At 44.6% G+C, this 271420-nt stretch overlaps 2 protein-coding genes, 1 non-coding gene and 1 pseudogene across 13 annotated transcripts; 3 read left to right on the top strand and 1 right to left on the bottom strand.

Moving 5' to 3' along the window:
- The first annotated feature begins 52202 nt into the window (after positions 1-52202).
- LOC132540636 (small nucleolar RNA SNORA33) lies at positions 52203-52327 on the top strand. The gene has a single exon (XR_009551826.1). It is a non-coding gene; the product is annotated as a small nucleolar RNA SNORA33 (small nucleolar RNA).
- Positions 52328-55807: 3480 nt separating this feature from the next.
- LOC103119623 (cyclin-dependent kinases regulatory subunit 2-like) lies at positions 55808-56110 on the top strand (annotated as a pseudogene).
- A 9687-nt stretch (positions 56111-65797) lies between these two features.
- Positions 65798-95774, top strand: ATP1B3 (ATPase Na+/K+ transporting subunit beta 3). Its single transcript, XM_007529933.3, has 7 exons — positions 65798-66124; positions 79996-80124; positions 82460-82567; positions 86954-87138; positions 89787-89837; positions 93378-93464; positions 95108-95774. The coding sequence occupies exons 1-7, from the start codon at positions 66016-66018 to the stop codon at positions 95276-95278; spliced, it is 840 nt and encodes a 279-aa protein (XP_007529995.1). The 5' UTR covers positions 65798-66015; the 3' UTR covers positions 95279-95774.
- Positions 95775-127736: 31962 nt separating this feature from the next.
- TFDP2 (transcription factor Dp-2) lies at positions 127737-260957 on the bottom strand. Of its 11 annotated transcripts, none has more exons than XM_016191234.2 (13): positions 260600-260957; positions 235053-235161; positions 224400-224466; positions 170807-170910; positions 159416-159537; positions 151583-151630; positions 143297-143459; positions 137546-137692; positions 135505-135573; positions 132011-132162; positions 130447-130613; positions 128589-128694; positions 127737-127960 (listed from the first exon to the last, which is right to left on the bottom strand). In XM_016191234.2, exons 2-13 carry the CDS (start codon positions 235065-235067, stop codon positions 127777-127779), a joined length of 1344 nt encoding a protein of 447 aa, XP_016046720.1. In that variant the 5' UTR covers positions 235068-235161; positions 260600-260957; the 3' UTR covers positions 127737-127776. The 11 variants fall into 11 exon arrangements, with proteins under 11 accessions (XP_016046720.1, XP_016046721.1, XP_060053448.1 ...); XM_016191235.2 differs by having other exon boundaries at positions 137546-137689; XM_060197465.1 differs by lacking the exon at positions 137546-137692.
- Positions 260958-271420: the final 10463 nt, after the last annotated feature.

The raw sequence follows: 271420 nt of genomic DNA, 5'->3' as shown, positions 1-271420 counted from the left end.
GGTGGGAACCAGAGGCTGGAACCTAGGTAACATATGCACTCAGCCAGGTGCACCACCACCTGGCCACTTTTAAAAATGTACTGCTAAGGTCCTACCTTAGAAGCACCTAAAAGGCTTGAGCCCTAGTCTTCCCACAGGATCTGCTCTACCAGCTATACCACCACTAGTCCCAACTTCCTTTTCCTTCTTCTTCTTCTAGCATTTGCCCTTCTCCCGTAGCCAGTCCACAGTGTCAGGTTGAGCCTGATGTAAAGTTTCGAGACCTCCTTTGAATCTGGAGAGGTGGCAGTCGTTGACTATGTGGGTCATAGTCTGTAGCCGCAGGGGCAGTTCGGGTCGTCTCTGGCTCCCCAGCGATGGAACATAGCGGCGCACCGGCCATGGCCTGTTCGATAGCGATTGAGGAGGGCCCAGTCATAACGTGCTAGGTCAAAGCCGGGTTGACGCTTGCAGGGGTCTATGATGAGGTGTTTGTTCTTTACCTCAGCTGACTGCCAACTCTGTTTCCAAGAGACTGGAACAGAGAAGTTCAGTGTAGGTGTAGGGGACCAGATTGGGTGACGAGACGTCACAGGGTGGGCGAAGATATCCGCGTTTATTGGCAGGTCCGGTCGAGCGTAGACGTGGGAAATGAACTTAGATGATACCGCTTCCCGACGAATATCTGGTGGGGTGATGTTGCTAAGAACTGGCAGCCATGGAACCGGGGTGGAACAGATGGTTCCAGAAATTATCCTCATGGAGGAATATAATTTGGAATCGACCAAGTGGACATGGGGGCTACGGAACCATCCTGGGGCACAGTATTCTGCAGTGGAATAGCATAATGCCAGAGAGGATGATCGTAGTGTGGAAGCACTCGCGCCCCATGAGGAGCTGGCCAGTCTTGCAATGATGTGATTCCTCGCGCCCACCTTTGTTGCAGTTTTTATGAGATGTTCGTGAAATGACAGGGTGCGATGGAGAGTAACACCAAGATAGACTGGCTGGGCTTCATGCCGGATTCTCGTATCACTAGGAACACCATAAAGAAATAAGACAACCATGGCCTGGTGGCGCAGTGGCTAAGAGCACTGGACATGAAGCATAAAGTCCTGGGTTTAATCCCTGACACTGCATGTGCTGGAGTAATGCTCCAGTGTTCGTTCTCTCTCTCTCTCTCTCTCTCCTTCTAGGTGGGAGAGATAGCATAATGGTTTTGCAAAGACTCTCTCACGCCTGAGACTCAGGTTCCCAGGTTCAATCCCCTGAACCACCATACACCAGAGCCAAGCAATGCTCTGGTAATAATAATAATCACAAATAAAAATATAATTAATTAATTAATACACCTTTAAAATAAAGAACGAAGAGGACAACCATTTAAGAAAGACCACATGGTGTAGTGTAACACTTGGGCTCTTGTTGGTGTCACCAATCATGTTTTAAATGAAGAACCTGAGACTGGTTTTGTAACTTGTCCAAAGCCCCACAGTTGTTTTTTTTTTTTTAATCAAACTTCTGAGAAACGAAAGAACAAAGTTTATCAAGTTCCTCATATATTTGATTCACTTTTTTTTTTTTTTTTAACCAGAGCACCGCTCAGCTCTGGCTTAGGGTAGTGCAGGGGATTGAACCTGGGACTTTGGAGCCTCAGGCCTAAGAGTATGTTTGCATAACCATTATGCTATCTACCCGTACCCTGATTCACTTAAAAAAATTTTTTTTAATATTTATTTTCCCTTTTATTGCCCTTGTTGTTTTACTGTTGTAGTTACTATTGTTGTCATCACTATTGGATAGAACAGAGAGAAATGGAGAGAGGAGGGGAAGACAGAGAGGGGGAGAGAAAGATAGACACCTGCAGACCTGCTTCACTGCCTCTGAAGCGACTCCCCTGCAGGTGGGGAGTCGGGGGCTTGAACCAGGATCCTTACGCAGGTCCTTATGCTTTGCTCCATGTGTGCTGCTATGCTACTGTCCTACTGCCCTGATTCACTTTTTAAAAAATGTTTTCAAACTTTATTTATTTCATTTGATCTGACAGATAGAAATTTAGAGGGAAAGGAAGAGAGAGAGAGAGAGAGAGAGAGACCTGAAGCACTGCTTCACCATGTGTGAAACTTTCCCCCTGCAGCTGGCGACCAGAGGCTTAAACCTGGGTCCTTATACTCAGCAACACAGGCAGTACACCACCCAGCCCCCTTGATTCACTTTTATTTTTAAAGGGCTTTTCCTTATTTATTAATTTATTATTGGATAGAGACAGAGAGAACTTGAGAGGGGAGAGGGAGATAGAGGGAAAGAAACAGAGAAACCCCTGCAGCCCTACTTCACCACTTGTGAAACTTTCCCTCTGCAGGTGGGGGACCAAGGGCTTGAACTTGGGTCCTTGCACACTGTAATGTGAGCACTTAACCAGGTGCACACCTGGCCCCTCAATTCACTTTTTAAAAACATTTTATTTGTTTCATTTTAATGAGAGAGACAAAAAGAAAAATACACAGAGAGACCAAAACACTGTTTAGCTCTGGCTGATGGTGGTATGGAGAATTTAACTTGTGGCCTTAGAGTCTCAGGCATGAGACTCCTTTTACATAACCACTATGCTATCTCCCCTGCCCAGGAAAGTCTTATTCTATAACTATTATGCTGCCTTCCCAATCCAGCGATCCACTTTGAAGTATCTTCTTGGGCAGGGGAGATAATTCAAAACTCTGAAATCCCTGAGCTGAATTATCTTGAAAGGGAACATTTGTGCTTCAGAGGAAAACAATACATGATCTCCTGAGGAGCTGCCAACCCTCTCTACAAGATGAGAGCATGAATATTTTGTGCTTGGCAGGTGGGAATTCTACCCCTGCAGCAGGAAAGCAGCTTCATCTCAGGCCTGACAACTGAGCCTGACTATGTGCCAATAAAATTTTATGTACACAGGCAGGTCCAGGGATGGGTTTGGCCCACAAGCTATAGTTTACAGTCTTATTATTAAACCATGTTATCTGATTCTTTGGGAGCATTTTACAGCTCTTTATGTTGTAGGCAACTGATGGGAAGGCAAAAATAATTCCTGTCTATAGTTTTCCTAATAGTCCTTCCTCCCTGGTTTTTCTTTTTAGGGCTCTGATAAAGGAGTTTGCAAACTGGGTGGCTGAAACTATGCTATGTACATCTTAAGAAAAGTCTTAAGAAATTTCATCTTGGGAGCTGGGTGGTAGTGCACATGGCACAAAACACAAGGACTGGCATAAGGATCCCGTTTTGAGCCCCCAGCTTCCCACCTGCAGGGGAGTCATTTCACAGGCAGTGAAACAGGTCAGCAAGTGTCTGTCTTTCTGTCCCCCTCTTTGCCTCCCCTTCCTCTCTTCGTTTCTCTCTGTCCTATCCAACAACAACAACGGCTATGACAACAATAACAATATGGGAACAAATGGGAAAAATGGCCTCCAGAAACAGTGGATTTGTCGTGCAGGCACCGAGCCCCAGTGATAACCCTGGAGGCAAAAAAATAAAGAAGAAAAGAAAAGAAAAGAAATTTCATCTGAGGTCAAGATATCAGGTGCCTTTTTCTGCCCCTCTCCTTGGCCTCATGGCTGCCTCTACCTTCTGTTTGCCAAAGTCTCCCTTCTGTGTCTTTTTTTTTTTAATATTTATTTTATTTATTGATTCCCTTTTGTTGCCCTTGTTGTTTTATTGTTGTAGTTATTATTGTTGTTGTCATTGTTGGATAGGACAGACAGAAATGGAGAGAGGGAGGGGAAGACAACGAGGAGGAGAGAAAGATAGACACCTGCAGACCTGCTTCACCGCCTGTGAAGCGACTCCCCTGCAGGTGGGGAGCCAGGGTTCGAACAGGGATCCTTATGCCGGTCCTTGTGCTTTGCGCCACCTACGCTTAGCCCGCTGCACTACAGCCCGACTCCCCTCCCTTCTGTGTCTTATGTTCTTTTTTTTTTCCCTTTTGTTGTCCTTGTTTTATTTTATTTTTAAATATTTATTTATTTTCCCTTTTGTTGTCCTTGTTGCTTTTTATTGTTGTTGTTATTGACATCGTTGTTATTAGGACAGAGAGAAATGGAGACAGATGGGGAGACATAGGGGGGAAAGAAAGACACCTGCAGACCTGCTTCAATGCCTGTGAAGCGACTACCCTGCAGGTGGGGAACCGGGGGCTCGAACCGGGATCCTTATACGGGTCCTTGCACTTTGTGCCACATGCACTTAACCCGCTGTGCTACCACCCGACCCTTTCGGCCCCCAAACTTTGAATTTGAAAGTGTGAGATCCGTGTTCAATCCCAACATCACACAGATGCCAGAATGATGCTCTGGTGTTCTCTCTCTCTCATTACTAAATAAATAAATAAATAACAAAACAAAAAGCAGCCAAGGACAGTCTTCCAGGGGCTGGGAAACTAGTCAGCAGGTAGAACTCAGGACTTGTATCCTGACACTTCTGGTTTGATGCTCAGCGTCACATGTGCCTCAGTGTGTTGGCCTCCTCCCCTCACAGGAAACTCTGCCTCATACAAAAACAAACAAAATATTATAAATTCTTAAATGTCACCAGTCCAAAAGGGGAAAAAAACAGATGCCAATTGTATTACACTAGGTCCCCAAGTAATTACCTCATTAAAAAAAAATATTTATTTCCTTTTGTTGCCCTTCTTGTTTTATTGTTGTCATTGTTGTTGGCTAGGACAGAGAGAAATGGGGGGAGGGTAGACAGACAGGGGAAGAGAAAGACAGACACCTGCAGACCTGCTTCACTGCCTGTGAAGAGACTTCCCTGCAGGTGGGGGGCCGGGGGCTCGAACGGGGATCCTTACTCCGGTCCTTGCACTTTGTTCCACGTGCGCTTAACCTACTGCACTACTGCCCAACTGCCTGATTACCTCATTTTAATATGTAGGTACCATGAGGCCTGCAAATGGCTTACTTGGATAGTGTGCTGCTTTGTTACAAATACAACCCAGCTCCAAGCTCAGCCCCCACAGCAGTGAAGGCAGCTTCTGTGCTGTGATTTTTCTCTCTCTCCCTCTCTGTCTAAAAATAAGTTAAAGAAATAAATACACTTTGAATTCCTTATCTCCAAATTCAGTTACACTCAGAGATGTGGGAGTGGTGTTGAACCTTAGCCTAGAGGAGAGGAAGATAAAGAGGGGAAGAGAAGGATAGACACCTGCAGACCTGCTTCACCGCTTGTGAGGTGACACCCACATTCCCCCGCAGGTAGGGAGCCAGGGGCTTGAACTGGGATCCTTGCAGGGGCCCTTGTGAGTAGTACTCTGTGCGCTTAAACCGGTGTACCATCACCCGGCCCCCCTCAGTTCTAACATATCTAAGCCAGTAGCTCTATGTCCCATCTGCTCATTCATTCCAGCCTTCCTTCACTTTCTGTGAATTTGTGCTTTTTGGAACTCATTCCAAGCAGTCATGCCGTCATCAGCTTCCTCAATGATGAGTTCAATAAAACCCTTAATTCATCTTTACTTAGTTTTGAAATCAGAGTACTTACTGCTCAACTCTGGCATACAGTGGTGTTGGGAGTTGAGGTGGGAGGGGAGCAGACTAGACGGGACTTGAGAGCCTCAGGCATGAAAGTCTTTTGCATCATCACATACTGTTTCCCCCAGCCCAGGCCTGTTTTTGAAATCCAGTTCCTACTCAAAAGTTTCAGGCATGATCTTTGGTGTTCTTTAGTGAAACACACAGCAGAGAGAAGAGCCTCTGGACTGGCAAAGGAGTGCTTTGTCCAAGTGAGCTGATTTGCTGGCCCAGAGAGTTGGTGTTTTTTTATTTTTAATTATCTTTATTTATTTGATAGAGACAGCCAGAAATCAAGAGGGGAGGTGGTGATAGAGAGCGAGAGAGAGACACAGGGAGACTCCTGCAACACGGCTTCAACCACCCACAAGGCTTTTCCCCTGCAAGTGGGGACCGGGGAGCTTGAACCTGGGTCCTTGTGCACTGTAACATGTGTGCTCAACCAGGTGCACTGCCACTCAGCCCCTGAGAGTTTTTGTTGATAAAACACCTACTATGTTCTGGGTGCTGTCCTTAGCCCTTTTATGCATACTACTCCCAGAGCTCAGAATCCTCCTGTTCTGTTGGCGCAGGAAAGAGAACCCCAGAGCACCAGGGACGTGTCTCTGTGCAGCTGCTTTCTCCTGCAGACTCAGCACATCTTGCTCCTGTTTAGACAAGTGCCAAGAGTCCAGACACCAACTGCCAGTTCCTGTTAACATGCTAACTGCCCCATTGGAACAGGCCAGGCGTTCACTTCATTGAATGAATGAGGACAATTACTAAAGAGTGAGCATAAGTGAACATTTGTATCTCATTCAAAAAGTAAATTCTAGGGGGTGGGTGGTGGCACACTTGATTGAGCACACATAGCACAGTTGTACAAGGTCCCAGGTTCAAGCTCGGTCCCTGCTTGCAGGGGGGACACAGTAGGAGTGGTAAGCAGGGCTGCAAGTCCCTGTCTATCATCTCTGTCTGTCTGTCTGTGTGCTTATCTATCTATCTATCTATCTATCTATCTATCTATCTATCTATCTACCTATCTATCATCTATCCACTGCTCCTGGCAGCCATTTCTTGCACTTGTTGTTGATGGCTAGGACAGAGAGAAATTGAGAGAGGAGGGGAAGTTAGAGAGAAAGATAGACACCTGCAGATCTGCTGCACCATTTGTGAAGCGACTCCCCCCTGCAGGTGAGGAGCCAGGGTGCTTGAACTGGGATCCCTGACTGGTCCTTAGGCTTCGTATTATGTGTGCTAAACCCAGTGAGCCACCGCTTGGCCCCCCAAAAAATATTTTTCAAAAATAAATTCTGGGCTTGGGTGGTAGTTCACCTGGGTTCAGTCTCTAGTACCAGGTAGGAGCACTATGCATAGCACCAGAAGATGCTTCCTGAATGGTGTGTCTCTCCTCTCTCTCTCTCTCCATCTTTCATTCTCTCCCTCACTGTGTCTGAAATTAAAATAGGAGGGGTCCCTCAGGAACAGTAAAATCATGAAGTCTTCATACACACACACACACACACACACACACACACACACACACACACACACATGCGCGCGCGCGCGCGCGGACCTAGGGAGACAGTTTAATGGTTCTGTAAAAGACTTTATGCCTGAGGCTCTGCAGTCCCAGGTTCAGTCCTCAGCACCACCATAAGCCAGAGCGTATTTAAAATAAAGTGAATTCCATGATGACATATTGATATTTTATTCTCTTGTTGGTTGGATCTGAAGAATGTATAAAACTGCAAGCAACAGCAACAACAATAATAATTTCTCCCAAGAAATAGCCTGGAGCAAATACCAAGCTGATTCTCTAAGCCTTGACTGACCAGCACAAGTACTGGGGTCTGTTTTGGAGGCTTCTAAACTATGGTGCTCAACCCTTTTAAAGCTGCTATAGCATATTGGGCTAAGTAAACAACTTTGTGGTTTTCCCCAGTTGAAACAGTATAAAAGTCACAGTACTGGGGTAGGGTGGTGGCACACCTAGTTACAATGTGTAAGGACCTGGGTTCGAGCCCCCAGTCCCTGCCTGCAGGGGGAAAGCTTTGCGAGTGATGAAGCAGAGCTGCAGGTGTCTCTCTCTCGTCTCTCTCTCTCTGTCTCCCTTCCTCTCTATCACCCCCTTCCCTCTCGATTTCTGTCTCTATCCAATAAATAAATAAAGATAATAATAAATGCTTAAAGAGTAAAATAACAAATAGAAGTCACAGTAGTTTGGGGGCTAGACAGTGATATTCCTGGTAAAACATACATGTGCCTATGTGCAAGGGCCCAGGTTCAAGCTCCCTGTCCTCACCTGCAGAAGGGGAAGCTTCATGAGCAGTGAACCATTACTGCAGGTGTCTCTGCCTCCCATCTTTCTCTCATCTCCATCTTTCTCTATCTCTTTTTACCTCTATAAAAAGACATTTAAAGAAATTAAAGAAAAATTCATAGTAGTTTTACCTGTTTTTTTTTTAAGTTTTTATAATTCCACTTTAAAAAAAGGGGGGGGGAGAGTCGGGCAGTAGTGCAACAGGTTAAGCGCAGGTAGCGCAAAGCACAAGGACCAGAGTAAGGATCCCAGTTCGAGCCCAGGCTCCCCACCTGCAAGGAAGTCGCTTCACAGGCGGTGAAGCAGGTCTGCAGGTGTCTATTTTTCTCTCCCCCTCTCTGTCTACCCTGCCTCTCTCCATTTCTCTCTGTTCTGTCCAATAGTGATGACAACAATAATAACTACCACAATAAAACAACAAGGGCAACAAAAAGGAGCAAATTAAAAAAAAAAGATATGAAACTCAGGCTTGTAAACTCCATATTCCATCTCCCTGAAAGTGGAAAGTTACAGGCAGACTAAAAGACATACCAGACTGGATCTGAGTGTGTGCTGTTTTAACTGATGCCAGTGGGATGAGTGAAGGGGGCAGTTGCCTGCACTTGTCCTAACTGGATACATGGCAGACAGTGGGAAATTAGCTGCTCTGCCAAGCAAATATAAGGATGTCCTTGTCTGCCCTCTGGGTTCTTAGGGAACAGGGTGCCCTCTGGTTCTCCACTCACCTTCTTGGGACTCCAGGTGGGGCCCATGAAGATGCCTGGTGGCTCCAGGCAGAGCTTTGCCCAGGCACAAGGCATTCTCACCATTGCTACCCTCCAGGTGTCTCAGTCAGAAGCCTTGGCTCACAGTACAGTGTGGGGTCAGGTCCAGAGCACTGAGGCCTCATGTACAATCTGTAACCTCGCTGGCCACCCAGATGCTCCCTCCCGCCATCCATTTTTATGACTTTTATAGCTTGGGTTCAATGCCTGCACTATGAATCCACTGCTCCCGTGGCCATTTATTATTATTAATTTTTTTTTTGGGTAGGACAGAGAGAAATTGAGAGAAATGGGGAAGACAGAGAGGGGGAAAGAAAGACAGAAAGCTGTAGACCTGTTTCACTGCTTGTGAAGCGACCCCCCTGCAGGTAGGGAGCCAGGGGCTCCAACCGAGATCCTTGCAAGGGTCCTTGCGCTTCATACTATGTGCACTTAACCCAGGTGTCACCTCCTGACTCCTGGTCCTAAGGTTTTACCAACACTGCACACATTTAAAAAAGTAACTACTATGCAGTCTCCCTAGCCCCCCAATCCTCTGGGGGTTTTTTTGTTTGTTTTTTAATTTTTATTTATAAAAAAGAAACACTGACAAAAATCACAGAATAAGAAGGGTACAACTCCACACAATTCCAACCACCAGAACTCCGTATCCCATCTCCTCCCCTGATAGCTTTCCTATTCTTTATGCCAGGAGCCATTTCTCTGCTTTATAGATGATAAGCTTGGAGACAACGGAACCCCTCAAGACAAGTGTAAATTCCCCCCTGGGCAGGCCATTTCCCCTTAGGTAAACCATTTATCAGTAATCAAGTGAGTCAACACAAGTGAGTCAACACACAGTTTGGTTCCCGCCATTTGTTGCAAGGAACATTCCGCTTTGAAGCTTGCTCCCCCTCCCCCTCCTCCAGCATTCCCTCTCCTTCCCCAAAGCCTTATAATGCCTGTGTTCACAATAAAATTTTGCAGCTTGATCAGAAACCTGTCTTGCTGTCATTCTTCGTATCTCGTGTCCCTATCATTTCAGGTCTCATTGGGTTCCTAGCCACTGTTCACCGCCCTGCTGGTCGGGGCACTTTATCCCTCTGGGAGTATAGACCCAGGGTCATTTTGGGATGCAGAAGGTGGAAGGTTTGGCTTCTGTGATTGCTGCCCCGCTGAACATGGGCATTGGCAGGTCGATCCATACTCCCAGCCTCTCTCTCACTTTTCCTGGTGGGGTGGGGTTCTGGGAAAGCAGGCCTCTAGGACACATCGGTGAAGTCCTCTGCCCAGGGAAGTCTGGTTGGCATCACGTTAGTATCTGGAACCTGGTGGCTGAAAAGAGTTAACATATAGAGCCAAACAAATTGTTGACTAATCATGAACCTAAAGGCTGGAATGGTTCATACAAAGAGTTGGGGAGGGGTCTCCATTTTCTAGATAGTTAGTAGTCCTATTTTAGTCATATTCCAAAGAGCCCATGACTATACTAGTTTTTTTCCCTAAGCCTGACATCTGACATGCAGGTAGATCCAAGTTATTTTTAAATGTTTAGTTAATTATTGTTTTAAATTGATTTTTTAAAAAATATCTATTTATCAAGAACCTGAGGATGGATCCCAGTTCGAGCCCCCAGCACACAAAAAGTGACGCAGGTCTGTAGGTGTCTTTCTCTCCCCCTCTGTCTTCCCCTCCTCTCTCCATTTCTCTCTGTCCTATCCAACAACGATGACATCAATAACAACAATAATAATTTATTTATTTATTTATTCCCTTTTGTTTCCCTTGTTGTTTTATTGTTATAGTTATTATTGTTGTTGTTATTGATGTCGTCATTGTTGGTATTTATTTATTAATTAAAGGGCTAAAGGGAGAGAACGAGAGAACCAGACATCACTCTGATATTTTTGCTGCTGGGATCAAACTCAGGACCTCATGCTTGAGAGTCCAGTGCTTTATCCACTGCACCACCTTCAGGACCACCAGCTCTCTGTTTTGATTGTCATTATATTTTTCTTTTCTTTTAATTTATTTATATACATTTTAATTGCCATGCTTTAATAAGAAGATTAATAATTTCATGAGTAGGGGATATCATTGTTTGCAAAACAATAATTATATTTTTTGCATCTTAGCATATACATATTGAATATTGGTTAAGTATACATCATATTCACCTATATTGTTTTAAATCTTTGTGACCATCTGTGTGTGTGTGTGTGTGTGTGTGTGCATTTCAGTCTATTTAATAGGATCACAAAAATATACCATATAAGAATTGCTGTAAATATGTATATATTTGCATATTTATATGATATGATAAAAATTTAAATATTTATAGAATACATTCGAATAACTGCTAGCATTTATCTTTATTACCAAGCTACTTTCCCAGCTTCTCTTCCTGTAAGTAGTCCCACAGTAAATCTTCATGGAGCTCTCCAATAATATCTTTAATTGCTGAGAGTGTGGTCAATGTGTTTGTGAAAGGGGCTGTTGCAAACTATTTTTTTTGTTTATGGCCTAGTTGTTTTATTAGTTGCCGGGAGCCAGCCCCAGCAGGTTATTAGGGTAACCTGGAGGAGGAGGGGCGTCGGCGAAGAACCAAGAATGAGACACGAGTGAGTTGATGCTGAATCAAGCTCAAGCAGACATCTCTGTCTTGATTAAGCAGAACTTTATTTTTATAGTCTCATAAGGCTTAGATCATTAAAACAAAAATCACCAAGGTATTGATTATTAAAACAAAAATCACCAAGGCTTTAGTCACTACTACAAAAATCACCAAGGCTTTGATTATTAAAACAAAAATCACCAAGTAAGAACAGCACAGGTAGGGAACACCTCCTGCTTTGTGGAACATTCACATTCCAGGGGCACTTTTCTCCCTAGAGATCACATCACAGTTTCTGTGTTTTTTGTTATTCCTGTACCTGTGTGCTAGGCAGATGTCCTATTGATTAAGATGAATATTCTAACTGTATGCCATTCTCTTGCCCTCATGCATCAGAAGCCAATGGTTCATAGAAAGTTCAAGCTTGTTATGTTTCTAGGGGACTTAAACAAATTGAGTAGCCCATTTTTTCATAAAATCTGTTCCATTGTTTGATCAAGGAGTTTTGTTTTGATCTGTTCCTTACTGAGAAGGCACCAAGGTGGTGCTGACCTGGCCAGCCTCTCCATAAAGTGAAGCTCTCACTTTATGAGAATCCATCTTTAGCTGGAATCCATCTTCTGTGTATGCTCACTGTGTGACCTAGGTTCTCGTGTACTATTCCTGCATAAGGAAGTGGGAGCATAGTGGTGGGTGGTAGATTAAAAGGCCCATTGTATCTAGGCAGGTACCATAACTTTCCAGTTATTCCTCCACTGTGCGAAGCACCAATCTTTCTCTATATTTTAGGGGGAATACTAAAGGAAGTGGTGTAGATAAAGGGGAAAACATTTTTTCCTATTGGGGCCTCCTGAAAAATTCTGCATTACTGATACTGCTTGTTCCATTATGATCAATCTTACAGAGTGCAGTGCAGGTTTTGTCATTATTTTTGTCATTTGGTCAGGCTCTGAGCCTGGCCATAGGTAAATATTATTAAGACCACACAGAGCTTAATCATGGCAAAAGGCGAGATGGTTTCAGTTTGGCCTGGAGAGTCCAGCCGTGCTGAACTTCCTGCGAAGCTGGTACCATGTCAAGCAGCTCACATGGCGATGCCTGCACCAGTTAGCCATTATTCTGGGACACATTCCTAAAAGTAGGATTTGGGGAAAAGACATACTTTTTAAATATATATATTTATTTTTATTTATTTATTTATTCCCTTTTGTTGCCCTTGTTGTTTTATTGTTGTAGTTATTATTGTTGTCATTGTTGTTGGATAGGACAGAGAGAAATGGAGAGGGGAGGGGGAAGACAGAGAGGGGGAGAGAAAGATAGACACCTGCAGACCTGTTTCACCGCTTGTGAAGCGACACCCCTGCAGGTGGGAAGCCAGGGCTTGAACCAGGATCCTTATGCGGGTCCTTGTGCTTAGCGTCACCTGCGCTTAACCCGCTACGCTACAGCCCGACTCCCCATACTTTTTTTTTAACATTTTATTTATTTGTTATTTGTTATTGGATAGAGACAGAAATTGAGAGGGGAGACAGAGAGGGAGAGAGAGAGAGATACCTGCAACTCTCCTTCACCATTTGTGAAGTTTTCCCCCTGCAGATAGGGACCAGGGGCTTGAACCCTGGACCTTGCACACTGTAGTGTATGCGATTAGCTAGGTACGCAAACCACCTGGCCCTGAAAGACATACTTTTAAGGCTTTTGATGACTATTGCCAGGCTGACTTCCAGAAGGATTCTAGCAGTCAAGACAACAGCCAATAAGCCCTGGCCAGCTGCCTCTGCCCCTGTTACCCATGTAGGCTGGGAGTCTTTCCCCCTCCTCCTCCTCCTCCTCCTCTTCTTCCTCCTCCTCCTCCTCCTCCTCCTTCTTCTTCTTCTCTTTTGTTGCCCTTGTTTTTATCATTGTTATTATTGGTGTCGTTGTTGGATAGAACAGAGAGAAATTGAGAGAGGAGGGGAAGACAGAGAGGGAGAGAAAGATAAAAACCACCTGCAGACCTGCTTCACAGCTTGTGAAGCGACCCCCACCCCTGCAGTGGGGAGCGCCGGGGCTCAAACCAGGATCCTTATGCTTGCCAGTCCTTGTGCTTTGTGCCACGTGTGCTTAACCCACTGCACTACCGCCCTGCCCCCAGGAGCTGCTTTTAAGCTTCATTACTGCCATTCAGAAATTGCAAAGAGAGTAATTCTGGGGGTAGATAGCATAATGATTATGCAAAGAGACTCTGATGCCTGAGCGTCCAAAGTCCTAGGTTCAGTCCCCTGCACCCTTAAATACCAGAGCTGAGCAGTGTTTTGGTAAATTTAAAAAAGAGAGTGTAATTCTAGACTCCTGAGCCAACTCCTTCATTTACATGAAAAAGCATAGCCTTAGGATGGACCACTCATTTCAAACTTTCTGGAGTCTTCGTGCTATAGAAGAGCTGCGGTGACATCGTGGACCTAATTACAAGGAAGCTCACATCTGCTGTGCCCTTCTTCCAGGCTTACTATGTGCTTTCTCCCCAAGCCCATGACCTAGGTACTATTTTAATCTCATCTTAGGTTTAAGTTACCGAGTGGAAGAGATAGCATAGTGATTATACAGAGACACAAGTTCCAGAGTCCCATGTTCAATTCCCTGCACTGCCATAAGCCAGAGCTGATCAGTACTCTGGTAAAATAAACAAATAAATAAATAAATATGAAAATTAGTAAAATTAAGTGAAGTGGGCACCAAAAGTAAAAATAACTAGACCAAGAGACTCAACCAACACTTTGAAGATTTCCAGGTTCAAATTCAGGCAAAGTCCAAAAACCCAAATACAATACTATAGATTATTGACATGTTTCTTTTTTTTTTTTTTTTTTTTAACCAGAGCACTGTTCAGCTCTGGTTTATGGTGGTGTGGGGGATTGAACCTGGGACTTTGGAGCCTCAGGCATGAGAGTCTGTTTGCATAACCATTATGCTATCTACCCTCCGCCAACATGTTTCTTATTTTTATTTAAAAAATATTTTCCTTGTTTATTAAGGAGAGAGATGAGAGAGAGAGAGAGAGAGAGAGAGAGAGAGAGAGAGGACCAGAGCCATTACTCTGGCACATGGGCTACCAAGAACTGAACTCAGGACCTCACACTTGGGAGTTCAGTGGCTTAGCCACTGTGCTATCCCTGGGGGCCGCATGTTTCTTAGTCTTAAAGGTGGGAGCGAATTACTAGTAGTAGTAGCAGTAGTATTTTGCTACCAGGGTTATTGCTGGGGCTAGGTGCTGGCACTACGAATCTACTGCTCCTGTGAGGTTAGTTTCTCTCTCAGAGAGAGAGAGGGAGAGAGAAAGATCTCTCTACCACTTGTGAAGATCTGCTCTACCACTTGTGAAGCAACCCCTTGTAGATGGGGAACTGGGGATCCAGGATCCTTGAGCTGCTCCTTGAGCTTCGTACTATGTGTGCTTAACCTGATGCACCACCACCTGGCCTACAATGTGGGAGGGAAATTTCATCAGTGAACTTCTCCTCCTCTTCTTTTTCCTCCTCTTTCTTCTTTTTATCTTCTCTTTCTCCTTCTCACTCCTCTCTAGATCTCTCTCGCGCTCTCTCTTCCCTGTTCTCCTTTATCTTTACACCAGTGTTTTTGCTACACAACTCCACAGTTCCTAGTGGAGTTTTTTTTTTTGTTTTTTTTTTTTCTGATCGAGAGTGAGAGACAGAAAGGGAGTAAAAGACACCAAGCAGAAGACCCTGTAGGAGATATCCCCTCCTTACTCTGATTAGAGCTGGACATACTCAGCACTTATGGAGAGAATACCAAGTGCATCTTGGGGGAGGGCACTAACTGGAAGCACTTCCTGCCTGAAGAGAACAACCCTGAAGGTACCTGGACTGTGATTTGTGTAAAACAACGAAAATGCTCAAAAAGCAACAACAAAAAAGTGGCAGCCCACTAATAATCTAATTAGTTGCAACTAATACCCAGATCTCTCTAGAATGAGCCAAGGCCTAGTGTGAAACTCTCCTGACCTCTTCCAAGATGGCAAATTATGGAGACTCCCATTGGCTGTGCTGGGAGATTGGGACTCAGCTATGGAATTACCAGTGTGCTGTTGCCATGGCCCTCACAGGAAGGGATGACAAAAGCCACTTTATTACTTGCAATAAAGGTCCCTCATGAGGCAAGGCGGTGGCATCTTTGGGTGAGCACACGCATCATATTGGTCAAGGGCCCGAGTTCCTACTCCTGGGCCCCACCTACAGGGTGGGAAGCAGGGCTACAGGTGTCTCTCTATCTCTATCTCTATCTCTGTCTCTATCTCCCTCACTCTCTCCCCCTTTCCCTCAATTTTCTCTATCCAAAATAAAGGTCTCTCCTACCCCTAAACCCACTTTGAGTTTTGCAAGAGAAGGTGGTCCTGGGTGGGGGTAGATAGATAATGGTTATGTAAGAGACTGTCAGTCCCCACCTGCAGGGGGCAAGTTTCATGAGCCTTAAAGCAGTGCAATAGGTCTCTCTCTTTCTCTCTTCCTCAATAGTTCCCCCAATTTCTTTCTTTCATATCAAATATAAGAAAAACAAAACATAAATAAATAAATGCATGAATAAAACAGCACAGCCACCAACGGATTACCATCTTAGAGTAATATTACATTTGGGGCCAGGTGGTGACACACCTGGTTAAGTACACACATTACAATGCTCAAGGACCCAGGTGATATATATATATATATATATATATATATATATATATATATCCCCTTTTGTTGCCCTTGTTGTTTAACATTGTTGTGGTTATTATTGTTGTTGTTGGATAGGGCAGAGAGAAATGGAGAGAGATGGGGAAGTCAGAGAGGGGGAGAGAAAGATTCACTGCTTGTGAAGCGACTCCCTTGCAGGTGGGGAGCCGGGGGCTCGAACCGGGATCCTTAAGCCTGGTCCTTGTGTTTTGTGCCACGTACACTTAACCCTCTGTGCCACTGTCTGACTCCCAGGACCCAGGTTGAAATTCCCAGTCCCCACCTGCAAGGGGGAAGCCTCATGAGTGGTGAAGCAGGGCTGCAGGTGTCTCTCTGTCTCTCTCTCTCTCTGCCTCTCCCTTCCCTCTCAATTTCTCTTTGTTTCTATCCAATAATAAAGAAAGAAAAGAATACGTTTTATTTTATTTCTCCAGAGAGAAGCACTCCACCTGGTGAATCATCCAACCGTTGTTCTTTGGCTTTTTCTCAGATCATTTCCTTAGTTCTATCAATCACTTTTTTTCCCCTGCTTGAAGTAAACCCATTGTGAGTTAATCTCTGTTTCTGCTGCCTAGGCCTGCCAAAACACAACCCACTTGAGGTGGGGAAGTCCTGATGGGCTGAGGCAGGAAGGAGGTAGTTGATGGGTTCTGTCAGGTCTCTCACAGGCGACTCTCACAGGACTCTGAAGCCCTGCAGCCTTTTTCTGGGCTTCAGCACAGCTAACCTGCCACACAGGGTAGCTTCAGACTCACCTGCCGAAGCTCAAAGGACCACATGAGAAGGAAGGTTAGGAGGGCAAGAATGCCTCTCATTCAACCCCTTGGCATAAGCAGGATGGGCAACTGTCTCCATCTCTGTACTGCCCACTAACTCTGGAACCACCAATGAGCTCAGAAGTGGCTAGAGAAGTAATACAAGAAAACCCATCTGGGGCCAGCCAGATAGCTCACTGGACAGTGTGCCTGATTTCTCATGAGCACGAAGCAGGTTCGAGCCTGACCCCCATGGCACTAAAGGAAGCTGTCTTTGTCTTTCTGTCTCTACCTATGTTTTCCTTTCCTTTCCTTTCCTTTCTTTTCTCTTCCTCTTTCTTTCTTTTAACTGCCACCACAATTATTGCTGAAGCTGGGCACCTATACAGTGACTACACCTCTCCCGGTGGCATTTATTTATTTATTTATAGAATAGAAGCAAAGAGAACTTGAGAGAGAGAGAGAAAGGAAGAAAGAGAGGCCTGTAGTACTGTTACACTACTCACAAAGCCTTCCCCTTCAGGTGGAAACCAAGGATTTGAACGCTCATCCTTGCACAGAGTAACATGTGCTCTGCCAGGTGCACCACTGCCAACCCCTGTTTCTTTCTTTTTTCTAATTTATTTTTATTATCTTTAATTATTAGATAGAGACACCCAGAAATCAAGAGGGAAGGAGGTGACAGAGAGGGAGACAGCCAGAGAAATACCTGAAGCCCTGCTTCACCACTTGCAAAGCCTCCCACACACACACAGGTGGGGACCAGGGGCTCAAACTTAGGTCCGTGTGCACTGTAACAAGTACACTCAACCAGGTGTGCCACCACCCAGACCCTTGTCTTTTCTTTCTTTCTTCCTTTCTTTCTTTCTTTCTTTCTTTCCTTTCTTTCTTTCTCTCCTCCCTTCCATCTCTCTGTTTCTTTCCCTTTCTTCCTTTCTTTCTTTCTTTCTTTCTTTCTTTCTTTCTTTCTTTCTTTCTTTCTTTCTTTCTTTCTCTACCAGAGTTATGGCTGGGACTCGGTGCCTGCACTATGAATCCACTGCTCCTGGAGGCCATTTTTCCCATTTTCTTGTCCTTGTTGTTGTATTGTTGCTAGTGCTGTTGTTGTTGTTGGATAGGAGAGAGTAGGGGAAAAGATAGACACCTGCAGACCTGCTTCACCACTTATGAAGCGACCCCCCCAACGCAGATGGGGAGCCGGGGGCTTGAACCGGCTTTGCCCCATGTGCACTTAACCCACTGTACTACCGCCCCGCCCCGTTTATGTCTTTCTATCTGAAAAAAAAAGTCACCTGAAGCAGTGAAGTCCCAGTGATGACATAAAAAAAAAAAAAAAAAAACTTGAAGTCTATCTGACACACCCTGAAGGCTAGCTCTGAGGAGGAAAGGCCCTTTGCATGCAAAAGTAAAGAGCTAGAACAAAAGGTTGGAGTCAAACGGCCAAATTCTGTCCTCAGGAAGTGTCAGAATCCAACTGGCGTAGAAAAGGTCCCAGCCTTTGTACCCAGCAGTGGTTGCTTCGGATTTATTGAGGGAAATGATAACGTCCTGCCAGCTGGATCTGCTGGCAAAGGTCGTGCTGCTGGGACCGGCTTGGTACCTGTTTTAAGGCTGTGATGGAGTCAGGGTGTCTTTTCCAGCCTCGTGCAAAAGCTAGAGGGAAAGACCAGGTCGGGAGGCTTTTTTAAAAATCTGCTTTTGGAATGTGGCGCTAAGTTCTCACGCATGCGCTGTGCCCTTGCTCCCGGGCCAGCCTCTTCATTCTTTCGATGTTTCAGTGAAGACAGAGGAAGACACCTCAGCTCTGTTCTGTCATCCACCGAGCTCCGTCCAGGTCCATCCATGATGCTTCCATGTGGTACCAGGGCTCGGATGCAGGGTCCTGTACGTGGTAAGATGTTGACGCCTGCCCCATGACTGTATGTTTCGATGTCAAAAAAAAAAAAGTAGTCACAGATTTTCATAAGCCAGGATATATACATTAAAAAAAAAAAATCAGGGACTAGGCAATGGTGCACCAGATTAAGTACACATGTCACTATGCACAAGGACCCAGGTTCAATCCTCAGCACCACCATAAGTCAAATCTAAGCTATCTCTGCTCTCTCTGAATCTATCTCTTATTAAAATTAATTTAAAGATATATATTTTTAAATGTCTTGGACTGTCAGTGGTCAACGTGACATAATATATAAGTATGTGGCTTTGCAATAATGCCACCTAAAATCATGGAATGCTACTTTAATCAGAATAAATAAACAAAATCTGCACCAGAAGAAAAGCAGCCATTAGAGTTAGGAAGATAGATAGCATAATGGTTATGCAAAGACACTGTCAAGCTTGAGGCTCCAAAGTCCCAGGCTCAATATCCCACACCACCGTATTCCGGAGTTGAGCAGGCTCTGGTTTCTCTGAATCTCTCTCTCATTAAAATATAACAAATAGGGGCTGGGCAGTAGTATAACGGGATAAGCACATACAGCGCAAAGCCCAAGAACCCGGATAAGGATCCTAGTTTAAGCCCCCAGCTCCCCACATGCGGGGGGGGGGGGTTGTCACTTCATAGGTGGTCTACAAGTGTCTATCTCTCCCTCTCTCTGTCTTCACCTCCCCTCTCAATTTCTCTCTGTCTGATCCAACATCAACAGCAGAGGCAATAACAATAACAGCAACAACTATGGAAAAATGGCCTCCAGGAGCAATGGATTGATAGTGCAGGCACAGAGCCCCAGCAATAACCCTGGAGGAAAAGAATTGAATATATATATTTTTTGTTTTTGTTTTTTTAATCTCAGGACTGGGAAAACAGCATAATAGTTCTGCAAGAGACTTTCATGTTTGAGACTCTGATGTCCTGGACTTAATCCCCAGTACCACCCTGTACCAGAGCTCAGCAGTGCTTTAAGGAAAATAAATAAATAAATAAAGACAAAAGAAAGAAAAGCAACCATCAAAGTCTCCTCTTCTAAGAGGCCATTATCATTGATAAACTAATCAAGTTGAAAGATAGCAGAGGGACAGGCGTAAACCTGCAGGCTCTAGAGTCAGATCTGGGTAAACTCCAGCCTCTGTCTACCTGTGTGACTTTGGCCAGGCCAAGGGAGCACTAAAGCCTTCCCACCTGGAAACCCAAGGTGAGCAAAGTCGAGCAGCTCACAGGAAGATGATTTATGAGAATTTACAGTCTGTTATTAATTGCATAGTAAGAACCCTTACAAAGCACTTATGAAAATGTCTGACAGAGCAAACACGGAGGAAATGTTCGCTATAAAAAATTTCAGAAGATCACAGGAAGCTGGGAGAATGTGAATGACTTTGCTCTTGAAAGCCAGTCTTTGGCACAGCTATATACAAGATACTGGGTACTATACAGCAAACCCTAAAAAAAGGACTTTTCAAAGTTAACCCAATTACCAAATAATGTGATGATAACATTAACTATCCATTGTGTTTTTGAACCCTAAGACAGCAGGAACCTCACATTTCCACTATAGAGCCTAAACTTCCCCCAGTCCTGGAACCTTAGGTTAGGGCCCACTTTCCCACATGCCTCTCCCAATCCATATCAAATAATATTGCATCAGCTGATCACAACCTAATCAATGCAATGATTGCCACCTCAACATGCTTCAGCTCAGACTGTGTCCAGAGACTTCAGGTGTGGAATGACAACCCTTCAGCTTCATTACTTGGGTGAGACCTTTCCTTTCATAGTATTCTCTAATTCCATTCCAGGTGGATCACTTTCTAACAAAGTCCCAAAACCTAGATATATATAGACCAGGTTCTGTGAGAGAGAGTGTATGTTCACACGTATCCATAAATTAGTGCAAAATATATACCTGAAAGAGAAGTACACTAGAGTTTGCAGTGAATACCCCCCCCAACACTTCCTCTCCACTATTCCAACCTTTGGGTCCATGAATGCTCAACAATTTGTTTGGCTTTGTATGTTAACTCTCTTTTTAGTCACCAGGTTCCAGATGCCATCAGGAAGCCGGCCAGGCTTCCCTGGACAGAAGACCCCACCAATGTGTCCTGGAGCTCTGCTTCCCCAGAGACTCACCCTAGTAGGGAAAGAGAGAGAGGCAGACTGGGAGTATGGACTGACCAGTCAATGTCCATGTTCAGCGGAGAAGCAATTACAGAAGCCAGACCTTCCACCTTCTGCAACCCACAACGACCCTGGGTCCATGCTCCCAGAGGGACAGAGAATGGGAAAGCTATCAGGGGAGGGGATGGGATATGGAAATTGGGTGGTGGGAATTGTGTGGAGTTGTACCCCTCCTACCCTATGGTTTTGTTAATTTATCCTTTCTTAAATAAAAAATAAATTTTAAAAAAGAAAGCCAGTCTATTTTTATTTTATTTTATTTTTATATTTATTTTCCCATTTGTTGCCCTTGTTTTTTATTGTTGTTGTAGTTATTGTTGTTGTTGTTATTGATGTTGTTGTTAGATAGGACAGAAATGGAGAAAGGAGGGGAAGACCAAGAAGGGCAGAGAAAGACAGACACCTGGAGACCTGCTTCACCACCTGTGAAGCGACTCCCCTGCAGGTGGGGAGCCAGAGGTTCGAACTGGGATCCTTATGCCAGTCCTTACGCTTCCTGCCATGTGCACTTAACCCTGCGCTTCCACCCGACTCCCGAAAGCCAGTCTTTTGTTCATAGTTTTCCCAGACTTGGCCTCATCGTCCCTGCTTTAAACTCTCATTTGGGGCCAGAGGGATAACTCATGGGGTGAGGCACATGCCATGCAGATTGGAATCCTGGCACCATATGGGAGTTGCTACAGCACCAGAAGAAGCTCCAGTACTGTGATGTTTTCTCTCTCTCTCCCTATCTCTCTCTCTCTCTCTCCATATATATGACAATGATGCCACTGCTCCTGATGGTGTTTGTTTGTTAATTTATAGAACAAAGAACTTGAGAGGGAAAGGAGAGATAGGGAGCAAGAAAGAGGCACAGCTACATTAAGGGCATTAATAGTATAGTGGTGAGCATAGCTGCCTTCCAAGAGACACACCTACAGCAATGTGTGTGTGTGTGTGTGTGTGTGTGTGTGTGTGTGTGTGTGTAAAAGTGGCCCAGAACAGTAAAATCATACATGTGCAAGTCCAGCCTCTATAATAATAATAATAATAAATAGGGGCTCCAAAGTCCCAGGTTTAATCCCCCTGTACCACCATAAACCAGAGCTGAACAGTGCTCTAGTAAATAATAACAAAAATAATAAATAGGTAAGTATACTTATATTTCCTGCTAGCAGATTTTGGACGTCCCAGAATTTGTTATTAATTTTCTACGTGTGTTTTTTCATTTTTTATTTTTTTGCCTCCAGGGTTATTGCTGGGGCTCAGTGCCTGCAGTACAAATCCACTGCTCCTGGAGGCTATTTTTTTCCCTTTTGTTTCCCTTGTTGTTTATCATTGTTGTTGTATATCATTGTTGTTATTGCTGTCGTTGTTGTTGGATAGGACAGAGAGAAATGGAGAGAGGAGGGGAAGACAGAGAGGGGGAGAGAAAGACACCTGCAGACCTGCTTCACCACCTGTGAAGCAACTCCCCTGCAGGTGAGGATCCAAGGGCTCGAACAAGGATCCTTGTGCCAGTCCTTGCGCTTTGTGCCACCTGCGCTTAACCCGCTGCACTATTGCCCTCAGGCTCCCATAGCCTACAGGGAGAAAAAGAAAAAAAAGAGGCTTTTAAACCACTGAGCTCCAGCTCAGGGATTAAAATATTATTGAAACAACTATTAACTTCCACCACTGTGAACCCTTTAATTACCTTATTTAGACACAAGTCAATCCAGGCAATAGTGTTCAGTAATTTGAAAACTACTGAGAGAGGGAACTCATAACATAGTATATAAAATGGTTAAACAAACAAGAAGAAATATTGGAGAAAAAAACCAGGACAAGAGTCCAGCTAAAAGCCCCCCAAAGGGTGAAGCACAAAATAACGAGTTCAAATCCAAACATCCAAACACTAGCTAAGGAAATAATCACAGGAGTGAGTAAAGAGTTTGAAAGAATTGTCATCAGAAATATAGGAACAACAAATGAGACTCTGGAAGAAAACACTAATTATCTCAAGGTTATTAGAGATCTGAAAGCTGAAATAGCTGAGCTAAGAACACAACTAGCTGAACAAGCTAAAACAGTATCAGAACAGGGTAACAAAATAGATGAACTCCAGAAAACAGTAGAGGGCAGAGAGAATAGAATCAGGGAGGCTGAAGACAGAATTAGCAAGATTGAGGATAAATTAGAGACAACTAAAAAAGAAGTAAGAAATCTCAAAAAGAGATTAAGAGATACTAAAAACAACAATAGAGTCCCATGGGATGACTTCAAAAGAAACGATATACGCATTATAGGCTTACCAGAGGAAGAGGAAGAAAGCATTCTTCAGGCCATAATAGCTGAAAACTTCTCTAGTCTAGACAACATCAAAGACATAAAGATTCAAGAAGCCCAGAGGGTCCCAAACAGAATTAACCCAGCCGTAAAGACACCAAGACACATCATACTTATAATCGAAAGGAATAAGGATAAAGAAAGGATCCTGAAGGCTGCAAGAGAAAAACAAAGAGTCACCTACAAAGGAAAACCCATAAGATTAGCAGCAGACTTCTCCACACAGACACTACAGACCAGAAGAGAATGGCAAGATATCTATCGAGTGCTCAATGAGAAAGGCTTTCAACCAAGAATACTATATCCTGCTAGACTGTCATTCAGACTAGATGGAGGCATCAAAACCTTCTCAGACAAGCAACAGCTGAAGGAATCAACTATCACCAAACCTACCCTGAAAGAAGCTCTGAAAGGACTCCTATAGTCAGACCACCATAAATAGGACATATATCAGAACACTCTAAAACTCTACAAGAATGGCGTTAAAATATCTTCAATCTTTGATATCAATAAATGTCAATGGACTGAATTCACCTATTAAAAGATTCAGAGTAGGAAGATGGATCAGAAAATACAACCCAACAATATGCTGGTCTACAGGAAACCCACCTAACTCAACAAGACAAACACAGACTTAAAGTGAAAGGATGGAAAACTATCATACAAACCAATGGCCCACAAAAAAGGGCAGGAACAGCTATTCTCATATCTGACACGATAGACTTTAAAGTAGATAAGATTAAAAAAGATAGGAATGGACACTACTTAATGCTCAGAGGATCAGTCAATCAAGAGAACGTAACAATTATTAACATCTATGCACCCAGTGAGAAGCCATCTAAATACATCAAATGTCTACTAAAAGAACTACAGCAATATATTAACAGCAACACAGTCATAGTAGGGGACTTCAACACCCCACTCTCTCAACTTGACAGATCATCCAGGCATAAAATCAATAAAGACATAAGGGAGCTAAATGAAGAGATAGATAAACTAGAACTATTGGACATTTTCAGAGTCATTCATCCCAAGAAACTGGAATACACATTTTACTCCAATCCACGTGGGTCATTCTCAAGGATTGACCATATGTTAGGCCACAAAGACAGCATCAGCCAATTCAAGAGCATTGAAATCATCCTAAGCATCTTCTCAGACCACAGTGGAATGAAACTAACACTTAACAATTGACAAAAGATTAGTTAATAGTCCCAAAATGTGGAAGCTCAACAGTACACTTCTTAACAACTTCTGGCTCAAAGAGAAAATAAAGGAAGAAATCAAAATGTTTCGAGAGTTCAATGAAAATGAAGACACAAGCTATCAAAATATTTGGGACACAGCTAAGGCAGTACTGAGAGGGAAGTTCATAGCTATACAAGCACACATTAGGAATCAAGAAAAAGCACAAATAAACAGCCTGATTGCACTTCTTAAAGTTCTAGAAGAAGAAGAACAAAGGAACCCTAAAGCAACCAGAGGGACAGAAATCACTAAAGTTAGGGCAGAAATCAATAACATTGAGAATAAGAAAACCATACAAAAGATCAACGAAAGTAAATGTTGGTTCTTCAAAAGAGTGAACAAAATCGACAAACCTTTAGGCAGACTCACAAAACAAAAAAGGGAGAAGACCCAAATAAATCAGATAGTAAATGAAAGAGGAGATATCACAACAGACACCGCAGAAATTCAACATATCATCCGAGGCTTCTATAAACAACTATAAACCACCAAGCTAGAGAACCTGGAAGAAATGGACGATTTCCTAGATACCTACCAACTTCCAAAACTAAGTAAAGAGGAAGTAGATAACATAAACAGGCTCATCACAGCTAATGAAATTGAAACAGTTATCAAAAATCTCCCCAAAAATAAAAGTCCTGGGCCAGATGGTTTTACAAATGAATTCTACAAAACCTTCAAAGAAGAACTAATACCTCTACTTTTAAAAGACTTCCAGAAGATTGAAGACACTGGAATACTCCCTGCCAGCTTCTATGAAGCCAACATCACCCTGATATGAAAAGCAGACAGGGACACAACCAAAAAAGAAAACTACAGACCAATATCTCTGATGAACATAGATGCAAAAATATTGAACAAAATTCTAGCCAACCAGATACAGCAGTATATCAAAAAGATTGTTCATCATGACCAAGTGTGGTTTATCCCAGGCATGCAAGGTTGGTTTAATATATGTAAATCAATCAATGTGATCCACCACATCCACAAAAGCAAGACCAAAAACCACATGGTCATATCAATAGATGCAGAGAAAGCCTTTGACAAAATACAACATCCCTTTATGATCAAAACACTACAAAACATGGGAATAGATGGAAAATTCCTGAAGATAGTGGAGTCTATATATAGCAAACCTACAGCCAACATCATACTCAATGGTGAAAAACTGGAAGCATTTCCCCTCAGATCAGGTACTAGACAGGGCTGCCCACTATCACCATTACTATTCAACATAGTGTTGGAAGTTCTTGCCATAGCAATCAGGCAGGAGCAAGGAATTCAAGGGATACAGATTGGAAGAGAAGAAGTCAAACTCTCCCTGTTTGCAGATGACATGATAGTATACACAGAAAAACCTAAGGAATCCAGCAAGAAGCTTTTGGAAATCATCAGGCAAACGCTAGAAGAAGAAGAAGGCAATACAGTAAGGTGTCAGGCTACAAAATTAACATTCAAAAGTCAGTGGCATTCCTCTATGCAAACACTAAGGTAGAAGAAGTTGAAATCCGGAAATCAATTCCTTTTACTATAGCAACAAAAACAATAAAATATCTAGGAGTAAACCAAACCAAACAAGTGAAAGACTTGTATACTGAAAATTATGAGTCACTACTCAAGGAAATTGACTATTACAAATTGTGCTGCCAAGAACATATGTGTACACAGATCTTTTTGGATGGATGTGTTGGGTTCCTTAGGATATATCCCCAGGAGGAGAATTGCAGGGTCATAGGGTAGGTCCATTTCTAGCCTTCTGAGAGTTCTCCAGACTGTTCTCCACAGAGGTTGGACCAATTGACATTCCCACCAGCAGTGCAGGAGGGTTCCTTTGACCCCACACCCTCTCCAGCATTTGCTGCTGTTACCTTTTCTGATGTGTGACATTCTCACAGGAGTGAAGTGATATCTCATTGTTGTCTTGATTTGCAAGGAAATTGAAAAAGACACAAAGAAGTGGAAAGATACTCCATGTTCATGGGTTGGAAGAATTAACATCATCAAAATGAATATATTACCCAGAGCCATCTACAAATTTAATGCTATCCCCATCAAGATCCCAAGCACATTCTTTAGGAGAATAGAACAAATGCTACAAATGTTTATCTGGAACCAGAAAAGACCTAGAATTGCCAAAACAATCTTGAGAAAAAAGAACAGAACCGGAGGCATCACACTCCCAGATCTCAAATTGTATTATAGGGCCATTGTCATCAAAACTGCGCAGTACTGGAACATGAATAGACACACTGACCAGTGGAATAGAATTGAGAGCCCAGAAATGAGGCCCCACACCTATGGACATCTAATCTTTAACAAAGGGGCTCAGACTATTAAATGGGGAAAGCAGAGTCTCTTCAACAAATGGTGTTGGAAACTGAACTACTGTATTTCACCAAATACAAAAGTAAATTCCAAGTGGATCAAGGACTTGGATGTTAGACCAGAAACTATCAGATACTTAGAGGAAAAAATTGGCAGAACTCTTTTCCGCATAAATTTTAAAGACACCTTCAATGAAATGAATCCAATTATAAAGAAGACTAAGGCAAGTATAAACCTATGGGACTACATCAAATTAAAAAGCTTCTGCACAGCAAAAGAAACCACTACCCAAACCAAGAGACCCCTCACAGAATGGGAGAAGATCTTTACATGCCATACATCAGATAAGCGTTTAATAACCAACATATATAAAGAGCTTGCCAAACTCAACAACAAGACAACAAATAACCCCATCCAAAAATGGGGGGAGGACATGGACAGAATATTCACCACAGAAGAGATCCAAAAGGCTGAGAAACACATGAAAAAATGCTCCAAGTCTCCGATTGTCAGAGACACGCAAATAAAGACAACAATGAGATACCACTTCACTCCTGTGAGAATGTCATACATCAGAAAAGGGAACAGCAGCAAATGCTGGAGAGGGTGTGGGGTCAAAGGAAGCCTGCTACACTGCTGGTGGGAATGTCAATTGGTCCAACCTCTGTGGAGAACAGTCTGGAGAACTCTCAGGCTAGAAATGGACCTACCCTATGATCCTCTCCTGGGGATATATCCTAAGGAACCCAACACATCCATCCAAAAAGATCTGTGTACACATATGTTCTTGGCATCACAATTTTTAATAGCAAAAACCTGGAAGCAACCCAGGTGTCCAACAACAGATGAGTGGCTGAACAAGTTGTGGTATATATACACAGTGGAATACTACTCAGCTGTAAAAATTGGTGACTTCATCATTTTCAGCCGATCTTGGATGGAGCTTAAAAAATTCATGTTAAGTGAAATAAGTCAGAAACAGAAGGATGAATATGGGATGATCTCACTCTCAGGCAGAAGTTGAAAAACAAGAGCAGAAAAGAAAACAGAAGTAGAACCTGAAATGGAATTGGCATACCCCACCAAAGTAAAAGACTCTGGGGTGGGTGGGTGGGGAGAATATAGGTCCATGAAGGATGATAAATGACATAGTGGGGGTTGTATTGTTAAATGGGAAACTGGGGAATGTTATGCATGTACAAACTATTGTATTTACTATTGAATGTAAAGCATTAATTCCCCAAAAAATAAATAAATTTTTAAAAAAAGATTTGTGTTCCCTCTCCGCTCCGGATCTCCTCTCTCTCCTCCGTGGCACAGCCCTACAAGTCTTGCTTTAGAGACCCAAGAAAACTTAGGTAAAAAGTTAGAAGCCAGGCTTCACGCTTTATGGGACATGGTTTAAGTAATTGTGATCAAGTACAAGCATTGAAAGCAAGAGGGACCCTGCAATGCCATGCTGACTTTAAATGGATCTGTATTACTAACCATACCTACAATGCCTCTAAATATCCCTGGGACAGAATCAAAAATCATATTACAGGGACATGGCATGATCCGACTGAGTAAAGAGATAAATGATATTCAAAAGGCCCCTAAGTTGGCGGAGAATGATCTTGGGACTGACCTGGAGGGTATCTTGAATTAATTGGGTCGACCCTCTCAACTCTGGCATATGTTAATAGGTTTATTAGTCCCTCTACTCATGTTCCTGATGATTATGTTGTGCCTCCCTTTGTTCTTTCGTTTGGTTATTCAGCAGCTGCAAAATCTCTGGGCACGCCCTCCAAGTACATATACAAAGTAAGCTCCATTTTTAAATAATAAAGTAGAGGAAGATGTAGGTGACCATCAAAAGGCAAATCTCCATCAGGCCCTTGGTAAACAAGGATGCCGGGAGAAAAAGCATGGGAAAGAATACCATGGTCTTTGATTGTACCCGCAACTTCCCCAGTTATATCTGCAAACATTAGCAGAACATTCTGATCTGACCTTAGCTTTGCTAGCTGCTAAATAAACCAAAACATATAGAAAAAGTTTGTAAACACTAGGTGCTGCTTGAATTTATGTAACCACTTACCTGTTGTTTAGCTGGTGATGGGAAATAAATATATATATGCCTCAAACCAAATAAACTTGCTGTGTCTTTGGCACAAGCCCTCCCTACCCTACCTCTCAGCTCTCATTCCTCCTCTCAGGACTCCTGTTCGACTCTTGCACCATGTGGGACACGGCGGTGAGAGTGTTGTGTGTGGACACAGCAGCCAGAGTATTGTGTGCAAATATGAACATGCACACACAGAGTCTAATTGAATATGCAAAGCATCGCTCCAGCTGGTATTTGCAGAAATTTCCCTTTATTCTCCTGGGTCCCAGCCTTGGGAGTGGTCTCTTAGGACAAAGAATAAGGTCACAATTTCCTCTTTTCCCACAGATATAAGCCAAGTTTTCATTTTTCCCCAGGATACACACACACACACACACACACACACACACACACACACACACACACACACTTGTATGGTATTGAACAACATTTAAGAACAATGTATAAAGACAGTCAAAGCCACCCTCCCCGGACCCCTGGGATCACTCCTTGCTGTGAGCAAGGTAGCCACCTGGCTTTCCTCTGGCGCATGAGAAACTTGGCACTGAGAAGTTAATCACCCACCCACCACTCCTCTGTGATTGGGTGAAGCTGGGTTTCACCTAGGCTGATCAGTGCTCAGTTCTTTGCCCCCACACCCACCTCTGCTTCAAGGCCCGGCTCAAACTCACGTCTCTGTGACCTCCCTTCCCAGGCCCCCAGCTGTCTCTTGCGGGAGCCCCCCTGCCTGCTCCTGTTCATTGCTGGTCAGAATATCCTGGACTCAGAGAGACCTAGACAGAGAAAGTGAACTGCGCCCGGATTTGTCTCAGTCCTCTTCTCCCTGGCTGGAGGACCTTGGGCAGGTCCTCACTGGCCCCAAACACTGGGTTTTCCTGAAAAAAAAAAATAAAAAAAACAAGGAAGCTGTCTCTGCCTTTTATTATCTCTAAGGCTCAGGGCTTTCACAAGTTAGCTCATGAGTTCCTCTGCAGAGCTCTGGGAGGAAGGATTGTTCTGCTTTTACAGATCTCTCAGGCTGGGGCAAGTCCTCTGGCTATCTGTTGTTAATGAAGTGGTTTTTTTTTTTCTTTTTCTTTTTCACCAATCCAGGAGAGAGAGTGAGAGGAGATGCCATGGGACTTGTGTGTGGCTGGAACCAGAGCATGACAAGACATGGTTTCTACCATATGAGATATTATTCCAGCCCATTAAATAATTTATTTTTGTTCTTTTTTTTTAACTATATTATCTTCATTGTTTTTGCCTCCAAGGTTATCACTGGGGCTCAGTGCCAGCACTATGAATCCACTGCTCCTGGAAGCCATTTTCTCCATTTTGTTGCCCTTGCTGTTATTGTTATTGCTATTGTTGTTGTTATCGTCATTGTTTTTTTATTGAGGGGGTTAATGCTTTACAGTGCAATCATTTATGCATACATCTTCATTATATTAATAGGCCCCCAAATTTTCTTCCTACCCTCTCCCCTTATTATTTATTTTTTGTTGTTGTTGCCTCCAGGCTTATTGCTGGGGCTCAGTGCCTACACTACGAATCCACTGCTCCTAGAGGCCATTTTTTTTCCCTTTTGTTGCCTATCGTTGTTTGTTATTATTATTGTTGTTGCTGCTGTCATTGTTGTTGGATAGAACAAAGAGAGAAAAAGAAAGATAGACACCTGCAGACCTGCTTCACCGTTTGTGAAGCGACCACCCCCCCCCGCAAGTGGGGAACCGGGGGGCTTAAACTGGGATCCTTACTTGATCTTTGCACCTTTGAGCATGTGCGCTTAGCCCGCTGTGCTACCATCCACCCCACCCCACCCCACCCCCGTTTGTATCCCCCATTTTTGTGTGTGTGGTTAATAGTGGGTTATGGCATTTTCAAGTTACACTGTATATCTCCATACTACATATACTACCAAAGTTCTGTGTCCCCACCCTTCCACCTCCCAAAGATAACCACCATAGTTCTCACAAGTCTTAGAAACAGTTTTCTTGTTTCTGCTTGTTTGTTTGTTTGTTTTCAAGTTCATGTGTTTCAGTTCTCTAGACTCCACATAAGTGAAACCATCCAGTACTTGTCTTTTGTTTCTTTACTTATTTCGTTAAGCAGAGTCACCTCTAACTCCATCCATTTTGTTCCAAAAGATATTGATCATTTTTTAATTTTATTTTAGATTAGTATTCTGTTTTTGTTTGTTTGTTGTTTAAGATTTCTGTATTTGAGAGGAAGAATGGGATGGGATGGGATGGGATGGGATGGGATGGGATGGGATGGGATGGGATGGGATGGGATGGGATGGGGTGGGGTGGGGTGGGGTGGGGTGGGGTGGGGTGGGGTGGGGTGGGGTGGGGTGGGACGGGGTGGGATGGGATGAGGTGGGATGGGGTGGAGAATAAGAGAATGGCTCAGGTCTGGCATAAGATGGTACTGGGCATTGCACCTGTGACATCTGTGCTCAGGCAGGCAAGTTGCTGTTCTAACAGGCTGAGCTATCTTCCTGGCCCCTTGCTAGACAATTTTTTTAAATTACATTCAGTTTATTTTATTTTATTTCTTATGTTTATTAGGACAGAGAGAAATTGAGAGGGGAGAGGCATGGAAAGGGATGAGAGAGAGAGAGAAACCTGCAGCACTGTTTCATAACTCATGAAGGTTTCTCCCTGTAGGTGGGGACCAAGGGCTTGAACCCCAGTCCTTACGTGGATTTATAGTGCAGACACTGAGCCCCAGCAATAACCCTGGAGGTATATATATATATATATCCAGGTGCTGGCTAACCTAGTTAAGCACACACATTACCCATGTTCAAGTCCTTAGTCCCCACCTGTAGGAGAGAGCTTCACAAGCAGTGAAGCAGAGCTGCAGGTATCTTTCCTCCCCTTAAGTTCTCTCCTATCAAATAAATACATTTTTAAAAAAAAAAGAACCAAAACTTATTTCTGTCCTTCCTGGAAAAATTATTTATTAATGAAAGAGAGAGAGATATATATAACTCTGGCATATGTGATGCCAGGGATCAAACTCAAGGCCCTATGTTGTAAGCCCTGAGTTCTATCCACCACACCACATACCAGGCCACTTTTGAAAGGAGATGTTTCCCGGGAGACTCTGGTACATCACTAAGTCAGGCAGCACTTTCATAGCAGAACTGCCCTGTGTAGCCTGGCTCAAAAGGGAGGACCATTAGGGTCATGGTGGGAAAAAGTAACTGGGGAGAGAAAAGCAAGTTTCTCTTGGACAGTCACTTTCCCCCATGGGACTGCAGAGAGACTTACTCGGCAGCTTATTGCAATAGTGTGGATCTAGAAATTGCAGTAGTGGGGTTCAAACTCCACTTTGGGGAGAGGTTAAACTCACAGGAGAGTCAGGTAGTTAGATGAGTTTGAGGCCTCTTGTTTCTTTTTAAGAACATGCAGACATGATTTTTTAAAGATTAATTTTAATTTATTTCATATATACATGGAGGGGAGGAGACTAGAGCATCACTCTGGCACAGACAGCATGGGGGACTAAACTGAGGACCTGAGATATACGAGTCCTTTACTCCAACAGCTGAACTATTTAATTAGCCTCCAGAAACTATTAATTAATCAATTAATTAATTAATTAATTCCACCAGGACTGAATCTTTGTGATTTTATCCCTCTGGGTAGACTCTTCACTTCCCCAGATAAGACATACACACACACACACACACACACACACACACACACACGAGAGAGAGAGAGAGAGACACCACAGCACCACTCCACCACTCATGCAGCTTCCCCTTTGCTCCCATGTGGTGCCCGGGGTCTTGAACTTGAGTCCTCAAGCCCGGTAAAGTGTGTGTTCTGTCAGGTGAATCAGCTCCTGGCCCAGACACATTTTTTTAAAATATTTATTTATTGCCTTTTGTTGCCCTTGTTGTTTTTTGTTGTTGTAGTTATTGTTGTTGTTACTGATGTCATTGTTGTTGGACAGGACAGAGAGAGAGGAGGGGAAGACAGAGAGGGGGAGAGAAAAATAGACACCTGCAGACCTGCTTCACCACTTGTGAAGTGTATCCAATAAAACGGAAAAAGTAAGGGGTCGGGCAGTAGCAAAGCGGGTTGGGCACATGTGGTGCAAAGCGCAAGGACCGGCATAAGGATCCCAGCTCGAGCCCCTGGCTCCCCACCTGCAGGGGAGTCACTTCACAGGCGGTGAAGCAGGCCTGCAGGTGTCTGTCTTTATCTCCTTCTCTCTGTCTTCCCCTCCTCTCTCCATTTTTTTCTGTCCTATCCAACAATGAATGAAATCAACAATAGCAATAATAACCACAACAAGGCTACAACAACAAGGGTAACAAAAAGGGGGGAAATGGCCTCCAGGAGCAGTGGATTCATGGTGCAGGCACTGAGCCCCAGCAATAACCAAAGAATAAAGTTGAAACACATAAAACTACCTCCCAGACTCAGTCTCTCCCCATGGCATCCATCTCCTACCAAAATTGAGTTGTAATTTTGATGGGGATGGTTTATTTACTTTTCTTAGCAATGTCCTCTCCAGTACACACCCACTACAGTTCTATCTTGTCTTATTATTGAGCTTTCTATAATATATATATATATATATATATATATATATATATATATATATATTACATATTCTTCTGTGTCAGACTGAGTTCACCAACATTGTGTCTATGGGAATCACTCACATTCCGTGTGTTTGTTCTTTTTCACTGCTATATAGTATTCCATTGTATAAATATACCATAATCTATTTATCCATCCTACTGTGCAGGGATGTTTGAGGCTGTGTTGCAAAGCCATATCTTGAAAATCTCTTTATATTAAGATGCAGGATTAAAAAAAAGGTAATCCACAGTTATTCTTGGTTTCTCTACCTCCACAAATTACCCTTTGTCCCCTCACCCATCCTTCTTCACCCCTCCCTCTTAATCCGCTCTGTAGCTTGGAAATGTCAAAACATTTTTCAGTACAAGTGGGAATCAAAAGCTGTTGAAGAAATAGCAGGTCAAAGCCTTTCCCTGAGGCCTCCCTTCCTTTCAGCCTCAGATTTGCCCTCCGATAACAATGACGCAAACAAAACACACTTAAAAGCTTGAAAGAATTCTTATTCATTTCCTTGTCTGTAGTGGGGGGGGGGGGGGGAGGCAGGCTGGAACAGAAAGTGCTGAGTTTGTTGGAACGGCTTTTCAGCTGGGCCCAGGTTCTTACAAGCCTTGAGCAGGGAGGAGCCCCACCTTGGAAGGAGAGCAAGGCATGAGAAGCAGTGCTTCTCCTGCCTGGGCCTCTGCTCCCATTCAAGACTCCACCTACAACTAGTTTTAAGAGAATCTTGTGGCGAAAGACAGTGAGAATGGTAGTAGATGAGACTCATTCCAACCTTGGGCCCTGTGAGAGGCTGACTGGGTGTACCATCCCCTTGCTCAGAGAATGCAGGCCCAGGAGAGACCACCCAAAAGTGCTTAAAGACCCCTCACTTCACTGAAGAGGATGTCTCCTCACTGGGAAGATAAAGTGAGGGATGGGGGGTGGGGGGTGCTGGAAGAATTCACTGAGGAACAGCCCCCCCCACCCAATATTTAGAGATATTTCATTGTATTATTTTAGGATAGAGACAGAGAGAAATTGAGAAGGAAAGGGAGTGTGAGAGAGACTACATAATGGTCATGCAAAGAGACTTTCATACCTGAGGCTCCAAAGTCCCAGGTTCAATCCCTACACCACCATAAAATCCTCCCTCCCTAGCTGTTTCTAGACCTCATTAGAGTCCTGAGGAGATTTTAGGGCCTTGAGGAGATTCTATTGGAGAGGGACTTGAGGATGAGGGTAACAGCATAATGGTTATACAAACAGACTATTTGCCTGAGGCTCCGTGGTCCCAGGTTCAATCCTCTGGATTACCATAAACCAGAGCTGACCAGTACTCTGGTAGAGAGAGAGAGGAAGACATAGAGAACCGTTGGCGGTGCACCTGGGTTGAGCACACATTTTACAATACACAAGGACCTGGGTTCAACCCCTGGCCCCCACCTGCAGTGGGAAAGTTTTGTGAATGGAAGCAGGGTTTGCAGGTGTCTGTCTCTGTCCCTCTCTATCTCGATTTCTGGCTGTCTCTATCCAATAAATAAATAGAAATAAATTTTTAAAAATAAAATATTAAATATTAAAGAGAGAGACTGACTTGTGAGGTGCTGTCCTGAAGACATCCCCTCTGCTCCATTTGAAGGTGACCTTCCTATCACTGCCTTCACAGGCCATTTAGTGGACCCCCTGCTGCCCAGGGGCACAGCCACACTACCTGGGGCTGAACCCTTCCCTCTGGCCTTGAATTCCTTACCCCACACTCTCCTCTGGGGCCAGGTCAGCCCAAGAGTCTTAGTAAACCCTGGGGGCTGGAGGCTGGAGGCTGGAAGCACCCTTGCTTGGGGAGGGAGGGGAGATAGCCCAGAAGTAGGTAGAGGGCTTCAGTGGATGGCTGGGTTTAAGAGGCCCCAAACAGAAAACGAATCAGAGGAACTGGAGAGTGCAGAAATGCAAAACAAAAACAGCCCAGAAGGTACTGTGTGTTAGGTGAGCATGCTGGTGTTGGGTGGCATCCAGCTCCCAGTCCCACATGGAGTGGGGCCAGTCACTCAGGGAGGGAGCAAGAATCTACTTGCTCTTCCACACAAGAACCCTTCAAGTACCCAGTGTGTTGTTGAGGTGGTCTGGTGTCGGGCTGCACCGCGGAGAAGAGAGCGGACGTCCAGAGCAAAGGGGTACACAGATCTTTATTATAGGATGGGGGGGAGGTTTGGTTCAGACCACGTGGAGCCAGCCAGCAATGGCCACCCACGGAGGGAGAGCAGCATAGAAAAACCTGGGGGCGGAGACTGCATCAGAATAAGTCCTCAGCAACACCAGTGCATTGACTCAACATTTTTTTTTCTTTTTCTGCCCAGATCGTTTAACGTTAATCTAGACAGTTGAGGCACAAGCATAAGAAAACTGCTTTTTGTTGTTGTTGTTGTTGTTACCCGAAAAGTTATTTTATTTTATTTTAATGAGAGAGAGATAGAGAGAAAGGAGAGAGAGAGAGATGAAACACCAGGGCACTGCTCAGCTGTGGCTTATGGTGATGCTGAGGATTAAACCTGGGCCCTCAGAGCCTCAGGTATGAGAGTTGTTTTTGTTCACTTGTTGGTTGGTTGGTTGGTTGGTTGGTTAGTTGGTTTTCTGTCGTCTTTTGCATAGCCATTATGTTTTCTCCCCAGCCCTGCAATAATACTTCATAAACACTCTAGTCAGTCAGTGGATTCACCAAGGTCAGAAATGCAGGCAGGAAGATGGTAAAAATATCAACTTGGGGCCAGGTGATGGCATACCCGGTAGAGCACATGTGAACTGTGCACAAGGATCCCTCGGTTCAAGCCCTCGGTCTCTACCTGCAGGGTGGAAAGCATCAGAAGTGGCGAGGCAGTGCTGCAGGTGTGCCTCCCTCTCCCTCTCCACTTCAATGTCTATCCAAAAATGACTAAAATAACAAGCAAAAACAAATAAAAGTCAACAAAGGCACCAGCAGCTCCCCAAACAGGGTTCAAACAGCAAAGGAGGGAGGGTGTCAAAAGTGTTGTGACAATACAGAGGGGAGAGGACAGTTTTCAAATGCTAGATTTAGAGAGATAGCTCACCAAGTAGGGTGCCTGCACCTCCCGGGTTTGAGCCCTGACACCAGCTGGGAGGTACTATGGTATTGAAGGACTCGTGCTGTGTTCTCTGTGTATGTGTGTGTGTGTGTGTGTGTGTCTGTGTGTGTGTGTGTCTGTGTGTGTGTGTCTGTCTGTGTGTGTGTGTGTAAGCACACATGGCACAAAGTGCAAGGACCAGTGCAAGGATCCCGGTTTGAGCCCCCGGTTCCCCACCTGCAGTGGGGTTACTTCATAAGCAGTGAAGCAGGTCTGCAGTAGTCTATCTTTCTCTCCCCCTCTCTGTCTTCCCCTCCTCTCTCCATTTCTCTATGTCCTATCCAACAACAATAACAATAACAACAACAACAATAAACAACAAGGGCAACAAAAGGGAAAAAATAGCCTCCCGGAGCAATGGATTCGTAGTGCAGGCACCAAGCCCCAGAGATAACCCTGGAGGCAAAAACAAAACAAAACAAAGAAAAAAAAAAAAAAACACTTTGAAGGACAAGATAGTGAAATCACTGCTGCATATTCAAAGGTAATAATAATCATTTAAAAATAACATTTGGGGTGGGAGAGACAGCATAATGTTTATGCAATGAGTGAGACAGACAGAAAGATACACAAAGAAAGAAAGAAACCACAGCCCTGCTCAGCTCTGGCTGGTAATGGTGCTGGAGATCGGACCTGGGGCATCAGAGCATCAGGCATGAGAGTCTTGCAGAACCTTGATGCTGACTCCATAGCAGCAAAATAACAACTTAAAAATTTAAAGTAAAGGGGAGTTGGGCGGTAGTGCCGCGGGTTAAGAAACAGAGAGAAATCTAGAGGGAAGGGCATAGATAGCTACAGCATTATTTCACCACTTGTGACCCCCCCCCCCCGCGTCTCCACAGGTGAAGACTAGGGTCTTGAATTTGGGTATGTGCTGATTTAGGTGAGCCACTAGCCCTCACCAGTCTGTTTTATTTGTTTTTGAGGTCAACTTGGTTCACAAAGGTATAGATTTTTTTTTTGCCTCCAGGGTTATTGCTGGGGCTCAGTGTTTGCACCATGAATCCACTGTTCCTGGAGGCCATTCTTTCCCTTTTTTGTTTCCCTTGTTGTAGCCTTGCTGTGGTTATTATTGTTGTTATTGCTGTTATTGTGGCTATTATTATTGTAGTTATTATTGTTATTGTTATTGATGTCATCGTTGTTGGATAGGACAGAGAGAAATGGAGAGGGGAGGGGAAGACAGAGAGGGGGAGAGAAAGATAGACACCTGCAGACCTGCTTCACCGCCTGTGAAGTGACTCCCCTGCAGGTTGTGAGCTGAGGGCTGGAATGGGATCCTTATGCCGGTCCTTGCGCTTTACGCCACGTGCGCTTAACCCGCTGCGCTACCATCCCACTCCCAGATCAACCTTTTATAAAGCCTCCGCTTGTATACCTGAAGTCCCAGAGGATCCAGATTTAATTCCCTGCACCACTTTAATAATAGGAAAGACAGGGCCAGGTGGTGGCACACTTGGTTGGGCATATATGTTCCAATGTGCAAGGACTCAGGTTTGAGCCCCCAGTCCCCACCTGCACGAAGAAAATGGTGAAGTAGTATTGCAGGTATCTTTCTGTCTCCCTTCTCTGTCACCCCCTTCCTGCCTTCCCTCTCAATTTCTGGCTGTCTCGATCCAATGAATAAATAAACAATGAATTTTAAAAAAATAATAAAGAATAGGGTGGGGGTAGATAGCATAATGGTTATACAGAGACTCTCATGCCTGAGGCTCCAAAGTCCCAAGTTCAATCTCCCGGACCACCATAAACCAGAACTAAGCAGTGCTCTGGTAAAAAAAGAAAAAAAAGAATAGGAAAGACAGCATAATGATTATGCAAAAGATGTTCTTGCTGAGACTGAAGTCCCAGATTCAAACCCCAGCAGCACCATAAGCCAGAACTGATCAGTGCATTGGTCTAAAAAAACAAAAAAAAAACAAACAAACAAACAAAAACCTCAGTGCTCTGGTCTTTCTCTCCTCTCTCTTAACAAATAGATAAATCTATTTTTTAAAATATTTATCTATTTATTCCCTTTTGTTGTCCTTGTTGTTTTATTGTTTTAGTTATTATTGTTGTCGTTGTTAGATAGGACAGAGAGAAATGGAGAGAGGAAGGGAAGACAGAGAGGAGAGAAAGACACCTGCAGACCTGCTTCACCGCTTGTGAAGCGACTCCCCTGCAGGTGGGGAGCCGGGGGCTTAAACCAGGATCCTCCTGCCAGTCCTTGCACTTTGCCACCTGCGCTTAACCCGCTGTGCTACAGCCCAACTCCTGAGATAAATCTATTTTTAAAGTAAAAAAGGATCGTGCAGGGATGCATTTATTAAATGACTTGCTGACACAGCTTCCTTGTCTACACCGTCTTTCTGTGTTTGTTTGGCCGGTTCCTTCACTTGGGTCTTATTTCAGACAAATGAGAATGACCTGAGATGAAATGAAAGAGCAAAATCACCCTTCCTGGGAAAATTTAGGATGTCATCCCAAGGAAAAGGGCAGCGTGGACTATCCAGGACACGGATTTAATCTCTGACAGTAGTCTGAGGTAGGAGCACGCATTTCTAATGTAAACAGAATACAAACCTCATTTTTTAAAAAACTCTTTTTTTTTTCCAAAGGAGAAAGCTTTGTGTGTGAATAGGGAAGTCCAGGAGGAGGAGGACAATGTGGCCACTCTCCAGATCACAGCTGATGAAACTTGTCAAGACCTTTTTTTCCACAGCCTAATATGTATGTACATAAATGGCAAAATGAAGAGAGAGCCTGGGAAGGCCTTCCAATGTTTCCCTCTTTCTTTCTTTATTTTTTAATTTAAATCTTTTATTATATTTATTTATTTATTGGATAGAAACAGTCAGAAATCGAGAGGGGGGTGATAGAGAGGAAAAGAGACAGAGACACCTGTAGCCTTGCTTCACCACTCACAAAGCTTGTCCCCTGCAGGTGGGGACCTGGGGACTGACTGACTGACTTCCTTCCCTCCCTCCTTCCATTCTTCCTTCCTTCTTTCCTTCCTTCCTTCCTTCCTCCCTTCCTTTCTTTCCTTTCCTCATACTATTTCCAGAGCAGTGTCTAGAGCCTCAGTCACTTCCATTCATACCATCTGCAGTAAGAATCCTAATCATTGAGGCCAGGTGATGGCACACCTGGTTAAGCACACACACTATAGTGAGCAAGGACCCAGGTTCAAGCCCCTAGACCCCACCTGCAGGAGGAAAGCTTCAGGAGTGGTGAAGCAGTGCTGCAGGTGTCTCTCTGTCTCTTTGCCTCTCTGTCTCTCCCATCCCTCTAAATTTCTCTGTCTCTATCCAATAGTATATATATACATATATATATATATATATATATATGAATCCTGGGTGGGGGAGATAACATAATGGCTATGCAAAGAGCCTCTCATGCCTGAGGCTCCCAAGTCCCAGGTTCAATCCCCCATACCATTATAAACCAGAGCTGAGCAGTGAACTAGTTAAAAAAAAAAAACAACTTAATCATTTGTCTTTCTCCTGACTTATGTCACTTAGCATGAGCCCCTCCAGTTTCCATCCATGAAGCAAAAAAAAAAAAAAAGAAAGAAAGAAAAGAAAAAGATATCATCTTTTTAAAATATTATTTATTTATTCCCTTTTGTTGCCCTTGTTTTATTATAGCCATTATTGTTGTTGTTGGATAGAACAGACAGAAATGGAGAAAGGAGGGGAATACAGAGAGGGGGAGAGAAAGATAGACACCTGCAGACTTGCAACTACCCTGCAGGTGGGGAGCCGGGGTCTCGAACCGGGATACAACGGTCCTTGTGCTTTATGCCATGTGCGCTTAACCCACTGCACTACAGCCCGATTCCCATCATCTTTTTTTAAAGCTGAGTAGTATCCTATATTATTTGTTTGTTTTTAAGATTTTATTTATTTATTAATGAGAAAGATAGGAGGAGAGAGAGAGAGAGAGAAAGAACCAGGCTTCACCCTGGTACATATGCTGCCAGGATTGAACTCAGGACCTCATGCTTGTGAATCCAGTGCATTATCCACTGCGCCACCTCCCGGACCACAAGTATCCATATAATATGCAGCAGGATTTAAGGGTCAAAGAAAGGGACAAGGGTTGTGGCAAGGACCTGGGTTCCAGCTCCTGGTCTCCGCCTGCTGGGGGACAGCTTTGAGAGTAGGACTGAAGGTCTCTTTTTCCTTCTCCTGCTCCTCTTTCCCTCTTGGCTTCTCTTTGTCTATGCCCAAGAAACAAATAAATTAAAAAGCTTAATAAGTAAAATAATATAAATATGAAAAGGAATAGACTGGATAAAACATATATAAACCTTTGGCCTGTAGTCCAGGAGGTGGTGCAATGGATAAAGCACTGGACTCACAAGCATGAGGTCTTGAGTTCAGTCCCCAGCAGCACCTGTATCAGAGTGATGCCACATTCCATCTCTCTCCTCCTATCATTCTCATCAATCAATAAATAAAATCTTTAAAATAAATCAATAAATAAACCCTTGGCCTGTGTTGGCAGATCTGCAGTCACTGGCAGGAGTTGGGATGATAAGACAGTGGTGGGGGGGAGAACCCAGTGCCAGTGATGGAGGCAGATGATACTTTGGTGATGGAGAAAGTGTGCTAACATATATTTTGGGGGCGATATGAACCCATAACCTTGAGATACTTTATATATGTGAATAGATCATATGTATGAATATATATACATGATTTTTGTTATATTCATTTATTATTGGATAGAGACAGAGAGAAATTGAGAAGAGAGGGAGACAGACAGACACCTGCAGTCCTGTTTCACCACTTGTGAAGCTTCCCCCTGCAATGTGGGGACCAAGGGCTTGAACTTGGCTCCTTGTGCACTACAATGTGTGCACTTAACTAGATAACAAGTGCCTGGTTTATATACATGATTTAAGCTCGTATTCTGAATTCTTTTTTATTATTTTTTTATTATCTTTATTTATTTATTGGACAGAGACAGCCAGAAATTGAGAGGAGGAGGGGAGATAAAGAGGGAGAGAGACAGAGAGACACCTACAGCCCTGCTTCACCACTCGCAAAGCTTTCCTCCTGCAGGTGGGGACCAGGGACTCGAACCCCGGTCCTTGTGCACTGTAATATGTGTTCTCAACCAGGTGTGCCACCACCCGGCCCCCCAGTATTCTGAATTCTATTTCCTCTCCAGAAGGCATTTACATGCCCTCCCCCCATACACACACACCCCAAATCTTTCTCCAGACCTCACACCAGGAATATGACTTTAAAAAAAAAGTATTTATTTACCAGAGCACTGCTCAACTCTGACTGGTAGTGATGCAGGGGATTGAAGCTGGGACTTTGCATCTTCAGGCATGAAAATCTTTTTTGCATAACTATTATGCTGTCCCTCAAGCATGAGATTCTGAGTTCAGTCCCTGGCAGCATACGTATCAGAGTGATGATCTGGTTCTCTGTCTCGGTCTCTCTGTCGCTCTGTCTCTTTCCAGTTGAGCTATTTCCCTAGCCATCAGCTTGCCTCCTCTCTCTCTCTCTTTTTATTTTTTTTTAGTTCTGGGAATTGAACCTGAGCCTGAGATCTCTGGAGCCTCAGGCATGAAAGTCTTTTTTTTTTTTTTTTTACATAACCACTATGCTATCTTCAGCTCCTTCTCTTTCAGTGAAAACTCCCCAGATGTCTCCAGTGAGGAGGGATTCCTCCCCTTAAGAATCTCCGTGCTAGCGATGGGGTGATAGCTAACTTTCCTAGTCCTCCGGTTTATTTGCCTTTTTAGTAGATATTTTGAAACTGGGTGAGCATTGCCAGATGGACGATAAGCTGCTTGCAGCGGGTAACTAGCTGGCTACTCCACCAGCACAAGTGAGGGAGGGGGCTGGCTGGATGGGTGATTGACTGACTGGTTCTCCCTCTGACCTTTGCTGTTTTCATTCCAGAGATGAAATCTACCATCCCTGGAGGGAGCAGTGCTGAACACATCCAGGCCTCTGTTTGATAAATAGTGGTGACCCCTAACCCCATCAAGGTGACTCCTTCTGAGAGTTCATTGTTCTGGGGGCATTGCCCTTCTTGTCGTGTTACACAAAGGGATAAACCTTCTCTCTTTGTGTAACCATTATGCTACCTGCCCCCACGCCAGAACCTTCTTCCACACCCTGGATTTCTGGGAAGTGGAGTTGTGTGACTATTGTTTTCACTGTCTGCTCGGCTTCCCTCTTTGTAACTGTCCCCTTGCATCTCTAGGTCCAGTGATACAGGTCTGGGTCTCTTTGCTTCTGCACCGCCCCCCAAGTCCAGGATTCAGCTAGAATCAAAACTTTCCCTTGGGGAATCTTCACTGGAAACAAACTGAACATGAAAAGGGAACCACAGCCCTTGACTGAAGCTTCTCACATCTCTGAAAGTTCAAAAGTCAGGCCGAGGAGACAGTATAATGGTCGTGCAAAAAGCCTTTTAGAGGGACCAGGTGGTGGCATACCTGGTTAAGTGCACATATTACAGTGCACAAGCACCTGGGTTCAAGCCCCCAGTCCCCACCTGCAGAGGATAAGCTTCACAAGTGGTGAAGCAGGGCTGCAGGTGTCTCTCCTTCTCTCGCTCCCCCTTCCCTCTCAATTTCTGGCTGTCTCTACCCAATAAAGAAAGAAAATTTTTTGCTCAACAAATTGTTTGGCTTCGTATGTTAACTCTCTTTTCAATCACCAGGTTCCAGATGCCACCAGGATGCTGGCCAGGCTTCCCTGGACTGAAGACCCCACCAATGTGTCCTGGAGCTCAGCTTCCCCAGAGACACACCTTACTAGGGAAAGAGAGAGGCAGACTGGGAGTATGGACTGACCAGTCAACGCCCATGTTCAGCGGGGAAGCAATTACAGAAGCCAGACCTTCTACCTTCTGCAACCCTCAATGACCCTGGGTCCATGTTCCCAGAGGGCTAGAGAATGGGAAAGCTATCATGGAAGGGGGTGGGTTATGGAGATTGGGTGGTGGGAATTGTGTGGAGTTGTACCCCTCCTACCTTATGTTTTTGTTCATTAATCCTTTCTTAAATAAAAAATTTTTAAAAAAAGAAAATTTTTTTTTAATTTTAAAAAGAAAAGCCTTTTAGGCCTGAGACTTTGAGCTACTAAATTCAATCCCTAACATGACATAAACCAGAGCTGAGCAGAACTCTGGTGAAAAATGATAATTATTATAATAATAATATATAAGTAATCAGGGTGGGAGCCAGGCACGGGTGCATCCACTTGAGATCACGTTAGTATGCTCCAGAACTGGGTTCAGGCCCATCCCCACCTGCAGGGGGGGAAGCTTTCTGAGTGGTGCGGCAGTGCTGCAGGTGTCTCTCTGTCTCTCTACCTATCTCTTCCCTCCCCTCTTGATTTCTTTCTAGCAAATACATATATATATATATATATATTATAATATAATATTATAATTATAATATTATAATATTATATAATAATATTATAATTATATAATATTATATAATATTATAATATTATATAATATATATATTATTAAAGTCCATAATGACAAGAGAAATTCTGGGAGAGAAGCATGTGTCACTGTGTAAAGCAACTTTGCTTGGAAGATAGTAAACTAGAGAGATAACTGAACATTTCTCTCTCTCTCTTTCTCTCTCTCCCTCCCTCCCTCCCTCCCTCCCTCTCTCTTTTTTTGCCTCCAGGGTTATCACTGGGGCTCAGATGCCTACACCACAAATCCACTGCTCCTGGATGCTGGGAAATTGTGCCGTTGCAGTCACATCTGCCATGTTGTCCCCTCAGGCTACTGCTAGTTCCCACAAGAGTTGGGACATTCTTGGAGTGCCTGTTTCACTCATGTTGTGCCCTCAGGGCATTGTCTATATCCCCGCAATATTTGGAGTGCTATGGTTACTCCTCCCCCTTCCCATTCTCACGAAAGCTGCTCCTATAAAAGCCTTTCTTCTTCCGCACCTCGCTCTCTTGCCAGCGCTTCACTCTTGTGTTCAGACGCAGGAAAGGTTACTGCGCGAGGCGGCCATTTTCGCTAACCCCTTGTGGCCCAACCTGCTTCTCTAGCACCCAACTCTGAGGTGCCAGCGCAAATAAAGATTTGTGTTTCCTCTTCGCTCCGGACCCTCTCTCTCTCTTCTCCACGGCCCGTGTACAACAACACCTGGAGGCTATTTTTCCTTTCCTTTTTTTTCTGTTTTGTTGGATAGGGCAGAGAAAAATTGGAAGGGATGGGGGAGATAGAGAGGGTGAGAGAAAGATAGATAGCTGCAGACCTGCTTCACCACTTGTGAAACATCCTCTCCCCCCACCCTGGCCCCTAACTGAGGATTTCTCCAGCTTTCCAGTAACAAATCTAGGAAAAGCATTTTAAAAAATATTTATTTATTAACTCCCTTTTGTTTCCCTTGTTGTTATATTGTTGTAGTTATTATTGTTGTTGTAGTTATTATTGTCATCATTGGTGGATAGGACAGAGAGAAATGAAGAGAAGAGGGGGAGACAAAGAGGGGGACAAAAAGATAGACACCTGCAGACCTGCTTCACTAAATGTGAAGCGACTCCCCTGCAGGTGGGGGAGCTGGGGGCTCAAACCAGGATCCCTACACTGGTCCCTTGTGCTTCGCACCATGTGCACTTAACCTGCTGCACTACCGCCCGACTCCCTATTTATTTTTACAAGCAACCTCAAGCATGCAAGTTGTGTGCTCTGATGTTGAGCTATTTCCCTAGCCCAAGACATTCTGCTATCTCTCTTTCATTCAGACTGATTTCTTTATATATATATATATATATTTTTAATTATTATCTTTATTTATTGGTTATAGACAGCCAGAAATCTAGAGGAAAGGGGGTGATAGAGAGGGAGAGACAGAGAGACACCTGCAACATTGCTTCACCAGTTGCAAAGCTTTGCTCCTGCAGGTGGGGACTGGGGGGCTCGAACCTGGGTCCTTGTGCACTGTCATGTGCGCTCAACCGGTATACCACCACCCCAGACCAATTTCTTTATAATTTTAAAACATTTTTAAATGAAAGGACTCTTCCAGGGGTGCACCTGGTTAAGCTCACATATTACAGTGTGCAAGGACCCAAGTTTGAACCCCTGGTCCCCAATTGCTGGGGAAAAGCTTCAGAGTGGTGAAGCAGTGTTGCAGATATCTCTCTGTCTCTTTCACTGTCTATCTCTTCCCTCTCAGTTTCTATCCCATAATATATAAAAAAAATATATATATATATATATTATATTTCTTTAAAAAGACTCTTCCTAGTTTAATCCCCATCACTGAACATACCAAAGTGGTGCTCTGGTTTCTCTCTTCTCTCTGCCTTGTGTAAAACTCTCTCTCTCTGTCTGTCAATACAATAAAATAAAATGGGATCAATAACAACATAGGAGAGAAAACAAATCTAAAAATGGAACATTCTTGGGAGTCAGGTTAAGCGCACGTGGCATGAAGCACAAGGACTGGCCTAAAGATCACAGTTCGAGCCCCTGACTCCCCACCTGCAGAGGCACTGCTTCACATCGATTCTCCCCCTCTCTGTCTTCCCCTCCTCTCTCCATTTCTCTCTGTCCTATCCAACAACAACAACATCAATAATAACAATAATAATAACCACAGCAACAAAAAAAAAACAAGAAAAGGAAGAAAAAGGTGAAAAAATAGCCTCCAGGAGCAATGGATTTGTGGTGCAATCACTCCAGCAATAACCCTGAAGGCAAAAACAAAAAAAAAAGGAACATTCTTTTATTCTCTTGGACAATTGCCCAGCTAGTGTGGGGGTGCCTCTTCCCGGGCACATACTCTCTGGGTTGGAGAGAACTCAACTGGAGCCAGCCTGGGCTGCTACTCACTCAGCAACGTGAGGGAGATGACTCAGGAACCAAACACGTGGCGGCGAGACAATGCAATATCTTTATTGATCAGAGAGCCAAGGCTTTTAAAGGACAGATCCAGAAGTGGCAAGTTGGAAATGGAAAATGGCTAGGAAAGGGGCAGAGAAAGACAAAATGGGACTGGAAAGGTAGGAACTTCCTTAGCAACTGTTGTGAGGGCTTTAACTGGTAGGATTAATAATACCCTGAATGCAGGGAGGGTCTTGAGGGTAGAAAGAAGATAGATCAAAGGAATGGAATGAGTGAGGATCTTTCAGGCAAAACAATGATTATATAGATAGGCCATAGTATCAGGAATGCAGGGTGCTTTGTGAGCCCTGCCGAGCTCTACCACATCCTCACAATTTCCCGACATCTCCCCCTTTCTTTTTATCTAATGGCCATAGTATCAGGAATGCAGGATGTTTGTGACGCAGGGAGTCTGATAAGACGAGGCAAACCTTTGGAGTTACTCCTGTCCCTCCTTGCTCAACCTCTCAGTAGAGAGAGAGACTGACAGGATAGATGCACCCCTCAGGTCAAACCCTGCCAGGCTCTACCACATCCTCACAATTTCCCGACAGACAATTACCTGGAGCTTGTCAGTAGACCTATATAATAAGGTGAGGAACTAGTCTGGATTAAAAGAGATTTTAATGGAGTTGGGCAGTAGTGCAGCAGGTTAAGCACAGGTGCAAAGCACAAGGACCGGCATAAGGATCCCGGTTCAAGCCCCCAGTGATTGAACCCAGAACCTTGAGCCTGCAATACTGAGTTCCATTACTCAATCCCCCAGAGACCTCTCCTCCTTTCCCTCTCCCTCTGCCTTGATAAGAATATATTCTGGGAGTCCAGCGGTAGCACAGCAGGTTAAGTGCACATGGCACAAAGCACAAGGACTGGCAGAAGGATCCCGGTTCGAGCCCCCGGCTCCCCACCTGCAGGGGAGTTGCTCACAGGTGGTGAAGCAGGTCAGCAGGTGTCTGTCTTTCTCTCCCTTTCTCTGTCTTCCCCTCCTCTCTCCATTTCTCTCTGTCCTATCCAACAATGACGACATCAACAACAACAGCTGTAACTACAACAACAATTAAAAAACAACAAAGGCAACAAAAGGGAAAATAAATAAATAAATAATCAAGAATATATTCTTAGCTTTGAGAAATGCACAGTGTAGTGTTCTGGGAGGTGGCATAGTACATAAAGGCTTGGACTCTCAAGAATGAGGTCTCACTCTCTCACTCTGCCTACCGGAAAGCCTTGAATTCTCTCTCTCTCTCTGTCTCTCTCTCTCTCTGTGTCTCTCTCTCTCTTTCCCAGAGCACTGGTCAGCTCTGGCTTATGGTGGTGTGGGGAACTGAATCTGGGACTTCAGAGTTTCAGGCATGAGAGTCTCTTTGCATAACCATTATGCTATCTACTCCTGCAAAAGAAAAATGCTTAGTGTAGCATTGCAGCTATGCCAGGAGTTGAAGACAAAAAAGTTCCCATTCACACCACCTCACCCCACTAGCTGCCATCCTTCTTGTCATCCAGTATACAGGACATTGCTGGTCTCCAGGCAGAAGGAAAGAAAGACAAGGAAGCTCTCTGTGGACTCTTAAAACTGCAGCTTTCACTTCCATCCACTCTTGGTTAAACAAAGCTGAATGGCCAGGTCTCACAGCAGTGGGGTAAGTAGGTCCAATTCTCTCACTGGGCAGGGTGATGCCATTATTTAGAAATCAGTGGCAATGAGAACAAAGCTCTTCAAACTCTGAGTCATAACAAAATTGTTTCTGAGAGAGAAATTCATGTTAAATCCAAGCGTTAGAAAACAAGAAAAGCTGCAAATAAGTGAACCTAGCCTTCAACTCTGGAAACTAGGGGGAAAAAAGCATTACAGAAACTAGAAGGAAGGAATTAATAAAGATAAAATAGATAAGGTGAAACAGAAAACCAAAAAACAATACACTTAAATTCTGTGTTTTACAAGATCAAAACAAAGAATGCCTTTGGCAAGTATGATCCAGAAAAAAGAAGGTAAAAGACACAATAACATTAAAAATGAAAACAGGATGTAGAAATTAAAAAAAAATTAATGCTATATGCACTGTTATTCTAATTTTTTAAAAAAATCTACACCGTGAGAATGACTTTCTAGAAGAATATGAATTGCCAAGATTCACTCAAGAAACAAGGAGTCTGGGAATTGCAACAACAACGTAAGAAATAGGTAAAGATTTATCTTTACAAAAAAGAAGAAGAAAAGAAAACAAGTCCACATTTCTCATAAGGTTTAATCCTAGAAATGTTTTCAAGGAGGAGGGCTGGGGAGATAGCATCATGGTGATTTAAAAACAAAAAAAGGGAACCATTCAGCTGGAGGCACCAAAAGGCTCAGGTTCAATTCCCAACACCAGCACACTCCACAAGCCAGAGTTAAGCAGAGTTCTAGGAAAAAAAAACAAAAAGACCAGGGAGGAACAAACTCCATAAGATATGAAATGTCTCTTGGCTTAGGAAAAGAGCAGATAACATGTCAAAATAAAATCAGCAAAAATACCCCGTGATCATATTTTTCTTTTGAGGGAGTAGATAGCATAATGGTTATGCAAAGAGACTCTCATGCCTGAAACTCTGAAGTCCCAGGTTCAGTTCCCCACACCCACCATAAGCCAGAGCTGACCAGTGCTCTGGGACAGAGAGAGAGAGACAGAGAGAGAGAGAGAGAATTCAAGGCTTTCCGGTAGGCAGAGTGAGAGAGTGAGACCTCATGCTTGAGAGTCCAAGCCTTTATGTACTATGCCACCTCCCAGAACACTACACTGTGCATTTCTCAAAGCTAAGAATATATTCTTGATTATTTATTTATTTATTTTCCCTTTTGTTGCCTTTGTTGTTTTTTAATTGTTGTTGTAGTTACAGCTGTTGTTGTTGATGTCGTCATTGTTGGATAGGACAGAGAGAAATGGAGAGAGGAGGGGAAGACAGAGAAGGAGAAAGAAAGATAGACACAACAACAACAAAAAGCCTAGAGCAGTGAAATGAAGGTCACGTTAAATACATGAATTAATTTAATTAGATGAGAAGGCTATCTAAGGAGACCTTGCTCCCCACTCTGCTTCTGAATGCTGCAATGTTGCCATTTTGAGCTTCCTTCAATGTTGTAAGGGTTGGACTTGACCTTGGGTAGTACATATGGCAAGGCAGCACACTATCCAAGAGCATTATTTTGCTGGCCCTCCAGTGACATAATTCAATATTAGCAAGTTAATGAGTTGCCTTTGGTGAAATTCAGCCCATTCAATAAACCAACAACTGAGATGTAGAATTATCTGCTTACCCACAACTTGAGGCTAGGGCTGAGTGCAAGTAGTAGAGTTCATGCTTCCTATGTGAGGCCCTGGGTTCCATCTTAGGCAACAAATGGGGTGGGATTCGAACCACCTTTAAGGGGGAAAGCTTTGCAAGTGGTGAAGCAGGGCTGCAGGTGTGTCTCTGTGTCTCTCCCTCTCTATCTCCCCTTTCTCTCTCCATTTCTGGCTCTCTCTAGCCAATAAATAAATAAAGATTTAAAAAATGGAGGTGGGGCCAGAAAGCAAAGATTAAGGTTAAGCAAAGTATATACCCTCTAATGAAAATGTTGGCACTCTTACACCTGAGCAATTTCAGGCCATGGAGGGGTGAAATGCATGTGGATGAGTCAGGCACAGGAATTTGGGAGTCAAGGCCAGGCAAAACCTAGTTACTGGAGGAAACAGACAATAGACTTTCTGAGAAACTGGGAGGGAAACACCATTATAAGGCACTTGGGCTAGGAACAAGAAGGCAAGGAGGTATGTGGTTACTGGCAATCTGTAAACCAAAGCCAAGGTTGCAGCTAGTACAAGCAAGACCATTGTCAGTTCCAGTCCTTGGGCTTCTGGCCTGAACTCTAAGGGTCTTTTACCCACTAACATGGTCCTGAAAGTTGGGATAGTCAAGATCCCTGCAAAAGCTCCAAGACAAGGTCATTACCCTCCAGACAGGCAGGCTGTTAATTCAGATTCCCAACTGCAGTCAGAGAAGATTGAAACATTACCACTATGAGAAGCAGATCCCCATATCTCTGGACTGAGTCTAGGAAAAAAAAAACAAATAAATAAACACAGGGCCAGACAGTGGTACACCCAGTTGAATGCACGTTACCAGGTGCAAGGACCCACATTCAAGACCCTGGTCTTCACCTGCAGGGGGGAAGCTTTATAGGCGGTGGAGCAGGTGTTGTCTCTATCTCTCCTTTATCTCTTACTTGCCTCGATTTCTTTGTCTTTATCTAATAAATAAATTTTAAAAAGAAAATATAAAGGGGACAGGTGGTGGCACACCCAGTTGAACACACCCATTACAATGCTCAAGGACCTGGGTTCAAGCCCCCACCTACAGAGAGAAAGCTGCCCCCCCCCCTTGCAGGTGGGATGGGGGCTTGAAACCAGGTCCTTCCTTGCACATGCTAACCCATGTGCTCAACCGGGTGTGCCACAGGCCTGCTCTTTAACCTCCTTTTCATAGATGATAACCTTAGATGTGTAACAACTTGATTTGGCTATTTCAGAATGCATTGTAAACAGGCCAGGCACAGCCAGAGCCTGGGTCCTGGGCTCACATTTCTAAAGACTGCTTTCTCAGAGGGAGCCTGGGGAGAGGCCTTAATCAGCTGTCATCTCTCTTGCTGCTTCCTGCTCACAGAGTGGGTACATCTAAAATATATGAGCACTTCCTGCCTCTTCCCTCTTCTGTAAAACCCACATGTGTGACAAAGGGTGGAATCTGGAACCTTGAGTCTAAAGTGGGTTCTCTTCTGCAAAAAATAAATAAATGAAGAAGAAGGAGGAGGAGGAGAAGGAGAAGGAGAAGGAGAAGGAGAAGAAGAAGGAAAGGAAAGGAAGAAAAAAAGAAAGAGAAGGGCCAGGAGGTGGCACACCTGGTTGAGCACACATGTTATAGTGAGCAAGGACCCAGGTTTGAGTCCCCAGTCCCCACCTGCAGAGGGAAAGCTCTGTAGGTAGTGAAGCAGGGCTGCAGGTGTCTCTCTGTCTCTCTCCCTGTCTATCACCCCCTTCCCTCTCAATTTCTGGCTGTGTCTATCCAATAAATAAATAAATATTTTAAAAATACACTAAAAAGAGAGAGAGAGAGAAGCTTTGTGGTTCCAGCAAAACTATTTTAAAGTCTCTGTGGTTGCAGTCATGGGAAATTATTCTGCTGGGAGAGTGCAGGACTTGCAAATCTGAAGCTCCCAGTTCAGTAGCTAGAGCCAGGGGCCTAGTGGTGTCACTCCTGGTTGAGCGCACATGTTACCATGTTCAGGGACCAGGGTTCAAGCCTCAGTCCCTCACCTGCAGAGGGGAAGCTTCACCAGTTGTGAAGCAGTGCAGCAGGTATCTCTCTTCCTCTCCCCCTTCACTATCTCTCCCTTCCGTCTCAGTTTCTCTGTCTCTACTAAGTAAACAAACACATAAATAAATAAACACAGGTACCAAAGTGAAACTTTGTACATAATAACTGACTATCTTTAATAGCACCAGACTACTTTGCGGATGAATCCACCATACTGTGACTATCTGGCAGAAGTAAAATTAGAAATAAAAATGTGGTTTTGCAAAACACTTGTGGACATCAAGGTGAAGTTCTTTTAACCTTTTATTTCTCTCTTTTATTTGCAGAGCACTTGTGCACTTGAGATTTGAAACTCTTGAGTCAACTTGTTTCAGAAAGAGAAAGAGAGAGATTGAGAGAGAAAGAGAGAGAGAGAGAGAGGTTGAGAGAGAGAGAGAGCAGTGTCAGACCTTCCTGTCATGGTGTCATGACCCCACCCATGTCCTTCTCCTTTGGTTTAGGAGACAGCACTGATGTCAGAGCAACAAGGGAGCTATTGAAACTACATTTGACTGCTTACTTGATTCTGTTTGCAGAAATTGTTTTATAACTGGCGATAGCAATGCCATGTTACAAGCCTTAATGACGTTGGGATCATTAAGGTCCCTGAGAGTGGCTATATGAAAAAAGGAAGAAAGAAAGAAAGAAAGGAAGAAAGAAAGAAAGAAAGAAAGAAAGAGAGAATAAGAGAAAGAAAGAAAGAAAGAAAGAAAGAAAGAAAGAAAGAGGAAGAAACTACATTTGAGTATTTTGTTTGTTTGTTTTTCTTTTACCAGAGCACTGCTCAGCTCTTGTTTACGGTGGTGCTGAGGTTGAACCTGGGACTTTGGAGCCTCAGTTATTAATGTATTTTGCATAGCCATTATGTCATTTCCCCAGCAGTATTTATTTTTATATTTTATTTCACTGAGAAAAAGATATAGAGGAAGATACCAGAGCGCTATTCAGCTCTTGCTTATTGTGGTGCTGGGGATTGAACCTGGGACCTGGGAGCCTCTGGCATGGAAGTCTTTGTCTTTTTGTATAACCACTATGCCTATCTCCCTTGCCTACATTTGGGCATTTTACTAATCTACTAAGAAGATGAGTAGTGTACTAGACTTGAATCTGGAAGTACAGAGATCCAGAAACTTCTCAAAACTAACCCTCAGGTAATGGAACTAGAAGGGAAAGCAAGAAACTTGGGTTGATTTATTTCACTTGGGCTCTGGGTTAATCTTTTCCCAAAGCAGTAACCTCTCAAGTTTAAGCTATTGTTAGAAACTAATTCTCCTTATCAATTTATTTGTTATCTGTTTCTCGCTACTGAGAGATCAATAGGTACTAAAAGTACATGTGGGCTCCAGGTGGTGGCACACATATTACTGTGTGCAAGGGCATGGGTTCAGGCTCCTGGTCCCCACCTGCACTAGGGGAGCTTCACAAGTGGTGAAGCAGGGCCAAAGTTGCTCTCTTTGTCTCTTTCTCTCTATCCCTTCTTCCCTCTTAATCTTTCTCTCTTTATCTCTATCAACAAATTAATTAATTAACTAATTAAAATATTTGTTAATTTTTTAGTAAAAAAAAAAGCATATGTGACTTGTAGGAACTTAAGGCATGGTATATATTTATTAGGGAGACTTCTTAACTCCCAAACCAACATTTAAGCAAAAAAAAAAAAAACATTTTTCTCAGAATAAGCTTTGTAGTGTGAGCACTTAATCAGGTGTGCCACTGCCTGCCCCCAGAATAAGCTTTGTAAAGGAGAGTTAAATGCTCGCTTTCAGTACATTTAAGATTGAGAATTTGTGTTGAGGGAGCTGGACAGTAGCACAGTGGGTTAAGCACACACAGTCAGTGTAAGGATCCTGGCTTGAGCCCCTAGCTCCCCACCTGCAGGGGGGTTGCTTCGCAAACAGTGAAGCAAGTTTGCAGCTATCTATCTTTCTCTCCCCCTCTCTATCTTCCCAGCCTCTCTCAATTTCTCTCTGTCCTATCCAACAAGGACAACAAAACGGAAAAAAATGGCCTCCAGGAGCAGTGAATTCAAGTGTAGGCATCGAGCCCCAACGATAACCTTGGAGGAAAAAAAAAAATTGTGTTCATGTAACTAAGCTGTGATGCCACAGTGAACCGGTTGCAACATAATCATTAGAATCAAGGAACTTCAATCTCCGTGCCCCCAGAGACATTCAGTCAGGTCTCTGAGGAAGTCATGTTGAGGCATTGCCTAGAGTGACATTCAAATTGTCCTTCATGTTCCCCTTCGATTGTGACAGAGAGTTCCTGCCAAAAGAACAGAGTCACTTCTCTGACACAATTATGTGCTACTGGAAACGAAACACCAAACTGAAAGGAAAAGAGATTCCTTAAGTAATGCTAAGTCAAATATTTATTAATCTTCTCAAATCCCGACAACCTGACAAGTGGATTCAAGTTACCACTTGCTCCAGTTCTGCCTGAGGAGTTTGAAGAACACACCAGAAGCCTATGGCTTATTTGAATAAAGGGAAATGAGTCCTTTGTGGGGTGTCTTTGTTCAAACGGAGGTAGAACACTGATAGGAATTACTGTTCATAGACTGTTTTGTTTTGTTTTTGTTATCTCAAGGGCTTCATGACTCCAGGCCAACTTTTCAGTTAGAGAGAAACAGAGGGGCCTGGTAGTGGCACACTGCACATGTTACTATGTATAAAGAACCAGGTTCAAGGGGCCACGTGGTGGTGCACCTGGGTAAGCACACAAATTTCCGTGAGTAAGGAACCGGGTTCAAGTCCCTGGTCCCCACCTGCAGGGGGAAAGCTTCACAAGTGGTGAAGCCAGGCTGCAAGTGTCTCTCAGTATCTCTGTCTCTCTTCCTCTCTATGTCCCCCTACCCCTCACAATTTCTCTCTGTCTATATCTATTCAAAAATTAATTAATTGATTAAATTTTTTAAAAGACCCAGGTCCATGCCCCCATTCCCCACCTATGTCAGTGAAGCTTCATGAGCAGTGAAGCAATGCTGCAGGTGTCTCTTTCTTGCTCTTTCTCTAGTTCCTCCTTCCATCTGAGTTTCTCTCTTTCCTATCAAATAAAGCAATAATAGACACATACGTTTAAAAGAGAAAAAGAGAAACAGAGCGAGAAAGGAAAAGACCTCATAACACAGAAGCTTGCTGTGCAGATGCCCCTCAGGCTAGTGCCAGTTCCCACGAGAGTTAATATGATATTCTCAAGTGCCCTTCCCAACCAATCCTGTCCCGGCTTATCACTCCTGGTTTTTGCCCTATAAATCCCTTCTTCTTCCGCCCCTCTCTCTCGCCTGCTTTTCACTTCAGTGATTAGACACAGGGAAGGGTGCTGCGCCAGGTGGCCATTTTGGCTAGCTCCACGTTGCCCGAACCACTGCACTCACACCCAACTCTGAGGTGCCCGCATGAATAAAGAATTGTGTTCCCTCTCCGCTCTGGATCTCCTCTCTCTCTCTCTTCTCCATGTCACAGCATGACAGAAGCTCCCCCCCCTCCACAGTATTTGAGTGGGTCTTAGTTTATCCCATCTGACTAGAGCCACGGCTCTCTCTGTTGGTTCTGCAGCCTCAGATCTCTGAAGTGAACTCTGCTATCTGAGGAAAAGACTGTACCCACCAGATTCTTGCTACCTCTCCAGCCCCCAGTTATATTTTTAAATTTCAATAGTCATTTTTGTCTTGCATTAGTCTGTACATACATAAGCTGACACACACACTTGTTTATGCTTTTTGGATACAATAGTCTCACATTTTTCTGGGTTAACTAATAAGAATACACAAAATTGGGAGTCAGGCGGTAGTGCGGCGGGTTAAGCGCACATGGAATGAAGTGCAAGGACCAGCATAAGGATCCCGGTTCCATCCCCCGACTCCCCTGTGGAGTTGCTTCACAGGCAGTGAAGCAGGTCTTCAGGTGTCTATCTTTCTCTCCCCGTCTGTCTTCCCCCACTCTCTCCATTTCTCTCTGTCCTATCCAACAACAACGACATCAATAATAACTACAACAGTAAAAACAAGGACAACAAAAGGGAATAAATAATGAATAAATAAATATTAAAAAATAAATCTTTAAAAAAAGAGGAATACATGTTGGTCTCAGTCGAGCTGGCTGCTCAGTTGTGACGTGGTATGTATGCCTTGGCACCTTCCCTTCTGCCGCTCTGCCGCAGAATGGCCCACAAGCAGATCTACTATTCGGATAAGTACTTCGACCAGCGCTATGAGTACTGGCATGTTATGTTACCCAGAGAACTTTCCAAACAAGCACCCAAACTCACCTGATGTCTGAAGAGCAGTGGAGGAGACTTGGCATCCAGCAGAGTCCAGGCTGGGTTCATTCCATGACTCACGAACCAGAACCAAATATTCTTCTCTTCAGACGACCTCTTCCAAAAGACCAACAAAAATGAAGTATAGGAGACCATCAGTTCAATCTTTTTCAATTTTAATGTATGAGTGTATATAAGGGAGTATATATAAGGGAGAATCCGGCATGAAGCCCAGCCAGTCTATCTTGGCGTTACTCTCGATCGCACTCTGTCATTTCATGAACATCTCATAAAAACTGCAGCAAAGGTGGGTGCAAGGAGTAACATCATTGCAAGACTGGCCAGCTCCTCATGGGGCGCGAGCGCTTCCACACTACGATCATCATCTCTGGCATTATGCTATTCCACTGCAGAATACTGTGCCCCAGTATGGTTCCGTAGCCCCCATGTCCACTTGGTCGATTCCAAATTATATTCCTCCATGAGGATAATTTCTGGAACCATCCGTTCCACCCCGGTTCCATGGCTGCCAGTTCTTAGCAACATCGCCCCGCCAGATATTCGTCGGGATGCGGCATCATCTAAGTTCATTTCCCACGTCTACGCTCGACCGGACCTGCCAATATACGCGGATATCTTCGCCCACCCTGTCCAACGCTTGACGTCTCGTCACCCAATCTGGTCCCCTACGCCTACACTGAACTTCTCTGTTCCAGACTCTTGGAAACAGAGCTGGCAGTCAGCTGAGGTAAAGAACAAACACCTCATCGCAGACCCCTGCAAGCGTCAACCCGGCTTTGACCTAGCACGTTATGATTGGGCCCTCCTCAATCACTATCGAACAGGCCATGGCCGGTGCACCGCTATGTTCCATCGCTGGGGAGCCAGAGACGACCTGAACTGCCCCTGCGGCTACAGACAGACTATGACCCACATAGTCAACGACTGCCACCTCTCCAGATTCAAAGGAGGTCTCGAAACTTGACATCAGGCTCAACCTGACGCTGTTGACTGGCTACGGAAGAAGGGCAAACACTAGAAGAAGAAGAAGGGAGTATTCAGCGAATACTTGAGAAACAATGTGTGAATTGTGCATCCACACCTGCACAGGAGCTGTATTCTTTACAGCAACAGAGCTTAGTTAAATGTGGCTGCAAGTTGTTCCTGCAAGACGTTTAAGACAAAATTTCTTCTTGTCCGTTTTTCTCTCTTAATAGTACGTGTTTGATTTTACCTGTTATGTTTTGTTAAATAAAGTTTGTATGTTGCATTTATCATAAAAAAAAAAGAATACACAAAATTTATTTTATATTTCCAAAAGTACCCTTGGTTTTTTTTTCCCCATTTGCATGGTGTTCCCATATGGTGACGTGGACATGGATCTGGGTCATTGTGCATAGTAAAGTGTGCACTCTACTGGCTGAGTTATCTTCAAGCCTGTGAGGGCAGTGTGTTTTCAAAGTGCTTTTGAAAGAAATCTTACTACTACTACTACTACTATTTATTTTTGCTATCCATGTTATATGTGGGGCCATACAAATCCTCTACTCCTTTGGCCATTATATTTTTCTTTCCTGTAGATAGAGGGTGAGAGACAGAGATAAAGAGTGAAAGACACAGAGAGGAGAGACACCATGGGGGCAAGAGTAGATAACATAATGGTTATGCAAAGAGATTATCATGCCTGAGGCAACTCAGTCCCTGGTTCAGTCCCCTGCACCACCCACCATAAGCCAGAGCTGAACAGTGTTCTGGTTTAAAAAAAAAAAAAATTAGAGAGAGAGACCACAGCTCCAGTGCCCCATTTGTCAAGCTTCACCACTGCAGGCACTTCCGGGGGCTCAAACCTGGGTACTGTGCATGGTAACCTGTGTACTCTATCTGATGACACTGGTGAACTACCGACAGACTCTCTTAATTTTTTTTTTTTTTTTTGCCCCCAGAGTTATTGCTGGGGTTTGGTGTTTGCACTACAAATCCACGGCTCCTGGAGGCTACTTCTTTCCCTTTTGTTTCCCTTGTTGTATTATTGTTGTGATTATTATTGTTGTTGTTATTGATGTCATTGTTGTTGGATAGGACAGAGAGAAATGGAGAGAGATGGGGAAGACAGAGAGGGGGAGAGAAAGATACGACACCTGCAGACCCGCTTCACCGCTTGTGAAGTGACTCCCCTGCAGGTGAGGAGCTGGGGCCTCAAACCGGGATCCTTAACACCGGTCCTTATGCTTCAGCTCCATGTGTGCTTAACCCGCTGCTCTACCACCTGATCCCCTTAATTTTTTTTTTTTTATTTTTAGTTTGGGATTTTTTCAATCTATATCTCTTTTGGCTGTTTTCTCATGTAAGTGAAGCAGGAAATTGTCTAACCTTTGCCCCGATTCTATTTTTTTAAGACTATTATTTATTTATTTATTTATTTTAAAGATTTTATTTATTTATGAGAAAGATAGGAGGAGAAAGAAGGAACCAGACACCACTCTGGCACATGTGCTGCCGGGGATTGAACTCGGACCTCATGCTTGAGAATCCAAAGCTTTACCACTGCGCCACCTCCCAGACCACTTTTTTTTTTTTTTTTTTTTAAACCAGAGCACTGTTCAGCTCAGGCTTATAGTGGTGTGGGGGATTGAACCTGGGACTTTGGAGCCTCAGGAAGATTATTTTATTAATGAGAAAGATAGGAAGAGAGAAAGAACCAGACATCACTCAGGCGCATGTGCTGCCGGGATTGAACTTGGGACCTCATGCTTGAGAGTCCAATGCTTTATCTACTGTGCCACCTCCCGGACCACTGCCTCAATTCTTTTTTTTTTTTTTTTTTTTTTTTACCAGAGCAGTGATCAGCTCTGGCCTAAGGTGGTACAGGGGATTGAACCTGGGACTTTGGAGCTTCAGGCATGAGATACTCTTCCCATAATCATTATGCTACCTACCATCTACCCCTTGCCCATTCTATTATGGGCAATTTCAAGGCTATACAAAGTAAACAGAGTATAATGAACCCCATATGCCCATGACTGAGTTTTCACACAAGTGTGCCATTCTTATTTCACCTATGCCTTTACCCCACTCCTGTACATTTTTACAATAAAATTGCTAATTCTACTTTCCCAGGAAGATGGTCCTATGAACTTATTTTTTTATTTTGGTAAATCATTCTGGTAGCTCAAGCATTTCCCATCAAACAGCTAGCAGTAGAGGGAGAGTATTAGAAATTATAACCATCCCTCCCCCACCCAAAGCTTGGTGTTTTACAGAGCACTTTCTTCTCCAGAGACCTGCACTCATCCTGTGCAAACACTGGTTCATTTCATTTAAGATGATCAATAATGCAAATAATTGCCTTTTAAGGGTGTGATGAGGTTGCTTGCAAAAAGAGGAATGCAGTCCGACATCAAAATCAATTGTGAGAAGTACTTTTTCTATGAAGAGAATAGTTCCACAACTGTGTTTCACTGATACAGTAAGATGCTCACACCATGCCTACTGCCTATGGGGAGCACTCAAAAATGATCTGAGAGACAAATCTCTGAGTCTCTCAGTGATTTCATGCCCTAGCCACATCTATTAAAATACAAGTTGCAGTGGTCTGGGAGGTGGCGCTGTGGATAAAGCAGCGGACTCTCAAGTGTGAGGTCCTGAGTTCAATCCCCGGCAGCACATGTACCAGAGTAATGTCTGGCTCTTTCTCTCTCCTCCTATGTTTCTCATTAATAAATAAATAAAATCTTAAAAAAAAATAAAAGTTGCAATAAAGAGTAACTTTCAGAACGGGAACAGTTCCCTATCCCTGTAAACCTGATTATTTTTTTTCTTCCAATATTTACTTATTTTATAAAGACAGAAAGGGGGAAATAGAGAGGGAAAGAGAAAGAAAGACACCTGTGGCTGTGTTGCACCACTCACATGACGTTCCCCTTACAAATGGGGATGGAGGCTTGAACCTGGGTTCTTGCACACGGTAACATGTGTGTTCAAATGGGTACATGTCATCACCCAGCTCTGTAAACATTACTCTAAAAGCTAAGCATTCACTAAGAACTTTAGCAAGTGAAGAGGCAAGATGTTTCATTTATGTCCATAGAAAGTAGATTCTGGTGACTGGAGCGTAGACTCCATGCTTGGCCACACCTTTCTCTTTGGTTCTCTCTGCTTTGAGAGTTCCCCAGAGCTCTGCCTCCATTCATTGCACAAGGACTGTTGGGGGGTGGGGGGTGGAGGAGAGGGGTAATATGTGAATAACTTTGGACACTGGGGACATCACTTGATTTCTCAAAACCTTGGTTTCCTCATTCACAAAATTAGGGAAATAGTCCCTGTTAGGGTATTTTTGAAGATTAAGAACTAAGTCCCCCTGTGGTCTGTGAGGTGGTACATTGAATAAAGCATTGGACTCTCAACAATGAGGTCCCGAGTTCAATCCCTGGCAGCACATGTGATATCTGGTTCTTTCTTTCCTATCTCTCTCATGAATAAATAAATTCTTAAAAAAAAAAAATGAACTAGGTCACCCTAAGCAAATCCTACAAGTAATTGTATAAATGATATAAATATGAGGGCCAGGTGGTGACCCACCTGGTTGAGAGCACATGTACAAGAACCCAGCTTTGAACCCCTGGCCCTCACCTATAGGGTGAAAGCCTTGTGAGTGGTGACGCAGTGCTGCAGGTGTCTCTCTTCCTCTCTCCCTCCCTATCTCCCCCTACCCTCTTGATTTCCTTCTGTTCTATTCCTTAAATAAAGATAATAATAAATTAAAAATAAACAATGTAAATATATGTAAATAAATGCATATATAATTTAATAAATAATGCTTGTTATTCTCTACAAGATAGCCAAAGTTAGCAAGTATAAATACAAGATATTGAGTTTAATTTGTTTTTTTTAAGTTCTTTATTGGGGAATTAATGTTTTACATTTGACAGTAACTACAATAGTTTGTACATGCATAACATTTCCTAGTTTTCCATATAACAATAAAACCCACACTAGGGGTGTCGGGCGGTAGCACAGTGGGTTAAGCGCATGTGGTGCAAAGTGCAAGGACCGGCTTAAGGATCCCGGTTCAAGCCCCTGGCTCCCCACCTGCAGGGGAGTCGCTTCACAGGTGGTGAAGCAAGTCTGCTGGTGTCTATCTTTCTCTCCCCCTCTCTGTATTCCCCTCCTCTCTCCATTTCTCTCTGTCCTAACAACGACGACATCAGTAACAACAACAATAACTACAACAACAATAAAAAAAGACAATAAGGGCAACAAAAGGGAAAATAAATAAAAAAATTTTTAAAAACCCACACTAGGTCCTCTGTCATCCTTTTTGGACCTGTATTCTTCCCCCCTACCCCCATCTACCCCAGAGTCTTTTACTTTGGTGCAATACGCTAATTCCAGTTCAGGTTCTACTTGTGTTTCCTTTTCTGATCTTGTTTTTCAACTTCTGCCTGAGAGTGAGATCATCACATATTCATCCTTCTGTTTCTGACTTATTTCACTTAACATGAATTTCTCAAGGTCCATCCAAGATCAGCTGAAAACAGTGAAGTCACCATTTTTAGTAGCTGTAATTTGTATTTTAGAGAATAAGGGATAATTATTTCATCTAAGTAAGTTTCCAACATTGTATAGAATATACTTTTTTTAATCTTTATTTATTTATAGGATAGAGACAGCCATAAATCAAGAAGGAAGGGCATGAAAGTGAGGGAGAGAGACAGAGAGACACCTGTAGCCCTGCTTTACCACTCACAAAGTATTCCCCCTGCAATTGGGACCAGGGGCTAGAACCTGGATTCTTGCACATTGTAACATTTGCACTTAACCAGATGTGCCACCATCCAGCCCCCATAGAATATACTTTACTAAAAAAATATATATATATACATTTTCTATCTGAAATTCAATTCTAAGTGGGTTATTTTTTTACTCTATATTCCATTTGGCTTTTATTTAAGAAAGGATTAATTAACAAAACCATAGGGTAGGAGGGGTACAACTCCACACAATTCTCACCACCCAATCTCCATATCCCACCCCCTTCCCTGATAGCTTTCCCACTCTCTATCCCTCTGGGAGCATGGACCCAGGGTCATTGTGGGTTATAGAAGGTGGAAGGTCTGGCTTCTGTAATTGCTTCCCCGCTGAACATGGGCATTGACTGGTCGGTCCATACTCCCAGTCTGCCTCTCTCTTTCCCTAGTAGGGTGGGTCTCTGGGGAAGCGGAGCTACAGGACGCATTGGTGGGGTCTTCAGTCCAGGGAAGCCTGGCCGGCATCCTGATGACATCTGGAACCTGGTGACTGAAATGAAAGTTAACATACAAAGCCAAACAAATTGTTGAGCAATCATGGACCCAAAGCTTGGAATAGTGGAGAGGAAGTGTTAGGGGGATACTCACTGCATACTCTAGTGTACTTCTGCTTTCAGGTATATATTTTGCAGTAGTTTATGGATACGTGTGAACATATAAAGGTGAATTTGAGGCACAGTCAAATAAGCCTGCAGGGAATAAAAACTGTCACTGAGTTTGATATTTCATCTGCTGGTATTTGGGAGAGCAAGATCCTCTATGATGCTGGTATTTTCTTTTCCAGGTCATGTTCAAGTGCCATAAAACCCATTAGCATATTTTGGAGTAGGATGTAGAAGCCTTCTGAAACTGAAGTCTGTTGGAGTCAGTTACTGTACTGGACTAGGCATAGGCTTTGAAACCACTTACTCAATTCCATTTGTGTTTCCATTCTTATTTGGAAAGCCAACAAGCACTAAGTTATGAAGCTACTAAATAGGACCACTGAAAATATACAACACACACTGGCTATTTTTAATATATTTGAAATACTATTTCCTGGTACTTGAAAACATTTTAAATCCCTTTTATTTGATTTGATAGGACAGAGAAAAATTGAGAGGGGAGGGCAAGATAGAGAGGGAGAAAGACACTTATTTGTAAACCTGCTTCACCTCTCAGAAAGCTGCCTGCTTTCCTGGGGTGTGTGTTGGGGGGGGGTCCTTTCACATGGTGAAATGTCTGCTTAACTGGATGCACCAAGACCCAGCTGCTTTATTTCATGATGTTTTTTGTTTTTGTTTTTGCCTCCAGGGTTATTGCTGGGGCTCAGTGCCTGCACCATGAATTCACTGCTTCTGGAGGCCTTTTTTCCCCCCTTTTGTTGTCCTTACTGTTGTAGCCTTGTTGTGGTTATTATTGTTGTTGATGTCGTTTGTTGTTGGATAGGACAGAGAGAAATGGAGAGAGGAGGGGAAGACAGAGAGGGGGACAGAAAGATAGACACCTGCAGACCTGCTTCACCACCTGTGAAGCGACTCCCCTATAGGTGGGGAGCTGGGGGCTCGAACCGGGATCCTTCCGCTGGTCCATGCGCTTTGTGCCACATGCGCTTAACCCGCTGCGCTACGGGCGACCCCGCCGACCCCCCCCCCCACGATGTTTTTATTTTACCATGTTTTCTTCTGTGTATCTGGTGATGATCTCTGCATTTGCATGTTGAGCACAAGCACACCCATGAACACACAGAGTTGTTTCTTTTTTTAAAGTAAGTTTAGGGGTTATCTTTATATTATTTTTATTTTACTTTTAGATAGAGACAAGCAGAGAAAATGAAAGAAACCACAGCACCAAAGCTTCCTTCAATGTGGTGGGGGGATAGGTGACTCAAAACAGGATGAGTTTTATGGGTTTTTTTGTTTGTTTGTTTTTTGCCTCCAGGGGTATTGCTGGGGCTCAGTGCTTGCACTACAAATCCACTGCTCCTGGAGGCTATTTTTTCCTTTTGTTGCCCTTTTTTTTTTTATCGTTGTTGTGGTTATTATTATTGTTGTTGTTGTTATTGATGTCGTTGTAGGGTAGGACAGAGAGAAATGGAGAGAGGAGGGAAAGACAGAGAGGAGGAGAGAAAGGGAGACACCTGCAGACCTGCTTCACAGCCTGTAGCCTGTGAAGCAAGTGACGCGACCCCCCTGAAGGTGGGGAGCCAGGGGCTCCAACTGGGATCCTTAGGCTGGTCCTTGCACTTCGTACCATATGCGCTTAACCTGCTGCGCTCTGGCCCAGACCCCCCGAGTTTTATGTTTTATTCCAATCTTACCTAGTCTTAAAAGAAGTCCATCGTGGTCCGGGAGGTGATGCAGTGATAAAGCTCTGGAACTCTCAAACATGAAGTCCTGAGTTCAGTCCCCGGTAGCGCATGTGCCAGAGTGAAGTCTGGTTCTTTCTCTCTCCTCCTATCTTTCTCATAAATAAATAAAATCTTAACAAATAAAAAGAAGTCCATTATCAGTTCTCCAGTATTTTAGCTCTTTTAATTTGTAGTTCTGTCTTTGAGATAAAATGACTTTTCCCCCACTCCTCCATTGTTTTAAGCCTTGTTTATGCAATAAAAAATGTAATAACAGTGGGGTAGATAGCATAATGGTTATGCAAAGAGACTCTCATGCCTGAGGCTCCTAAGTCCCAGGTTTAACCCCCGCACTATCATAAGCCAGAGTTGAGCAGTGCTCTGGTGGAAGAAAAAAATTAACATATAACTTTATAGTAACAATAATTTTATAATAACATATTCTCACTTCAGAATAACATGCTCAGTATTTAAGTCATATAAAGTGAATGTATATTGAAATACTAAGGTAATATGTCAATATTCATAAAATGCTTATATTATGCATTCTCTTTTCCACTCTTGGGGAAGACTTGAATAATTCCTAGTTCCTCGCTCTGATAAATAGAGGAAATGAGAGAAACGTCACAATTGTGTCTTTTTTTTTTTTTTACTAGAGCACTGCTCAACTGTGGTTTATAGTGGTGCAGGGGATTGAACCTGGGACTGTGGAGCATCAAGCATGAGAGTGTTTGCAAAACTTTTATGCTATCTACCCTTGCCCAATTGTGTCCTCTCTGTACTCCTTCAAAGTCTGGCAGACTGTAGTTCAACTTCTAGGTGTATGATAATCCATCACTCCAAACAATGAGACCTGTATTCCTTATCTTCACTTTCAACATTTCACTTACTAACAAGACAAGCGGGGACTTCCTTTCCTTTCTCTGGCCTGTGTCTTGTCATGCTGTGACTGTGACATGGATCACAGATGCCCCTCACCCCACCCCACCCCCAATCCTGATCCGCATTGGTGGGAGAGGTGACAGTTAGTGGAAAAGGTGCCCGAGCATTAACCCTGAAGGAAAAAAAAAAACAACAAAACTATAGTTGATGAGAAGCAACAGAGGATAGTTTAATTCACTGGAATCTCAAGAAAGCATGCGAATGGATTCCATAGCCCATGTAAATTAACATGGATCATTTGAGGATGGAGCCGCCACCGGGAGGTTCAGTGCGTGGGAGGACACTGAGCTGAGCGGGGTGCGAGCTGTCACCTCGGGGTGGTTCACACGTCACAGAGCCCCAGGGAGAGGCCTGTTGCGGGGCTGGGGAGGGTGAGGTTGGGCAGCGTGGGCGGGGCTCGAGCCCCCAGTTGGTGGGGACCACGAGGACACGCAGGTGTCTGGCAGGGAGGGGATAGCCGTGGGGGGGGGACTTCGGGCCCACTTGCCCAGGTCCTGACCAGACAGCCTGCGGGCCAGAGAACCCCCGCCTCGCTCCCCCTATCTTGGCTCGAGATAGTCAGCTTTATACAAGCGAGCAGCCCAGGTGAGCTGTCCGCTCCCAGGCAGCCCCCAGCGCCCCTAGCACCGCTGGGCAGAGGGGCGGGGCCTATGGAAGTGGGCGGGGTCTGAGGGGCGGGGCTCCAGACCGCCTCCGGCAGCTAGCGCGCCGGGCGGGAGGCGGGCACAGAGGCGGCGGCGGCGGCAGCGCGGGCCAAGCGGCGCGGGGATTGGCTGCGGCGCCGGCGACGTCAGGCTGCGCGGCCCGAGCGGCCGCCCGGCTCGGCGCGGCTCAGTCGAGAGAGAGTCTCGCCTTGTGGAGCAGTTCTGGGCCCCCAGCCTCCAGCCTCAGCCGGGCCGCGCCGCTAGACCTGGGACGCGCCTCCGCGCCTGCCGCCGCCGCCTCCGCCCGGCCGCCCCCGCCCCGGCCCCGCCATGACGAAGAAGGAGAAGAAGTCCTTCCAGCAGAGCCTGGCCGAGTGGAAGCTCTTCGTGTACAACCCGACCACCGGGGAGTTCCTGGGGCGCACCGCCAAGAGCTGGGGTGAGCGCGGCCGTTGGTCGGGGCGAGGGGGTGCGGGGTGGGGCCGGCGGTGGTCCCCGCGAGGGCGGCCGGGCGGGCGGGGCCCCATTCATTGCGGGGCCGGGCGGGCGGCGCTCGCGGGGAGCCTCCCACCGGGCCGCGCCGCAGCGAGCGGAGCCGAGCCGGTCGCCCCCGCCGGGCGCACGTGCTGGCCGAGCGGCGCCGGAAGCCGCGGCCCGGGGCGGCGGGGGTCGGGGCCTCCCTCCTTGCGGGGCTCGCGCCGGCCTCCCTGCCTCCCTGCCGGCCGGCCTCCCTCCTTTGTGCCGCCCGCCGTCCGGGAAGCGGCCCGCCCGCCCCGCCCGCAGAGCAGCGGAAATTTCCAGCCGGCCGCCCCGTGACTCGTCCTCGCGGCCGGGCGGCGTGGGGGGCCGGTGGGTGTGCGGGGCGCGGCGCGGCGCGGCGCGGGGACCTGCCCCCCTGCTCGGGCTCCTCTTTGTGCTCGCGGACAGGCGCACCGACCTCCCGGGGCCGCTGCCGCCGGCGGGGCCAGCTTTTGGGGGGTGGTGCATGGAGGGGGGTGCTTTCCACAGACCATCTTGGTGTCGGGATGAGCGCCCAGGCCTTTTCCTTTGAAGTGCACCCATTTTCTGTCCCCCTATTTTTTTTCCTTTCCTTTTTTTTTTTTCTTTTGGAGGGGGGTACCTGTTAACAGTGACTTAGCCCAGAACCCTGCTCAACTCTGGTTTATGGGGGGGGAGCGGGGGATTGAACCCGGGACTTGGCAGCCTCAGACTGGAGAGTCTCTTTGTATAACCATTATGCTATCTATCCCCCTCCCTCCGCCCAACTGTAACTTTCAAAAACAAAACAAAACATTATCTTGCCAATTGCATTTTCACGAGCCCCAAGGGATGCATTTCTGGAGTTGAGCACTCCTCTCTCTCTCTCTCTCTCTTTTTTTTTTTTTTTAATTTATTGGATACAGTCCAGACGGCCAGAAATTGAGAGGGAAAGAGGTGTGGGGGTGGTAGACACCTGCAGCCCTGCTTCACCACTCGCAAAGCTTTTCCTCTGCAGGTGGGGACTAAGGGGCTCGAACCTGGGTCCTTGTCGTTGTAACATATGCGCTCAACCAGGCGCTCAACCAGGCGCACCGCCACCCGGCCCCTAGCTGAGCACTTTGCAAAGGAGACCAGCTCCCCGGCCTGGGTAGGGGGGGGACTTGAAAGCAGCATTGGGGTTAGGGTTTTGTTTGTTTATTTTGTCTGTTTTGTTTAGTCCGGTTCCCCCTTTTAAGACCAGATGAATGAGATCCCGAGAGGTGGTTTTTCTTTCTTTCTTCCTTTCTTTTCTTTTTTTTTTTTTTGCTTTGTGCAAAATTACATATCTGCCGAGCCAAGAAGAGAGAGTGCCCGATCAGCCTTTCATCCCCAGCCAGAGGTTGTGTTGCTCCTTCCCAGATACCCTTCCTGGCTGTGGGAATCGCCTGAGGTTTTCGTGGAAATATCTTTGGGGAACCCACCCGTGGGATGGGGAAATGGCCTTCACTTCTCATCCAGAGCTGAGTGGCAGGAGGTGAAGAGTGTCATTTCTGGAGACATTTCTGACTTTTTGCCACCTTTCCCGGGTGCCTTCTCTTTTTCCAGTGACACCTGCACTTGTTTTTGATGATGCTTCTTACTGAGATACCTTATCTGACTTTCACATTATTCAGTGGTGGGGCAGAGATTCTATGGTTAAATGCATTGAAATCACCAGTGCCAGAATTATCAGACTTAGAGCAAGATAGTGGCAGTAGAAATGGTACAAGGGACATTGGGATTAGTTTTTAAAGGGATTAGGTGAGATCTGTTTTTCAAAATGGAGAAGTATTCCTTTTATCAGAGAGTCATAAATTTTGGTATAAAATTGTGAATGTAGGAGTAAATGCCAGGGATGGGGAAGTAGTTTAACTCCCAGAGCTGGGGACTTGCCTGCCTGAGTCTCCTCACTAGATCTCTGACAGGGGTGGGGCTCCGGCTTCTCTCTTAGCTCATATGAAATGAAGTAACAGTGGCATATGCAGGTGAAAATTGTACATGATCCTTTTAAAACATGAGGGCCTTCCTCCAGGTAAATGTGGGGTGGTTATTTCTGGTGGCTGTGAAACCCTCATTCGCCAGAGCCTGGAGTTCTGCCTGGAGGAAGGGACGACTATTTTTTGTGTCCTCACCATTCCAGATTCAGTTTTCAGATAGAAAGGCTGGGGGGGGGGGGGGGGGTTGTGTGCACATGTTTCAGGGTCACCACAACACTGAAGCTTCTTCCGCTGCAGTGGGGGCCAGGCTTGCACCTGAACCTGGGTCACTGCCCTGGTGAAGCAGGCACACTGACTGTCCAGGTAAGCTACTTTGCCAGCCCCGTAGACAGCTTTCACATTGTGCAGAGACTCCTGACATCAGAGGTGCTTGCCAGTCCCTAATCCCCCCACCATGGCACCTCCCATGTGCAACCTGGGCTGTGCACATAGCAATACACATGCCCTGCCCTTTCAGCTAGACACCTCCCTGTTTGTGTATTTTATTATTATTATTATTTTATTTATTTTTATCAGAGCACTGCTCAGCTCTGGCTTATGGTGGTACTGGGGATTGAACCTGGGGCCTTGGATTCTCAGGAATGCAGGTATTTTGCATAACAAGGTTTCATTGCTTTGGGTTGATTTTATTTTCAGAGAGAGGGAAAAAGCACCAAAGCTTCCTCCACCTTGTGGCTGATGATGCAAATAATCACCCTACACGCACTTAATACAACTAGAGGGAATGTAATAGCAAGCTAGTCTCCCACCCTTGAAACCAAAAGTAGTAGAATAACAAAAGCAGTTTACATGACCTAGTGAGATTATTCTGAAGAGTTTTTCATGGAGCTTTTCTGTACTTTATGTATACAAGTTCCATGTAAAATGCACCCTTCTGTGGTACACAGCCCCCAAAAATTGAAAGTTATTAATCTCGTCCAGTGTCTTCATTTCATAGATGAAAACCCCTCTGATCTGATTGTCAAAGCTCAGGGATAGGATACTTGGACATACATTTATTTATTATCTTAATTATTATTTTCTATTTTACTTATTAATGAGAGGGGTAGGAGAGAGAAGGAAAGAACTAAACATCAGTCTGGTACATAGGCTGCTGGGGATCGAACTCGGGACCTCACATTTGAGAGTCCAATGCTTTATCTACTGCGCCACCTCCTAGACCACAATTATTATTATTTTTACCAGAGCAATGCCCAGCTCTGACACGGTAGTGCATGGGATTGAACCTGGGGCTAGGAACCTCAGCATGAAAATCTTCCATAAGCATTATACTATCGCCCCTGAACAGATACTTATTAGACCTTTAGCCCCCTCCAAAGGTAGGCTTTTTTTTTTTTAATTGTAGCATGATATGATGTCATTTAATGACATCTGCCTGAGGACGTCTCTGGAGTTGCTTATCTTTGGTTATCTGACAGTAACTGCTTGTTAACATTGTGAGAACGAGACAGGAGATGAGGCTTCAACTTTTGGTATCTGTCGGAGAGAAGGCAAGTGTGTTCAGTCTTCCCGGTTTCCTGTATTTTTGTAAAGTTTTTGTTTTTGTTTTAATCTTGCAGAGTGTGACATGTTAGGAAGACTTCCCCAAACTGTGCACCATTGGGAAGATGGTAGAGCGTGGCCGTTCCCCTGTGTAGGCTGTTAAGTGAAGGCCCACGGTGAGTGGCCATGTTGGCAGCACAGAGCTGTCACCTAGAGGGACACAGTAGGCTTTGCCTGGGCTGGTGGAGGGCTGTGTTGTCTGCATAGGATTGTGATTCTGGAAGTAGGTGCTTTACTCTTATTAAAGAGCAAACTCCAAAAGTAATTTAACTTTTTTTTTTTTTAAAAGAATGTATTAATGAGAAAGATAGGAGGAAAAAGAACCAGACATCACTCTGGCACATGTGCTGCCGGGGATTGATCTTGGGAACTCATGGTTGAGAATCCAATGCTTTATCCACTGCACCACCTCCTGGACCACATTAATTTTTTTTTTAAATAGCTTTTTGACAATGTATCGATAGAATGAGTTATGTTAAACTAGACTTTAAAACTCCTCTCTTGCTACTGGGGAAGCAGTTCAGCAGGCAGATTCCATGCAGGCTTGATCACCGGATGTCACGCCAGAGTAGTGTTCTGATCTCTTCATCTGTCTTCTTTCATAAAAGAAAATTATTTTAGCAGTAATAATTTATCACCTCTACAGAGCTTGTCAGAACCTGTACCTGTTCTGGTAGCTAAAGCTGCTGTCTCTGTTGAGACTCTTGAGTTTGCATTTTTCTTCACAGGAACCTCTTCATCAAAGCCTCTGTCGACCCTAGCCGCTGTTGAGCTGCATGTTTGCACACTTTGTAATGTCTCTGCTTTGATTTTCCTCCTGTCATCATCTCTCCTGTCCCGCACGGTTCATTCTCTCACCCGTTCTGGGCCTGCCTTCAAGTTGGCCTGGCTACCAAACACCGAATACCATCTTCTGTCCCAGCAGTCAGATGGCTTTATATAGTGTTCTGCTTTTTCACTAGAGTCTGAGCCTTCTCATCTTTCATTTCCTAACCTCAGTCCCATTGCTTGACACTTAGTAAGAATGTAATAAAAGATGACGGAATGAAGAGTGTTAGGAAATGTTCCTGCTGCCACCAGTCTCTCTGTACCATTGTCTTTCGTGCCTCTAGTTTGGGTGCCCAGTGTTAGGAGTTGTTCTGTCACAGCATGGTGGATTTTTAGGGAAGCCCCGTGTTCACAATCTTCCTTTTTCTCATCAGGAGACTCGGCTGAGTTTGTGACATACCACGCTTGTCCATCTGCTGAAGCTCCAAGATGCAGACTCTTGTTTCATGCTTTGCTATTCTTAAGAGAATCTCAAAGGGTTTTTCCTTTTTAATAGGTTAGTGTCCTCCTCTTCCCACAAGATGTCATTACTATCGTTCCTGAGAAAAAATGGTTTATCTTAACAACCTTTCTTATCTGTCTAAACTTTGCAACTGAATCATTTATGGGCTAGTTCTTAGGTGACTTACACTTCATATTTTGCTGATGGGCATGGCAAGATTTGACTTTGGAACTGACCCTTGTCCAAGCCATGGTGCTTTTCTTTTGGTGTTTTCTGTCAGAACCCTTGGCAATATGACCTTTATAATATATGCTTAGGCTCTACACTTTTTTTTTTAAATCAGTCTTTCTGTCTTGCTCAGTTCTGGCTTATGGTGGTGCAGGGGATTGAACCAGGGACTTCAGAGCCTCCGGCATAACCATTAAGTTACTTCCCTGATCCTTCCACACTTAAAAAACATTTTATTTACTGGGTAGTGACAGAAACTGAGAAGCGAGGGAGAGATAGAGGGAAAGAGCAGCTCTGCTTCACTGCTTATGAGGTCACCCCCTTTCCCTTCCCCCCATGCAGGTGGGGACCGGTGGGAGCTTGAACCTGGCTCCTTGTGCCTTGTCACAGGTGTGTTTTACTGAGTGTGCCACCACCTGGTGCCCCTTCCACACTTTTTCCTTCGTCTTGAGGGAGTTAGTTCTATATAGTGCAGTCATTGATACATGGGCACAATTTCATGACGCACTAGGGCCCCAAACTTCTGCAACTCCCTCCCCTTCCTTCCCCAGAATGCTTTGCTTTGATGCAGCGTCTACACTTCTTAAACCATTCCTTTCCTGATTTTTTCCTGTCTGGTCTTTCTTATCTTTTCCCTCCCTAAATGTCCACTCTTTGAGCTGTTGATTTCATTTTTCCAGGCAGTCTCACAAAAACAGTTGGAATATTTGCACCTATTTGCAGTGTTTTGCAAGTGTTCCTATCCTGTCATTTGGACTCTATGCCCAGCCCAATCATGCCAGGTTTACATCCATAAGATGCTTTGAATGTTTCATAACCACCGTTACAATTAATTCAGGCATTTATTTCTCATACCCTCTGACCCAAATGTGAGTATCTTGGGGGAGAGGGCTCCCTGGATGCTCATTCTCTTTCCTCCCCCTTCATAGCCCTTGGCGTTTCCACCAGCCCCCCCCCCCCCACTTTTCAGGATCCAGTGCTGTTTCATATAATTGCTGCTAAAAATATTTTTAGTTATTTTTTGATAGGACAGAGAAATTGAGAGGGAGGGGAAGACAGAGAGATACCTGCAGCCCTGTTTCACTGCTCATGAAGCTCTGTCTCTCACCCCGACCCCCCCAGGTAGAGGTTGGGGGTAGAACCTGGGTCTTTGTACATGGTAGTGACTTGTGCTCAACTGGGTGCACCACCATCCGGGTCCCTACTAAAAAAATTTTGTTAATTTCATGTGAGAGAGACCAGAGCACTACTCAGCTCTGACATAGTGGCAGTAGAACCCTTAGGGACCCTTATGGAACCTCCCACAAAAGTGTGGTGTTGACTGGAGAAACGAAGAACATCTAAACTCTTTTTTTTTTCTTATTTATTTATTTATTTATTTATTTATTTATTTATTTTTTCCCTTGACATCTAAACTCTTGATGTATCCCCAGAAAGATACAGAATATCAGTTGGAATCACTGTGACCTAAGCCAGTCAGTCTTTCTAAGGCTATAGCTTTGATCTTGTTTGGTCTGCCATGCTCTCAGAGCTTAAGCTAGTGCCACTCAGCTGGGCGCTCAGGCTTATTACAGAAGACTTGAATGAAGTGCCCATCCTTATAACCTGCCTCATCTTCCACCTGTTGCCCATGGTCACATGCCACGACCAGATGGTGTGTTCCGAGGCCCAGAGGTCTGAAATGTTCTCCCTTCTGCCCTTCACTGTCTGCTTCATAAATTCTTTCCTGTTTCACCAGCCTTTGTGATAGGCCTAGGAAAAAGGAGAACCATGGCTGAGTATCAGTGATACTTAAGATTCTAGTTCTGCATGTTGCTCTGTAACAACCTCGTTTGGATTTTTTTTTTTTCCTTAAATTTTTACAGTACAGAAATTGTGTCATTCTTGTGTCAACTACTATGTCATCTCTGGGTAAAGACTTTCTTACAAATGAAAATACACATCATCCCTGTGGTCAAGCAGTTCTACTTTTAGGTGATTACCCAGGAATTTTTGTCCACGTGTTTGTGTTTTCATTTCCACTAGGGTAATTAACCATCAGTGTTGTAGGATACTTCGACTTGATCGTATAGTTCCCTGGACTTTTGAGAACTTTGTGGAGGTGTAGTTGACATAAAGGATTTGCTGTGTGAGCGAGGTGGAGTTTCCTCCCTGGCACCACATATGCTAGACTAATAGCCCTTATCTCCTTTCTTTTTCATTAAATGTGTACATTTTCAAAGAGGGTAAGTGGGCTTCTCCGCTCAGGAGAAGGCTGACTTTCCAAGAGTAAGAGAGAAACTTATAGCACCTAAGCTTCTTTCACTGTAATGGGGGCTTGGCTTGAACTTGGCTTCACACTGACCAGGTGAGCTATTTTTCAAGCCTACGTTTTGATTTCTGACACACGCTTATACATAAGTATTTATAAGCTTAGGGTACTGTTACTCTCATCAATGATCACCTTATTCTTCAGCCCCCCCCCCCGATTTAGCTTGCTCCTTTGTGATCCAAAGTATTTATATTTATATTTTATTTATATACCCAAAGTATTTATATGTAAATACTACCTCCTCCCAGGCAAGCATGGACCTGCTTTTTTGACACTTTATCTTGGCGTGTATTTTCAGAAATCTAAAATAGATGGAGTCATGCAGTGTATACCCTCAGGGGAGGACTCTTTTCATCCAGCATAGTCACTGTGGAAAATAGTTCCTGAATAGTATCCCATTGTGTGGACATACCACAATTTCTCAGTTCATCTGTTGGTGTGCTCGCTGCTTGTTTGCTGTTTTTAGTTAATTCTGCTTTGTTGGCTTAAGATTTATTTTAATAAGAAAGAACCAGAGCATCCTCTTTTTTTTAATTGTATTTATTTATTTATTGGATAGAAACAGCCAGAAATTGAGGGGGGCTGTAAATGAGAGAGGCAGAGAGACAACTGCAATACTACCTCACCACTCGTGAAGCTTTCCCCTTGCAGGTGGGGATTGGGGGCTCGAACCCCAGTCTTTGCACGTTATACTGTGCACTCAACCAGGTACGCCACCACCTGGCCCTCAAAGCATCATTCTGGCACCTGTTATGATGCTAGTAAACAGCTTGCGTTATTTCTCTATGTATTTTAAATTTTTTTTCATTATTTATTTATTGGATAGAGACAACCAGAAATTGAGAGGAATGGGAAGATAGGGAAGGAGAGACAGATACCTGCAGCCCTGCTTCACCACTCACAAAGCTTTCCCCTTGCAATTGGGGACTGTGGGCTTGAACCCGGGTCCTTGCACATTGTAACGTGCGCTCAACTAGGTGTGCCACCACCCAGCCCCTCTATTTACGTATCTTATCAGTTAGGGAACCAGAGCAGCACTCTGGTATATGTGCTACTGGGGATCGAACTCACGTTGGAGAGTTAAACTCTGTAGGCACTGTGACACCTCCCGTGGCACTGATACTTTTTTTAGATAATGGGAGTCTTTATTATAAAGGCAGCTTGGGGCTCCAAGGAGAGCAGGTCAGATTAGGCAGGTACCACATGGAGAGGTGCTTGTGGTCTGTATGTTTCTTACTTGTGAGCTCATCTTAGCAGGTTATTTGGTAGTTCTTAGTCTTTTTATTAAAGAAGTAACTTCAATGTATTGCACCAAAGCAAAGGACTTTGGAGAGGGAGGAGGGAATGGAGAGTAAGCAAACTGGGGGAGGTGGGCTATTACATAATGAAATTGTATGCACATGCCAGTGATTGCACTGTAAAGAGCATTAACCCCCTCAAATTAAAAAAAAAAAAAAAAAAAAAAAAGAAAGAACTTATTTAAAATGAGTCAAGAAAAGATGCTTTCCAACATTAACCACAGGGGAGAAGGAAACTAGGTCAGCAATGTACCTCTTCACTAGAACGACTCTGTCAAAAGACTGGGCTGTGGAGACAGCATGATGGCTATGCAGAAAGACCTGCTGGCCTGCTCTGAAGTCCCAGGCTCCAGGGGGCCGGGTGGTGGTGCACCTGGTTGAGTGCACATGTTACAGTGCACAAGGACCCAGGTTCGAACCTCCGGTCCCCAGCTGCAGGGGGAAAGCTTTGAGAGTGGTGAAGCAGGGTGTCTTTCTCCATCTTCCCTCTTGACCTCTGGCTTTCTCTATCCAATAGAGGTTTTTTTTTTTTGTTTGTTTGTTTTTTAAAAAAACCCTCAGGTTATGTATGTATTTAAAGACAATGAGAAGGCTGGGGAGGTAGGATAATTGCTATGCAAATGACTTTCATGCTCGAGGCTCCCGGTCCTCCAGGCTCAGTCCCCAGCACCCCACTAGCCAGGGGTAAGCAATGCTCTGGTTAAAAGACAATAAGTCCAACAATAGCAGTAACCACAACAAAGGCAACAAAATGGGAAAATAGAGCCTTCAGGAGCAGTGGATCTGTAGTGCCCCAGTGATAACCCTGAAGGCAATTAAAAAAAAAGATGATAAGAAATGTTAAGGATGGGGAGAAATTAAAATCCCTGCTTGTGGGAACGTGCATGGTGCGACTGCTCTGGAAGACAGTCTGGCCTCACTCAGAAGGCTATAGCCAAAAAGTCACCACGTGATCTAGCGTCCACGCAGGAGTGGGTGGAATGTGAACTACCCTTAATAAAAAGTCCCTTTAAATAATTGAACAATATACATCAACCTGAGAGGTGGTGCAGCTTAATGAAGCACATGTGAACACTGCGCATTGAAGCTTACTTGAACTAATAGGTTAGATTAAAAAAACAAGTAAACAAAACCCATTGTGCTGGGGTCATGCCGAGCCCTGACTCCAGAGAGAAGGCAGAGAAACACTTCCTAGACCACACCACCCTTCATGTGTTCTGTTTAATAAACCATAGTCCTCAGGTAGTGCTTTCTTGAGTTGTGTGACTTACTCCAGCACAGTTATCAGATCTGAAGGGTCACAGGGACCTCCTAGCTAGGCAGCCAGTTGAGAGCTGCTCCAGTGAGCACTTCTTGGGGAAAACTGATGCTGGGCTAGTCAGTGTCTGTGCTCCTCCCAGTGGCTGATGTCAGCTGAATTGTTGGATACCTAGTTGGGCTGAAGAGAGTGGCTGGACAGGGCCAGTTCTTTCTTTTCGGGATGGCATAAGGTGGGCCCCAGCCAGATTTCTTACTGCTTGGTTTCTTGTATAGTGCTCACATAATCAAACCTGATCTGTTGAATCTTGGGGAGTAAACCACAACTGTTTGGGATAAGCACTGCTGCTAAGTTTGGCCTGAAAGGCTCAGTTGTTGTACAACTCCAAAATATGTTTCTAGTTTGCTGTTTCCCCCTGAGAGCTGTGGGTTGGGCTTCTGTTCTGTAATATCAGTACTCAGATACTGTTAGACCTGCTTTCAGATAGGAGGAGATCCCATCAGCAAGGTGGACAGGCAGGGCTTTGAGCCAAAGCTGCCGCCAGCATAGTCTGTGCATAGGGCCTCTCTTCTACACCACCTGTGGCTGCTCCTGTCCCACCGCCACTCCTCCCAAAACCAGAGGACAAGGATTTGAACATTGGGCTAGTTTCTTTTTCTTTCTTTCTTTTTTAAATTGTTGTTGTGGTTATTATTATTGTTGCTACTGATGTCATTGTTTTTGGATAGGACAGAGAAATGGAGAGAGGAGGAGAGAAAGATAGACACCTGCAGACCTGCTTCACCGCCTGTGAAGCGACTTCCCTGCAGGTGGGGAGCCGGGGGCTCGAACCAGAATCCTTCCTCTGGTCCTTGTGCTTTGTGCCACGTGCGCTTAACCCACCGTGCTACCGCCCAACCCCTGGGGCTTGTTTTCTTATTAACTAGAGAGGAGCAGGGGTTGATTGGGGGTCTCCTGCATGCATGTCTGAGTTGCTACCTGAAGAGCAACCTCCAGGGCTATGGCAGGTTTGTAAGGTGGAATGTTGGCTGAATTAATAGCACGGAAGCAGACACAGCACCTGCAGCACAACTGCTGTCCTAGGGGCCCCACGGCGTGGTCCGGGTCAGTGTGTCAAGTCTGCCAGCAAACAGCGTCCATTACCAAATTGCTGATTTATCCCAATTTTAAGAGGAACAAGTTACCACTTTTGTTTTTTAGTTTGATATATATGGTTCATTTATTTTTCAGTTGATCTTTATTTTATTTTTTAAATATTTTATTTATTTATTAATGAGAAAGATAGGAGTAGAGGGAGAAAGAACCAAACATCACTCTGGTACATGTGCTGCCAGGGATTCAACTCAGAGGACCCCATGCTTAAGAGTCCAATGCTTTATCCACTGTGCTATATCTCCTGGACCGCATGATCTTTATTTTATTGAGAGAGGTATAGGAAAAAAAGGCCAGAGCACTGCTCAGCTCTAGTTTATAGTGGTGCTGGGGACTGAACCTAGGACCTGAGAGCCTCAGGCATGAGTCTTTTGCATAACCATTATGCTGTCTCCCCAGCCCAATATATATATATATATAATTTCCTCCTTAACAGTAGATACAAGGTTCAGTTGGTGTTTGCTGCCCTTTGAGTAACCTTTCATGTATAATACTTATAAGTAAGATTGATTTCAAATATCAGGTTCAGATCTTGCCAGAAGATTAACAAAAGACCCGAGCGATGGTGTGGCCAGTAGCATTCAGGACATGCAAGCACAAGGGACCCCACTTTCTACACGGTCCCTGCAAGTTTGTTCCCAGCACCAAGGCTTGTTCTCTTTCACTTTGACCTAGAGTAACACTTCTTACATGTCAGTTGTGTCTTAGCTTTTACTTACTGGTTTTTTGGAGGGAAAGCTTCAGGGGTAAAAAAAAAAAAAATAAATCATTCATTGTTTTTCTATGCTCTGCATATTCAGAGTTGACTTACTGGCCACTGTACATAGTATTAAATTGGTATGATTTAATTTGCATGTCAGAACTTTCTATAGGTTTAATACTTTATCATTATATAGTAATAGTTTTTTAGAAAGCAGTTTTTGCAGACAGCTTGTTCATGCCTGGCATATTTTACTTGCTTTATAAGTATCTTATGCATTTCATTTACATTATTTTTCCTAGAAGTTTAAAATCAGATTTTGGAAATGGTATAACATTAAAACACTGCTAAATAGTTGCCCCTCCCCCTGCCAGCCTCTGAGGTGAAAGTCATTTGAATAATAATCATTATGCCGTCTCTCCAGCCCAGTAGTTAAATTCTGAATACATTTCAGACTTCTCCAGTTTCATATCTGGTGCATCAGTCCACATACTGCTTAGCAGCCTCAGCCACACTCATTATAGCAGCTTCAGCCACACTCATTATATTTGTGGATTTGTCAGTGCTGCTGAATATTCACTCATCAGTTCCTACAGGCACCTATTGATAGATTTCTAAACTAGCCTGCTGGTGTTTGTGTGTGTTTGTGTGTGTGTGTGTGTCCCCGTGTGTCCGTCCCGTCCATCTGTCCTTCTACTTAATTTAACACTTCTTTGAGATTGGTCTGTCTTTTCTCTTTCTGCAACAGGATCTACAGTATGTGGTAGAAAGGTGATGCTGTCTGAAGGTGTCATGCTGTCCTTTCTTCCTTCTGTCCTCTCACTTCCTATTTTGGCCTTCTGGTAATCAGGGTGATGGGAATGGGAGGGGTGCAAGTCTAACTTCAGAGATTTCTCCTTGACCTTAAAGGGGTGGGGAGTGGTTACCTGGCTCACAGTTATGTCAGGGTGGCCTAGCTTTTGGTACTATCAGTTTTGGTGTCATGGAGTCTTTCAAGAATCAAAAGAATGTCTATCATTTTCTAAGACATTTATTTTCATAACGAGGCAAGGAGGGGGAAGGCCAGAGCCACTCACTGTGTCTTGTGGTGGTGCCAAGGTTTGAACCTGGTACCTCAGACATAAAAGCCTGGTGCTCTTAACACAAGGAGAAGGGTCTTTAAAACCTATGTCAGATTTCAGACTTAGAGCCCTGCTCTCTGCGCTGGGTACAGTCAAGTAAACAGTAAGATTAAAACTGAAAAATAAAGCTGTTGCTAATTCTGTTCTGGGGAATTTAATGTTCTTTACTATTCCTCTCTGGAAATTTAGCTTTCTATGCACAGTTCTATAAACATTTAAATAATTGTGGCCTTAGTAGTATATACTAACACATGATATGATGGTGACCACCTTTTGGTGTTAGAACTCTGAATATAGACATTTGAGAAAAACTCAATTGAATTGTTTTCAGAACAAACCACCGAGGGACAGACAGACCTGTTCCAGTGGACGTTGACATTGGCATCTGCCATGTGCTCTGCTATAGAGGTGGCGGGTCTCATGTATTGAATACTTTGCTCATGATTTGACTTCTGCACATTTCCTGCCTATTCTTTAGTCAGTTTGGTATTTAAACTTAAATTTATACAAATCATCGTGAAAAGTGAGTTGGTGTACTATCTTTTTTTTTTTCCTTCGGTTTGCCACTTGGAGGAATGTGTTCATATTGGGTATTTACCCATAAACACGTGCCCATGAGAGGAAACACTCCGCTTGATATGCTGCCAACTCAGTGCTCTTGACTTTCAGCTAGAGCAGGATCTGTAGAAGCAGTTTGTGCCTGAAAGTATCACAGGAGAGGAAGGGTGCTGCCTGCTGAAGTCCTCACTGCTTGGGAAATTCGTACCGTTCTGGATATGAAGACAGCTTGGCTGTGTGCATGGCGAAGCTTGGACTCTTAGCCTAAGGATTAGTTTGGTTTTTAAGCCCAGAGCCATAAGCGCGCACATGCACACGCACACCCACACACAACTGGATTTGTGTCTGCAGATTCCTCAGCTTTCTTTTCTCCACAGGTTTGATCTTGCTCTTCTACCTAGTCTTTTACGTGTTCCTGGCTGCACTCTTCACATTCACAATGTGGGCTATGCTTCAGACTCTAAATGATGAGGTTCCAAAATACCGCGACCAGATTCCTAGCCCAGGTAATTATGTTTCGATAGTCATGCTTTTTGCACGCCTGTGTTAACACCCTTCACAATTTTGTTATATTGAGGTGTCAGAAAAGCTGTGACACATTTTTGCATAGAAAAATTCTGTCTTTTCAGACACCTCAGTATATAGCTGACAGAAGGGTTCGGTGATCATTGAAAATTTTTCCTTTGGAATTAAGTTTTTCTAAAAGTTGGGTGATTAGGGGAGTCGGGTGGTAGCGCAGTGGGTTAAGTGCACATGGAATGAAGTGCAAGCGGTGAAGCAGGTCTGCAGGTGTCTTTCTCTTCCCCTCCTCTCTCCATTTCTCTCTGTCCTATCCAACAATGACTACATCAGTAACAATAATAACTACAACAACAAGGGCAACAAAAGGGAAAATTAAAAAATTGGGTGATTATACAATTGTGTGCAAGCTGCTTTGATTACCTTTTTATTTGCAGCGTAGTGTTAACTGCTGCTATTAAAATTTACAAATACCAGCAACTTTGAACACTAGAGACCAGTTAAAAAAAAAAAAAAGCACTAAGTGCAAGAAGCAGCATAAGGATCCCAGTTGGACCCCTGGCTCCCCACCTGCAGGGGAGTCACTTCACAGGTGGTGAAGCAGGTCTGTCTGTCTTTCTCTCCCCCTCTCTGTCTTCCCCTCCTCTCTCCATTTCTCTGTGTCCTATCCAACAATGATGACATCAACAACAACAGTAATAACTACAATAAAACAAGGGCAACAAAAGGGAATAAGTAAATGTTTAAAAAATTAAAACATAAAAAGTCAAGATTAAGTTGCTGAGAGAGTATAATGGTTATGCAAAAGACTTTCATGACTTGAGGCTCAAGAGCCCTAGGTTCAAACCCCCCCCACCCCACCCATGCACACACTACTAGAAACCAGAGCTGAGTTCTGGGGTCATAAATGATATATAAGGCTCCTAGGTTGTGGGTTTAACCCCCAGCACTACCATAAGCCAGAACTGGGCAGTGCCCTGGTCTTTCTCATTAAAAATAAATCAAAATATGAAAAAAGAAATGGTGGTGTTTAAAACCCTCTGCACAGCTGAATTAATAATCTAATTGTGCTTTTTGAACAAGAAGTTATATTAGAGTTGGATTCAGAGTGCTAACCAGTATGCCAGAGGAATAGGAGAGAGAAGAACCAGACATCTCTCAGGTACATGTGCTGCTGGGGATTGAACTCAGCATCTCATTCTTGAGAGACCAACGTTTTATCCACTGCCCCACCTCCTGGACCACCCTACTTACATTTCTTATAGATAAACGTGCTTATATTATAATAAACTCATGCAGTGTATTTTACACATGGTGGTTATTAATTCCCAAGCCATCATCATTAGTTATTATACCAAAGTTGGTATTCAGAAACCACATTCAGATTTTTTGATGTTTTTGTTTACCAGAGTACTGCTGAGCTCTGACTTGTGGTGGTGCTGTGGATTGAACCTGGGACCTTTGGTGTCTCTGGGTGAAAGGTTTTTTACATAACCTTTATGCTATCTGAGATCACACATACAAATTCTAAAGCAGTGTGTTCTTTATGAATATTTAGCTATAGAGTTAAACATAAGAAATCTTTCATGAAATAGTTATCTTTGTGAGTGTTCCCACATAATTGTAATTTGAGTGATAAATATGCTTGGACTCTGGTCTTCTAGATTTTTTTTTCCCCTATTAGTGGAAAATTGACAAAATTTTAAAATAATTGCTTGAGAAATGAATGTAGTAGGTACAAAATAAAACTTGGCTCTTACTAGTAAGGAATAGAACAATTAAAATTCTATTGGGAGTGGAGCGGTAGCGCAGCAGATTAAGCACATGTGGCGCAAAGCGCAAGGACTGGTGTAAAGATACCTGTTTGAACCCCCGGCTCCCCACCTGCAGGGGAGTCACTTCACAGGTGGTGAAGCAGGTCTGCAGGTGTCTATCTTTCCTCCCCTCTGTCTTCCCCTCCTCTCTTTATTTCTCTCTGTCCTATCCAACAATGATATCAGTGACGACAACAATAATAACTATAACAATAAAACAACAAGGGCAACGAGGGAATAAATAAATACTTTTGAAAAAGTAAATAAAATATATTACAGATTATAGGGAGGTTTCAGGTTGGCAGTGTTGACTATGATTTTGAAAATTAGGAATCTCATTTTAGATACTCATACTTCATAATCAGAAGTGGGAAGTTGTTAACACCAACATAACTGAACAGTTTTCCTCATATTCTACTGAGCTCTGCCTTTCATGGATGGGAGGAGGGTAGGGTAGAAGGAAATTTGCTGAAGTTAATCCCCCTCCCCTTTCTCCCCCTCTTTATAGGACTTATGGTTTACCCAAAGCCAGTTTCTGCATTGGAATATTCATTTAGTATCTCTGATTCAAGTTCATACGATGGGTACATTAAAGATCTTAAGAAATTTCTAGAACGTAAGTACCTTTGGTTTTATTATTTGATTTTATCAGCACTGCTCAGCACTGGCTTATAGCCCTGCTAAGGATTGAATTTAGGCCCTTTGTTGCCTCAGGCATGAGAATCTTTTTGCTTACTCATTACCCTCTCTCCCCAACTCAGTGCCTTTTCTTTTTGAGTAAAATAATGGTAAAAGATTTCTGTTATTTTAGAAGCTAGTAACAAATTATTTTAGAAGCATCATTGTTATTATCTTGCCTTTTTCTTTTAAACATTGTCAACAGAGAGTTTGCAAGTTGATTTTGTAACTAGCCATGAGCCTATCCTGACTTAAACTTAATGGGGAGTTGATTTGGTTTTCCTTTCTCTTCTGGACAGACTTTTCGGGGTAGAGACAGATGGAGAGACATCATGACACCGAGACTTCCCCCAGTGCCCTCGTACTCCCATGTGACCGCGCGGCTCAAACCTGGGTCGTGCACATTGCAAAGCAGGTGCCTTCCCAGGCGAGCTATCTCACCAGCCTCCTCTCTGCTCTGGAGGACATGAGAGAGTTCAGAGAAAGTGCCATTTTGTTTGTGTATGTAGAAGTGGGACCGCGCAGGTGACTTTTTTTCACTGTGATGAGAGAGTGGAGACACTAACAGTGAAGCTTCCTCCATTTCCGTAGCACTTCTCACGTGGTCCTGGGGCTCAGTCCGATCTCCCCTTCCCTGCCTCAGTTTCTCCCTTGTCTCTATCCAATTAAAAAAACAAACTTGAAGCTCTTCCCCTCCTGCTGGACTAGGTATCGGTTACTGTTAAGAGCTTTTACTGCCCAGCTCTCTTGACTCAAGGCTTTGTTTTCATCTCTTTATTTATTTTCAGTTGAATCCAGTTTGTTGTCTCTTGCCTTATTTTTGTGGTTCCTACTTATAAGTAGCTACATGAAAATATACATGAAGGAGCCAGGTGGTGGTGTACCTGGTTAAGCACACACATTACAGTGTTCACGGTTCAAGTTTCTGGTCCCTTCCTGCAGGAGGAAAATTTTCCAAGCAGGGTTGCAGGTGTCTCTGTCTCTCCCTCTCTCAATTTCTCTCTGATTCTACCCAATAATAAGTAGTAAAATAGAAAAGAATTTAAGAGAGAATAAAAATTAAGAAAGAAAAAAGAAAGAAAGAAAATATACATGAAAGTGATTCTGAGAGGTGGCACAATGGATAAAGCACTGGACTCTCAAGCATGAGGTCCCAAGTTCAGTCCCCAGCAGTACATGTACCAGAGTTCTGGTTCTTTCTCTATCTCTTCCTATCTTTCTCATTAATAAATGAATAAAATATATTTTTTAAAAATGAAAATTACATGAGATAGAGGACATTTGGGGTCTCCTATTTGTCATTCCTGAGCTCTCTCCCTGCCTCCCCCTTTTTTTATGCCGCCAGGATTATCACGGGCTCGGCACCTGTATTATGAATCCACTACTCCTGTGGCCATTTTTTCCATTTTAATTTTTTTTTTTTTTTGGTAGGAAAGAAATTGGGGGTTGGGAGGATAGAAAGATAGACACCTGCTGACCTGCTTTACTGAAGCAAACCCCCCTGCAGGTGGGGATCCTTGCATGGGTCCTGGGCTTCTATGTGCGCTTAGCCCGTTGCGTCACTTCCTGCCCCCTTATTTATTAAAGGTGTTTTTCCTATTTGTAGGACTCTTGGTTCTACTCTGGCAGCGCTGGCAGTGCTTCTAAGGTCCTGTTGCGCCCTGCACAAGGGAGTCTTTATAATCCTTTTTATTTTTTTTTTAATTTTTATATTTTCCCTTTTGTTGCCCCTTTTTTTTTTAAATTTATTGTTGTAGTTGTTGTGGTTATTGATGTTGTCATTGTTAGATAGGACAGAAGGAAATAGAGAGAGGAGAGGAGAGAAAGATAGACACCTGCAGACCTGCTTCACCACCTATGAAGCGATTCCCCTGCAGGTGGGGAGCTGGGGTCTCGAACCGGGATCCTTACGCCGGTCCCTGCACTTTGGGCCACTTGTGCTTAACCCACTGTGCTACCTACTGCCTGACTCCCTATAGTCCAATTTTTTAAAAAATATGACTCATTTATTTATTTTGGATAGAGATTAAAATTAAGAGGGAATGGGGAGGAAGGGAGAAAGACACCTGTAGCACTGCTTCAACCTTGCCCTTTGCAGATGGTAATAGGCTTGAACCTGGATCCTTGCTATGGTAATGTGTGCACTCAACCAGGAGTGCCCCTCCCTAGCCCATATAATCTAATTTTTAAAAATATATTTGTTTTATTTTTATTTTATTTTTTCCTCCTCCAGGGTTATTGCTCAGCTCAGTGCCTGCACCATGAATCCACCGCTCCTGGAGGCCATTTTTTTCCCCCTTTTGTTCCCCTGTTGTAGCTTCGTTGTGGCTATTATTATTGCCCTTGTTGACACAATTCGTTGTTGGATAGGACAGAGAGAAATGGAGAGAGGAGGGGAAGACAGAGAAGGGGAGAGAAAGATAGACACCTGCAGACCTGCTTCACCACCTGTGAAGCGACTCTCCTGCAAGTGGGGAGCCGGGGGCTCGAACCGGGATCCTTCCGCCAGTCCCTGCACTTTGCGCCACATGCGCTTAACCCACTGCGCCACCGCCCGACCCCCTATTTGTTTTATTTTAATCAGAGAAAGGGAGATGCAGAGAGAGAGATACGAACAGAGATCCCAGAGCACTGCTCAATTCTGGCTTATGGGGTGCCAGGAGTCGAACCTGGGATTTGGAGCTGCAGACAGGAAAGCCTCTTTGCATAAGTACTATGCTATCTCTCCCACCCCATAATTTAACTTTATATAGCTTTATAATGTTAATAGCCAGCTTTTTTGTATTCAGAGTAGTTTTGCTTGGAAGTAGAGACAGTCAGTATAGTACCAGGTTGGTCATCGCACTTGGAGTATATGCATCAGAAAGCCCTGTGAGAACTTGATGGTGGCCCTGAGTATCCTCTGCAGAATGGCCTTTATGATTGTACCATGAAAGAGAAAAAGAAAGGAAACAACGAAAAAGTTTGTCCTTGTCCCTAAACACCTGAATTATTTTTTACTTTTAAATGAGTGTGTTTGATATTCCTGATTTTTTTAAGCTTTTTAAAATAATATTTATTCCCATTTGTTGCCCTTGTTTTATTGTTGTAGTTGTTGTTATTGATGGTGTCATTGTTGGAAAGGACAGAGAGAAATGGAGGAGGGGAAGACAGAGGGACAGACACCTGCAGACCTGCTTCACTACTTGTGAAGCTACTCCCCTGCAGGTGGGGAGCTGGGATCCTTGTGCCACCTGTGCTTAACCTGCTGCACTACCGCCTGACTCCTGATATTCCTGTTTTTAATGATAATAACCTGAAATAAAGAGACAGCATAATGATTATGCAAAAGACTTTCAGATCTGAGACTCTTTAGTGTTAGTTCAACCACCATAGATGGTGGGGGTAGGTAGCATAATGTTTATGCAAAGAGACTCATGCCTGAGGCTCCAAGGTCTCCAGGTTCAATCCCCTGCACCACAGCTGAGCAGTGCTCTGATAAAAATAAATAAATAAAAATAAAATATAAATAAATCAATGAAATCAAACTTTGGGCAGCATTTGCTTTTTGAAATCGTGTGTGTGCTGTTTTAATTAATTCACTTGGACTAGTGTTCTTCTCACTAGTGACTAGATTCATACTTACCCCCAGTAGTGCTTGTTGAGGTATTGCTGTGCCATTTATTCGTTATTTGACCAGAGAACTGCTCAGTTCTTGCTTTTGGTGATGCTGGAGATTGAGCCTAGGACCCCCCTCAAATACAAGGGCTGTGCACTAGTGCAGTACCGTCTCCTTTGCCCTTAGTACCACTTTCCAGTAGACTAGACTTAATGAGAGCAGGGACCACACCAGACATGCTTCGTGTTAGGCCAGAGCCTAACTGGACTGACTAGGTGCCTTGCTAATATTTGGAGGAAAAAGAAAAACATCATCTGGGCCAGGCTCAGCAGTAGTAGAGCACATGCCTTACATGCCACGAGCCTCTGGGCTCCTTCCCTCACACCATGTGAGAAAAGCAAGTCAAGACAAGTGCGGTTATTTGGATAACAGTGGTGTTTCGGTGTCTCTCCCATTAGACATACAGAGAGAAGCTGACAGAATGGGGCCGTGGCCCAGTGATGAGAGTTGCCTTTCATGACTGAGGCCCCGTCTCCCCCACTGCACCTAAACTCTATAAGGCAGTAGCACTGCCTTCTCGTGTACTTTCTGGATCAAGAGCACAGAGGACATTCCCACAGTGTGGTTACCACAGAGTGGTGCTGGTGCTTCCGAACAGTGACGAGTCTGGTGTGTTACTCGGTTTGTATCAAAGTTGATTGCTGTCTACGTGTTTCTCGTTTTTAGCATATGACGCAAAAGCACAGAACAATCTCACAGCCTGTCCTGATGGAGCACTTTTTGAACAGAAAGGTCCAACTTACTCTGCGTGCCAGTTTCCTCTTTCCAGACTTGACGTGTGCAGTGGCATAAACGATCCTAACTTTGGCTACTCTGCTGGAACCCCTTGCATTCTTGTGAAAATGAACAGAGTAAGTCCAGAGTTCACTGCTCCTGCCCCTTCCCCGATCTCCTTTGTTAAGTCAACACCTGCTTACTAGTAGTTTTCTTTTTTCTTTTTTATTATCTTTATTGCATAATAACAGCCAGAAATCTAGAGCCAAAGGGGTGATAGAGAGACACCTGCAGATCTGCTTCACCACTTGTGAAGCTTCCCTCCTGCAGGTGAGAACCAGGGGGCTTGAACTCTGGTCTTTGCACATCGTAACATGTGCGCTCAGTCAGGTGAGCCACCACCTGCCCCCCAAAATATTTTATTTCTTTTGGTTAGAGACAGAGAGACTGAGAAGGAAGGGGAAGAGAAAGACACCTTCAGGGGCCCGGAGGTGGCGCGCCTGGTTAAGTGCACACATTACAGTGTGCTAGGACCCAGGCTCAAGTCTCTGGTCCCCACCAGCAGGCAAAAAGCCTTATCAGTGGTGAAGCAGGGCTCCGGGTATCTCTCTGTCTCTTCTTCCTCTCTCAGTTTCTCTCTGTCTCTGTGTTATAAATAAGTAAAAATACTTAAGAAGAGAAAGACAGCCTGCAACCCTGCTTCATCGCTTATGAAGCTTCCCCCACAGATGGGGGCTTGAACCCAGGTCCTTGCACACTAATGTGTGTGCTCAACCAGGTACCCCACCACCTGGCCCTTTTTTTAATCAGTATTTTTATATATTGACTAGACAAACCTCACACCGCAGTTTGGACCACGTCTTCATTCAGAGCGAGAAAGCATAGCGTCAGAGCTGCCTCTGGGGAGCCGTGATACCTCCAGTGTGGTTGCAGGGCTTGAACCTGCACCTTGTGCGGAGTTGTGCTGGCACCTTAGCTGGCCACCTGTTCCTTCTACAAAAGTTGTCTACAAATTGTGTGACAGGTTCACAGTGACAGTACGTTGACAACCCCAGTAAAGCAACCCCAGTGTCTGCTTTTTGGAAAAATCTTCAAGAACTTAGTCATGGAGTAATGCTTCGAGGCACAGGTAGCTGTCCTTGCTGTCATACCTAGAGACACTGGGTTTTTGCTAATGTATCTTTGAATCCCGTCTTATCAGATAATTTCAAGTTGCATGGAAATCTATATAAATTTTTGATGTAGCCTTTTCTGAATATTTATGTATTGACCAGAGCACTGCTCAGCTGTGGTTTATGGTGGTGTGGGGGAATTGAACCCAGGACTTTAGAGCCTCAGGCATGAGAGTGTTATTGCATAACCATTATGCAATACCCCCACCGGCCTTTTCTGAACATTTATTAGCAAAGCATTCAGTACACGTGTATATAATAAATTTAGTAGTAGAAAAACAAGTCAAATTAGCGCTCGTATTCTGAAGTTGTCATTGCAGAACAAGTGGTCTTACTTGGGAGAGCAAACCCTGGTCTGTAGTATTCAGTGACAGTCCTCACCCCACCCCACCCCCAGTAGAGAACAGTAATCGATGGCCTTCGAGAGATCCTTCTGAAACCTCACTCACATTGTAGGTGCTCAGTGAATGATTAATGATTAGTTCAGGCTAGTGAAATAAGCCGACAGCAATATAAAACTCAAGTGTTTTGTCTTGTAAGGCAAATTAAATTGACTTGACTTCAACAGGACTGCCTTTTGTAGGATCCCAGGTTCCTAGCACATCGCCTTGTAGGACCTGACAGGAGGATTTAATACGGGCTCAATAGATGGGCATCTAGCAGGGGTTTTCAGTCCAGCGTCATCTGTCGCACTTATCACTTGAGTTAAAAAAAAAAAGTGATACAACTTAAGATGTGATCATTTTTACCTTTTTTTCCCCCTTCAAGAAATGTTAACTTCATAAAATCACTCACAAGTAGAATACACAAATTCCAGAAATCTGAGGATGGAGCATTGAACTCTCCAGTATAAATTTGCTCCTCAGCCCCCCCATGGGCCCCAACACTTATCGCTCTCTTACCTGTCTCATTAATAAATGAATCAGTCTCCAAAATAAAAAGTTCTAATCCTTTCATGAAGTTGATGAATAAAAATGTTACCAGTCAGACCGAGAGTAATTACTGCCTTGACATGAAAAAAAATGGCCCCACTACATAGAAATGAATAGTGCTGTGAGCATTTCTATTTTATATTTGATAGAGAGAAATTGAGAGAGGAGGTAGAGAAGGAGAGTGACACCTGTAGCACTGCCTCACCACTTGTGAAGCTTCCTTCTACAGGTGTGTATGGGGTGCATCCCCGCCCAGCCCCGAGAGGTTTAAGGGGGGACCTCCATTTTGTAGAACAGACAGGTGTGCAGTATAATGGGAGCCTCAAGTAAATAGACTGGCAGTTATGAGCTGATGTGTTGTTAGGATGACCTGTTATGTTATGCCTCTGCACTTCTTACTTGCAGTGATGATTTGTTCATATAACTAATGCACTTTAAAGGATGATTATTTACTTACTTTGTCACCAGGGCCTGTGGGGTAGCTTTTTATTTAAAATTTTCCAGTGTAGCTAATCCAGATTTTCACAGCAAAATGTTCATTCTGGTCCTTTAAAGGTGAGAGGTAGATAGAACGGATAGTACAGAGCTAGTGTTTCTCCCCACCCAGGTCACAAAGGAGCAAATTCTGGTGTATACATTTGGATATTTCAACCAATTTTTTTTTTCCTTTTTTAAACCTAGATAATTGGATTAAAGCCTCAAGGAGAGCCAAGGATAAATTGTACTTCGAAGGTTAGTATCTTAAGAAGAATGCAGTGGTCTTAGCGTATCTTTGAAAAGTCTAATGACTTTTAGCCATCTTTTTCCTTCCTGTCATATTTGTTGTAAGTCTTCTCTAGTTGCATGTTTTAGAGAAATAAAATTCCACCAACTTTGGCAGAGGCCTGTCTTTTTTTTTTTTATTCATGGTAGTTCAAAAAGACTTGTTTTCATACACACTGTGTTACATTGATTCTAATTTTAATTGGGCTGGCCTTATATGCTGATGGTGTCTTAATATTGTGTGTCCTGTGAATTTTTCTAAATGATCCAAAAGTTAGAATATGTGGGTGTCATCTGTAATTTAATGAAACATGGCACATTTTCCCTTCTCCATTCTCCTATTTTACTTTTTCTAGAGTGCCCTGCAGTTTTCACCTCATAACTTCTTTTGCTTTCTTTCCATGCTGCAAGTGCAACTAAGACAAATATGTAAATGATGGGTAAGAGTTCTTGAGGAAAAACTTATTAATTCTAAGTTTTAATTTGTCATTGTAGAAAACATTAGCATTCCTAGTCCTATTTGGGAAGTATTTCCTTTAAGATTCTACACTGAAATCACTTAAGCTTGTTTAAAGGGGAAAAAACACAAAAACTGATAGTAATAGGCCCCATAATGTGTTTCTTGCTTGAGCAGATGTTTCTTCTGCTCCGTAGTTTTGAAAATCATGCGTCACAATCACTGGAAGGGCCTGTTGGGCTGCAGGTTTGGACTCAGATCTGGGATGAGGCCTTAAATTGGCGCATCTAAGATGTCCAGGTAACACTGATGATGCTGGTAGAGGGCCCAGAGTTTGAGGCCTTGCCTCTGGAGTACTGTTGAGTATTACGCTTTTCCTTCTGGGTCGGAGTACTTGCTTGTGACCACAGGCGCTCACTCACTGTCTTTGTGTCCTTATCAGCACAGCAGGCGATGTGGGTACCTGTGTCTCACTTAAATGCAGGTGCTACAGTAACTGAGTTGAATTGTTGAGGAAGCATTTCTCAAAATCTAGTTGGCATGTACTGTCATCTCCTAAGATAAATGAAGCTGCTACAGGTACAAGTTATACTTAGAAAAAGGAATCCCGAATGTTCCTGGAGGTGGCACAGTGGACAAGGCATTGGACTCTCAAGCATGAGGTCCTGAGTTCAATCCCCGGCAGCACATGTGCCAGAGTGATGTCTGGGTCTTTCTCCTATCTTTTCTCATGAGTCGGTAAATAAAATTAGAAAAGGAATCCCAGGGGGTAGGGTGGTAGTGCATCTAGTTGAGCGCACATATTACAGTGCACAAGGACCCAGGTTCAAGCCCCCAAGCTTGCAGAGGGAAAGCTTCATGAGTGGTGAAGCAGGGCTGCAGAAGGAGATAGAATTGGGGGTCGGGCGGTAGTGCAGTGGGTTAAGCGCACATGGCGCAAAGTGCAAGGACTGGCTCAAAGATCCCGGTTCAAGCCCCCGGCTCCCCACCTGCAGGGGAGTCGCTTCACAGGTGGTGAAGCAGGTCTGCAGGTGTCTTTGTCTTCCCCGTCTCTGTCTTCCCCTCCTCCATTTCTCTCTGTCCTATCCAACAACAACGACATCAATAACAACTACAACAATAAAACAAGGTCAACAAAAGGGAAAATAAATATTTTTTAAAATGTGTACAACATTTAGAAAAATGTAGGATTAGTAGATACTACCCAGAGATAGTCACTACCCAGAGGATAATACATTTGGGCTGTGTTCAGCTGTGCAGTGGTTAGTCTAAACACTTGTTAAGTATAAGGTGCATATGCCTGAGGGTTCCAGTACAGTCCCCAGTACCACATCTACCACAGTGGACTCTGGCTTCTCTCATTGTAGGCTCTGTCTCATGTGAAACTCTCGCAGGCATAATCAGTAAGATTAATCTTACATTAATGATATTTTAATGTTACCCTATTAAATAAAGAAGTTACTAGTGATTTAAATAGCACATTAACTTCAAAACTTTGTTTTAGTGGAACTTAGTGACTGTTAATAGGCCCTGAGTTGCTCCATCTACTATGATCCATATACTTGGAAAACTGAATGATCCAGATTACATCTCAGTATTTCCCAATTTAAAAGCAAAACAAAACAAAACAGAAGACTTGCTAGAAACAAATAGGGAAGGGGGAGATAGAGAAAGACAGCTACAGCACTGCTTCACCAATTGTGAAGCTTCCCCTGCATTTGGGGGCAAGGGTCTTGAACCTAGGTCCTTGAGCATTGTAAGATGCTCACTCTACATGATGCTACACCGCCCCGCCTCCTCACTTTCTTAATGCTTATTTTCCAAGTGCAGAAAGTACAAGTTTATGTAAAAGAGTGGATAGAAGTTCTCCTTTGAGGAGGTGCGTAACTCTGCTTATCGTGCTTCCTGTGTGCTTTCAAAAATAGAAATCAGTTTACTTAAATCTAGAATGCAGGTATTTAGTTGTGTGTATGTTTAATTAGCGATCAGTGAACTTGCCACAGATTTTGATTATCTTCTAACATTCTCAGATTTTTCTCTGTTTCTGGATCCTGCCTTAGTTCCCACACCTGGTTACAGTTATCGAATGGACTGATCACAGGAAGTCTACATACCTGTTTGCCTACCAAGCCTGAGAGCCACATGAGATTGGGGCAACTATTGCCTTGTGTTGAAGCACAATATTTTATTCATTTCAGGATTATATTGGTTCCAAACCTGGTAAATTCCTCCTATCAGTGGCCAGAGATTTGGCATTTGGTAGTTGATGGTCAGGTAAAATGTCACAGACAGGACTTGGGTAAATAAAGCATTGGGGCTTAAGCATACTGTTCCACCCCTCACATAACAATTTTTTAATTTTTATTTATTTTTTACCAGAGCGCTGCTCAGCTCTGTCTTACAGTGGTGTGAGGGCTTGAACCTGAGATTTTGGAGCCTCAGGCATGAGTCTTTTTGCCTGCACATAAGAATTAGAAAGATGTCAAGGGGGCAATAGCGCCGCGGGTTAAGTGCACATGGCGCAAAGCGAAAGGACCAGCACAAGGAGCCCTGTTCAGTTTCCCGGCTCCCCACCTGCAGGGGGGGGTCACTTAACAAGCGGTGAAGCAGGTCTGCAGGTGTCTTTCTCTCCCCCTCTCTGTCTTCCCCTCCTCTCTCCATTTCTCTCTGTCCTATACAGTAATGATGACAGTAACAACAACAATAACTACAACAGCAATGAAAAAAATCATAACAGTCTGTCAGTAGGAAGAATGCGTCAAAGGCTTTGATCAGATTGAAATAATCTTCTCAAAAATAACACTTGTAATTAATGCAGTTGGAGCAGCAGCAGTATTTTTCTTTTTATATATTTATTTATTTAGGAGGAGAGAGAAAGAACCAGATATAACTCTTGGTACATGTATTGCCGGGGATTGAACTCGGGACCTCATGCTTTAGAATCCAATGCTTTATCCACTGCACCGCCTCCTGGACCACTCGTTTTTCTATATTTATAATTAATACTACTTTCTATATACATTAACTGTGCTTTTGGTTTCTTTCGATTTTAGGATCAAAAGATAGCAACTATACAAACTTATCCTCCTAATGGAGCAATAGACTTGAAATATTTTCCATATTACGGGAAAAAACTACATGTAAGTATTGAGGACCTAGGTGATTATGACTTGGGGAAATTGGCGTGTTTGTACTCAAAATGTTACTTAGCTGAGGTCTGTGAACACATGCCCCATCATCTCTCTGGCTCTTAAATATCGATGGTGCAGGTCAGGAGATTTTGTTTTGTTTTGTTTTTATACCATAAGCTCGGCTCTGGTTTAAGGTGGTGGCTCTGGCTTATGGTGGTGCAGGGGACTGAACCTGAGAGTCTGTTTGCATAACCATTATGCTGTCTACCCCTGCCCTTTTATTTTGTTTTAAGTACATAAAATGGCAGCCCTGGAGCCATTTTATTCACCCTGGTGGTGAGTAAAACCTTGGACCCTCAAGCACAAAGTCCTGAGTTGGATTCCTGTCATATGCCCGCCCCAGTTATGGTCTGGTTTCATAAATCCTTCTAAAAGATAAACACGGTAAAGGCAGACGTGTCAGCAGTTGAGAACATCTTTGTCATCTGCTATTAGCATGGAGGTAGAATATTTTGGGTCAGTAAAATTCTTGTTTCTTTCATAGTTTTATTAGGGTCCTTTCTTTCTAGCACTGCTTAGCTCTGGTTTATGGTGGTACTGGGGACTTTGGAACCTTAGGCATGAGAGTCTGCATAGCCATTATGCTATCTTCCCCCTCCCCTTTTCTTTGTTTTGTTTTTGCCTGAATTGGTTCTTAATAGGATTTTTTCCAAATATTTGTCAGTGGGCATTCTAGTCCTAAGAGTTTCTTCTCCTTTATATTATTATTTAAATTGGTATATATTCATTGGCAGGATTGTTGCTGTTTTGTATAACCAGGGCCATTGCACATTTCTCTGGGTTATTGTCTGTCTTCATTCGTGAAGAGAAACACCATATAGCACTTGAGTCTCCTCTAGTGCTGTAGCATCTCCTATGTGGTGTCAAGGTTCAAACCTGGGCTGCACGGCTGCACACGTGACTGGCCTGCTGTGCCCGGGCAGCTGTCTGCCCATACTTGGAGATTCCTAATTCAGAGGCTATTATCTGCTAGATATTTTACTCCCACAGTTGCCCCAGATTAAGATCAGTGGTGATTTTCTGGCTAGCCCCTGCATCCTTCACCCTCATTTTCTTTGCTATCAGAACTGGGGAGAGGGAAAGAGAGAGTTTACTCTCCAGCACAGAGATCTCGCCTTCCCCACAGCCCAGGGTCACCATGTGGGAGGAGAGGCTGTGTGAAAGGTCCGGTGCTATGATGCCTCATGCCTGATTGAGGTCCAGGCTCCGCCTCCTCCCACCCTTAACCCCCCCCCCCCCAAAAAAAAAAGCCCTTTGAGAAAGAGTATGAAAATTCTAAAGGATTTGAATAAGGGACCGGGTGGTGGCTCACCTGGTTAAGTGCACACATCACCACGTCCAAGGACCAGCGTTGAACCCTGTTCCCTGCCTGCAGGAAAGACATTTCATGTGTGATGAAGCAAGTCTTGCTCTCCTTCCCTACCTCCTCCTCTTCTCAATTTCTCTCTGGCCTATTTCATAAAATTTAGAAAGATCAAAAAAAGGAAACAATAGCCAGCAGGATCAGTGGATTCATACTGCCAGCACCATGTCCCAACGGTAACCCTGGTGACAAAAATAAATGAATTAACCTGTTTCTCTTTCTTTGCCAGGTGAACTACCTACAGCCACTAGTTGCTGTCCAGGTCAGCTTTAGCTCAAACAGTGCTCCAGGCGAAACCACGTTTGACTGCAGGATCGAGGGAGCGGCCAACCTGAAGAACCATGACGACCGGGACAAGTTTTTAGGACGAGTTGTGTTCAAAGTCACCATGCGTGCATAGTAAGAGATAGGGTCTCTCCACAGAGCACATGTGCTGTCTGTCTTCATCTTGTATCAGCTGGACCTGCCATTCTAGAAATAGGGGACCACCTCGGAGCAAGGTGGGTGGCACCTGACACTGGGGTGACATCATGATGCCTTCCCAGATTATAGCATTCAGTGTCCTCGAAGTAACTGCCTGTTGCCTCTGCTGCCTTTGAACCAGTGTTCAGTCGCCAGACAGGGACCATGAACACCTACCTGATCCTGAACATGTACAATGGGGGTCTTGTCCTATTTTTATGTGGTTTAATTGCTGAGTGTCTGAAGCTTAATGTGCTGTGCTATGTAAATATTTTATAGACTTAACACTGGTTAACTGTCGTATTTTGATGCCAGCAAAGACTTAGTGTTAAAATGGCACCTGACCAATATGGCGTCATAGCTGCAGGTATGTGGTGTGTGGAGAAGTTTCTGTATGTGAGGAAGGAAAATTAAAATAAAAGATTTGAAAGGTGGTCTTGCATTTTTTAAGTTATTTGTTTTTCACATACTGAGTCAGTCTTGGTGATTAAAAGCACAAACGTTTTGTTGTAAAACAATAAGTGGCTTCGCGTTTGGTGTCTGAATGAAATCTGTTGCAGTTTAGGCTCTAGATGAAGAACCAGCAGTTTTAGGATAGCGGGCACGAATAAGCACCCAGCTTTTTAAATTAAATTTAAAAATTGTACAGTAGTTTGTGAACTATCTTGTTACTGGTTTCATTTAGCAGATTGTGAACTCTAAACAGTATAATTAGAAAAACTTGAAACTTACTCAAAGCTTCAAACCAAACAAGTTCTATTTCAGTATTTTTTAGTTTTTTTTGATAGTGCCATCAACAGTTTACTCTTTTGTCTTGGACCTATGGGTATGAATCTTGGTCATAAACACTCCAGTGCAGAAAAGCTGTGCTTCCCACATCATCTGGCTTTGTGTTTGTTTCTCTTTTGTTTTGTTTGTTTGCCTCCTCCCTGTAAAAGACAGAACCCAGTGGGAGACCCAGAAGATGGCACAGCAGCAGATTGCTGCTCTGGTGCCCCTCTCCCTCTCAATCTACCTGTTGCTTGTGAAATTAAATCAAATAAATATTTTTAAAAGGCAAAACAAAACATTCTCAATGCTTTCTCGGTGTTGGTGCAAGCCAGGAAGAGTGGTGCCCAGCCCTGCCAGCTCAGGCCTGGCTGTGAGTCGCCTTTGCAGCCGAAGCAGGTGATTCTTGACATTGTTCACAGAGCAAACCTGGCCGGAAAGGGAGCTCACCTGGATAGTGCGCCCATTTTTGCTATTCATTCTCCTCAGGTTCAAGCCCCGGCCCCACCACACTGGAGGAAGCTTCAGTGCTGTGATATCTCGTTCTGTCTCTTGTCTGAAAAAAAGTCTGCCCAGAGCAGTGAAGGCCCAGTGATAACCTCCCCCTGAAAAAAAAAGAAAAAAGAAAACAAACCTTTCCTGGGTTTTGATTGTCTCTGAAGAGTTTAAGGCGAGGATAAGGGTCTGTGGCAGCAAAGCAGTCTCGTGGGTTAGAGCTAAAGCATAACTTGGTGGTGCAGTCGTGGAGCGTCAAGGCTGGTGTTTACCCAGCACCACCTGCCCCAGATACTGCCCTGGCTTCCTTCACCTTCCCCGTGTGCCACCCCCATAAAGTGATAAGTAAAACCAAGTTTCACTTAAGCAGAATTAGGGTTTCTACCTAATGCCTATCTTTTATCATAAATTTGAAGAATTTAAGTGTCTAATATAGATGGGATTTAAGGGGGAGGAATAAAAATGAGACACATGAGTAAGCCACCAAAGATTTTTTTTTTTTAATTCCCTTTTGTTGCCCTTGTTTTATTGTTGTAGTTGTTGTTCTCATTGTTGGATAGGACAGAGAGAAATGGAGAGGAGGGGAGACAGAGAGGGGGAGAGAAAGAAAGACACCTGCAGACCTGCCTCATCGCATGTGAAGGAACTTTCCTGCAGGTGGGGAACCGGGGGCTTGAACTGGGATCTTTATGCCGGTCCTTGTGCTTTGAGCCACCTGCACTTAACCCACTGCGCTACCACCTGACTCCCCCAAAGATTGTTTTTAACCAGAGCACTGGCTCAGCTCTGGCTAATGGTGGCGCGGGGTATTGAACGTGGGACTTTCGAGCCTCTGGTTTGGGAGTCTGTTTGCCTAACCATTATGCTATCTACCCTGCCCTATTTGTGCTTCTTTGGTTCTGAAGTTCAGGCATAGCTCAGCCTCTGCCATGGGGACCTTCATTTACCTGTCCGTCTCTTGGGATCTCTTTCCTGTTGAAATTGAGAATCTGTGGTCAGGGAGGTGGCATGGTGATTAAAACTTTGACCTTGGGGCCTAGGCAGTAGCACAGCAGGTTAAGTGCACACATCACAAAGTGAAAGGGCTGATGTAAGGATCCAGGATCACAGTTTGAGTCGGCAGCTCCCCATCGGCGGGGGTCACTTCACAAGTTGTGAAGCAGGTCTGCAGGTGTCTTTCTCTCCCCCTCTCTGTCCTCCACTCTTCTCCATTTCTCTCTGTCCTATCCAACAACAAAAGCTATGACAACAATAACAACTACAACAAGCACAACAACAAAGGCAACAAAATGGGAAAAATGGCCTCCAGGAGCAGTGAATTCATGGTGCAGGCACCAAGCCCCAGCAATAACCCTGGAGGCAAAAAAAAAAAAAAACCTTGAACTTGCATCATGAGATGAGAGTTCGACATCTGGTTCACTCCTCAAGTTAATGTGTGTGTGTGTGTGTGTGATTTCATCTTGATATAGAAAGCCAGAGCACTGCTCATCTGTGGTTTATGGTGCTGCTGGGAATTGAACCTGGGGAAAACTCAGGCATGAGAGTCTCTGCATGACCATTATGCTATCTCCCTTGCTTTTCTCTCACCCTGTCTCTCTTCCCTTCCTTCCCTTCTCTCCTTTTTTTTTTTTACCATGGGTTATCACTGGGGCATGGTCCCTGCACTGTGAATCCACTGCTCCCAGCAGCCATCCCCCCCCCTTTTTTTTTTCCCATTTTGTTTGCTAGAACAGAAATTGAGAGGGAGAGAGGGAAAGATAGGGATAGAAGCGATATCGTAGCTGGTGGGAAGCAGAGGCTCCAACCCGGCTCCTTGCACATAGTACTATGTGCTCGACCAGGTGTGCCACCAACCACCCCCTCATTTATTTACTGAATAGACACCGGCAGATTGAGAGGGAAGGTGCTGGGACTCGTGGGGTGGCTCCAGCCAGGAGGCAAGTCACTGATCTTCCCTCACTAAGCTCAAGGGCTCAGTGATTCAGAAAAGAAGACTCAGGGAGCATTCTGGTACAAACACTCATTTTATTTGGGGGGTGGGCTTGGGTTTATATAGAGATTTAAACAAAGAACATTTTTCAAATACGTCAGAAATTACAGGTTTCTTAAAGGTCAGCTTGCCCCTATGGTAGGGGGCTGGTATGACAAGAATTGATAAGATACATAAAGGTCAAGACAGTTATGGTGCAGGTAAGTTAATTAACCAAAGGCATTTGATAAAAGGCATAGGGGTCAAACCAGTAAGGTGAGGTAGAGAAAAGATAAACAAAGCTTGATGTAAATCATAGATATCAAAGGCCATAAGGAAATAGGAGTTTTGAGGTTTCTCTGGTGTTTGAAGTGTATGACAGAGTGTGTTCTTTGTGATCAAAAGGTGAGGTGGATGTGTGAACTTTGAGTGAACCTTAAAGCAGGCAGCCATGTGACCTGCTAGCAGGGAGAAACTAAGTGTGAGAGGCCTGTAGAGATTTCTGTGAGCTTGAGAGGCTAACAAGGTGAAACTGACTCTGGGAGACTTTTCCTCTTGGCTCATCTCCATGAGGAGAGAGGCTAACAAGTGGGGTGTCTTTCCAGACCTCCATCTGAGGATTGGGAGAGCTTCCCTAAGCTCTACCAAGCTTTCACATAGTCCTACAGGAAGGGGGTGACAGGGAGAGACAGACATCTGTAGCACTGCTTCACCACTCTTGAAGCTTTCCCCTTGCAGGTGGGGACTATTAATGTGTGCTCAACCAGTTGTGCCACCACCTGCCACCCCATTTCTTGTTTTTTTTTTTAATTTCTTTTTTATATATTTATTTATTCCCTTTTGTTGCCCTTGTTTTATTGTAGTTATTATTGTTATTGATGTCGTCGTGTTGGATAGGACAGAGAGAAATGGAGAGAGGAAGGGAAGACGGGTAGAGAAAGACAGACACCTGCAGACCTGCTTCACTGCCTGTGAAGCAACTCTCCTGCAGGTGGGGAGCTGGGGGCTCGAACTGGGATCCTTACATTGGTCCCCATTTCTAATTTTTTAAAGATAATCCTAGAAAAAGGGAGATAACTATAGCACTAAAGCTTCCTTAAGTGAAGTGAAGGACTAGGCTTGAAAGTTTGACAGTTACAAGCCAACTTGTCAAGTAGTACTTTGCCAGACTCTGAAGATATAAAGTAATGGCCTTCTAATTTTAAAACTAGGAGCAGACTCTGAAACAGAATGTGGCGTTTTAAGTGCCAGAGTGGTATTTATGTGCAGTTGGCTATGGGCATGGGTTAGGTAGGACTGGGTTATTTGAATGTCCTGAGAGAGGTAGAAAATGTTGCTGGTGTAAGAAGCAGAGCTGTCTGCCAAGGTGTGGTGGGGGCCATGTGCAGGAACTGGAGGAGTCTGCATGCAACCCTGTTGCTCTGCTATTGACAAATAAAGAAGATACAACTCTGAACTGACGTTTCAGATCCGGGTTCAAGTCCCAGCTCCCCACCTGCAGGGGGGACTCTTCACAAGCTTTGAAGCAGCTCTGCGGGTGTGTCTCTGTCTCTCTTATCACCCCTCCCATTCCCCCTCTCAATTTCTCTCTGTCCTAGCCAGTAAAATGGGGGGAAATGGCTAACAGAGCAGTGAATTCGAAATGGCAGCACCGAGAAAAGTCCAGAGGTTGTGCTACATTCTTAGCACAGGACAGTTGTGCTTTCGTGTCTTTAGATCACCAAACTGTTCCATACTTAACGACATTTTTATTTATTTTTTTTTTTATTGTTGTAGTTATTGCTGTTGATGTCGTTTGCTGTTGGATAGGACAGAGAGAAATCGAGAGAGAAGGGGAAGACGGGGAGAGAAAGCTAGACACCTGCAGACCTGCTTCACCGCCTGTGAAGGGACTCCCCTGCAGCTGGGGAGCCGGGGCTCGAACCGGGATCCTCACGCCGGTCCTTGTGCTTTGTGCCACGCGTAAGAGCGAGGAGAGAGCAAGGCACATTGATTGCTGGGAACTGAGTAACAAGCTCTCCTGTGCAGATCTACTTCATTGCTCATTAAATGTCCCCTGCAGGCGGGGAGTGAGGTCTCGAACCCAGGTCCTTGCACATGGTAAACTGTGTGCTTAACTGGGTGTCCCACTGCCTACTGTGCTCCCCACTTTATTTATTTATTCCTTTTTGTTGCCCTTGTCTTGTTGTTGTTGTTGTTGTTGGACAGGATAGAGAGAAATGGAGAGAGAAGGGGAAGACGGGAGAAAAAGACACCTGCAGACCTGCTTCACTCCCTGTGAAGCGACTCCCCTGCAGGTAGGGAGCTGGGGGCTCGAACTAGTATCCTTACGCCAGTCCTTGTGCTTTGCACTACCGCCCGACTCCTCGCTCCCCACTTTTTAAAGAACACTTTATATATATAAACGTTCTAATGCATTTTTCAAATTTTTTATTACATATATATATTTTTTAAAAAAGCAGAGCACTGCTCAGCTCTGGCTTATGGTGGGACAGGAGATTGAACATGGGACTTTGGAGACTCAGGCAGGAGGGTCTGCTTGTATAACCATATCTACCTGCCAACCAGTTTTTGTTTTTTTAATTTATATATTATTGGATAGAGAAATTGAAAAGGGGGGAGATAGGGAGATACAGACAAGACATCCGCAACCCTACTTCACTCATGAAGCTTTCCTCTTACAGGTGGGGATGAGGGGCTTGAACCTGGGTCCTTAACATACTGTAATGTGTGTGCATAACCAGGTACTTCGGCTCCACTGCCTAGCCCCCTATATAAACTTATTGTCACCACTTTGATGGCTGGCAGGTAACAGTATTATTTTATAATCTGTCCTGGATTGAACAAACCCCCCCTTCCATCCTTAACACTGTTGTAATGTGTCTTTTACCTTCTCTGTCAAGGATACTGACTGCTTTGAGCCTGCCTGTAACTTAAGCTTTGTTGCCCTTAGTGATTTTTTCCATGTAAGTGGTGCCAAGTTACAAAAGACCAGCTAGCTGCCGGCACAAAATCCGGAGAGAGAACTGCCTGCCCCTGGAGGTGTATGCCATAAGGACATCTCAGATGCTACGGAGTCTGCAGAGGAGACCACATGAAGGCTGGATTCACGTTTTTTTGTCTCCAGGGTTATCGCTGGCACCAACCCTGGCATTTGATGCCAGCCCTATGAATCCACTGCTCCTGCGGCCACTTCTTTTTTTTTTTTTTTTTTAATTGGAGAGGGGAGAGGGAGAGTGGCCCGGGAGGTGGTGCAGTGAAAGGAGCATTGAATTCTCAACCATGAGGTCCTGAGTTCAAACCCCAGCAGCGCACATACCAGAATGATGCCTGGTTCTTTCTATTTTTTTTAAAATTTTTTTCAACTAGCTTTATCTATTGGATAGAGACAGTCAGAAATCAAGAGGGAAGGGGAAGGTAGAGAGGGTGAGAGACAGACACCTGCAGCACTACTTCACCACTTGTGAAGCTTTCCCCCTGAAGATGGGGACCGGGGGCTCGAATCCAGGGCCTTGCGCATTGTAGCATGTGCACTCAACCAGGTGCACCACCACCTGGCCCCTCTTCCTATCTTTCTCATGAATAAATACATAATTTTTTTAAAAAGAGAGAGAGGGTGTGGCATTGGTGCACTGGTTTAAGCACACATAGTACAAAACTCAAGGATCCTGGTTCTAGCCCCTGGCTCCCCACCTGAAGGGGGGTCACTTTACAAGTGGTGAAGCAGGTCTGCAGGTGTCTATTGTTCTCTCCCCCTATCTTCACCTCCCCTCTCAATTTCTGTCCTATCCAAAAATCAAAAAAAGAGATACCTGCAGACCTGTTTCACTGCTTGTGAAGCGACTCCCCTGCAGACGGGAGCCTGAGATTTGAACCGAGATCCTTACTTGAGCCCTCACATTTGGTGCTGCATGTGCTTCACCAGGTGCACCACCACCCAGCCCCCACAATCATTTTTGAAGGGAGAAAGTCGACCAGTTTGAAGTCCTGATGCTTCAAGACTTCAGGTAAGGCACGACTTCTGAGCTGCATGGATGAACTGTAACATGAAGTGGGGCCCACCCTGCAGGGTGGCAGAAAACACAGTGCTGACATGGAGTGAACCTTTTCTGTTCACTCCCAAGGGAACTTCTGCTTCTGAAGTCACAGGCTTTTTTTTAGGAAGTGGTGCATGACTGCAGTTGAGTTTTAGATCTAGTGCGGCCGTTTTCCATGCAGAAGGGTCATCCCACCGGCATCCCACAAAGCAGGTTTGTGCAGGAGGAGAACCGAGTCACCAACACATGGATTTGAAACAGTCCCTGTGAAATTTCACATTTTGAGGGAGTTAATGCTTTATTGTGCAGTCAGTCATTGACACACAAGTACGATTTCATTATGCACTGGGCCCCCAAAGTTCTCTTCTGCCCCCCACCCCCAGACTCCTTTGTTTTGGTACAAGGGTATTCCTGCTTGAGTATAATGTTATCAAATTAGAAATTAATGATGACCTGACAGTTTGTTCAATTGATTTCAGTTTTCTGCAACCATTAGTTCATACCTGAAGCAGTTACCTTTTTGAGCTATGTGGTTTTGAATGGTTTTTTTCACTGAAGTGTTCTCTCAGACTTGAGGCAGGGAGAATCTGTCCTCCAGAGGCTTCACTCAGGCCCTTGGTTTGGGCAACCAAGATAGACCAGTCAGGACCAGCAGGCACTATTTTTTTTTTTTTTTTTTTTTTGGCCTCCAGGGTTATCTGGGGCTCAGTGCCTGCACAATGAATCCGCTGCTCCTAGAGACTATTTTTCCCATTTTGTTGCCCTTGTGCTTGTTGTAGTTGTTATTGTTGTCATAGCTGTTGTTGTTGGATAGGACAGAGAGAAGTGGAGAGAGGAGGCTGAGACAGGGGGAGAGAAAGATAGACACCTGCAGACCTGCTTCCTTCACTGTGAAGCGACTCCCCTGCAGGTGGGGAGCAGGGGGGCTCAAACCGGGATCCGGCCCTTTGCGTCATGTGTGCTGCACTTTGGCCCAGCTTCCCTGTTTTGTTTTTATTGAGCACTGCTCAGTTTATGGCCTTGCTGGGGACTGAACATGGGACCTTGGAGCTTTGGGCATGAAAGTCTTCTGCATCATCATCATCATGCTGTTTCCTCAGCCTTGATTGTTTTTTATATAGAGAAAGAAATTGAGGGTCTGGGTGGTGGCGCATCTAAATGAATGAGTACATTTTCTTAAAATTATTACTAGAGGGCAGGGTAGATAGCATAATGGTTATGCAAAGAAACTCTCCTGCCTGAGGCTCCGAAGTCCCAGGTTCAATTCCCTGCACCACCATAAACCAGAGCTGAGTAGTGCTCTGGTTTAAAATACATATATTTTTTCCTTTGTTTTTTATTGGACAGGACAGAGAGAAATTGAGAGAGGAAGGGAAGATAGAGAGGGAAAGAAGCAGCTGCAGACCTGCTTCACCACTTGGTTTCAAGCCCCTCGTCCCCACCTGCAGGGGAAGGCTTCACACATGGTGAATCAGTGCTGCAGGTGTCTCTCTCTTTCATCCTCTCAATTTCTGGTTGTCTACCCAATAAGTAAAGATAATAAAAAAAGGGCAAAAATGTTAAAAGAAAAATTGAGGAGGAGACAGGCCAGGGAGTACCCAGTTAAGTGCATGTATAACTTGAAGGATCCAGGTTCGAGCCCACCTGCAGCAGAGATGCTTCATGAGTCTGTAGGTGTATGTCTTTCTCCCTCTCCTTCTCCCTCTTCTCAATTTCTCTCTGTCCTGTCAAATAAAAAAAAAAAAGGGGAAAAAATGGCCACCAAGAACGATGGATTTGTAGTGCTGGCACTGAGCCCCAACGATAACCAAAAAAACACCCCCCAAAAAAACAAGGATGGGGGGGAGAGACACCTGTAGCACCACTTCACCACGCATGAAACTTCCCCCTACAGGTGGGGACCAGGGTTTGAACCTGGGTTGCAGGCATGGCAAAGCAGCTCACTATCCAAGTGAGCTATTTTCACTGGCCCCACAACTTTTTTGAGGAATGAGTTTTGAATGTGCTCTAAGGAACCTGAAGCATAACCTCTGACTATTGCTGTGAGTAGCAAGATTTATTCAGCAAGGATAGGTTTGCCTTGTAGAAGCACCATTTATTGGGCAGGGGTAGATAGCATAATGGTTACTCAAACACATTCTCATCCCAGGTTCAATCCTCCACAACACCATAAGCCAGAGCGGAGCAGTGCTCTGGTTAAAGAAAAAAAAAAAAAACACTGGCATGGTAGGATGAAAAGCAGAAATAAAATGTGAATTGATGAGAGAATGTCCCCTTGTCCCCTAAGTCAATCACAATGATCTGTGGAGTTTTTGGTTAGTTACTGAAGGGCCTCCGTGAAAACAAACTGGGCAGCTCACCAGCTAGCGACATTTGTTGGATCTGTGAGACACTGTGACTGGTCTGTCCACTCAAGCACAAGTCTCTGGAATTGGGAGAGAGGACACACCTCGGGTGCCCAACTACCTGGACAAGTGACCCCAAAGAAAGTAGGCTGAGCTGTTGGCTTCAGAACAGGTGGTCCTGAGCTCCTGGTGGCTCCCACCCATCAGGGCTCCTGTCTAGCGGGTTACGGTCCCAAATGATGGGTTGTTAACGCCCTGTGGCCCTTCTGGGTTGTGGGACACAAGTGGGTGTGGTATGAAGGCTCAGGTGGGAGGACCAAGTGGTAGGTGGAGCTGCCAGTGGAGAAGACCCAGCAGTGTCTGGAATTGTGTCTCATGTGACAGGAGAGGACCTCTTGCCATCAATGGGAAAATCATTTTTAGCTGGAAAAGAATATAATATTTGGTGGTCTAGGAGGTGGCACAGTGGAGAAAGCACTGGACTCTCAAGCATGAGGTCCTGAGTTCAGTCCCCGGCAACACATGTACTGGGGAATGATGTCTGGATCCTTGTCTTTTCCTATCTTTCTGATGAATAAATAGTTGATTTTTTGTTTGTTTTTGTTTTTTACCTCCAGGATTATCGCTGGGGCTCGGTACCTGTACTATGAATCTACTGCTCCTGAAGTCCATTTTTTTTTCCATTTTTAAAAATTATTACTAGAGGGTGGGGATAGATAGCATAATGGTTATGCAAAGAAACTCTCCTGCCTGAAGCTCCGAAGTCCCAGGTTTAATCACCTGCACCACCGTATACCAGAGCTAAGTAGTGCTCAGGTTTCAAAATATACATATATTATTAGATAGGACAGAGAGAAATTGAGAGGGGGAGGGGAGGGGGAGATAGAGATAGAAGCACCTGCAGACCTGCTTCACCGTTTGAAACTACCCCCTCTTCAGGTGGTGAGCGGGAGTGTTCAAACTGGGATCCTTGCATGGGTCTTTGCACTTAATACTATGTGCTCTAAACCCAGTGTGCCACTGCCTGACTCCCTAAAAAAAGGAATACATTTGTAGGTGTGTACTAAGTTTACAAAAAAAAAGATAATAGGGTTTAGCAATACTGTAGATAGGAACAAGGAGACAATAGTTATGCAAAAATATTTTTTCATGCCTAAGGCTCTGAGGTCCCAATCCAATCCTCTGCACCACCATAAACCAGAGCTGATCAGTGATCTGGTAAAAAAGAAAAAGAAAAAAGAAACTGAGGAGTTGGGCAGTAGCACAGTGGGTTAAGCACACATGGTGCAAAGCACAAGGACCGGTGTAATGATCCAGGTTCGAGCCCCCAGCTCCCCACCTGCAGGGGAGGTGAAACAGGTCTGCAGGTGTCTATCTTTCTCTCCCTCCTCTGTCTTCCCCTCCTCTCTCCATTTCTCTGTCCTATCCAGCAACAACGACATCAATAACAACAATAAAAAAGGGGGGGCGGTGACTTCCTGTTCTGGAGGCGGAGCTACGAGCAGCAGATCGCTTTCTCTCCTCTCCTCTCTTCTCCCGGATCAACTAGGAATACCAAAGGAAACCACCCGGACCGAAACAAGACAGGACTAGAATGACCACAGGAACCCAGTAAATCACCCGTGAGTACAAACACACGTGGCTGGTGACAGAGAGGAGAGAGGGGCCTAAGGAGAGATTAAGTGACTGCTAACAGTTCAACAGTTTATCAGTGGAGACACCACCTCCAGTCTGCTCCACAACAAGGGGACAGCTGAAGGGAGGAAAGGACTCCTCAGAGACTCACCAAGTGCAACTCTGAGTCTCCATTGCTACTACCCTCAGAATCTGGAGCAGCAACAGGGAAGGGACACCAGGGGACAGAGATCTAACCGGGAAACACAGGAGAAGACCTATACCTCGGTGGCATAGCTGAGGGGCTGTGAAAGTCTCTTTGCATAACCACTGGATTATCTCTGCCACACCCTGCTTTATCTCTTGGTCAGGAGTCAGTGATAAAACTAAGAAGCCTATTGACAGTTTAAAAGCCCTCAGGCTCCCATAGCCTACAGGGAAGAAAAAAAAAAAAAAGGCTTTTACACCACTGAGCTCCAACTCAGGGATTGAAAAAACTGTTAACTTCCACCACGGTAAACCCTTTAATTAAATTACTTAGACACAAGTCAATCCAGGCAATAGTGATCAATAATTTGAAAAGTACTGATAAAGGGAACTCATAACATAATATATAAAATGGTTAAAACAAGAAAAAATATTGGAGACTCGAACCAGGACAATAGTCCAGCTAAAAGTCCTCCAGAGGGTGAAGCACAAAACAACGAGTTCAACATCCAAACATTAGCTAAGGAAATAATAACAGGAGTGAGTAAAGAATTTGAAAAAATTGTAATCAGAAATGCAGGAACAACAAATGAGAATATGGAAGAAAATTCTAATTATCTCATGGTTATTAGAGAGCTGAAAGCTGAAATCGCTGAGCTAAGAAGGCAACTAGCTGAACAAGCTAAAACAGTATCAGAGCAGGGCAACAAAATAGATGAACTCCAGAAAGCAGTAGAGGGCAGAGAGAATAGAATCTGAGGCTGAAAACAGAATTAGCAAGATTGAGGATGAATTAGAGACAACTAAATAAGAAGTAAGAGATCTCAAAAAGAGATTAAGAGATGCTGAAAACAACAAAGTCCTATGGGATGACTTCAAAAGAAACAATATACGCATTATTGGCTTACCAGAGGAAGAAAGAGAAGGAGAGGAAGAAAGCATTCTCCAGGCCATAATAGCTGAAAATTTCTCTAGTCTAGACAACACATAAAGACATAAAGATTCAAGAAGCCCAGAGGGTCCCAAACAGAATTAACCCAGACCTAAAGACACCAAGACATGTCATACTTAGAATGGAAAGGAATAAGGATAAAGAAAGGATCCTCAAGGCTGCAAGAGAAAAACAAAGAGTCACCTACAAAGGAAAACCCATAAGATTAGCAGCAGACTTCTCCATACAAACACTACAGGCCAGAAGAGAATGGCAAGATATCTATCGAGTGCTCAATGAGAAAGACTTTCAGCCAAGAATACTATATCCTGCTAGACTGTCATTCAGACTAGATGGAAGCATCAAAACCTTCTCAGACAAGCAACGGTTGAAGGAAGCAACCATCACCAAGCCTGCCCTGAAAGAAGTTCTGAAAGGTCTCCTATAAACAACCAGACCACCACAAATAGGACATATATCAAAACACTCTAAAACTCGTCAAGAATGGCGTTAAAATATCTTCAATCTTTGATATCAATAAATGTCAATGGCCTGAATTCACCTATTAAAAGACACAGAGTAGGAAGATGGATCAGAAAACACAACCCAACAATATGTTGTCTACAGGAAACTCACCTAACTCAACAAGACAAACACAGACTTAAAGTGAAAGGATGGAAAACTATCATATAAGCCAATGGCCCACAAAAAAGGGCAGGAAAAGCTATTCTCATATCTGACATGATAGACTTTAAAATAGATAAGATTAAAAAAGATAGGAATGGACACTACTTAATGCTCAGAGGATCAGTCAATCAAGAGAACGTAACAATTAATATCTATGCACCCAATAAGAAGCCATCTAAATACATCAAACTTCTACTGAAAGAGCTACAGCAATATATTAACAGTAACACAATCATAGTAGGGGACTTCAACACCCCACTATCTCAACTTGACAGATCATCCAGGAAGAAAATCAGTAAGACATAAGGGAGCTAAATGAAGAGATAGATAAACTAGAACTATTGGACATTTTCAGAGTCATTCATCCCAAGAAACTGGAATACACATTTTACTCAAATCCACATGGATCATTCTCAAGGATAGACCATATGTTAGGCCACAAAGACAGCATCAGCCAACTCAAGAGCACTGAAATCATCCCAAGCATCTTCTCAGACCACAGTGGAATTAAACTAACACTTAACAATCAACAAAAGATTAGTTAATAGTCCCAAAATGTGGAAGCTCAACAGTACACTTCTTAACAACTTCTGGGTCAAAGAGGAAATCAAGGAAGAAATCAAAATGTTTCGAGAGTTCAATGAAAATGAAGACACAAGCTATCAAAATATTTGGGACACAGCTAAAGCAGTCCTAAGAGGGAAGTTCATAGCTATACAAGCACACATTAGGAAACAAGAAAAGGCACAAATAAACAGCCTGATTGCACATCTTAAAGACCTAGAAGAAGAACAACAAAGGAATCCTAAAGCAACCAGAAGGACAGAAATCACTAAAGTTAGGGCAGAAATAAATAACATTGAGAATAGGAAAACCATACAAAAGATCAATGAAAGTAAATGTTGGTTCTTCGAAAGAGTAAACAAAATCGACAAACCTTTAGCCAGACTCACAAAACAAAAAAGGGAGAAGACCCAAATATCGGATAGTAAATGAAAGAGAAGATATCACAACAGACATTGCAGAAATTCAACATATCATACGAGGCTTCTATGAACAACTATATGCCACCAAGCTAGAGAACCTGAAAGAAATGAATGATTTCCTAGATACCTACCAACTTCCAAAACTAAGTAAAGAGGAAGTGGTTAACATGAACAGGCCCATCACAGCTAATGAAATTGAAACAGTTATCAAAAATCTTCCCAAAAATAAAAGTCCTGGACCAGATGGTTTTACAAATAAATTCTACAAAACTTTCAAAGAAGAACTAATACCTCTACTTTTAAAAGTCTTCCAGAAGATTGAAGACACTGGAATACTCCCTGCCAGCTTCTATGAAGCCAACATCACCCTGATACCAAAAGCAGACAGGGACACAACCAAAAAAGAAAACTACAGACCAATATCTTTGATGAACATAGATGCAAAAATATTGAACAAAATTCTAGCCAACCGGATACAGCAGTATATCAAAAAGATTGTTGATCATGACCAAGTGGGGTTTATCCCAGGCATGCAAGGTTGGTTTAATATACGTAAATCAATCAATGTGATCCACCACATCAACAAAAGCAAGACCAAAAACCACATGGTCATATCAATAGATGCAGAGAAAGCCTTTGACAAAATACAGCATCCCTTTATGATCAAAACACTACAAAAAATGGGAATAGATGGAAAATTCCTGAAGATAGTGGAGTCTATATATAGCAAACCTACAGCCAACATCATACTCAATGGTGAAAAACTGGAAGCATTTCCCCTCAGATCAGGTACTAGACAGGGCTGCCCACTATCACCATTACTATTCAACATAGTGTTGGAAGTTCTTGCCATAGCAATCAGGCAGGAGCAAGGAATTAAAGGCATACAGATTGGAAGAGAAGAAGTCAAACTCTCCTTATTTGCAGATGACATGATAGTATACATGGAAAAACCTAAGGAATCCAGCAAGAAGCTTTTGGAAATCATCAGGCAATACAGTAATGTGTCAGGCTATAAAATTAACATTCAAAAGTCAGTGGCATTCCTCTATTCAAACACTAAGTTAGAAGAAATTGAAATCCAGAAATCAGTTCCTTTTTCTATAGCAACAAAAACAATAAAATATCTAGGAGTAAACCTAACCAAAGAAGTGAAAGACTTGTATACTGAAAATTATGAGTCACTACTCAAAGAAATTGAAAAAGACACAAAGAAGTGGAAAGATATTCCATGTTCATGGGTTGGTAGAATTAACATCATCAAAATGAATATATTACCCAGAGCCATCTACAAATGTAATGCTATCCCCATCAAGATCCCAAGCACATTTTTTAGGAGAATAGAACAAATGCTACAAATGTTTATCTGGAACCAGAAATGACCTAGAATTGCCAAAACAATCTTGAGTAAAAAGAACAGAACCGGAGGCATCACACTCCCAGATTTCAAACTGTATTATAGGGCCATTGTCATCAAAACTGCTTGGTACTGGAACATGAACAGACACACTGACCAGTGGAATAGAATTGAGAGCCCAGAAATGAGGCCCCATACCTATGGACATCTAATCTTTGACAAAGGGGCCCAGACTATTACATGGGGAAAGCAGAGTCTCTTCAACAAATGGTGTTGGAAACAATGGGTTGAAACATGCAGAAGAATGAAACTGAATCACTGTATTTCACCAAATACAAAAGTAAATTCCAAGTGGATCAAGGACTTGGATGTTAGACCAGAAACTATCAGATACTTAGAGGAAAATATTGGCAGAACTTTTTTCCGCATAAATTTTTTTTAAATATTTTTATTTATTTATGAGAAAGATAGGAGAAAGAACCAGACATCACTCTGGCACATGTGCTGCCGGGGATCGAACTCAGGACCTCATGCCTGAGAATCCAAAGCTTCACCACTGCGCCACCTCCCGGACCACCCACATAAATTTTAAAGATATTTTCAATGAAATGAATCCAATTACAAGGAAGACTAAGGCAAGTATAAACCTATGGGACTACATCAAATTAAAAAGCTTCTTCACAGCAAAAGAAACCACTACCCAAACCAAGAGACCCCTCACAGAATGGGAGAAGATCTTTACATGCCATACATCAGATAAGAGTTTAATAACCAACATATATAAAGAGCTTGCCAGACTCAACAACAAGACAACAAATAACCCCATCCAAAAATGGGGGGAGGACTTGGACAGAATATTCACCACAGAAGAGATCCAAAAGGCCGAGAAACACATGAAAAAATGCTCCAAGTCTCTGATTGTCAGAGAAATGCAAATCAAGACAACAATGAGATATCACTTCACTCCTGTGAGAATGTCATACATCAGAAAAGGTAACAGCAGCAAATGCTGGAAAGGGTGTGGGGTCAAAGGAACCCTCATGCACTGCTGGTGGGAATGTAAATTGGTCCAACCTCTGTGGAGAACAGTCTGGAGAACTCTCAGAAGGCTAGAAATGGACTACCCTATGACCCTGCAATTCCCCTCCTGGGGATATATCCTAAGGAACCCAACTCATCCATCCAAAAAGATCTGTGTACACATATGTTCTTGGCAGCACAATTTGTAATAGCCAAAACCTGGAAGCAACCCAGATGTCCAACAACAGATGAGTGGCTGAGCAAGTTGTGGTATATATACACAATGGAATACTACTCAGCTGTAAAAAATGGTGACTTCACCGTTTTCAGCCGATCTTGGATGGACCTTGAAAAAATCATGTTAAGTGAAATAAGTCAGAAACAGAAGGATGAATATGGGATGATCTCACTCTCAGCCCGAAGTTGAAAAACAAGATTAGAAAAGAAAACATAAGTTGAACCTGAAATGTAATTGGAGTATTACACCAAAGTAAAAGACTCTGGGGTGGGTGGGGTGGGTGGGTGGGGAGAATACAGGTCCATGAAGGATGATAAATAACATAGTGGGGGTTGTACTGTTAAATGGGAATCTGGGGAATGTTATGCATGTACAAACTATTGTATTTACTGTTGAATGTAAAACATTAATTCCCCAATAAAGAAATAAATTATTTAAAAAAAAAAAAGGGAGTGTGATCCAAAAGGCAGGACTCAACATGCAAAAAAAAAAGGGGGGGCAACAAAAAGGGAATAAAGAAAGAAGGAAAGGAAGGAAGAGGGAAGGGAAACCCTACTGCAGATGTAGGCCTACAAATAACTCCCTTGGACTGTGTGCTGCTTTGCCATGTGTGCCACCCAGGTTCAAACTGGCCTCCATAGCTCTGAAGGGAACATGAGTTCTGTGGCTTCTTCCCCTCTCTGTCCTCTGAAATAACAAACAAACAAACAAAAAATTACTGCAGGACTGGGTACTGAATAATGGTGAAGCAAAAAGACTTTCATGCCTGGCTCTGACACCCCAGGTTCAATCTTTAATCAGACCTATCACCTATCACAACCAGAGCTGAGAACGCTCTGGCATCTCTTTCTCTGTATCTTCCATGAAAAATAAGTGGGGGGTTGGGGGGGAGTGACCAGGCTGTGACCTGCTCGGTTAAATGTACACATTACAGTGTGTAAGAACCCAGGTTCAAGCCCCTGGTCCCCACCTGCAGGGGGATAGCGTCACAAGTGGTGAAACTATGTTCCAGGTGTCTGTCTCTTTCCCTCTTTACCTCGTCCTCACTTCTCTATTTTGTTTTGGCCTCCAGGGTTATTGCTGGGGCTCAATGCCTGTACCAGGAATCCACTGCTCCTGGAGGCTTTTTTTTCCCCTCTTGACGTTTTATCGTTGTTGTGGTGGTTATTATTGTTGTTATTGATGTCATTGTTGTTGGATAGGACAGAGAGAAATAGAGAGAGGAGGGGAAGACAGAGAGGGGGAGAGAAAGACAGACACCTGCAGACCGGCTTCACCGCTTGTGAAGCGACTCCCCAGAAGGTGGGGAGCCGGGGGCTCAAACCGGGATCCTTATGCTGGTCCTTGTGCGTTTAACCCACCACACTACCACCAGACCCCCCTCACTTTTCAATTTCTATCTCTATTCAATTATAAGAAAATAAATTAAGGGGAATCGGGCAGTAGCACAGCGAGCTAAGCACAGGTGCCGCAAAGCACAAGGACCAGCTTAAGGATCTCCGTTCAAGCCCCCAGCTCCCCACCAGCAGGGGAGTCACTTCACAAGCGATGAAGCAGGTCTGCAGATGTTTATCTTTCTCCCCATCTCTGTCTTCCCCTCCTCTCTCCATTTCTCTCTGTCCTATCCAACAAGGACGACATCAATAACTACTACAACAATAAAAAACGAGGGCAACAAAAAGGGAATAAATAAATAAATATTAAAAAAGAAGAAAATCAGCAAGTTAAAACACACATGCACAACACCCCAACTTTTGGACAATGGCTTGGCAACTTTCTAGCCTCCCTCCACATAGTGCACCCCCAGTTTCGTGTCTCCTAACTACAGGGCCTCTGAAATGAGGTGACCTTTGTGTCAGCAACATTTGGCTCCAACCAGTCCCTTCAGTCACTCTGTCTTCCACTGACCCTGACGCTGCTGGCTGGTGCCCCCTCCGCTGCTTGGAGCCTTGCTCTTCACTTGGGTCCTTTGTGTTGTTTTGTGATGTGTCAAGTTCAGCAAAGTGTGTTTTTTCTTGGCCCCTCCAGTGGGAGCTGCCTGCTGGTGGCTTCTGGCCCCGTCCCCTCACAGCCTGGCTGAGGTGCCAGTTCACTTTGCCCTAGTTCACTGGGATTCCCTCAGCCTGACATTATTGCAGCTCAGGCTTGCACTTCCCCGACCACAGCTAATTGTGAAAGGCCTGCAGGGTTGGTGCTGCAGTTCCTCCAAGACGTCAGCACCAGAGCCTCTGGCTCTTCAGTGGCACCAGCTCTGGAGACTCAGGGCCCTTTTGCCCCTGACAGGCTGAGGCCAGAATCCCAGAGTCTAGTCTGTGAGCCCTTTCCCTTAGCCTAACCCCAAGAGATTGGCTTTACTGCAGCAGTGAGACAGTGCCCTTGTCAGAGGGCAAGTGCTAGGGGCTAGGGAGAGTGCATAATGGTTTTGCAAAAGGACTTTTTTCATTCCTGAGGCTCCAAAGTCCCAGGTTCAATCCTCAGCACCACCATCAGTAAGAGCTAAGAAGTGCTCTGGTTACTTCTCTTTCTGTATCTCTCATGAAGGAGGAGGAGGAGGAAGAGCTTCCCAAGTCAGACGCCTCCTTGAAGAGTCGGCATCTGGGACTGCAGGTAAAGATGGAAACCAGAGCCCCTGGATGCCTCCGGCTGCTGCCAGGGCTTGAGTCAGCATCACACAAAGCAGCAGGTGACCCTACTCTGCTCTGTCATGGTGCTTCTGTAGGAGGCTGAAGGGATGCTGGGGCTCACGTGGGGTGGCTCCAGCCAGGAGGCAAGTCACCGATTCTCCCTCGCTAGCTCAAGGGCTCAACGATACAGAAAGGAGACACCAGGGAGTATTTGGGTACAAACACTCATTTTATTTGGGGGTGGGCTTGGGTTTATATAGAGATTTAAACAAAGAACATTTTTCAAATACGTCAGAAATTACAGATTTCTTAAAAGTCAGCTTACCCCTATGATAGGGGGCTGGTATGACAAGAATTGATGTGATACACAAAGGTCAAGACAATTAGTCTCCATGATGTAGGCAAGTTAATTATCCAAAGGCATTTGAGAGAAGCATAGGGGTTAAACCAGTGAGGTGAGATAGGGAGAAGAAAAACACGGCTTGATGTAAATCACAGATATCAAGGACCATAAGGAAATAGGAGTTTTGAGGTTTCTCTGTCTGGTGTTTGAGGTGTATGACAGAGTGTGTTCTTTGTGATCAAAAGGTGAGGTGGATGTGTGAACTTTGAGTGAACCTTAAAGCAGGCAGCCATGTGACCTGCTAGCAGGGAGAAAATAAGTGTGAGAGGCCTGTAGATATTTCTGTGAGCTTGAGAGGCTAACAAGGAGAAACTGAGTCTGGGAGACTTTTCCCTCTTGGCTCATCTCCATGAGGAGAGAGGCTAACAAGTGGGGTGTCTTTCCAGACCTCCATCTGAGGATTGGGAGAGCTTCCCTAAGCTTTACCAAGCTTTCACATAGTCCCACAGAGGGAGAGCAGCCACTGTGAGATGTCTTTCCCACATATGTTTTGTTGTTATCAGAGCACTGCTCAGCTCTGGCTTATGGTGATGCTGGAGACTGAACCTGGGACCTTCTGTGCCTCAAACTTAAAAGGCTCTTTGCATAACCACTGTGCTGTTTCCCCCAGCCCTTTTTAATTTTTTTATTACTATTTTTAAAATTTTTTATTTATTTTTTGTTGTTGTTGCTGCCCTTTGTAGTTGTAGCCTTGTTGTGGTTATTATTGTTGTTGTTGATGTCATTCATTGTTGGATAGGACAGAGAGAAATGGAGAGAGGAGGGGAAGACAGAGAGGGGGAGAAAAAGACACCTGCAGACCTGCTTCACCGCCTATGAAGTGACTCCCCTGCAGGTGGGGAGCCAGGGGCTCGAACAGAGATCATTATGCCAATCCTTGCGCTTTGTGCCACGTGCACTTAACCCGATGTGCTACCACCCGACCCCCTATTTTTTAATTAAAAAAATTTTTTTTAATTTTTAATTTTTTTGAGAGAGACACAGAGACACCAGAGCACTGCTCAGCTCTGGCTTCTGGTGGTGCAGTGGATTGAACCTGGGATTTAGGAGCCTCAGGCATAAGAGTCTGTTTGCATAACCATTATGCTGTCTCCCCTGCCCCTATTTTTAATTTTTTAATATTATTTATGAGAGAGAAAGACTATGCTCAGCTCTGACTTATGGTGATTGAACCTGGGTAGGGATTGAATCTGGAATCTAGGAGCCTCAGGCATGAAAGTCTGTTGCATAACCATTGTGCTATGCATACACTAGACTCAAAGTTCCATTTGGTTCTTAAAAATACTTAGAAGTGGGGAGTCAGCAGTAGCGCAGAGAGTTAAGCGCACATGGTGCAAAGCACAAGGACTGGTGAAGCGCAAGAGCCAGCGTAAGGATCCTGGTTCAAGCCCCCCCGGCTCCCCACCTGCAGGGGAGTCACTTCACAAGTGGTGAGGCAGGTCTGCAGGTGTCTATCTTTCTCTCCCCTTCTCTGTCTTCCCCTCCTCTCTCCATTTCTCTTTGTCCTATCTAACAACGACATCAATAACAACAATAATAACTACAACAACAATAAAAATAAAAAGGGCAACAAAAGGGAAAATAAATATAATTTTTTTTTTAAATACTTAGAAATATTGGGGCCGGAGGCTGGGTGGCGGCATACCAGGTTAAGTGCACATCTACAAAGCACCAGGACCAGGGCCAGGTGACACACTTGGTTAAACGCACACATTACAGTGCTAAAGGACCAGGGTTTGGGAGTCGGGCTGTAGTGCAGCAGGTTAAGCACATGGCGCAAAGCACAAGGACCAGCCTAAGGATCCTGGTTCGAGCCCTGGCTCCCCACCTACAAGGGAGTCGCTTCACAGGTGGTGAAGCAGGTCTGTAGGTGTCTGTCTTTCTCTTCCCCTCCTCTCTCCATTTCTCTCTGTCCTATCCAACAACGAAGACATCAGTAACAACAACAATAAAAAAAAAAAGGGCAACGAAAAGGAAATAAATTTTTTTTAAAAAAAAAAAGGTCCAGGGTTCAAGCTCCTGGTCCCCACCTGTAGGGGGAAAGCTTCACTAGCAGAGAAGAAGGGCTGTAGATGTCTCTCTGTCTCTCACCCTCTCTATCACTCCCACCCCTCTAGATTTCTGACTGTCTCTAGCCAATAAATAAATAAAGATAATTTAGGGAGTTGGGTGGTAGCGCAGTGGGTAAAGCGCAGGTGGCCCAAAGCCCAAGGACCGGCATAAGGATCCCGGTTCGAGCCCCCAGCACCCCACCTGCAGGGGAGTCAATTCACAAATGGTGAAGCAGATCTACAGGTGTCTGTCTTTCTCTCCCCCTCTCTGTCTTCCCCTCCTCTCTCCATTTCACTCTGTCCTATCCAACAACAATGACATCAATAATAATTACAACAATAAAGCAACAAGGGCAACAAAAGGGAATTAAAAAATTAAAAAAGAAGAAAACAATTCTGGGATAGAGAAGATAGCATGATGGTTATGCAAAAGATATACCTGAGGCTCCAAGGTCCCAGGTTCTATCCCCTGCACCAACATAAGCCAGAGCTGAGAGCAGTACCTAGGTTAAAATATTTTCCTTATTATTTATTGGATAGAAAAGTGGGAAGGGAAGGAATGAGAAGAGAGAGAGTGGTCTAGAAGGTGGCATAGTGGACAGAGACGGAGAGACCTGCAGCTTGTTTTACCACTCACAAAGCTTTCCCCCTGCAGGTGGAGACTGGAGGCCTGAACCCAGGTCCTTACACATCGTAACGTGCACTCAGCCACATGCACCACTGCCCAGCCCTTCCCCTTTCGCTCTCAATTTCTGCCTCTATCCAAACAAATTTTTTAGATATTTATTTATTCCATTTTGCCCTTGTTGTTTTATTGTTGTAGTTACTATTGTTGTTGTTGTTGGATAGGACAGAGAGAAATGGAGAGGGGAGAGGAAGACAGAGAAGGGGAGAGAAAGATAGACACCTGCAGACCTGCTTCACCGCCTGTGAACCCGGATCCTTGAGCCGGTCCTTGTGCTTTGTGCCAAGTTCACTTAACCTGCTGCACTACCACCTGGCTCCTAATATTTTTTAAATAATATAAAGGGTTGGGGGACAGGCAGCAGCACAGCAGGTTAAGCGCACGTGGTACAAAACACAAGGACCAGCATAAGGATTTTGGTTCAGGCCCCCAGCTCCCCACCTACAGGGGAGTCACTTCACAGGCAGTGAAGCAGGTCTGCAGGTGTCTGTCTATCTCTCCCTCTCTGTCTTCCCCATCTCTCTCCATTTCTCTCTGTCCTATCCAAAAACAACGACAGGAATAACAATGATAAAACAAGAGCAACAAAAGGAAAAAAAATTAGCCCCCAGGAGCAGTGGGTTCACGGTGCAGGAGCCCAGCAATAACCCTGGAGGCCAGATAGTAGTATTAAGGGCTGGAGAGATAACATAATGATTCTGTAAAAGACTCTTATGCTTGAGGCTTCGAGATCCCAGCTTCAGTCCCCAACACAATCATAAGCCAGAGCTGAGCAGTGCTCTGTTCTCTCCTTCAAAAACATTCTATCTCTGTCTCTCCTTAAAGTAAAATAATGTCACTCTATTGGCAAAACACAAAAATGATTTCTACAGAGAAGGTATGCTTTGAGACTATTGTTTTCACACTCTAGAGCACATTCTTCTCTTGATTTTTAAAAAAATTTTTATTTTTAAAATGGAAACACTGACAAGACCATAGGATAAGAAGGGTACAATTCCCACCACCAGAACTCCGTATCCCACCTCCTCCCCTGATAGCTTTCCTATTCTTTAACCCTCTGGGAGCATGGACCCAGGGTAACTGTGGGGTGCAGAAGGTGGAAGGTCTGGCTTCTGTAATTGCTTCCCCGCTGAACATGGACGTTGACAGGTTGATCCATACTCCCAGCCTGTCTCTTGGTTTCTAAGCGACTCCTGGCATTTGAGAGTCCCAGCCAGTTGCTAAGGCATGAGAAAAGAAAACATTTGGGGGAGGGAAGAAGAAGGAGAAGGAGAAGAAGGAGAAGGAGAAGGAGAAGGAGAAGGAGAAGGAGAAGGAGAAGGAGAAGGAGAAGGAGAAGGAGAAGAAGAAGAAGAAGAAGAAGAAGAAGAAGAAGAAGAAGAAGAAGAAGAAGAAGAAGAAGGGAACAGATCTAGAGGTTGGGTGATGGTATGCATGACAAGCACCCAATTCAAGCCACTAGTCCCCACCTGCAGGGGCGTGGGGGAGCTTCAGAAGCAATGACATCATGCTGCAGGAGTCCTCTCTTTGTCTCCCTCTATCTCTCCATTTTTCTTTGTCTATCCAAGAGACGAAGAAAAAGGAAAAAACAGTGGAGTCATCCTGTAGGCAATGAACCCCAGCTATAACCCTGGTGGCAATAAAGGATTAAATAAATGAGTGAATGAATATTTAAAAGAAGAAGGAAAAGAGGGAGAGGAAGAAGAAAACAGAAGTAAGAAGAAGAAGGAGAAGAAGAAGATGAAAACATCCCAGAGCCTGACATGGTAAATGTTTAAACAATAAGAAAGCAAGACCTGTGGCTGACTGACAGTCAATGCTGGGCAGGCCTCACCACAGCACATTGTATTCTCATGAGACTTCCTGAAGGCAAGTTTCAGCAGGAAGCCACTGCTAGCCTTCTGAGAGTTCTCCAGACTGTTCTCCACAGAGGTTGGACCAATTGACATCCCCACCAGCAGTGCAGGAGGGTTCCTTTGACCCCCCCAACCTCTCCAGCATTTGTTGCTGCTACCTTTTCTGATGTATGACATTCTCACAGGAGTGAAGTGGTATCTCATTGTTGTCTTGATTTGCATTTCTCTTACTAGAGCTGATCACCACTTAGCTGAGACTTGGTTATTCTGGGAATGGAACCTGCCTCTCACAGACAAATTCTGATGCACTATCTCTCCTGCCCAGTGTTATTGTTTTTAGTTTATTTTCCCCCTCCAGTTGCTGGGGCTTGGTGCTGGCACTGCGAATCCACTGGTGGCCTTCCCCCCCCTTTTTTTTTTCTTATTTGATAGGACAGAGAGAAGTTGAGGGGGGATATGGAGAGAATGATAGACACCTAAAGACCTGCTTCACTGCTTGCGAAGCGACCCTCCTACAGGTGGGAAGCTAGGGCTCGAACCGGGATCCTTACTTGGTCCTTGCGCTTAAGTGGATGCACCACCGCCCGGCCCATTTTTAATTTAATTTATTTATTTATTTTAATTATTTTTTAATTTTTTTTAAACCAGAGCACTGTTTAGCTCTGGCTTATGGTGGTATGGGGGGGTTGAACCTGGGACTTTGGAGCCTCAGGCATGAGTCTCTTTGCCTAACCATTATGCTATCTACCCTCCGCCCTATTTATTCTATTAAAAAATTTTTTTTAGATATCTTATTTATTATTGGATAGAGACAGAGAGAAATTGAGAGGGGTGGGGGAGATAGAGGAGACACCTGCAGCCCTGCTTCACCACTTGCAAAGCTTTCCCCCTGCAGGTGAGGACCAGGGGCTGGAACCCAGGTCCTTGTGCACTGTAATGTGAGCGCTTAACCAGGTGTGCCACCGCCTGGCCCCCTCTATTCACTTATTTATTAATCTATTTACATACAGTGAAGTGGGGAGAGAACCAGACCAACACTCTGACACCTATGTTGTCAGTAACTGAACTTAGAATCTTATGCCTGAGAGCCCAGTGCTTTATCCACTGTGTCACCTCCCTGGCTGTTAAAGGTTTAGGTGCGGGAGAGACCAGAGCATTACTCTGGCATGCATCGTGGAGGACAGAGACCTCATGCTTACAATGAGGCACGCTACTCACTGCGCCACCTCCTGGCCATATATGCAATTATCTTCTAAAATTACCTGCTGTGAATCCAGGAGTGAAAGGAACTCACCCTGTCACATGGTACCTTGGTGTGAGGACCTAGGTTCGAGCCCCTGGCCACCACATAGTCGCATCTACACAGGGGAAAGCAGTGTTGTGGTGTCTCTGTCTTCACCCTCTTAAAAAAAAAAAAAGCTGTAACCACTGAGTCATTTCCCTGGCCAGAATGGGATATTTTATTTTATATAAAATGTTTTTTTACATGGTCTGGGAGATGGCGCAGTGGTAAGATTTTGGACTCTTAAGTATGAGGTCCTGAGTTCGATCCCTGGCAGCACATGTGCCAGAGTGATGTCTGGTTCTTTCTCTATCTTTATCATAAATCAATAAAAATATTTTTTAAAAAAGGTTTTTTTATGGTAGTTTGTACATATGTAACATTTCTGTTTTCTACATAACAATTCAACCCCCTCTAGGTCTTCGTCTGCCATCAAATTCCAGGACCTGAACCCCCTGACCCCAGAATCTTTTACTTTGGTACAATACCAAACCCAGCCCAAGTTCTGCTTTGTGTTTTCTTAAATATATCTTTTAGAGACAGAGTGGCAGAAAGAAACCATAGCATTGAAGCTTCCTTTGACGCAGTGGGAGATGGACTCGAACCTCGGTCTTGTCCATGGAAAAGCAGTGTACTATTTAAGTGAGCTATTTTACCAGCCTATAGGCATTTTAACTTGACTTTCTTTTTTCATTTTCTTCTTTTAAATATTTTTTCCATTTATGTATTTATGAGAAAGAAGGAGAGAGAGAAGGAACCAGACATCACTCTGGTACAAGTGCTGCTGGGGATCGAACTCAGGACCTCATGCTTGAGAGTCCAATGCTTTACCCACTGCGCCACCTTCCAGACCACACAACCATCTTTTATTCTGTTATCGTGGTTGCTGTAGTTGGATAAGACAGAGAGAAATTGAGAGATGAGGGCAAGACAGAGGAGAGTAAGACACCTGCAGACCTGCTTCACCACTTGAGAAGTGTTCCCCCCTGCAGTTGGGGAGCGGAGGCTCAAACCCAGATCCTTACAAGGGTTCTTTGTACCATGTGTGCTTAGCCAGTTGTGCCACTGCCTGGGGCTCCCTACCCTTTCTCTCTTTTTTTTTTTTTTTTGTCTCCAGGGTTATTGCTGGGGCTTGGTGCCTACACTACGAATCCACTGCTCCTGGCAGACATTTTTTTCCCTTATGTTGCTCTTTTTTATTATTTTCCCTTTTGTTGCACTTTTTTTTTTACTGTCGTTGTAGTTATTGATGTTGTCATTGTTAGATAAGACAGAAAGAAATGGAGAGAGGAGGGGAAGACAGAGAGGGGGAGAGGAAGACAGACACCTGCAGACCTGCTTCACCACCTGTGAATGGACTCCCCTGCAGGTGATGGGGGGAAGGCTTGAACTGGGATCCTTACGCTGGGTCCTTGTGCTTTGCACCATGTGAGCTTAACCTGCTGCCCTACCACTCAGCCCCCACTTTCTTTTTCTGTTGTTGCCAGGGTTTTTGCTGGGGCTTGGTGTTAGCACTAAGAATCCACAGGTCCCGGCTGCCATCTTTTTTATTTTTTTAACATCTTTATTTATTGGATAGAGACAGCTAGAAATCAAGAGGGGGTGGGGGTGATAGAGAGAGACAAAGAGACAGCTGCAGCACTGCTTCACCACTTGCAAAGCTTTCCCCCTGCAGGTGGGGACCGGAGGCTTGAACCCGGGTCCTTGCTCATTGTAATACATGCGCTCAGCTCAACCTGGTGTGCCACCACCCAGCCCCAGTAGCCATCTTTTTTCTAATTTTTATTCAATAGGAGAAATTAAGAGAGGATGGAAAGCTAGAATGATACCTGCAGACCGACTTCACCACTCATGAAGCATCCCCCCTGAAGGAGGGGGGCGGGGGCTCAAACCTCAGATACTTGTGCTTATTTTACTATGTGCTTAGCCTGGTGTGCCACAGCCCAAGCCCCCCTTTTTTCCCCTAGAGCAGTGCAGGGACCGGCATAAGGATCCCGGCTGGAGCCCCCGGCTCCCCAACTGCCATTTTGATTTGAGATGTCCTAATAGCGAAGGCCTCTAATGTGCATTTAAAAATCCTTTCATTCATAGTAAGGCGGTAACGCAGCGGGTTAAGCACACGTGGCACAAAGCGCAAGGACTGGGTAAGGGTCCCAGTTCAAGTCCCCTTCTCCCCACCTGCAGGGGAGTCGCTTCACAGGCTGTGAAGCAGATCTGCCCGTGCCTGTCTTTCTCTCCCCCTCCTCTCTCCATTTCTCTCTGTCCTATCCAACAATGACAACATCAATAACAACAATAACTACAACAACAATAAAAACAAGGGCAACAAAAGAGAAAATAAATGTTAAAAAAAATTTCCACATTCAATCCCCCCCCCACCATCATAAGCCAGAGCTGAGCAGTGCTCTGGTAAAAAAAAAAAAAAAGTGCTACACCTTCACAAGGCTTCCCCCCTGCAATGTGGGGAATGGGGACTTGAACTCAGGTCCTTGTGCATGGTAATGTGTGTGCTCAATCAGGTGTGCCACCCCTGGCCTTCCTCAACTTGGGTTTCTATATCAACTTGTGACTCTGAGCTGAGCTTCAGACCCAGGTGAGTCTGTTTAGAGGAGCCACACTGCCGAGCACAGCTGATCTAATTTTTTAAAAAATATTTTCCCTTGTTGCTTTTTAAAAAATTTATTCCCTTTTGTTGCCCTTGTTTTATTGTTATAATTATTGTTGTTGTTATTGATGTCATTGTTGTTGGATAGGACTGAGAGAAATGGAGGAAGGAGGAGAAGACAGAGAGGAGAGAAAGATAGACACCTGCAGAACTGCTTCACTACCTATGAAGCGACTCCCCTGCAGGTGGGGAGCTGGGGGCTCGAACTGGGATACTTCTGCTGGTCCTTGCTTCGCACCATGTGCGCTTAACCCCCTGCGCTACCACTCGACTCCCGCCTTGTTCCTTTTTGTTGTTGTAGTTATTATTGTTGTTATTGATGTTGTCGTTGTTAGATAGGACAGAGAAATGGAGAGAGGAGGGGAAGACAGAGAGGGGGAGAGAAAGACACTGCCTGTGAAGCCACCCCCCCTGCAGGTAGAGAGCCGGGGGCTCAAACTGGGAACCTTAGGCCAGTCCTTGCACTTTGCACCATGTGTGCTACCGCCCGACTTCCTGATCTACATGTCTTAAAGCCAGTTTCATCTCAGGCAAGGATTTGCCTGCCTTCCCACCCATTGTGACCCTCCCAGATAGCCGCAACTGAGATCATCACAGATGACCCTCTGTCTACCTTTCTATTCTTAATACTGTCTCTTTATTCATCTATTAAATACAGGCAGGAACTGCGATGGATGGGGGAGAGGGAATATACACCTGCAGTACTGCTTGTGAAGTTTTTTCTCCCTGCAGGTGGGGACCAGGGACTTGAACCCGTCATTGTGCATGGCAACATATGTACTCCACCAAGTGCACCACCACTTAGCCCCTAGTTTTTTTTTTTTTTTGCCTTTAGAGTTATTGCTGGGGCTCAGTGCCTGTACTACCAATCCACTGCTCCTGGAAGCCATCCCCGTTTCCCTTGTTGTTCATCTTTGCTATTATTATTGTTGTTATTGTTGGATAGGACAGAGAGAAACCGAGAGAAAGGAAGACTGAAATGGGGGAAAGATAGACACCTGTAGACCTGCGTCACCACTTGTGAAGCAACAATAATAACAGCAACGCAGGAGGGAAGCCGGGGCTCAAACCGGGATCCTTACACCGGTCCTTTCGCTTTGTGTCATGTGCGCTTAACCTGCTGTGCTACTGCCCAGCCTCCAATTTTGTCATTTTGTTTTTTCAATATCTACTTTATCCATTTTGCACTGCACTCAGCATCAGAGGTGGGAGAGGAGCAGGGGTTCTGACTGGCAGGCCTGTCACTGATGAGGAAGTGTTTGCAATGAGACATTTTGAGAACTAGTGGACATGGCATGGCCTTGGGCTCTCCAGGCCCTTGCTGGGCCTCTGTCAAGGGCAGGGAAGAGAAGTCTGGTAAATGGGGGGGGGGGCATCTCTCAGAACAGTCTGGAAGCAACCCCAGTCTTACCCACATGGGCCCCTGAGGACAGCTGTGTCCTGTCTTGGACACCTCCGTATGCCCAGCTTGAGGGGAGGGGAGCCCCAGAACCCAGATGGACTCTGCAAACTGCCTGTTTCTAAGCCCTGAACATATTTCCATAGGGCTGATTTCTGACAGAATGAGAATTGTCCAAAGGAATGACAATTTGTATGTTGTATATTTGTGTTTAAAAGTTTTAGGTCAGTTCATGATTAGCCAACTATTTGTTTGGCTTTATATGTTAACTCTTTTTTCAGCCACCAAGTTCCAGATGCTACCATGATGCCAACCAGAATTCCCTGCACCACCACCAATGTGTCCTGGAGCTCCACTTCCCCAGAGCCCTGCCCCACTAGGGAAAAAGAGAGGCAGGCTAGGGGTATGGATTGACCTGTCAACGTCCATGTTCAGTGGGGAAGCAATTACAGAAGCCAGACCTTCCACCTTCTGCACCCCATAACGACCCTGGGTCCATATTCCCAGAGGGATAGAGAATAGGAAAGCTATCAGGGGAGGGGATGGGGATACGGAGTTCCGGTGGTGGGAATTATATCCCTCTTATCCTATGGTCTTGTCATTGTTTCCATTTCATAAATAATAATAAAAAAAACATGAAACAAACGTTTTAGGTCAGCCAATTCTCTCACCTCTGGCTCACTGGGAAACAAAGCCTCTCAAGGCCATGTGATTCCTTGTCCCCATGCCCGTCACCCATGGGATTTAGAAAATCAGACTGGGCCGAGCTCTGGGCTGGGCCCCAAGTCTGGGTTCTGACCCAGATGCCTCAAGCCAAGAATGCCGAGTTCATTCCCCCCTCACTGTAGGCTCCTCCCCAAGGCCTCACTGATAGTAAGCTCCCCTGCTCAGAGCAGTTGCTGCACACACCAGTGCTCCTTCTCTCCTTCCTTTACTTTTGCCTCCAGGGTTATCACTGGGGCTTGGTGCCTGCACTATGAACCCACTGTTCCTGGTGGCCATCTTTTCCATTTTGTTGTTGCTATTGCATAGGCCAGAGAGAAATCCAGAGAGGAGGGGACGACAGAGAGGAGAAAAACACCTGCAGACCTGCTTCACCACTTGTGAAGCGACTCCCCTGTACGTGGGGAGCCAGGGAGGCTAGAACCAGGATCCTTAAGACTGGTCCTTGTGCTTTGAGCCAAGTGCGCTTAATGTGCTGTGCTCCTGTGCCTTCCTCTTTTTTTTTTTTTTTTGCCAGAGCCCTGCTCAGCTCTGTTTTATGGTGGTGCTGGGTATTGAACCTGGGACCTCTGGTGCCTCAGACCAGGAAGGCTCTTTGTATAGTCACTATGCTTTCTCCATGGGCTATCCAGCGCACATTTCTAGAGGCACCTTTGGCTACACTACATACTCACTGCACTCATGTTCATCCAATCACCCATCAAACACTTGGCTCTTAGAGGAGAGTCTGAAAGCAACCCGTCTAGCAACCAACCTAACAGTCCCGGTGAGGAAGAACAATGTGGATAAGGGCATGTGTCCAGGAAGAAGACTGTTGTTTGGATTCCTGGGGATAGGCTTTTTTTTTTTTTTTTTTTTTTTTTACCAGAGCACTGCTCAGCTTTGGCTTATGGTGGTATGGGGGACTGAACCTGGGACCTTAGAGCCTCAGGTATGAGGGCCTGTTTGCATAACCATTATGCTATCACCCCACCCCAGGGATAGACTTAAGACAATAAGCAATGACATTTGGTGTTTTTTTTTTTTCTTTCTTCTTTTTCCCCCCCACAAATTGCACACTGGGTGAGATCATACAATTCCCACAGGGGACTTGCAAGCAGGCAGTTCAGCCACAAAAACATTTCTCTGTCTTGACTGGGAAAAAAAAAAAAAAAAAAGTCTGTATGAAATGCAAAACTGTGATGACAAACCAGAGACAATTTTTTTGCTCTGTCAAACTCCGGGTCCAAAATGCTGGCAAAAAGCAAGCAACCAACCAACCAAACAAAACAAAACAAACAAACAAACAAAAAAAAGCAGTGCTGGCAAAGTTATTTAATGCATGTGAGGATGCTATTCTATTTTGGCTTCCAGAAGTAGCCCTAGAAAATTCTATGCACCAAAATGCATTGGCTAATAATAATGACTCTTTCATTTCTGCTATAAATTATCCTAAATGCCACTGAAGGATTTAAGAAATTAGTGCTCGCTCCTTTCTAGAAGCTGTCTAAGGCAGCTGATGCATAAAGCACCTCAACTAGACCCCCTACCCCACACCCTACTAGTTTAGCCTGTGCTCCCTGGGTCACTGGGGTGCCCTCTCTGCACCCCTAACTATGACTCCCAGGACTGGGCACTTAGCAAGCTCACGCCTGCCCTCTAGAGTGCGGAGGAGGAAAGGGAGAGAAATGTCAACACACTGGGTGGTTAAGGACAGGCCAGGTAGCAATCTGGAGTCTAAGGAGGGTGACGTGGGCCAGGGTGACGGACACAGAGATGCCTTCCCATCACCACCCAGCCCTCGCCCCAAGCTAACTGAGCTTATTCAGGCTGCCAAATCTTCAACGGCCACCCTGTCCAGCCCCGCAGAGGGCGCTGTGTGTGTGTGTGTGTGTGTGTGTGTGTGTGTGTGTATGGGGTTTCCAGCTGTGAGGTGGGCCACCACCACCAGGCTCTCTGCCTGACTGTCCCCCCAGCTCACTGCATCTCCCCGGTTCTCCTGGGACACGTGGTGCGGATGGAGGCAAAGACTGAAGCTATCGTCTCAGAGACACGAGCTCACACTCAGAAACACACATGGGGCATCCAAGAGCGACATGAAGGTCCCTCCTGTCTTTATTCTGGGGAGGAAGAGTCCTCTTCATCTTCGTCGTCTTCATCGTCGTTGAAGGAGCAAGGGGTCTCGCCTCGGGACTCGGAGCAGTGAGAGGCCGCGCTGCTCGACTGGTGGCTGTTGGGGGCGAGGAGATGACCCGTTGCTAAGGCCACTTCAGCATCCAGGCACAGCCCTGGGGTCACGCTGGCAAACAGACAAACAAGCCACAGGCTGGTTAAGACTTTGAGAAACAGGGCAGGGGTAGATAGCAAAATGGTTATGCAAAGAGACTCTCATGCCTGAGGCCCCAAAGTCCCAGGTTCAATCCCTTGTACCACAATCAGCCAGAGCTAAGCAGTGCTCTGGCAAAAAAGAAAAAGAGAAAGAGGGATAGGGCAGGGCTAGATAGCATGATGATTATGCAAAGAGACTCCAAAGTTCCAGGTTTAATTCCCTGCACCAACATAAGCCAGTTGAGCAGTGCTCTGGTAAAAAATTAAAAAAAAAAAAAAAAGAGGGGGGTGGGCAGGCAATAGCACAGCAGTTTAAGCACACATGGCACGAAGCACAAGGACCTGTGTAAGGATCCTGGTTCAAGCCCCCAGCATCCACCTGCATGAGGGGGGGTCCCTTTACAGGTGGTGAAGAAGGTCTGCAGGTGTCTATTTCTCTCTCCCCCTCTTCTCTCCATTTCTCTCTGTCCTATCCAACAACAACGATAAACAAAAAACAAAAAAAGGACTGAGAAACAGTCTGAACATGTGTGTGTGTGTGTGTGTGTGTCTCTCTCTGTTGAGACCCGCCCAGCCTGCTGCCTCAAGGAGACACCTACCTTGACTGGGAGAGGGTGGCACTGGCGGTCAGGTCTAGACTGGACATGGACTGGTTGGAGTTTAGAAGCAGTCCTTGATTTAACCAGGAAGGCCCCGTGGAGATATCTGAAGGGAAAGACAAAAGCTGGAGATCCCAGGGCTGTGCTTCGAGGACAGTCAGACCCGTATAGCCCAGGAGAAACAGTATTCCTTACCTTTCTTCTCCCTTTAGTTTAAAATAAATAAGTAATTAAAAATGATTATCTTTATCTCTTAGATTGAGATGGCCAGAAATTGAGAGGGGAGGGGATGATACAGAGGGAGATAGACAGACAGACACCTGCAAGACAGGTTCACCACTCACGAAGCCTTGCCCCTGCAGGTGGGGACTACGGACTTGAACCTGGGTTCTTATGTATTGTTAAGAGGTGCGCTCAACCAGGTGCATCACCGCCTGGCCCCTTTTTATTATTTATTTACATATCTTTCATTATTTATTTATTTAAATAACTTATTTTATTTAAATCAGTTCTCCCCCCCCCTTTTTTGCCCTTGTGGTTTTCTTATTGTTGTTGTAGTATCTTTCATTATTTATTTTCCCTTTTGTTGCCCTTATTTTTTATATTTATTGTTGTAGTTATTGTTGTTGTTGATGTCATTGTTGGATAGGACAGAGAGAAATGTAGAGAGGAGGAGAAGACAGAGAGGGGGAGAAAAAGAAACACACCTGCAGGCCTGCTTCACTGCCTGTGAAGTGACTCCCTTGCAGGTGGGGAGCTGGGGGCTCGAACTGGGACCCTTACACCGGTCCTTGTGCTTCATGCCATGTGTGCTTAACCCGCCATGCTACTGCCTGACCCCCTTATTTATTTTAAGTTATCTTTTGATTGGATAGAGATAGCCAGAAGTTGAGTAGGAAGAAGGTGAGAGAAAGAGAGAAAGAGAGAAAGAGAGAGAGAGAGAGAGAGAGAGACCTGCAACACTGCTTCATCACTAGTGAAATTTCCCCCTGCAGGTGGGGACTAGGGGCTTGAACCTTGGGTTCTTGTGCCTTGTAACATGTGCACTCAACCAAGTACGCCACCACCTGGCCCCTTATTATTATTATTTTAAAAAAGAATTTATTTATTTATTCATGAGAAAGACAGGAGGAGAGAAAGAACCAGACATCACTCTGGTACATGTGCTGCCGGGGATCAAACTCAGGACCTCACGGCTGAGAATCCAATGCTTTATCCACTGTGTGTCCAGACCACATTTTTCTAAAAGGAATGTACAGTATTAGTTCATTTATTGGATAAGACAGAGAAACTGAGAAGCAAGGAGGAAATAGAGGGAAAGAAATTGAGACATCATATGTGAAGCCACCCCCTTCCGCAGACTGGGGATTTGAATCTGCCCAGCCCAACATACTGAAGGAAACTTGGATGCTGAGGTCTCTTACACACACACACACACACACACACACACTAACACACACACACACACACTTTCCCTCTCTGCTTTTAAAAAAAAAAATAAATAAATTTATTTTCCCTTTTGTTGCCCTTGTTTTTATTATTGTTGTGGTTATTATTGTTGTTGATGTCGTCATTGTTGGATGGAACAGAGAGAAATCAAGAGAGGAGGGGGAGAGAAAGAAAGAAACCTGCAGACCTGCTTCATCACTTGTGAAGTAACTCCCTGTGTGTGTGTATGTGTGTGTGTGTGGGGGGACCCGGGGGCTCAAACCGGGATCCTTAAGCTGGTTCTTGTGCTTTTGTGCCATGTGCGCCTAACCCACTGTGCTACCTACCGCCCGGCCCCCAAGAATGGTTCTATTAAGCCAGAGCCTGGCATTTAACTGGGACCAATACCCAGGAGCTCTGGAGCACACACCTGTGATGTACCCTTCCAGGGCCTTTGGCACCAGAGACTTGGCGAGTTTCAGATCTTCCAGCGAGCACTTGCCCGACTCCAGGCCGAAGGACATGCCCATCCGCTTCAGCACCTCTATGTCATCGTGGATCTCAAAGGTGTTGTCGAAATTGAAGAGATACTCGAACCTGCACCAAGAAACAGAGTCAGCGTGGGGCTGGTGGAGGTGCCGGGGATGGTGGCGAGCTATGCACTCTGTACATTACATGGAAGAGCCAGGACCCAAATTCAGGAGCAGATGCTGGTACTAGAAATTACACCCCAGGGGCCGGGCAGTGGAACACACAGCTGAGCACACATTACTATGTGCAAGGACCCGAGTCCAAGTCCCCAGCCCTTACATGCCAGTGGGGGGTGGGTGTTTGACGAGTGGTGAAGCAGAGCTCTCTCTCACTGCCTCCCTCTCTAGCTCCTTTTTTTTTTTTGCCTCCAGGGTTATCGCTGGGGCTCAGTGCCTGCACTATGAATCCACTGCTCCTGGAGGCCATTTTCCTCCTTTTGGTGCCCTTGTTATTATTTTTGTTGCTGTCTTTGTTGTTGGATAGGACAGAGAGAAATGGAGAGAGGAGGGGAAGACAGAGAGGGGGAGAGAAAGACAGACATCTGCAGACCTGCTTCACTGCTTGTGAAGTGACCCCCTTGCAGGTGGGGAGCCGGGGGCTTGAACTGGGATCTTTCAGCCAGTCCTTGCACTTTGCACCAGTGTGCTACTGCCCGGCCTTCTCTATCTCCTCTTGCCCTTAGAAGTTCTCTCTGTCCTATATAAATAGATAAATAAATGAATAAATAAATGAAATTAGCGGGGCAGGTAATAGTGCACCTGGGGGAGAGCACATTTTACAGTGCGCGAGGACCTGGGTTCAAGCCTCAGGTCCCCACATGCAGGGGCAAAACGTTTTGAGTAGTGAAACAGTGCTGCAAGTGTTTTTTTGCTTCTCTTCCTCTACCACCCCCTTTCCTTCCCTCTCAATTTCTGGCTGTCTCCATCCAGTAAATAAACATAATAATAAAAAAAAAATCAGTAAAAGAAATAAGTACCTGTCAGAATGGTACAATTCATTCTACTGTGTGGAGAGGGATGGTGTTTCTCTGTTCTTCGTCTTTCTTAATCTTCATTTGTTGGACAGAGACAGCCAGAAATCAAGAGGGAAGGGGATGGCAGGGAGAGGGTGGGAGTAGAGCGCATAATGGGGGCAGAGTGCATATGCAAGGGACTCTCATGCCTGATGCTCCAAAGTCCCAGGTTTAATTCCCCCACCATAAGCCAGAGCTGAGCAGTGCTCTGATTAAGGAGAGAGAGAGAGAGAGAGAGAGAGAGAGAGAGAGAGAGAGAGGGAGACGTGCAGCCTCGCTTCACCATTCACAAAGCTTTCCCCCTGCAGGTGGAGACCGGAGGCTCAAACCCAGGTCCTTGCCTACTGTATGTAACACGTGCACTCAACTAGGTGCACCACCTCCCTGCCCTGGGGGGATGGTGTTTCAACAAGACAAAACACAGCCCATGCCCAGCTGTGTGTGAGCTCACTTGTCGCTGGAGATGCTGCAGTCGATCACAGTCTTGCGGCTCGTGTTGATGATGATGAAGGGCAGCTGGATGGTGGAGTTCACGGCCGGGGGGCCCTGGTTCTGCTGCTCATTCTGCCGGTTTCTCTGTACCAGGTTCTTGAAAGCAATTTGCTGTAGTGACCGGCAGAGAGAATACGGCGGTTACCCAGTGGGGAGTCGTGGGTCAAGACAACTCATTCAAAATTGAGTGTCAAATGAGAGTCTGAAGAGAGCTTCCACCTCAGCTGGACAGAATTAAAATGAAACGTCTGAGAAAGAGAACTGGGGGATGGCGCAGTAGACGAACCCTCAAGCATAAGGTTCTGAGTTCAATCCCTAGCAACGCTCTGGTTCTCCGTTACACACTCACACACACTCTCTCTAATGATTTTTTTTTCTTTTTAATTTTTTCTTATTATCTTTATTTATTTATTGCATAGAGACAGCTGGGAACTGAGAGGGAAGGGAAGACCGAGAGGGAGAGAGACAGAGAGATACCTGCAGCCCTGCGCACTGTAACATGTGCACTCAACCAGGTGCGCCACCACCCGGCTGGCTCCCTTTTTCTTTCTTTTTCCATCTAAGCAAAGTGCCCAGGAGGTGGGTGGTACAGTGGATAAAGTGTTGGAAACTCAGAACACTTTGGTCCATGTCAATGTGCATGATCGAGTGACAGCAATACAATTTGAACAGTGAAGTAGGGCTACAGGTGTCTCTCCTTCTCTCTCCCTCTTTATCTTCCCTTCCCCCCTCAATTTCTGCCTCCATAAGAAAAGAAAATAATTGACAAAGCTGTGCTGATTTTCACTGTTAGATTACAATTAAAGAGAACACATAGCTGTTTAAATCCAAGGTGGTGTGTGTGTGTGTGTGTGTGTGGGTTTGCGATTGGTGGTGATTTGTTCGAGCAAAGGCAATCTGCTGGTGAAAGTAAAAAAAAAGCATTCCTCGCGGGGCCAGAGAGGTAGCTCAGCAGACAGGGTGTGCGCCCCGCCACACACAGATCCCAGGTTCGATCCCTGATAGCACAGGAGAGGGGCCATGGCTTGTGGTGTCTCTCCTTGTCTTTGTCTCTCTCTGAATGAGAAAGCCTGCAACGGTGAAACTGCACGTGTGTGAGGAGGCCCCGGCTCTGCAAAAACCAACCAACAAACAAGAAACTATCTCAGGCAGGCTTTAGAAAGGTTCCCTGAGCGGGCTGAGAACAGCCTCATGAAACTGCTCAAAGAGAATTTTTTTTTTTTTCACCAAGACATGGAAGAAAAGTCTATGTAGGATATCATTTACCTCACAGAATTTATATAGGGGCTCCCTCTCTTTTTTTTCTGTTAACGGCACTTCTTGCTTATATATCTTTCTGGTCCTCTAACATATTTCTCTCTTTTTTTTTTCTTTTTGCCTCCAGGGTTATTGCTGGGGCTCAGTGCCTGCACTATGAATCCACTGCTCCTGGAGGCTATTTCTTTTCTATTTTGTTGCCATTGCTGTCGTTATTGTTATTATTGCCAATGGTGTTGTTGTTGTTGGTTAGGACAGAGAGAAATGGAGAGAGGAGGGGAGACACAGGGAGGGAGAGAGAAAGACAGACACCTGCAGACCTGCTTCACCGTTTGTGAAGCAACTCCCCTACAGGTGGGGAGCCGGGGGCTTGAACCGGGATCCCTAAGCCGTCCTTGTGCTTCGCGCCATGTGTGCTTAATCCTCTGTGCTACCGCCCAGCCACCACATATTTACTTTCTTCAGTAGAGATCAAAACTGAGGGGAAGTGGGGATAGAGAGGGAGAAAGGGAGACAACTACACCACTGCTTCACTGCTTGTGAAGCTTCCCCACTGCAGGTAGGGACGGGGGGGGGGGGGGTAGGGGGAGGGCCTTGAACCTATCTCCTTGTGCTTTGTACTATGTATGTTTAACCTGGTATGCCACTGCCTGGCCCAATATTTGGTATTTCTTTTCTTTTCAATTCCTTTTTAGATTTTTTTTTAAAATTTATTTCCTTTTGTTGCCCTTTTTTTTTATTGTGGTTACTATGTTGTCGTTGGATAGGACAGAGAGAAATGGAGAGGAGGGAAAGACAGAGAGGGGGACAGAAAGACAGACACCTGCAGACCTACTTCACCGCCTGTGAAGTGACTCCCCTACAAGTGGGGAGCCCGGGGCTCAAACCCAAATCCTTACGCCGATCCTTGCGCTTTGTGCCACCTGCGCTTAACCTGCTGCACTACCACCTGACTCCCAACCTTTAGTATTTCTACAGATCCTATTGGAACTACTTCCTGTCATCCTGTCCTTTGCAGATCCTAAGTAATCCACATGGAGTTCATGAGCTCAGAGCAAGCTAAAGTTTAACAAGCCTTACGTTTTTTTTGTTTTTTTTTTTAGTAAGATTTACTTATCCCATTAGACAGAGGAGACAGAGAGAGGGGGAAAGAGAGAGGCCAGAGCAGTGGCAAGGCTAGAACCTGGGCCTCATGTTTCCAAGCCCAAAGCTCTACCACTCTGCCACCTCCAAGGCAGCAAGCTTCACTTACATATCTATGTATTTCTTCTTCTTCTTCTTCTTTTTTTTTTCCTTGCCTCAAAGGTTATCGCTGGGGCTCAGTGTCTGTACCACGAATCCACTGCTCCTGGATTCAGGCCATTTTTTTCCCATTTTGTTGCCCTTGTTGTAGTTATTGCTGTTGTTGATGTCGTTGTTGGATTGGACAGAGAGAAATGGAGAGAGGAGGGGAAGACAGAAGAGGAAAGAAAGACAGACACCTGCAGACCTGCTTCACTGCCTATGAAGTGACTCCCCTGTAGGTGGGGAGCCAGGGGCTTGACCCTTAGGCAAGGATCCTTACACTGATCCTTGCACTTTGCATCATGTGTGCTTAACCTGCTGTGCTACTGCCCGACCCCCTCTATCTATCTATCTATCTATCTATCTATCTATCTATCTATCTATCTATTTTTATTGCCACTAGGATTGTTGCTGGGGCTCAGTGCTGTCACTACAAATCCACTGCTTCTCGGTGGCCATTATTTCCTTCATTTTATTTGTTTATTTTAAATTCTTTATTGGGGAATTAGTGGTTGCAATCAGTAGTAAAATGCAACAGTTTCTGTATTATTCTTTTTCTTCTATTTTATTTGACAGGACTGAGAAATTGAGAGAGAAGGGGCAGATAGCTCAAGAGAACGTTTGACCCACGCAGATCTGCTTCACTGCTCATGAAGTGGTCCCCACTATGGGTGGGGTCAAGGGCTTGAACTGGGTCCTTGTGCATGGTAATATGTATGCTCAATTGGGTGCATCACTGCCTAGCCCCCTTACTTCTTGATATTCCAAATCCAGGCTAAAAGACACACAGACTCAGCCAGCCTCTGCTGGAGTCGGAGAGAAAGTCAGATAGAGATCTGCCTCCAGCAGGCAGCTGTGGAGCCAGGTGGCGAGGCAGCCCGGGGAGGGGAGAGACGCTGGCATCGTCATTACCTGCAGGAGGAGCTCTTGCAGCTGGGCCCGCTTCTGCTTTATCCGCTCTATCCGCCGCTGCTTCTCGATCTTCAATAAAGCACAGGGTACACAAGAAAATAGAATCAGCTTACGATCTAGCGATACCACTTGGGCATTTATCCAAAGGACACTCAAACACTAATTTGAAGGGACATATGCACCCCTGTGTTCATAGCTACATTATTCACAGTAGCCAAAGTGTGGAAGTAGCTTAAATGCCTGACAGATGACTGGCTAAAGGTATGGGATGTGCGGTCCGGGATAAGGTGTGGCACAGTGGCTAAGGCATTGGATTCTCAAGCATGAGGTCCTGAGGTCAATCCCTGGCAGCACATGTACCAGAGCAATGTCTGGTTCTTTCTCTCTCTCCTCCTTTCTTTCTCTTAAATATATAATATATTTAAGGAGGAGGAAGAGGAGGAAGGGGAGGGGGAGGGGGAGAAGGGAAAAGGAGGGGAAGGTGGGGGGGAGAAGGGCCAGTGGTGGTGCACCTGGTTGAATGCACGTTATAATGCAAACGGACCCAGGTTCGAGCCCCTGGTCCCCACCTGAAGTGGGAAAGCTTTGAGAGTGGTGAAGCAGTGTTACAGGTGTCTCTGTCTCTCTCCCTCTCTATCACCTTCCCGCTTGGTTTCTGACCCTCTCTATCCAGTAGACAATAAAAAAAATTTTAGGGAGTCAGGTGGTAGCGCAGTGGGTTAAGCGCAGGTGGTGCAAAGTGCAAGGACTGGCATAAGTATCCCGGTTCGAGCCCCCGGCTCCCCACCTACAGGTGAGTCGCTTCATAGGCGGTGAAGCAGGTCTGCAGGTGTCTGTCTTTCTCTCCCTCTCTGTCTTCCCCTCCTCTCTCCATTTCTGTCTGTCCTACCGTACAACGATGATATTAATAACAACAACAACAACAATAAAATAACAAGGGCAACAGAATGGAATAAATAGTAAATAAAAAATTAAAAACAAACAAGAAAAAATATTTTTTTAAGTTATGGGTTGAGGCGGGGGTATATAGCATAATGGTTATGCAAAGAGACTCTTTATTTAAAATATTTATCTATTCCCTTTTGTTGCCCTTGTTTTTTTTTTAATTGTTGTAGTTATTGATGTCGTCGTTTTTGGATAGGACAAAGAGAAATGGAGACAGGAGGGGGGAGACAGAGAAGGGGAGAGAAAGATAGACACCTGCAGACCTGTTTCACCACCTGTGAAGCAATTCCCCTGCAGGTGGGGAGCCGGGGCTCAAACCGGGGTCCTTACATGGTCCTTGCGCTTTGCACTACGTGCACTTAAACCACTGTGCTACCGCCCAACTCCCACAAAGAGACTCTTATGCTTGAGGCTCCAAAGTCCCAGGTTCAATCCCCCTTATCACCATAAGCCAGAGCTGAGCAGTGTTCTGGTAAAAAAAAAAAAAAAAAAGTTATGGGATGTATATTCCATGGAATGTTACTCTGCATAAAAAAGATGATATCGGGCAGGGGTAGATAGCAGAATGGTATGCAAAGAGACTCTCACATTTGAGGCTCCAGTGTCCCAGGTTCAATCCCCTGTGCCACCACAGACTAGAGCTGAGCAGGGCTGTGGTAAAAAACAAACACCTTCCATTATAACTTTCTAGAGAGAAAAGTTGGTTAGAAGATTGAATGAATTAATGGGGAAAAGGAAAGGAGAGGAGAGGGGAGGGGAGGGGAGAAGAAAGAAAAAGGAAAGGAGAGAAAAAAAAAAAGAAAGGAAAGGAAAGGAGATGGGTCAGGTAGTGAAGCACCTGGTTAAACACTCACGTTACAGGCTGCAAGGACTCAGGTTTGAGCCCCTGGTCCCACCTGCAGTGGGAAAGCTTCATGAGTGGTCTTTCTGTCTGTCTCCTCCCAATCCCCTATCTAATGTTAAATAAATAAATTGGGGGGGGGCGCCTAACGATTATACAGATTCTCACCACACTCCAGGCTCCCAGACGCAGGGAGGTGGCCCAGCAGCAAAGGGCCAGCGCACAGCGGGCAGTAAACAGAGCTCCGCAACTCACCTCCAGGTTCTGACACTCCTGAGCAGAGTTGGTAGGCAGGCCGATCCACTTGATCTCCTTCTTCTCCTTTGAAATTATGTTCATTGCCATGAGCACATTTAAGGCATCATAGACTCTTCTTCTAATATTCTTCTGGTCATACGCCTGCTAAAAATATGTTTTTATTGGGTAGTGATTTTTTTTTTTTTCTTCTTAACAGAGCTCTGGTTTACGGTGGTGCTGTGGATTGAACCTGGGACTCTGAAGCCTCAGACATGAGTCTCTTTGCATAACCATTATGCTATCTACACCCACCCAATTTTCTTTTCTTTTCTTTCTTTTTTCTTTGTTTGCCTCCAGGGTTAGTGCTGGAGCTAGGTGCCTGCGCTACGAATCCACTGCTCCTGGAGGTCATCTTTTTTCCACTGTTGCTGGATAGGACAGAGAAATTGAGAGAGAAGAGGAAGATAGAGAGGGAGAGAGAAAGACAGACACCTGTAGACCTGCTTCACTGCAAGTGAGGCGACCCCCGTGCAGGTGGGGAGCCCAGGACTTGAACCGGGATTCACTCCTTGCGCTTCTCAGTATGTGTGCTTAACTTGGTGCGCTACTGCCCCGGCCCTGGGTAGTGATTTTTAAAGAAGATTTATTTATTTATGAGATGGGGTGTGTGTGTGTGTGTGTGGGGGGGGGATAAGAGCATCACTTGGGCATACATGATGCCAGGGATTGAACTCTGGATCTCAGGCTTGAGAGTCCAACAATCTATTCACTGCATTATCTCCTGGAGCCCACTGAGTGATGAATTTTAAGTGGCATGAAATAGTCTCATGATACAAAAATAAATAAATAAATCTTTTTTTTTTTTAAATAAATCTTTTTTAAAAGTTTTTTTTTTTTTTTTTACCAGAGCACTGTTCAGCTCTGTCTTATGGTGGTACAGGGGATTGAACCTGGGTCTTTGGAGCCTCAGGCACGGAGTCTTTGGAGTCTCTTTGCATAACCATTATGCTAGCTACCCTCTGCCCAAAAGTTATCTTTTATTTGTTATTTGATAGAGACAGAGAAATTGAGAGTGGGTGGGTAGAGAGAGAAAGTGAGACAGAGAGACACCTGCAAACATACTTCACCACTTCTGAGACTTCCCCCTTGTAGGTGGAGTGGGGGCTTGAACCCAGGTCCATAGGCACTGTAATGTTTCTGTTTAATCAGGTGCGTCACTGCCCAGCCCCATTAAAAAAAAATGGGGGTCAGGTGGTGGCACAGCGGGTTGTGGAGACGCAATACGCCGGTGACCATGGACAGAAGCCCCGACATAGTGCTGACGTCAGCCTTGGCACAGAAGGCTGACAGAGTATCCAGTGATCTGTGCAGGTGCATGATGGACTGTAGGTGGATCCAGACTGTGCTGGTGTGCAATGCATTGTGGGTAGGCTGAAGAGACTTAAAAGGACAGCCAGCTGGAACTCTCGCTCTTTTTGGCTGCGGCTTCTGCTGGTCAGAAGCACCTTGGCGGTAGTGCTCCAGGCATCCATCCGCCATGTCTACTTCTCCTGGGAAGTAAATATGTGCGACTCTGCTAGCCGGTAAACTTTTAGACCCCTCTACAGCCATGAGCAACCTTTACCAGAGCTTATAAGTGTTAATCTATTTTTTTTGTCTTTCTCTTTCTTTTTATTATTATTATTTATTTATTTTAAAAAGGAGACATTAACAAAACCGTTGGATAGGAGGGGTACAACTCCACACAATTCCCATCTTATGGGACTAAACTTTGATAACCATATTCAGAATTTATAGACCTAGTGTAGGCTTAACCCTTGATGATAAGTGCTTATTTTGCCTTTTACCTGTTTCACCCTAATAAACCATGTATTGATTAAACCAGTTCCCAGTGCCCGCTGTGAATCCTTCAATGCGCCGCAAGCAGCCTCTACCCCCAAACCCCTTTTTAAGTTAATTTACAACAGCGGGTTAAGCATACATGGTTCGAGCCCCCAGCTCCCCACCTGTGCAGGGGGGTTGCTTCACAGGTGGTGAAGCAGGTCTGCAGGTGTCTATCTTTCTCCTCCCCTTTTTGTCTCCCCCTCCTCTCTCCATCTCTCTGTCCTATCCAACAACAATGACATCAATAACAACAACACTAATAATAACCACAACGAGACAACAACAAGGGCAACAAACGGGGGAAAAATGGCCTCCAGGAACAGTGGATTCATGGTGCAGGCACTGAGCCCCAACAACAACCCTGGAGACAAAAATAAATAAATAAATAAATAAATAAATAAAATACTAGGAATCCAGGGGATGAGGCCTGGACCCCTAAGACCCCTAATCATGAGGTCCGGAGCTCAATTTCCAGCAATGCATGTGTCAGGGTGTACTCACTCTCATTACAAATTAAGCACACATGGTGTCGGGAAATTGTGAGGAGCCTCACAAAGCACCCTGCATTCCTGATACTATGGCCTATCTATATAATCATTGTTTTGCCTGAAAGATGCCCACCCATTCCATTCCTTTGATCTATCTTCTTTCTACCCTCGAGACCCTCCCTGCTTGCAGGGTAATATTAATCGTACCTGTTAAAACCCTCGCAACAGTTGTAAGGAAGTTCCTACCTTTCCCAGACCTTTTACCTTTCTCCGCCCCTTTCCTAGCCATTTCCGTTTCCGACTTGCCACTTCCGGGTCTGCCTTTTAAAAGTCTTGTTGCTCTGATCAATAAAGATATTGCATTGCCTCGTGCCACATGTTTGGTTCCTGGGTCATCTCCCTCAAGTTGCTGAGTGAGTAGCAGCCCAGGCTGGCTCTGGTCGAGTTCTCTCCAACCCAGAGAGTACACACCCAGGAAGAGGCACCCCCACGCTAGCCCAGCAACATGGCGTGAAGCACACAAATGGCATAAGGATCCAGGTTCGAGCCCCTGGCTCCCCATCTGTGGTGGTGGGGTGGGCTGTCATCACCTTACAAGCGGTGAAGCAGGTCTGTGGGTGTCTTTCTCTCCCCCTCTCTGTTTTCCCCATCTCTCTTGATTTTTCTCTGTCCTACCCAACAACAACAGCGATAACAATAATAACAAGGGCAACAAAAGTGGAAAAAATGACCTCCAGGAGCAGTGGATTTGTAGTGCAGGTACTGAGCCCCATCGGTAACCCTGGAGGCAGAGGCAAAAAAAAAAAAAAAAACAACTAATTAAAATCTTTTTAAAAACTAATTAATTTTTTGGGGTCGGGCAGTAGTGCAGCGGGTTAAGCACACATGGTGGAAAGCACAAGGTCCGTCGGAAGGATACCGGTTTGAGCCCCCAGCTCAACCTGCAGGGGAGTTGCTTCATAGGTGGTGAAGCAGGTCTGTAGGTGTCTTTCTCTCCCCCTGTCTTCCCCTCCTCTCTCCATTTCTCTCTGTCCTATCCAACAACGAACGACATCAACAACAACAATAATAACCACAACAAGGGCAAAACAATAGGGAAAATATGGCCTCCAGGAGCCGTGGATTCATAGTGTAACAAAAATGGAAAAAATGTCCTCCAGGAGCAGTGGATTTGTAGTGCAGGTACTGAGCCCCAGCAATAACCCTGGAGGCAAAAAAAAATTTTTAGGGACCAGGTGGTGACGCACTTGGTTGAATATACATGTTACAGTGTGCAAGGACCCAGGTTTGAGTCCCCAGTCCCCACCTGCAGGGGGAAAGCTTCAAGAGTGGCAAAGCAGTGTTGCAGGTGTCTCTCTGTCTCTCTCCCTATGAACTCCTTCCCTCTTAATTTCTGGCTGTGTCTATCTAATAAAGATTTAAAAATACATTAAAAATTAATTTTAAAGACTTTATTTATTCATAAATGATAGGAGAGAAAGAACCAGACATCACTCTGGTATATGTGCTTCCAGGGACTGAACTCATGCTTGAGACTCTAATACTTTATCCACTACACCACCTCCCAGACCACTATATTTAATTTACTTACTAATGAGAGATACATAGAAAGACCAGAGCACTGCTCAGCTCTGGCTTATAGTGGTCCTGGGGGATTGAACCCGTGACCAGAGCCTCAGGCAACAAAGTCTTTTTGCATAGCCATTATGCTATCTTCCCAGCCCAACAAATCTTGTTGGGGAGGGTGGTGGAGACAGTACCATCAGTTGTACAACTTTTTATGTCCAAGGCACCAGAGGGTCCTGGTCACATTCTGTCTCCCATTAAAAATAAAACAACTGGCTGGTGGTGTATCTGGTGAAGTTCACATGTTAACAATGTGAAAAGACCTGGGTTCAAGCCCCCGGCCCCCACACACAGAAGGAAGCTTTGACAGCAGTGAAGCAGTACTACAAGTGTGTCTCTCTCTCTCTCTCCCCCTTCCCTACTTGATTTCTCTGTCTCTACTCAATAAATAAATCTATCTTAAAAAGTAAAGCATGTGGTCTGGGAGGAGGTTCAGTGGATAAAGCATTGGATTCTTCTTTTTTTCTTTTTTTAAATGTTTAAATATTTATTTCATTTTCATTACCCTTGTTGCTTTATTGTTGTAGGTGTTGTTGTTGTCATTGTTGGATAGGACAGAGAGAAATGGAGAGAGGAGGGGAAGACAGAGAGGGAGAAAGACAGACACCTGCAGACCTGCTTCACTGCCTGTGAAGCGACTCCCCTGCAGGTGGGGAGCCGGGGGCTCGAACTAGGATCCTTACGCCGGTCTATGTGCTTTGTGCCACCTGTGCTTAACCCGATGTGCTACCACTAGACTCCCAAAGCATTGGATTCTTAACCATTATGTCCCAAGTTCGATCCCCGGCAACACATGTACCAGAGTGATGTCTGGTACTTTCTCTTGCCTATCTTTCTCATGAATAAATAAATAAATTCTTAAAAAAAAAATAAAAGAAGAAAAAAAAAAGGAAGACAGGAAAAGGAAAAGAAAAGACACTTTGTAAGACTTTGTGGTGTGGGACTATATGTGTTATCTTACAATCTTGTAGCTCACTATTAACCATCATAAACTAAAATTAAAAAAAAATTAAAGCAGACCCTTAAAAATAGTAAGAGAGGGGCCAGGTGGTGACACACCTGGTTAAGTACACAAATTATAGTGTATGAGGACCCAGGTTCAAGCCACTGGTCCCCACCTGTAGGGGGAAATCTTCACAAGTGGTGAAGTAGAGCTACAGGTGTCTGTCTTTCTATTTGTCTCTCCCCTCTCAATTGCTCTTTGTCTCTATCCAGTAATAAACAAATAAATAATTTTAAAAAATAGTAAAAGAATTCGGGAGTCAGCGGTAGTGTGGATTAAGTGCACATGGTGCGAAATACAAGGACCGGTTACAGATTCTGGTTTGAGCCCCCGGCTCCCCACCTGCAGAGGAGTCGCTTCACAAGCAGTGAAGCAGGTCTGCAGGTGTCTGTCTTTCTCTCCCCCTCTCTGTCTTGCCCTCCTCTCTCCATTTCTCTGTCCTAATCCAACAATCAATAACAACAACAATAATAACTACAACAATAAAATAAGGGCAACAAAAGGGAATAAATAAATATTAAAAAAAAAGAAATAAAAAGAAAAAAAATTCAAAACAAAGAACTACAAGAAATTAAAACATAAATTATGCCAAAATATATGAGGAAAAAGAAAGAATAAAAGAGTAATTTTCCAAAACAAAGCCAAAGCATCAACAAGACTCCCTCACAGATAACAAACACGCAGTCTTCCGGCCATGGTGGGATTCGGTGTCCACACAAAGAAGACAGGGGCTGCACCGGCTATGAGTCAAGTTCATGCTCCACCTACCGAATCAGTTGCCAAGTGGTTGTTTGAATTGGTGAATTCTGACACCAGTTCGTCGGCGACTTCGTTGTATGATGTGGTGCCTTTCCGCTGAACTTTCTCACACACTTTCATTGAGAAATGCCTCAAGCCTTTTCCATTTTTATCTCCTTTTTTACTTCGTTTGCTAGAAGAGGGAAAAACACAGCAGCTCCGTTATACTCAGAGACGCCTCTTCGCAAACCTGAGAGAAGACAGTGGTTTGATTTTCTTTGTAGCCGGTTTTATGCTAGTACTTATTGGTTGATGGAATAGAAGCAGAGAGAAATCGACAGGGAAAGGGAAGATAGAGAGGGAGAGAGATACCTGCAGACTTGCTTCACGGCTTGCGAAGCTTGCCCCCTGCAGGTGGGGATCAGGGGCTTGAACCTAGTCTTTTGTTCACTGTAACACTCAACTAGGTGTGTCACTGCTCATCCCCCAAGAGAGCACATTTTAAATTGACTTAGAGATGAGGAATGTTTTGAACTTGATTTTTGCTAGTATGCTTTCCTCTCTATATCATTTAATTATCTGACAAATAACTACTGGCCAGCGACTTGATAATGGGAGTTAGGAACTAACTGTTCCACACTCCTGAGATAAAATCTGTGAAAAGAGGAGACAGAAACCCTGCCCTTGTAGCAATCATACACTGGTCAACACTCTGGTCTTCTGTATTTGGGATAGTTTTTATTTTTTATTTAACTCAATTTAATTTATTAATTTATTTTCCCTTTTGTTGCCCTTGTTGTTTAACATTGTTGTGGTTATTGATGTCATTGTTGTTGGATAGGACAGAGAGAAATGAAGAGAGGAGAGGAAGACAGAGAGGGGGAGAGAAAGACACCTGCAGACCTGCTTCACTGCCTGTGAAGCGACTCCCCTGCAGGTGGGGATCTGGGGGCTCGAACAGGGATCCTTACGCCATTCCTTGTGCTTAACCCGCTGTACCACCGCCCGACTCCCTGGGATAGTTTTTCTTCAGCTTTTTTCCTTTTTTCTTCTTTCACCAGAGCACTGGTCAGCTCTGACTTACGGTGGTGCAGGGAGTTGAACCTGGAACTCTGGAAGCTCAGGCATGAAAGTTCCTTGCAAAGCATTATGTTACCCCCTCCTACACACACAATCCTTTATCTCTCTCTCTCTTTTTAGTTCTTTATCTCTTAAGATAAAAATACCATTAATTAATTGTGTGGCCCAGGAGGTGGTGCAGTGGATAAAGTGTTGGACTTGCAAGCATGAGGTCTTGAGTTCGATGCCCGGCAGCACATGTACCAGAAAGATGTCTGCTTCTTTCTCTCTCTCCTCTTATCTTTCTCATGAATAAATAAAATCTTATCATTAGTCCTTACTTCCATTTATACTTAGTGTGGCCACTAGCATTAACAGGAATCAAAGTTTTCACTTGCTTTACATTTGGTTACTGCTGTTTATAGAAATGATCACTGCTGACTTTTACAAAATCATCTACTACTTATTTTCCAGCAAATTTATGAGTGAGAAAGAACCAGAGCATCACTCTGCGCATGTGATGCCAGCGATCCAAGTCAGAACCTCAAGCCTGACAGCCCAACACTTTGCCCACTGTGCCAGTTTCCAGGCTGATCTCCACTGATGGCACCAAGGGAGAGGTGCTCTTTCTAAATTAAAAACAAACAAAAAGAAAAAAAACAAATACAAGTGGTCCGGGAGGTGGTGCAGTGAATAAAGCATTGGATTCTCAATCATGAAGTTCCCAGTTTGATTCCCAGCAGCACATGTACCAGAGTGATGCCTGATTTTTCTCTCTCCTCTTATCTTTCTCATGAATAAATAAATTCTTAAAAACAAACAAACAAATCCAACCTAGACTGGGGTGGCCACTCAGTGCTTCCACACATGTGGGAAGCCCTACGTTCATTCCCAAGTGCTGCATTAAAAAAACTATTTTCTGGGGTCAGGCGGTAGTGCAGCAGGTTAAGTGCACATGGTGCGAAGCTCAAGGACCAGTGAAAGAATGCCGTTCAAGCCCCCAGCTCCCCACTTGCAGGGGGGTCGCTTCACAGGCGGTGAAGCAGGTCTACAGGTGTCTCTTTCTCTCCCCTTCTGTACTCCTCTCATCTCTCCATTTCTCTCTGTCTTGTCCAACAACAACAGCAGTAATGACAACAATAACAACAACAACAAGGGCAACAAAATGGGAAAAAATGGCTCCTGGGAGCAGTGGATTCATAGTGTTGACACCAAGCCCCAGCAATAACCCTGGAAGCAAAAAATACACACACACACACACACACACACACACACACACACACACACACACACACACACACACACACACTGGGGTCCAGGTGATGGCACACCTTGTTGAGAGCACACGTGACCATGTGCAAGTACTGGGGTTCAAGCCCCTAGTCCTCACCTGTAGGAGGCCTCACAAGTGGTGATGCAGGTCTGCAGGTGTGCCTGTTTGCCTGTCTCTCTCTCTCTCCCCCTCCCTTCCCTCTCAATTTCTCTCTGTCCTATCAAATAAAGACGAAAAAGAAAAGAAAACGAAAGAAATAGCTGCTAAAAGTGGTAGATTCATCCTTTGGGCAACAAACCCCAGTGATAACCCTGGTGGCAATAAAATAAACAGATAAATAAATTAGTGATAGACGCGGGAGATAGGCAAAGGAGATAGATACACATAACAAGAGCACTTAAAAAAAATCAGACCTCAAGAAAACACCCAAATGCTCCAAGTCTTTGATTGTCAGAGAAATGCAAATCAAGACAACAATGAGATACCACTTCACTCCTGTGAGAATGTCATACATCAGAAAAGGCAACAGCAGCAAATGCTGGAGAGGCTGTGGGGTCAAAGGAACCCTCCTACACTGCTGGTGGGAATGTACATTGGTCCATCCTCTGTGGAGAACAGTCTGGAAAACTCTCAGAAGGCTAGAAATGGACCTACCCTATGACCCTGCAATTCCTCTCCTGGGGATATATCCTAAGGAACACAACATATCCATCCAAAAAGTTCTGTGTACACATATGTTCTTGGCAGCACAATTTGTAATAGCCAAAACCTGAAAGCAACCCAGGTGTCCAACAACAGATGAGTGGCTGAGCAAGTTGTGGTATATCTACACAATGGAATACTACTCAGTTATTAAAAACGGCGACTTCACCGTTTTCAGCTGATCTTGAATGGAGCTTGAAAAAAATCATGTTAAGTGAAATAAGTCAGAAACAGAAAGATGAGTATGGGATGATCTCACTCTCAGGCCGAAGTTGAAAAACAAGATCAGAAGAGAAAACACAAGTAGAACCTGAAATGGAATTGGTGTATTGCACCAAAGTAAAAGACTCTGGGGTGAGGTGTGGGGGAGAATACAGGTCCAAGAAGGATGACCAAGGACCTAGTGGGGGTTGTATTGTTATATGGAAAACTGGGGAATGTTATGCATGTACAAACTATTGTATTTACTGTTGAATGTAAAACATTAATTCCCCAATACAGAAATTTAAATAAATAAATAAATAACACCCATGAAATAGGAGAGTAACAATCCAGAAAACAAATACTAAAATATCCAACAGAATGACTGACGTTCACATCAGAACAGACCACTGAATCTGGTGTGCTTCTAATGGAAACACCATGGTCTGTAGTCTTGCCGGAAGACCAAACATCCATCTGATAAAGCCTCTGAATCTTAACTGACAAACCTCAAAAACACCCTGGACAGAAGAGGACTTTGAGCTGCACGTGGGTATCAGCCCAGCAAAATCTGAACTGGAAAAGTCTTCCTACAGGCCAAATCATGAATTCTGTTCTGCAGCTAAAGAAAATAGGAAATAATGAGACAGAAAGGAAATCTCTTTGAGGGAAGACACATCAGTAGTCCACGAGACGGCACAGTACGTAAAGCATTGGACTCTCAAGTGTGAGGTCCTGAGTTTGGCCAGGGGCAGTGCATATGCCAGAGTGATCTGGGTCTCTTTCTACCTTCCTATCTTATGAATAAGTAACAAAATTGTGAACACATAAAACACATAGCAACATGCTTTAAATGGGCAAGACTTTATGTCCTCCCCCCCCAACTCTTCATCTGCACTACTCCAGCCTTCAGGTTCATGATTAGTCAACAACTTGTTTCGCTTTATATGTTAACTCTCTTTTCAGCCACCACGTTCCAGATGCTACCATGATGCTAACTGGACTTCCCTGCACAGACAACCCCACCAATGTGCCCTGGAGTTCCGATTCTCCAGAACCCCGCCCCACTTGGGAAAGAGAGACACAGGCTGGGAGTATGCATCAACCTGTCAACGCCCATGTTCAGCAGGGAAGCAATTACAGAAGCCAGACCTTCCACCTTCTACATCCTATAATGACCTTGGTTCCATACTCCCAGAGGGTTAAAGAATAGGAAAGCGGGGGTTGGGTGGTAGCGCAGTGCACATGGCGCAAAGCGCAAGGACTGGCGGAAGGATCCTGGTTCCAGCTCCCAGCTCCCCACCTGTCTGTTTTTCTCTACCCCTCCTCTCTCCATTTCTCTCTGTCCTATCCAACAACAACAACATCAATAACAATGATAATAATAACCACAACAATGGTAAAACAACCAGGGTAACAAAAGGGAAAAAATGGCCTCCAGGAGCAGTGGATTCGTGGTGCAGGCACCCAGCCCTGGCAATAACCCTGGAGGCAAAAAAAAAAAAAAATACAAAAGCTATCAAGGGAGGGGATGGGATACAGAGTTCTGGTGGTGGGAATTGTGTGAAGTTGTACCCCTCTTATCCTATGGTTTTGTCAGTGTTTCCTTTTTATAAATAAAAGAAAAAAAATCTAGGTGACAAAACGACTTAAACATGCAAGGAGAGTTATTATAATCTAAAACAGCCATCTATTTTTATATTTAAGATCCTCTGAAAAAAGTTTTAAAAATAGATTTACATTTCTTCCTTTTTTTTGGTTCCTCTTATTTGCTAAAAGAGAGAAATTGAAAGGGGAAAGGGAGCAAGGAAAGAGAGACCTGCAGCACTACTTCACTCTTTGTGAAGTTTCCCTCCTCTATAGGTGGGGGAATGGGGACTTGAACCTGGTTCCTTGTGCACTGTTATGTGTGTACTGCCCCTGCTCCTGGCGGTCATCTTTTCCATTTTGTTGTTGTTGGACAGGACAGAGAGAAATGGAGAGAGGAGGGGAAGACAAAGAGGGGAACAGGAAGACAAAGAGGGGGACAGAAAGACAAAGAGGGGGACAGACCTGCTTCACTGCTTGTGAAGCGACTCCCCTGTAGGTGGGGAGCCAGGGGCTCGAACTGGGATCCTTGCTCCAGTTCTTGCGTTTTATGTCATGTGCTTAATCCGCTGCACTACTGCCTGGCTCCTTGCTTTTTTTTTTTTGACTGAATAAAGTCTTGCTTTTCAAAATGTACATTTGGAGTTGGTGGGACCTATTCACATATCTTCAGCAGCAGAAGACACCTCCATCCTTGGTATTTCTGGTGTCAATTTCTTAGTTGTACGCTTTGAAGCTTATCTAAGTAACTCTTGAATTATACCAGTTTTTTCTATCCCCATGGCACCAGCTCAGGCTTTTAAAATCTCTGTCGAGGGGCTGTGTGGTGGTGCACGTGCTTGAGTGCTTACTCTTACAATGCACAATGACCCAGGCTCAAGCCCCCCGTCCTCCCATAACGGGGAACATTATGAGTGGTCAAACAGTGGTGTCTCTTTCTCTTCCCTCTCAATTTCTGCTTTTATCCAAAATATTCTAAAAAACTTGAATTAACATAAAACTCTAAAACTTATTTTTCTCTCTCTAGAACTTTCTTTCTTTTTCTATTTATTTATTCCCTTTTGTTGCCCTTGTTGTTTTTCATTGTTGTTGTCATTGTTAGATAGGACAGAGAGAAATGGAGAGAGGGGAAGACAGAAAGGGGAGAGAAAGACAGACACCTGCAAACCTGCTTCATCACTTGTGGAGTGATTCCCCCGCAGGTGGGGAGCCAGGAGCTCGAATTGGGATCATTCCGCCGGTCTTTGCGCTTTGCACCACGTACGCTTAATCCGCTGTGCTACCACCCAACTCCCTCTAGAACTCTCTTTTAACGATAGAGACAGAGAGGCAGGGAGAGTAACGAAACCACCCACTCCAGTTTCCTTCACTGTGGTGGCGGCTGGGCTTGAACCTGGGCAGCACCCATGGTGAAGCAGCACATCACCCAAGTGAGCTATTTCGGAATAACAAAGAAGATCACCTGAGAAGACAAGAAGACAAGACTCGGAATACTTTGGGAACCCACCAAGTCACGGGTTGAGTGCAAACACGTGTGGCTCGTGGACAGAGGGGCCTAAGGACAGATTCCCGGGACTGAAAACCCGTATCTAACTCCCGAGCAGCTGGTTAACACGTCTGGCAGTTTGCCAGTTGAGGCACCACCTCCCGTCTAAGTTTTATCAACCAATAAACTGCTGACAGGAGGAGAGGATCCCCTAGGGGTCACCGAATGCAACTGTGAGTCTCCAAGTGAGCTATTTCGCCGGCCCTCTCTCTAGAAATTAACTGGAGCCTGGTGACTGGTTTTCTCCTGTGGTCTGGGTGCACACCACCCCATTCTCCCTGAGGTCATAATGGTGACCTTTCTATTGGGTTGTGGGCAAAGTCACCACGTGTTTTTGCATGGATAAGCATAAGAAGAGGGGCCAGGCAGTGGCACACCTGGTAGAGTACACATGTTACAGTGCTCAAGAACCAGGGTAGAAGTCCCTGGCTCCTACCTGCAGTGGGGAGTCACTTCACAAGCGGTGAAGCAGGTCTGCAAGTGTCTATCTTTCTCTCTTCCTCTCGTATCATTTTCTCTCTATCCTATTAAATAAAATAGAGAAAAAGGGGGAAAAAAACAACAAAAAACAGCCACTGGACACGGCAGATTGTTAGCACTGGCACCAAACCCCAATGAAAGGAAGGAAAGAAGGAAGGGAAAGAGATGGAGGGAGGGAGGAAAGGGAGGGAGAAAAGTCAGCCGTGACTATTCTGACAATCCAATACACAAACACTCTGCGAGTCTCTGCTGAGACTCTGGTGGTGGTCATGCTAAACAATGAAGAATGAACCTGCGTAAAGCACTCTGCCAGGCAGTTTCATTTTTTAAAATAACGCACCCATTCCTATTGGCTGCTGACAGTCCCATCTCTGCAGATTTGTCTTTGGAGTTTGGTTAACATAGAAGCAGCAGGGGAGGGAAAATGATATTCCTTCAAAAGGGGTCCAGGAGGTGGCACAGTGGAGAAAGCATTGGACCCTCAAGCCTGAGGTCCCAAGTTTAATCCCCAGGAGCACATGTACCAGGGTGATAGCTGGTTCTTTCTCCTCCTATCGTTCTCACTAATAAGTAGAATCTCTCTGAAGTCCCAGGTTCAACCCCAAACACCACCTTAAGCCACAGTTGACCAGCGCTCTGGTAAAAAAAAACAAACAAACAAACAAACAAAACAAGCCAACATTTGTTTCCTTATGGACCTTCATTTTCTCCTTCCCTCATTGGGTCCTGTCACCCAGGTCTGTGGTGATTACTGCTGCTGAAGCTACTTAGACTAGTGATGTCACCACCAGTGTAATTAGTCAACTTCTCTGAACTTCACGTATCTGGAACCAAACTCCTAACTATGGTTACTACGAATGTCATCGGTATTTACCCAGACAGTTCATACATAAACACAAGACATCCCTCTGTCATCATCCTTTTCCTATTATATTTTTACTTACTTATTATTAGATACGGACAGAGAGAATGGGAAGCAGAAGAGGAGGTAGAGAGGGAAAGAGACAGAGAGACACCTGCGGCCTGGCTTCACCACTCATGAAGCTTTTGCCCTGCAGTGGGGGAACCAGGGGCTTGAGCCTGGGTCCCCGTGTACTATCAAGTATGTGCTCAACCAGGTGCACTACTGCCTGGCCCTCTTCTCCTTTCCTTAATGCAGCCCACCAATAAATCCTTCAGAGGCTACCCCCAGAATCCACCCATCTCTACTGTCCAGACCCACTGAGCCCAAGCAACAGCCGCCTGATCTCCGTTTCGCCTTTCATCTGCTTAGAGTTCGTTTTCTCCTCTATAGCCCGTGTTAAGTTGGATGTACTAATGAGGGAAACAGAACACTCAAGGATGAATAGAGTATGTAGAACTCAGTGACATTCAGGCTAGTGAAGAAAAACACTACACTGCTTAAAGAGTCTGGGTACCAAGCCCCCTGCAAGCATCTCCCAAGCAAAATACTCACACTTAGACTCACCTTTCTGAAAAATCAGAGTCTAGGAATTCTCTAGCCCGTTTTCTGTCTCTAAAAAGAAAGAAGAAGAGGAAGAAGGAGAGGGAGAGAAAGAGAACATGGAAGGAACACACATATAAATATTTCATTTCACGAATAATATGTTGTAATTTAATCTTGATCCCACAGTGTGAATACATTCAGACACAAAACCTAGCAAATCAGAAAGATGTGCATGAACACTGAAGACTGCATCACAAGATGAAGAAGTCATAGCACAGTGGTGGTCATAGTCTGCAATGAGTTCAACAAATCTTTGAGAAGGAAAAGATGGCAGATTCACAAAGGGGGTCCTTATCCAAAAGGAATGACTGGCTATCAAAATCACTCCATGGGGGTCGGGCGGTAGTGCAGTGGGTTAAGTGCACATGGCGTGAAGCGCAAGGACTGGTATAAGGATCCTGGTTCGACCCCCCGGCCATCCCACCTGTAGTGGGGGGGTTGCTTCATAGGTAGTGAAGCAGGTCTGCAGGTGTCTCTCTTTCTCTCTCTCTCCCCATTTCTCTCTGTCCTCTCCAATAACGACATCAATAACAACAACAACAATAGTAATAACCACAACAACATTAAACAACAAGGGCAACAAATGGGAATAAATAAATTTTTTTTTAAGTAGCCTCCAGGAGCAGTGGATTCGTGGTGCAGACTCCGAGCCCCAACAATAACAAATAAATAAATAAAACACTCCACGATCACACCACCTCTGAAAGAAGTTCTCATCAGGGCTGGAGTCACACGAGCATGCAAATTATAATCTCTCAAAGCTATGTAAAACTCAAGGTTAACTTTCTGATCACAGGGACCAAAAAGAGCCACCAGATAGCAGGTGATTCTGCCGATGACACCTCACCATGATAAATGAGAGCCGTGTACATAAAAAACCCTCCTGCCTTACTGTATGCATACAAATACATTGGCAGCTTAAGCTACTTTGCCCAGGTTATTTCATCCGGTTCATTTAATATCCTCAAGACGAAGAGTTTATTATGGTGGTGCTGGGGATTGAACCTGAGGGAATTAAGCCTCAGTCATGAAATTGCTGTACTATTTCCCTGGCCCAACAAGAGTGTGCTTTATTTTATATTAAAAAGTGATTTGGGAGTTGGGCAGTAGCGCAGCGGGTTAAGCGCACGTGGTGCAAAAGCACAAGGACCAGCGTAAGGATCCCGGTTCGAGCCCCCGGCTCCTCACCTGCAGGGGAGTCAATTCGCAGGCAGTGAAGCAGGTCTGCAGGTTTCTCTCTTTCTCTCCCCTTCTCCATCTTCCCCTCCTCTCTCCATTTCTCTCTGTCTTATCCAACAATAATGACATCAATAACAACAATAATAACTACAACAGTAAAACAAGGGCAGCAAAAGGTAATTAACAAATAAATATTTTTTAAAAACCTAAAAAACTAAAAAAAGTTTTATTAGTCAACAATTTGTTTGGCTCTATATGTTAACTCTTTTTTTCAGCCACCAAGTTCCAGACACTAACATGATGCCAACCAGACTTCCCTGGGCAGACGACCCCACCAATGTGTCTTGGAGCCCCGCTTCCCCAGAGCTCTGCCCCACTAGGGAAAGAGACAGGCTGGGAGTATGGATCGACCTGCCAACACCCATGTTCAGCAGGGAAGCAATTACAGAAGCCAGACCTTCCATCTTCTGCACCCCATAATGACCCTGGATCCACACTCCCATGGGGTTAAAGAATAGGAAAGCTATCAGGGGAGGGGATGGGATACCGAGTTCTGGTGGTGAGAATTGTGTGGAGCTGTACCCCTTTTATCCTATGGTTTTGTCAGTGTTTCCATTTTATAAATAAAAATTAAGTTTTATTATCTTTACTTACTGGATAAAAACCAGAAATCGAGAGGAAGGGGGAGACAGAGAGGAAGAGAAACAGAAAGGCACCTGCAGCACTGCTTCATCACTCATAACGCACCAGCTACCACCACCACCAAAGGTGGGGACTGGGGGCATGAACCCAGGTCCTTGAGCACTTTAATGTGTGTGCTCAGTCAGGTGCGCAACCACAAGGCCTCTTATTTTTATGGCCACCAGGATTATCGCTGGGACTCAGTGCCTGCTCGAAGAATACATCACTTTCAGTAATCATCCCCCCCCCCTTGCTTTTTTTCATACAGTAGAACTGATGAGGGAGGGAGTTGGGCGGTAGCAGAGCGGGGGCTAAGCACAAGTGGCACCAAGCGCAAGGACCAGCTGAAGGATCCCGGTTCGAGCCCCGGCTCCCCACCTGCAGGAGAGTCACAGGCGGTGAGGCAGGTCTGCGGGTGTCTGTCTTTCTCTCCCCCTCTCTGTCTTCCCCTCCTCTCTCCATTTCTATGTGTCCTATCCAAAAACAACGACAACAATAAAACAAGGGCAGCAAAAGGGAATAAATAATAAATAAATATTTCTAAAAAATCTTTAAAAAAAAGAATTGATGAGGGAGAGGGAGAAAGAGAGACACCTGCTAACCTGCTTCACCACATGTGAAGCTTTCCTTCTGCAGGAAGGGAGTGGGAGTTCAAACCCAGGTCCTTGCACATGGTAATGTGTGTGCTTAACCAGCTGCACCACCGCCTGCACACCCCGCCCCCCATGGAGATTATGGTTTTTTTTAAAGACTTTTTAAAAATTATTTATTTTATTCCCTTTCATTGCCCTTGTTGTTTTATTGTTGTTATTATTGATGTTGCTGTTGTTGGATAGGACAGAGAGAAATGGAGAGAGGAGGGGAAGATAGAGAGGGGGAGAGAAAGATAGACACCTGCAGACATGCTTCACCGCCTGTGAAGCGACTCCCCTACAGGTGGGGAGCCGGGGCTTGAACCGGGATCCTTACGCCAGTCCTTGCGCTTTGCGCAACGTGCGCTTAACCTGCTGCGCTACTGCCCGACTCCCCAGATTGTTTTAAAGATTTATTTACAGTCTGGTGGGGGGTGGCTCAGTGAATAACACGTTGGATTCTCAAACATGAGGCCCCAAGTTTATCCCCAGCAGTGCATATACCTAAGTGATGTCTTCTGATTCTCTTTCTTTCCTCCTCCCTCCTCTCTCATTAATAACTTAAGTAAAATCTAAAGCAAACAAAACAAAACAAAAAAACCCAAAACAGGGTGGAGGTTGATAGCATAGTGATTATGCAAAAAGACTCTCAAGCCTGAGTCCCAGGTTCAAACCCCACCCCACCCCCACACACACCACCATAAGCCAAAGCTGAGCAGAGCTCTGGTAATTAAAAAAAAAAAAAAAAAAGTAAAAGATGTACTTATATTTTATTTTTGCCACCAGGGTTACTGCTGGATCTCTGTGCCAACACTACGAATCCACCACTCCTAGTGGCCATTTTTTTCAGTCTTTTTTCTTTCTTTTTAAAAAATTTGACAGAACAGAGAGAAATTGAGAGGGAAGAATGAGAGGGGACCGGGTGGTGGCACACCTGGTTGTAACACATGTTACAATGCACAAAGTCCCAGCTTCAAATCCCTGGTCCCCACCTGCAGGGGGAAAGCTTCAACACTCGTGAAGCAGGGCTGCAGGTGTCTGTTTCTCTCCCTCTCTATCGCCTCCTTTCCTCTCAATTTCTGGCTATCTCTATCCAATAAATAAAGATAACAAGAAAAAAAATTCAAAAAAGAGGGAGAGAGAAAGACAGACACCTGCAGACCTGTTGTACCATGCATGAAGTGGTCCTCCTGCATTGGGGAGCAGGAGTTTGAACCAGGGTCCTTGCACATGGTAGTATGTGCGCTTAACAGGGTGCAACACCTCCTAGCACACACAAAATTTTATTTAGTTACTCATGGTGGGGGTTGGAGGAAAGATACAGAGAGACTGAAGACCAAAGCATCACTACAACACACTGAATGCTAGGGATTGAACTTGGGACCTCATGCTTCGAAGTCCAGCTTTTTTTTTTTTTAAAAAAAAATTATTTATTTTATTTTTGGATAGAGACAAGGAGAAACTGAAGGGCAGGGGAGGCAGAGAGAGATATCAGTAGCACTGCTTTACTGCTTTTTAAAAATATTTATTTATTTATTCCCTTTTGTTGCCCTTGTTTTTATTGTTGTTGCTATTGATGTCATCGTTGTTGGATAGGACAGGGAGAAATAGAGAGAGGAGGAGAAGACAGAGAGGAGACAAGAGACACCTGCAGACCTGCTTCACCGCCTGTGAAGCGACTCCCTTGCAGGTGGGGAGCCAGGGGCTCGAACAGGGATCCTCACAGCAATCCTTGCGCATGGCACCACGTGCGCTTAACTCGCTGCGCTACTACCTGACTCCCTAAATCCAGCTTTTTAACCACTGGACCACCTCTGGGGCTGCATCAACAGGGAAGTTTTGCTTATTTGTTTACTTACTAATGAGAGAGAGGAGGAAAAAAAATCAGAGTAGCACTCTGCCACATATAATGCCGATGCTGGGGACAGAACATAAGACCTCATGCTTGAAATTCCAACACTTTATCCACTGTACCACATCCCAAATCATCATAACAAAGAGATTTTTTTTTTTAACTTACTGGACCAGGGAGATAGTATAATGTTTATACGAAGAAATTTTCATGCCTGAGGCTCTGAATTCCCGGGTTCAAACCCCAAGCCAGAGCCAAGCAGTGCTCTGTATTTTGCTCTCTGTATCTCTGTCTCATTCAATTAGAATAAATATATATTTTTAATTTTTTTATTTATTAATGAGAGGGATAGGAGAAGACAAAGAACCAGACATCACTCTGGTACATGTGGATTGAACTCAGGACCTCATGCTTGAGAGTCCAACACTGTATCCATTGCGCCACTTCGTAGACCACAAAATAAATATATTTTTTAAAAGAATATATTAATTTATTAATGAAGGAGACAGAGAACCAGAGATTTACTCTGGCAAACTCGATCTTGGGAATCAAGTTAGGACTTCACACTTGAGAGTCAGACACTTTACTCCAGGTGCTCGTATTACTACAATAAGGAAGAGGTTGTTTTTTTTTTTTTTTTTTTTTTTTGCCTCCAGGGTTATCGCTGGGGCTCAGTGGCTGCACTACCAATCCACTGCTCCTGGAGGGCATTTTTTCCCCTCATTTTTGTTGCCCTTGTTATTGGATAGGACTGAGAGCAATCGATAGAAGAGGGGAAGATAGAGAGGAGGAGAGAAAGCTAGACACCTGCAGACCTGCTTCACCGCCTGTGAAGGGACTCCCCTGCAGGTAGGGAGCCGGGGGCTCGAACCGGGATCCTTAGGCTGGTCCTTGCACTTTGTGCCATGTGCACTTAACCCCCTGTGCTACCACCTGACCCCCTAGGTGTCTCTTTTTGTCACCGGAGTTATCACTGGGGCAAGTTATCACTGGGGCTTGGTGCCAGCACTATGAATCCACCACTCCAGGTAACCATTTTTTTTTCTTTCTTCCCATTTTATGTGGTAGGAAAGAGAGAAATTGAGAGAGGAGGAAATAGAAAGGGAAAGGTAGACAACCACAGACCTGCTTCACCACTTGTGCAGTGTCCCCCCTGCAGTTTGGGAGTGGAAGCTTGAACCCTGTCCTTGTGCACGGTATTAAGTGCACTTAACCCAGTGTGCAGTCCCACCCCCTGCCATGCCCATTTCCCCATTCCATCTCAATTTTGTCCATCAAAAGCAAAACAACTAAGAAACACCCCCACCCGCGAAAAAACCTCCACCACTAAAGGTGGCAAATGCAGTCTGAGTTGGCACAGTGGTTAAAGCACAGACCTTGCGAGTATCAGCACCTGTGTTTGAGCCTTGACATCACATGATGCTTTTTCTCTCAAATAAAATTTTTTAAAATATTTATTTATTTTCCCTTTTGTTGCCCTTGTTTTTATTGTTGTTGTAGTTATTATTGTTGTTGTTACTGATGTCATCATTGTTAGATAGGACAGAGAGAAATGGAGAGAGGAGGGGAAGACAGAGGGAGGGAGAGAAAGACAACTGCAGACCTGCTTCACCGCTTGTGAAGTGACCCCCCTGCAGGTGGGGAACCGGGGGCTGGAACTGAGTTCTTTAAGCCGGTCCTTGCACTTCACGCCACCTGCGCTTAACCCGTTGTGCTACCGCCCAACTCCCTTTTTTTTTTTTTAAATAAGTGTGGCAAAAATGAATGACAGATGTATTTTTAAAAAATCAATAAAAATTTGAATACAATGGCCTCTTTTTTCTGGTTTCTAATGAAATAAAAATTCAAAGAGAGAATAATATTCAACACTTAACTCTTTTATGCTAAAGGAATATAAAATAAAGCTTTACATATTCTTGTATTGCTTTTTTTTTTTTTTAAAGAAACTTTTTTAGTTTTCCTTTTGTTTCCCTTGTTATCATCGTTGTTATTGCTGTCATTGTTGGATAGGACAGAGAGTAATGGAGAGAGGAGGGGAAGACAGAGGGGGGCGAGAAACACAGAAACCTGCAGACCTGCTTCACCGCCTGTGAAGCGACTCCTCTGCAGGTGGGGAGCCGTGGGCTCGAACCGGGATCCTTACGCCGGTCCTTGAGCTTTGCACCATGTGCGCTTAATATGCTGCGCCACCACCAGGCTCCCTTGCACTGCTCTTTTATGTTTAACAATGCTTTTCTCAGGTTTCACAGGATAGCTCACTTGTATAATGGGCCGGTAGGTGTATGTACAAACCAGGTTCCTTCCACCACCCCCCAACTGCCCTGGAGGAAGCTGTGGTGTTTGTCCCCCATCCCAGAAGTCTGTCAAGAGGGCAGAACACCACTGATAAGCAAAAGTACAAACCAAAAAAGGTTACTTTAGAATTGATTTCTATCCAAGATAAGCGAAGTAAAGACTGGGAAGACAGCAAAAATGGTTATGCATAGAGATTTTCATGTCCGAGACACCAAAGGTCTCACGTTCAATTCCCAGCATTGCCATAAGCCAGAGCTGAGTAGTGCACTGGTAAAACAAATAAATAAGATAATAATAAACAAATGTAGTAAAGTATATGTTTTTGAAGAGTGAAATAAAAGGGGCCGGTGGTGGCACAACTGGTTGATGGTACACATTCCGGGAAACTGGGGTTCCAGTCCCTGGTCTCCACTTGCAGGGGAAAAACTTCACCAGGGGTGAAGCAATGCTGCAGGTATTTCTTGCTTTCTCTTTTCCCCTCTCGATTTTTGTCTCTATTTGAAATACATACTACTACTACTAATAATAATAATTCTAAGTTAAAAAGAAGTCTGGAGACATAGCATAATGGTTATGCAAAAGACTCTCACACCTGAGGCTGTGAGGTCCCAGATTCAATCCCCAGCCCCACCATAAGCCACAGCTGAGCAGTGCTCTGGTCTGTGTAGTTCTCTCAATAAAAATTAATATATATATATATATATATATATATATATTTATTTCCTTTTGTTGACCTTGTTTTATTGTTGTAGTTATTATTGTTGTTATTGATGTCACTGTTGTTGGATAGGACAGAGAAATGGAAAGAGGAGAAGAAAGAGAGGGTGAGAGAAAGATAGACACCTGAAGACTTGATTCACTTCCCCTGCAGGGGAGCAGGGGGGCTTAAACCGGGATCCTTAGGCGGGTCCTTGCACTTTGTGCTACCTGCGTTTAATGTGCTGCGCTACCGCCTGACTCATATATATATATAATATATATTATATATTATAATATATAATATAATAATATATATTATATATATAAATATATATATTAAAAGAAAACTTAAAAAAAAAAGTGAAATAGAAGAGATTTCACAGTTAACACCGATGGCTGTTTCTAAGGACCAGACAGACCAGTGTACAGCAAGCCGGAGGGGACGCAGCCTCTTACCCGGGGCCCCAGCTGGCGGCCTCAGCGATGTGCGTCTGCGTGACCATGGCCGGGGCTGGGGGGTAGGTACCCCCGATGAGGACGCTTCCTGAACCGGCGAGCCTCTGCGGTGCGCTTATGATCTGCGGGGGGACAGACAGACAGACAGACAGACGGGGTTAGTTATGGCAGCCACGACTTCATGGTGACTTCTGAGGCCCCACGCCCAGGAAGGCATCCCGCACCCCGAGACCCATGCACGGAGCACCGTTCATGCGGAGGGATGCAACGGGGCCTGGGGTGCGGCGGGGGTGGGGGTGGGCGCTCAACCCCACGCTGAACAGTAACCTGCACCCACCCCACGTGGTGGGCATCGTCTGCGTGCAGGGTCACCACCCGTGACCCCGGTACCAACCCTGTCCCCCCAAATCACTGGTCTGCTGAACTCGGCCACACCCCAAACCTGGGATGCCCAGCGCAAGTGCACATCCCAGAGGACCCACTGACAGAGTCTGGGGTGATAGGGGTGGGGAGACCGCGGCACCACGCTCGGCCTGCCTCCTGCATCCACCCCCACCCAGGGGTTCCCCACGCCCTGCACTCTTCTGGAAGGGTTGGGCCCGCTGCCCTCACCTTTGCAGCACAGGTGTCACCTTGCCTAGGACCCTGGAGGCTGAGGTAGAAGAAACCCCATCCAGGGACACCCACACCTGCCCGCCCGCCATGTGCCGTGGGTGGTGGAAGAAGACTCGTCCCAGGTGGTGGAGGCAGCGGGTCCGATTCGCTGAGCACTCTGGACCTGCTGGAGAGGCTGCCCCAAGCCTGCGCCTGTGCCTGGGTGTCCAGGTCTGGGTCCGTGGGTGCCCCCTCCCCTCTAGCATTTCCAGACCCCACGGTGAGCACAGGGGCTGTGGGCGTATCTCTGGGGTTCCAAGTCTACACTGCTGGGCTCAGGACTTGGCTCCCTGGCCCCCTTCTCTCTCCGACCTCCTCTCTATTGCCAGGGTGTGGATTAAAGTCCGGCTACTCAAGACCAAGCCCACCTCCCCCGCATACACAGTGCGTTCGATTCATTTCTTTTTACCAGATTGATTTATTTATAATTTTCTAAAAATTATTTTATTTATTTGTTGGATAGAGACAGAAACTGAGAGGGGAGGGGGAAGATAGGGAGAGAGACAGAGAGATACCTGCAGGACTGTTTCTCCACTTGCAAAGCTTTCAGGGGACTGGGGGCTCAAACCTGGATCCTTGTGCACTGTAACATGTGCACTCAACCCGGTGCGCCACCACTTGGCCCCAGATTTATTTATTTATTTATTTATTTATTGCCTCCAGGGTTATTGCTGGGGCTTGGTGCCTGCATTACGAATCCACTGCTCCTGGGGGCTATTTTTCCCATTTTGTTGCATTTGTTGTTGTGCTTGTTGTAGTTGTTATTATTGTTGTTGTCACAGCTGTTGTTGTTGTTGGATAGGACAGAGAGAAATTGAGAGAGGAGAGGAAGACAGAGGGGGAGAGAAAGACACCTGCAGACCTGCTTCACTGCTTGCAAAGCAACCCCCTGCAGGTGGGGAACCAGGGGCTCAAACCCAGATTCTTACACCTGCCCTAGCGCCATGTGCGCTTAACCCGCTGCACTACCTCCCAGTCCATTTACAGGTGTCTATCGTTCTCTCTCCCTCCTCTGTCTTCCCCTCGTCTCTCTATTTCTCTTTGTCCTATCCAACAACAACAATAATAACAACAATAAAACAACAAGGGCAACAAAAGGGGATAAATAAATATTAAAAAATTATTATCTTTATTAATTGAGTAGAGACAGCCAGAAATTGAGAGGAATGGGAGATAGGGAGAAAGACAGAGAGACAACTACAGCCCTGCCTCACCACTTGTGAAATTTTCCCTCTGCAGGTGGAGCCTGGGGACTTGAACCCAGGTCCTTGTGCACTGTAACATGTACACTCGACCATGGTGGTGGTTTGCTGCCACCTGGCCCTGAGCAAAATTACCTTTATGTAGTAAAACTACATGTAGCGTTTATTTTTTTAAAATATTTTTTTTATTTCTTTCTTGGGGAATTAATGTTTTACATTCAACAGTAAATACAATAGTTTGTACATGCATAACATTCGCCAGTTTCCCATATAACAATACAACCCCCACTAGGTCCTCTGTCATCCTTTTTGGACCTGTATTCTCCCCACCCACCCACCCCCACCCCAGAGTCTTTTACTTTGGTGTGATATTTTTATTTATTTTATTTTAGTGAGAGGTGCAGATTCTGACAAAAAGACCAGATTCCAACAAAAAGACCACACTGCTCAACTCTGCTCAACTCTATGGTGTGCTGGGGATTGAACCTGGAATCACAGACCCCAGAGCCTCAGGCATGAAAGCCTTCTGAGTAACCACTAAGCTGTCTCTGCAACCGGAATATCTGTAGTTTTTCACTGACAGCTCAGGACTGGCGAAATAGCTCATTTGGATAGTGTGATGCTTTGCTGGACCCAGGTTCAAGCCTGGCCTCCTCTGCATGGAAGGAAGCTTCAGTGTTGTGGTCTTAGAATCTCTCTCTGCCTCTAGGTTCATTGCAGAGACTCCATGCCTGCACTGAGAATCCATCGCTCTCGGTGGCAAGTTCCTTCTTTTCTTCCTTTCTCTTTTTCCTTCCTTTCCTATTTTATTCAGTAGGACAGAGATTGAGAGGGAAGGGGAGACAGGGAGTGGGGACTGTAGAGCACCGGGTTAGGTGCACAAGGACTCCCACAAAGATCCTGGTTGGAGCCCCCGGCTCCCCACCTACAGGGAATCACTTCATAAGTGGTGAAGTAGGTCTGCAGGTGTCTTTCTTTTTTTTTTTTTAATATTTATTTATTTCCTTTTTGTTGCCCTTGTTTTTATTGTTGTTGTAGTTATTATTGTTGTTGATGTTGTCGTTGTTGGATAGGACAGAGAGAAATGGAGAGAGGAGGGGAGACAGAGAGGGCGAGAGATAGATAAGACACCTGCAGACCTGCTTCACCACCTGTGAAGCGACTCCCCTGCAGGTGAGGAGCTGGGGGCTCAAACCGGGATCCTTATGCCAGTCTTTGTGCTTTGTGCCATGTGGCTTAACCCACTGCGCTACTGCACGACTCCCCACAGGTGTCTTTCTATCTCCTCCTCTTCTCTCAATTTCTCTCTGTCCTATCCTATAAGATATAAGATGGAAAAAAAGCCACCAGGAGCAGTGGATTCACAGTGCCAGCACCAAGTCCCAGTGATAACCCTGGAGGCAAAAGGAAAAAAAGAAAGAGGTATAGAGAAAGACAGACACCTGCAGATCTGCTTCACCACTTAGGAAGTGTCCCACCCCGCTTCAGGTGGGGAGCCAGGGGCTTGAGCCCCACCCAGTCTTTGTGTGGGTCCTTGCGCTTTACCGGGTGCGCCACCACTCTCCCCCCTTCTCTAAAGAGAGAAAGAAAGAAAGGAAGGAAGAAAGAAAGACTAAAAGTCAGCTTAAACTTTTTTTTTAAAAAAACTTTTAAAAAATTGTTGTAGTTATTGATGTCGTCGTTGTTGGATAGGACAGAGAAAAATGGAGAAAGGAGGGGAAGACAGAGAGGAGGAGAGAAAGATAGACACCTGCAGACCTGTTTCACCACCTGGGAAGAGACTCCCCTGCAGGTGGGGGGGAGCTGGAACCGGGATCCTTCTGCAGGTCCTTGCACTTCACGGCATGTGTGCTTAACCCGCTGCACTTCTGCCCACTCCCCTTAAACTTTTTATTTAAATGATACTTTTCAAAACAAAAGGGGCAATTTTAATTCTATGTCCTTTTTCCTTTCCTTTTCTTTTTAAACCAGAGCACTGCTCAGCTCTAAACCTGGAACCTGGGAGACCCAGGCAGGATAGTCTTTTTTTCTTTTGCCTCCCAGGTTATTGCTGGGGCTCACTGCTCGTGGCAGCCATGTTTTCCATTATACTGAACAAGGCAGAGAGAAATTGAGAGAGGAGGGGGAGATAGATAGATAGAGAGATAAAGAGAGAGAAGGGTAGGGAGGGAGGTGCCTGAAGACGACTCTGCCACTTGTGAAGAGTCCTCCCTGTAGGCGGGGAGCCAGGGGTTTGAATTCGGGTCATTGAGTGGGTCCTTGCACTTCATACAATAGGCGCTTAACCTGGTCCCTGGCAGGATAGTCTTTTGCACAAGCACAGACTATCTCGCACTGCTCTCTGAAAGTCAAATTCATTAAATTTTTTTCTCTTTATTATACTGAGAGAGAGACAGAGACAGAAACAGAGACAGACAGATAGACACTGCTCAGCTCTGGCTTCTGGTGGTCCTGGGGGTTTGAATATAGGACTTGTAGTGCTTCAGGCATAAAAGTCTTTTGCATACACATTACGGCATATCTCCAGCCCCATTTTTCTTTTGCATTCTTCTTTTCTTCCTTATTTTATCTATTCATTTTGAATAGAGACAGAGAAATCAAGAGGGAAGGAGGAGACAGAGAAACACTTGCAGCACTACTTTACCGATTGTGAAGCTCCTCCTGCAGGTGGGAAAGGGGGTTAATACTGATGCTTTCGTACTGTAACGTGTTTCCTCATCCAGGTGCACCATTACCTGGTCCCCATAAACAAACAAACAAACAAACAAAACATACTGGGGCCTATGCTGAGCCACTATGGTAGGTAGTTCTGGCTTAACTACTATGGTAAGACAGTGTTCGTTATTCATTTATTAAATATTTAAGAACTAGCCATTTTTTGGGTTTGGCGGTTAGGAGTAGGGAGATGTTACAATGTACAAATGTTTAGGAGATAAGCCTTTTTTTTTACAAAAATATTTTATTTATTTTGAGAGAGATACAGACACACACACACACACACACACACACACACACACACACACAGAAACACCAGAGCACTGCTCAGCTCTGGTTAATGGTGGTTGCAGGGGGATTGAACCGGGGACTTTGCAGCCTCAGGAATGAGAGTCTGTTTGCATAACCATTATGCTACTTTCCCTGCCCTGACTATTATGCTGTCACTCCCCGCCAGAGATAAGTCTTAATAAGTTTAATTCTACAGGAAAAGCAAAAAAACAGCAAAAAGACAATAAAGACTAACCGATGCCAGGAAAAATCTGACTTTATAATAAAGCCTTCAGAGAAAACATGAATACCCATGAGAAAATATGAACAGTAGACAATGTGGGGGCTGGGTGGTGGCACACCTGGTTGAGCGCCCATGTCACAATGCGGAAGGTCCCAGGTTCGTGCCCTGGCCCCCTCCCCACCAGCAGGCGGGAAAGCTTTGCAAGTGGTGAGGCAGGATAAAGGTGTCTTTCTCCCTCTCTATCTCGCTCTTCCCTCTTGATTTCTGGCTGTCTCTATCCAATAAATAAATAAATAAAGATTAAAAAAAGACAATGTGTTCACACCTCCTGCCTTCCACAAATCCTCCTCCCCACCACACCCCCCATGCCAGTGCGAAACCTTTATGGCAGAGAGTGTATCAAGACCTAGCACAACGCAAGGAGAGACACTCAGCACAGAGGTCTGATGATTATGTGCTGACCTGAGAGAAGAGCCAGGTTCCTTATGACCGGGATCATAGAGCTTGGGAAATGCACAAAGATTTCTCCTTGGACTTTCTGGAATCCCTCTCCCATGTTTCCCGAGGAGAAGGACTACATTTTGCTCCAGGCCACACTTTGGTTCCTTATGACCGTGATCGTAGAGCTTGGAAGATGCACAGAGATTTCCCCTGGGACTTTCTGGACTTCCTCTCGCATGTTTCCCATGGAGAAGGACTACTCTAACTTGAAGAGCATTCTCCAGTACCCTGGCCGTCCTCAAGAATGGAGACACGTGGTTAGTTCTACCCTCCTGATTTGATTCTTTCTTCGATGGGAAGATGCTTTTAAAAATGGATGCCTGCAATCCTGCAGGAACAGTCAGAAGCACCCTAAATGGAATTTTTTAAAAAATATTTTTTATTTTATTTATTTATTCCCTTTTGTTGCCCTTGTTTTTTTTTAATTATTATTATTGTTGTCATCGCTGTTGGATAGGACAGAGAGAAATGGAGGAAGGGGAAGACAGAGAGGAGGAGAGAAAGATAGACACCTGCAGACCTGCTTCACCGCCTGTGAAGTGACTCCCCTGCAGGTGGGGAGCCGGGGTTCGAACCGGGACCTTATGCCGGTCCTTGTGCTTTGCGCCACCTGCGCTTAACCCGCTGCACTATAGCCCGACTCCCCCTAAATGGAATTTTGAGGAGCTTTTTGGACTGGGACTCCCTCCGGGGACTCATGATGCTACATGATGAGATCTGGATAATCTGGTTCAAGGTGAAAGAAGCAAAAGCTGCCTATGGCTTTTCTCTCGATTCCCCCCTCATTGTTCTCTCTGAATATCTTACGTTTGCTGTCTGCTTTCAGTTGCGTTTCACAGGAGAGTGATTTGAATGACTGAATTTTTGTATGACATTGCCTTAAAAAAAATGCTGGACGCAGCCATGATTTCTAGAGACGTCCAGAAACAGTCCAAAAAATTGCTTTTTTTCTCTTTTGATTTCTATGTCTTGGAAACGTTTAATCCTGAAAACTGTATGAGTATGGGCGGGGTAGAAAAAGCAATGGTTATGTTAATGATTCTCATGGCTGAGGCTCCTAACCATGGTTCTTCTGTTTACCTTTCTACATTTTACTGAGTTTAAACTGTTTAAACAACCTTAAAATCATACTAGAAAGGACTTCCAATTATAATGGAGTTATCAATTATAGTAAACTTCTAATCTGCTACAAGTTTTGCTTCACAAGTAAGTGAATTACAGCTGTCAAGTCTTCACATGAAAAAGCATCTGCTCAAATGAAATCCCCGGAAATCCATTTGGACCCCTGTTCTCTGACATTGCCCACAAGATGGCACGACTACAGCAGCCCTCTCCCCCCCGAAACCAACGATGTGACCTGAAGAAACAGATTCACAGACTCCGAAGCTCACTCTCTACAGAAAAGTGGAATTCTGGTGGCTGACCTTCCCCATCGAGACAGATGTGCAGCATTTCATCCCCTGGCATTTCTTCCATGGTCATCTGCTTTGGACTGACACTTCTATTGGACTTACTGGTACACCTCTTGGACACTTTACACAACTTTACAGCAGTTTCCCTTTACAATGCTGGGTTTCTCAAAGACTGACTGCAGCAGTCCATGGACTTTGCAGCCAGCAGTTTTGGGGACTCTATAGGCCATGTCCCCTTGCCTGCAGCCCTGTTCCCAGAGGCAGGAAACCCCCTTTGAGGCATGAAACGCCCCCAGAGGGAAGAGCCGCCCACAGAGGCAGGAAACACCCTTTCGCCTGCTAGGCACTGCCCTTTGAGGCAGGAAATGCCCCTTCAGGCCTCCCCTTGGCATCACACTGATTCTTGCTGCTCTCCTACTTGTTCCTCCATGTCTTCTGCCAGTTCTTTTGAAAATGCCTGTATGATATAGGTTTCTGTTCACCCTACACTCCTGATACTATGGCCATTAGTTAAAAAGAAAGGGGGAAATGTTGGTCTGCTTCTAAATTCTGCTTCTAAGACCCCTTCTGTTACATTGCTTGAGGCTGTGGTCTATTTACATAATCATTGTTTTCACTGGTTTAATCCTCGCGAACTATTTTCCTTCTCCCCACCCCCTATCCTACGTACTTCCTCTTCCTGACACTTCCGCCTCAGGAGACATAAAAGACAGGGCTTTCTAATGAAGAGAGATTGGAAGAGATTAGATTGTTGAACTGCATCCCCGCTCATCAATAAAGATTGAACTGCGTTCCCAGCTCAGTCAAGAGACCCTGGTCATCTGTCTCCCACCCGCGAAGCTAGCCTGGCATATACCTAAGTAAACTGTGCATGATGTTTAATTTGAATTCTGCAGGTGATTAAGTTAGTCTTCCAACTACTCAGGAAAAATATGCCTGGAGTGTCTTAAATCGTAAAGACTTTCTAGGGCTGGTTGGTGGAACACCCAGCAGAATGCACACATCACCATGTGAAAGGTTTTGAGTTCAAGGGTCCAGGTGGTGGTGCACCTGGTTACATGCACACATTACAGTGCACAACGTCCTAGGTTCAAGCTCCTGGTCTCCACCTGCAGGGGGGAAGCTTCACAAGTGGTGATACAGGGCTGCAGGTGTCTCTCTTTCTCGCTGCCTTCCTTTTTATTTCTGTCTCTCAGAAAAAGAAATAATGGTGTATTGCACCAAAGTAAAAGACTCTGGGATGGGGGAGGAAGGTTCAGGTCCTGGAGCATGATGGCAGGGGAGGACCTAGTGGGGTGGTGAATGGAAATGTGGAAAACTGAGAACTGTTACTCATGTACAAACTTACTGCATTTTACTGTTGGCTATAAACCATTAATTCTTCAATAAAGAAATAAAAAGATAAAAAGGGAGTCAGGCGGTAGTACAGTGGGTTAAGCGCACATGGTGCGAAGCGCAAGGACTGGCCTAAGAATCCGGGTTTGAGCCCCTGGCTCCCCAACCTGTAGGGGAGTCACTTCACAGGAGGTGAAGCAGGTCTGCAGGTGTCTTTCTTTCCTCCTCTCTTTCTTCCCCTCCTCTCTCCATTTCTCTGTCCTATCCAACAACGACGACATCAACAACAACAACAAGACAACAAGGGCAACAAAAGGGAATAAATAAATCTAAAATAAATAAATAAAATGAAATAAAAACATTTTAAAAAAAGATTAAAAAAAAGAAAGGAAAAAAAAGAAGAAAAATGTAAGGAAAGGAGGCAGGCAGGAAGACAAGAGACTTTCTGAAGCCATTAAATATGTTAACATATATATTTTTGGCTAAACAACTTTAGATTTAACACAGTCCACAGTACTGCACATTATGGGCCAAAATGGGGGGATAGCTGTGGTACAGCATTTGACTGCATTGTGGACAAAAGCCATCCCTTTGTCCCTGAATTAATTAATTAATTTATTTATTTATTCCTTCCTTTCATTTCACCAGGGCTTCCTACACTGGGACTCTATGTCTGCCGCTCTTGGCCTTTTCCCCCCCCCAGCTAATTGAAGAAAAGCAGAGAGGAAGAGAGGAAAAAGATATATATAGAGAGAAGATGAAAGATACTACAACACTGTTCCACCACTGATGAAGCTTCTCCTTTTGTGTGGCGGCCAGAGCCTTGAACCCAGGACCATACACGTGGTAAACATTGTGGGCTCTACTCAGTGAGCTGTCTCCCAGTCTCTGCAAAAATCATCCTTAGTGCCCTACTGATGAGCATAAGCGATGTTGATGACAGCGTTTGTTAATGCTTGGTGGGGGTCATTTATGTCAGGTCTAATTTTAGAGTAGGTGTATACAATTTTGTTCATAAAAAAGGCTTTCTGGGGGGCCGGGTGGTGGCACACCTGGTTACAGCTTATGTTACAATGTGCAAGGATCCAGGTTTGAGGCCCCGGTCCCCACCTGCAGGGGAAAAGCTTTGTGAGTAGTGAAGCAGGGCTGCAGGTGTTTCTCTGTCTCCCTCTCTATCACCCCTTTCCCTCTCAATTTCTGCCTGCCTCTATCCAATAAATAAAGATAATACCAAAAAAGTTAAAAAAAAAAAAAGGCTTTCTGGGCAGAGGGGACAGCATAAAGGTTGCCCTTGTTTTATTGTTGTAGTTATTATTGTTGTTGTTGTTATTGATATCATCACTGGATAGGACAGAGAGAAATGGAGAAGAGGAGGGGAAGACCGAGAGGGGGAGAGAAAGACAGACACCTGCAGACCTGCTTCACCACCTGTGAAGTGACTCCCCTGCAGGTGGGGAGCCGGGGGCTCGAACCTGGGTCCTTCCTTACATTAGTCCTTGCGCTTTGCACCATGTGTGTTGTATGCTTTACATTGGGTTCTAGTTCTCCCCCGCCAAGAGAATTAGATCAGGCCTGCTAATTTTGCAGGCCCGCTTGGCCCCGCCCCAAGGAACCCCGCCAGAGTTCCAGAGTGACAGAGTTGAAGAGTTCCAGAGTTGCGGAGGGAGAGTTAGAGAGTTCCACAGTTGGGGGGTTCCTGAGTTCCAGAGTAAGAGAGAGTGCTTGAGCCACCGCAAAGAAAAGGGGGAATTGTTATATGCTTTACATTGGGTTCTAGTTCTCCCCTGCCAAGAGAATTGGATCAGTCCAGCTAATTTCGCGGGCGCTTGGCCCCGCCCCAAGGAACCCCGGGAGAGGGTTCCTGAGTTCTAGAGTTCCAGAGTTGGAGAGTTGCAGAGTAAGAGAGTTCCTGAGTTCCAGAGTTTCAGAGTAAGAGAGTGCTTGCGCCGCCGCAAAGAGACAGCAGAGTTCTGTTTGGTGATTAGTTTGTCTTAGTTTCTGAATCGTTGTCCCTGAATAAAGAAATATAGCTTCTCTGCCCAGCCATTGTCTCTGCGTCTCTGTTACCCACCGTGAAGCCAACCCGCCCGGCAAGAACCTCCGAAATTTTAACAACACATGTGCGCTTAACCCTCTGTGCTACCACCCTAGAATAAAGGTTATACAAAAGATTTGCATGCGTGTGGTCCCAGGTTTAGTTCCCAGCAGCAACCAAAACCAGAGCTGAACAGTCCACTGGCCTTTCTTTCTGCACCTCTCTCTCTTATATATATTTAACTATAAAAAGGTTTTCTGAAGGGGTTATACACTTCAAGTACTCATTTAGATTAATGAAAGTCTTCAGAGAAAGAGATCACATTCCACATTTTCACTCACTTTTTCTACTGCTAAAGGGTAAAGTGAAATGATGTATTGTTTTCCCCAAATGGCCTTAGTGTGAGTTTCAAAGTAGCTCCAGATAAAGACTAGCTGCTGAGTCATAGTCACTTTATCTGAGCGGATATAAGGCAGTAAAGATGGTTTTACATGAAGAAAGAAGAAGAAAACGTAATAGATTTCAAGTCCATTTAATCATACATACACACCGAGAACCCAAAAATTCAAATATGTAAAAGTCACTAAAGAATTCAATGCCTTTCTTTTTCTTAGAACAGTTATGTTCAGATTTAAAAAAAAATTAGTGATGAAGAAAATATTTGGAATAGTTGACCAAGCACTTTTCCCCCCTTTTGTTGCCCTTGTTGTTGTAGCCTCGTTGTGGTTATTATTGTTGATGTTGTTCGTTGTTGGAAAGGACAGAGAGAAATGGAGAGAGGAAGGAAGACAGAGAGTAGAGAAAGAAAGACACCTGCAGACCTGCTTCACCGCCTGTGAAGCGACTTCCCTGCAGGTGGGGAGCCGGGGGTTTGAACCAGGATCCTTACGCTGGTCTTTGTGCTTTGCGTCATGTGTGCTTAACCCACTGCATTACCGCCCGACCCCTGACCAAGCACTTTAACTACATTGTTTCACTAAGCCAAATAAAGTTTTAAATTATAAGATTCAATAATTTCCTTACCATTTGGGGTCCAACATTCACATTGATTGGTCCTAAGGTTTTTGGTAAAATCTTTGTTGGTGAATTGGTGCTGGAGACTGGAAATGCAACAAATGAAATGTTACCTGAAATCATATAAAAACTTTAGGTTAATATTCTGCAATATCAAGATAACAAGTAATTATTATTATTATTATTTTACCAGTGCTCTGCTCAGATCTGGCATATAGTAGTACGGGGGACTGAACCTGGGACCTTGGGGGGGCCCTTAAGCCCATCTTCTGTCTACCTAAACACTCATGTTATAACTCCAGCCTTGATGGAGGTAGATAGCATAATGGTTATATAAACAGACTCTCATGCCTGAGGCTCTAAAGTCTCAGGTTCAAGCCCCTGCACAACCATAAGCCAGAGCTGAACAGTGCTCTGGTAAAAAACAAACAAACAAACAAAAAACCCTCTAGCTTGCTTTTATTTTTTTACTTTCTTATTTATTTATAGGCAGAGAGAGAGAGGGAGAGAGACTGACCACAGCACCAAAGCTTCCTTAAATGTGTTGAGCGCCAGGCTCTAACCTGGACCACACCATATGACAATGTAGTGCACTAACCAAGTGAGCTATTTTGTTGGACCTTAATTTATAAATTATCTTAAGACATAAATTATAAACTAGAAGTCTTAGGGAGTTGGGTGGTAGCGCAGCGGGTTAAGCGCATGTGGCACAAAGCGCAAGGACCAGTGTAAGCCCCGGCTCCCCACCTGCAGGAGAGTCACTTCACAGGTGGTAAAGCAGGTCTGCAGGTGTCTATCTTTCTCTCCCCTTTTCTGTCTTCCCCTCCTCTCTCCATTTCTCTCTGTCCTATCCAACAACGACGGCATCAATAACAACTACAACAACAATAAAAAAAAAAAGAGCAATAAACTTAGAAGTCTTACTGAAAAATCCATCTCATGACTGCTTTGCTATAGTGAATACAGCTGAGTCCTATAAGGAAGAAATCTATATAATAAATCCTTCAGCATATTTGACACTAATTACTGACTTCCAACCGACTATAGACAGGAAGAGACTATGACACAAGTCCTGGTTCATCTCAGAGACAGGCATCCACGTACATCTTTACTAGACACCAGAGAACAAAGATGAATGAAACACAGCACAGTGGCCCGGGAGGTGGCGCAGTGGATAAAGCATCGGACTCTCAAGCATGAGATCCTGAGTTCAGTCCCCAGCAGCACATGTTACCAGAGTGATGTCTGGCTCTTTCTCTCTCCTCCTATGTTTCTCCTCCTATGTTTCAATAAATAAATAAAATATTAAAAAAAAAAAAGAAACAGCACAAAGTCAAATGAATACCATCACTTTCGTATACAATACAAACTACTTATTTTCAAAAGTCAGTGTGCTTTCAAGATATTGAGTTGAGTTTTTTTGAGGTGTTCTTGTAACCAAGAAAAGAAATGATGGTGATCCAGGAGGTGGCACAGTGGATAAAGCATTGGACTCTCAAGCGTGAGGTCCTGAGTTCAGTCCCTGGCAGAACATGTACTAGAGTGATGCCTGGTTCTTTATCTCTCTCCTTCTGCCTTTCACATTAGTAAATAAATAAAATATTTTAAAAAATAATTAACAAGGGGAGTCGGGTGGTACTGCAGCGGGTTAAGCACAGGTGGTGCAAAGTGCAAGGACTAGCGTAAGGATCCCGGTTAAAGCCCCCGGCTCCCCACCTGCAGGGGAGTCGCTTCACAAGTGGTGAAGCAGGTCCTTCTCTCCCCTCTCTGTCTTCCCTCCTCTCCCCATTTCTCTCTGTCCTAACAATGACGACATCAATAACTACAACAATAAATCAGCAAGGGCAACAAAAGGGAATAAATAAATATTTTTAAAATAATTAAAAAGAAAATATGCTACTTAGTGATGTTGAAAACTGTAATTTCAATTTTTTGCATATTTTATTTATTTATTCATCAGAAAGATTGGAGGAGAGAGAGAACCAGACATCACTCTGGTACATGTGCTGCTGGGGACTGAACTCAGGACCTCAAGCTTGAGAGTCCAACGCTTTATCCACTGCGCCACCTCCTGGACCATGTAATTTCAATTTTTAAAGACTGTTTATTTTGGATAAATAGAGAAATTGAGAGGGAAGGGGGAGACAGGGAGAGGACAGCAGCAGCTCAGCTTCACTGTGCATGAAGTTCCACTCCCCCCCCATAGGTGAAACTGGGGGCTTGAACCCATGTCCTTGCACACTGTAATGTGTGTGCTCAGTCAGGTGTACCATTGCCCAGCCCCATGATTTCAATATTTTCAATCTCAAAGTATGACTGAGAAGTGTTTATCTCCAAAAACAGAGAACTGACCAAAAATCACACCAACTCCTTAACTCCCCAACAAACTGGAGTTCACCAAAGCTTCTCTTAGACAATGGTGTGGCCTAGGAGGTAGTGCAGTGGACTAAGCATCGGACTCTCAAACATGAGGTGCCAACTTTAATCCCAGGCATTGCATTGCATATGCCAGAGTGAAGCTCTGGTTCTCTTTCCTACTCTCTCCCTCCCTCATAAATACATACATGCATATGAAGATGATGGTGCAGTCTAAAGGGTTGACATGGACATTGGGGAAAGCCAGCACTGGGGAAGGAGGACACCTCCTTCTTGGAATGCGCCCCCTTCAGCTCCTGCAGAGCCTGTCCCCATCCCATAACCCCTCCTGCAGGCAGGAGGTCAGACCATCAGGCTGGGGACTTCCCTGGGCCATCAAGTGTCTTTATTTCTTTCATTCTGAGAGGAAGTCCACATATAAATGACTCCTCTCCTGTCTGCTCTGTGCTGTCTCCTCAGGATCTCACTTGTCAGTCACTTCCTGTTTCCTGGGTCTTTCATCCCCCTGGCCCCGGAACTGCTTCCTGTTTGATTATTTTTTTCCCCCTTGAGTCCCACATATTATTTTTTTTGGTTCTGGGAGCAAACTCAGAACCTCATACATGCAAAGCATGTGTTCCACCAGTTAACTATAAATAAATCCCTCACCAAGTTGAACAGTTCAAAATCAGATTCCCTTTTTTTTTTTGCCTCCAGGGTAATCTCTGGGGCTCAGTGCCTGCACCATGAATCCACTGCTCCTGGAGGCCATTTTTTTCCGCTTTTGTTGCCCTTGTTGTTGAAGCCTGGTTGTGGTTATTATTGTTGTTGTTGATGTCGTTCATTATTGGATAGGACAGAGAGAAATGTAGGGAGGAGGGGAAGACAGAGAGGGGGAGAGTAAGATAGACACATGCAGACCTGCTTCACAGCCTGTGAAGCGACTCCCCTGCAGGAGGGGAGCTGGGGGCTCGAACTGGGATCCTTACACTGGTCCTTGCGCTTTGCGCCACCTGCGCTTAACCCGCTGTGCTACCACCCGACCCCCTCATTTTTTTTATTGCTTTAAAACTTTGAAGGTTTGGGGGTTGGGCAACGAGGCTACAACAACAAGGGCAACAAAAGGGAGAAAAAAATGGCCTCCAGGAGCGGTGGATTCATGGTGCAGGCACCGAGCCCAGCAATAACCCTGGAGGGAAGAAAAAAAAAAACTTTGCAGGTTTTTAATTTAGTGTGTGAGGGAGAGGGAGAGGGAGAGGGAGAGGGAGAGGGAGAGGGAGAGAGACAGACAGACAGATAGACAGACAGACAGAGAGGAGGGGGGAGGAGGAGAGAGAAACATCAGACCACCATGTTGCTCTGAGGTAAATGGTGCTGAGGACTGAACCTGGGGCCTAATGCATGTGAGTCCTGTGCACTACTGCTGAGTCATCTCCTTAGTCATGACATAACAAACAAACAAACTTCAAAAGACAACAGCAGTGAGGTGGCTCAATAGGTATACATTTGTTATACAAATAAATCTGCGGATCTGCTCTTCCTGGCCATTCTCAATCTTAGGGTCCACTTGAGCTTTGGCATATGATCACTGTGTGTACCTCAGGACCCAAGCCAGAAGTGAGTCACCCGCTCCTCGGTCCACTAACCATCACACCCTGTTCTTATTACCTCCCCCTGGCAACTCTGCAGGCACCTGGCACCTGCTTGATTTGGAACTTTCTCAAAGCGGGTATGAGTACAGTTACCCTGGAGCTCTGTGGTTCACAGCCCTGGCTGTGTCTGCTTGACCAGGATCTGCAATGAAACAGCCTGGGAAGAACTGGGACCATGTCCTACCCCGGGGGCTGCTGACACAATCGGCCTCGAGTGCGCCTGGGATGACACTGTCAGGAGTTCTCCAGATGGTCCACCCCAGTGGACTGGCCATCATGGCTGTAACCGAATACCCTCCAACAGCTTCCCCGGCCCCTCCGCCCACCTGTAACAAAGCCGTATTTGCACTGGCACAACGATCTGAAAGCACACTCCTTCCTAGTTTTGGCTGACAAAGACCACAACACTTCCCCAATGCTTCTCAGACTCAGTACTGACAATTCCACCCCCATCTCTATGCCTAAGTGTCATCTACTCCACCCAATCAGATGAAATCTTCTGTAGTTCCAGAAAGGTCTCCTCAGTTCAAATGCCTTGGCTTTGGCCTACACCTTTCCTTCTGCTGGAAGGTCTCTCTTTACCGAGGTAACTTCTTTTTTTTTTAATATCTATTAATACTTCTGTTGCCCTTGTTGTTTTATTGTTGTTATTGATGTCATCGTTGTTGTTGGATAGGACAGAGAAAAATGGAGAGAGAAGGGGAAGACAGAGACGGGGGAGAGAAAGATAGACACCTGCAGACCTGCTTCACCACCTATGAAGCGACTCCCTTGCAGGTGGGGGGCCTCAAACAAGGATCCTAACACCGGTCCTTGCACTTTGCGCCATGTGTGCTTCACCTGCTGCGCTACTGCCTGACTCCCCTGAGGTAACGTCTACTCTCTATCAAAAATATTTATTTATTTATTTATTTAATTTCCAGCCCATCAGGTCCTCGCATCTCTGGGATTCCACTGCTCTTGGTGGATTCCCCTCCTCCTCTTAAATTCTAGGCAGAGAGGAAGAGAGACACCATAGCATGGAATTTCCCATGATGCCCTGCATGGTGCTTCCACGTGGCACCAGAGGGCTTGAGCCCAGGTTCTCAGAACATTAAGATTTGGGTGGAGGGCCAAGGAAACAGCTCAGAGGTTTATGCCGACTATGACGCCTGGGGCACCTGGGATCCCAGGTTCAGTCCTCAGCCACACTGCAAGTCAGAGTTGAGGTGTATTCTGGAAAAAACCAAATAAACTAGTAAAATAAAAACAGGAAACAGATGAGCACTGATTCTGAACTCAACACGAAGGGGAGAAAAAAGTTAAGAATATAAAACTCTGGGGAGCCGGGTGGTGGCACACCTGGCTGAGTGCACATATTACAGTGTGCAAGGACCCAGGCTCAAGCCCCCTGGTCCCCACCTGCAGGGGGAAAGGTTTGCAAGTGGTGAAGCAGGGCTGTAGGTGTCTCTCTGTCTTTCTCCTCCTCTATCACCCTCTTCCCCTTGATCTCTCATGCAGAATTCAGAGGAATCCCACATAAATGGCAAGCTGAGTTTTCCCTCTTCAACCAGAGCACTAGTTTGTTCTGGCTTTTGCTGGTGGCAGGGACTGAATCTAGGAATATTCACCTACAAGTGTTGCCATGTTAGCTTCTTGGCCCTCACAGAGTGATCTGAAAGGTTATCTGGAAAAGCAAATGCAGAGACCAGCTAAGAGAAGGTTGCCGGCAATAAAAGTCCGTGACAGTATTAGAATAAGTACATATTAATAATTTGGGGTGAGGAAATTAATATACGTATTGCAAGTCTAGTAAAATAAATGTCAAATTTATTTTTATTTTATCATAGTTTTTTTTTCCCCCACCAGTATTATCACTGAGTATAAATCCACTGCTCCCAGTGGCCATTTCTCTCTCTCTCTTTCTATTTTTATTTGACAGGACAGCGAGAAACTGAGAGGGGAGGGGAGACAGAAAGAGAGAAAGACAGACACCTGCAGACCTGCTTCATCACTTGTGAAATGTACCCCTTGCTAGTGGGGTGCAGGGGCTCAAACCCCGGCCCTTGTACATGGTGATGTGTGCACTCGACCAGGTGCACCAAGGCCTGGCCCCTGATAAATGTCAAATTTAATAAGAGGCTAGCTCTGGGGTGTAGTATGGAGAAAGGTTTACACTATTTTATTTTATTTTTAAACCAGAGCATTGCTTACTTCTGGCTTATGGTGGTGTGAGAGATTGAACCTGAGGCTTCGGAGCCTCAGGCACAAGAGTCTCATTGCATCACCATTATGCTTTCTATCCCCATCCTCTCCCCATTATATATATAATTTCTTTCTTTCCCACTGGAGATGCCAAATTCCGGCTTCTGCTGGGACTAGGGTTTAAACCTGAACCTCTGTTGCCTCAGGCATGAAGGCCTTTCTACACAGCCATCACACTATGGATTCATCCTTTCTTATTTTCTTATTATCTGATAAAAGCATCGTATGAACATGCAGACATTTCTTTTATAATTTAAAAAGTAACTCATTCCAAGGGGGAAGATGCAGGAAGAGAAAGAAAAGAAAAAGTAACTATTTTTTAAAATAAAACTTTTTATTTTTAAATATTTATTTATTCCGTTTTTGTTGGCCTTGTTTTATTGTTGTAGTTATTGTTGTTGTTATTGATGTCATCGTTGTTGGATAGGACAGAGAGAAATGGAGAGAGGAGGGGAAGACAGAGAGGGGGAGAGAAAGCTAGACACCTGCAGACCTGCTTCACCGCCTGTGAAGCGACTCCCCTGCAGGTGGGGAGCCAGGGGCTCAAACCGGGATCCTTAAACCGGTTTAGAGCTTTGTGCCACGTGCGCTTAACCACTGCACTACTGCCTGACCCCCCCGCCTCTTTTTTTTAATATTGGGAGAGTGGACAAGACCACAGCAATAAAGCAAAATAGGTACATTGTTCCCTACAGTATGTTACTAACTTAGAAGGAGGTGATAAAGGTTTGTATGAAGATTTTTCCAAAAGCTAATTCAGAAGGAAAGAAAGGAGAAAAAAAAAGTTTGTTTTCCTCAGACTTTTCCTCCCACTGTGATAAAATACCTTATACTGGCATTGTGTAGACTAACTACAATTATTTGAATGTTTCATTGTAACTGGGCATATAGAAAGTGATTAACTGTGGCTGGATCCCCCAGAGAGTTATAAATGAAGTAAGTCTTCAGTGTCTAGACACTTCTATTAGAATTCTAGCTAGCGAAGACATTAAAATCAACTTTCAGCCAAAATAACTGTACCTGCGCTCAGATTTGGCCCACGTCTGCCACTCTTTCCTCCATCTCTACTGGCAAAATCATTTCATGAATTCTAGGAATTTTGAGAACCAAATTTCCACAGGTTTTAAAACTTGGTGGTGCAGTTTACATCAAACACCCAGAACTGGCTTCTGGGTGGCCCCTTGCTGCCGAAGAACTATGAAGTAAGTCCAAGGACTTAAAAGTAATTACTTGGGATGGAGGGGTCAGCACAGTGGTTTAAGCTTCAGATTTTCATGCCTGAGGCACCAAAGGTCCCAGTTCAATACCAGTTTTTTTTGTTTTTAAATATTTATTTATTCCCTTTTGTTGCCCTTGTTGTTTTATTGTTGTAGTCATTATTGTTGTTGTTATTGATGTTGTCGTTGTTGGATAGGTTAGAGAGAAATGGAGAGAGGAGGGGAAGACAGAGAGGGGGAGAGAAAGATAAACACTTGAAGACCTGCTTCACCACCTGTGAAGCTACTCCCCTGCAGGTGGGGAGCCGGGGACTTGAACCGGGATCCTTCTGCTAGTCCTTGTGCTTGGCACCACGTGTGCTTAACCTGCTGCGCTACAGCCCGACTCCCTGTTTTTTTTCTTTTTTTTTTAAAAGTTTTTAAAAAATATTTATTTACTTATTCCCATTTGTTGCCCTTGTTTTATTGTTGTAGTTATTGATGTTGTCGTTGTTGGATAGGACAGAGAGAAATGGAGAGAGGAGGGGAAGATAGAGAGGGGGAGAGAAAGATAGATACATGCAGACCATCTGTGAAGCGACTCCCCTGCAGGTGGGAAGCCGGGGGCTCGAACCGGGATCCTTAAGCCGGTCCTTGTGTTTGGTGCCACGTGCGCTTAACCCTCTGAGCTACTGCTCGACTCCCTCTGTTTGTTTTTATAAATAACGTTTTTTGTCTTAAAGAAGAGATTGTACTGTAAACCATTGCTCAGTAAAAGAATGGAAGAAAAAAATTACTTAGACTTGATTTTTTTTCTTTTTAACCATCTATTTATTTTCATGAGATACAGAGAGAGACCAGAGCACTGCTCAGCTCTGGCTTATGGTGGTGCTGGGGATTGAACCTGGGACCTCAGTGCCTCAGGTATGAAAGTCTTCTGCATAACCATTATGTCTCCCCAGACTGTTGGTTTACATTTTTTTTTTTTTTTTTTTTGCCTCCAGAGTTATCGTTGGGGCTCAGTGCTAGCACTACAAAGATACTCACTGCTTCTGGCTGTTATTTATTCCATTTTATTCGACAGGACACAGAGACATTGAGATGGGAGGGGGTCCTTGCGCACTGTACTGTGAGCACTTAACCAGCTTCACCGCCACCTGAGACAGAGGGAGTGATCTGAAAGAGACCACGGCACCGGAGCGTTCTTCAATGGGGTGGTGGCTGTGACTTTTGTGCCAAACTTTCAAAGACTGTGATTATGTTTAAATGCAAAAAGTGAAGATCTGAGTCATTGGCTGAATGCATACATCACCTTGCACAAAAACCTGGGACAAGCCCCCGGCTCCCACCTGCAGGGGGGAGGCTTCATGAGTGGCAAAGTAGTTGTAGGTGTCTATTTTCCCTCTCAGTTTTTCTGTCTCTATCCAAAACTAATATATATTTTCTATTATCATCTTTATTTATTACTATTTTAAAATATTTATTTATTCCCTTTTGTTGCTCTTGTTCTGTTGTTGTAGTTATTGATGTCGTTATTGTTGGAAAGGACAGAGAGAAATGGAGAGAGGAGGGGAAGACAGAGAGGGGGAGAGAAAGACAGACACCTGCAGACTTGCTTCACTGCCTGTGAAGTGACTCCCCTGTAGGTGGGGAGCAGGGGGCTCAAACCGGGATCCTTAAGCCAGCCCTTGCGCTTCGCGCTACCTGACTTAACCCACTGCACTACCGTCTGACTCCCTATCATCTTTATTTATTTATTGGACAGAGACAGCCAGAAATCAAGAGGGAACGAAGGAGATAGAGAGGGAGAGAGACAGACACCACAGATCTGCTTCACTACTTACAAAACCTCCCCCCCTGCAGGTGGGGATCAGGGGTTCGAACCCAGATCCTTGAGCACTGTAATGTGTGTGCTCAACCAGGCGCACCATAGCCTGTCTCCCCTCCCCATGTATATATTTATTTATTTACCCTCCAGGGTTATATCTGGGGCTTGGTGCCAGCATTACAAATCCACTGCTCCTGGAAGCTATTTTTCATTTTTACTGGATAGGACAGAGATACATTGAGAGGGATGGGGGAGAGAGAGGGGGAGAGAGATAGAGAGACACATGCAGACCTGCTTCACTGGCTTCTGGTGAGAACGGGGTTTGAACTTGATGCTCAGTCTGTCTCTGAGTCCATGTGTAGAGCTACACCAGCTCAGCACTCTGAAATAAAAAAGCTTTCTTTTTTTTAGGGGCCGGGCAGTGGCACACCTGATTGAGCATACACATTACAGTGCTCAAGGATCTGGGTTCAAGCCCCTGGTCCCCATCTGCAGGGGGAAAGTTTTGCAAGTGGTAAAGCAGGACTGCAGGTGTTTCTCTGTCTCTCTCTATCTCTCCCCTCCCTCTCAACTTCTATTTGTCTCTATCCAATAAATAAATAAAGATAACAAAAATATTTTTTAAAATAATTTTTATATTAAAAAAATGCTACCTTCACTCACTAGGGTCAATTTATTTTCTTTTTAGAGAATAAATAAAGTCATAAGGAAGTGTCCAGCATTGTTGTTCTAATCACACTATCCTCTTAACTACTTGTTAATATCCACTGCACGGTCCTATCAATTCCTTTCGAACACAGCACTGAGAAGTCCAGTCGCAGGCTGATTCTGGAATGGGCCGATGTGTTTTGCAAAAAGAAAAGATTTCACAACTGTATTTCTATTTTCAGCCTGCCATCTGGAAAGCAGTCAGTTGCCGAAGACAGAGTGGACCAGAGAGAAATAATCTGGATGGCTTGGAGGTCAGTTAATCTTAAATTGCAAATTAATTCAGAGCCCATCAATAAATAGCACTGTCCTCACAAAAAGAACACTTGCTAATGACTCACGACTTCATTGAAAGAACAGCATATCCCACTTGGAAAATACCAGACCTGAAAGAGAACTAAAAAACTGCACAGTTGGCCCCCTCAGGATCAGGGGGTCAAAGTAAATGAATAAAATCTTGGAGCTATTGTGACTCCCTCCATTTTCATGTTTAAGTGTCCTTTGACCCTTATTTTTTATTTTTTCCTCCGGGGTTAGCACTGGGGCCCAGTGCTGGCACTACAAATCCATTACGCCTGGTAGCCTTTTTTTTTTCCCTTCATTTTTATTGGCTAGGACACAGAGAAACTGAGGAGGGGATAGAGAGGGAGAGAGAAAGATGGACACCTATAGAATTGCTTCGCCGCCTGTGAAGCAACCTCCCTGAGGTTGGGAACGGGCTCGAACCAGGATCATGGAGTGGGTCCTCACACTTAGTACTATGTGCGCTTAACTGGGTACACCACCACCCAGCCTCGAAGTTTTCATTCTATTTACAGTCAGCTACCAGTCCAGCTACGATGTGCCTTACCTAATTGCACATTATAAATTATCACTTCAGCAGGGAAGCAATTACAGAAGCCAGACCTTCCACCTTCTGCATCCCACAGTGACCTTGGGTCCACAGTCCCAGAGGTTTAAAGAATAGGAAAGCTATCAGGGGAGGGGATAGGCTACAGAGCTCTGGTGGTGGGAATTGTGTGGAGTTGTATCCCTCTTATCCTATGGTTTTGTCAGTGTTTCCTTTTTATAAATAAAATAAAAAAAACTCTTAAAAAATTATCACTGTTGTATTCCATTTTGTTGCATTTGTACTTTATCGAGTTCACCAAACTTCCTGGTATTTCCAAGTCAAAGGACACCACCGTTCATTAACCAGCTTTTTAGTTTGAGTGACCACATCACTATAAATGGGATGGGTGAGAAACAGTAGACAAATGTTCATAAATATCTCTTCCAAGTATAATGGCTAAAGGTTCCTCGAGGGTAGGGGTGATAGCATCATGGTTATGCAAAAGACTTGCATGCCTGAGGTTTCAAAATCGCAGGTTCAATCCCCTGGCACCACTGTAAGCCTGAGCTGTGAAGTGTCTGGCAAAACAAGCAAGCAAGCAAGCAAGCAAACAAACCAATCGGTCTTCTAGATTAGACTCCAGAAAGGTAATCAAGCATTCTGTAGGTGAGAACAGACAGATCTCTGCCAGGCTAGCATCGCCTCAGAGAGAAGAGACCAGGAACTCGTGGCTGAGTGGACCACAATGCAATGCCTTTATTGATCAGAGACAACGCCTTTATATCTATCTTTAACCGGAAGTGGCAAATCAGAAAAAGGAAAAGGCTAGGAGAGGGAGTGGAGTGGAAAAGAAAAGAGCGTGAAAGTAGAAAGCTTCCATAGCAGCTGTTGCGAGGGTTCTAACCAGTGGGATTAAACTAATACCCTGCAGGTAGGGCGGGTCTCAGGCAAAACAATGATTATGTAAATAGACCATGGCATCAAGCAATACAGCATGGAGCAGGGGGGAGCTGGCGTAATGCCCAACAGATCTCATTCTCATAGTCCTACATAATATATCCTACCCAAAAGCTTGAATATTTTTGCAGGAATGATTTCGGTATTTGTTTCAGCATTCCCCTAACTGGCGCACCTTGCCAGATGTTTCTCAAATGCCTTAACAGGACTCCCTCCCTCCCACTCCCCCTTAGGTACAGCCTGAAAAGGGTGTTGAAATCTCCCCTACTTCCTACCCTAGAGGATTAAATTTGTTGGCCTAGCTTGGATAAGCATTCTTTACTAGAACACCTTTTAAAAGGATTAGCTAGCTCCTTCTTCTTCTGGTATTCAGACCCAAAGTGCCCTAGAGTTTTCCATTTGAAGGGAGAAAAAACAAAACAAAAACCCAAAACAATCCAAAAAACCCTCCCCTCATCTTCTCAAATGCTAGGGTTGTTAAACAGTGCTTCTTCATTAAAAAAAAAAAAAGTGGGAGCTGGGTGGTAGCGCACAGAGTTAAGTGCATATAGTGCAAAGCACGAGGATCTGAGCAAGGATTCCTGTTTGAGCCCATGGCTCCCCACCCGCAGGAGGGGTCACTTCACAAGCTGTGAAGCAGGTCTGCAGGTGTCTTTCTTTCCCTCCTCTCTCAATTCCTCTGTCTTATCTAACAACAACAGCTGCAGCAATAATAACAGTAACAACAACAGGAAAATAAAATGGCCTTCAGGAGCAGTGGATTCATAGTACTGAGCCCCAGTGATAACCATGGGGGAACAAAAAAACAAAACAAAAAAAGCAATCTCCTGGGAGTCGGGCGGTAGCGCAGCGGGTTAAGCGCACGTGGCACAAAGCACAAGGACCAGAGTAAGAATCCCAGTTCGAGCCCCCAGCTCCCCACCTGCAGGAGAGTCGCTTCACAAGCAGTGAAGCAGGTCTGCAGGTGTCTCTCTTTCTGTGCCCCTCTCTGTCTTCCCCTCCTCTCTCCATTTCTCTCTGTCCTACCCAACAACGATGACATCAAGAACAACAATAATAACTGCAACAATAAAACAAGGGCAACAAAAAGGAAAATAAATATTAAAAAATAATAATAATAAAGCAATCTCCTCGACTCAAACTCTGTTATCTGGAACATTCTGCCTTTATTTTAATCACCAGACTTTGAAACTAAAAGAAATCAAATCTCACTAGGCTTTTTTAGCAGGGCCTTCAACCTTTCAATGATTCGTTGTTTTCTTTAAAGGTGTGTGTGTGTGTGTGTGTGTGTGTGTGTGTGTGTGTTCCCTTATGGGGGAGTGTGGAAGGGGAACCACAGCATCACTCGAGTTCATGTGATGCCAGGGAATAAACCCGGGACCCCACGCTTGCCAAGTCCAGTGCTTTATCCTCTGTGCCATTTCCCAGGTCACTTTGTTTTCAACATTTCTTACATTCACCTCCACCTGTTTAATTAGAATTTCTATTTTGGGACACCGTCTTCTGATTAATAATGGAGTCTGCCACATGCCCACAGATAACTGGTTCTTCCACTCCTCCTCGCCATGCCTGGGGTGCGTGCTCTGAGAGCAGGTGGTGCCTCTCCCTACTCTGTGTCACACACGTTCCGGGGCTCCACCAGTGGCCTAAAAACCAACTGGGCAGGAAGACACATTTCCAACCAACAAGAGGAGTCTGAGGATATTATCGGGGGGCCTGGGAGGGACACCTTCAGGCTTCCTTTTCCCCCTTTGTTGGAATTCAAGAAGAAATGCCACAGAAGTGGCCACTACCATAGACTCTCTCTGTTTTTGTTCTAAAGAGCAAGAGGGCTGGAGTGTCCTAGTTTCTTCAGCCTCTCCTTCAAGGTGTATCTCTTCAAGGCAATCTATGTAGGCGGTCTACTTGCCGCTCTTAGCACCGGCATCCCAGCAGATGACCCCAGGACAGAAGGAGCAGGAGGCGGCAGCTTTATCTTGGGCCAACATTCAGGCATTGGCTGGGGAGATCAAGGCAGCTGGGTGCAACCACAAGGGTCAGAAAACACCCAAGGGTGCTCGATTGAAAATCATTCTGAGTGGGGCTGCTGGGTGGTGGCGCACCTGGTTGAGTGCACACGTTGCCGGACCGAAGGACCAGGGTTCAGGCCCTTGGGTCCCCACCTGCAGGGGGAAAGCTTCATAAGTCGTGAAGCAGTGCTGCAGGTGTCTCTCTTCTTCCCCTTTCTATCTCCCCCTTCCCCCTCAATTTCTGTCTCTATCCAAAAAGTATAATATTAAAAAGAAAGAAAAAGGGGACTGGGTGGTGGCACACCTGGTAAAGCACCTATGTTACCATGCATAAGGAATCAGGTTCAAGTCCCCCTGCTCCCTACCTGCAAGGGGGACACTTGACAAGTGGTGAAGCAGGTCTGCAGGTCTGGCTATCTATCTCCCCTCCCTTATTAATTGCTCTCTGTCCTATCCAATTGAAAAAAAAAAGTAGGAAAAAAAGATTCATTCAAGATTGTGCAGGTAGGATAGCTCATCTGGGAAGGTGTTGTTTGGTCATTTGCGCACCCCACGTTCAATTCTGGCTCTCACTGCCCTTTGGTGCTGTGGTGTCTTCCCCTCTCTCCCTGTCTCCTTCATTTGATCTGCAAAAGCCTAGAGCAGTGACAATGAAATTTAAAAAACAGGTTTCTTTGTTCTCTCTCTTTTTAAAATTATTGTTGTTGTAATTATTATTGTTGTTGTTGTTGGATAGGACAGAGAGAAATGGAGAGAGGAGGGGGCGACAGGGGGAGAGAAAGAGAGACACCTGCAGACCTGCTTCACTGCTTACGCCGGTCCTTGTGCTTCGAGCCACGTGCACATAACCCGCTGTGCTACCACCCGACTCCCTTTTTTCTCTTTTTTACACCACAGCACTGCTCAGCTCTGGCTTATAGTAATTCTGGAGGTTGGAGTTGAGATCTTGGATGCCTGAGGCATGAAAATCTTTTCTGCATAATCATTATTGTATCTGGTCTGTCCAAGAGAACAATTCTGCTGGACCAGAGAGGCACCTGACTTGCTGTGCACATGGCCCAGGTTTGAGCCCCGTCATCACATGGGAGGTGCTAGGGCACAGAGGACACTGCAGTGCTATGGTATCTCTCCCTCCATTTCTCTCTGAATAAAAAAAGCAGCCTGAGACCTACAGCTTCAGCTAGTTCCACAGGAGAGGGAAAAATTCTGCAAGGGCCTGGGAGTTGGCTCAGCAGTGAAGTGCTGGCTTGCATATGCCTGAGGCCCTGAGGCTGCCATTAGGGGATAAAGTGGTAGAGTGGAACTCTGGCTGGTGTTATTTCCCTCTCTCTCAATTAGAAACATTAAAACGTTTTTGCAAGCTCTATAATAAGTTCTCCTGGGTTTACCTGACATGCAGGAAGAGCTCAGTGTCTCTTCAGACGTTAGACTGTCTAGCCTGTTGCCATAATTTCTACCACAGCTGAGAAAAGTGCCCCCCCCAACAAAGCCCACGGCTGGCAGTCTCAGCTTTGGAGGCAAGAGCCCCACATTCATATAGAAACTGCTAGGGGGGAGTCAGGTGGTAGCGCAGCGGGTAAAGCACAGGTGGCGAAAAGTCCAAGGACCTCCGTAAGGATCCCAGTTCGAGCCCCTGGCTCCCCACCTGCAGGGGAGTCGCTTCACAGGCGGTAAAGCAGGTCTGCAGGTGTCTGTCTTTCTCTCCCCCTCTGTCTTCCCCTCCTTTCTCCATATCTCTCTGTCCTATCTAACATATGACAACATCAATAACAACAATAACTACAACAACAATAAAAAAAAAAACAAGGGCAACAAAAAAGGGGAAAATAAAAAAAAAGTTACAGATTGCTGTTGCGGGGGGGGGGGGGTAATGCCTAATGTAATGCAAGGAGACTCTCATATCTGAGGCTCCAAAGTCCCAGGTTCAATCCCCAGTGCCACCACCATAAGCCAGAGCTGAGCAGTACTCCGAAAAAATAAATAAATAAATAAAAGATTGCTGTTGCTTACGAAAAGTAAATGTATACAGATGAATTTTAGACTCTCAGTGAAAAGGAACAATGGCCTGAATCACTTGAAAACGATCTCTAAATTTATTATCAAAATCTCCAAGGAAGCCCACAGGTCCTGCCTAAGAGGAAGAGACGTCCTTCAGTTGCCGTGAGTGCTGATTATCTTCTTTTCCCTACAGTAGCATTTCAATGATTTCTTTATTTACTGATGAGAAAACAGAGGAGAGACCAGAGAGGGGGAGCAGAGCACCACTGCCAGATGTTTACATGCTTTCAGTCTTAATTCTCAGACCTACCAGAGATCTAGAAAACACTTAATATTTGCCCCATACACAAAATTTGTGCTACAATGTAAGGAATGGGGGGGGGGGAGTCGCCTGGGGGAGACAGTGCAGGGATAGCACAACACACTTTTGTGGCCGCAGACTCACAGGTGAAAGGTTCAGTTCCCAGCACCCCCCATATGCCAGAGCTGAACAGTGGTCTGAGTTCTCTCTGTCTTTTATGAAAATAAGCACACATGCTAATGCAAGCATCATGGAGCCCCCAGCTGCCCATCTGTGGGTTGAGGGGAGGCTGCTTCACTAGTGGATGTAGGTCTACAGGTGTCCATCTTTCCCTCTCTCTCTCTCTCTCTCTCTCTCTCTCTCTCACCTCCAGGGTTATTGCAGGGGCTCGCTGCCTGCACTAGGAATCCACTGCTTCTGGAGGCCATTTTTTCTCTTTTGTTGCTCTTGTTGTTTATCATTGTTGTTATTGATGTCATTGTTGTTGGATAAGACAGAGAGAAATCGAACGAGAAGGGGATGACAGAAAGGGGGAGAGAAAGATAGACACCTGCAGACCTGCTTCACCACCTGTGAAGTGACTTCCCTGCAGGTGGGGAACCAGAGGGCTCGAACCAGGATCCTTACGCTGGTCTTTGTGCTTTGTGGTGCGCTTAACCCGCTGCTGTAACACCTAGCTCTCTTGGTGTCTATCTTTCTCTTTCCCTCTCTATCTTCCCTTCCTCTCTAAATTTCTCTCTGTCCTATTCAATAAAATGGAGAAAGTGGCTGCTAGGAGCAGTGGATTCGTAGTGCCTGCACTGACAACCATGGAGGTAAAATAAATAAATAAATGAGGCCAGTGAAACTGCTCACTTGAACAGTGTCTATGCAAGAGACACAGGCTTGAGTCCAGCCAGACCTCACGGCACTGGAGGAAGCTTTGGTATTGCGGTCTCTTTCTTTCTTGCTCTTGGATTCTGTCTCTATTAAAATCATAAGTAAAGTGGTCCAGGAGGTATCCCTTTAGATAAAGCACTGAACTCTCAAGTGTGAGGTTCTAAGTTCAGCCTAGGCATCACACATACCAGAGCGACACTCTAGTCTCTTTCTTTCCCACTACCAATAAGTAAATAAAGCTTAAAAACATTTTTTTTAATATGGCTGGGTGGTGGAGCACCTGGCTGAGTGCACATATCACAATGTACAGGGACCTGGGTTTGAGCCCCTAGTCCCCATCTGCAGGGGGAAAGCTTTGCAAGTGGTGAAGCAGGGCTGCAGGTGTCTCTCTCTCTCCCCCCACCCCCACATCCTCCTACCCTCTTGATGTCTGGTTGTCTCTATCCAATAATGATAATAAAAAATTGAGGGAAGCTACTCTCTGGCCTAATCCAACTCTCTAGTCCTAGTCTAAACTCTGACAACATCTTCCCAGACAAATTATTTTTAGTCCACCTGAATATTAGCTATCAGGCTCAGGCAGAATTACTAAAATCATAGGCTCCTAAGATAGACTCCCTAGTTTCTTCCCACATGAAGAACCCAATTTCATCTGCTCTATTCCTTCCTTTGGGTTCCTGTTTATTAAATAATTTGTCCTACTTTCTGTCTTAGCACTTTTCAGCCACCAAGTTGCAGACACTACTATGATGCCGTCCTGACTTCCCTGGGCAGACAACCTCACCAAAAGTCCTGGAACCTCACCTCTCCAGAGCCCTACCCCACTAGTGAAAGATAGAAATAGGCTGGGGGTATGGATTGACCTGCCAACATACATGCCCAGTGAAGAAACAATCACAGAAGTCAGACCTTCTACCTTCTGCATCCCATGAAGAATTTTGGTCCATACTTCCTGAGAGATAAAGATCAGGGAAGTTCCAATGGAGGGGATGGGACATGGAACTCTGGTGGTGGGAACTGTGTGGGATTGTAACCCTGTTATATTTTTTACTTTTTTATTTATTTTCCCTTTTGTTGCCCTTGCCTTTTTTTATTGTTGTTGTAGTTATTATTGCTGTTGTTATTGATGTCGTCGTTGTTAGATAGGACAGAGAGAAATGGAGAGAGGAGAGGAAGGCAGAGAGGGAGAGAAAGACAGACACCTGCAGACCTGCTTCACTGCCTGTGAAGCGACTCCCCTGCAGGTGGGGAGCCAGGGGCTCGAACTAGGATCCTTTCGCAGGTCCTTGCACTTTGCACCACATGCGCTTAACCCACTGCGCTACCAGCCCGAGTCCCGGTACCCCTGTTATTTTAACAATCTTGTTAATCATTATTAAATCACTAATTAACAAATTTTAAAATATAATAAAAATTTGAAAAAATTAATAAAATAGAAAAAAAATATTATAAATGCTATTTTGACTACTATGTTACTATAAATTTTATAGTGCAAGTTTGGCAAATACTCAATAAGTGCTTGATTTATGAGAAAAACAGGCACTCAAAACGAGTTTTTTGGCAAGCTAACTTTAAGAAACACAACAATTAAAGAAATGGCACATGAAATGGAGTGTCCCAGGGGGGCACAGAACTTCTTTGTGTTTTTTTGCAATAGGAAGTTTTCACTTTACTCGTTATAAATTCCGCACTTTGAAAAACTATTTTTAAAATGTTGGTCATTTTCATTCCAGGCATACTCTTTCCTACCTCCCCTACCCCGGCAGATAAACACTTCCTTTTCTTCCATTAGCAACCATCTCAGCTTCCTTCTTAGAGGGAAAGGACAAAAGATTCATTTTAATTAAACTGAGAGTACTTCCTCCATATTTCTCATTCAAAGATCTTTTGGGATCAGCCTCATGTTTCTTGCTGATAACACCATGACCTATCACTACATGCAATAGACGTTTCCTATTGCGATTTCATTTTGAACCGTAGCACTCACCTATTGTGCAACTTACAAACTTTTGCAACCTATGTCAGCCTTCTGCATCTTTTAATGCCTCTGGCTTCCCGCTCCCTGATATTTCACATGATTTAAGGATCAATTTCTCTGTAACTTCAATGGGAAGCTCAAAGAGAGTTAAAGCAGATGCCCCCACCTTTCTATTTGTTACACATCACTTCTTTAAGGTTAAAAAGAAAAGGTTCTTCAAAAAGGTATGCTACTCAGAATATTGACCCATTGGGATCCTGAAATTTTGAATACTAAAAAGAACACATTTAAAATGACTACAGCCTCATTCATTCAGATTAAACCAAACTAATGACCTCCCCTCCCCTTCCAGCTCCTGTGCCTTCAATGAAACCACCTCAATTGTAACTGAAGAAACATCTGTTGCTTTTTTAATTCTTCACAGCCAGGGTTTTCCCAACTGAAAGAAAGGCTCTCTGCCTGACCTCCCCTACCACACCCCCTTCCCACCCACACTGGCTTCCTCAAAACTTTTTTTTTGAAGTGCGTTATTTAAATTTTCCACGGGGCTCCTTAAAATGCCAGTAACTTCAGAAATACGCACTTCCTTGTTAAAGTTTCAAAAGTGAGTGAATGTTCCTATAGCAAGAATGGAAAGAAGAAAAAAAAAAAAGCTGGGAGACTATTCAATGTCGATAAAATGCAGTGCACTAGAGGTGGTCGGCTGCACTTGTCACTCGCTCTGCTCCCGGCTCCATCCGTATTGTGTAGGATGAAGAGTTTCTTCCCAGGCTCCAGATGCCTATAGGCTCTTGCTGGCTGTATTTTTCTTTGCCAATCCAGAGCTCACATAATGGCAGTCACCACCCAGACGCACAAACGCCACCACCCACCCTCACACTGCGCCTCCTTGGAATAAGCCAGAAAGCAGTGGAATGCACCGGGCCCTTGAGGGGGAAACAATGACAGAGCTTCATTAGAATACAGCTGACATTTTCAAAGCACAAATGCTTAGAAGAAAAATAGACCAGGAGATGAAGAGAGACCAAAAAAAAAAAAAAAGAAAGAAAAGTGGGGGGTGGGGTGGGGGTGGTACTTGTGGTGGGGAATGAAACAGCTCTTGCAGGCTGAACTATGTTTGCAAGAGTGTCAGGTTGATTCCAGAGACTCACTATTTTACTGTCACCAAATTACAAGTTCTCGTCAATGGGGGTGGGGGGGAGAAGCATGGTGGAAGGACAGAGCTGTTTTTATCAGCTCTTGGAAAGAAATGAAAGTGAAAAGAAAAAAAAAAGGACAAACTCTCCATTGAATTGCATTTCCAAACAACACACATCAAGTACCTTTGCAATTATTATTCATCTCTTCCACTGCTTCCTCAGTGCTGGAAGGAGGCAGGAAGTCAGGCTGGGGGGTGGGTAGGTGGGGGTTTCAATTCTTGCAATTGACTTGTATAGAAGTAAGTGGGGGGGAAGCCTCAGCTTACCCTCCCCTCCCCCTTGCGTGCCCCCCTCCCCCTTCCATGCCCTGTAGTTTTCCTGTCTGCAGCGAGCAAGGACGTCTTGGATCCGGTGCCCTCCGGACTCTGCGGATCAGTCTAACCCGGCGGTGGGGGGAGAGGCTCTGCCGCGGTGGGCGGCGGGGGACTCACCCGGCGCGGGCGGGCGGCGGCGGGGCTCACCTGGCGGGCGCGGGCGGCTGCAGCCCGGCTCTCCAGCCTTTGTTACCATCCACTGGAAACTTGAGACTGGGGCAGGCGCGAGCAATCGAGCCCAGAGACGCCGCGCTGCACACCCCTCCCAGGACAGCTAAAAAGATGCTCAAGAAAACCGCTCGGGCAGGTTGGCGGGCTGGCGACAGGCATCCAGCCATCCAGCCATCCGCTCACCCGCAGGCCCGCCCGGGCGATGCAGACCTTCCCCAGGTCTTCAGAGGTCTTTATAAGGTCACTTTTCCCCCACCCCCCAGCTAGATTCCTGCTTTCTTCTTCCCCTCCTCCTTACTATCATAATTTATTATTGTTATTGCTTTTAATTCTATTCATTTAAATGAGAGACCAGAACACGCCTCAGCTTTGGCTTATGGTGGTGCTAGGGATTGAAACTGGGACCCCAGAGCCTCAGGCATGAAAGTCTTTTGCATAAGTATTATGCTGTCTCTCAGCCCTATTATATCTATTTATCTATCTATCTATCTATATTTCCTTTTCTTTTAATAGAGCAAGCATTGCTCAGCTCTTGCTTATGGTAGTGCTGGTGACTGAACCTGAGACCCCCCCCCCAGAATCTCAGGCATGAAAGTCTTTTGCATTAAGTATTATGCTGTTTCCCAGTCCTAATATATATATATATATTACCCTATTACACACACACACACACACACATATATATATATATTATTACCTTTTTCCCTTTTAACAGAGCAAGTAATGCTCAGCTCTGGCTTATGGTAGCGCTGGGGATTGAACCTGAAATCCTTAGAGCCTCAGGCATGAAAATCTTTTGCATAAGTATTATGCTGTCTCCCAGCCCATTATATTTACTAAATATAATGGCAATAAATAAATATTAAGACAGCGACAAAGCCATAGTGCTAAAGCAAAGCAGTGAACTACCCAAGCAAGCTATTTCAGCAACTCTGCTTTCTTCTTTGTAAAGGTTATTTTAGAAACAGGTGCCAAGGATCCCATCTCCCCACCTGCAAGGGGGTCGCTTCACAGGCGGTGAAGCAGGTCTGCAGGTGTCTATCTCTCTCCCCCTCTCTGCCTTCCCCTCCTCTCTCCATCTCTCTCTGTCCTATCCAACAACGACGACATTAGTGACAACAACACCTACAACAACAATGAAAACAACAAGGGCAACAAAAGGGAAAAAATATAAATGTATTTAAAAAGAAAAAAAGAAATAGGTGCCAAGGAAAAGCAGGCGTTCTAAACATGGAAGGCTTAATTCCACCTTTTTTTTTTTTTCCCTTTATTTTCTAGAAAAGCACTTAAATCTCAACTAGCTGGAATGGAAGGTGGGACTTACTCATGAAACCTGCATAACGCGAATTATACATGTCAGGACGCAGGCTGGTTCCGGGCAGTCACGAGGCAGACTTCAGTGCATCTTGAATGCAGAGTTAAAAAGCACTGTGAGTCGGACACAGGGGGAAGGAGAAAGGAGAAACTCTTGAAAGAAAGTATTCGGGGCTTTTCAACCTGTAATAACTGTCCAGTGCTTCTGGGAGGGAAAAAAAAAAAAAGCCTGGTCCTGCCCCTTGTGATAGGAGGCTCCGCTTCAATGCCAGGGTGAGTGACAGCTCCATTTCTGATATCAACAAAGACCAGCTTACTTGTGCTCTGTTTTCCCCCCTCACTTTCCCACACTTTTAGGAGTTCTCCATTTTTTTTTCCAGGTTGGTTCCTTTCTATCTAGGATTTAAAAAAAAAAAAACCTTACTCTAACACCTCAAGAAAGAACCTGATTATGTTGTCCTCTTTTTTTTCTTTTTTCTTAACTGATTCATTAAAAAAAATACATACCTAATCATCTTACCCCGTTTTTTCCCAGGCAGGAAGCTGAACGAAAGCAGCCCTCCCATGTTCCTTTTCAGATCTAGTCTTTGCAATATCAGATGGCCCTGAGCCTAATTATTAATATTACTCAGCTTTTCCTGACAAGGCACAAGTGCGAATGAAAAGCAGGTAACATGCCTGAAAATAAAGGAGCTGAGGTGGTCGATTGTTTACTTAGCTTGGTGTCAAAATCACTTGCCTGATTACACAAATTCAAAACCAATCAACACTAGTTCAGGAACATACCCTTACTAAATGTCTATTACGAGCCACGTTTGAATTTGGGCCCTGAGAATAGAGCAGTGAACAGAACAGGCAAAAGCCTAATTGTCTTCAGTGGGTTTATTGGTTTCTTTAAAAAAATTTTTTTTATAAACAAACTTTCTTTTTGAAAATTCTTTTTAAACCTTTTATTTTCTATTGGATAGAGACAGAGAGAAATTGAGAGGGGTGGGAGAGATAGAGAGGGAGAGAGACAGAGAGACAACTGCAGCCCTGCTTCACCAATTGTGAAGATTTTCCCCCTGCAGGTGGGGACCAGGAGCATCAACCCGGGTCCTTGCACACTGCAATGTGTGTGCTTAACCAGGTGTGCCACCGCCTGGCCCCAAATTTAATGGTTTCTATCTCAGATCCCTGACAGTAACCAGTCCAAGATAAGGTACCTCTCCTTCTCTGATCAGTTAGTTACCACCTCATTTGAATGATTCTTCTCTGAAAGTAGGTCTGACAGCAGCTCCGGGAAAGCAAGGACTGTGCTCTGTTTAGTCTTGTGTCTGTCTTCTGTGCTTAGCACATCTGACAGACGCCCACATAAACATATACTGAGGGGAATAAACCAAATAAAGTGGGTTTTTTTCCCCCTGGTTGTTTTTGTTTTGTTAATTTTCTTTTCAATTTCATTTGATAGGATAGTGAGAAATTGAGAGGTGAGGAGAGGATAAAGGAGAGAGACACCCACAGATCTGCTTCACCACTCACAAAGAGTTTTCTTCTTGTTAAACTGTCTCTCTCTCTCCATCTCCCTCCTTCAATTTCTCTTTCAATTTATCCAATAATAAATAAGTAACGTTTAAAAAAATAAGTTAAAAAAAAGTTGCTGTGAGAAGTGGAGTCATATAGACAGACAGCAATAATTCTGGTGGCAAAAAACAAACAAACAAAAAAAAAACAACCAAAACAAACCGCACTTATTTTTCCCTTGCAGGACTCTGGAGTGATTTTTCTTTTGTTGAGCTGTCTTCTGTTTCTTAGTCTATAATGAAGCAGTGGCCTTTCCTGTATGTTGTGGTAGAGACAATGATTTGAACGTCACTTGATAATTTCCTCTATCTGCTAAAAGCATACCTTCCAGACTTTACTAAGCTTCCAACAGCCCACAGGATGTCTGTGAGTGGAGTGAGCCCCAGCCCTGGCTGCACAGGAGGGCTGGCTGACAAACTTAAAAACCCTCATGCCCACCCCACAACAGAGGCCAACTCCCTAAGAACTTCTGAGGGTAGATCCCAGGCCTGTGGACTCCCAGCCAGCACTGCTGAGAATGGTGACCTCCACCAGCACAGACCTTGGCTTACCTGTTTTGAAATAAGGAACAGCGGCCTGGGGAGCTGCAGGGGGTATGGTGGCTAGAGAGTTGGGCTTACAAGCAGGAGGACCAAGTTGGATTCCCTAGCATAGTATGTGAGTGAGGAATGTTCTGTGTTTCTCTCTCCTTATTTTAAATAAATAATTTAAATTTTTATTTGTTTATTTTCTTAAAAATGTGTTTTTAGATATTTATTCTGACTAGAGACAGAAGAGAAATTGAGAGGGAAGAGGAGATAGAGGTAGAGAGACAGGCTAGGTGGTGGCACGTGTGCTTAAGCACATATATTATAGTACAGAAGGAACCAGGTTCAAGCCCCAGTCCCCACCTGCAGGGAGGGAAGCTTCATGAGCAGTGGAGCAGTGCTTTAAGTCTCTCTCTTGCCCTCTCCACCTCCCCTTTCCTCTGCATTTCTCTTTGTCTCTATCCTAAAAAAAGAAAGAAAGAAAATTAAATAAAGTGTTAAAGAAGAAAAAAAAAGAAAGGAAAGAGGCCCCAACTAACTAAGTAAAAACAACTTAAATTCCCAAATGAGGCTTTTGGGCAGCAATAGAATTGAACTAGGAATCATTAACAAAAGCTCTCTGGCAGATCCTCAAATAGTCAGAAGACAGCACATTCCCTGAAAGACTCAAACTTCCAAAGCTCACTGGAGGAAAGAGCAAACAACCCCATGCCTCTCTGACTTAAATCCCTGCTGCAAAGCCTTGCAAGGAAAACTCCAGGACCAGGGACTCTAGTGGCAGTTTCCCTCAGACTTTTTTTTAAAAAATATTTATTTATTTATTTATTCCCTTTTGTTGCCCTTGTTGTCTTATTGTTGTTTTAGTTATTGTTGTCATCGTTGTTGGATAGGGCAGAAAGAAATGGAGAGAGAAGGGGAAGACAGAGAGGGGGAGAGAAAGATAGACACCTGCAGACCTGCTTCACCGCCTGTGAAGTGACTCCCCTGCAGGTGGGGAGCCGGGGGTTAGAACCGGGATCCTTAAGCCGGTCCTTGCACTTCACACCACCTGTGCTTAACCCGCTGTGCTACAGCCCAACTCCCTGTTAATTTTATTTTTGAGAGAGATGCAGAGAGACACACACACAGAGGAACACTAGAGCACTGCTCAGCTCTGGCTTATGGCTATGTGAATGTGGAGAGCTGCCAAGGTATCTCTCCTTCTCTGTCTCTGTGCTGGTACTGAGAATCCATCGCTCTCACAGTTATTCTGTCTCTCTTTATTCAATAGGAGAGAGAGAATGAAAGGAAGGGGGAGTTAGAGAGGGAGAAAAAGCTAGACACCTTTAGACCTGCTTCAACGCTTGTGAAACATCCTTGCTGCAGTTGGGGAGTGGGGTATCGAACCCTGGTCCTTGCACATGGCAATGTGTGGGTTTCACTGGGCACAAAACGGCCCAGCCCCACAAGTATAACTTTTTTAAAAAATGTTTTTAAAATTATCTTTATTTATTGGATAGAGACAACCAGAAATCGAGGGGGAGTGGGGTGATCGAGAGGGAGAGAGACAGAGAGACACCTGCAGCCCTGCTTCACCACTCGCAAAGCTTTCCCCCTGCAGGCGGGGACTGGAGGCTCGAACCTGGGTCCGTGCACATTGTAACAGGTGCACTCAACCAGGTGAGCCACCACCCAGCCCCACAAGTATAACCTTTTAAAAGTTAGAGGGAACAAGGTGGTGGTGAACTTGATTAAGCGCACATATTACCATGAGCAAGGACACAGGTTCAAGCCCAGGCTCCCAACCTGCAGGGGGGGGAGGTTTCATGAGTGGTGAAACAGGTCTACACATGTCTATCTTCCCCTCCTTTCTCAATTTCTCTCTCTCCTAGCCAATAATGAAATAGAAAGAAAAGAAAAAGGGAAAAAAAGAAAGGTGGAGGGGGGGCGGGTGGTGGCGCAGCAAGTTGAGCACACATGTTGCAATGTTCAAGGACCCGTGTTCAAGCCCCCAGTCCCCACCTGGCAGGTGATTCATCAGGGCTGCAGGTGTCACTCTCTCTCTATCTTCCCATTCCTTTTGATTTCTGGCTACCTCTATCCAATAAATAAATAAAGATAACAAAAAAAAGTTTTTTAATTAGAAAAATGGCGATTGGGAGTGATAGAGTCATAGTCATCAAGCCTCAGTGATAACCCTGGTGGTAATATAAATAAATATAAAATAAAGTGATTTAGAGAGAGATTCCAGAGTACTATTTTGGTACATGGAAGCTGGGTTCTCAGGCATGGAAGTTCTGTGCTTTAAAAGCTACACATCAAGTGTAATTTATATATCAGTGAAATCAAGAGGAGAAGGTTGAGAGAAAGAGAGACACCTGCAGCACTGCTATACTGCTTGTGAAGCTTTCCCCCTGCAGGTGAGTGCTTAACCAGGTATGCCACCACCCCACCCCAACACTGGAATCTTAAATCAGTCTGGAGTTTTCATGAGGTTATTTGCCCAACAAGACACCCCCCCCCCCATGCCACCCCCTGCCTTTCGAGGTGGGGTGAGTTAGTGCTTCCATTTCTTTTCTCTTTGTAATTTTTTTTTTTTTTTTTAAATTACAGCACTGTTCAACTTGGGCTTACAGTAGTACCTAGGATTGAACCTGGGGCCTTGGAGCCTCAGGCATGAAAGTCTTTTGCAGAACTAATGAGGGACAGAGTTGGAGTGATGGCAGGGAGGCAGCTAAGATTGAAGATTGATGATGTTTGGGGTAGAGCAATCTCACAACCTACTTTATTAAGAGATACACAGAGAGAGATAGAGACAAAGACAGAAACCAGAGCACTGGTCAGTTCTGGCCCGTGGTGCTGGTGGGGACTGAACTGAAATCTCAGAGCCTCTGGCATGAGAGTCTTTTGCAGAACCATTATGCTGTCTCCCCAGCACAGAAACTGTCTTCTAAAAACACCTCCACCACTGTGCAAGCTCACAAAGGGGGAGGACCTGAGATCCTCAGGGAGTGCAGGTCAGGAATTAAACCAGCAGTATCGTTCCTGTTGGCACTGCAGTCATTCTCTCTCTCTCTTTTTTTTTTTTTTGCCTCCAGGGTTATTGCTGGGGCTTGGTGCCTTCGCTGCGAATAGCCTGGAGGCTATTTCTTCCATTTTTGTTGCCCTTGTTGTTTATCGTTGTTGTTATTATTGTCATTGCTGTTGGATAGGACAGAGAGAAATCCAGAGAGGAGGGGAAGACAGAGAAGGAGGGAAAAAGATAGACACCTGGGGCCCGGTGGTGGCACATCTGGTTGAACACATGTATTACAAGGACCCAGGTTCGAGCCCCTGGTCCCCACAGCAGGGGGAAAGTTTCATGAGTGGTGAAGTAGGGCTGTAAGTGCCTCTCTCCCTCTCTATCACTCCCTTCCCTCTTGATTTCTGGCTGTCTCTATCCAATAAATAAAGATAATAATAATAAAAAAGAAAGACAGACACCTGCAGATCTGCTTTACTGCTTGTGAAGCAACCCACCTCCTGCAGGTGGGGAGCCAGGGGCTTGAACTGGGCTTCTTAGTTGGTCCTTGCGCCTTGTGTCCTGTGAGCTTAATCCACAGTGCTACTGCCTGGCTCCCTGCAGTCATTCTAAGAGGTGTTCCAGCTTTTTTTTTTTTGCCTCCAGGGCTCAGTGCCTGCACTATGAATCCACTGCTCTTGGCAGCCATCTTTTTCCCTTTGTTGCTGTTCGTGGATAGGACACAGAAAGGCAAACGCTAGAAGAAGAAGGACAGAGAGAAATTGAAAGAGACGGGGAAGACAGAGAGGGGGAGAGAAAGACATCTGCAGACAGACCAGCTTCACCACTTGTGAAGGGACTCCCCTGCAGGTGGGGCTCGAACCGGGATCCTTAAGCTTTGCACTATGTATGCTTAACCTGGTGCACAGAGCTACAGCCCCATCCCCATGTGCTCCAGCCTTTTAATATGCAATTTCCTGAGGACAAAAGACAGCTTCCATTCATATGCTTATTGCTTTCTGTATATAGTCATAGATGACGCTCCTTAGATATTTAGCTCACTTTTTAATTGAGATGCCAGCTTTCTAACAGTTGAGTTCTTTTTCTGTAAGGAATACAAGTCTTTGAAGTAAAGAATTTAACCTTCCCCAAAGAGGTTTTGGCTTCCACCATTAGGTCCTGGGAGGTAATCTCTAACCCTTTGGAATGTCTTGCCTGGTCAGAATGTTTTTCTGTTTGACTGGAGATACTGGGCCAGGCAGATTACTAGTAACAAAGTGATTTGGGGTGAGGGTTCTGAGTCACATCAACACAGAGATGAAGGGAGGAGGAGTTGTGTCCCGTGGCAGTGGCTCAACCGTCTCAAGCGACAGCATCTTCTATCAGCCCCTTGAGCAGCTGGTTAAGGTCTGTGAGTGGACCTCCAAACTAAGACCCTGGACACCAAAGCGCACTGTGCACCTCTGGTGGGCAGGCAATACAGCAGAGGAGCTGTCAAACACTGGTGCTGGGAAACCCAGGCCGCTCGTGTCTCCAGAGAGAGACAGACACAAGTCTGGTACTATCTGTCTGCTGGACTGTTTCTCTCGCTTGATTAATTTCAATCTGTAACAACAGGGAACCAAGAGGATAACAGTTCTTAGCACACTGTTCTTAGCACACTGAGTCTTCAGAGAGTGGCAGGGGGCAGATAGCATAATGGTTATGCAAAGAGACTATCATGCCTGAGGTTCTGAAGTCCCAGGTTCCATCCCCACCCCCACCCCCACAAACCGGATCTGAGCAGTGCTCCGGTAAAAAAAGAAAAAGAAAAAGAAAAAGAATAGTGAGTCTTAGATGTAAGTGTGGTTGGGAGACCCTTGAACTTGCAGCTGGCCTTAGAACTAAGGGCAGGCACCTTTTGTGTACTGGTCCTCAACTTCACTGGCTACCTTCACAAAGCCCAGGACCTGACCAGATGCAGTTTTTTGCTATTGCATCTAGAAAGCCATTGTGATGGGTGGGGTGGGGAATAGACAGTTCAGCTGGCAGAGTGCTGGATTTACATGCCCAAGGGTCCAGGTTCAATCCCCATACCATTTGTGCTTAGAGGAATGCTCTGGCCTCAACCAATCTCTCTCTCACCTATGAGATTCTATATCATGTGAAATAAATCAGATTTCTCTCTCTCTCTCTTTCTCTTGCCTCCAGGGTTATCGCTGGGACAGCCTGTACTATGAATCCACTGCTCCTGGAGGCTATTCCCCCCCTTTTGTAGCCCTTGTTGTTTATCATTATTATTGTTGTTGTAATTGCTGTCATTGTTGAATAGGACAGAGAGAAATCGAGAGAGGAGGGGAAGACAGAGAGGAGGAGAGATAGACACCTGCACACCTGCTTCACTGCCAGTGAAGAGACCCCCTGCAGGTAGGGAGCCAGCCAGGGGCTTGAACTGGATCCTTATGCCAGTCCTTCCACTTTGCGCCATGTGCGCTTAACCCGCTACACTACCACCTGGCCCCCCTTCTATTTTCACTTATCTTTATTTATTGGCTAGATAGCCAGAAGTTGAGAGAAAGGGAGAGATAGAGGATAGAGACAGAGAGACACTTGGCAGCACTGCTTCACTACTCACAAGCTTTGCCCCTGCCAGTGGGGACTGGGGGCTTGAACTTGGGTCCTTGTGCACTGTAGCCTATGTGTTCAACCAGGTGTGCCACCACCTAGCCCCGAGTTGGACTTAGTCTTTAAAAGTAAAAGATAGAGCTAGAACGAGAACATCAGAGCACTGTTCCATATTGTTCACAGCAGTCACTCGGTGACGTTGGCTTCCGCATCTACTTTAGTGTCACCAACACCAATCTTTTTCACAGCTGAGTGGGCCCCGGGTCTCTGAGAATCTTCTCTTTGGTTCCACATCTCTTGTCTGTATCCAGTTCCTCCCTGGTGGTACAGACAACAAACCCATAGCTTCTAGATGGCTTGGCATCTGGGCCTCTCATTGTCATGCAATCTGCATGCTCACCACTGCTCAAGATGGTGTCTCAGAAGCTCACTGGCTGTTTCAATGAAGAGCTTTCACAGTTGTGCCGACTCTTTGGGAAACTGATTTACAACATGATAGTGGCCGGAGGAAAGGACCCTGATGGTGCTTACTTGGTAGCATCCACAGGCAGGAGAAAGAGACTTTAGAAAATGTTGGTGCTACAGAGCAAAAGTCAACGGCCTGGCATGGTGGTTAAAGGGATAGACCTTCAAAAGAAAGGGAGGTAGTGCAGTAGGCGGCGTACCAGACCTGCAAACGTGAGGTCCTGAGTTTGGTCCCCAGTGTGCGGATTCTCCATTCAAGATGTCTTGGATTATTCTCCCTCTGATGAAGCAGAAGAACTCTTGAGTCCTGTGCTTCCTCCTGCGACCTATTCAATCTTGAATTATCCCTGCATACTTAGAAACAGCACAAGACTCTACACTAGGGTCTGATCAAGTTGATTAAGCTAGTGACTGGTACAAGGGAGTTTATTAGATTCTTCCCTTATAAACACCTGCAATTTCCTGCAATGGCAAGTGTGTGTGTGTGTGTGTGTGTGTGTGTTTACATGCTTGAAGTAGGACCTGAAAAAAGGCATTATCATTTCAACAGACTTTTTTCTTATGGTCCCTTCCCACTTCTCCTCCCTTCGCTTTTGAAAAGTCACTGTAATAAACAAGCCCTCCTCTGCCCCTGCCCTCACAAACCCTGGTCATGGAGGAGGCGGAGGCAGGAGAGGTCATGATAAGAGAGCAGGGAGGGAGAGAAAGCACTGGAGGCGGCAGATAGCAGCTGCTGCAGCACAGGCAGAGGCAGCTGCCAAGTTTCTGCCTGGCGCAGACCCCACGTCCTGAAACTGCCAGTGGGCAGCAGAAATGAGCAGGAAATCTGCCCTGTTCCTGCTAGTCTGTGTCAGGGATCCATCCACCTTGGCGCTTACTCTTAGAAAATGTTCCTGGTCTCCAGCATATTTTAACTTGTTTTCCTGGCTTCCAATTCTTATTTACTCTTATTTAAATAGCTTTTAAATTATTTATGTATTTATTGGATAGACCTAGAGGTAAGGGGGAAGGAGAAAGAGGGAGAGGGAATGAAACCTACAGTGCTACACACACACACACACCCATACACACACATTCCTGAAGCTTCCCCCCTGCAGTTGGGGACCAAGATCTTGAACCCAGGTTCTGGGACATTGCAACATGAGTGCTGAATCAGGTGTGGCCACCGCCCAGCCCTAGCTCCGGATTCTGTTTGTAACTCTGCTTCTCTGTACTTTCACTGATTTTGACTAAGAATTTTTGCAAAAGAGAGTAAGTCAGGTCCCTCTAGCTGACTAGCAGCTAAAACCCAGGTTTCCTGTCACTGGATTTCACTCCGTGTTCTCACTACTACTTCAAACCAACTCATCATCGTTACATAAAAAGTCCAAATCCAATTACTGAGGCTAGTAAGAGTTCTTAGAAGATTTTTTTTTCTTCCTCCCAAGAATGTAGGCAAATTCCAGTCCTTTCTCTGAATTAGCATTTGCTGATAGTCAGGATGCTGGTGGTGGTGGTAGAGAGAAGGAAAAGATGGAAGAAGAGGCAAATTTCTTTGAATAGCCTGCGTGCAATTTATTGGCTACCTTACAAAGGTCGAGGCAGTGCCCGGTAGTGGGGCCTCTGACAGGGAGTCAAACAAACTGAGACAGTTTCTATTTGCTGAAAAACTCAATCTGTCAGAATAAATGCAGATATCTAACTGGCTTTAATCAGTGACTCCAGGGCCCAGCCCGCAAGTAGAAAGGCCTGCAGACACACACACACACACACACACACACACACACACACACACACACTGGGAGGGAGTTTTCTTTTTTTATTATTATTGGCCAGAAAGGGTGGGACAAGTTTTATTAGCAAGAGAAAAGAAAGATTATTTGGGCAATGCCACCTGCCCTCCCAGGAGAGCTAGGGGATTCTTACTGAGGAGAGATGACCTCTGGGCTGCTGAACAGGAAACTCCAGACTCATTGGGGGAAGGTAACACTTTGGGGCTGAAACTGCAATTAGAAGGAGGCCTTTCTGGTTGTTGGATGAGAAATGGCCCATCCATGAGTCATTTAATAAAGCCAATTAGACCTTCAAAAAAAAATTGCAATTAAGTTATGAGTGAAGTCTGGGTGGGGACTGGAAGGGGGGAGGGCTTTTGAAAAAGGATTCATTTTTTATTTATTGGATAGAGACAGCCAAAAACTGAGAGGAAAGGGGGTGACAGAGAGGGAGAGGCATTTGCAGCCCTGCTTCACCATTCATAAAGCTTTCCCCCTGCAGGTGAGGACTGGGGGTTAGAACCCAGGTTCTTGTGCAATGTAGCATGTGCACTAAACCAGGTGCAACACACCTGGTCTCTGGGAGGGCTTTATTACAATTATTATTATTTTTATAATAAATCTTCTTTTACTTGGGGTGGGGGGGTGATAACATAATGGTTATGCAAAAAGATTTTTGTGCCTGAGGCACCAAAGGTCCCAGGTTCAATCCCCAGTACCACTATAAACCAAGCTGAATAATGTTTGGTAAAAATAAAAATAGTAATAATAATTCAGGGCAGAGGTAGATAGCATAATAGTTATGCAAAGAGACTCTTATACTGGAGGCTCTGAAGTCCCAGGTTCAGTCCCCCACACCACCATCAGCAAGAGCTGAACAGTGCTCTGGTTAACAAAGATAAAAGTATGAAAAGAAAAAAAAAAAACCTAGTATAGTCATGGGCCCTTTGGAATATAACTAAAATAGGACTACTATCTACAAAATGGAGCCCCCCCCCCCAACTCTTCATCTGCACTATTCCAGCCTTTAGGTTCATGATTAGTCAACAACTTGTTTGGCTTTATATGTTAACTCTTTTTTTTCAGCCACCAGGTTCCAGATGCTACCATGAAGCCAATGGACTTCCCTGGACAGACAACCCTACCAGTGGGTCTTGGAGCTCAGCTTCCCCAGAGCCCCACCCAACTAGGGAAAGAGAGAGACAGGCTGGGGGTATGGATTGACCTGTCAACACCCATGTTCAGTGGGGAAGCAATTACAGAAGCCAGACTTTCCACCTTCTGCATCCCACAATGACCTTGGGTCCCTACTCCCAGAGGGTTAAAGAACAGGAAAGCTATCAGGGGAGGGGACGGGATTCAGAGTTCTGGTGGTGGCAACTGTGTGGAGCTGTACTTGTCTAATCCTATGGTTTTTGTCAGTGTTTCCTTTTTATAAATAAAAATTTTTAAAAAGTATGAAAAATACATAAGTAAAGATAACTTATTTTTGTGTGTGTGTGTGAGAGGGATGTGTGGGGGGGGACCAGAACACTTTTTGTTCTGGCATAAGTGGTGTGTTGCCAGGGATTGAACTTGGGACTTTAGGCTTGCAATTCCTCTGCTTAATCACTGAGCTATTTCTCTGACCTTTTTCAGTTAGTATTTTGATAGCACTTGAGAGACAGGGGGAGAGCTAGAGGTGGAGAGGCTTCCATAGAAACACCTGCAGTACTGCTCCATGGCTTGTGAAGTTTTCTTTCTGTAGTAGGGGACCAATAGTTTGAATCTGGGTCCTTGTGAGTCACCACCCAGTCCCACTTCCTGCTTTTTTTTTTTTTTTTGCCTCCAGGGTTACTGCTAGGGCTCAGTGCCTGCACCATGAATCCACTGCTCCTGGAGGCCATCCCCCCACCCCCCCCCCTCCGCGCGCGCCCCTTCTCGTTGCCCTTGTTGTTGTAGCCTTGTTGTGGTTATTATTGTCGTTCGTTGTTGGATAGGACAGAGAGAAATGATGAGAGGAGGGGAAGACAGAGAGGGGGAGAGAAAGATAGACACCTGCAGACCTACCTCACCGCCTGTGAAGCAACTCCTCTGCAGGTGGGGAACCAGGGGCTCGAACCAGGATCACTATGCTGGTCTTTGTGCTTTGCGCCAAGTGTGCTTAACCCACTGCGCTACCGCTCAACCCCTGCTTTTTTTTTTTTTTAAATGAGAAACACACACACACACACACACACACACACACACACACACAGCACTGCTCAGTTCTGGTTTGTGGTGGTGCTGGGGATTGAACCTGAGAGCTCAGAGCCTCAGGCATGAAAGCTATTTGCATGACATTTCTGCCCCGACCCCCCCCCCCCCACTTTTTATAAACACTATCCTCTATCCTTATGGAAGTTTTACCTTATTGGAAACATAAGGATATTTTGCAGTTTAAGTATACATCAAACATTGCCTTGCACTTAAAAAAATTTTTTTATATTTATTTTTCCCTTTTGTTGCCCTTGTTTTTCTAATTATTATTATTGTTGTAGTTATTATTGTTGTTGATGTCGTCGTTGTTAGGACAGAGAGAAATGGAGAGAGGAGGGGAAGACAGAGAGGGGGAGAGCAAGACACCCCGTGAAGCAACCCCCTGCAGGTGGGGAGCCGGGGGCTTGAACCGGGATCCTCAGGCCAGTCCTTGCGCTTTGCACTACGTGCGCTTAACCTGCTGCGCAGCCGCCCGACTCCAACACTTTTTTTTTTTAATTTAAAAAGATTCGCTTATTCACTGAGAACAAGATAGAAAGAGAGTGAAAACCAGAGCATCACTCTGGCACATGCAATGCCCGAGACGGAACTCAGGACTTCATGTCTAGAGTCCGTGTGACACCTCCTGGGCCTTACTGTCTGCCCCATCTGTCTACTATGGGGAGGAGGATGATTAGTAAAATGTCTCAGAGAAAAATGACCCCTAAAGTGAAAACTGAACTATTCCTTGTTCCCTGAAAAATATGTCCTTGTTGCTGGTCTATGGGGAGCCCCAGTGGGCAGGATGTGAAACCTCTGGAGAACAGCCCTGGGTAACTGGGGCTCCGGCCAAAGGCCACGCAAGGCAGCTTTCTTGGAAGGAGACCTTCAAGCCCTGGTCAACAAACAGCTTGATGACAGAAGAGACCTTGAAGCAGAACTGCCTATTCAACTCTGACACAGCAAGAGAGACTAAGTATCTGAGGGGCTGGGCTGTGGCGCACCTGGATAAGTGCACACATTGCCAAGTGAAGGATCCGGGTTGGAGCCCCCACTCCCCACCTGCAGGGGGGAGGCTTCACCAGCAGTGGAGCAGGTCTGCAGGTATCTCTGTCTCTCTCACTCTAGATCTTCCCCACCCCTCTCAATTCTTTCTTTTTTCTTTCTTTGCCGTTGTTGTAGTTATTATTAAGATAGTACACAGAGAAACTGAGAGAGGAGGAAAAGACAGAGACGGGGAGAGAAAGATAGACGCAGACACCTGCAGATCTGCTTCACTGCTCGGAAGTGACCAACCCTGCAGGTGGGGAGCTGGGAGCTGGAACCAGGATCCTTACACCGATCCTTGTGCTTGGTGCCATGTGCATTCAACCTGGTGTGCTATGGGCTGGCACTACCCCCCACCTCAATTTCTATCTGACCTATCAAATAAGTAAAAATAGAAAGGAAAGAGAGCGTGTAAGTATCAGTTGCTTTAAGTTGCTAGGTGTGGAGGTAATTTGTTACGCAGCAGCTAAAGCAGTGCACATGAGGACTGCCATATTCTGTAACAACAGGCCCACAGCAGAGGCACCATGATGGGTGCATGTGGGATGCGGGTGGCCTTGGCAGGAATGGGGGGGGGGGGCTGGGTGCTAGCAGCTGTGACTGTCAGTCCTCTGTGCTTCCCGCCAGCCAGCAGGAAATCTGAATGGTGTATTTCCATGGCCAGGCACAAGCTGACAAGAAGTTTCACAGCCATAGAGATCCTGGCTGGAATAAAATAATTAAATAAGATATATTTGGAAAAAGCAGCGCAGTAAAGAATATTTCCTCGAGATTGGCTTAATCACTTCAGACAACCATGGAAATAGAAGAACATTCAAACTTACATGGAGGAAATGAGCAGAGGGAAGGGAAAGATTTTCTGTGGTTCCTGGCTTGGTTCTACACATGCCGAGAACTGACAGTGCTCTGCTAGCCAGTAAAATGACTTCTTCCTCAGGAGGTTGGTTTGACTTCCCCACCCGAAACAAACTTCCAAAGGTTAAGGAAAATGTACAAATAGTAAGCTTTGATTTGTGGTTAATGAACTAATCCTGAATGTCTATGAGCCTTTATGTGCAACAACTTGAACATTTATTCCCATGGCTTACATTTACGTGACTGTATTCCAGCATCTTGTGTGGATGGAAACATCTCAGAGAGCCTATAAGGAACCAATCTCACTCATCTGTGTATACCTGTGTTTGTAGCAGCACAATCTGTAATAGCCAAAACCTGGAAGAAACCTAGGTGTCCAACAACAGATGAGTGGCTGAGAAAGTTGTGGCGTACATACATAGTGGAATACTATGCAGCTCTTACAAATGGTGAATTCAACTTCTTCACCTCATCTTGGATGGAGCTTGAAGGAATCATGTGAAGTGAGAAAGAGAAAGAAGAATATGGGATGATATCACTCATAGACAGAAGTTGAAAAATAGGGGCCAGGTGGTGGCGCACTTGGTTAAGCATGCACTTTACAGTGCTCAAGGATACAGGTTCAGGCCCCTGGCCCCCACCTGCAGAGGGAAAGCTTCACAAGTGGTGAAGCAAGGATGCAGGTGTCTCTCTGTCTCTCTCCCTCTCTATCTTCCCCTCTCAATTTCTCTCTGCCTCTATATAATAATAAATAAATAAAACACTAAAAAAACATTTAAAAAAAAGTTGAAAAATAAGAACAGAAGGGGAAACATAAAGTGGAACTTGGACTGGGTTTGGTGTATTGCACCAAAGTAAAGGGTTCTGGGAGGCCCAGGTCGTAGCGCATGGGGACAGGGTGAGGCTCCCTGATTTTCTCCAGGGCCCCGGCCCCCAGATGCAGCCCCTTGGCCTTCTAGGGAAGTTTTCTCTCTATTTTAAAAAATTTTATTTCCTTATTCATGAAGATAGAAGGAGAGAGAGCGAGAGAAAGAACCAGACATCACTCTAGTACATATGCTATCGGGGACTGAACTCAGGACTTCAAGCTTGAGAATTCAAGGCTTTATCCACTGTGCCACCTCCCGGACTACGGGAAGTTTTCTCTTCAAAACATCTCAGGATCCATGCTGTTATGACACATTTTCTCCAGGCCAGCTCTATGCCCATGGAGCTCAGTTGAGTGTTAATCCTCCAAGGTCTGTGTTCCCGAGACATAAGATGTTACTTTGCTCTGGAGAGCTTGCAAAACAGGAGCCACAGCTTCCTTCCTTCCTTCCTTCCTTCCTTCCTTCCTTCCTTCCCCCCCTTTTTTTTTTTGCCTCCAGGGTTATCACTGATGCCTGCACTACGAATCACTGCTCCTGGAGGCTATTTTTTCCCTTTTTTGTTGCTGCTGTTTATCATTGTTATTGCTGTCGTTGTTATGGATAAGACAGAGAGAAATGGAGAGAGGAGGGGAAGACAGAGAGGGGGAGAGAAAGATAGATACCTGCAGACCTGCTTCACCGCTCATGAAGTGACACCCCTGCAGGTGGGGAGCCGGGGGTTCGAACCAGGATCCTTAGCTGGCCCTTGGGCTTTGCGCCATGTGCGCTTAACCTGCTGTACTACTGCCCGGCCCCCAGCAGTCAGTTTTCTTGTGGAAACCCCCCTAGTTCCAGCTTCGGAGAAATTGAGAAAAGGAAGATTGATGCATCATAGGGATTCCATCTTCAGATGAGCAAAACTCACTAATCTAAGTAAAACCTGATCTGATCTGATCTTTGTTTTCTAGAAATCTCTTAAGTAAATGATTAGCTTTGAAAGATTTTATTTTTATTTCTTTCAAGAGATAAGAGGTACACACACACACACACACACACACACACACACACGACCTGAGTATCAATCACTCGGGCACATGTGATGCTGGGGACTCAAACTCAGGACCCGTGATTGTGAGTGAGCTCAATCCAGAGTTACCTCCGAAGGTATGAGATGAATATATATATATATTGCCTCCAGGGTTACTGCTGGGGCTCGGTGCCTGCACCATGAATCAATCCACTGCTCCTGGAGGCCATTCCCCCCGCCCCCTTTGTTGCCCTTGTTGTTGCAGTCTTGTTGTGGTTATTATAGTTGTTGTTGATGTCATTCATTGTTGGATAGGACAGAGAGAAATGGAGAGGAGGAGAAGACGGAGAGGGGGAGAGAAAGATAGACACCTGTAGACTTGCCTCACTGCCTGTGAAGCGACTCCCCTGCAGGTAGGGAACCGGGGGCTCGAACCGGGATCCTTAAGCCAGTCCTTGCGCCTTGCGCCACGTGCGCTTAATATACTGCACTACCACCAGACCCCCTGAGATGAATATTTTAAGGCATCTTGTTTAAATATTCGATTCATGGTCCAGAGGATAGCTTACTGAGTAGTGCACACACTTTGTCATATATGAGGACAAGTCCCTGATGCCACATGGAATCACCCACACTAGGGAAAACTGTATGATGTTGTGGTCTCTCTCTCTCTGCCTCGATTGTCTCTCTATTTGAAGTTAAAAGAAAGAAACAAAGGGGCCAGGTGGTAGAGCACCTGGTTGAGCATATGTGCGACCAAGAGCAGACTCGGGTTCAAGCCCCCAGTCCCCTTTGTGAGAGGGAAGCTTCACAAGTAGGAAGCAGTGCTGCAGGTGTTTCTCTACTTCTCTCTATTTATTTATTATTTTATTTATTTATTTATTGGAAGGGAGCAGGTGCTAGCACACTTGGTGAAACGCCTGGTTGAGTGGCCGTGTTACAATGCTCAAGGGTGTCCAGGTTCGAGCCCCCGGCCCCACCTGCAGGGGGAAAGCTTTGCAAGTGGTAAAGCAGTACTACAAGTCTCTCTCTCTATTTATCTCCCTAAAACCCCCTTCCCTCTTGATTTCTGGCTGTCTCTAGTCAATAAATAGATTATTCTATTTTATTGTTATTATTTAAAGTTTATTTTACTTGATAGAATAGAGAGAAGTTGAGAGGGTAGGGGAGGTAGAGAGGAAGAGATACAAAGAGACACCTGCAGACCTGCTTCACCACTGTGCAACTTTCCCTGCCTGTGGGAACCGGGGGCTCTAACCTTATCACTGAGACTCCCTTTCTTTTCTTTCCTTTCCTTTCCTTTTCTCTTTTCTTTCTCTTATAGAGACAAAGTAAAATAGAGAGGAGAGAGAAAGAGAGACATCTGCAGCACTGCTGTATTGCTCAGGGGCCTCCCCCTGCAGGTGGGACTGGGGGCTTGAACCCAGGTCCCCAAGCATGGTGTGCGTTATTTCCTGGCTCTACTCTGAATCTTTTCATGTATGCTATATTTCAATATTTACACTCCTGAACTTGCTCCAATTATAATATCCTTTAGTACATATAGTCCTGGTAAAATACTTCTTGCGACTATGCCCCCTGGAATGAAGATGAAATATATCTGGTTCAGGACTACCTACCACGATAATGTTTACAACAAAAATATAGTTTACACAGTTTACAACAAAAATATAAAAGCCGTTCCCCATTGATTGTCAGGAATAGACATTAAAAACTACAAGGCATTCCTACTACCTACCACCAGACTGAGTATGAGAATATAGACTGAAAGTATAGGTTGGGGGTGGGGGGAGATAGCAGTGATCTGAGGCAGGGAACCTTCATGTATGGTCTCATATATTGTATTATCAATTCTGTTGACTGAAAGATACAGTCTAGAGACTTTGCTGAAAGCTGTTTAACCTAGACTTCACTAGCTTATACTAGTCACAAGGTTTTGCTGTCAGATGCAATAGTAAAAGGAGTAAATTTGGGGGTAGGGCGGTAGCACAGCGGGCTAAGCGCACATGGCTCGAAGCCCTAGGACTGGCATAAGGATCCCAGTTCGAGCCCCTGGCTTCCCACCTGCAGGGGGTTCACTTCACAGGCGGTGAAGCAGGTCTGCAGGTGTCTATCTTTCTCTCTCCCTCTGTCTTTTCCTCCTCTCTCAATTTCTCTCTGTCCTATCCAATAACAACAGCATCCATGGCAACAATAACAGTAACAACAAGGGCAACAAAATGGGGAAAGAAAGGGGAAAAAAAGGCCTCCAGGAGCAGTGGATTTGTAGTAGTGCAGGCACCAAGCCCCAGCAATAACCTTGGAAGCAAAAAAAAAAAAAAAAAAAAAAGAAAGAAAGAAAGAAAGAAAGAAAAGAGAAAAGTGAAAGGACTAGAGCTTTGACTCAGGGGCCTTATTCCTGTGGTGGTGAGAGCCCAGGAGAACCCCTACTGTTGATCAGGCCATGCTGCTGGGCTGTATGGACCTTGGGGGTGTTTCTGGCTTGTTACTTTCAACCCTTGGAGGAAGTCAACCAGCTACTCATGTCCCTGCAAGTAAGCCCATCAGCTCTGCCTGCAACCACCCCTTTGCTCTTTTCCATCTGCAGAGGAGCGATCCACTCTGCCCTTTCCTCGACTGCCTGCACATGGACTGAGCATGCAGCACCTGTCTTACACTGTCTGCCACTTCTTTCCTGCCTAAGAGAACCCAGTCGTCTGTGGCCGAAAAAACTGACCGTCTGTTAAAGCTGAGTCAGAGGTGCGATTCACTCCAAAATCCGCCCACATTCCCCACTTTCCAATCAATCTGACTGTTGTGGTCAACCTTCAAATCTGCCCGTGCTTGTTCTGAGTTTGTATTTTACTGCCATCCCTCCCAAAAAACCTAATGTCTCACTTAAACAAATAGAAATTTTTTAAAAAAATAATAATTCAACAGCATAAATGAGGGACTTTCAGTGAATAAACAGTTTAGAAGTATTAAGGGTTTTTATAGGGGCCAGGCAGTGGTACATCTGGTTAAGCACATATGTTACAATGCACAAGGACCCAAGTTCAAGCCCTCGGTCCCCACCTGCAGGTGGAAAGCTTTGTGAGTGGTGAAGCACGTCTACAAATGTGCCTCTGTTTCTCTTCCTCTCTCTCCACCGTCCCTCTCTATTTCTGACTGTGTCTTTTCAATAAATAGATAATTAAAAAAATTAATTTACTTTTTAAAAAATATTTATTTATTTACTTATTTTTCCTTTTGTTGCCCTTGTTTTATTGTTGCTGCTATTGATGTCGTTGTTGGATAGGACAGAGAGAAATGGAGAGAGGAGGGGAAGACAGAGAGAGGGAGAGAAAGACACCTGCAGACCTGCTTCACCGCTTGTGAAGCGACTCCTCTGCAGGTGGGGAGCCGGAGGCTCGAACTGGGATCCTTATGCTGGTCCTTGCACTTTGCACCACGTGTGCTTAAGATGCTATGCTCGACTTCCTGCGTTCGACTCCCTAAAAAGAGTTTTTATACAGATAAAAGCACCTACTGCATTCATAAAAACATAGGTAATTTAAAATTACACTGAATATCACCTTTCAGTTTGTAAGATCAGTGAACATTAAAAAAACCTGGTAAAAACATTTATCAGGGCGGGGGTAGACAGCATAATGGTTCTGCAGAGACTCTCATGCTTGAGGCTCTAAAGTCTCAGGTTCAACCCCCCCACACACACCACCCTAGGTCAGAATTAAGCTGGTTAAAAAAAATTACTTAATTAATTAAATTAAAAAACAAACAAATACAATGGTCCAGGAGATGGCACAACATATAAAGCATTGGACTCTCAAGCATAAGGTCCCGAGTTCAATCCCTGGCAGCACATGTACCAGAGCGATGTCTGCTTCTTTCTCTCTCCTATCTTTCTCATTAATAAATAAATAAATAAAGTGGTCCGGGAGGTGCAGTGGATAAAGCAATGGATTCTCAACCATGAGGTCCCGAGTTCAATTCCCAGCAGCACATGTACCAGAGTGATGGCTGGTTCTTTCTCTCTCTCCTCCTATCTTTATCATGAATAAATAAATCCTTTAAAATAAATAAAATCTTTAAAAAACAAATACAAAAACCACTTGTTAAAGGTACAGGATGTCCTGTGCTCTCTGGTACAGCTGATGGTATCACAGTACAACTTTGGGGGAGTTTGCAATATTGGTTAACATTCACATTCCTGTAACTTGGTGGGCTCTAAAGTAGGAATTTCTTCCAATGGTAATGCTGGTGAATTTGAGAAATAAAGATTGATCTTTGCATGGGGGCCAAGGATTTCACTTAGTGGGAGGAAGCACACATTTATGAAGCCCTGGCTTCAAGTCCCAGAATCAAAATAGTCATAGTAAATATAATTATCTTTACTATTTACTGATTAAAGATTGCTCTTTGGGAGCCTAGTGGTGGTGTGCCTCGTTAAGTGCCTGGACCCAGGTTCAGGCTCCCAGTCCCCATCTGCAGCATGAAAGCTTCCTGAGTGGTAAAGCAGGGCTGCAGGTGTCTCTTCCTCTCCCTCTCCTCAGTTTCTTTCTGGCCTATCAGATGAAATAAATAAAGTTTTAAAAAAATCTACCCCTTTTTTTTTTTTTCCCCTCCAAGGTTATTGCTTGGGCTCGGTGCCTGCCCTACGAATCCTCCTGGAGGCCATTTAGCCCCCTTTGTTGCCCTCGTTTTTTGTTGTTGCTATTGTTGTTATTGCTGTCGTTGTTGTTGTTGGATAGGACAGGGAGAAAATTGAGAGAGATGGGGAAGACAGAGAGGGGGAGAGAAAGATAAGACACCTGCAGATCTGCTTCACCACTCATGAAGCAATCCTCCTGTAGGTGCGGAGCGAGGATCCTTACGCTGGTCCTTGGGCTTTGTGCCATGTATGCTTAATCCACTGCACCACTGCCCTGCCCCCTACTCAGCTGATTTTAACAGAATTATCTTGTTTTGCTCAAGTGTATTTTTAAACATTTTTCTTTTAATATATATATTAGATATAGACAGAGAGAGATCGAGAGGGAAAGAGATAGGAAGGGGAAAAAAGAGAGACACCTGCACCCCTGTTTCACCACTCGCACAGCTTTGCCCCTGCAGGTGGGGACCAGGGGCTTCAACCTGGGTCCTTGCGCACTGTAATGTGTGTGCTTAACTAGGTGTGTCACCACTTGGCCTTTATTTATTTGTTTATTGGATAGAGACAGAGGAGCTGAGAGGGAAGAGGGAAACAGAGTGAAAGAGACACCTGCAATACTGCTTCACCACCCACAAAGCTCCCCCCTGCAGGTGGGGACTGGGGGCTTGAACCTAGGTTCTTGGGCATGGTAATGTGGGTGCTCTACCAGGTATGCCACCACCCAGCCCCAATACCTTGTTTAAAAAACAATTTCCAAAGATCCTCTCTTTGCATAATGCTCAACAGTTAGGTAGACATTCACTGTAATCAAAACCTGACAATGTTTTGGCGAAATGACCTTGCAGTTCAAGCCATCACTGGATCGGCCCGACCGGTCCTTGGACTCTGTCATGGGTACTCAGCCAGGGGCGTCACCACCCAGCCCTGAGCTGGCACTCTGGTGTCTCTGAGGTAGCACCTCTCTAAACCTTCGTCCAACTGTCCTTGAGCATCTTCCTAACCTCTCTCAGTCTTTATAGAATTGAAGAGAGTCACAGTGTGGCCAATGTGACCTCCTATCTAGATGACTCAAACTCCGTGCACTTCTTTTTCCTTTTCTTCCTTCCTTCCTTCCCTTCTTCTCTCTCTCTCTCTCTCTTTTCCTATTTTAGAATTTTATCTTGGGGCATGGGTAAAGAGCTATGCACAGACTCTCATGCCTGAGTCTCTGAAGTCCCAGGTTCAATAATCCCCCCCCCCCCCAACACTCCACCATAAGTCAGTGCTGAGCAGTGCTCTGGAGAAAAGGTTTTTTTTTTTTTTTTTCCCCTCAGGGTTATCACTGGGGCTTGGTGCCTACACTGCTCCTCGAGGCCATTTTTTCCCCATTTTTATTGCCCTTGTTATTATTGTTATTGTTGTTATTGTTGCTGTTGGGTAAGACACAGAAATTGGGAGAGGAGGGGAAACAGAGAGGGGGAGAGAAAGATAGACACCTGCAGACCTGCTTCACTGCTTGTGAAGGGACCCCCCTGCAGGTGGGGATCCTGGGGCTCGAACTGGGATCCTTATGCTGGTCAGTGTGCTTAGAGCCATGTGCGCTTAACTCACCATGCTACCGCCCAGCACCGCCCCCCCCACACACACTTTTTTTTGGTGGGAGGCAGGCAGTGGCACACTCGATTAGGTGCACATAGTACTATGCACAAGGACCCGGTTCGAGCGGGTTCGAGCCTCAGCTCCCCACTGCAGCAAGGATGTTTGACAAGTGAAGCAGGTCTGTAGGTGTCTTTCTCTCTCCCTCTCCCTCTCTCCCCTTTCCCTCTCAATTTTTCTCTGTCCTATCCAATAAAAAGGAATATAAAAAAATAAAGGAAAAATTGCCACCAGGAGCAGTGAATTCATAGTGCAGGCACCAAGCCCCAGTGATAACCCTGGAGGCAAAAGAATAACAGTAATAATAAAAAATAGTAATTAAATTATTTTGGACAGAGACATTGAGAGAGCAGGGGGAGAGAGACATCTATTGGACTGTTTAATGGTTTGTGAAGCTTTCTCTTTGCGGGTGGGGGTTGGGGTTTGAACCTGGGTGCTTGCACACTGTAATGTGTGCTCTCAATCAGGGGCACCACCACCTGCCCCCTGGAGTAGCCTGCTTGCTTATTTATTTGTTCACCAGAGCACTGCTCAGCTCTGGCTAGAGGTGGTGCTTGGGGATCAAGCCTGGGCATGCAAGTCCAGTGTGCTCCCACTGGGCCTGGGCCTGGCCCTGGAGCAGCACTTATAATTTCCTTTGGAAACTACCTCTGGACCCATAACCTGGCTAATTATTTACACAAGATGTGTCTGGCTCAGCCCCTTCCATCCCAGCTTCTGGCAGGCTTTTCTCGCTGAGTCTATTATTCCTGACTTTTGGTTTAAAGTGATAGGCCTGCTTCTTTCCCTTTCACGTGAGCACTGAGAGGCCATTGTGGGACCGCTGGGGAGTCTGAATCCAGTATTTCCGTGTCTCGGGCACACAGGGAGAGTCTGGAGTGAGAGGCTGGTCAGCGTAATAGCCAGAGAACACGTATTTGTCACTTAAGCTGGCCTTCTTACATGGGCACAGTTTGTGGTCGTGCAAAAAACAATTATATTAGTAACATCAGAGACTGCAGAAAACACTAAAGAACAGGATAATAAGGGGAAGGGGCTGGGTGGTGGCGCACCTGATTGAGCGGACGTGTTACAATAGACAAAGACCCAGGTTCAAGCCCCTGGTCCCACCTGCAGGGGGAAAGCTTTTCAAATGGTGAAGCAGGGCTGCAGGTATCTCTCTCCTTCTTTGTCACCTCCTTCCCTCTTGATTTCTGACTATCTCTATGCAATTAATCAATAAAAATATTACAATATAAAAACAAAACAAATATTTCACACATTACAGGATGACCAGGGGGGAAAAATCTGAGAGAACCCCCAGATGTGAAACAGGAGAGCAAAGCAAGCTACATGTGCTGCTGGAATACTGGTGTCAATGGGCTTGCTCAACACAAGGTCACCCCAGGCTTTCAATCTGTGAGAGGCAGCATCTGTGCCGGGAAGTAATGGGAGGGACAGTCAAGTGAGGTGTGTCAGGACAGTGAGATTCACCTGCAGCCAGATCTTCAGAGGAATGTGCCCCAACGCCAAAGGACGGATGATACAAAACAGGACACACATTCTCTCAACAAAGTTTTTCGTCTGGGGCAGGCACGATGGGACAGAGACTCTGAATGCCTATTCTAGAGAAAAATGATGAAAGAGGGAGGCTATAGTGGGCTGGGTGAAATGGAGACCTGCCAGTAAACCTGCAGTCCAGGACTGTGTGGTAAGTATGACAACTGGGGGAAGCAGAGGGGGACTAGTGACTTAACCGGCCAAGTGGAGACACCTGAACTTAGATGTGAGGAATGAACTGAGAGTCATGTGAGATGCACACCTACCGGGTGTGGGATGAGCAAGCCGTGGCCTTCTGTTCCAGGGAACAACACTTTAGAAAACAAAGAGAGGGCCAGGGAGTCAGCATAGTGGTTATGCAGATGACTTTTATACCTGAAGCTCTGTGCTTACAGGTTCAGTCCCCAGCACCACCATATACCAGAGCTGAGCAGCACTCTGGTAAATAAATAAATTAAAAAAAAAAATCGGGGGAAAGGCAGGCGGTAGCACAGCGGGTTAAACACACATGGCACAAAGTGCAAGGACTGGCATAAGGATCCCAGTTAGAGCCCCCCGGCTCCCTACCTGTAGGAAGTCGCTTCACAAGCGGTAAAGCAGGTCTGCAGGTATCTATCTTTCTCTCCCCTCTCTGCCTTCTACTCCTCTCTCAATTTTTCTCTGTCCTGTCCAACTACAATAACAGCAATAACAACAACAATAATAATAAACAACAAGGGCAACAAAAGGGGGAAAAATAGCCTGCAAGAGCAGTGGATTTGTAGTGCCAGAACCATGACCCAGCGATAACCCTGGAGGCAAAAAAAAAAGGGGGGGGTGTGCCGGTGGTGGTGCACCTGGTTGAGCACATGTGTCACAATGTATATGGACTCAGTTTTGAGCCCCTGGCCCCTATCTGCAGAGGGAAAGCTTTGTGAGTGGTGAAGCAGTGTTGCAGGTATCTCTCTGTCTCTCTCCTTCCCTATCTTCCCCTTCCCTCTTGATTTCCAGTTGTCTCTATCTATCCAATAAACAAACAAAAAGCTAAAAAAAAAAAGAGAGAGAGAGGAACCAGGCAATGGCGCACCTGGTTAAGTACACACATTATAATGTGCAAAGACCTGGATCCAAGTCTGCAGGGAGGGGAAGCTTCATGAATAGTGAACAGGGCTGCAGGTGTCTCTCTGTCTCTTTGCCTCTCTGTCTCTCCCCTCTCAATTTCTTCTGTCTCTAATAAAGATGTCAAAATACATATATTTAAAAATTTTTTTAAAAAGAAAAACAAAAAAGACAGAATGTAGTTGATAAAGTAGAAACACTGGTGTCTGAGATAAGGCTAGAAATAAAAGCAAAAGTTTTATCATGAGACTTTTAGAGTTTGGACTTTACCATGATGACAATAAGGAACTATCAGAATTTTTTTTTAAAACATGGACAGGCATATTCAGATATGTATTTGAAAGACAAGTGTCCAGCTAGAATACAAGTGAAAGAAAGCAAAGTGTAAATGACTAAGACAGCTGCAGGTCAGAGTGCTCTGCTGTGCTTTGAAGGAAGTGACGCCTAAGAGAGTCAGAGAAAAGGGGCAGGAAAGGAGGAGAGGAGCAGGAGCTGGAACCAGCAAGCCTTGTGCACGGCTTGCCTGAGAGTTCAGGGAGTGGCTGCAGAGGTAGCCCAGTGGGTGGAGTTTCAGACTTGCATGCCTGAGGCTGCCGGCTTGATCCCTGGCACCACACACACCAGAGGTGCTCTGGCTTTTCTCTCTCTTCTTTCTGTTACACGTGAAACTCTCCTCTCTCCTGAATGTAGCAAATGAATACAAACTAAAAACTAAAAAACAAACCAGAGCAGAGGTCACATAGGCTCCGAAGCTGAATATGGACCCCAGATCAGATCAAATCAATGGGGTTTACAGTCAACAATATTTATACACCTTTCCCGTATTTGGGAGCTACTCTTTCCCTGACCCAGCTTTCTGGTCTTTCTGCCAGCCATAACATCACCTCCCCAGACAATAACTTGGGTCCACCTGCAAATCAGATGTCAGGCTCAGAAAAAAACAGACAACAAACAAACAAACAAAGAACCCCCCCCCCCCCCACACACACACACACTCTAGTACAGTCATGGGCCCTTTGGAATATAACTAAAATAAGACTATTAACTATATACAAAACAGAGACCCCCAAATCTTCACCTGTACTATTCCAGCCTTTAGGTTCATGATTAGTCAACAACTTGTTTGGCTTTGTATGTTAACTCTCTTTTCAACCACCAGGTTCCAGATGCTACCATGATGCCAACCAGACTTCCCTGGACAGATGAGCCCACGAATGTGTTCTGGAGCCCTGCTTCCCCAGAACCCCACCCCACTAGGGAAAGAGAGAGACAGGCTGGAAGTATGGATCAACCTGCCAATGCCCATATTCAGAGAGGAAGCAATTACAGAAGCCAGACTTTCCAACTTCTGCTCCCCATAATGACCCTGGGTCCATACTCCCAGAGGGTTAAAGAATAGGAAAGCTATCAGGGGAGAGGATGGGATTCGGAGTTCTGGTGGTGGGAATTGTATGGAGTTGTACCCCTCATATCCTATGGTTTTTGTCAGTGTTTCCTTTTTATAAATAAAAATTAAAAACCAACCAAACAAACAAACCAGAAAGCAGAGAGAGAAAGGAGCTGAAGAAGATAGCTCAGTTGTGGTGGGTTAAGGGGAGATAACCTGCTATTTATAAGATAAGGAAAAGTGGAGAAGAGGCTTCAAGAGGGGAAAATGATCACTTTAATTCTGGTCAGAGTGAGTCTGAAATGCACAGAAGTGAAGCCAGATATGCAAAAACCCAGGACAAAGGTTTGTGTCAGAAATACAGTTTTGAAAATCACCCGGAGGACAAAATAAAATACGAAGTAACTGAGGCACACAAACAATGACACCATCTGGAGATAAGTAGAAGATGAGGGCAGAAACTTAAGACAAAACCCCAGAGACACCCAGAAACTGAGGAGCTGGGAGATGCTTCATCCCGTAAAGAGCGCATCTGATTGACTGTGTGTGAGGACATGGGTTCAAGCCCCAGCCACCACCTGGGAGCATTATGTAAAGGGTTGTGGAACAGTGCTGTGATATCTTTCCTTCTCTCTGCTTCTTGCCTGCTTTCTGGAAAGGAAAGAACCAAGGAAAAAAGGTCACTTCACTCTATCAGATGAACTATTTCCCTTGGCTGCTACCTTTTTTTCCCCCTTTGGTTGCCCTTGTTGTTTATCATTGTTGTTGTTATTGTTGTTGTTATTGCTGTTGTAGTTGTTGGATAGGACAGAGAGAAATAGAGAGAGGAGGGGAAGACAGAAGGAGAGAAAGATAGAAACCTGCAGACCTGCTTCACTGCCTGTGAAGTGAACCCCTGCAGGTGGGGATCCGGGGGCTCGAACCGGGATCCTGACTCAGGTCCATGGCTGCTACCTTTTTCATTGACTTTCTAGTTCAGCCACTTAGCTCCTATTGAGCCAATACTCTGGCAGACAGCAACTTTAAATTCTGATGATCGGACTGTAAATGGCTATCTTCAAAGCAATAGAGAGGGACTAGCAGAGCCACAGTTATTTATTAGCCAGACGCGTTTTCCATGTTTCATGTTTTGGCAGAGGGAAGGCACTACTATGTGCTACGCAGCATGTTAAAACTCCCACAGGAGAAACAAAATGAATCAAAAAAAACTTTATTAGCCCAGAGAAGACAGTGTCTAAGATAAGTACGATTGCTGAAAGGGACAGAAAGATGTAGACAGAGGGAAAAAATATATATATACACACACACACACACACACACACACACACACACACACACACATATTCATTCTATAATCTGACTTGATCTTGAACCACACCTACAAGGGACAGACTGTAAGACTCAAATGTTATGGCTGGTGGAAAAAAAGGAAAAAACTTCAAGACAGGGAAGACAGAGTTTGCAGTCAAAAGTTCACTTTGCAGTCAAAGTTCAGTACAGTCAAGAGCCCATTCAAATAACAGTGACATCACTCTTCAGGAGAGAATGCATGCAGGGTATTTACGACACATTCCGCAAAGTCCAGGGGATAGTCAAATGGCCTCATGTGCAAATGCACCATAACTGAAGGCAGTCAATGAACTGAACCCAGAGAAGAGCTTGAAACAGAGAAGGATCTGGAAGCAGCTGTTGTAACTTCACTTAGAATGTGGAGAACAGCCTCATAGCCAACAGGATAGAAACCATCAGAGTAGAAATGGAACCAGTGGGGGGGAGGGGAGGTTTGCTGGGCAGTGACACACCCAGTTAAGTGCACACCTAACTATACGCAAGGACCCCGTTTGAGGCCCTGCTCTCTACCTGCAACAGGGACGAAGCAGGTCTGCAGGTATCTCTCTTTCTCTTTCCCTATCTCCCTCCCTCTCTCAGTGACCACCAGGAGCAGTGGATTTGTAGTGCCGGCACCAAGTCCCAGTACTAACCTGGAGGAAAAAAAAGAAAAAGAAAAAGAAATGGAACAAGTGGAACTTCAGGAACTGAAGAATACACTCATGGAATAACAAATAAACAAAAATCCCTGGGTAAGACTGACACCAGAATGGTAATAGTAGAAACAAAACTAACTAGAAGATAAAGGTGGGAGTGAACATAAACTTACAGACATATATGTGGAATTCCAAGAGGAAGGCAAGACAAGAAGTGTGTGTGTGTGTGGGGGGGGGATGTAAGATGTATGTGGTCCGGGAGGTGGTGCAGTCGATAAAGCATTGGATTTTCAACGATGAGGTCCTGAGTTCAATCCCTGGCAGCACATGTGCCAGAGTGATGTCTGGTTCTTTCTCTCTCTGCCTATCTTTCGCATGAATAAATAAAACAAATTCTTAAAAAAAAAAAGTGAGATCTGAGAGTCAAAACTTTTTCAAATTTGGTGAAAGATAAAGCTGTGGAAAGTCAATCAACCTCAAAGAATAAACACAAAGAAAACCACATCTAAGAACAGCTGGATGCTAAAAAAGCAATTTTGGCCCCTCTTTTTCTATGTAAGATTACTTCCCTAATGTAGACTATGAAAAGCTTAACTACCCAGCCAGAGGAAATCAACGTTTTTCAACTTCCTCACAGTATTGCCAAATGGCTTCCCAAATGAAACGGAGCTATTGCTAAAGCCTTGGTGGTGGGCACGGACAGTAGGGCGAGACATGTACACATATACTCAGTGTACAATCTTGCAGATAAAGGAGTTTGCGATTTTACACTAATTTAAACAGGAAGCTGCTTTTAAGAATTTTTTCTTCTACTTTTTCTGTAGTCACTGGGGTTTTACCACACTAGTTGGACATTCCCCGCCCCCCCTTTGAGTAGAAAGACAGAGACAGGGCTGAGCATAATGGCTCTGCAAAAGACTCATGCCTGATCGGCCCGGCGGTGGTGCACCTGGTTGAGCACACATGTTACAGTGCGCAAGGACCGAGGTTCAAGCCCCCGGTCCCCACTTGTAGGGGGAACATTTCACAGCTGGTGAAGCAGGGCTGCAGGTGTCTCTCTCCCTCTCTGTCACCCCCTTCCCTCTCGATTTCTGGCTGTCTATCCAATATACTACTAATTTTTTTTTTTAAAAGTCTCTCTTGCCTGAGGCTCTGAGGTCCCAAGTTCAATCCCTAGCACCAACATATGATAGAACTTATGACAGAGCTGAGCAGTGCTCTGGCTTTCTCTCTCATTAAAATAAATAAGTGAAATGTTAAGAGAGAGAGAGAGCGAGAGAGACAGAGAGAGAGAGTCAGTCACTCAGTCACCACAGCACTGAAACTTCCCTTAGTGCAGAGGGGACTGGGCTCAAACCAGGGTCATGCTTATAACAAAGCAAGTGCACTATCCAAGTAGCTATACTTCTGACATTTATCTCAAGAAAGTAAAAGGAAATAATAAAAACTTAGCTGACTAAAATGTTCATAGTAAGCATTTTCATATTTGGATGAAAAGACAAACAGAGGCTGAGGAGGCAGCTCAGAAGTAAAACATATGCCCTACATGTGTGAGGCCCTGGGTTCTATCCTGATATCGAGTAAAAATAAGGTGGAGAGGGAGTCGGGCGGTAGCGCAGTAGGTTAAGCGCACGTGTCGCAAAGTGCAAGGATTGGCATAAGGTTCCCGTTCGAGCCCCTGACTCCTCACTTGCAGAAGAGTCACTTCACAAATGATGAAGCAGGTCTGCAGTTGTTTATCTTTCTCTCCCCCTCCCCCTCTCTGTCTTCCCCTCCTCTCTCCATTTCTCACTGTCCTATCCAACAACAATGACAACAATTAACTACAACAGTAAAACAACAAGGGCAATAAAATGGAATAAATAATGAATAAATATTAAAGAAATATTTTGTTTATTTATTAATGAGAAAGACAGGAGGAGAGAAAGACCTAGACATCACTCTGGCACATGTGCTGCTGGGGAATTGAACTCAAGACCTTGTGTTTGAGAGTCCAGTGCTTTATCCACTGTGCCACCTCCTGAGCCACCTGACTTTTGGTCTTCCCCCTTATAATCTACGATCTTCTTCATAACACACAATTAAACTCTCAGAATAATTCTTACAAACTTTCATTATTAAACCACACATCTTCATACTGAAATGCAGGCTTCTCTTCCTTCCTGAGTATAAACTGATGTCTCTTGCCATAGTTATTTGTATTGTAATGATAGACATCTTATTCCTGTCTTTTATAATAAAAATATTAAACACAAAGAAAGGAAGAGAGAAAGGCATAGTAAGACACTGTGTAGTTATCATTTGGCTGAAGCAATCAATCAACTTGCAGACAATTACCTATAAAGCCACCTACATTTTCCTCCAGTGGACTGTTTTGAATCCACACCCCGTCATTACATCATTTCAATCATAAACATCTTAGTATCTTATCTCTACAAGCTACAAGATACTACTGAAAAGAAACTGCCATTGTTGGTACCAAAGGTCCAATTTCTGATATAGGCATATCCCACCAGTAAGACTCATATTAGATGCAGGAAAACTATACCATTTTAATACATAGATGTATATATTTCATTCTCTATTTCTCTACAGATTAAATGAGTAAAAAACTCTTCAACAAAATCAATGAGAATATAGCTTGAATAGTTTTCAAGGATGTTCTTAGAGACCTCTTAGGAAGGAAGAACAAAGTTCCTCTCTCATGCTAGGCAGTGGCGCACCTGGTAGACCACACACTGTTAATGCATAAGGACTCAGGTTCTAGCCCCCGTCCCTACCTGCAGGGTGGGAAGCTTCACGAGCGGTGAAGTAGAGCTACAGGTCTCTCTCCCTCTCTATCTCCCCCCACCCCCAATCTCTCAATTTCTGGCTGTCACTATCAAATAAATAAAGATAATTAAAAATGTTAAAAAAAAAAGTTTCTCTCCTGAGTAAGGCAGTAGTGCAGCGGGTTAAACGCACGTGGCACAAAGCGCAAGGAGACCGCATAAGGATCCCGGCTCAAGCCCCCAGCTTCCCACCTGCAGGGGAGTTGCTTCACTGGCGGTGAAGCAGGTCTACAGGTGTCTGTCTTTCTATCCCCCTCTGTCTTCCCCTCCTCTCTCCATTTCTCTCTGTCCTATCCAACAACAACGACGTCATCAGTAACAACAACAATAACTACAACAATAAAAACAAGGGCAACAAAAAGGAAATAAATAAATAATTTTTTTTTAAAGTTTCTTTCTTTTTTTATTTTTTTTTTTGCCTCCAGAGTTATCACTGTGCTCCTGGCAGCCATTTTTTCCATTTTATTGGATAGGACACAGGGAAACTGACAGAGGAGGGAAGGATATGGAGAGAGAAAGATAGACACCTGCAGCACTGCTTCTCCACTTGAGAAGCGTCCCTTCCTATAGGTGGGGACTGGGGACTTGAACTCGAGTCCTCAGACATGGTAGCATGTGAGCCTACAGGAGTGACACTACCTGGCCCCTGAAGAAAAAAAAAAATTCAGTTGTCCTTACCTTTTGTTGGGCTGAGATTCTGATCTGTAAATCCTCTTAGTTCTGCATTTGTGGAAGTCAAACCAGTCTGAATAAAAATAGTTAAAAAAAAAAAAAGATTAAGTATGATGTGGTCACTTACTAAGCTCTATTATAGCTCCTACCTAATGCTCATATGAATGGGCATGCTGTATGTCCATTTTATATATAGTCACACAAAATGAATTAACTATAGCAACTACAGGAGTATGATTAGAAAGTATTGCTGGAGGGCGGAGGGTAGATGGCATAATGGTTATGGCAAACTGACACTCATGCCAGAGGCTCCTAAGTCTCACATTCAATCCCCTGCACTATCATAAGCCAGAGCTGAATAGTGCTCTGGTAAAAAAAAAAAAAAAAGGAAGAAAATATTCCTGGAAAAATGTTAGTTGTCCAGATTACAAAAAAAAAAAAAAAAAAAATCATGTGACGAGCAGAATTGAGATGGACAGACCTTACTGAGTTTCTGAAAGCAAGTGTTGTGGTCACTGTAAAGCTGACAAAACCCTCCCTTCATTGCTGTTTCTACATTTTTCCTGTTGACAGTCACCTCCTACAAAGCATTTCAACATTGCAAGGAGTAAAAAAAAAAAAAATCAAGTCAGGGCCATTAATTACCAGAGCACAGAGGTGAGGTTCACAGGCCTCAAGTCCTACTGCTTAGTCTCTCTGGCTCATCAAGTCTACCAAGTGTGGTCCTTGTCTGCAAGGCGGAAGGTTCTAGAAGGACTTGGAGATTCAGATAGCTAGAAAAAAGTTCTACAAGGTAATTCGTGGAACACATAATACCATTCATATGCAAAGTGCTCAATCCAAGTTAACACTCACTATTATTATTATTATTAATTATTTTTGCCTCCAGGGTTATCTCTGGGGCTGGGTGCCTGCACTACAAATCCACTGCTCCTGGAGGCCACTTCTTCCCATTTTGTTGCCCTTGTTGTTATTGCCATTGCTGTTGTTAATGGACAGGACAGAGAGAAATCGATAGAGGAGGGGAAGACAAAGGGAGAAAGATAGATACCTGCAGACATGCTTCATCACTTGTGAAGCGACCCCCCTGCATGTGGGGAGTCCATGCGCCTGCACCATGTGCGTTTAACCCGCTGCACTACCACCCAACCCCAACACTCATTATTAATGCATGACACTAGAGGGACTACCTATAGCATTGTGTTTATAAACTGACATTTCCACAACTTAATGTGATGCCCACCAGACTACTTGAAATCCTAGTGCTAAATACGATTGTTATTATGCAGAGATTAGTAAATGTATTATACAACAAGACAAAGTCTCCATTTCTGAAACTTTGTTTAAAAACAAGCTAACCTGGGCAGGGGTAGATAGAATAATGGTTATGCAAAGAGACTCTCATGCCTGAGGCTCCAAAGCTCCAGGTTCAATCCCCCCACCCCCACTCCCACCAACCATAAGCCAGAGCTAAGAGTACTCTGGTAACAACAACGAAAACAAGCTAACCCAATAAATGGTTTCATTGCTATTAGATTGTTTTCATCTGGTGGATTTTTTTTTCCCCCCACTAGGGTTAGCACTGTGGCTAGGTAACTACACAGCTCCACTGTTCTTGGAGGTTGTTCCCCCTCCTTTTTTTTCTTTTCTTTTCTTCCTTTTTTTTTTTTTTTTTTTGATAGAGGGTGAGCGACAGATAGAAAAGGAGGAGAGCTAGGAGAGATACTTGCAGTACTGCTCCCACAATCATGAAACTCTCCCACTGCAGGCGGGGAATGTATGGGAGTTGAAACTGGGTCCTTGCACATGGTGAGAGGTTGTGCTCTACCAGATAAGTCACAACCATATCCCTGACCCTGGTAGATTTATAATCTTGAAATGTCAATGTTAACTTAGTACTGAACAGCATAAGGATCCTGGTTTAAGCCCTGGCTCCCCACCTGCAAGCAAGTCGCTTCACTGGCGGTGAAGCAGGTCCGCAGGTGTCTGTCTTTCTCTCCCCCTCCTCTCTCCATTTCTCTCTGTCCTATCCAACAACGACGACATCAATAACAACTACAATAATAAAAAAACTAGGGCAACAAAAGGGAATAAATAAATTTAAAAAAATTTTTTTTAAAAAAACTTAGTACTCAAATAATTTTTCAAAGATCTAACACTGTTAACACATTTTATTGTACGCACAGCTTGACCGACAGTTATCCTCATACCTGTCTTGTGTTTTAAAATTATCCATGGCTTTAACATATATTCATAAACACTCATTTGATGTCCTATAATTTTATATTTGGGAACTCAAGTCCCTGTCCCTTCTTCCTAAGAGGGAGGTTACCAGAAATTTTCTACATATCATTCACATCATGGGAAAGTAATTCTGATACAAATCTGTGTCTAGGATGTTCCTCTCCTTTCTTTTCTTTCCTTTTCCTTTTCTTTTCTTCTCTTCTTTTCTCTTTTCAACCAAAACACTGCTCAGTTTTGGGTTACGGTGGTGCCATGGATTGAACATGAGATTTTTGGTGCCTCAAGTATGAAGGTCTTTTTTTTTGCAAACCCAGTATACTATCTCCCAGCCCTATCTCTAGGATCTAATATTAAAGTTTAATGACAACTGAGAGAAAAACATCTAAAGCACAGCTTTTTACTTTATTTTATTGCCACCAGGGTTATGGCTGGGCTTGGTGATAGCACTACTAATCCATTGCTCCTAGTGGCCTTTTTTCTTTTTTTCCCCTTTCTATTTTATTGGGTAGGAACAGAGAACTTGAGAAAGAGGAGGAAGAGGGTGAGGGAGATTGAGAGGGAGAGGGGAAGGGAGAGAGAGAGAGAGAGAAGAGAGAGAGAGAGAAAGAGACTTGTAGACCTGCCTCACCGCAGGTGAAGCATCTCCCCTGCAGGTGGGGAGTGGGAACTTGAATCCGGGTCCTTATGAATGACAGTGTGTTTAGCTAACCAGGAGGGCCACCACCCAGCCCCCTAAAGCAAAGTTCTTAGTTCCTTCCTTCCTTCCTTCCTTCCTTCCTTCCTTCCTTCCTTCCTTCCTTCTTTCCTTTTTTTTGCTTTGGGGCCCGGTGCCTGCACTACGAATCCATCAATCCTAGTGGCCATTTCCCCCCCATTATTGTTGTTGCTGCTTTTGTTGTTGTTGGATAGGACAGAGAGAAATTGAGAGAGGAGGGAAAGACAGAGAGGGTGAGGGAAAGATAGACACCTGCAGACCCACTTCACCTCCTGTGAAGCGACTTGCCAGCAGGTGGGGAGCCAGGGCTTAAACCGGGATCCTTATGCCGTTGAATACTAAATTAACATTGACATTTCAAGATTATAAATCTACCAGGGTCAGGGATATGGTTGTGAGTTATCTGGTAGAGCACAACCTCTTACCATGTGCAAGGACCCAGGTTCAACTACCACCACCCACCCCCCCACCGCAGGTGGCAGCTCTTAATTCTGAGTAGATAATGGTACATACTTAATCTCAGCTAGATTGTAAGTGCTTCTGTTAAAATGAAACCCTGTACAGCAAAATGATCACACTATGGGGTCCAGGGCTGCTTACAAACACTAATATAAAATGATCAACATGTAAGTGCCAAGAACGTCCTGTGTGGTCACCACCAGTCCTTCCCTTCTAAAACTCTTCTGCTAGAAATAGAGGAAGACAAAACTTCTCTTGTTCTACTGCCGAAAAAAAGACGACAATGTGACTGTTCAGTGCATGTATTATAAAAACATCACCATTTGTTATTATACACAAAGATAACGGCAGAAAACCTCAACTCCAAACCACATAGTCACAGCAGAGAGTTCACAAGTTGACGTTACTGTTATGTTTAAACACCTGCTCTTAATGTTCAGCTTCTGCAGAGTGAGTTAGCCAACGGATTTGGAAACTCTTTCAGCAGCTGTACACCTGCACCAGGAAAGCCAACAAATCCTGCTCCAAGAAAGATAAAAGTCAGCATTGAGTCAATAGTGTGTGTTCCTTTCTGCCTCTTGGGTGTCAGGGAGGTGTTTGTGCTCACAGCTTTCATAAATTCTGCGGAAGAATGTATTTGAATGCTACGTGAGTGTAGTTAACTAAAGCTTCATGAATTTATTTATTTATTTTTTATATTTATTTCCTTTATTTTTTATATTTATTTGTTGCCCTTGTTGTTTTCATTGCTGTAGTTATTATTGTTGTTGCCACTGTTGTTGGATAGGGCAGAGAAAAATGGAGAGGGGAAAGGAAGACTGAGAGGGGGAGAGACAGACACCTGCTGACCTGCTTCACCGCCTGTGAAGCAACTCCCCTGCAGGTGGGGAGCTGGGGGGCTCAAACCAGGATCCTTACGCTGGTCCTTGCGCTTTGTGCCACCTGCACTTAACCCACTGCGCTACTGCCCTACTCCCAGACATTAATTCTTCTATTTTTTATTGGCTAGAAACTGTGAGAAATTGAGAGGGAAGGAAGAGACAGGGAGAGAGACAAGACACCTGCAGCACTGCTTCGCCACTCCCAAAGCTTTCCCCCAGCAGGTAGGGGGACCAGAGACTTGAACCTGGGTTCTTGTACATTATAATGTAACATGTGCACTCAAACAGGTGTGCCACCACCCAGTCCCTTATTCAGTTTATTTAAAAGGATCATTTTTCCTAGAATGTTGTAGAGAGCAACAAGAAAAAAAAGTCGACTCTAAACACTTTCATTGGGCCCAGGTAGATAGCATAATGGCTATGCAGAGATTCTCATGCCTGAGGTTCCAAAGTCCCAGGTTCAATTCCCTGCATCACTGTATGCCAAAAAAAAGAGGGGCCGGGTGGTGGCGCACCTGGCTGAGTGCACGTTACAGTGCGCAAGGACCCAGGTTCGAGCCCCCACTCCCCACCTGCAGAGGGAAAGCTTTGCGAGTGGTGAAGCAGGGCTGCAGGTGTCTCTCTGTCTCTCTCCTTCTCCCTATCACCCCCTTCCTTCTTGATTTCTGGCTACCTCTATCCAATATGTAAATAAAGATAATTAAAAAAAAATCTTAAAAAAAAAAAGAAATTCATCCAATAAAGTCCTGAGAAAAGTCTTCCACCTGGATAGTTACACAACGTTTTGTACATTATAAGCTGTCACAAAATGATTGCTGAATAGGAATTACCCAAGACCAAATCTTGAGAATCAAACCCTATTCCTGGATAATGGCGTTGACATTTTGTGAATAAATGTTAACCTTGGATACTGACAAACTGGAAAGAACACAGGATGCAGAAGGAGATGACAAGTTCAAAGATAAACACTACCATTCATAAGCAAGGTGGTCTTCAAACAGTCATTGCAAATGGAGATAGTAACATATAGAGCTCCTGAAATCAAACTGCAGGGTTTTGTTTTTTAAAGATTTTATTTATTGATTAATGAGAAAGATAGGAAGAGAGAGATAGAAACAACCAGACAGCATTCTTGTACATGTGCTGCCAGGGATTGAACTTGGGACCTCATGCTTCAAAGTCAGTGCTTTATAAACTGTGCCACCTCCCAGACCACCATCAAATTGCACAGTCAGGCGCTGTGACCCAACAGGAGTTTGGGACTATTAGCATACAAATGATGTCACCCTAAGGAGGTGCCTCAGAGAAGGGAATGTATAAAAGCACGGGACTTTGAGCAAGTCTCTCTCTTTGCTGCTTCTTCTGATCAGAAGCATCTCGGCGGAGCCATGTATAATCTGCCATGGCTACTTCTCCTGAGAACTGAACTGTGACTCTGCTAGCCTAAACATTTAAGACTCCTCCCCCCCCACAGCCATGAGCAATCTATACCCCAGATGATAATTGTTTATCTTATGGGACTAAACTTTTGATAACTATACTCAGACTTTATGGACCTAGCATACTCTTAACCCTTGATGATAAGTGCTTATTTTGCCTTTTACCTGTTTCACCCTAATAAACCTTGTATTGTTTAAACCAGTTCCCAGCTCCCTACTGTGAATCCTTTTATGTGCTGTAGCAACCCCCAACCAACCTCTTTTTAAGTTAAATTACAACAGTCAGGCAAATGTGTTAATGACGAAGTGAAATTCAAGTGCAGCCAGATTCAAATGTCTGGCTTTTCAGCACTTTCATAGGGACAGGGACAATTCCTAAGAGAGGTACAAACCATCAATAAAAATAAAGTCATAGGCCCTCTGGAATATACCTAAAATAGACCTGCTAGCTTTTTCCAAAACGGAGACCCCAAATCTTCATTTACAGTATTCTTGCCTTTAGGTTTATGATTAATCAACAATTTGTTCCACATTATACCTTAATTCTTTTTCAGTCACCAGGTTCCAGATGATAGATACCATGATGCCAACCTGACTCCCCTGGGCACATGACCTCACCAATGTGTCCTGGATCCCCTTCTCCCCAAAACGCCGTCCCACTAGGGAAAGAGAGAGACGGGCTAGGAGTATAGATTGACCTGTCAATTCCCATGTTCAGTGGGGAAGCAATTACAGAAGCCAGACCTTCCACCTTCTACACCCCATAATGACCCTGGGTCCATTCTCCCAGAGGGTTAAAGAACAGGGAAGCTATCAAGAGAGGGGATGGAATATGGAGCTCTGGGGGTGGGTACTGTGTGGAAATGTACCCCTCTTATCCTATACTCTTGTCAATATTTCCATTTTATGAATAAAATTTTTTTAAAAATACCAATAGGACCTAACTGGCAATCAGAGAGGTAACTGTATCATTCATCCTTTTTGTTGGTTGCTGTTGATTAGACTAGTAACAGTTAAAAAGAGGTCCAGGGAGATAGCATAATGGTTATACTGTAATAAAGAAATTTTGTAGTATAGCTACATTGTAGTGTGAGCAGTTAACCAGGTGCACCACTGCCTGGCCCCGACTTTCTGGGCCCCTCTTTGACTATCAGATGACTCTAATATGTCTACACCCAGCACCAAGCTTTCCACTGAATCATTTACCAAACTACCGTGCCAGTGTCCCCACTTGGGCATTTTTAGGTCTCCAACATTGTGACATGTGCTCAACCAGGTCCGCCACCACCTGGCCCCTAGGTCTCCAATATTAAGATGTTCAAAACAGTTTTTGACTTTGCCACGAAAGCCTGCATTTCCCTCAAGAGTTTCCTCTTCCTCTTTTAAACAGCACGGCCATTTACCCAGTTCCACTAGCCCACTACTGAGCTAGCTGTCTTCTCTAACTTCTTCCCCAATGACAGATCCCAGTAAGCAAACTCTAAAGCTGCCACTTCAAATACATCCTGGATCGAGCCACTCACCCCATCTCCAGCCCGAAGCACCAAACCAGGGTCTGAATTGATGGAGTAAGGACACAATGGCTCATATTATCCTTCTCTTCTGTCTGTCCACTTAACAGCCAAATTAGACTTGTGGAGAAGGGGTAGATAGCATAATGGTTATGCAAACAGATTTTCACACCTGAGGCTCCCAGGTCCCAGGTTCAAATCTCTGCACCACCATAAGCCAGAGCTGAGCAGTGCTCTGGTAAAAAAAAATAAAAAATAAAGGAGAGGGAGTCGGGCTGTAGCGCAGCGGGTTAAGCGCAGGTGGCGCAAAGCACAAGGACCGGCATAAGGATCCCGGTTCGAACCCCGGCTCCCCACCTGCAGGGGAGTCGCTTCACAGGCGGTGAAGCAGGTCTGCAGGTGTCTATCTTTCTCTCCTCCTCTCTGTCTTCCCCTCCTCTCTACATTTCTCTCTGTCCTATCCAACAACAACAACAACAACAATAATAACTACAACAATAAAACAACATGGGCAACAAAAGGGAATAAATAAATAAAATAAATATAAAAAATTTTTTTAAAAATAAATAAAGGAGAATTAACACAAAAAATAAACTGAAATGGAAGTTTCCACAGAACTTCCAGTCACTTTTCTCTCTCCTTTCTTCTTCTTCCGTTGATTTTTTTTATTTATTTAATTTTTTAATTATTTATTTATTTATTACTGGACAGAGACAGAGAAAAATTGAGAGGGGAGGGGGGAAGATAGATACCACAGCCCTATTTTACCACTCATGAAGCTTTCCCCCTGTAGGTTGGGACCTGAGACTTGAACCCAGGTCCCTGAGCTCGAACTGGGATCGAACTGGGTCCCTGCACTTCGTGCCATGTGCGCTTAACCCGCTCTGCTACCGACCGGCCCCCTTTATTTTATTTGTTTATTTATATATTCCCCTTTTCCTTTATTTTATTTTTTTAATTTGTTTATATTTATTTATTTTCTCTTTTGTTTTTTTCCTTTGTTTTTTTTTTGTTGTAGTTATTGATGTCATCATTGTTGGATAGGGCAGAGAGAAATGGAGAGAGGAGGGGAAGACAGAGAGAGGGAGAGAAAGATAGACACCTGCAGACCTGCTTCACTGCTTGTAAAGTGACTCCCCTGCAGGTGGGGAGCCAGGGGCTCAAACCGGGATCATTGCACATGTCCTTGTGCTTTACGCCACATGGGCTTAACCCGCTGCGCTACCGCCCGACTTCCACTTTATTTTATTTTTTAAGGACAGAAACTGAGAGGGGATGGTAGCCAGAGAGACACCTGCAGCACTGCCTCACCACTTGTGAAGCTTTCGCCCTGTAGATAGGGAATGGGGTTTGAACCCAGGTCTTTGCATATGGTAATGTGTGCCCTCAGCCAGAAGCACCAAGGCCCAGGCCCCTCCAGTAGCTTCTCGATGACATTTAAAATGCACACACTCCTCACTCCAGCCTCTAGATGCCACGTGCTCTGCGGCCTGATTTCTCAGGACACCTTCTGGCACCACTCTCGTTGTCCCTTGAACAAGCACACTTTCTCCTGCCGCTGGTGGCCAGGTGTTTCCCTCCCAGTATTCACACGACTGGCTCTTCCTTGGCTGGAATCTCTCGAGCACTTCTCTGCCATCAATGGTCAGCTGAAAGAGCTTTTCCTCACACTGTCTCTCTCCTCTTATCCATTTTCTCTTTCTTCATACATCTATCATCACCTAGTTTTATCTATTAGTTTATGTTCGCTACGCTTTATAAGCTCAAGAGACAATAGTCTGGAAGGAAAGGTGTCAGGCTGAAGCATGATAAAAGCAAGTTCAAAAACAGAGAAAACAGAGATAATGTAATGAATGCTGTGAGGGCTATTTGTAGACCCAGAACTATCTGGATCACAAGGGCTCTGTTTCTCCTCCTCTTCCTCTTCCATTTCTCCTTCTTTGCTCTCTATCTTTTTATGGGGGGGGGGGTAATAGTTGACAGTCTAGTCTTTAAAACACAGGCACAACCCAACTCTCCCCTTGACTGGTACCTAGGAGACACACCAGGATCCCAATGTCCCTTCATCCTGTCCCTTTCCCTCCTTCCCCAGAATCCTTTGTTCTCTCTTGTGCAAAGACTCCAGCCTAACAGCCCGATAGCAAATTTCCCTACACGCTGTAGTGTTGCTTTTCTGGTACAACCCTTCACCATAACTGGAAACAAATCCATTGAGAGAGGTTGGCAGAAAGTATCTAGCTTTAAAGGAAGTAGATTTAGCAGGGATAGTCTCAAGAGGAAAATGAATGCCTCTCCCAAGAGGTTTTTCTTTGCTTAATTCACTTTTTATTTTTTACCAGAGAGCACTGTTCAGCTATGGCTCATGGTGGTGCTGGGAATTAAACCTGGGACCTCAGAGCCTCAAGCATGAAAATCTTTTCATATAATCATTATGCCGTCTCCTTCAACCAGCCCCAAAGGTTTCTATCTAAAGTCTAGGGAGTCGGGTGGTAGCGCAGCGGGTTAAGTGCACATGGCACAAAGTGCAAGGACTCGTGTAAGGATCCCAGTTGGAGCCCCCGGCTCCCCACTTGCAGGGGAGTTACTTCACAAGTGGTGAAGCTGATCTGCAGGTGTCTGTCTTTCTCTCCCCATCTTCCCCTCCTCTCTCCATGTTTCTCTGTCCTATCCAACAATGACATCAATATCAATAATAATAACTACAACAACAATAAAACAAACAAGAGCAACAAAAAGGAAATAAATAAATATTTTTAAAAATCTCTTTAAAAAAAAAGTCTAATATCCTCCCCCCACCCCCAGCTAGAATTATCTCGCAGAGGACAGGGACAGTCTTTTGTACAATGTCCGAGGCTACATATTTCCCTAAGAAAATACAAAAGAAAAAGCCTGAGCCAAAGAAAATAGATTTTTTTTTTTCAGTTTGGTCGAATAACTCTCCAGCTGGTACTCAAACAAATGTATTGTAGTACCCACCAAAGACAGGAAGTGAGGGGCTTCCTAGAGGCAGTAATTTCATAGCTGTTGTGAAGGAGAGTCTTGGCAGTGATTTACAAGAATGATACTGGGCCCACTGGGGTACATCATTCACTGATTCATACTGTGCAGAAGCAAAAGCAATTATAAGTCAATGGCAGTGAAGAAAACACATGCAGGGGCAGGGGCCTTCAGTGGTGCACCTGGTTGAGCGCACATTATAGTGCACAAGGACCCAGGTTCAATCCCCTGGTCCCCACCTGCAAGGGGAAAACTTCACAAGCACTGAAACAGTGATGCAGGTGTCTCTCTTTCAGTCTCCTTCCTCCCTTTCAGTTAATCTCTCTCTGTCCAAAATAAATAAATACATAGAAAAAGAAAAGAAAAGATATACAGGAAGATTTTTTTAGTTTGAAAAATTTACATATACTTACATTTTTTGTCGTCATGTCAAGCTGTCTTCAAATTCCATGAAGCCATTAAAAACAAGCAGAAAATGAAAACAGAAAAACGCTGTCTTCAATGATTCTTTTAAAAGACATCCTGTTGAATGGAGAAGGGGAGAAGAGAAATGTAATAATGAGCAAGTAACTCATGCTCTGATTTGTTATAAAACATTTACTGTTGGAAGTTGGGTGGTGGTAGCAGCAGGTTAAGTGAACGTGGCGTAAACCACAAGGACTGGCCTAAGAATCTCGGTTCGAGCCTCCGGCTCCCCACCTGCAGGGGAGTCGCTTCACAAATAGTGAAGCAGGTCTGCAGGTGTCTTTCTCTCCTCCTCTGTCTTCCCCTCCCCTCTCCATTTCTCTCTGCCCTATCCAACAATGACAACATCAATAATAACAACAACAATCAAAACAACAAGGGCAACAAAAGGAAATAAATAAAATTTAAAGAAAAACAACATTTACTGTTAAGTATATTATTTACATCAATCCTCACAACAAGAACAATATTACCAGGGTGATACTCTGGTGTTCTTCCCCCCCTCCTTCCCTCTCATAAACAAACAAACAGATTAAGAAAATAATGGGCCAAAAATAGAATGGTTTAACTTTTCTGTATTATTAGTTTCATGAAAGATTAAAGATTAGATTAAGACTAAAGACACTCCACCAGCTGGGGCCCTAGTCAGGGAGTCCTGAGATTCCCAAACAGACTTGATGGGCCTAGACCTCAAATAAATCCCTCTCTCCATTGTTACTGGTCATTTCTATCAAGGACAACAAAATAAACCCCTTTGTGGGCCCCCATAGGACCTTTCCCTCAACTTGGATCAACAATGGAAGAGAATCTTGTGAAGGGAGGCTGGACATCATACTCTATGCTACACCTGAGGAAGATGGGTCCTGATATTGGGGCAGCTTGGAATATTCCTACTCATGACCACAGAATGTGAGCTCAGATCTACAGGGATGTAGAGGTCACACAGGCTCCAAGCTGAATATGGGCCCCAGGTCACATCAAATCAATGGGGTTTACAGTCAACAATATACCCCTTTCCATATTTGGGAGTTACTCTCTTCACCTGATCCAGCTTTCTGGTCCTTTTCCCAGCCATGACATCATCTCAAACCTGAGTATAGCTATAGGCCCATTGAAATATAACTAAAATATGCCTACTAGCTATCTACAAAATGGATATCTATCTAACACTTCATCTGCACTATTCCAGCCTTTAGGTCCATGATTGGTCAACAATTTGGCTTTATATGTTAACTCTCTTTTCAGCCACCAGGTTATAGATGCTAGCAGGATGTGACCAGACTTCCCTGGTAGACGACCCTACCAATGTGTCCTGGAGCTCCACTTCCCCGGAGTCCTTCCCCACTAGGTAAAGAGAGAGACAGGCTGGGAGTATGGATCGACCTGTCAACATCCATGTTCAGCGGGGAAGCAATTACAGAAGCTAAACCTTCCACCTTCTGCATCCCACAATGACCTTGGGTCCATACTCCCAGAGGGCTAAAGAATAGGAAAGCTATCAGGGGAGGGGATGGGATACGGAGGTCGGGTGGTGGGAACTGTGAGAAGCTGTAACCCTCTTATCCTATTTTTTAAAAATTAACAAACAAATACATAAAAAAAGACTAAGGGCACATGACATTAAATCCAATGTATGGTCTTGGAGCAAATTTGTATGAAAGAGATTTACTTATCTATGAGAGAAGGGAGGAGAGAAAGAGAACCAGAGGAGGACCTGCCTAAGGATCCCGGTTCCAGCCCCAGGCTCCCCACCTGCAGAGGAGTCGCTTCGCAGATGGTAAAGCAGGTCTGCAGGTGTCTGTCTTTCTCTCCCCCTCTCTGTCTTCCCCTCCTCTCTCCATTTCTCTCTGTCCTATCCAACAACGACAACATCAATCGTAATTACAACAATAAAACAACAAGGGCAACAAAAGGGAATAAATAATAATAAATAAATATTTTTTAAAAAGGTAATGTCATGATTACAACATAATGTAACATCATCTAGTAAAGCTTTATCTAACAGCACAATATGGCTTGATCATAACATGACGTGACATGACATGGCACGGAGGACGCTGGGGAAGCACTTCAGCAGTGGGCACGTGCTTGTATGTGTGAGGTGAGGCCCTGGGTTTGCCACCTAACACAGTACAAAATAAAAGAGTCGCAAAACTAGAAAAAGAATTTTAAAAATTATAATAGAAAATAAAAGAGTCACATTCGATTCTCTTTTGATTCAATAAATGATGACAAAGCAGGGCTTAACACGTCAACAATTTAGAAGCCTGCCACATATACCTCAGGCAGGCACTACTGCCACCTAGTATCACCGTGTACCCCCCCCCCCCGTCTCAATTTCTCTCTGTCCTGTCTGATAAAAAAAGAAAGGGGTCCTGGTAGTGGTGCACCTGGTTAACAGCACACACTACATTTCACAAGGACCCGAGTTCAAGCCCCTGGCCCCCACCTGCAGGGGGGAAGCTTCACAAGTGGTGAAGCAGGGCTGCGGGTTTCTCGCTCTCTCTCTCCCTTTCTATCTCCCCATCCCCTCTCAATTTCTCTTTGTCTCTAGCCAATAAAAAATAAATAAGCAAAAAGACTTAATGTTATCAAAGAAGGAAGGGAGGGAAGGAGGGAGGGAAATGGCTGCCAGGAGTTGTGGATTTGTAGTGCCAGCACCAAGTCCCAGCGATAACCCTAGTGGCAAGAAAAAGAAAAAAAAAAAAAACAGCAGATCACAGAAACAGTATGCATAGGCCTTCTAGTGTAATCTAAATTATGTACAGTTCCATGAAATTTCAGTGTCATAAAAATGGTATTGGGGGGAGTCGGGTGGTAGCACAGAGGGTTAAGTGCAGGTGGCACAAAGCCTAAGGATCCCGGTTCCAGCCCCCGGCTCCCCACCTGCGGGGGAGTCGCTTCACAAGCGGTGAAGCAGGTCTGCAGGTGTCTATCTTTCTCTCCCCCCTCTGTCTTCCCTTCCTCTCTCCATTTCTCTCTGTCCTATCCAACAACAATGACATCAATAATAACTACAACAATAAAACAACAAGGGCAACAAAAGGGAATAAACAAAAAAAAAATGGTATTGGGATAGAGACTGCCTTCCATCAACCAAAAAATGAAGACATATTTTGTAGTGGCTTTTGAGAGACACCTTATCACCGTGCTACTGAAAAGTATCTATTATTTCTAAGTAGTTCCGAAACATTTTGGCTTTCTTTTTACATCATCTTTAATCTAACGTTGGTTTGCAACATAGGATTTAAACCGAGTGTCTAGAAAGGACATAAAAGACAGCACTGCATATTTCAAGAAACTGCCACCGTGGGCAGAAGCGATGCCTCTCAAAGATAAAGCCGTCAGGTGCAGTGACGTGCACTCAGTGTTTTAGCCGTGCTCAACAACTGCACACAGCTTCTGCCATCATACTCTTCTGGCGGTCAGAAAATAAGTTTGGGTTTCATTTCTTTATCTTCTTTTTAAAGATTTTGTTTATTTCTTTATTTTTCCTTTTATTGCCCTTGGTGTTTTATTGTTGTAGTTATTACTGTCATCATCGTTGTTGTTGGATAGGACAGAGAGAAATGGAGAGAGGAGGGGAAGACAGACAGGGGGAGAGAAAGACAGACATCTGCAGACCTGCTTCACCGCCTGTGAAGAGACTCCCCTGCAGGTGGGGAGCCGGGGGCTTGAACCGGGATCCTTAGGCCGGTCCTTGAGCTTTGCACCACAAGTGCTACCGCCCGACTCCCTGGGTTTCATTTTCAAGCTTCATGAACACATTGTGTCGAGCTTGAAAAGTCCGTCTTTGTGACCTCACCATCTGCCTTCGTCCCTTGTCATTTTCAGACAATACAGCTCCACAGATGGTCTCTGAAGGGCTTCAATGCAAGCCCTATTCCTTTCCAATCGCTACTGAGCATTTCTGGCCACAAAGCCCTTTACAATGGTATAGCGTTAGCTAGGCTATAGAGCAGGAGAAAGCAAAAATAATTATGGGTCAAGTCGGAGAATTAGCATCGCTTACATTAGGGGTTGCAGATGTTCTAAAGCTGTTTGGGAAAAAATGCCACTGAAATTTAAATTTCACCAACAGCAGCATGTTTGATTGCAAAGAGTTACCCATTTTAACTAAATATGAGCCTTTCTCGTAGCTTCTTGTATACAAAGTAAGAAAGTAAGAAGCCTCTATTGACCACATTAATCTAGGTAACTATGCTAAGTGCTTGGCATAGTTAAAACCAGTTAAATAACTACAAGGTATTTTCATATGCCAATGCCCAGGCCCAGAGGAGAAGCAACTACAGAAGCCAGAACTCCCACCTTCTGTAGCCCAGAAAGAATTATGGTCTAAGGAGATAATCCTGGAGGTAAATGACAGGAGAAGTAAACCAAAGGGCTCTGTACCCCCATCCCACTGGGACACAAAGCATTTATTACCAGGAATCTTGCGGGTCCTTTCTTTCTTTCTCTTTCTTTCTTTCTTTCTTTTTTTCTCTCTTTCTTTCCTTTTGTTGCCCTTGTTGTTTTATTGTTGTAGTTATTAATGTTGTCATTGCTGGATAGGACAGAGAGAAATGGAGAGAGATGGGGAAGACAGAGAAGGGGAGAGAAAGATAGACACCCCTTTTACAGATAGACACCTGTGACACCCCCCTTTTTTTTTTTTTACAGAATTCAAAGCTCCCAAACACAATTTTTCGGCTGTGAAAAAAAAAAAAATCTTTAATCAGAAACACAAAGACTAAGAACCAAATGTTCAGAAACAAGAATTAAAGCGTTTCTTTGGTTCAAGCCCCGGCTCCCCACCTACAGGAGGGTCTCTTCACAAGCAGAGAAGCAGGTCTGCAGGTGTCTGTCTCTCTCCCTCTCTGTCTCCCCTCTTCTCTCAATTTCTCTTTGTCCTATCCAATAAAATGGAAAAACATGGCTACCTGAAGCAGCGGATTCGTAGTGCTGGCACCATGCCCCAGCAATACCCTGGAGGCAAAAAAAAAAAGAAAGAAAGAAAAGAAAAGAAAAAAGCTTCTTGAACTCCAAGAAGTAACAGAAAGACAAGATCAGCAGCCAGGGAGGGGGTGCAGAGGAAAAGGCATTGGAGTCTCTGAGGTTTTGAAGCTCAAGTGCCAATGTGACAGAGTGGAGCTCTAGTTCTCTCTCACTGATAAGTGAATATATCTTAACTAAATGCAAGATCGTGGTCCGGGAGGTGGTGCAGTGGATAAAGTGTTAGCTTCTCAAGCATGAGGTCCTGAGTTCAATCCCTGGCAGAACATGTAACAGAGTGATGCCTGGTTCTTCCTCTCTCCTCCTATGTTTCTCATTAATAAATAAATTAAATCTTAAAAAAAAATAAAGGCAAGAACAGTTTTAAAAAGCTAAATAATGGCATAAGGATCCCGGTTTGAGCCCCCGGCTCTCCACTTGTAGGGGAGTCGCTTCATAGGCGGTGAAGCAGGTCTGCAGGTGTCTGTCTTTCTCTCCCTCTCTCTGTCTTCCCCTCCTCTCTCCATTTCTCTCTGTCCTATCCAACAACGATGACATCAATAATAAATACTACAACAATAAAACAACAAGGGCAACAAAAGGGAATAAATATAATATAATAAAATAAAATTTAAAAAAAAGAAGCTAAATGAGGCACAGAAGGGAACAGATATGAATGAAAATAATAAAGGATGTTTTAAAAAAAAAAGCAGAAAAAAAAAAGAAATAGAATGAACATCAAGCAAGAGGGCAGTGGGTGGTGAGCAAAGAAGGTAGAACATGAGTTACCACAGGTGTCCCGAATGAAGACAACCAAAACAACGGAACAATGCTAACGCTCAAATTAAAGAATAAGAAAACTTTGCAGGAAGGAAAAAAAAATAATAACGGAACACTTCAGAGCATCCAGGCAGAAAGATTATTTACAGGGAGGGAGGGAGGTAGCATAATGGTTATGCAAAGAGGCTCTCAGGCCTGAGGCTCCAAATCCCCCACCCCCCCACACCACCATAAACCAGAGCTGAGCAGTGCTCTGATATATATAAAAGGCAGCGGAATTAGGTGAGTATCACAGTTCTACAAAATAACATGAAAGGGGCCTTGTGTGGTATAAAAGCATATGTTATGGTGTGCAAGGACCCAGGTTCAAGCCCCTGATCCCCATCTGCAGGGGGAAAGCTTAATGTGTGGTGAAGCAGGGCTGCAGCTGTCTCTCTCCCTCTCTATTTCCCCCTCCCCTCTCAATTTCTATCTCTATCCAATAATAAATAAAGATTAAAAAAATAATAACATAAAAGTGGGAAGTGGGGCCAGGCAGTGGTTTACCTGGTTAAGTGCACACATTACAGTGTGCAAGGACCCAGGTTCAAGCCCCTGGTCCCCACCTGCAGGGGTAAAATAGAGTTGCAGGCGTATCTTTGTCTCTGTTTTTCCCCTTCCTTCTCGATTTCCCTGTCTCTACCCAATAAGTAAGTAAGTAAAAATAAATAAAAGAGACATCGAAGGAGACGCCACAGCACCAAAGCTTCCTTCCTTCAGTGTGGTGGGAGCTGGATTCAAACTTGAGTCAAGTCCATGACAAAGTAAGCACACTCTCCAAGTGTGTGGGGGTGGGGGGGGGGGAGGAGGGAGGACACAGCACTACACATGGTGCTCCTTTGGCAATGGTCTCCCATGTGGTGCTGGGAACTGAGTGCAGGGCCTCACACATGATTAAGGCATTCACTCTAGTCACTGAGCTATCTCCTGTCCCCTTCAATTACTTTTGCCTTACAGTTAGGGAGACAACATAGCAGTTATGGCAGAAAGACTCATGCCTGAGGCTTTTAAGTCCAAGGTTCATAAGCCCGAGCTGAGCAGTGCTCTGGAATCTCTCTCTTTTGAAGTGTCATTATCTCATTAAAATAAAAAATATATATTTTTTAAAAAGCCAGAAGAGGGCCAGTGAAATAGCTCACTTCGATAGTGTGCTGCTTTGCTGTGTGCACAGCCCAGGTTCGAGTCCAGCCCTCACTGCACTGAAGGAAGCCCTGGTGCACTCTTTTAATTACTCTTCGTTTCAAAAAACAAATAAATAAACCCCCAACTAGGCTGCTATTAAAAAAAAAAGTTAGAGGAATGTAGCCTTATTATTAATTTTTTAAATATTTATTTAGTGGATAGAGACAGAAATTGAGAAGAAAAGGGGAGTGAGACCTTGTGGCACTGCACTACACCACTCATGAAGCTCACCCCTTCCCTTCTCAGCAGATGGGTACCATGGACTTGAACCCAGGTCCTATGTATGGTAATGTGCACTTAACTAGGTGTGCCATCTCCCAGCTCTGTCCTTATACTAATTTTATTTATTTAATTCATTTATTTACTTATTGCCTCCAGGGTTATCGCTGGGGCTCGGTGCCTACACTATGAATCCACTGCTCCTGGAGACCATTTTTCCCATTTTGTTACACTTGTTGCCATCCTTGTTGTTGTTGCTATTGTTAATTGTTGTTATAACTGTTGCTGGACAGGACAGAGAGAATTCAGGAGAGGAGAGGAAGACAGAGGGGGGAGAAAAAGACAGACACCTGCAGACCTGCTTCACTGCCTGTGAAGTGATCCCCCTGCAGGTGGGGAGCTGGGGCTTGAACTGGGATCCTTACCACTTTCTTGTGTTTTGCACCATGTGCGCTTAACCCGCTCAGCTACCCGCCAGGGCGCCCTTTGTACTAGGGTGAGCCACTTACCCCTTTTAAACATGTTGTATTTTATACTATGAACAAACTACCTATGTAGCAAATTAACTTAATTTTTAAAATTCTTTTTTTTTTCTTTTTGCCTCCAGGGTTATCGCTGGGGCTCAGTGCCACACTACAAATATACTGCTCCTATAGGCCACCCCCCCCATTTTGTTGGATAGGACAGAGGAAAATTGAGGGGGGAGGGGGGGGAGAGGGAGAGGGAGAGAAAAGACACCTGCAGACCTGCTTTGCAGCTCATGAAGCACCCTCCTACACACACACACACACACACACACACACACACGCATACTGGGAAGCCCCAGAGGCTCCAGCCTGGATTGGATCCTGGAACTTAGTACTATGTGCCCTTAACTGAGTGCATCATTGCTCGGCCCCTCTCAAATTCTTTGTTTTTCATCATAAAGAACCTGTGTCCTCCCCTGCCCCACCCCCAGACACACACACACACACACACACACACACACACACACACACACACACACGACCAAATGTATTGTCTGACAAATAACATGACCAAAATCACAGAAATGCCGATTTTATGAAACCAGAAGGTGGCGCTGTTACTTCATTAGGGTCGCGATGGAACTTTGATCCATGCTTCCAGATACTTGTGATCAATATGTTCGTGTTATTATTATTATTTTAGTTATCTTAATTTTTTATTGAATAGAGGCAGCCAGAAGTTAAGAGGGAAGGGAGGAGGGAGGGAGGGAAAAAGAGAGAGAGAGAGAAAGGGGAAGCAGAGCTTCCCCACTTGCCAAATTTACCCCCTGCGAGGGGGAGGGGGAGTGCTTGAACCCAGATCCTCGGTATGTACACTCAACCAGGTGCGCCACCACCGCTTGGCCCCCAATACATTAGTTTTTCTTCTTTTGTTGCCATTCTGCACTTTCCCTAGCACTCTCTCCACCCAGGAGAATCAACTGAAATAACTATCAATAGAGAAGGTAGAAGAGGGGCCTGGCGGCTAAGCGCACACAGTACTAAGCACAAAGATCCGGGTTCAAGCCCCGGGCTCCCCACCTGCAGCAAAAAAATCTCACAAGCTGCGAAGCAGGTCTACAGGTGTCTGTCTATCTTTCTCTCTTCCTTTCTATCTTCCCCATCTCTCTCAATTTCTCTCAGTCCTATAAAAGGGGGGGGCTGGTCACCAGAAGCAGTGGATTCATAGTTAACCATGGAAGGAAAGAGAGAGAGGGAGAGAGAAAGACAAGAATCCCGAAGCTACATTGCTATTAAAATATATCTATTTAGTGGTCCGGGAGGTGGCATAGTGGATAAAGTACTGGACTCTTCAGCATCAAGTGCTGAGTTCGATTCCTGTCAACACATGTACCAGAGTGATGTCTGGTTCTTTCTCTCCTATCTTTCTCATAAGTAAATAAATACAATCTTAAGTATATATATATTAATGAAAGAGTGCCTGAGTATCACTTTGGCACATGCAAGGCTAGGGATGGAACTTGGGATCCCACACACATCTGAAAGCCCAACGTTGGCCTTATCCACTGTGTCCCTCCCAAGTCATTATAATGCTATTTTCAAAAGAATATACTGAGCCCAGAGGCGATGCAGTGAGTACAGCCCTGAACTTGGGAGCATGAGCTCCTGAGACCAATCCCTGGCATCCTGTGAGCCAGGGTGATGTTCTGGTTCTCTCTTTCCCTCTCTGTTAATAAATAAGACATTGTTAAAACCAGGCTGAAGGATTGAAGGGGAGGGGTCAGGCAGTGGTGCGCCTGGTTGATCGCACACATGACAGTGCACAAGGACCCAGGTTCGAGCCCCTGGTCTCCACCTGTGGTGAAGCAGGGCTGCAGGTGTCTCTCCATCTCTCTATCTCGCCTACTTTCTTTCTTTTTTTTTTTTTATTTCTTTATTGGGGAATTAATGTTTTACATTCAACAGTAAATACAGTAGTTTGTACATGCATAACATTCCCCAGTTTCCCATATAACAATACAACCCCCACTAGGTCCTCTATCATCCTTCATGGACCTGTATTCTCCCCACCCACCCACCCCAGGGTCTTTTACTTTGGTGCGATATGCCAATTCCAGTTCAGGTTCTACTTGTGTTTTCTTTTCTGATCTTGTTTTTCAACTTCTGCCTTCGCCTCCTTTCAATAATCACACATATATATGCATCCTGAAAGGAGACAAGAGCTGATTCCAAAATATGTATGAATATATCTGTGTGAAAAATTACAAATGATATGCAAGGTAAATATAAATATGTCACACATAAATAAAACTTTTGGAGCATTGGAGAGGTTTGCAGCATAGGAACTGGATTGATCGAATTGCAAGTCAGATTTCTGTGTGTGAAGCAGTGCAAGGATGTGAAACCCACAACAATCAAATATAATAGAAAGATTCAAGAATTGGAAACATTAGAAGGCAGGTGTATGAACTCGCACTAAAAACAAACAAACAAACAAACAAACAAAAAACCTGATCGATTGGGCACCTGGCAGTAGTACAGCAGGTTAAGTACACATGGTGCGAAGCCCAAGGACAGGCACAAGGATCCCAGTTCAAGCCTCTGGCTCCACACTTGCAGGGGGCTCACTTCACAAGTAGTGAAGCAGGTGTATCTATAGGTGTCTAATTTTCTTTCTTTCTTTGTTTCTTTCTTTCTTTCTCTCTTTCTTCTTTTCTTTTTTTTTTGTCTCCAGGGTTATTGCTGGGGCTCAGTGCCTGCACCATGAATCCACTGCTCCTGGAGGCCTTCCCCCCCCGCTTTATTGCCCTTGTTGTGGTTATTATTGTTGTTGATGATGTCGTTTGTTGTTGGATAGGACAGAGAGAAATGGAGAGAAGAGGGGAAGACAGAGGAGGAGAGACAGACACCTACAGACCTGCTTCACCGCCCGTGAAGCGACTCCTATGCAGGTGGGGAGCCAGGGGTTTGAACTGGGATCCTTATGCCAGACCTTGCGCTTTGCGCCCTGTGCACTTAACCCGCTGTGCTACCACCCGACCCCCCCCCTTTGTTTTTAAGAATTTATTTATTTATTCATGAGAAAGATAGGAGAGAGAGAACCAGATATCACTCTGGCATAGGTGCTGCCGGGGATTGAACTCAGGACCTCATAGTTGAGAATCCAATGCTTTATCCACTGTGCCACCTCCCGGACCACTAGGTGTCTATTTTTCTGCCTCTTATCCAATTTTTAAATTAATATGCTACCCACCACCATTTATTTTTGCTGTCCTGGTACTTGACTCTTAGATAGAAGAACAAGACACAGAGGGAAGAGAGGAAAGACCAACACAGCCTGTGTTCTGCCAGTGCCAGGGCGCTGGGCTTTTCATTTCTGACATCCACTGTTAGTATTTATACAATCTATTGAACTATCATTTCAGACAATACTCAGGCAGCTCTTGACAGGTGGACAGTCCACCTTAAAAGGAGACTAGTCCAGGAGAGCATACTAAAAATGGATTTCACTTTTTTTTTTTTTGCCTTCAGGATTATTGCTGGGGTTTGGTGCCTGCACCAAGAATCCACTGCTCCTAGAGGCTTCCCCCCCCCCTTTTGTTGCCCTTGTTTTATTGTTGTAGATATTATTGTTGTTGTTATTGAGCTCATTGTTGTTGGATAGGACAGAGAGAAATGGAGAGAGGAGAGGAAGACAGAAAGGGGGAAAGAAAGATAGACACCTGCTTCACTGCCTGTGAAGCAATTCCCCTGCAAGCGGGGAGCCGGGGGATCAAACCAGGATCCTTACACTGATCCTTGCGCTGTGCGCTTAACTTGCTGTGCTACCACCCCACCCCCAATGGTGCCCAATTTTTCCATTTTATTAGATAAGACAGAGAGAAATTTACAGGGCTGGGTGAGACAGAGGGGGAGAACGATAAGACACCTGTAGACCTGCTTCATTGTTTGTGAGGTTTCCCCACTTCAAGTGGGAAGCCAGGGACTCAAACCCTGATCCTTGTACTTAGTAATATGTACACTTAACCAGTGCCACCAGCTGGCCTTCAGTTTCACTTCACTATGACTTTAATAACATCTTCTCTCTATTTTTTAAAAGAAGAATTTATGGGAGTCGGGCGGTAGCGCAGTGGGTTAAGCACACGTGGTGCAAAGCGCAAGGACCAGCATAAGGATACCAGTTCAAGCCCCAACTCCCCACCTGCAGGGGAGTCGCTTCACAAATGGTAAAGCAGGTCTGCAGGTGTCTCTCTTTCTCTCTCCTTCTCTGTCTTCCCCTCATCTCTCCATTTCTCTCTGTCCTATCCAACAACAACGACGTCAATAAAAACTACATCAATAAAACAACAAGGGCAACAAAAGGGGATAAATAAATATTTTTAAAAATATTTATTTATTCATAAGAGAGATAGGAGAGAAAGAACCAGACATCACTCTGGTACATGTGCTGCCAGGGATCAAACTCAGGATCTCATGGTTGAGAATCCAATGCTTTATCCACTGTGCCACCTCCCAGACCACATAACATGTTCTTTAATAACTTGTTCCACTTTACTTTATCCTAAGAACACAGTAAATAAGACTGGTAACAAAAAATACGTGTTAATCTAATGTTATAGTTAGCTATCAGTAAAGCTTCTGGTCAACAGCAGACTATTAGCAAAATGGGTAGAGAGAGTTAAAAGTTATACTATGTACAATTTTTTAAAAATATTTATTTATTCCCTTTTGTTGCCCCTGTTGTTTTATTGTTGTAGTTACTGATATTGTTGTTGTTGGATAGGACAGAGAGAAATCGAGAGAGGAGGGGAAGACAGAGGGGGAGAGAAAGATAGACACCTGCAGACCTGCTTCACCGCCTATGAAGCGACTCCCCTGCAGGTGGGGATCCAGGGGCTGGAACCGGGATCCTTATGCTGGTCCTTGTGCTTTGGGCCAGCTGTACTTAACCCACTGCACTACCACCTGACTCCCCCCTTTTTTTTGCCTCCAGGGTTGTAACTGGGGCTCGGTGCCTACACTACAAATTCACTGCTCCTGGAGGCCATTTTTTTTGCCCTTGTTGTCGTTATTATTATTGTTGTCATTGTTGTTGTTGTTGGATAGAACAGAGAGAAATTGAGAGAGGATGGGAAGAAAGAGAAAGCAGAGAAAGACACCTGCAGACCTGTTTCACTGCCTGTGAAGCAACTCCCTTGCAGGTGGGGAGTTAGGGCTCGAACTGGGATCCTTAAGCTGGTCCTTGCTCTTTGCGCCATGTGCATTTAACCTGCTGTGCTACCACCCGGCCCCCATTACTCTGTACAATTTAAGTGTTTGCACCATGAAAGAAGGAAGGAAGGGAGGAAGGAAGGGAGGGAGGAAGGGAGGGAGAAAGGTAGGTAAGGTGAGGGGTATGTGGTCTCTCCCTCTTCCTTCTCTCATAAAAACACATAATAGAAAAACTGGGGTAGGGTAGTGCAGTGGTTGAAAGCATGCACACATCTGGGATCCATTCCCTGGTACTGTATAAAAAGTGTGATAAAGGGGCCGGGTGGTGGTGCACCTGGTTGAATGCACGTTACAATGCATAAGGACCCCGGTTCAAGCTCCCAGTCTCCACTTGCAGGGGGGAGGCTTCATGAGTGGTGAAGCAGGTCTGCAGGTGTCTCTGCCTCTCTCCCTGTCACCCCCTCCCTCCTGGTTTCTGATGGTCTCTATCCAATAAATAAAGATAATAAAAAAATTTTAATATGATAAATAATGAGGCCGGGCGGTGGTGCACCTGGCTAGACACATGCACATTACCATGCACAGGGACCCAGGTTTCAGCCTCATTTCCCCACCTGTGTGTGGGGGGGAGACAACTCATGAGTGAAGCAGATCTGCAGGTGTTTATCTCTCTCTGTACCTCTCTTTCCTCCTCGTGATTTCTCTCTTATCAAACAAAGTAGAAAAAATAATAATAAAAGGAAAAAAATGGCTGTTAGGAGCAGTGAATTCACAGTGCAGGCATCAAGCCCCAGAAATAACTCTGGTGGCAAAAAAAAAAAAAAAAGTATGCTAAACAGTAACACAAGTGGAAGGATCAATCAGAAGCAATGACTCATTTCCTTTATTTTTTTTCTTTTAAAATTTTTTATTCATGTCTTAGTGAGAGGTGAGAGGAGACAGAGAAAGAGAAGCAGACATCTATCAGTCTGACACGTGCACTTGAGGGGTCCAACCCAGGAACTCTCACTTGAAGGTCCCGTGCTCCCCTCCGAGTTGGCTAAAGTGACTCATTTTCAAGCCGTGAAATTATAGCTGAGTGAATTTATAACACTAGGAAAAAACCAGCAGGAGCAATACTGGTAAGCCTAACTAAATAGAATCTATTGATAGAAAACTTTGGGGTAGGGGCTGGGTGGTAGTGCACCTGGTTAAGTACACATATTACCATGCACAAGGGCCTGGGTTCAAGCCCCCTCCCCCCAACTCCACCTGCAGGGGGGATGCTTCATGAGCAGTAGAGCAGGTCTGTGGATGACTATTTCCCCCTCCTCTCTCAATTTTTCTGTTCTAGACAATAAAAATGGGAAAATGGCCCCTGGGAGCTGTGGATTTATAGTTGTGACACCGAGCCCCAGTGATAACCCTGATGGCTATGAATGAGTGAATGAATGAATAAATGAATGAGAGGAGAGGGAGAGAGGGAGAGAGAAAGGAAGGAAGAAAGAAAGAAAGAAGGAAAGGAAAGGAGGAAAGAAATACTGATTGATTAATTTTGGGGAGTTCTTCGTCATAGCTGAAAGGTTAAGACAATGTATTCTAGCAACATAGCATCAGGGTCCTAAAAGTTCATATCTTGAGGGGGTCGGGCGGAAGTGCAGCAAGTTAAGTGCACATGGCATGAAACGCAAGGACCAGACCAGAGTAAGGATTCCAGTTTGAGCCCCCGGCTCCCCACCTGCAGGGGGGGGGGGGGTCGCCTCACAAACAGTGAAGCAGGTCTGCAGGTGTCTATCTTTCTCTTTCCCACTTGGTCTGCCCCTCCTCTCTCGATTTCTCTCTGTCCTATCCAACAACAATGACATCAATAACAACAATAATAATAACCACAACAATGATTAAAAAAACAAGGGCAACAAAAAGGGGGAAAAAATAGCCTCCAGGAGCAGTGGATTCGTGATGCAGACACTGAACTCCAGCAATAACCCTGGAGGAAAAAAAAAAAATCCTGTCTTGAGTCCCATCCCTCACCTCCTCATCCCAGCAAAGGATCTTGTGGTCTCACACATCAAATGAAAGGCAGTAACACTTACCTCATACAGTTTGGGAGAGGATTAAATTAAACCTTTAGCATGTGGCAGGTGCCGAGCCAGAGGTGTGGTATTCAAAATTCATAATGAACACAAAGCACTCAGTGTATAGACCTTTACAGGCTCTCCAGCCCTCCTGGAGGGTCCTTTAAATTTTGCAGGTTACCAAAGTATAATCATTTAAATAAGATTTTACGTTTCTTTCTTTCTTTTTATAGGACAGAAAGAAATGGAGAGAGGAGGGAAAGACAGAGAGGGGGAGAGAAAGATAGACACCTGCAGACCTGCTTCACCACTTGTGAAGTGACTCCCCTGCAGGTGGGGAGCCAGGGGCTCCAACTGGGGTCCTTAAGTCGGCCCTTGCGCTTCGCACCACTTGTGCTTAACCCACTGCACTACCGCCCAATTCCCCCACAAACATACTTTTAAATCTACTTGCTTTGGTACCCAGTGGTGGCACACTCAGTAGTAGAGCACATGTTACAATGTACAAGGTCCCAAGTTCAAGTCCCGATCCCCACCTGCAAAGGGGTAGTTTCATAAGTGTTGAAGCAGTGCTGTAGGTGTGTGTTATCTATCTACCTATCTAGCTATCCTCCCTCTCTCAATCTCTGTCAATAAAAGAAAGGGGGAGTGGGGGGACAGGTGGTGGTGCACCTGGTTAAGCGCACACATTACAGTGCACAAAAACCCGGGTTCAAGCCCCTGTTCTCCAGCGCAAGGACCAGCGCAAGGATCCCGGTTCAAGACCCCGGCTCCCCACCTGCGGGGGAGTCGCTTCACAGGCGGTGAAGCAGATCTGCAGGTGTCTGTCTTTCTCTCCCCCTTTCTGTTTTCCCCTCCTCTCTCCATTTCTCTGTCCTAACAACGATGACATCAATAACAACAACAATAATAACTTCAACAATAATAAAAAACAAGGGCAACAAAAGGGAATAAAAAATATATATAAAAAAGAAATATTTGCTTTTAAAAAAAAAGTGGTGAAGCAAGGGTGCAGGTGTCTCTCTGTCTCTCTCCCTTTCTATCTCCCCTCACCTCTCAATTTCTCTCTGTCTCTGTCCAATAATAAAAATAAATTTAAAAATTTTTTAAAGGAAAATTTAAAAACAAACAAATAAACAAAAATGGCTGCTCAGTGCAGGTACCGAGCCCCAGTAATAACCCTGGTGGCCATTATATATATAAAAAAAATCTCATGCTTCACCCAGATTAAAATGGAAAGACTGAAGTATGAAGAAGTCAAGATATTTGATATTCATGATATCTCAAACTTCTATGATAAAAAAACTTCTCAACTCTATTCTTTCTCATTTCTTCTGAGATCTATATTGCAATAGTTTAAACTATGATAAGTTCAGAAAAAAAGGTCAGACATGCCATGGGGCAGTGTAAACTATGAATATTTTGTAATTAACATGGCTTATGATTTAATCTTCAAAAGAAATATACTTAAGTTGAAAGAAAAGATGCTAATGTGGTATTCAGTATCTAATATTCCATGCCCAAGTTAGAAATTCCTCATGCTGTTAAGACACACACACACACACACACACACGACAGGCAGAGAGATAGAGAGAAACAGAGATAGAGATAGATAGAGAGAGAGAGAGAGAGAGAGAGAGAGTGTGTGTGTGTGTGTGTGTGTGTAAGTGTAAGAGAACATAGCCCTGAAGCTTTCTTAATGCCCTGGGGCCCAGGTTCACACCTGAGCTGTGCACCTGATTAAGCAGCAAGTGAACTATTTCTCCAACCTGCTGCTTTTATAAGTTACTCTCCAGTGCTCTTTCCATCTTTCTCTCCTAGCTAAATGCTAAGATTAGCACAATAATAATTCTAGATTTACTTCTAGATAATACTAGAAGTCAGAAGATACTAACAGACCACCTGTTATGATTACTTCAGCTTCGTCTGTTTTCTAGCCTTGTTCTAAAACACACACATTATTATTATTATTACTACTATTACTATTATTATTAAAGTCAGAGGCAGAGAGTGAAAGAGACCACAGCACTGAAACGTCTTTCAATGTGATGGGGACCAGGCTCAAACTCGGGTCTCACATGTGGCAGGGCAGCACACTACCTAAGTGAGCTATTTTGCCAGCAGATACTTCATTTATTTAGAAAGGGTTTTTTATTTTTTATTTTATTTATTAATGAGGAAGATAGAAGGAGAGAGAAAGAACCTGACACCACTCTGGCACATGTGCTGCCAGGGATCAAACTCAGGACCTCAAGCTCAAGAGTCCAAAGCTTTATCACTGCGCCACCTCCCGGACCACTATTTAGAAAGGTTTTAAAGTGGCCCAGGAGATGGTGCAATGGATAAAGCATTAAACTTTTTTTTTTAATGACTGATTTAATACTGACTTACAAAATTATGAGATAACAGGGGTATACACTTTCCGACCACCAGAGGTCTGTGTCCCCAATTGCCTCCACTGGAAACTGCATTATTTCTCCCTCAGCCACAGATATGAGCTGTAACTATCTACATACAAGGTTTTTTTGTTTTGTTTTGTTTTTCCTATGGTCCTGCCTTCTTTTCTTTTTTCTTTTTTTTTTTCCACCTCCAGGGTTATTGCTGGGGTTTGGTGACTGCACTATGAATCCTCTGCTCCTGGAGGCCATTTTTCCCATTTTTGTTGCACTTGTTGTCATTATTATTATTGTTATCATTGCTGTTACTGTTGTTGAATCAAACAGAGAGAAATTGAGAGAGATGGGGAGACAGTGAGGGGGAGAGAAAGACAGACACCTGCAGACCTGCTTCGAGCTGGGATCTATAACACAGGTCCTTGTACTTCACACCTTGTGCGCTTAACCCTCTGTGCTACGGCACAAACCCCCTTTTCCTTTCTAACCCCCTTTTCCTTTCTAAGTCACACCTACACCTATTACTACTTCTAAATGTCTTACTTTTTTCCTCTTCTCTCTCTGGGTCCCAATGGAATTGGAGTTCAGAGCCCTCTGGTCATCTTCTCTAACATTTCTCTCCTGGAAGTACAGACCATAATTCTTTTTGGGGTACAGAAGGTGGGAGTTCTGGCTTCTGTAATTACTCTGCTGGTCATGGGCATTGGCAGGTCAGTCTATACCCCCAGCCTCTTTGTATCCTTTATATAAAAAAAAAACTATTTATTTATTTATTTATTTATTTGGGACAGAGACAGAAATTGAGAGAGGAGAGGGAGATTAAGAAGGAGAGAGTCGGGGCCAGGCGGTAGTACAGCAGGTTAGCGCACATGGCGCAAATTGCGACAACTAGCTCAAGGATCCCAGTTTGAGCCCCCAGCTCTCCACCTGTAGGGGAGTCACTTCACAGGCGGTGAAGCAGTTCTGCAGGTGTCTATCTTTCTCTCGCCTTCTCTGTCTTCCTCTCCTCTTTCTATTTCTCTCTGTCCTGTCCAACCACAATGACAACAATAATACTAACAACAATACCGATAACAAGGGCAACAAAGGGGAAAAGATGGCCTCCAGGAGCAGTGGATTCGTAGTGCAGGCACCGAGCCCCAGCAATAACCCTGGAGGCAAAAAAAAAAAAGGGAGTCGGGCAGTAGCGCATGGGGTTAAGCACACGTGGCGCAAAGCACAAGGATCCTGGTTCCAGCCCATCTGCAGGAGAATCGCTTCACAGGTGAAGCAAGTCTGCAGGTGTCTATCTTTCTCTCCCCATCTATGCCTTCACCTACTCTCTCCATTTCTCTCTGTCCTATCCAACAACGATGACATCAATAACAACAATAACTACAACAATAAAAAACAAGGGCAACAAAAGGAAAGATAAATAAAATTTTTTAAAAATTAAAAAAAAAAAAAGAGGGAGAGAGTCAGTCACCTGCAGCACTGTTTTACCACTTATGTAGCTTTCCCACTACAGGTGGGGATCAGGGGCTTGAACCTGGGTCCTTATGCATTGTATTGTGTGTACTCAACCAGCTGTGCCAACACCTGGCCCCCAACCTGTTTCTATTTTTTCTTAGTGGGGCAGGCCTCTGGAGAGGTGAAGTTCCAGGACATACTGGTGAGGTCTTCTGCCCAGGGAAGTCAGGATGGAATCATAGTAGCATTCCTCACAAATGAGAGACCTAGTTTCATTTCAAAGGGTGCACTTCTAACAAAGTTACAGACTCAGATAGAGGCTAGGGCTTATGGAGTAGGGTACATGTATCCATAAGATAGGGGCAACTATATACTTCAAAGTACTCAATAGTCTGCTGTGACTAGACTTAGACCTAATAATCTTGGCAAGCAAGTAGAAAGGCCTACAGAACACAAAATACATAGTCTAATCAAATATTTACTACTCTCTTAATTTATTTTTTGAATGGAGACAGCCAGAAATTGAGAGGAAGGGGAAGATACAGAGGGAGAGAGACAGAGAGACACCTGCAGCCCTGCTTCACCAATCATGAAGTTTCCCCTCTGTAGATGGGGATTGGGGGCTTAAACCTGGGTTCTTGAGCATTGTAACATGTACGCTCAACCATTTTTTACAGCTGAGTAGTATTCCATTGTGTATATATACCACAACTTGCTCAGCCACTCATCTGTTGTTGGACACCTGGGTTGCTTCCAGGTTTTGGCTATTACAAATGGTGACTTCACCGTTTTCAGCCGATCTTGGATGGACCTTGAAAAAAATCATGTTGAGTGAAATAAGTCAGAAACAGAAGGATGAATATGGGATGATCTCACTCTCAGGCCGAAGCTGAAAAACAAGATTAGAAAAGAAAACACCAGTAGAACCTGAAATGGAATTGGAGTATTACACCAAAGTAAAAGACTCTGGGGTGGGTGGGTGGGTGGGGAGAATACAGGTCCATGAAAAATGATGAATGAAATAGTGGGGGTTGTATTGCTAAATGGGAATCTGGGGAATGTTATGCATGTAAAAAAAAAAAAAAGTAGAAACGCAAAGCAGAAATTGACTGAGTTTGGAGTATGGCACCAAAGTAAGAAAGCAGAAGTATACTAGAGTTTGCAGTGAGTACCTCCCTAATACTTCCTCTCCACTTTTCCAAGCTTTGGGTCCATGATTGCTCAACAATTTGTTTGGCTTTGTATGTTAACTCTCTTTTCAGTCACCAGGTTCCAGGTGTCATCAGGATGCCGGCCAGACTTCCCTGGATTGAAGACACCACCAATGTGTCCTGGAGCTCAGCTTCCCCAGAGACCCATCCTACTAGGGAAAGAGAGAGGCAGACTGGGAGTATGGACCGACCAGTCAACGCCCATGTTCAGCGAGGAAGCAATTACAGAAGCCAGACCTTCTACCTTCTGCAACCCTCAATGACCCTGGGTCCATGCTCCCAGAGGGATAGAGAATGGGAAAGCTATCGGGGGAGGGGGTGGGATATGGAGATTGGGCGGTGGGAATTGTGTGGAGTTGTACCCCTCCTACCCTATGGTTTTGTTAATTAATCCTTTCTTAAATAAATTAAAAAAAAAAAAACATGTACGCTCAACCAGGTGTGTCATCACCTGGCCCCCTTCAAATATTTATCACTTAGGTCTAAACACCCTCCTCTCAGAACCCACTTCACTTTTCTCAATCACTCTATCTACTCAAATAACTACACAAAAGTATAAGTCTTCTAATCTCTTCTGGAAACATCAACATTACTGTCACCCCTTGATAATCTTTAGAAGAAGAAACACTATATACAATTGGCCAAGAGATATATGGGCAGATATGTAACCAATGGACAATTACTGTCCCTATGACAACCTTTACTAGAACCATCAAACAAGTAAATGCAGTAAAATTCAAGGTTAACTTAGTCCCCAGTAAAATCCTAGGTATGTTTCCTCCTTAACTTGAAGCCATCTCTCACAAACTTTATATTGGTTTGGATACAACAAATGATAGCCAACAATTTAACTACTAAGCTCAACAAATAAAAGAATACAAAAGCTGGAAAAGGGCAAGAGACTGCCTCACTTAATGATGGCCTTTTTTGGTTAATACCAAGTCAACCCATCATATGGGAGTCCTCAGATTCCCACATAGATATGATGGGCCTAGACCTCTAATAGACCCCTCTCTCCACCATCACTAGTCACTTCCATCAGAAACGTTATCATAAGCCCTCTCATGGGCCTCTCCAGGACCTTGCCCTTACTGCAGAACATCAATGATAGTGACTGTCCCACTCTCCAAAGGGAGGCTGGGTCATCCTTTCTTGTCACTCAAGGAAGACTGGTCCTGAAATGAGTGCAGCCCAGAATGTTCCCAGCTGTGACCAAGGACTATGAGCTCAGACTGATAGGGACTCAGAAGCTACATAGGCCCCTGTGCTATATGTAAATATATTTAGGCCTTGAGTCAGATCAATGGGGTTAACATTTAACTGTATTTATATACTTGCTTCAAGTTTGGGAGTTACTCTCTGCCCTAATCCAGCTTTCTGGCCCTATACTCAACTCTGACACCATCTTCCTAGATAATATTTTTAGTCCACCTGCATGTTAGCTATCAGGCTCAAACAAAAATTACTGAAGTCATGGGAGTTTACAAACATATCTAAAAGACTTCCTACCTTCTCTCCGTCTTAAAAATCCCTATTTTCATCTACTCTATTCCTGCTTTTTGATTCCTGTTTATTGTTTAATTTTATTGTTTTGTGGTGTTTTATATCTTAACACCTTTCAGCCACCAAGTAGCACTAGGCTTTCAAGAATGAGGTTCCTACCACCCCATCCATCACCTGGGGCCCTAGTCAGGAAGCCCTGGAATTCCCACACAGACATGCTGGGCCTAGACGTCTAACAGATCCCTCTCACCACTGTCACTGGTCATCTCCATCAGGAACCACATAATGAGCCCCTCTGTGGGCCCCTATCAGACCTGCCCTTCAATGTGAATCAACAATGGTAGGGAATGTTCCATTTTCCGAAGGGAGGATGGATAGCATACTCTTCCTGTCATCCAAGGATGACGGGTCCTGAAATTAGCACAGCCTGGAATGTTCCTAGCTGTGACCACAGAATGTGAGCTCAGCCCCTACAGAGATTCGGAAGTTACATAGGCTCCTGTTTTGAATATGGCCCCCAGATCAGATTTATGGGGTTTATAGTTAACAATATTTATATATTCTTCCCATATTTGGGAGCTATTCTCTTCCCTGACCCAGATTTCTGGTCCTTTTTTCCAACTGTGATACCATCCCCCCAGACAACAGCTTAGCTCACCTGCATACTGGATGTCAGGAGCAGGCAAAAACTAGTTGGGTCATGGGCCCCTTGGAATGTACCTAAAATAGACCTACTAGCTTTTTCCAAAATGGAGACCCCAAAATCTCCATCCACAATATTCTTGCCTTTAGGTTCATGATTAGTCAACGATTTGCTCTGCTTTCTATCTTAACTCTTTTCAGCCACCAGGTTCCAGATGCTACCATGATGCCAACTGGACTTCTCTGGGCAGACAACCCCACCAATGTGTCCTGAAGCCCCACCTCCCCAAAGCCCTGCTCCACTAGAGAAAGAGAGAGACAGGCTGGGAGTATGGATCGACCTGTCAACACCCATGTTCAGCGGGGAAGCAATTACAGAAGCCAGACCTTCCACCTTCTGTACCCCATAATGACCCTGGGTCCATGCTCCCAGAGGGATAAAGAACAGGAAAGCTCTCAGGGAAGAGGGATGGGATATGGATTAAGTGGAGAATGGCAGGTGAGCAAGACAGCTTTATCTTGCTTTGTCATGCTCACCACTCAGGTTCAAGTCTGACCTTCACTACACTGGGGGAAAGCTTCAGGGCTGTGGTCTTTCCCCTCTCTCGTAGTCTGTTTGTCTGAAAAAGTTGGTTCAAGCCATAAAGCCTGTATGCCAACAACAACAACAGTTGGGGAAGTGCTATGGAATGGAAATAACTCATGCAGTAAATATGTACAAGACAGAAAACATCATCAGTAATAGAACAAGATCAGTCTATCACATCTTTAAAAATTATGTATTCACATTACTACTCCTAGTTAGAAACATCAATCTTCAAATCCTGCATTTTCATTCCTGAATACATCCTCCATTATGGATAATCATCTGAATGCCTAATTTCAAGCTGTACTGAGACGGCACAGCTTAGACAATTAAGCACTTTCACTTTAGCTACAAGGGGCCAACTGGAAGGAGGCAGGTCAGTCAAGGCTTCAACATTACTGGCGTTGGGGGTAATGTGACAACGGACACAAGTTGACAATGTGAATGAAGCATGACCCTCAGCACACAGCTCGATCTCTCTCTCTCTCTCTCTCTCTCTCATAGGCCAGCAGAAATGCAGAGAACTGAAGAATCACAGAGAGTGAGAGTCTGGAGAGTCTTGGGCCTGCAGTGACAGTGACAAGAGACACACTGCTGAAAACTGCAGCTCGACTACCAGGTCAGTGCCTCAGACACCAACCTGGACTCTGGTTCCAGGCACACACTGTCCTGACAAATGACAAACATAACTGGTGCCCATGCACAAGTGTGACAAAAAGCTGGGACCCAGGCATCTGATCTTCCTCCTGGCACTTTTTGTCAATGGACACAGCCATGAAAAGATTCATTCTAGTGACAGGATAATGAAAAAGCTCTGCTTCCATTCTAGGCTGACCAAGGAAATGGAAAAACACAATGAAATATTGGCCTGGGGAGACAGCCTAATGGTTATAAAGAGTCACTCATGCCTGAAGCTCTGAGGTTCCAAGTTCGATCCCCAGCACCACCAGAAGCCAGAGCTGAGCAGTGCTCTGGTTGGTGTCTCCCTCTCTCTTTCTTTCTCCCTGTATCTTGAATGAATGAATGAATGAATGAATGAATGAATGAATGAATGAATGAAATATCAACTCAACATCATTTGGGTTGAACCTTAGAGAGAGGGTTCAGATAATGACAGACAACAGATAACTGTCCTAACAAATAAATAAACTAGGTGAAGAGGATCTCAAACCATTGCATTGTTATGTGGGAAACTGGGAAATGTTCTGCATGTATAACTATTGTATTTACTGTCGACTGTAAAACATTAATCCCCCAATAAAGAAATTAATTTTTTTAAAAAAGCAGGCTACAGAAAACAAATGAAAAACTGCAAAAGAAAGATTCAGGTGGGGGTGGAAAAGAGAATGAGCTAGAGGTTTATTAAAGAGCCAGCAAATGAATGTAGATCCTGGGCCCTGGGAGCTTCAGCAGGGAGCCTGGAAAGCTAAGAGCTAGGAGGCATTAAGAGAAAAAGAGAAGCAGCGCTGGCATTGCTTAATAAAGTGGCCTAAGTCGTGCAGGGCACTTATTAATAACTGGGAGCTTTGTTCCAAGTGGCCCTATGGGTCAGTCCCTTTACTCCTTGTCCCAGGGCACAGACCATTTCTAACAAGAGGAAGCACGGAGCGCTCTCATCCAGTTGGTCTGCCCTACTCTGGTAAGATCCTTGGGGAGGGATGATGACCCCAAAGTGACCCTCTGCTTTTTTTTTTTTTTTCTGGTGGTGTCTTTTCTTTTTTTTCGTTTATTTATTTAATACTTTTAAATTTTATTTATAAAAAGGAAACACTGACAAAAGCATAGGATAAGAGAGGTACAAATCCATATAATTCCCACCACCAGAACTCCCTATCCCATCCCCTCCCCTGATAGCTTTCGTATTCTTTAACCCTCTGGGAGTATAGACCCAAGGTCATTGTGGGAGGAAGCAATTACAGAAGCCAGACGTTCCACCTTCTCCAACCCTCTGCTTTTAAGAAAAGCATCTAAAAGGGCGGGAAGGGGGTAGATGGCATAATGGCTATGCAAAGAGACTCTCATGTCCCAGGTTCAATCCCCCCTGCACCACCATAAACCAGAGCTGGTAAAAAAAAAAAAAAAAAAAAAGAAAGAAAAGAAAAGAAAAGAAAAAGAAAAGCATCTAGAGACATGGACCAAGAGTCAGGCAGCCAGATTAGAAATCACTTTTCCTCCGGAAAGATTTAGGAAAGTAGACATGGCTCTTCCTCTCTCAGAGGCTACCTCAGGGCTCTGTCTGAGAACACAGGGTGTTCTGAGTCCCATTCCCCCACGTGCTGTGTTGGGGGGGGGGGGTAGTGGTGGTGAATCTCCTCCTTCCCATATGCTATTTTAGGGGTTTTGGAGTCTCCTCCCTCCCATGAGGCGTATTTGGGAGTTATAAGTCCCATCTCCCACATGCTGTGTTTGGAGTTCTTAATTACATCCCTCCACGTGCTGTACTGGGGGTTTTGAGTTCCATCCTCCCCACGTGCTATACTAGGGTTCTGCATTCCACCCTCCACGTGCTGTGTTGGGGTTCTGAGTCTTATCCGCCCACGTGCTATGTTGGGGGTTCTGAGTTCCACTCCCCCACGTGCTGTATTGGGGGAGCTTTGAATTTCGTTCCCCTTGTGCTGTACTGTGGGGACCGGGGGCTCTTAGTCTCCTGCACTCCTGACATTCAGGGGTCAATTCGACAAGCGGGGGGAGGGGGGTCGCGAGGGCGCAGATGGCCGCCCCAGTGGTGACCCCACATGCAGCGGAGGGGGACTGCCCAGGTCACCGGGGGCCCGCGGCCGGTCCTTACCGCTCCGTGCGGGGCTCCGTGCCAGGCCAGGCTCCGTGCCGGGCCAGGCTCCGGCGGGCTGTCCTCCCAGCGGGTGCGTATCCGGCGGGCTCACTCCGGGCAGACAGGCCTCCTGCCCCGGGGAAGCCCCGAGTCGCAGCTCTGCAGTCCGAGGCCCCGGTGTCGCCGCCCCAGGACCGGATCGGAGGCCCTAGAGGCGGAAGCCAGGAGTCACAGACCCAGGATCGGAGGCCGAGATGTCCATGAGCTCCAAGCCGGCCAGGCCCCGCGGAGCAGAGCCGAGAGCTCAGCCCCCAGCACGGTGCCCCGAGCGCCCTCGCCGGCCGCCGCTGCCAGCCGCCCCGCGCAGCACGGCGAGCACCGATTGGCTCTCGGCAGGCATGACGTCATGCGCCGTTCCTCCGGATTGGCCCGATTACCAGTGCGTGCCAGGAGTAAACAAACCCCGCCCCCGACCTCCCAAGGGGGCGGGACCGAGCGTGAAGGGGCGGGGCCTCCTCTGCCCAGCGCGGGTGGCCCGCTGGGCTCCAGGTGGGGCCTGGAGACACACAGGTTATGGTGGGAACCCTCCGCCACGGCTGTACTGATGCCCACGAGCCGGTCCTCGCTGCCCACTGTCCAGCCGTCTTCCTTCTAGGCGGGCTGCAGGCTCAAGGCCTGAAATAGCCATCTTCCCTGCTCCCTCTGTGTGTCCTGCGTGGGAATTCCGATTTTTCTTTTCTTTTTTTAATTTTTTTATTATCTTTTATTTATTTATTGGATAGAGACAGCCAGAAGTCGATAGGGAAGCGAGAGCTAGAGAGGGAGAGAGATAGACACCTGCAGCCCTTCATCACAACTGGCAAAGCTTTCCCTCTGCAGGTGGGGGCAGGGGGCTCAAACCCAGGCCTTTGTGCATTGTAACATGTGCAGTCAACCAGGTACACCACCACCCGTCCCCCGGAATCTTGATTTTTCCATCTCCCCACCCTCAGTCCCACTTAGAAAAAACCTCCTACCTCTTAAAAAGAGGCGTCTGGAGCAGCCACCTTCCCTACCCAGGTTTTTGGCGGGTGACCCTGGTGGGGAGGGCAAGGGGATAGTGACTGTGCAGCCAAGTGTGACCTTTCAGACAAGGAAGGCGTTTTTTTGTTGTTGGTTTTTTTTTTTTTTTTTAGCACCTATGCTAATAGAAGCTAAATATGGTATTGAGTGGAACTGGAAGCCTTGGTTATGTGAGTTCTGTGCTCTACCAACTGAGCTAGCTCCTTGGTGAGCTTCTCTTTCCCTTCCTTTTCTTTTTTTCTTTCCTTTTTTCTGCTTTCTTTCCCTCTTTCTTTCTGTCCCTTTCTCCCCTACATCTTTTTTGAAAATATTTTATTTATTTATTTATGAGGAAGATAGGAAGAGAGAGAGAAAGAACCAGACATCACTCTGGTACATGTGCTGCTGGGGATTGAACTCAGGACCTCATGCTGGAGAGTCCAATGCTTTATCCACTGCCTTACCTCCCAGATCACTTCCCCCACATTTTTAAGATTATTTACTGATATTTATGAAAATGAGAAGAGACAGAAGACCAGAGTCCAGAGTTGCTCGGTATTCTCTTTTTGAGTTTCCAGAGCGAAAGGCTGAAGATCATATTAAGTTGCTACATAGAAATTGTTGCTATGTGGCAATGTTTATATGCCTCAAATTACTCCTTAGAGAGTTACTTCATGTTCCAGGGAGACAGCACAATGCTTATGCAAACACACTTTCATGCCTGAGCCACCAAAGGTCCCAGGTTCAATCCCCAGTACCACCTTAAGCCAGAGTTGTTGAGCACTGTTCTGGTAAAAACAAACAAAAACAAAAGGCATGGTCAATATATGATACTGTGCAATGTACTGACATCTTGGAAAAAATGTGGACAACAGTATGACAACAGTCCTGTAAATTGTTTCCTCAATAAAATGATACAAGAAAAGAAGAAAATAAATGATGGCAAATATCATGATCATTTGACAACCTTGCTTTGGGAAAATGATATGAAAGTCAGTGTTTCATGAAACCTTCCAAAAGCACGGAAGGGAAGTACAACAATGGGCAGTGAATCCTTCAAGTTTTCCATAGACTGCCTCGATCCAACTGTGAATTTCCATGACCTTTCCATTACAATGTCTGCTGTAAGATGCTCAATGCTGGCCTCACAGCAAGCCAGGAATCTTTGAACAGGTAACAACTTGGCGGTGAAGCCCCCAAACTGAAAATTTTCCAGAACAAAATAAATTGTCGAGTTGCTACCAGGAGGTAAATTCATGTAAATTAATTTTTCATTCCCACTCAGTTCCAATTTAGCAATTTGCACAATAGTCAGTTTGTTCTCTTCCTTCTCATTTCCCCATTAAGGACTCTTATTTCCTTTGAAAAGGCAAATAAATCTCCCACTATCTCCAGTGCCAGAGAGATGTTTGAAACAGGAGCAAACTCTTAATGATTCAGCAAACACTTTTTTTTTTTTTTTTGCCAACCTCAGTATAAGACATTGGAAACCCCAGGGGCAAAAAGAAAAAGGAAAAAAAAAACTAGTATAGCCAGGCCCTTTGGAATTTAACTAAAATATGCTTACTAGCTATCTACAAAATGGAGAACCCTCCCCCCCCAACTCTTCATCTGGACTATTCCAGCCCTTAGGTCCATGATTGGTCAACAATTTTTTTGGCTTTGTATGTTAACTCTCTTTTCAACTACCAGGTTCCAGATGCTAACAGGATGCCAACCAGACTTCCCTGGACAAAACAACCCCACCAATGTGTCCTGGAGCTCCACTTCCCCAGAGCCCTTCCCCACATGGGAAAGAGAGAGACAGGCTGGGAGTATGGCTCTACCTGTTAACGCCTATGTTCAGTGGGGAAGCAATTACAGAAGCCAGACCTTCCACCTTCTGCATCCCACAATGACCTTGGGTCCATACTCCCAGAGGGCTAAAGAATAGGAAAGCTATCAAGGGAGGGGATGGGATACAGAGTTCTGGTGGTGGGAACTGTGTGAAGCTGTACCCCTCTTATCCTATGGTTTTGTCAATGTTTCCTTTTTATAAATAAAAAAAATTTTTTTAAAAAGACATTGGAAACACAAACATAAATGCCCAAAGGGCTCCCTCTGTGGATATTGCTTATACTTGTCAGCAGCTCTGACACGTGCCTTCTTGTAAGCTTGAATGGTACTTAAAAAAATTTTTTAAAAAATCGGGAGTCGGGTGGTAATACAGCAGGTTAAGCACACAGGGCGCAAAGCACAACGACCACTGCAAGGATCTAAGTTCCAGCCCCTGGCTCCCCATATGCAGGGGGTTTGCTTCACAAGTCGTGAAGCAGGTCTGCAGATGTCTATCTTTCTCTCCCCGTCTTCCCCTCCTCTATTTCCCTCTGTCCTATCCAACAACAACAACATCAACCACAACAATAATATCTACAACAATAAAACAAGGGCAACAAAAGGGAATAAATAAATAAATATTAAAAAATCTTTTAAAAAAATCATGGTCTGGGAGATGGCTCAGTGGATAAGGCATTAGACTGTCATGCATGAATTCCTGAGTTTGATCCCCGGCAACACATGCACTAGAGTGATGTCTGATTTTCTGTCTCTTCTCCTTTCTCATTAATAAATAAATCTTAAAAAAAAAAACTTCCAGGGCCAGATGGTGGTGCATTTGTGTTGTTGTGTAGGCTACGGAGAAGAGAGAGAGGAGGTCCAGAGCGAAGAGGGAGCACAAATCTTTATTTGCACTGACACCTCAGAGTTGGGTGCTAGAGAAGCAGGTTGAGCCACGTGGAGGTAGCGAAAATGGCCGCCTCACACAGTAACCTTTCCTGCGTCTGAACACCGGAGTGAAGCGCTGGCAAGAGAGCGAGGTGCAGAAGAAGGGCTTTTATAGGAGCAGCTTTCGTGAGAATGGGAGGGGGGAGGAGTGACCAAAGCACTCCAAATATTGCGGGAGGGGGGGGAAAATAGACAATGCCCTGAGGGCACAACATGGCACAACAGGCACTCCAAGAATGTCCCAACTCTCCGGGAACTAGCAGTAGCCTGAGGGGACAACATGGCAGATGTGACTGCATCTGCACAATTTCCCAGCACATCTGGTTAAGAGCACACATTACAGGAGTCTGGCGGTAGAGCAGCGGGTTAAGTGGCAGGTGGCGCAAAGCGCAAGGACCGGCATAAGGATCCCAGTTCGAGCCCCTGGCTCCCCACCTGCAGGGGAGTCGCTTCACAGGCGGTGAAGCAGGTCTGCAGGTGTCAGTCTTTCTCTCCCCCTCTGTCTTCCCCTCCTCTCTCCATTTCTCTCTGTTCTATCCAACAATGATGACAGCAATAATAACTACAACAATAAAACAACAAGGGCAACAAAAGGAAATAAATAAATAAATGTTTTAAAAAAAAGAACACACATTACAGTGCGCAAGAACTGGGGTTAAAACCCCTGGTCTCCACCTACAGTGGGAAAAGCTTCATGAGTGGTAAAGCAGGGTTGCAGATGTCTCTCTGTCTCTTTCACTCTCTATCTCCCCACCCCTCTTAATTTCTGTCTCTATGGAATATTAAATAGGAACATTGTTTAAAAATTCCCTAGGGGTTGCGTGGTGGCACACCTGGTTGAGTCCACGTTACAACGCACAAGGACCCAAGTTCAAACCCTCAGTGCCCACCTACAGGAGGAAAGCTTCACAAGTGGTGAAGCAGGGCTGTAGGTGTCTTTCATCTCCCTCTCCCTTTTATTTTTCATTTTTTAGTTTAACATTGTCTTCTTTCTATCTCCTCCTTCCCTCTTGATTTCTGTCTTTATTTAATAAATAAATAATAAATAAAATTTTAAAACTTCCTGTTTATCTTAAGAACAGAGAATGGCAGTCCAGAGAGAAAGTTCATTTAAGGGAGTCGGGTGGTAGCTCAGTAGGTTAAGCGCACATGGCGCAAAGCGCAAGGTGGCTTAAGGATCTCGATAATCGAGCCCCCGGCTCCCCACCTGCAGGGGAGTCGCTTCACAGGCAGTGAAGCAGGTCTGCAGGTGTCTGTTTCTCTCTCCCCTCTGTCTTCTCCTCCTCTCTCCAATTCTCTCTGCCCTATCCAACAACAACGACATCAATAACAAGAACAATAATAACTACAACAATAAAACAACAAGGGCAACAAGAAGGAATAAATAAATATTAAGAAAAAATTATTATAAAAGATTTTAAAAAAAGAAAGAAAGTTCATTTAAAAGGGTGTCCTACTGCCTGCCCAGTCCTGTTTATCTTCCTTTCAATTCCCTCCTATGGAGGCTGAGTAGTGGTGCACTGGGCAAAGCTCCTGGTCCCCACTTGTAAGGGGGAAGCTTCAGAAGTTGTGGAATGCTGCAGGTCTCTTTCTCTCTCTGTCTCCCTCTATTTCCTCTTCTCTTTCAATTTATCTGTCTCTATCCAAAATAAATATTAAAAAAAAAAAATTCCCACTGCATAATGATACCACAGGCCCTGCTACTGATTCTACATTTTCTGTTTGAAATCTCCACCATAAAGACACCGCTTATATGTGTCTGACCCCAGAGTAATGAACCAAGAATCATAAAATGAAAACGGTTTTAATATGCAGTACATATAGATCACTCATTATGGCTTCATTGCAGTTTCACAAGTAATTTCAGAAGGGATTTTTAACAGCTGCTAGGCTAAATCACATTTACATTTCAAATTGTCTTTCCATCAGGTATTCAAAATCTTTGAATACTTAAAAACACAGTATATTTCTAAAAATTTTATCACCTTTGTCCCACCACAGAGAATTGATCCTTTTCAAGTAATCGCTCTTGGAAAAGAATGTTGAACTTATTACAATAAACCTGAACAGGTCTAGAGAGGCAAGCTTACACAAAACCTTTCTTCTCGAACCACAGTGAGTCCAAATTTACCTTCCATGACAGCAGCCGTATTTAAGATGACTATTTTGCTATGAGTTTAATACACAGAAAATAGTAGCTTATAATTTCCAGGTCAAATTAGAAAAATTTTAAAGTTGAAGTAGACACAAAAGGAAAAGATTCACTTATACAGGAAAAGTATTTCTATTCCCATACACCCTAGATTTTACCTACAGATATTGAACAGCGATTTATAGGGCTGTAGATAACTAATAAAACTATGAAGTTTGTAAAGAACTCCCATGAGAAGCTCACAAATTCCCTGATACATGTGAGCTGGAATCCTCCTAAGCTGCCTTACATGAGTAGGAAAAATTAGAACTGATTTTCCATAAAATCATTCTGAAACAATTACACAAACCAGCTTTAAATAAAAAGTTAGAAACACTATGATAGCTAAATATATTTTTTCACATTCAACATTTTAGTATCTTTGACATTTTTTTTTTGTTGTTGCTGTTACACACGATTAGTACTACTCTATATAATGAATCCAAAAAAGATATCTGAGATCTCTTCTGAGCACGTTAGAAAATCATGTTCAGGGAGTTGGGTGGTAGTGTAGCGGGTTAAGCGCACGTGGTGTGAAGTGCAAGGACCAGCGTAAGGATCCCAGTTTGAGCTCCTGGCTCCCCACCTGCAGGGGAGTCGCTTCACAGGCGGTGAAGCAGGTCTGCAGGTGTCTGTCTTTCTCTCCCCCTCTCTGTTTTCCCTTCTTCTCTCCATTTCTCTCTGTCCTATCCAACAGTGACAACAATAGTAACTACAACAACAAAAACATCAAGGGCAACAAAAGGGAAAGTAAATAAATAAAAAAATTTTAAAAAATAAAGAAAATTATGTTCAAACGCTGACCACATTTTGCTTAGAAAGAAAGTCCTACTTCCTGATTTCTGAAGTCATTGGACTGATTTTTTTTTTAAGTTGTGTATAAAAGATCTTCATGGACCCAGGTTCAATTCCCAAGTCCCCATGAATAGTGGGGAAGCAAGCTTCACAAGCTGTGAAGCAGGGCTGGAAGTGTCTTTCTTTACCTCTCTATCAAGTAAAAAGAAAAGAAAAAAGATCTCAAAGATGCAGGGATGGTTCAACATATGGAAAATCAATATAATATACCATAGAAGGGCCAGGCCGTGGCATAGCTGATTATGCGCACACATCACAGTACACAAGGACCTACAGGGTTGCAGGTGTCTCTCTGTCACTTCCTCTCTCTTTGCCTTCAGGGTTATCAATGGGGCTCGGTACCTGCACTACGAATCCAGGGCTCTTGTGCTTTCCCCCCCTCCCCCGATATTTTTGGATAGGGCAGAGAATAATTGAGAGGTGAGGAGAAGATAGAGAGGGAGAGAGACAGGAAAGCACCTGCAGACCTGCTTCACTGCTCGTGAAGCAACTCCTCTGCAGGTGGAGAGCCGGGGGCTCAAACTGGGTCCTTATGCTTCTTATTATGTGCACTTAACCTGGTGCTCCACCACCCAGCCCCCCCCCTCCCCTCTCAATTTCTCTCTGTCTCTACTCGACAATAAATAAATAAGATTTTTTAAAAAAAAGAATAAGTTGGCACGCACACACAAAAAGATCTTCGTGGAAAGATGTGGCTCATTCAGCAAATAATCTAATTCATAAAAGGGCAAGAGAGAGACTTTTGACTGGAGTGGGTACATTTTGATTAGTTACTGAGATGCAGGTTAAAGCACTCACCCGTCTCCGTGGCCCTTGCAAACGTAGGTCACCACTCACTGCTGGTGAGGACGTGGACACTGGGCTCCTCACACTATGCCTGTGGGAGTGTACAGTAAAAGCACAACCACTCCCAAATGTAGTTTGGCAGTTTCTTGTAGAGATAGCGCTCATTTCAATAGGAATCTCTGTATCATTTATTTTCTAAAATATATGCCCAGACCTGGCCATTTCATCTTAACAAATCAAATGTGCCGTTAGAGGGGGCCCGGAAGACAGGAAATAGAATCATAGAGCTCTCAAGGACGCCCCTGTTTCTGCAGGTTGTTGCTTCTGCCACACCAGCTCCTGCCATAATTCCTGCATCTCTCGAGGGGTAAGGCTTCCATGAGAAAAGGGTGACAGTGGAGCCAGGGGCTTAGGACAGATGCTGGCGTACCAACGTATTTATGGTTAGGAGGCTGCAAGACTGGATCACTTGCTTAGCTTCTCTGGGGAGGAGGGGGGTAATCATTTCGACTGGTCTGAACTCTGGTTTGTAAAAAAATGGCTCTGAGATGATCGAGGTCCAGTTGTGTCCTGATCTTTTAATTCCTATTTTTAAAAAAGATTTATTTATTTATTCATAAAAAAGATAAGCGGAAAGAGAAAGAACCAGATATCACTCTGGTACATGTGCTGCCAAGGATTGAACTCCGGACCTCCTGTTTAAGAGTCCAGTGCTTTATCCACTGCCATTTCCTGGACCACATGACCTTTTAATTCTAATTGAGAAGCGTGACTTGAGTTTCCCAAAGGAACTCAGAATTCTGAGGTGACTACTTCTGGGGGTGATTCTAGAACCACTTGAAGAACTCCAAGATAATTCTATCTCCTCCTTCTTCTTTCTTTTTTTTTTTTTGCCTCCAGGTTTATTGCTGGGGCTCAGTGCCTGCACCATGAATCCACTGCTCCTAGAGGCCATTTCTCCCCCCTTCTGTTACCCTTGTTGTTGTAGCCCTGTTGTGGTTATTATTGTTGTTGCTGTTTGTTTTTGGATGGGACAGAGAGAAATCGAGAGATGAAGGGAAGACAGAGAGGGGGAGAGAAAGACAGACACCTGCAGACCCGCTTCACTGCCTGTGAAGCGACTCCCCTCAGGTGGGGAGCTGAGGGCTGGAACCGGGATCCCTAAGCCGGTCCTTGCGCTTTGCGCCACATGCGCTTAACCCGCAGCCCGCACTACCGCTCGACCCCCAATTCTATCTCCTTCTAAAGAATTACACAATTCATGTCAGATCCTGAGCTAAATGATTATTATTTTTTTAATGTCAAGTTGGAGAGTAATAAAGAGCTGCTCATGTGTGCGTGGTGCCGAGTGGCCTTAGGGAGGACAATTAAAAAATTTTTTGGACAGGGTGCAAGAGACAGGAGAGCCACCACTGTTCCATCATCCATGGAGCACCGTTACGGCATCTATGGGCATCTGGGCAGTGCCTGGCTCGAACCCAAGGCCTCACATGTGGTAAGGTCCAGTCTCTATTGGATGAGATATCATCTGAATATATATCCAGAGCCAAAGTCTCACACATACATGATTTCATCACTCTTGGGCTGAGTTTTCCCATTCAGATAAAGAGAATGAGACAGAGGAAGAGACATCACAGCACTAAGGCTCCCCTCCCCCAGTGCTGTGGTACGTGCCAGAACTCAGACCTGGGCGACACAGATAAGGTGTGCTCCCTACCCAGTCAGCTATCTCTCAGCCACCCTTGGGTTATTTTGCAAGTCCCTTGAAGTAGGACTATTTAGGATGTTTCTTCCCTTCATCAACAGAGTGCTTGGCATTTTAAAATTTTAATCTGTTAATCATCTGTAGTTGAAGGAAGGTGGCTTGTAACAATTGACAGAAAGGCTCCTACTTGATATCTTAAGACAAGATTTAAAGACATTTCTCTCTCTCTGCACAAATACATTTGCAAACATGTAGACATATGAGGGGTTTTCAAATAAGAACAGAAGAATTTTGGCTATCTTAACAAAGTAGTCTCCTCCCATCAACATATATTTTACTTCCAACAAATATGTATAAACAGCACCCCCCCCCCCCCGCCCACCCGTCAGCAAACCTATGCGCCACTATGGTGACAGGTTATGTGCCAAAGATGCACTCAGAGACAGGAAGGCACAGAGCTGAGTTGTGTGGAAGGAGACAGGGTTTGCTTTCTGAGAAAGCTCCAGTGTGCAGGAGGCGTTCAGAGAGGCAGACAGAAGAGAGTGAGCACCTCCTTAGTTCTGAGATGAAAAGGAAGCAGAAAAGCAGAGCGAATCAGAGGTGCTGCCCACTTCCACCGGGTCTGAAGCTGTGTCACCAAGCCACTCAGGCTACCAAGGACACAGGGCTAAACACAGTGGTGGACCATGGCAGCATGAGATGTTCTCTTTAAAAAATAACTTCATTAACCAGCACAGTAGAAACTCTAAGATGCAACCACTTTCTTTTTCTTCTTTTTCTTTCTCTTTCTTTTTCTTTTTTTTTTTTTTGCTAACCACTGTTTCCTATAGTAAAATTAGGCTGAGAGAAAAGGAAACAGCAGACTCTACACTCACCAAGTTTCCCTCTCTCCTAATGGTCTCTGCCTGTGGTTTTTAAATGAGGCTGACTTTAACAGGGGACTTATGACCATGTTTGGGGACTTACTTTGCTAAGTATCCCACAATGCACAGCATAGAATCCTTAGGAAATAACTGTCTCAAAATGTTAATACTATATGCCTTGACTGGATACAAAAAATATACAAAACCTAGTAGTAATGCAAGCAGTGCTACAGGAAGAAAGACTGCACAGGACATTCTCCTCTTTGATGAGACGACTACAGATCTCATAAAAGTATCTGACAGGAGGAAAGGCAGTAGCGCACCTGGTTAAGCGCACACACTGCAGTGTGCAAGGACCCAGGTTCAGTCCCACTCACAGGAAGAAAGCTTTGTGAATGGTGAAACAGTGCTGCAGGTGTCTCTCTCTTTCTCTCTCCTTCCCCTCGATTTCTGGCTGTCTCTATCCAATAAATAAATAAAGATAATTTTTTTAAAAAAATTGAAAAAAGAAAAGTGTTGATAATACTAGCAGTATAATGCACTACATCCTAACCACTGAGAAAATCCTAACTATAGTAAAATGACTGAACAGTTTTCATTTTAATAGGATTTTGACAGAAAAACTTCTAATTGGC

Source organism: Erinaceus europaeus, chromosome 9 (assembly GCF_950295315.1).
Source record: "Erinaceus europaeus chromosome 9, mEriEur2.1, whole genome shotgun sequence".
In the NCBI taxonomy this organism is placed as follows: domain Eukaryota; kingdom Metazoa; phylum Chordata; class Mammalia; order Eulipotyphla; family Erinaceidae; genus Erinaceus; species Erinaceus europaeus.
Note: the sequence above shows the minus strand (reverse complement) of the source record. Positions and strands in the feature narration are given on the sequence as shown.

What these genes read in the sequence shown, in the direction of transcription:
- TFDP2 (XM_016191234.2), bottom strand. An exon ending in AGGAGTGTCAGAACCTGGAG is followed by an intron (nt 135,574 to 137,545) that starts GTGAGTTGCGGA and finishes GCTTTATTGAAG; the next exon opens with ATCGAGAAGCAGCGGCGGAT. An exon ending in CCTGGAAGGGTACATCACAG is followed by an intron (nt 128,695 to 130,446) that starts GTGTGTGCTCCA and finishes CTTTCCCTTCAG; the next exon opens with ATATCTCCACGGGGCCTTCC.
- ATP1B3 (XM_007529933.3), top strand. Translation starts at nt 66,016, where the DNA reads ATGACGAAGAAGGAGAAGAAGTCCTTCCAGCAGAGCCTGGCCGAGTGG. An exon ending in CGACCAGATTCCTAGCCCAG is followed by an intron (nt 80,125 to 82,459) that starts GTAATTATGTTT and finishes CCCTCTTTATAG; the next exon opens with GACTTATGGTTTACCCAAAG. An exon ending in GGATAAATTGTACTTCGAAG is followed by an intron (nt 89,838 to 93,377) that starts GTTAGTATCTTA and finishes TTTCGATTTTAG; the next exon opens with GATCAAAAGATAGCAACTAT.